This window comes from Peromyscus maniculatus, chromosome 23 (genome assembly GCF_049852395.1).
Source record: "Peromyscus maniculatus bairdii isolate BWxNUB_F1_BW_parent chromosome 23, HU_Pman_BW_mat_3.1, whole genome shotgun sequence".
NCBI classification, from domain to species: domain Eukaryota; kingdom Metazoa; phylum Chordata; class Mammalia; order Rodentia; family Cricetidae; genus Peromyscus; species Peromyscus maniculatus.
The window spans coordinates 37,235,029-37,498,358 of record NC_134874.1 but is presented as its reverse complement, the minus strand read 5'-3'; the positions used below and the strand labels follow the sequence as shown (position 1 = coordinate 37,498,358).

At 48.7% G+C, this 263,330-nt stretch overlaps 3 protein-coding genes and 2 non-coding genes across 30 annotated transcripts; 3 read left to right on the top strand and 2 right to left on the bottom strand.

Moving 5' to 3' along the window:
- Positions 1 to 20,117: 20,117 nt before the first annotated feature.
- Positions 20,118 to 39,770, bottom strand: Tmem130 (transmembrane protein 130). The gene is made up of 8 exons (XM_006982663.4): positions 39,525 to 39,770; positions 31,784 to 32,089; positions 28,693 to 28,852; positions 26,931 to 27,097; positions 25,167 to 25,251; positions 24,258 to 24,460; positions 22,179 to 22,291; positions 20,118 to 21,885 (listed from the first exon to the last, which is right to left on the bottom strand). The coding sequence occupies exons 1-8, from the start codon at positions 39,613 to 39,615 to the stop codon at positions 21,736 to 21,738; spliced, it is 1,275 nt and encodes a 424-aa protein (XP_006982725.1). The 5' UTR covers positions 39,616 to 39,770; the 3' UTR covers positions 20,118 to 21,735.
- Positions 39,771 to 47,830: 8,060 nt separating this feature from the next.
- On the top strand, positions 47,831 to 145,945 carry Trrap (transformation/transcription domain associated protein). 22 transcript variants are annotated; one of them, XM_016001223.3, is made up of 74 exons: positions 47,831 to 48,156; positions 51,212 to 51,372; positions 51,759 to 51,808; positions 57,259 to 57,369; positions 58,990 to 59,094; positions 61,643 to 61,726; positions 63,608 to 63,664; positions 63,846 to 63,971; positions 65,588 to 65,665; positions 65,842 to 65,930; positions 67,030 to 67,126; positions 69,328 to 69,466; positions 70,284 to 70,362; positions 71,624 to 71,858; positions 72,955 to 73,324; positions 73,412 to 73,506; positions 74,074 to 74,268; positions 75,071 to 75,262; positions 76,063 to 76,228; positions 77,049 to 77,305; positions 79,781 to 79,981; positions 81,259 to 81,410; positions 83,817 to 84,016; positions 85,965 to 86,182; positions 86,288 to 86,485; positions 87,207 to 87,467; positions 88,053 to 88,214; positions 89,420 to 89,516; positions 90,755 to 90,876; positions 91,105 to 91,275; positions 92,434 to 92,502; positions 95,015 to 95,068; positions 95,197 to 95,217; positions 96,768 to 96,887; positions 98,592 to 98,711; positions 99,617 to 99,781; positions 99,865 to 100,046; positions 100,597 to 100,795; positions 101,241 to 101,369; positions 101,782 to 102,048; positions 103,396 to 103,602; positions 103,705 to 103,863; positions 103,959 to 104,090; positions 105,767 to 105,877; positions 107,178 to 107,324; positions 108,375 to 108,588; positions 109,192 to 109,317; positions 111,061 to 111,207; positions 111,798 to 112,000; positions 112,575 to 112,696; positions 113,197 to 113,410; positions 115,030 to 115,209; positions 117,311 to 117,457; positions 118,283 to 118,402; positions 118,934 to 119,221; positions 119,353 to 119,490; positions 120,341 to 120,453; positions 121,549 to 121,684; positions 122,609 to 122,800; positions 125,359 to 125,587; positions 126,346 to 126,611; positions 126,986 to 127,086; positions 128,575 to 128,776; positions 129,578 to 129,742; positions 131,006 to 131,096; positions 132,470 to 132,669; positions 133,439 to 133,700; positions 135,974 to 136,199; positions 137,258 to 137,475; positions 139,509 to 139,693; positions 140,123 to 140,200; positions 142,925 to 143,128; positions 143,215 to 143,409; positions 144,813 to 145,945. In XM_016001223.3, the coding sequence occupies exons 2-74, from the start codon at positions 51,273 to 51,275 to the stop codon at positions 145,095 to 145,097; spliced, it is 11,736 nt and encodes a 3,911-aa protein (XP_015856709.1). In that variant the 5' UTR covers positions 47,831 to 48,156; positions 51,212 to 51,272; the 3' UTR covers positions 145,098 to 145,945. The 22 variants fall into 22 exon arrangements, with proteins under 22 accessions (XP_015856709.1, XP_076416835.1, XP_015856711.1 ...); XM_076560720.1 differs by having other exon boundaries at positions 73,409 to 73,506; positions 103,959 to 104,051; positions 125,359 to 125,554; XM_016001225.3 differs by having other exon boundaries at positions 73,409 to 73,506; positions 103,959 to 104,051.
- LOC143270651 (small nucleolar RNA ZL1) lies at positions 51,450 to 51,648 on the top strand. Its single transcript, XR_013047891.1, has one exon. It is a non-coding gene; the product is annotated as a small nucleolar RNA ZL1 (small nucleolar RNA).
- Positions 54,217 to 54,349, top strand: LOC121825566 (small nucleolar RNA SNORA70). The gene has a single exon (XR_006067890.1). It is a non-coding gene; the product is annotated as a small nucleolar RNA SNORA70 (small nucleolar RNA).
- Positions 145,946 to 159,379: 13,434 nt separating the features above from the next.
- Smurf1 (SMAD specific E3 ubiquitin protein ligase 1) lies at positions 159,380 to 254,723 on the bottom strand. Of its 5 annotated transcripts, XM_076560718.1 has the most exons (19): positions 254,209 to 254,723; positions 187,311 to 187,349; positions 185,841 to 185,949; positions 183,954 to 184,087; positions 183,730 to 183,795; positions 182,449 to 182,524; positions 180,694 to 180,935; positions 178,531 to 178,615; positions 178,169 to 178,246; positions 177,209 to 177,355; positions 175,285 to 175,483; positions 173,456 to 173,559; positions 170,013 to 170,127; positions 168,382 to 168,560; positions 167,270 to 167,407; positions 166,174 to 166,294; positions 165,336 to 165,537; positions 163,588 to 163,672; positions 159,380 to 162,411 (listed from the first exon to the last, which is right to left on the bottom strand). In XM_076560718.1, exons 1-19 carry the CDS (start codon positions 254,261 to 254,263, stop codon positions 162,312 to 162,314), a joined length of 2,274 nt encoding a protein of 757 aa, XP_076416833.1. In that variant the 5' UTR covers positions 254,264 to 254,723; the 3' UTR covers positions 159,380 to 162,311. The 5 variants fall into 5 exon arrangements, with proteins under 5 accessions (XP_076416833.1, XP_076416829.1, XP_076416830.1 ...); XM_076560714.1 differs by lacking the exon at positions 178,169 to 178,246; XM_076560715.1 differs by lacking the exon at positions 178,169 to 178,246 and having other exon boundaries at positions 163,588 to 163,663.
- Positions 254,724 to 263,330: the final 8,607 nt, after the last annotated feature.

Sequence of the window (263,330 nt, the reverse complement as noted above, 5' to 3'; positions counted from 1 at the left end):
GCTACTCCCAGCACAGGTGGGCCTGAGGCAGGCGGGCTTTCTGTTGCATTGAGGAGCAGCAGCTGCGAAGCCCACCATGAGGGTGTCCAGGAATCCAGAGGCGAATCTCAGCTGTGCCGTCCCCAGCTTTGTGGCCTCGGAGAGATATTTAAGTAGGCAAACTCATCATCGTCATCATCATCATCATAACTGAACAATTTATGTGTTTTAATGCTCTCTCCCAGGCAGGGAGAGGGGCAACAGCATTGCATGGCCTCTGTGTCTTTGAATCAGATAATTCCTCTTTCCCGACATGTATCTAGAACGTGAAAGAATTCCCCTGGAGAGGGAAGAAATGGGAGAAAGTGGCTGGGTGGCCGTTAGGATGCACCATGGGGGTTACAGAGCCAGTCTCCTGGGGTGGTAGGACCCCTGCACTTTGGTAACCGGCCTGGAAGGAAGGAACATGTTCTAAAGAGACACTTGTGCCCCTCCTTCAGTAATCAAACTCTTGAAACAAGGGACCCCCAAAAACTGGAACTTCCCGCCAGGAATCTCATGTTGGGGAAAGGACAGGCTGGGACCTGGTGCTAGGCGGAGCTTGTCTTCCAGGAAGAGATTTCCCACAGTCAGACCTCCTTAACCATGGCTGCTTACCTATCCATTCCTGTACTAACCCTATACATCTGTCGGTGCCCCCAGAGATGATGGACTTGGGCCTGGGAGGCCACCGTACCTCTTTGCTCCTATTGTTAACAGGGCCACCTTGAATAAACCTCTCTCGTTCCCTCTCTACCTCCCCTCTCTTTTAGACAGGGTTTCTGCTATGTAGATCAGTCTGGCCTGGGATGCTCTGCCACCCCCATGCCCTGCTAGTGTGTGTGTGTGTGTGTGTGTGTGTGTGTGTGTGTGTGTGTGTGTGTGTGTTTAATTGTCTTACCAAGACACCAGCTGAGCCTGGCTTATTAGGGTTTGCCAGGGCCCCGACTCTGACCCTAACAATTCGGCTAAGAAGAAATCCCTTTGTCCCAACAAGTTTGGGACCCCCGTGCCCCCCCTTCTCCCGGGGGGGGGGGGAAGCAGGGCCCAGGCATCCCAAGCCACCTGCTGGTCTCTTGAAATTTGACTCATCCTGGTGCTCTCTTAGAGCCACAACTAGAAACAAATCGGCTTAATGTGGAGAGCCTTTCACAAAAGAATCATTGCCTGTGCCCTAGGCCCTCTAGGAAAGAAAGGGGCGTCACAACAGGGCCAGCCTCTCACTGTGGGGCTAACCTGAGGCTCAGAAGTCACACACAGATGGTTCCGGTTGGGTTTGTTGTTGTTTTATCACATATGCTTATTTGTTTGTTGTCAGGGAGGCACACATACAGAGGTCAGAGTACAACTTTTGGGAGTCAGTCTGCAGAACCAGCCTGCCTCCATCTTTGGCTTGAAGGTCATCTTATAATAAAGACACACTAGGTTCATTTCTCTTTATGATTAAACCTTTGTTTCTCCTGTGATGAATATGTAATGTCCATCCTGGTCTCTTTTGATTGATTTTAGTTTGAAGTCTATTTTATTAGATATTAGGATAGCTACACCAGCTTGTTTCTTAGGTCCATTTGCTTGGAAAACCTTTTCCCAGCCCTTTACTCGGAGGTAGTGTCTGTCTTTGGAGTTAAGGTGTGTTTCTTGTATGCAGCATATGGATGGGTCCTGTTTTCTAATCCATTCTGTTAGTCTGTGTCTTTTTATAGGTGAGTTGAGACCATTGATATTGATGGATATTAATGACCAGTGATTGTTAATTCCTGTTATTTTTTTGGTTGTGTTGTGTTGTCCTTCTGTGGTGTATGTTGGTGTAGGATTATCTATTGCTTGATTTTTCATGGATGTGTTTAGCTTCTTTGGGTTGAATTTTCCCTTCTAGTGCTTTCTGTAGGGCTGGGTTTGTGGACAGGTATTGATTAAATCTGGTTTTATCCTGGAATATTTTGTTTACTCCGCCTATGGTGATTAAGAGTTTTGCTGGGTATAATAGTCTGGGTTGGCATCCATGGTCTCTTAGTGTCTGCATGAGGTTTATCCATGATCTTCTATCTTTCATAGTCTCTATTGAGTAGTCTGGTGTTATTCTGATGGGTTTGCCTTTATATGTTACTTGGTCCTTTTCCTTTGCAGCTCTTAATATTTTTTCTTTATTCTGTGTGTTTAGTGTTTTGATTATTATGTGGCGAGGGGACTTTTTTTTTGGATCCAGCCTATTCGGTGTTCTGTAAGCTTCTTGTATCTTCATAGGTATTTCTTTCTTTAGGTTAGGAAAGTTTTCTTCTATGATTTTGTTGAATATATTTTCTGTGCCTTTGAGTTGGTATTCTTCTCCTTCTTCTATCCCTATTATTCTTAGGTTTGGTCTTTTCATGGTGTCCCAAATTTCCTGGACGTTTTGTGTTAGGACTTTTTTGTCTTTATTGTTTTCTTTGACTGACGAATCTATTTTCTCTATCGTGTCTTCAGTGTCAGAGATTCTCTGTTCTATCTCTTGCAATCGGTTGGTTATGCTTGTTTCTGTAGTTCCTGTTCGTTTTGTCAGGATTTCTATTTCCAGCATTCCCTCAGCATGTGTTTTCTTTATTGTCTCAAATTCATTTTTCAGATCTTGGAATGTTTCTTTCATCTGTTTAATTGCTTTTTCTTGGCTTTCTTTGATTTCTTCCCATTTTTTGTTCGTTTTTTCTTCCATTTCTTTAAGGGAGTTTTTTATTTCCTCTTTAATGGAGTTTTTCATTTCCTCTTTAAGGGAAGTTTTTATTTCCTCTTTAAGGGAGTTTTTTATTTCCTCTTTAAGGAAAGTTTTTATTTCCTCTTTAAGGTAGTTTTTCAATTCCTCTTTAAGGAAAGTTTTTATTTCCTCATTGAGGGAATGTTTTATTTCTTCTTTAAGGGCCTCTATCATCTTCTTAATGTCATTTTTAGGGTTGATTTCTTCTGTTTCTTCTGTCATGGTATGTTTAGGTCTTGCAGGTGTAGAATCACTAGGTTCTGATGTTGCCATATAGGTCTTTATGTTGTTGCCTGTATTTTTGCACTGGCGCCTACTCATCTCTTCCTCTGTGAGGTGCAGGTGGTGTCTGTGTCTGAGAGTGCCTCTCTTGTTCTAATTTTTAGTCTTGGTTTAGTAGGGGTTCTTGGTTAAATTGGTGCTTTTGGGCTATTTCTTCAGGGGCAGCTGATTTCGATCGGTGAATTATATACTTATGATTCTGGTGATCTGGTTTGGTGTCTGGGTAGCGCCTTCTTCTGTGTTCTCAGGTCACTTTTTGTTCATTTGTCAACTCCTCAGCTGATCTTGTTTCTTCAGACTTTAAACTGTAGGCATCTGAATCCTCTCCCAGATGGGTTTCAGCTGAGCAGGGTAGTCTCACCAACACCTCCAAGTTGTTGGGTTTCACAGGATCAGCAGCTGGGCCCTGGGTTGTCCTCAGACGGAGTGTTCAGATTCGTTCTGGTTCTGACCCACGGAGATAGCTTCTTCCCCAGATGTTGGGGTTAGGGGCGTCCCTGTTCCAAGCTGTGTCTGCTTGTCTCCGTCCCTGGGCCTGTTTACCTCTGCGGTCCGCCGCCGGGCCTGTATGTCCCTGTCAGCTGCCGCTGGGTCTGTCTGCCTCTGGGGGCCGCCACCGGGCCTGAATGTCCCTGTCGGCCGCTGCACGTCTACCTCAGCGGGCTGCCGCTGGGCCCGTCTTCCTCCACAGGCCACCGCCACAGGCCTACCTGCGTCTGCTTGTCTTCACCGCCGGGCCTGTCTACCTCTGTGGACCGCCGCTGGGCCTGAATGTCTCTGCCGGCTGCCGCCGGGCCTGAATATCTCTGTCGGCTGCCGCCGCTGGGCCCGTCTATCTCAGCGGGCTGCTGCTGGGCCCGTCTACCCCTGCGGGCCGCCGCCGCAGGCCTACCTTCGTCTGCTTGTCTCTGCCGCCGGGCCTGTCTACCTCTGTGGGCCGCCGCTGGGACTGAATGTCTCTGCCGGCTGCCTCCGGGCCTGAATATCCCTGTAGGCTGTCGCCGCTGGGCCCGTCTACCTCAGCGGGCTGCTGCTGGGCCCGTCTACCTCCGCGGGCCGCCGCCGCAGGCCTACCTGCGTCTGCTTGTCTCTGCCGCCGGGCCTGTCTACCTCTGTGGGCCGCCGCTGGGCCTGAATGTCTCTGCCGGCTGCTGCCGGGCCTGAATGTCCCTGTCGGCCGCTGCCGCCGGGCCCGTTTACCTCAGCGGGCCGCCGCTGGGCCCGTCTACTTCTGTGGGCCGCCGCTGGGCCTGAATGTCTCTGCCGGCTGCCGCTGGGTCTGAATATCCCTGTCAGCTGCCGCCGCTGGGCCCGTCTACCTCCACCGGCCCCCGCCGCAGGCCTACCTGCGTCTGCTTGTCTCTGCCGCCGGGCCTGTCTACCTCTGTGGGCCGCCGCTGGGACTGAATGTCTCTGCCGGCTGCCTCCGGGCCTGAATATCCCTGTAGGCTGTCGCCGCTGGGCCCGTCTACCTCAGCGGGCTGCTGCTGGGCCCGTCTACCTCCGCGGGCCGCCGCCGCAGGCCTACCTGCGTCTGCTTGTCTCTGCCGCCGGGCCTGTCTACCTCTGTGGGCCGCCGCTGGGCCTGAATGTCTCTGCCGGCTGCCGCTGGGTCTGAATATCCCTGTCAGCTGCCGCCGCTGGGCCCGTCTACCTCCACCGGCCCCCGCCGCAGGCCTACCTGCGTCTGCTTGTCTCTGCCGCCGGGCCTGTCTACCTCTGTGGGCCGCCGCTGGGCCTGAATGTCTCTGCCGGCTGCCTCCGGGCCTGAATATCCCTGTAGGCTGTCGCCGCTGGGCCCGTCTACCTCAGCGGGCTGCTGCTGGGCCCGTCTACCTCCGCGGGCCGCCGCCGCAGGCCTACCTGCGTCTGCTTGTCTCTGCCGCCGGGCCTGTCTACCTCTGTGGGCCGCCGCTGGGCCTGAATGTCTCTGCCGGCTGCTGCCGGGCCTGAATGTCCCTGTCGGCCGCTGCCGCCGGGCCCGTTTACCTCAGCGGGCCGCCGCTGGGCCCGTCTACTTCTGTGGGCCGCCGCTGGGCCTGAATGTCTCTGCCGGCTGCTGCCGGGCCTGAATGTCCCTGTCGGCCGCTGCCGCCGGGCCCGTTTACCTCAGCGGGCCGCCGCTGGGCCCGTCTACTTCTGTGGGCCGCCGCTGGGCCTGAATGTCTCTGCCGGCTGCCGCTGGGTCTGAATATCCCTGTCAGCTGCCGCCGCTGGGCCCGTCTACCTCCACCGGCCCCCGCCGCAGGCCTACCTGCGTCTGCTTGTCTCTGCCGCCGGGCCTGTCTACCTCTGTGGGCCGCCGCTGGGCCTGAATGTCTCTGCCGGCTGCCGCTGGGTCTGAATATCCCTGTCAGCTGCCGCCGCTGGGCCCGTCTACCTCCACCGGCCCCCGCCGCAGGCCTACCTGCGTCTGCTTGTCTCTGCCGCCGGGCCTGTCTACCTCTGTGGGCCGCCGCTGGGCCTGAATGTCTCTGCCGGCTGCCTCCGGGCCTGAATATCCCTGTAGGCTGTCGCCGCTGGGCCCGTCTACCTCAGCGGGCTGCTGCTGGGCCCGTCTACCTCCGCGGGCCGCCGCCGCAGGCCTACCTGCGTCTGCTTGTCTCTGCCGCCGGGCCTGTCTACCTCTGTGGGCCGCCGCTGGGCCTGAATGTCTCTGCCGGCTGCTGCCGGGCCTGAATGTCCCTGTCGGCCGCTGCCGCCGGGCCCGTTTACCTCAGCGGGCCGCCGCTGGGCCCGTCTACTTCTGTGGGCCGCCGCTGGGCCTGAATGTCTCTGCCGGCTGCCGCTGGGTCTGAATATCCCTGTCAGCTGCCGCCGCTGGGCCCGTCTACCTCCACCGGCCCCCGCCGCAGGCCTACCTGCGTCTGCTTGTCTCTGCCGCCGGGCCTGTCTACCTCTGTGGGCCGCCGCTGGGCCTGAATGTCTCTGCCGGCTGCTGCCAGGCCTGAATGTCCCTGTCGGCCGCTGCCGCCGGGCCCGTTTACCTCAGCGGGCCGCCGCTGGGCCCGTCTACTTCTGTGGGCCGCCGCTGGGCCTGAATGTCTCTGCCGGCTGCCGCTGGGTCTGAATATCCCTGTCAGCTGCCGCCGCTGGGCCCGTCTACCTCCACCGGCCCCCGCCGCAGGCCTACCTGCGTCTGATGATAAATTATTTTAAAGGCTGAGACTCCGCCGCAGCCCGCCGCCCGCCGCCGCGGTACTTCAGCCTACTTCCGGGGTCAGGTCGCCGTTCCGTCACCCCAGATCCCGGGTCCGTAGCCTCAGCCCCGCCCCTCCTAAACCTTTGTTTCTCAAGGATTGGGCTATATGCCCCACCTGTAACCTAACTACACATGGTTCTGTTCTGCCTGCTCCAGGAATGGCAATCACGCCTTTGTTTCAAAGAATTGTTTAGAACTATCTTGAGGCCCTACCTTTGTTTCAATAGGTTATATGGCCCCTATGACGTCCTTGTCATGACTACCTATTGTGACATCCTTGTCATGACCCCCTATGACATCCTTGTCATGACCCCCTATGGTGTCCTTGTCGTGACCCCCTATGACATTCTTGTCATGACCCCCTATGATGTCCTTGTCGTGACCCCCTATGACGTCCTTGTCATGACCCCCTATGACGTCCTGTTGTGAGTGCCTTGTTTTGAGCACCTGTTAGTTCTGCTCCTGTAACCCCCACCTATTCCCCCCATTTGGAACCCCCTACCCCAGAGCTCTATGAAAACCTTGTTTTCCTCACCTCCAATGCAGACCTCTTGAACCCCACCTTAGGAAGAGATAGCCCATGTACACGAATAAAAACCTTGCTTTAATTAATTGCTTGCTTTATTAACCTGACTGTGATGATTTGGGTCGGTGGTCTTTCTCCTCCCATCTTTGGGATTAACAGTTCCTCTTCCTCCACCACGGGAGACCTGAGGATTGAACCTTTACCCCCCGAGCTGTCTCCACAGCCCTGTTTCTTGTTTTTTTGGTTTTGGGGGCTTTTGTTTTTGTTTTGTTTTGGGTTTTTTTGTTTGTTTGTTTTTGTTCTTTTTGGTTTCTAATAGAAAGAAGTAGACAAAGGTAGATGTAGGTGAAAACGTAGGTGAAGAGGGTAAGAGAGAGAGGATGCTTTCTCCCAGCCACCCTGATGTTACCAAAGACCAGGAGCTCCAGGTTGTGGCCCAATGTGGTGGCATGTGCTTGTAATTCCAGCACTCTAAGAAGCAGGGGCAGGAGGATTGCTGCAACTTCATGGCTAGCCTGATCTACACAGAAAGTTCAGGCCAGCCAGGGCAACTTAGTGAGCTTTGTTTAAACACCCCACCCCACCCCCATCTCTCTCTGTCTGTCTGTCTCTGTGTCTCTCTGTCCCTCTCCCTCTCCCCCACAAAACCAAGAGGTGACGAGCATCGTTTTGTCCCCGTTGGCCACTTTACCTACCTTACCACACGTCTCACCCTCTCCACTTTAGCGTTTGTCAGAGTCTGGGACTCTTGAGCCCCCCAATCCTCGGGCCTCAGTCTTCTGAGCAGCTGGGATGGCAGACATGTACTGCTGTGCCCAGGTTAGTCAAGCATTTCTGAGGCAAAGAAAGACACGTTGGAGGGTCTTTGCGACCTTGTCTCATGCTAAACTAGGGTGAAGAGGAGCCTCCATGAGGTTTTTCCTAAGTCCCACCTAAGTCTTTGTCTACCTGCCTGGGCTACATTGTTAACTGGATTTTTTTTTTTTTCATTTTATTTTGTTTGCCTGCATATATGTCTGTGCACCATGTGCATGCAGTACCTACAAAGGCCAGAAAAGGGCTTCAGCTCCCCTGGGACTGGGGTTATAAATGATTGTGAGCTGTCATGTGGGTGCTGGGAATCGAACCCAGCCCTCTGGAAAAGCAGGCAGTGCTCTTATTCAGAAACAGGCTGGGATATGTTACTCCTTAGTTTTTGTGTGTGGGTCTTAAATCATTTCCCATAACATAAAGGGTGAAGAGGGAACACTGTCCCCATTAATTAGTTGATTCTGATGATAACAAGAATGATCACTGTGTACAAGGAGAAACTAAGGAAGCAAGAGACAAGCAGCTAACTCGGCAGTGGAACACCTGCCTATCATCTCCCAGTGAGGGGCTGGGGTGTGACTCAGTGGCAGAGCACCTGCCTGGAATTCCCCAGTGAGGGGCTGGGGGTGTGACTCAGTGATAGAACCCCTGCCTAGAATCCCCCAGTGAGGGGCTGGGGTGTGACTCAGTGGCAGAGCACCTGCCTGGAATTCCCCAGTGAGGGGCTGGGGGTGTGACTCAGTGATAGAACCCCTGCCTAGAATCCCCCAGTGAGGGGCTGGGGGTGTGACTCAGTGGCAGAGCACCTGCCTAGAATCCCCCAGTGAGGGGCTGGGGTGTGACTCAGTGGCAGAGCACCTGCCTAGAATCCCCCAGTGAGGGGCTGGGGGTGTGGCTCAGTGGTAGAGCACCTGCCTAGAATCCCCCAGTGAGGGGCTGGGGTGTGGCTCAGTGTTTGAGCCCCTGCCTAGAATCCCCCAGTGAGGGGCTGGGGTGTGGCTCAGTGGTAGAGCACCTGCCTAGAATCCCCCAGTGAGGGGCTGGGGTGTGGCTCAGTGGTAGAGCACCTGCCTAGAATCCCCCAGTGAGGGGCTGGGGTGTGGCTCAGTGGTAGAGCACCTGCCTAGAATCCCCCAGTGTGGGACTGGGGTGTGGCTCAGTGGTAGAGCACCTGCCTAGAATTCCCCAGTGAGGGGCTGGGGTGTGGCTCAGTGGTAGAGCAGTTCCTAGGGCTCTGACTCCCTCTCCTGGACTCTGAGGGTACTACATGCACACGCACACACTCTGCCTCCCTTCCCCTCATATACAGCGAATTTTAAAAATTACAGTTAGGGACTGGAGCAGTGGTTTAGCAGTTGAAAGCACTTGCTGCTCTTGCAGAGGAGCCTGGTTCGGGTCCTAGTAGCTGCATGGCAGCCCACGGCCGTCTAGATTCCAGTTCTAGGGAATTTGGTGCCCTACTCTGACTCTCTCGAGCTCTGAGCACATAGATGATATGCATACCTATACTCAGATACACACACACAAAACAGTATTTTTTATTAAAATTTTAAAAATCTTTTGAGAGAGACTCTTTCGGGCAGGGGGAGGGGGTACTGAGCAAGCATAACTAACTGGGGAACTCAGTGAAGCCATCACTTACCCTGATTCTACTTAAGAATGTCCCTTCCCCTTCTGACGGGATGCTCTGTCCCTCCAGGTGCAGGAAGGATGCCTCTCACGGAACAGCCACGCCTCAAGGGAAGGCCGGTGACTTCCTTGTACTTGGTGCACCTCAAATTCCTTTATTTTTAAGTATTTACTAAACTGAGGTAACATCCGTGGGGTACCACATCCTGAACCCCATCATTGGCTATTTGTTGTTACCTTTGGACCCCTCGGGGGAAAGCAGTGACCCATAGGGTAAGAAGCTGTGGACTGGCCCACCTCATCGATGAAATCCTTGTGGAACCCGGAGCTTTCTTCCCTGACCCTTCTGCTGAGTTACACCCCCACACTTTTTCCTCTTCATTTTGATACATTGTCACAGGAACTGCTGAACCAGAGCCAGGTCTCCTACTCTTTATTTTAAGACAGGGTCACACTAAGTTACCCAAGCTGACCTTGAACTCACTCCATAGCCCAGATGTGGACCTCCTGCCTCAGTTTCCCCCAAAATCAAGAAGGACAGACCTGTGTCAATAGGCCCACGGCCTTGTGGCTTTCTGTCTAAACTACATATGGTCACTGTGGCGGTTTGGATGAGAATACCGCACCCCCATAGCCTCATATATGCAAATGCGTGGTTCCCAGTTGGGAACTGTTTGGGAAGGATTAGACGGATTAGGAGGCGTGGTCTTGTTGGAGTGGGCGTGGCCTGGTTAGAGGTGTGTCACTGGAGGTGGCTTTGAGGATTCCAAGGGCCAAGCCAGGCTCAGTCTCTGTCTCTGTGTCTGTCTGTCTGTCTGTCTGTCTGTCTGTCTGTCTGTCTCTCCCTCTTGCCTGTGGATCAGGATATAAAGCTCTCAGCTGCTGTCTCACACCATGATTCCCTGCATGTCGTCATGCTCCCCACCACTGATAATGGACCAACCCTCTGAAACTGTAAGCCAGCCCTCATCGAATGCTTCCTTGTAGAAGAGTTGCCTTGGTCAGAGTGTCTCCCACAGCAATAGAACAATGACTAGGACAGTCACCAAAACTCATCACAACTGTCGGGACCAATGAAGAAACTCTGTGACCGGCTTCAAGCTGAGTGCTGGTCACATTTCAGTCACGCTCCCCAGGAAAGGCAAAGAGAAGAGGTTAGGCCCCCTGATGTTCCCAAATCATGCAACTGTCCGTGGGATGATGTCCTGGTTTGTTTTCCATTGGGGTGATAAACACCATAACCAAAAACAACTGGGGGAGAAAGGGGTTTCTTTCACCTCACAGATGACGGTCTGTCCAGTCAGGCTCCTCTAAAGGAAGAACCCACGGGAAGAACATGTACGGAAAGGGTGTTTGTTACATTTGTATGCAGGATGTAGTCCAGGTGTATGGAAAGGGTGTTTGTTACATTTGTATGCAGGATGTAGTCCAGGTGGTCCGGCGGTGGCCGCCTCACACTGGAGAGGCAGGGCATCCTGCAGTTGATCAGCACACAAAGCCCGATGTCTCAACAGAGTCCACCTGGCACTCAAGGCCTGGAGCAGCGGTTCTCAGCCTTCCTGGTGCTGCCACCCTTTAATGCAGTTCCTCGTGTTGTGGCGACCCCTCACTGTAAAATTATTTTTGTTGCTGCTTCATAACTGTAATTTTGCTACTGTTATGAACCATAATGTTAATATCTGTGTTTTCCGATGGCCTTAGGTGACCCCTGTGAAACAGTCCTCCAAACCCCAAGGGGTTGGGACCCACAGGTTGAGAAACACAAGACTGGAGGCTTCCTGGAGAGCCACTGGTCTTCAGCTCATGTCGGAATCCAGAAGTTGGTTTTATTCCCAGTGAAGGGATGCCTCAGGAGCAGGACAGACGGACTTGCCAGTGAGAGCGAGGGCAAGCAGACAGAAAACAAAGCCTGCGTCTTCCATGTCCTTTTCCCAGAAGCTGTGACCCAGATTCAGGGTGGGTCTTCCTGCTTCAGATAATCTGATCAAGGAAATCCCTCCCACGAGTGCCCAGCAAGCTTGGGGTGCGCTTGATTCCAGGTGTGGTCAAGTTGACAACCAGGAGGAGCCATCATGTCAGGGAAGCCAGGGCAGGAACTCCTGTTCACCGTTCATTGTTGTATCCTCAGTGTGGGAATCAGGAAGATTTCCTGAATGGATGAGAGGTCAGCTCTGGCACCAATTGATGTGATTTGTACAATGCTGTTCCTTACATGTTGGCTGTCCCTCAAGACACACATTATTATTATTATTATTATTATTATTATTATTATTATTATTGTTGTTGTTGCTTTTTAAAATTTTTCTTTTTTCCATTTTTAAGTGTGTTCATGTATATGCATGTTTTTGCATGTGTGTGTGGACCATGCATGTGGAGGCCTAAGGCTGGTGTCCAGAATCATCCTCCACCACATTTCCATCTTCCTCAATGAGGCAGGGTCTCTCAGTCAGACCCAGAGCTCACCAGCATGACTAGTCTAACTAGACAGCTTGCTCTGGGTAATGAATCTCCTGTCTCTGCCTTCTGAGGCTGGAATGATAAGCCACTGCCACAGCCACCCACGATCTGTGGATTCTGGGGATCCCAACTCTGCTCCTCACACTTGCCAGGCAAGTATTTTAACCACTGAGCCATTCCCCCCGCCATAGTTTGCTTTTTAATACAGGGTTTCACATGGCTCAAGCTGGCGTCAAACTCACTACGTCACTGAGGATGACCTTGAACTCTCGATCCTCCTGCCTCCACATCCAGAGTTGCAGGGGTTACAGGTGTGCTCCACCATGCCTGGCTTATGGGGTACAGGGGATCGTGCATGCCAGGCAAGCAACTGAGCCACCTCACAGAACCATCCTTACTTCCCAGAGTGAGGTTATTGGGAAGAGGAACCCAGTGGATGAGCCCTTGGATTATTGGGGCAAGCTCTCAGAAGGGATGGCGGCACTCCGTGTCTTTCTCTCTTGCTTTCTAAGCATGGCAAGGGCCATTTACTCTGCCATGCATTTCTCACCATGAGTCTTTGGCACCTCACCGGAGACCTAAAGCAAGACAGCTCACCCAATCTTGGACTGGAGTCTCCAAAACTCAGACAAAGAAATCCTGACTCAATGTTGGATCCTAGGAATTTAGATTAGTGCTGAAAATCCTGGGAGTCGTTGGGGATTTGAGAGGGAATGAGGTGATCAATAGTTGGGGAAAGAACATGGCTGCAGATGAACTAAGCCTTGGCTCAAAAACCAAATAAATACTCAAGGACTAGGAATAGAAGGAAGTTCGTCTCCTACTATGCTGGCCTTCTGTGGCATCTTGCAAAAACTTGTAGCACCCCCTGGTGTCCATTACTGGAATTGCACTGGGATTTCTTGGAGGAATCTGGTGATGAGAGGTTGGGATTATGCAGAAGGTTCCAGCTTCGGGCACAGGTTTGGGTAGACTGGAATCAGATGTGAGAAGTCAAGAAGCCAAAGGGGGAGCCAAACATAGATAGGCTCATCAGGGGCTCAGGGTATCGTCTGAGCTGGAGACAAACATTGGGGGCCATTTCGATGGAAATTGTGCTGGCTAGTTTTGTATCAATTTGACACAAGTTAGAACCATCTGAGAGGAGAGAGCCACAATTGAGAAAATGCCTTCACAAGATCAGACTGCAGACATGCTTGTAGGGCATTTTCTTTCTTTTTAATTTCATAGTATTTTTATTAATTATTTGGGAACTTCACATCACGAACCAACCCCCAAGCACACTCACTTCCCAATCTTCCAGATCTGCCCCCCCCCAACCCTTGTGGCCTACCCCACACACACACACAAAGAAGAAGAAAAGCAAGTCCAATTTGTGTTGCTCATATACTCCCTGGAGCATGGCCAAACTCCTGTTCCCAGCCCCTTAAAGGAAACTGAGTTCTTCCCCACCCATACCTCCATCAGTTATGAAGAGCTATACCTCAGCATCCTTACCACAATTTTATAGAGTTCTCTAGCGGGAGGTGGTGGTGCACGCCTTTAATCCCAGCACAGATCTCTGTGAGTTCGAGACCAGCCTGGTCTACAGCATGAGATCCAGGACAGGCACCAAAACTACACAGAGAAACCCTATCTAGAAAAGACCAGCTCTCTTCAGTGGATTTCTGTCTAGGCTGTTACTTTTCTTGGAGGGTAGGGTGGGGTGGAGATAGGGGGTTGGCACAGGAGCCTTCTATGTCCCTCTTTCTCAGCTGTGAGTCTGCAGTCATCAATACCACCACAGAAGAAGCGTCCTTGTCCTTCACAGCCAGCGGAAGCACGGATCGTGAACTTCCACATGGTTTCTGGAGACAGCATGGAGCACAGACATCCACATGATCTCCAGCATCAGTACGTGCCATGGACCTCTCAGCATAGTCTCTGGTAGCAGTACGGATCACAGACATCAACACCACAGTACAACCATCTGCTGCTCTACTGTCCACAGACACATCAGGGCCGTAGACAGCAGCACAGGTCAAGGACATTGACATGGCCTCAGGTGGCAGCTCACACTAATGTGGCCCTCAGTGGCAGTTCAGCCCATGGACAGGAACATGGCTTCAGGCTGCAGCACAGTCCACGGGCATACTCATGGCCTTTGGTGGTAACATGGGCCACAAACCTCAACACAGACCTGCTGCAGCCCGCGCAGCTGGAGCACGAAATCTGGCGAGGGACGCCGAGGTTAAACAGCACTCTAGACACCCAGTTTCAGTTTGTCAGGGAAACAGCTCTCTTTATTCATACCAACATGGGTTTATGTACCCCTCTAACAGCAGGGGTCAAGGAATGGTTACTCTGTATCTGGAGGCAAGCAGGATACTGTTTTCCAAACAGGAAAAACCACAGGGGAACTGATCCCCAGCACCCTCTGGAACCCAACTGCACATTTTTCACACAAACAACTTAACTGGTACAGGACAAAAAGGGGCATTTAAAATTAAGGCAGCAAACTTACTGCTGCTGACATGTCCTCCCTTTTTATTCTCAAAAGGAACACATCAGCTAGAACAGCCTGTGGAAGATCAGATAGCCCCTGCCTTGGGTCACCTGTTGCAATCCCCAAACTTATCCGTCACGGGGCGGGGGGGGGGGGGGGGGCTGCCCTTATGCCCCCTGCCTTAGGTTGCATGAGGACCACAGGAGTTGCCTGTCTCTGGGTACTATCTGTCCAACATTTGTAACCACACTTGTGCAGATTCAGAGGGTGACATGGCCAGAAGGGCTTGCTTGGTTACCTGTCGGTGTCGAGTGAACTGGCGATGCCATCGGCATAGCAGAAATAACCCAATTCCCATACCACCAGCACAGATTAATAAGAGGGAAACAGATCCTGCCCATCCAGTGATCCACCCAGCAGCTTTAGACATTAATGACCATCAGGTCTGCTCATTTACAGGAACAACTCTAGTTTCGGTAATCCTTAGTTCAAAAATGTCCCATTCAAAGGCCCTCGCAAATAAGCATTCAATTCTGCAACCTTGGCCAATGCATTAAAAGCTGCATGAGGGATTATACAAACTTCTGACATTCCATAAGCACATAACATATGTTGGCATATCCAGAACATATCTATTTGTTCTTGTAACAGTGCTGCTTGCTGATTAAGCATCAGGATTCCAAAGTGAAATTGTCCATTCAATGTTTGCTGAATGTCCAAGGCACCAGCCACCCTCTCAGATAATGTGTTGATAATGGCAGCCTGTTGAACAGTCTGAGATAAGGCAAGCCCAGCAGCTGTAGCAGCAACAGCAGATGCAGCGACAGCTGCAACAATTGCGGCAGTAATGCCAAAGTCTCTTCTTGTCCTCTTCAGTTCCAGCGGAAACTGATCAGAAGGACGGTCCAGAGGCATCACTGCAAATGCAGGTATTCTCACAATCACTGCATGGGACCAATTTGCACTCCAGCAATTATTCAAGCTACAATTCAGAACTGAACAGTTTAGTAGTCCCTCCCCTCTCACATAACTATTCCAAACAACAAAAAGGGAAGGGAGCACTTGGAGACCCTCAGCATGGGACATGCTGGAACTACCTACAAAGTCTGCCAAAGAGGTATTACTCAGGACTAGGCAGTCATGAAAGCTGCCTTTCAGATTCAAGGAGATATCATTAGTATTATTCTTGCCAGCTGTACTATTTTTCTCAAAACAAAGAGTATTTTTAACTGCAAAGTAATATTTACAAAACCTTCTTGGAGTTTTACATTGCTGGCAGCAGTACCAATTGTCCAATTAGAAGAAAATACAGCAGGAAAAACAGGGCTATCAATACTCACAGGTAGTAACACAGGTGGATTTCTTACTAAACTCCATAACAGCTCAGCTTCTCCATGAGGCATCATCTTTTAAAGTTAAAGGAACATACTCCCAGACCACCTGTCCAGCTTGATTCTGAGTTTCAGTGACTGGATATGTTTCATGCCACACCACCACCACCACCACCCTTTTTTTTTTTTTTTTTTTTTTGCCAATATACTTTTGCACGGCGCAATTTCTATTGTAGTTCCTCTATCTCTCTCTCTTTTTTTTTTTTTTTTGGTTTTTCGAGACAGGGTTTCTCTGTGTAGCTTTGCGCCTTTCCTGGAGCTCACTTGGTAGCCCAGGCTGGCCTCGAACTCACAGAGATCCGCCTGGCTCTGCCTCCCAAGTGCTGGGATTAAAGGCGTGCGCCACCAACGCCCGGCTCCTCTATCTCTTTTTCTAGCTGCTCTTCCTCCTCTACTAAATCTGAGACAAAGGCAAGATCGTCTTCTTCCTCATCCATTAAATCTTGCACATATATCCTTATACGCTCTTTACAGGGGACCTCGACCTCTTCCTTTTCCCCTTTCAAAGATTCATTCATCTCTGCCTCCTGAGCGTTAGCAAATGCTTGCTCCCACTCTGAAAGTTGCTCTTTCACTTATCAGTCAGAAGAGCATCTTTCACAAGTCTCCATAGAGAAAATGCAGCTGTAGGAAATTTATCTGTGCCTTTCTCTTGCAACATCTTTTGTAAATCTCTTTTTACTTGTAACATTCAGACCTCCTCCCGTCAGAAACCAAGGACTTGCTTCAGCTATGGTGTCCACAAATGTGAGTGCAGTGCTAGACTTAATTCCTGTTCCTTGATTACTTAATTCCTGTTCCTCAGTGGCCAACTGAACTTTTGCAGTAGAATTACCCATGGTACGTACCCTATTTTACTCTGTTACATCCAACCCTCCCCCTTCCTTTGTGAAGGTGAGCCTGTTCGCTTACCCCTCTTTCCAGGTCCCGGTGGTGACCTCCACTTGCTGCGGCCTGTGCAGCTGGAGCAAGAAATCTGGCGAGGGACGCCGAGGTTAAACAGCACTCTAGACACCCAGTTTCAGTTTGTCAGGGAAGCAGCTCTCTTTATTCATACCAACATGGGTTTATATACCCCCTCTAACAGCAGGAGTCAAGGAATGGTTACTCTGTATCCGGAGGCAAGCGGGGACACTGTTTTCCAAAACAGGAAAAACCACAGGGGAACTGATTCCCAGCACCCTCCGGAACCCAACTGCACATTTTTCACACAAACAACTTAACTGGGACAGGACAAAAAGGGGCATTTAAGATTAAGGCAGCAAACTTACTGCTGCCGACACAGACCCAACTGCAGTAGGACCACAGATGCTGACATGACCCTTAGTGGCAGCATGGCCCCCAGACATCAACATGACTTTAGGTGGTAGGGCCAGGGACATGAACACAGCTCCCAGCTGCTGTAGGACTAGAGACATCCACATGAACCTTGGTTTTCAGTATGGTTAGGATCAGCAGACCACGGATACTAAAGTGGCCTCCGAGGACAGCATAAGCCATAGAGGTTTTTTGAGGAGGTCCAATCCAGAAAATGAACTGTTCTTCATCTTGGACATCCTGTTGCTGCTCAGAACCAGGGTGATTGTGCAGCTGAGCAGTGTTTAATCAGGGTGCAAGCCCCAGGCTGCTGCACACCATCCTGTTGGCTCTGCTTGGCCAGGACATGTCCCCTATCTACCACAGGCTTCTCTCACACCTATTACTGCCATGGTGTCTCTAGTTCCACCGCTCTCCACCACTCACTGCTCTGTTTCTCCATCTTTCCCTCCTCTCCATTGAACGTTTCTTCATCGTAATGGCACTGGAAACTGCAGTGTGTATATATATATATATATATATATATAAATCCCAGACAGCTTTGCATGCAAATATTCATTGCATCGAGTCTTTGGTCTGGTTCAAAGTTTCTGGTTTCTAAAGCACCATAAACATTGGACCATGGCTGAGACTTGTCTCAGATACTCTGCTGTTGCCGTAGTCATGGTGATCCTGCAACTCTGGTTCTGCATAACTGTCTTCTTCATGCGCTCCAGCAGCTCGTAGATTGGGTAGATGTTGGGGTGAACTGGCTCAAAGCACTGGATCTGAGCCCGGATGGTAGTTGAGTTGGTCAGTCACCGCTGGCTCAGGGGCCCAGGCCTTTTCTTAGTGATTGATGAGGGAGGGCCCAGGCCATTGTGGGTAGGGCCATCTCTAGGCTGGTGGTCCTGGGTTCTAAAAGAAAGCAGGCTGAGTAAGCCATGTGGAGCAAGTCAGTAAGCAGCGCTACTCCGTGGCTTCTGCATCAGATCCTGCCTCCAGGCTCCTAGCCTAGCTGCTTTTGATGATGAACTGTCATAGGAAAGTGTAAGCCAAATAAACCCTCCCACCCAAGTTGCTTTTTTATCATGGTATTTCATCACAGCAATACTAACCCTAACTAAGACAGAAAGTAAACCACACAGCCCAGTGGGCTTTCTGCAAGGGGCATCTTCCAGCACACACACACACACACACACACACACACACACACACACACACACACACAAATGCATCATAAAGATGGAAATTTGAGGTTCCATAAAAACAAGACCAAAGTCAGAACACCCCTGATCCTTGTGGGCATCTGGGTTTCAGACACGGGGACAGAAGACTGGTCATGGCCAGGTTGTCCCACAGAGGCATGAGTAGAGCTGTCCTTTCTATCTGGGTTCCACATCTTGCCTCTCCTGAAACCAGAGGTCCATACCCTGCTGTTGTACATAGATACCTGTATTCATATATGATTGTGGAGGCCAAAGAAAGATGTTTGTTGGATGTCATGTGTAGATGGAGTTTTCCTGTCCTGACCACCTGCTCCCAAATAACCGGCAGCTGCTTCCCAAGTAACTGACTCAGAGACTTAATATAAATTATAAATGCTCAGCTGATAGCTCAGGCTTATTACTAGCTAACTCTTACATTTTAAATTAACCCATATTTCTTGTCTACCCTCTGCCATGTGGCTCGTGGCTTGTTACCTCATTTTCTACACATCCTGTTTCCCCTAAGTCTGCTGGCATCTCTCTCAACTCCACCCTTCTTCATCCCAGCATCCTTAGTTTGGTTGTCCCCCCCCCCAATACTTCCTGCCTGGCTACCGGCCAATCAGCATTTTATTAAACCAATTTGAGTGACAAATCTTTACAGTGTACAAGATGATTATTCCACAGCAGTCCTGCTCTATCACTGTTTGCCTTGTTCTTTTGAGATGAGTCTCTCACTGAACTTGGAGCCAGGCTGGCAGCTGGCAGTCATCTTCCTGTTCCCACCCACACAGTACTTGGGTTATAGGCACATGTGCAGCCATGCCTGGCCTTTTATAAGAGTGCTGGAGATTCTAAACTGTTCTGTCCTAGAAGGGGCTGAATGTTCCAGAAGCTGATTACCAGGCTGGCTATCTCACCTGTGGGAGTGGGAGTTGGAGTGGGAGTATGCATGCATGTGTAGCATTTTGCTAAGTCTTCAGGCAGGAGCTGCAGCTGTGGGGGTGCATTGGGAGTCTGTGTCCCTCTTGACTCTTGGACTTGGCCAAGGCTGGGCAAAGGAAACCACCAGAAAGGACACATGACCTCTAAGTAACAACTCAAAGAGCTGTTGTTTTTCAAAAGCATAATAAAGTAGTATTGCAAAGGAAAGCAATTATAATAAAATTCTAATAAGTATTTCTGTAAACGAATATGTATGTGAATGTTTGCCTATATGAACACTTGGGCACATGTGTGCATATATGTGTGGTTGAAGGTTAGACTAAAGGGTAACCTCAGGCCTCATTCCCAATAGCTCTCCACCTCGTGTTTCTTGAGACCCCATTTCTTACTAACCTGGAGATGGCTGGTTCAGCTAGACTAGCCGGCCAACGAGTGAGTCCTGAGGATCCTGTTTCTGCCTCCTCAGCACAGGGGTTACAAACACATGCCACCGTGCCTGGCTTTGTTTTTATTGTTGTTCTGTTTTTGTTTTTTAAACATGGGCTCTGGGAATTGAACTCCGGGTCTCAAGGAAAGCGTTTTTCCAGCTCAGCACTCTCCTCGGGGCCCTGGAGTGGTTCATCTTGACTGTCCCTTTGATGGACTTTAGAAGCCTCGAGGAGACAAGCCTGTGAGGGCATTTTCAGAGAGACTCAACAAGAAGGGAAGACCCTCTGGGAACGTGGGCATAATCCCATGGACTCATGGACTGAATTTTAAAAAAGAAAAGTGAGCAGCTGCCCCCCCCCCGCCCCCCCTGCCCCCGCTCCTGCTGCCACGCCTCCCTGCCGTGATGGACTGTCCGCCTTGCCACGCCTCCCTGCCATGATGGACTGTCCGCCTTGCCACGCCTCCCTGCCATGATGGACTGTCCGTCCGCCTTGCCACGCCTCCCTGCCATGATGGACTGTCCGCCTTGGCACGCCTTCCTCAAGTCACTTTGGTCAGGTGATCTAATGGCAACAAGGAAAGGCACCAACACTGGGTCATCGCACCTCTAACATCATCGCAGAATGCCTGAAAGGGTAGCCCGCTGCTTCCAAGCATCATTTACAAAGCTTCGTGGACACACAGGGGACAAAAATACTCTGCCACACAGACTGCGCTTGATGAAGCTTTTATTCAGGGACAATGGCGGTATGTCATGGGAATGAGCGGTACACGAGAGAACACTAGTTCAGCAGGATGTCCAAGGGCCAACCAACAGTTACAGTGACAGAGAGCTACCTTTACAGTCTTGACCATCCTCATCCAACAGGGGCAGGCTGCCCTGGCACACCTGGATGTGTGTGCCTGTGCCTATCCATCCAGCAGGTGCAGGCTGCCCTAGTGTGCGAGGTAAACAGGTAAGCCTGGATGCTTACATCTGTACCTACTTACCCCCCTTTGTTCTTTCCCCTTCTTTTCTCTCCTCTTTGTTCCTTTCTTTCTTTCCTTCTTCCTTCCTTCCTTTCCTCCCTTCCCCTTCCTTCTTTTCTTCCCTTTTCCTTCCTTCCTTCCTTCCTTCCTTCCTTCCTTCCTTCCTTCCTTCCTTCCTTTCTTTCTTTCTTTCTTTCTTTCTTTCTTTCTTTCTTTCTTTCTTTGAGACAGAGACTCCCTCTACAGCTCTGAATGTTGTTGAACTCATTATGTAGACCAGGCTGACCTTGAACTCTGTTCCGAGATCCATCTGCCTCTGCCTCCTCAGTGCTGGGATTAAAGGTGTGTGTCACCACACCAGGCTTCTACTTATAATCTTTCAAGGTATCTTTTGACTCCTGATTCTTTCTTCTCTTACCTTGGGAGCAACTGAGTGGGTAAGGTGTCTCACACACACACACACACACACACACAGAGAGAGAGAGAGAGAGAGAGAGAGAGAGAGAGAGAGAGAGAGAGAGAGAGAGATCGCCCAAGTCCTCACTAGTAAACTTTTCTTTTTGCTCCAACTCTTTTTTTTCCTCAGTGGACACTGATCTTACAGGTTTCAGTGAAAGAGGATTAATTTATAGCGCATTCTACACTCACCACTGTTCATTCCACCCCGCCCACCACCACCACCACCCAGCTTCCGGCAAGCAGGCAGGGAACAGAATGACCTGGTAATGGAACTGCAGGGACAAAGGACACAGGGCCGGGCTCAGGTGTTGCATTTGAGTTTTGGTTCAGGTCCATTCCAGCAATGAACCTTGGAGATACACAGCAGACCGTCTGGGCTGCGCCATCACACCCACGTGCATCCCTCCTTGCTGTGCGTGTGCCCATCTGAGTGTGGGTGACCTTTCACTATGCATCCTTAACCATCTGAGACCTCCCTTCCCAGCTCTCTCTGGTTCGAGCAGAGCTGCATTGCTGAAGGCCTCAGGAGTCCCCAGTGAGTCACAGACGTACTAACATGTAAGCAATGGGTGAGGGGCATCCAGATCCACGTGGAAGAGTCTTAATAGAGCACACCAGACATCAGAATCCTGCTCTGGATTGGGGGGGGGGGGGGGGGGGAAAAGCTCACAGCAGTGACTAGAGTGTACAGATGAGTGGATGACAGCCGGGGCGGGGGGGGGGGGGGGGGGGGGGTTGACACAAAGGACAGATCACTACAACTGGACTGTACAGAGCCATGACCAGTCTGGGCAAATGGCCACACCTGGGTGAACCCCTCCTGCTCAGTAGCATATGCCACCCTGCCCCGAAGCTCCCAATGGGTGATCAGCGAACACTGAGAGGTATGGGTGTGGGGAGTTCACACGTTGTAAGTTTTCATAGGTTTGTAGAGGGGCGGAAGCAGCCCGTGGTTCTCTCGGACGATTTCCAGGTATTCCGATGGTGATTCCAGAAAGAGGGATCCACAGCACAGCTGGCAGCAGCACTTGAGCCCCGTGACCTCCGGACTCTTGTCAGAAAGGGGAGGAAAGTCAGAATCAGCCACCTCTGGTGAATAAAACCCCTTGGGTCAATTACCACCCCACCACCCCCACCCCCACCCCCAGGAGCCTCCTCCACCAGCCAATTCGGTGGGCTTGAGAGCTCAGCATAAAGGAGACAGTCAGACGGGAGACCAGCTAACTCAGCAATTCTACTACCCAGTCTACCCATGTCTCTTTGGTGCAAGACTCCCTCCAGACATTCTGGTTGGCCTACCACAGCCAGCTCCGTGGTCTAGCCTCCGTCCGGCAGAACGCTCACCTCAGTTGGGTCCTTCTGTTGAGCAGCGCTCCGCACAGTCATGTACATGATGAAAACCAGCAGCACGGTGATCAGCGTGGCGCACGGGAAAGCGAAGACAATCGGCTGCAAGCCTGGGAGGGAGAGAGGAGGAGGAGACGATTGGATAGCTGGTGTTGAAATACGGGTTTGCTGCTAGAGGCAGGCACTGCCAAGCCTGGTGACCTGGGCTCCATCCCAGGCGTGAACACCATGACGGAAGGAGATAACTGACTCCTCAAAGTTGTCCCTTGGCCTCCACATGTGTGGCATGGCACACATATACAAGCACACACAACAGCTGGGTGGTGGTGGTGGTGGTGGTGGTGGCACACGCCTTTAGTCCCTGCACCGAGGAGGCAGAGGCAGGCAGATCTCTGAATTTGAGGTCAGCCTGGTCTACAGAGAGAGTTCCAGGAGAGCCAGGGCTACACAAAGAAATCCTGTCTCAAAAAAAGGGCACATACAATAAATAAATACGTAAGTTTTTTTTTAATATTGGGTTTATGTGTGTGTGTGTTTCTAAGTATGTGGATATATTATGTGCAAGTATGTATGTGTACACAGGTGTGTGTGCGCGCATGGAAATCAGGACAACTTCAAATGTTGTTCCTTGGGTTCCTTTGGCTTTTTGTTTGAAACAGGATCAAGACCTTCACCAAGCAGGCCAGGCTGCCAGCTCCTGGCCCTGCCTCCTAGCTATACCCAGCTTTTTACAAGGCTTCTGGGAACCAAACTCCGAGCCTCGTGCTTGCAAGGCAAGCACTTTCCTGACTGCGCCCCAAATTCTGGCTCTGAAGAAGCAAGAGAGGCAGCCAGAGGGCCAAGAGACCAAAATGGTTGAGTTATAAGGATCAGGCTGGAGGAAGGGAAACGGAAGTCCCGCCCCTGGGAGGGAGGGGCTTAGGATAGGGGGCATGGCGAGGAGTGTTGAGAGGGGCCACAGGTACTGAGGGATGCTGGGAGAGCCGGGGTTACAGACACAGACCGTTGCATCCTGCTTTTATGTATTCTGGGGATTGGGACTCGGGTCCTTGTACTGCTTGTACTGCGAGTATTTTACCCACTGAGCCCTCTCCCGAGCCCTGGACCAGTATCTTCTATACAGAATTCATGGGGTTCTGGACACTCACCAGAGCATGTTGGAGCCAGCAGAGGCCAAAGTACCCAACGAGGCCCATGAGGTCCTTCAGGGCCTGGATTGGGGTAGAGTTCTCGGGGTTCAGAAAGAGACCAGAGAATAGAGGGAGCAGAAATGATGCCCAATGAGGAATGGGGAGCACGTGGGGAGCTGACTTCACTGTTACTCTTTAATAGGCTGATGTTCGTGGAGGTGCTGGCAGAGTTGATGGGGGCTGCGCTACTAGGTTGGTAGAGTGTTAAGGATTGTACCGGCAGAATTTGGTGGCGGTGGCGGTGCTGGGGTGGGTGGAGTACTGTAAATAGTATTTAGTGAGGGTGATGGAGTTGGTGGAGTGTTAGGGATAGTGTGATGGAATTTGGTGGTGGCACTGCTGTTGGTAAAGAGCTGCTGGTGGTATAGAGATCGGTAGAGTGTGATGGCATTGGTGGAGTTCAGTAGTGGTGCCTTGACTGGTAGATGGTTAAGGATGATTCTGGTGGTGTTTGGTGGTGGTGCTGAAGTTGACCGAGTGCTGGAGATGGTGTTGATGGAGTTGGTGGTGGGACTGAGGTGGTAGCATGCCATTGTGGAGTTTGTTGTTGGTTAGCAGGATATTCAGGATAATAATGGTAGAGTTTCGAGTTGGTGCTGAGATGGGTAGTGTTGGTTGTTGGTGGAGTCTGGTGATGATGATGTTGGCAGAGTGTGGGGGTGGTGGTGGTGGTGGTGGTGGTGGTGATGGTGGTTTTAGCATTTAGTCATTGAAATGTGGGCTGTTTCTTTACCTAGGAAAACTACTCATGACCTTAGTGCTGGTGGAGTCAGTTCTTGATGGCCTTAGCAGGATTGGCTACCAAGTGCTCGGCTGGTCACTCGAGGTGGTGGCAGGGTTTTGATGCCTGTAATGGCACTGCCCCAGAAGGCAAGGTATCACTTACTGGAGGGCCACACCTGAATCCTGTGGAACTGGTGAGCCTTGTTGATGACATTCTCAGCACGGAAGATGAAGCAGTAGTCCCCAGGGTCCTGGAAGACGTGGCTCAGGTTAAAAGATGTGGTGGTCACCAACACAGAGTGGCACTCTCTGTCCTCCAGTGGGAGACACTGTGGCTTGAGGCCCCAGCACACCTCCAGAGGCGGGCTACAGAAGAACAGATACACATTTTCAAAATGGCTTGGGAAGGAGCAGGAGTTTGACCAAGCCCAGGGAAGCTAACTGGGGCAGAAACTTCAGAGTCCTTTCCATATGGGATACCAGGCTGCCCTGGTCCATGTGATGGTTCATCTTAACTATCAATTTAATAGGACTTAGAATCACCATGTAAACAAACCTCTGGGCATGTCTGTGATGGGGTTTCTAGGTTAGGTTAATTAAGGTGGGAAGACCCACCCTGAATGTAGACAGCACCATCAATGGGTGACAGTCCTGGATTATATAAAAAGGGGAAAGCAGGCTGATCACCGGCATTCATCACTCTCTGCTTCCTGTCTGTGGATGTCATGTGATCAGGCATCTAAAGATCCTTCTGCCATGCCTCCCCACCATGAATTGTAAGCCCAAATAAGCCCTTCCTTCCTTAGGTTGCTTTGGATGGGTATTTTGTCACAGCAAGGAAAAAATTAACTAATACAGCTCAACATTCCAGATGCAGAACTAAAAAAAAAAAAAAAAAAAAAAAAAAAAAGAGCTATGGCCACAGTTCTTCCCAGTTCATATCCACAGGACAGGAAGGTACCATTCTCCCATGAAACCTAAGCTCTTTAAGGTTCAGAGCAGGATCTGTGGAGCGATTCGTGGTCTAGAGAGGCCACGGAACACCCATATCTCACTCTTTGGGTTCACTCACCTCCCAAGGAAGTTCATGGTCATTGTGAACTTTTGGAATGTCTGCAAGAGGGTGGGCCCCAAGACCTGGATGCCTTGAAGGGCCTCTGTAAGGAGAGAGAAACCCATTAGAGCCAGTGGCTGAGGATTAACACAAGGTGCACAGCCCCTTAGCTTGCGTGGCCACCTCTACGTCCTTGCCTCTCACCCAGTCTCTTACCCACTGCCACTAAACCATTGACTATGCCACAAGAAAAGCGCCAGCCATTACCAGAGGCAAGGAAACCCTCCCAAGGGCTGGAGAGACAACTCATTTGATGTCCTAGTTAGTCAACTCTGTCAACTTGTCACCTGAGAAGGGAGTCTCCATTAAGGGATTGCCCAGATCAGATTAGCCTGTGGGCATCTCTGTGATGGATTGTGGAAGGACCCAGTCCACTGTGGGCAGCACCATTCTCTAGGCAGGTGATCCTGGGCTGTATGAGAAAGCTAGCTGAGCATGAGTTAGTGAGTGAGCTGCCATACAGCAAGCCTCCATGGTTTCTGCTGTACTTCCTCGACATGAATTCCCTGGTTGGAGGTAATGTTGTGTGGAATGGCAAGCAGTTCTGCCTTCCGGTTCCTGCCTTGAGTTCTTTCCTTGACTTCTCTCAGTGATGGACTGCAACCTGGAGTGTAAGATATAAACCTTTTCCTCCCCTGAGTTGCTTTTAGTTGATTTTGTTGTGGTTGTTTCTCTTGTTTGTTTTCGAGACAGGGTTTCTCTGTGTAGCCCGGGCCGTCCTAGAATTCGCTCTGTAGACCGGGCTGACCTCGAACTCAGAGATCCATCTGCCACCTGAATGCTAAGAGTAAAGGTGTGCACCACCACTGCCTGCCATGCCAGTGTCTTACCACAGCAACAGAGACCCAAAAAGAACAGTGGGTAAAGTATGGAACTGAATTCCACCCTCAGTACCTAAAAAAGAAATGTTGGGTACAGCGACACCTGCTTGAAATCCCAGAGCTGGGGAGGTGGAGGTGTGTGGATCCCTGGAAGTCACTGGCTAGTCAGGCTAACCTACTAAGTGAACTCCAGGCTAGTGAGAAACGCTTGTATCCAAAGAAGGTTGTTGACCCAAGAGTGGTGGCTCACTCCTTTTATCCTAGCACTTGGAGGCAGAGGTAGACCGATCTCTGTGAGTTCCAGGCCAGCCAGGACTACACTGTCAAAAACAATTAATTTTAAAAAGGTGAAGGGCATCTGAAAACTCAAAGGCTTTCCTCTGACCTCCATAAGCAAATGCACATACGTGCATACTCACCTACACACACACACACACACACACACACACACACACACACACAGACAGATTAAGCATGGACTCAGGTTCACGTGCACATCATGCACATCCCCTCTCCCCCACATAGACACACTTACAAAGAAATCTCTGAAAACTGCCCAATGCCAGGTAACCAGACGGAGGCTTCCCACCCTCCCTAGCCAGCTTTGATCTGAAACTGTAGTGACTAAAGAATAAGGAGCATCCCTACCACTCCCTGTGGTAGGTGTCTGTCAAGCTGAGGCTCTGGGGACAGGATGGCCTGGACTCATATGCCAGCTCTGCTACAGAGTAGCTGTGTGACTCTGTGGCCTTGCATGGACTCTCTGGAGCAGACATTTACAGTAGGGATGGCTTCGAGAATATCCATTCAAGTGCAGCCTGATGCTAGCCCAGAGTCACTTGGATCTGGAAGGAGTGTTGTCCGGGGTGCCTCGGGTACAGCCAACCTGGGGGAGACCTACCCCGAAGCTTTATGGAAGCTGAGAAGTCGCCGCTCCTCTGCACGGTGCCCTTCGCGGCATCCGGCTCTGTCTGCTCCCATTCTGCCACAACCCTGACTTTCACCGTGAAGGTTCCAACACTCGAATAGTTGTAATAGGCCACAGGGGTGTCAGTTATCAACAAGGTCCTGTAAGATGACAAGGAGAAGTGACATGGACACCACTGCTTCCTTTTCCAGGACTTCGGAAGGGAATCCAGCAAGGCATCGTGGAAGCAGCTTGTAGCGCGAAATCCTAAGTGGTCTTACGATTAAAAACCTGGAGCCAGATATCAGGGTGAGAGCTGAAAGATCAGAGAAGCAGAGCAGGCCACAGCCACCACTATTACTACTGCTTCACCAGCTCCTCAGCCTGAAAGAGCCAGAGTTCCTCTCTCCTCCCTCCTTACATTCCTTTCTCTGCCCAGCCATATCACTTCCTGTAAAGGTGTGTGATCCCAAGTGCTGGAATTAAATCTGTGTGCCACCTCTGCCGGTTCTGTTTCTCTTTTAGACTGGATAAATCTCATGTAGCCCAGTATGGCCTTGAACTCACAGAAATCTAGCCTCCCAAGTGCTAGGAGTAAAGGCGTGTGCCACCACTGCCTGACCTCTGTGGCTAATTCTGCGGCTGGCTCTGTCCTTGCTGATCTTCAGGCAAGTTTCATTTCTTAGATTACAGACAATATATCACCACAACAACCTGTAATTACAGCATTCGAGAGGCTGAGACAGGATCTTAAATTCAAGGCCAGCCTGGGCTACACAGACAAGCTTTGTCTCAAAAATGAAAACAAACAAAAACCAAAACCTGTAGCTTTTAAATTTGAATTTGTTGGTTCTGGCTTCCTACGTTTCTGTTTGTTTGTTTTTGTCTTTTGAGGTGGAGTCTTATGAGCCCAGACTAACTTTGGACTTGCTTTGTAGCCCAGGCTGGCCTTAATGTCCTGATTCTCCTGTCCAAACCTCCTGAATGCTGGAATTAAAGGTCTGTACCACCAAACCAGACTCTCTTTCTTTCTTAGTGTTGGAAAGACTTCTTAGTAGTTAAGACCATGCTCTTGCAAAGGATCCAAGTTCAGCTGGTTCCCAGAATCCATGTTGGGCAGCTCACAACCACCTATAACTCCAACCCTGGGGGATCTGTCTTCCTCCTGTGGCCTCCATGGGCACCTGCACTCATATGCACATATCCATACACAGACATGAACACACATTTACGTGATTAAGAAAAATAAAAACAAACCTTGAAAAAACCAAACCAAGAACAACTAAATCGACAAATCTGGAGTTAATAGGACGACTCAGTGGGTAAAAGTACTTGCTACCAAGTCTAATGACCTGAGCTTGGTTGATCCCCAGGATTCATGTGGTGGAAAGAGAACACTAACTCCCACAAGCTGTCCTCTGAACTTCGAACAGAGAGAGAGAGACAGAGAGAGGGGAATATTCCTGTGTAGTCCAGGCTGGCCTCGAACTTACAGAGACCCACCTGCCTCTGCCTCTGCCTCCTGAGTGCTGGGACTAAAGGTGTACACCACCACCACCTGATGGACAATTTTTTTTAAAGAGTAAATAGCTGGTCATGGTGGCCCATACCTTTAATCCCTGAGAGGAAGAAGCGGATGTGCCCCTGCAGTTAAGACCATCCTGGTCTGTAAATGAGTTCCAGGGCAGCTGTGGTGATGCAGTGAGATCCCGGAAAAGGGGTGGGGAGAGGGGGCGGGGGGAGGGGGGATGCATACCCGTCTCCGAAGTCCCATCGGTAGAAGAAGGAAGCCAACTTGAAGAAGTCGCTCGGGTCATGGAGGAAAAAGGAGAATCTAAGGCTTTTATTGGTGAGGTAGGCGTTCGGCCAAGACACGGAGGTGTTTTGAGTAATGACTAGTTTTCCCACAAGTGACTCTGAGAAAGACAAAGGGAGAGTGAGTCCACAGAGGCACGAGGCACCCACAGCCTGAGTCGTGACCTTGGGCTGGAGCAAAGCAGCCTGGCTCAGCCTCCTCCGGCTGTCAGAACTATGTGCAGTGTGGGGGACCCCATAGATCCTTCAAGACAGAGACATTCTAGTCACCCCCTGCTGGCAGTGACTCACAGCACATGCTCAATCTGTGCCCCTGCCCCACCTCCCTTTCACAGTGATTCCACTCTTCCCGCCATGAAGAAAGGCATGGGCTGAAGCAGGACATGATGCCCACACTTGTAATTCCAGCACCTGGGAGGCTGGGACAGGAGGATCAAGAGTTCAAAGCCATCCTTGGCTACACAGTGAGTTGAAGGTCAGCCTGGGCTACATGAGACCCTGTCTCAAAGCAAACACAAAGTATGCATCATAACTGAATACATATAGACTATTTTTGCTGTTGTTAATGCCCTCTAAGAAATATAACATAACAACTACTTACATAGTGTTTATATTGTATCAGATACTATAAGGCATAGGGCGATAATTTAAAGGATATAAGAGTGTCAGGGAATGTGGCTCAGAAATGAAGCAATTGCCTAAGACACAGGAGGCCCTGAGTTCCATCCCCAACACCAAAAAAATAGTGGGGGGTAGAGCTGGAGAGATGGTCCAGTGGTTAGCAGCACCTGGTGCTCTATCATGAGGACTAGAGTTCAGATCCCAGCATCTACGATGGATGACTCACAGAACATCTGTAGCTGTAGTGTCCTCTTCTGGCCTCTGTGGCAACTGCAAACGTTTACGTTAGCAGAGTTTATAGACTCAGTTACATAATTCTATGCTTGCATTACTTCCTATATAATTTTAAAAGCATGGGCATTTTCACTCAGGACATTATAGACTCACTGAAAGGGTCATGATTAATAATTACATAAACTGGGGCTACTGAGATGGCATCTCAGTAGGTAAAGGCACCTACCATCACGTCTGATAATCTGAGTTCAATCCCCAGGTCCCACACAGTAGAAAGAGAAAATCAACTCCTGCAAGTTGTCCTCTGACCTCCACATGGACACCATGGCACAGGTACCCACATACATGTACACCCTCACTAAATAAATAAATGTAGTAAAAAAATTTAAATACTTAATACATTAGCTGTGTATCATGGCATATGTCTATAATCCTAGCACTGAGAAGCTGAGGACGGAAGATCTTCTTGAGTTCAAAACTAGCCTGGACTCTCTAGCAAGACTTTTTTCCTTTCCTAACTCCTGGAAAAGGCACATAATTACTCCAGTGTCTTTAATCAGTCCCCTAAGGGTTGAGTTTTTCACTTGTTTATATATGTTTTCTATTCTCATCATCTTGTGCATAAAGCATTACCTAAATGAAGCCTTATTTCCTGAAGGCAAATTAATTTGGACTGTGAGTCCCAGGTGGGACTTACTCTGGACCTCTGCCAGAGCAGCAAGCCCTCTGAACTGCCGAACCATTTCTCTGGTCTTGATTCTTTTTTTTTTTTAATTGTTTTCTGTGTGTGAGTGCGTGTGCCTGGTGCTCTAGGAGGTCAGAAAAGGATGTTGGATCGCCTTGGGCTAGACTTACAGACAGCTGTGAGCTGCCATGTGGGGGCTGGAAATTGTCTTCAAAAGCAACAAATGCCCTTAACCACTGAGCCAACTCTCCAGTCCTTTTTTTTTTTTTAAAGTAAAAAGTTTTATTACATTTATTTATCTGCTTATCTGTTTTGTATGTATATTGGTCTGTGCGCACCCATGCCATGATGTGCATGTCAAGGTGGGAGGGTAACTTTCAAGGGTGGGTTCTCTCTTTCCCCCCATGCAGGTCCTGGGGATCAAACTCAGGTCCTTAGGTTTTGCAACAAGCACCTTCACCCGCTGAACCATCTTGCTGACCCTACTTTCTGATTTTTTTTTTTTAACTTAACGAAGAATCAAGAAAGAATCCATGCGGGATGGCTCAGTTGGTGACATGCTTGCTTTGAAAGCATAAGAACCTGAATTTGATGCCCCAAACCCACATGTTTTTAAAAAAGCTGGGCATAGTGGTAGATTACATTTGTAATCCTGTTGCAGAATATTTGTTTAACTATGGAAAGAAGTGTTGCTGTTTTTCCTTGCCTGCCTAAGGCACCTACCTGACTGGTCTAATAAAAAGCTGAACAGCCATTGATGGGGGAGGAGGTATAGGCGGGACTTCTGGGTAGGGAGAGTGAGAAGGAGGAGGAGGAAGAGGAGGAGGAGGAGAAGGAGGAATTTAGGCACAGGATAGAAAGAAAAGGAGATGACAGGGAGTCGCCAGGGGCCAGACAGACAGACACAGAGAAAGCAGGAAAGCAGGACATACAGAAAGAAAGGTAAAAAGCCCCAAAGCAAAACATAGATGAACAGAAACAGGTTAAATTAAGTTAAAAGAGCTAGTGGGACAAGCCTAAGCTAAGGCCGAGCATTCATAATTAATAATAATTGTCTTTATTATTATATATTATAGTTGTTGGCCCAAAGAAAATTCCAACTACATAATCCCAGTGCTGGGGCATACTGGCCAGCCAGCCTGTCTAATTAATTGGTGAGCTCGCCAATGAGAGATCCTGTCTCAAAAAAAAAAAAAAGGTGGATGCTGCCTGAAGAACAACCCGGAGGCGCTCTCTCTCTCTCTCTCTCTCTCTCTCTCTCTCTCTCTCTCTCTCTCTCTCTCTCTCTCACACACACACACACACACACACACACACACACACACACACGAACATACAGACACAAACACACATGCACAAGACTTGAAAGCTGGCCTGGTGGTGTAGCTCAGTGGTGAAGCACTTACACAGCATGTCTGAGGCCCTGGGTTGCACAACATGAAAGAGTTTGAAAGACAATAGGTAAACATGAAAGGCCCTCAGAGACCCTCACCTTTGATGGGGAGTACCAGGGCACTCCTGGCTAACGGCTTGCACATCCAGCAGTCAACAGCAGTGACCCAGACAGAGACTGAGAAGTCCCCAGCCACTCTGCCCACCACGTGGATGGTCGAGGTTAGATTCTTCTCAGTCTTGGCAGTGAGTATCAGTGGTGTGTGGACCCAGTGGAAACGGTAGAGGTGGGCGTCTGCAGGCAGGGACAGGCTGCCATTGTCCTTGACCGTCAGGTTGGCTAAGATGGTCACTTCTGTACCAACGGTAGCAGGACCATCAGTAACAAGACTGAGATTGTAGAGACCTAGGAGACACATGCAGGCCAGGGTTCAGGAAGGCACCGAGGAATTCCTCAGCTAGTTTCCCAGTCATCAGTGATAACAGTGGGGCCAGCGAGATAGCTCTTCACACCAACTCTGATGATGCGAGTTTGATTCCCCAGTCCAAGAAGAAAACCAACTCCCCCAAGTCTTCCTCTGCCCACCCCCCCCATACACACACACACAAAATAAATGTAGCATCACAGAATGTCCCTATTTATTTACAGGGGATCCTTACCAAGACCCCTACCTGATGTCTGAAATTAAAGACAGCACCAGACCCAAAGTATCCTATGTTTTTTTCCTTGTTCGTTCTTTCTCTCACTCATTCATACATACAATTCATGGTGAACTTTAAATCGGTCACAATAAGAGATTACCAATAGTAACTAATAATAAAATGAACTAAGATCGGTGGTGTATGCCAGTCATCCCAGCACCAGGGAGGTTGAGGCAAGAGGACTGAATATTTGAGTCCACCCTGGGCTATGTAATGACTGTGTTCAAGGCCAGTCTGGGCTATATAGTGAGACTCCATCTAAAGAAACAGAACAGAAGCCGGGCGGTGGTGGCGCATGCCTTTAATCCCAGCACTCAGGAGGCAGAGGCAGGTGGATCTCTGTGAGTTCGAGGTCAGCCTGATCTACAAAGCAAGTTCTAGGACAGCCAGAGCTACACAGAGAAACCCTGTCTCCAAAGAGAGAGAGAGAGAGAGAGAGAGAGAGAGAGAGAGAGAGAGAGAGAGAGAGAGAGAGAGAACAAAATAGGGCAGGAGACAGGGCTGGAGAGATGGCTCAGCAGTGAAAAGTATGCACTATTCTTGCAGAGGAATGGAGTTCAGTTCCCAGCACTGGCATCTGGCCCCTTACAACCATCTGTAACTCCAGCTCTGGAGGGATATGATGCCCTCTCTGGCCACTTCTGGCACTGCACTCATGCCCACAAAACCACAGGCACATTTGCACACACGCACATAATAAAAGTAATAATAATTGTTGCAGCTGGTTTTATGTCAACTTGATATAAGAGAGAATCACCTGAGAGGGGGGGAGCCTCAATTGAGAAAATACTTCCGTAAGACCGGGCTGTAGGGCATTTTCTTAGTTAGTGATTAATGGGGAGGGCCCAACCCATTATGAGTGGTGCCATCCCTGGGCTGGAGGTCCTGTGCTAAAAAAAAAGTGAACTGAGCAAGCTATGAAGACCTTGTTAAAAAGGGGGGGGGGGGCTGATCCTTCCTACATAGTCCAGACTGGTGTTGAACTTGTGGCAATCCTCCTGCCTCCCCGTCTAGAGTACTCTGGTTGCAGTTTCATGCCATCACACCCAGCCTGAGACTCATTTCACCCAAACCCACTTTCCCAGCCAAAGTCCCTGCTTGAGGCTGAAGTCTTCCTAGGCGCTGATAGTATGTATTCCCTTTCTAGTCAGTCTACATTGTAACCACATGTAACTAAGTGTAAATTAACCTGATGTGACTGCTGACATTTACTTAAGCATTCTACTTCCCAGTCACTGCACCCACGCCCTCCCGTGTTTAACAACAATGTGGCTAGTGGTCGGTCTTCCCGAGGCACACAGAATACTTCTGTTTCCTTAAAGCCCCATTTCCCATGGGTAGTTGAGTCTCTGATTTTTTGCTCTCTCCTCACTTCTTGTTAGAGTGAAAAGAGCCAGCTGGGGTCAGGTGGAGGGCTGGGTACACAGCTAAGCAGGTAGAGCGCTTGCTTGGAGTGAATGAAGCTCTGGGTTCCATCCCTCCCATTCCACGAATGATGGTGACAAACACCAATAATCCTAGCACTCAGGAGGTGGAAACCGGAGGTCCAGAAGTTCAAGGCCATCCTCAGCTACATAGTGAATTTGAGGCCAACCTGTGTTGTAGAAAATCTAAGAAAAAAAAAAAAAAAGCCAGCTGTCCCAAACACCAGCCACAAGCCTCTCTGATTTTCTCTTTTTTGGGTACCCTGCCTCTTCAGCATCGCCACTCTATCCCTGTGGTGATATACTGTGTACCTTAATAAACTTCTCTGAGGATCAGCGGACAGAGCCAGCCACTAAATTAGATATAGAGGTCAGGCAGTGGTGGCACACACTTTTAATCCCAGCACTTGAGAGCTCATGCCTTTGCTTGGGAAGCACACATGCCTTTAATCCCAGGAAGGAATATGGCAGGGCAGAGAAAGGTATATAAGGCGTGAGGAAACAGGAACTCACTCTCCTTAGGCGGAGGATTTCGTAGAGGTAAGAACTAGTGGCTGGCTGTTCTGCTTCTCTGATCTTTCAGCTTTCACACTGATATCTGGCTCTGGGTTTTTTTTTTTTATTAAAACCACGTAAGATTCGAACAACATATCCCATTTCCAGGGACCCCACATACAGTCATCTGGATTTCTGCTCTTGGCCCTGATGTATGTCTTATCTTTTTGTTTGTTTGTTTGTTTGAAAGATACATTTTTAATAATTTGAATACTTTCACAAAGAGACAGGGAAGCCCTGCCCCTACAGAAAGGCTTTCCCACCTGCCCCTGCACCACAGCAGGACATGTAAGATGTGACCAGTACACTAAGTACACAGGACATTAAAAAGCATCCTGCTGGGCTGTCGGTGGCTGGTGGTGGCTGAGAAGTGTGAAATGGCCAGGAATTAAAAACTGCAAACTCAGGCTTACTTCTCCTGAATTTTCCAGTCAAGTGACTGGCTTTATGTCTTATCTCTTGTTGCTCCAACAAGTGTCTCGAATTAGATTTAATGTAATCATGAACCTTCCTTTGGGGTCTAGATTCACACTTGGGGACCTTCCACCTGGCAGCCAGCCACTCTTACAGTTCCAGGAGGTACACAGTGGCGCACACCTTTAATCCCAGCGCTCAGGAGGCTGAGGCAAGCGGATCTCTGTGAATTCGAGGCTAGCCTGGTCTACATAGTGAATTCTAGCCCAGGCAGGGCTACATAGTGAGACCCTGTCTAAAAAATAAAAACTTTCCAGTTCGCAGGATGCTTTGGTCCTTCTGACTTCAGGGTTTTTGTATATCCTGGCTCAGTGGGCAATGGCACTTGCTGCCAAGCCTGATGACCCGAGTTTGATCCCCTGGCATGCAAACACTCTAGTGAAAATAAATCTAAAAATAAAAAGAATTCCTGTTCTACCTTCTGCCCCACAGTAAGTCTTTCAGGAAGCCTTCCTGCGCCCTGACCCCTCAGTGCTCTCCTGACAGACTGAGTACACTACTGTCACTGAGACATCACCGTACAGAATGAAGATTTCTTCTCTCCTAGTGTACTTTTAATTCCTTGAAGACAAGGGTCATCTGCTTCTTTATTGTGCAAGCAAAATGCTTACCATGTAGTAAGGAGCCCGGGATGTGGCTCTGTGGATAAGTGTGCTTGCTACACAGGCGTGAGGACCTGAGTTCAATCCCCCAGACCCATGTAAGAAAGCCAGGCATGATGAGGTACACCTTTCCCTGGACTGGGGAGGCGAGGACAGGAGGATCTCTAGGGCTTGCTGGCCAGTCAACCTAATGGAATTAACGAGCTCCAGATTCTACTGTGATTGTTTAAATTTGATTAAAACTAAGAATTTGGCCTCAAGGCCATATTAGCAAAAACCCAAGTGTTTAATCACAACCATATGCCATTATGAGGCAGCCAGAGGCGGACAGACTCTGAGAAAGACATCTCAGGTCACCCTGTCACCTCCACATACAGGAGCATGCATATGAATGCATGTGCACCATTGTGTATACCCATGCACGAATGTGCGCACACACTCTCACACACACACAGACTGTATGGTTAGTGTTCAGTGGTACCTCTGAGCCACGTGACTACCTGGAAAGGAAGATGTGGCATGAAGTCCAGACCACCTGGCACCGTCGCAGAAGACTATTCACATGGGGGTTACTGACTGAACCCCTTCTGCGTGCCCCACTCCCACGAGTTACCCACAGGTAACCTAGCATGGACATGGTCTTCCTCAGAGTGAGTTCACAGGATACCTGCTGGAATCTTCAGCAGAACCAGAAGAGTCCGGCTGCAAATGTGCCCCTTGTTTACCTCACAACATTCCTGGACCCAACTGGGGACTCAGGCATCTGTCTTTTCTGTTGTTCTGCCCTGTGTTCCTGTTACGAATCCCTTTTCTTCAAATCCATTTGTTGAGTTATAAAGCTGTTTGAGTTATGGTGCTAAAGGCATGGGCTGCCACTGCTATCCTAGATACCGTGGGTTTGAGGGTTCATATCGTCAACATGGCGGGATTTAGTTTATTTTGAGACAGGATCTCTCTATGTACTCCTGGCTGTGCTGGAACTCTCTATGTAGACCAGAGTGGCCTCGAACTCACAGAGATCCACTTGATTGTATATGCAATGTGACCAGCTGCCACGGCTCCTGCTGCCATAAATTCCCTGACATGATGGACTCTTATTTTATTTATCTTGGGGGGGGGGATTGTGTGTGTGTGTGTGTGTGTGTGTGTGTGTGTGTGCGCGCTCTCTCGAACATATGTGCGAATGTGTGTATCATAATGGACATGTAGCAGGGGTCAGTTTTCTCCATCTAATGTGTGGGTTCCAGGAGTCAAATGCAGGTCTTCAGCTTTGGCAGCAAGTGCCTTTACTCTCTGAGGCATCTATACAGCCCCATTTCCAGCTGTTTTGCCATAGCACCCAGGCAAGTACGCAATACAAAAGGAAAGGGCTACTGCTGCTGTCCCCCAGGACTATTCACCCTCCCTCTAGTTGGCAGGCAGTGCGTCCCTCTCCTCAAGAGCTCTTACCTGTTTCCGCGCCCCTCCCCCATCACTACTACCACCCACCCCCTCCTCCCTCCCACTCAAGTGGAGGAGGAACAAGGACCAGAGTGAGGCTCTAAGGTGGCAGGAACACTAAGCTGCATGTTAATTGCCATCCTGCATCTGCAGTGAGAGCGGGCTGACGCAGATCGGTTGCCATGGAAATGGAATCATGGGGCAGCTGGCTGGAGCCGGGAAGAAGGAGGACCCACTGACGATGTTGTTGAAAATGGTTGCCGAGCCCTGCCTGGAGGAGACCACAATGGTCTTTTAAAAAACAGAAGCTGGGCGAGAGGGATGGCACGGTGGTTAAGAGCCCTTGCCGTTCTTGCCTAGGACCTGAATTCAGTTCCCAGCATCTACTACGGGCAGCTCACACGCGTCCTGATCTTGGGACTCCAAAGCCCTCTTCTAGTCTCTACGGGCATTCAAACACATGTGAGCATACATTCACACTGATAAATGTGGATGCTCATAAATTTAAAAAAAGAAAAAAGAAACTAAAAACAGAAACTGCACCAGGCGTGGTGGTGTAGCATGTCTTTACTGCACTCGAGAGGCCAAGGTATGCAGCTCTCTGTGAGTTCAAGGCTAGCTTAGTCTACATAAGTGAAACTCTGGAGGTGGATGCAGGAGGATTAGAAGCTCAAGGTCATCTTTGGCTATATAAGTTTGACACCATCCTCCCAGGTTACATGAGAGCCTGTCTAAAAGAGGGGTGGGGGAGCGGCCCTGGACCCCTTTCACTGGGTCAAGGTGACCCCCTTCTTTCTCTGGGCTTTGGGGAAGTATCCAAGGGTATCCGTGCTAAAGTGGGCAGTGAAAACCTTTGCCAAGTGTAGCTGAAGGAGTCAGACCCAGTGCATCCCCTGTGACTCTGCTCATCCAAAGTCATCTTTCATGTTTGGGAGCCCAGATGCACACAGAGCACAGCCAGCCACCAAGGCAAGGACTTGGGGGTGCCCCAAGTGCACTCAAGTGACATAGAACTAGATGTGCCAAGACAGAAAGGGGCAACGCCCTCAAAAGCATGGCCCCAGTTTCCTAACAGCTTACCAGGGCCTCAGTGTTTTCCCATGATACATGTGAGGCTTGGAACATTCTAGAAAATGACTACGGTGGCCTTTTCACATAGCACATGTTAGGCAGCCAAAATCACTTACCAAACACACCTGTGATGATCTAAATAACACAGAAATCCACCTGCCTCTGCCTCCCAAATGCTGGGATTAAAGAGGTAAGTCAAGTGGATCAGGAGTTCTAAGTCAGCCTGGGCTACATAAGACCCCATTGGGGGAAAACTTTTATTTTTAGTGTGTGTGTATGTGTGTGTGTGTGTGTGTGTGTGTGTGTGTGTGTGTGTGTGTGACTAGAGTGGTGACTCATGCTTATAATCCCAGCACTAGGTAGGGGAAACAGGAGGGTGCAAGTTAGAGGCCAGCCTGGGCAATTCATGAAGACCTCATCTCAAAATAAATATTGCCTGATAAGATGGCACATGCCTTTATCCCAGCGCCAGGGAACCTGAGGTAGGAGGATCTCTGAGCTTGAGGCCAGGCTGGCTACAGGGTGAGCTCCAGGATAGCCAGGGCTATATAGAGAAATCCTGCCTTGAAATAGATAGATAGATAGATAGATAGATAGACAGACAGACAGACAGATAGATATTTAGTTGTGTATTTCTTGTAATTTAAATCACGTAACTTCTAGACACATATAACCCAATGGATCAGGGTGTCCATTTCTAGATGAATTCTATGTTGTATTTCCAGGAGTTGGGGGAGGGTGTAGGTAATTTGATACATGCAAAATTCCCACAAAATCCTCTGATGCATGCCAAAAACGCAGGTTGGTTTTTTTTATTTTTTAATTTACTTCGTGGTTCTGCCGTTCTCACAAACCTGCACCAGATCCCTCTCTTCCCCCACCTCTTTTTTAATGGGTGGATGCGCTGTGAAGAATGATGTGGGTTTTTTTTTTTTTTTTTTTTTTTTTTTCCCCTCCAGCTACTCACAACCCACCGGTCTCTGACAATTCTCGAATCTGTGTCGTTTGTTACTCCTAAAATGGGGTAGGAAGGTTGATGTTGGTCTTTTCATCACGGAGAGATGGGTCCTGGTGAGCCTAGGGAAGAATCTGTCGGCTCAAGATGCCCCCCCCCCCCTTTCTTTTTAAATCATTTCCAGGGAGGAAATGGCAGACTGGCCTCCTGGGCTGCAGACTAGCACCTGCGCCGCCCCTAAGCGAACGCAATCACGGTGGAAATCTCTAGAAAAATGCGACATCTTAAAGCAAAAGCGCTGCCCCATGCAGGCAAAGGGGGCGGTTCTCCCTGGGGGTGGCTGAGGCGCGATGACCTCTCCCAACCCACCCGGGGTTCCCTGCATGCATCCATGCTCCCTGTCCCTCCCCTAGTGAGTACCAGTCCCAAGCATCCGGATGGATGTGCTTCCCAGGGCAGAGTGCTGGAGGCAGGCATCGAGGGGGAGCAGGGAGACGCCCCAAGTGCCTGGGTGACTTCTGGGCAGAAGGGTGCCCAGCAGGGGTAGGACGCACCGAGTCCTCTCGGTAGCTCAGGTTCTGTATAGCACTGGACAGCTCCAGGCAGAATCTGGCTTACCTGCAGCCGCCTTCGCTGGGCCCAAGGGCAGGAGGCAGGCGAGCAAGAAGACGAAGCCGAGGTCGGACCAGACATCGGTAGCCTTGGCCATGGCGCAGCGTGGATGCCGAGGGGCTCCCGGCCGATGCGCAGGGTGCTGGGCTGGAGCTCCGCAGTGGCAGCTTGGTGTGGCTGTGCGTAGAGACGCAGCGCTCGCCTGTCTCCGCCTTCAGCCACCTCCGCCCACACAGCCCTCCCCCGAGCCCCGGAGTCCCTCCCCTCTAGGGATCACAGAAACCATCCTTACTTCACCAGGTGCGCATGCTCTCTTCCTGCATCGTGCTTCTGTAGGGTCCAGAGCCATCTTTCCAGCCCGAAACAGGGTCTCTTTACTGAACCTTTAGCTCACCACATTGGTTAGAAAGATGATCTAGGAGCCTCTGGAGTCTGCGCTGGGGCTACAGATGCTTACCACGCCTGACTTTTAAATGCGCGCTGATGACCCGAACTCAGATCTTTATGTTGCTGCGTAGCAAACAACTCACCAAACCCTCTCCCTAGCCCGTAAGTCTCTCTTACTGTCCTAAATTTTCACTACTTCGTATACATTTTGTACTTACATAATGTCTCCACCCAAACTAGCCAGAGTTCCTTGGGGATAGTCCTACTGAAAAAGAATGCACACACTTAACTGTTGTTGACTAATTTTTGTTTTTGCTTTGTTGTTGTTGTTATTTGAGACAGGTTTCGGGCTGGAGAGATGGCTTAGTGGTTAAGAGCATTGACTGCTCTTCCAGAGGTCCTGAGACAGGTTTCGCTGGGCAGTGGTTGCGCACACCTTTAATCCCAGCACTAGGGAGGCAGAGCCAGGAGGATCTCTGTGAGTTCGAGGCCCAATCTTGAGGGGCCCTGGTAGTTGCAGCCTCTGTGATGAAGATAATGACTGTCCATGATAGGTATGGCTAATAGAACCTCATTCGTTTTAGCAGTGGTTTGTTTGGGCTAATTTAATTCTTCTGGGTAATAGAAAGTTCACATTTATTTGTCTATCTACCTAATTCTATGTGTGTATGTACATGTATGTATTATAGTCCAACGCCTGCTATTGTGGAGGTCAGACGATAATTTGCAGGAATTGAGACACTCCTTCTACACCTGGGTCCAGGGGATCGAACTCATGTCCTTAGGCTGGGCAGCAAGCACCTTTGCCTGCCAATCCTTCTCATTGGCACCCCACTGATTTTTGCTAATGATAGCCTTTTGAGAGTAGGTTATTCTGTCTGTTGGTCCTAGATTATTCTGTCTGTCTGTTATTCTGTCTGTTTGGTCACAGATGGGAGAAGCCCCAGAGTTCATATCCCTGCTAAGGCGAAATAGTGAGGCAGGGGAAATCTTAGTGAGGTGAGAAGGGGAAGGAGCCCTTTCATCTTAGAACCTGGTAAAAATCTCTTGCCAAGAGAGAAGCAAGAATCCCTGCACACCGCATATATATCGTGTATATTCATACAGACACATGCACGCACATTAACAAAAAAATGAGGATTTTTTGTTTTGTTTTGTTTTTTTCAAGACAGGGTTTCTCTTTGTAGCTTTGGTGCCTGTCCTGGAACTCTTTCTGTAGACCAGGTTGGCCTCGAACTCACAGAGTTCTGCCTCTGCCTCCCGAGTGCTGGGACCAAAGGCATGTGCCACCACTGCCCAGCAATATATTTAAAAAGAACCCCAGCACAGCTAACAACTGCTTAAGGTCTGTGGTGGTTAGAATAGGAATGGCCCCCATAGACCCACGTGTTTGAATGCTTGGCCCATAGGGAGTGGCACTGTTAGGCTTGGCCTTGTTGGAGGAAGTGTGTCAGTGTGGGGGCAGGTTTTGAGGTCTCATGTGCTCAAGCTAAGCCCCGTGTGCCACACAGTTTCCTTCTGCTGCCTGTGGATCAAGATGTAGGACTCTCAGCTCCTTCTCCAGCACCATGTCTGTCTGTATGTCACCATGTTTCCCATCATGATTATTATGGACTAAACCTCTGAAACTGCAATCCAGCCCCAATTAAATGTTTTCCTTTATAAGAGTTGTCATAGTTGGGGTGTCTCTTCACAGCTATAGAAACCTTAAGACAAGGCCTTTCTCCCTTCCCAACTATAAATCTTCAGTTTTCTAAGATTCTCACCAGAAAATCCATTTTTAGGAAAAAGACCTGTATTCAACCCTGTCTGGACCTTTGTAGCTTTTGGTTTTGGATTATCAGATTATAATGCCATCCTAGGCATGTACAGATCCACCTATGATCTCACTTAACAACTAAAAGACAGTAGATGAGGTGTGTTTCTTAGTAACCTCTAAAAAAAGAGATTTAAGTTTTATTGTGTGTGTGTGTGTGTGTGTGTGTGTGTCTGTGTGTGTGTCTGTGTGTGTGTCTATGTGTGTCTGTGTCTGTGTCTCTGTGAGTATATGTGCACTGACTGCAGGCATCCCCAGAGGCCAGAAGAGGGCACTGGATCCCTTGAAAGAGGAGTTAACAGGCAGCCTAACATGGATGCTGGGAGTGAGCAGGAGTGAGCCGCCTAACATGGATGCTGGGAACCAAACTCAGATCCTCTGGAGGAAGCAGTGCGTGCTTTTATCCCGAGTCATTTCTCCAGCTTCTATTATTGATCTTTTGAGATGACAGCCACCAAAGTGGTAGATTTGGTTAATGCTGAGACAATTAATTGCTTACTCTTCCCTGAGGAGTCCATTTCCACCTGGCTTATATCCTTCTTTCTATGGTTCTTTCTTAGGAAGCACATACCGACATACAGATGTGTATTGTTTTCTTCTAAGCACCTCTCTTTCTCTTAACCCTTCAGATTAAACCTATATTAAAGTGACCTTTAACAAAACCTCCAACTCAGGGCAGCAAAAGAGAACAGTGGGTAAGGTTCCTATGGCTGAGCCTGACGCCCTCGATTCAATCTCTGGGATGCACGCGGTAGAGAGAACCAACTCCCACAGGTTATGGGGTCTTGCTCTGTCAGCTCACCATTCTGAATAAATGTTTTTATTTGTCTGTTTGTTTGTTTGTTTGTTTGTTTGTTTTTAATCAGCTGGGTGTTGTGGCACACATCTTCAATCCCAGCACTCCACTAGGGACACAGAGGCAGGCAGACCTCTGAGTTCAAGGCTAGCTTGGTCTACAGGTGAGTTCCAGGACAACCAAGGGTTCATAGTGAGATTCTGTCTCAAAAAGAAATTAAAAGCAAAAAATTATCTCTAACTCTACTTCATCATTGTAATGAGCACAGTAAAAAATGGCTTTTAGACATGTAAAACCATCTTAGTCGGGTTGGGGATTTAGCTCAGTGGTAGAGCGCTTGCCTAGCAGGCCCTGAGTTCGAGCCTCAGCTCAAAAAACAAAAACAAAAACAAAACAAAACAAAAAAACCAGCTTAGTCAGGAACTCCACCAGACCCACGGCTGCATCTGATAACCAGAACCCAGTGACATCACTCACTCAAGACAACCAGACAGAGTCCTAGACTCCATGACGCCCACTGGACAGTCTATAAACAGAGACCAAGAAAAATGCTCTGCTCCGCATATCTGGAGAGATGTCACTTTGATCTGCCCTGTGGCTAGAGAGTCCTTCCCAGAATCCTGACCCTCGAATCAGAGAGTTGTGTTAGAGACTGGATCTGACATTCAGCTAAGATACGACACACAGGTGAGCAGCCTTGGGGAGATAGACTTAGAATAATAAAATATAACTTTTGTTATACTAAAACTACTCACTCATATCTACCTTCTTGCTCTCGACAATCATAAACTGGCTGATATTGAAATTCTTTTTAGCATAGAAGCCACAAATTCTGGTTTACCCCGAGTCTTAGTCCCTAAAAACCTAGGGGTACTCATCAGGCTCCCAAGGATGGCATTGTGGAGCTGTGTCTTTTTCTTCTCACAAATGACACTACCACACACTGTCCTCCACTGGAAATGTTGCAGAAGGAAATGAGGACCAGTGGATGGATGGTATGGCTCTAAATCCTTCGGTAAGTTGGAGGGGTCAAATGGAATTTAGAATGCTGGATTTGTTTCATGTATCATGGCTCCAGGCCTGCATCTCCACTCTGCTAGGGCAGTTTGACCTGTCAGATCCCAGGACACCAAAGTCACCCTGTTGAAACCGACCAGAGATCTTGAGAGGACAAGCCACGGAATAATGATTCAATATAGTGGGGGGGACGGGGACCCACAACTCATGGTTCAGCCTCAACCTGTAAACCCAAGGCCTGTGAATGAGGTACCCAAGCAGAGAGGGGAGCATGGTGTCTTAGTCGTTTTTTCAAAAGGTCAGGCTCACACTGGATGTGGTGGCATGTCTAGCACTGAGGAAGCTGAGGCAGGAGGATTGAGAATTGAAGGCCACATACTGGATACTCTCTAAACTGGGAGAGTGTAATGCTGCAGAGATGAGTCGGCCATGAAGAGTTCTTACTGCTCTTCCAGAGGACCCGAGTTTGGTTACCAACACCCATGCTGAGTGGCTCACAACCAGTTGCAACTCCAGCTCCAAGAGACCCAACACCTTTCCTGGCCTCCACTGACATCTGCACTTATACGGCATCTGTGTGTATGTTATGTGCGTATCAGGGCGGGTGCCTGAAGAGGCCAGAAGAGGGAGTCAGAGCCTCTCAGGCTGGAGTTTAACAGTTGTTTGTAAGCCACTCAGCTCAATGCAAATGTCGGGGACTGAATTCAGGACCTCTGCAAGAGCAGCAAACGGCCCTAACCACTGTGCCATCTCCGCAGGGGGTTATCGCGGGTATTTGTTATAGTGATGAAACGCTGAGCATCGAAACACCCGTTGCAGTCTGCATCGCATCACCTCTGAGCCTCCTGCCTTTATGTCGCATTAACCTTTTTTCAGTGTTCTGTGATTTATTTTAATTTTATATATACAAGCATTCTGCCCTCATATATTCCTGGGTACCACTTGTGTGCCTAGTGCCCACGGAGGACAGAAGAAGGCATTGGAGCCCTGGAACTGGAGTTACAGACAGTTGTAAGCTGCTGCGTGGGTGCTGGGAATCGAACCTGAGTCCTCTGCTACAATCCCACCTAAGTCCCAGCGTGGTGAACCAATGACTTTATTGGGTTTATTTACAGAGCAAAGTGAGGGATTGTTTACAGGAGTGTGGGTGACCCCAAAACTATGGCATCACTGCAATGTCCCACCCCATTATGGATGATGACCTCATGGGACCTGCATTATGGAATCCCTCTGTCAGTCAACCTTCTACTCTTTGTTTGTTGTTTGTTTTATTTTTCCAAGATGGGGGTTTTCCTATGTAGCCCTGGCTGTCTTGGAACTCGATCTGTAGACCAGGCTGGCCTCGAACTCACAGAGATCCTCCTGCCTCTGTCTCCCATGCGCTGGAATTAAAGGTGTGTGCTGCCACCCCCACCTGGCCAACCTTTCACTTTCTATATAATCAAAAACACAGATCCCAAGATCACTTGCCATTGGGGGTGTACAGGAGAGAGGGTCTTGTGGCTCTCCCGCTCCTGTTTCTACTGAGGAGTGTCAGCAGCTGCATTCACATTACCGTAAACCTGGCTAGGTCCCCTAGCCCCTTTCTGATTGACATGGCTACTGGTCTCTGCAGTTTCTCCTCCAAGGCAGCAATGGGGGAAACATATTATGCCCAGAGGGAAGTAACTGCCCTGCAGCACTTCACCTACAAAGTATTGAGATGACAGGCTAGAGCAAGTTTGGGATGAAATCCAGGGCTGCCTACGTGCTAGACAGCCATTCTACCTCCTGAGTCCAAACCCAATCGGTGATGTTTCAGTTGAGCAAGACGCGGTGCCTCTGAGGGAAGAACATTCCAGAACGGCAGCTGAACTTCAAAGGACCTAAGAGAGGAACAGTGGATGTCAAGAACAGCAAGACCCCAGTAGCTGAAAGGTGATCTGCCAGGGTTGTGTGGCAGGCAGGCAGGCCCAGAACACCTTGATGGGCTGCAAAGTCTTTGTAGGTTTTAAGCAGAGGAGAGGCTTGATTTAATTTCCCTAATAGGGATGATGTTGACCCTGTCCCTAACCTGGAATTCAAAAGACAAGCAAAACCCTAACAAGGCGAGATTACCTTGGTAAAACTGTACCATTAGGGAAGAGAGGAGTTTTTGCCAATGTTAGAGCTAAAACCAGTTATAGGTATGTATGAGATGCAATTAAGCTGGAATTTATCCAAGATAGATTTGCTTTGTTTTTCCTTTTTCAAAAAATTCATCTATTTATTTTACATCCCAGCTGCAGCCCCCCCCCCATCCTCTCCTCCCTGTCCCTCACTCCCACCCCCACCCATCCTCTTCTGTCTCTACCCAGGAAAGGGCAGGTCTCCCATGAAGATCAATAAAACATGGCATATCAAGTTGCAGTAAGACTAATCACCTCATGTATTAAGGCTGGGCAAGGTGACCCAGTATGAGGAGTAGGGTCATAGAAGCCAGTAAAAAGAGTCAGAGACAGCCCCTGTTCCCACTGTTAGGAGACCGGCTTCTTTCCTCCCTCCCTCCCTCCTTCCCATCCTTCCTTCCTTTCTTGACAGGCTCTCACTAGGTAGACCAGGCTGGCCTCAAATTCACAGGGATTGTCCTTCTCTGTCTCCCAAGAGCTGGGATTAAGAGTGTGTACCACCACGTCCACTATGTTTTTCTTACGTAAATGTATGCTGTTTGTTTATTATGACTGTGTGTGTACATGATGCCTGTATGTGTGAGCGTGTGAGGGCACCCTTGTGAAAGTCAGAGGACAACTTTGTGGAATCAGTTCTCTCCTTCCTTCACACGGTTCCAGAGTTCTAACTCAAACTCAGGTCCTGAGCTCTTGCATCCGGCACTTTCTACTCCAAGGCAGCAATGGGGTAAACATGATCTGCCCTGAGGGAAGTAACTGCCTTGCAACACTTCACCTACAAAGTATTGAGATGAAAGGCAAGTTTAGAATGAAACCCAGAGCTTCCTATGTGCTGGATAAGCACTGTACCTTCTGAGCTACAACTCAGTGAGCAATCTACTCATCAATCTCACCGACTCCTACCTGGTTTTTTTTTGTCTCCCAGATGATAGAAAACAACTCCCAGGGCACTGATTTAATGATCCCTGTTTTAAGCCCTTCTCAAACTTTGGACCTGTAAGTTTTGGAAGTTGTCATGGCATAGACTTGGTTTGTAAACAGACAATTTCCTGCAGTGTGTGTGTGTGTGTGGGGGGGGGGATGTCATTAGAAACAATTTCCCACCTTGCCAGGGTTTCTGCTACAGCTAGTTTTTTTGTGGCAACAATAGACAAATACTGGAGCATGTTTTCAAAGGGCCGTCTTAACCCCAGGGTTATTTTTGCAAGCACAGCAAGCTCTGTTTATTACCAAGTGCGAAAATGTATCAATTTGGGATCAGAACACAAAGACCCTGGTGGTTCAAGGTTTCAGAGTAGGAACAGGAAGTTGCAGTATGTAAATACAAGGAGCCTGGAGGTAGAATAACCGTCATTTGCGTGGTTCATAAAAACTCAGTAAGCCGGGCATTTTATCCCAGCACTCGGGAGGCAGAGCCAGGCGGATCTCTGTGAGTTCGAGGCCAGCCTGGGCTACAGCGCGAGCTCCAGGACAGGCACCAAAACTACACAGAGAAACCCTGTCTCGAAAAACCAAAACCAAAACAACAACAACAACAAAAAACCAAAAAACCAAAAAAAAAAAAAAAAAAAAAAACCCATTGGTAACTATAGTTACCGAGCTCGCTCCACTGTCAGTGGCTGTCACAGAACCCACTGGGTAGTGGAGAATTGATAGTTGTCCCTTGTAAAGCAAGGCCTCTTCATCAGCTTCTGCCGCCTCACTGGATATCACAGGATTCATCTTCCCCTTCCCTCCACTATGTTTCTTTATTGCTTTGGTCTGGCTTGAGGCCTGTCTAGTTCTAATTTGGTCTTGGATGGAGGACATCAGCTACAAGCAGGACAATTACGGTTGTCTCGGGGTGGCCTGGCTGCAGAACAAGCTAACAGGGTGGGTATCAATCTATCTGCAACATTCCCAAAAGCCTTCCTTGCCTCTTCCCGCTTGCACGAACTGCGAAGATTCTCAAGCGACTGAGAATATAGAACACTAGCAGAGCTTCGGCCTAGTGTATGTGAGGCCCTAAGTTCAACACCCCGCATTGCAGGAAGAGGAAAAAAAGACACCTCAGGGAAGGGAAGTCCAGCCCTAAAGGCCACACACACACACTCAGTCTAACTGCGGACCAACTGGATAGGTATTTCGGTTGTCCATCACCCTTCAGCCTGGCCCCTGCGAGGTCAGGGACTCAGGGATCACGAATCTTGAAGCTGCAGCAGCCCACAGCCCCCCAGGCCTGGGTGTTCCGCAGCGAGGTCACCCCAAGGCGACAATTTAAAAGGACAGCTCGCCCACCCAGGCGGCAAACGCCCCTCCCTCCCTGCCCGCCCAGGCCGCACCCACTTGGGGGCGGTGCACCCAGGCTTGGTTCTCGGTGGGCGGACGCCGCGGCTTTAAGTAGGGGCGGGACTGAGCGCTGAGTAGCAGCAGCGTCGGCAGCGAGAGTTCTCGGACACTCGGGGCCGGATACGGGAGGCCAGCTGGCAAGTCCCGGTAAGCGCGGGGCAGGCGGGCGAATGACCCCGGGAGATGCACGCGCGGATGTGCGTGTCTCAGGTGTGGGGGAAGAGGTCGGTGCAGCGCGACGGCTCCATAGAAGGGCGGAGGAGGCTGTCCTGGCAGGACCGAGATCCTGAAGCCCCACCACGGGAGCTCTGTTTGGCTGGATCTGCCCCCACTGCAGTGTTTAGCCCTCCGCGGTGCTCGGCTGCGCTGGAGCAAGACAGCGGGACGCGCAGCGCTAGCGGCCGCGGGGATTGGCCCTCGGCGCTCGCCGTAGCCCAGCGGCCTGCTTGGGGGGCGGTCGCTGAGAGTCCCGGGAAGGACCGGCGACAAAAGGAGGGAACCCGAAGGCCGTTTGCGACAGGAAGGGATTGCGTGAGGAGTCGCGGGGGCTGCGGCGCCCTACTAAAGCCACCCTGGCATCTGCGGGCCTCCACGCAGGCACCTGGCTCTCCGGGCCAGACGCTGAGAGTGAAGGTAGCGGTGGCTGCAGCGCCCCCTGGCGGCCTGGCGGCACGGTGTCCAGCCAGTCGAGCGTCGTGGGCGGGGCGGACCCGACGGAGGACAGCGGACTGTGGGGCCGTTTGCCTCTTCCTTACCTGGGTGGGGACTCGGTGGGGATCATGGGCATCCAGGCCTGAGCCTTCAGCCTCCGGGAAAGTTCAGAGCTTCCTTCCGGAATCCGCAGGCGAAATAGGGACTTCCCCTGATGTCAGGGTCTTAGCCCAGGGGAAAGCGAGGCCAGGCCGCTGGGAAGCCTGGGGGGGGGGGGGGGGTTGGAAATGGCACATTTAATGAGTGGCATATAAAAAGGGGATTAAGTGTCGCAAAAGCCTGCGCAGATGCTGGGATTATAGCTCAGAGGATAGAAAGCCCGCCTGGCATACCAAAGACCCTGGATTCTATCCCCCAGCACCTCCTAAACCTGGGGTGGTGGTACACAGGCTTGTCTGGGGTGCGGGTGCGGAAGGATCAAGAATCAAGAGCCCTACCTCAGCCAGCTCCTCCCACCCGAGTTTCACGACAGCACCTCACAGCAGGAAAGTTAGATAAAAAGTTGGGCAGCGCTGGGGCTTCTCTGTTCCTAAGAGAAGGCTGTGATCCTGAGTCTAGTCAGCAGGCCTTGGGTGTGAGGGGCCTCCAGCTTGTTTGGAGGACAGACTGATAGGGAAAGGCAAGACCTTAGCCAAGTCACGGTAGCAAGGCTGACAGTATTCCTAGTTTTTCGTTTTCTCCCTACAAACAGGGTCTATGATATTATGTAGGCCTTGCTGTTCTGGAAATCTCCGAGCGCTAGGATTAAAGGTGTACTCCCCCACGCTCAGCTATTCTTACTTATTTATTTTTAACATTCATGTATTTGTATGTGTATGTGTGTTGGGTATGTATGTGGAGATCAGAGGATGGCCGTGGGAGTCAGTCCTTCCAGCCTGTGGGGGCACAGGTATGATGAAGTCAGTTCTCCAGGCTTGGCAGCAGGCACCTTTACATTATGAGCTAGGGGTCGGCAGCCTGTTTCCAACTCAGTGAGGTGCCCTTAAAGCATCCTTTGGGGCCAGTGAGATGGTTCTTTGGGTAAAAGTGTTTGCAGCCGAGCCGGATGACCTGAGTTCGATCCCTGAGACCTGCATGGTGGACAGAAGGAAGGGCCTTCCACAAGTTGTCCCCATTCTGCACACGCCTCCCTCAGCCCCAATAAGTAAATATAATAAGAAGAGGACACATTCTTTGAGTGTGTTTTGTGCCTCAGCTGTAGATAAAATCCAAAGCTTTCTGGGCACTTCACAGTCTTGGAGGTAATGCTTAGGAAAATGGTTTACTTATTTACTTAATACTTTACCCAGTGTTGCCGATAAAACCCAGGACAAGGGCTCTCTGCCACAGTGTGTGTATTTTCTTTTGAGACAGGGTCTCATCATGGAGCCCTGGCTAGCTTGCAACTCACTATGTAGACCAGGCTGGCCCATCTCCTGAGTGCTGGAATTAAAAGCATTTGCCACTGTGCCCAGCTGTTTTTTTTTTTATATTTTTAAAAAGTGGCTTAGGAGGGGTGTTGAAGACGAATAGTGTTTCATGAAGAGCTCAAATCATATAGAATTCACACTTTAGCATTCACGACTAGTTTTATTGGACACAGCTGTTGTCATTCATCTGTACATTTATAACTCCTTCCTGAACACGGAAGAACTGGGTCACTATGGTAGACTTTGCATAGCTACACAGACTAAAAATATTAAGCCGGGCGGTGGTGGTGCACGCCTTTAATCCCAGCGCTCTGGATGCAGAGCCAGGCGGATCTCTGTGAGTTCGAGGCCAGCCTGGGCTACAGAGGGAGATCCAGGACAGGCACCAAAACTACACAGAGAAACCCTGTCTCGAGAAACAAAACAAAACAAAAACAATTTACTGTCTAGCTCTCTGGCTTACCCGCTGCCCCCCCCCCCCCCACACACACACACTTGGAGATAGTGTCTCATGTATCCCAGGCTCCTCTCTGGGCCTCTCAAGTGTAGGCATTACAAACTCTGCTTTATATATTGCTGGGGGTCAAACCTAGGGCTTCATAAACATGTTAGGCAAACCCTATCTCTCTGAGCCCCAGCCCTAGCTCTCCCTCTCTTCTCTACAGCTCTTTATACAAGCTGCTGGCTTGGGGAAAGAAGGATGTATAATGGGAAAGAAGACCGTTCATGTTAAAAAACAATGTTTAAACAATGGATTTGGGTAAACTTTATATTGAAACAGTATGTCCCAAAACAATCAGAAACAACCTGTAGAGAACTGTATTATAATCTGGATTACTGCAAAACCATTTAGGGGAGGGGAAGTGAGACGGCTCAGCAGGTAAAAATTTCTAGCACAACCCCTGATGACCTGAGTTCGATTCCCTGGAAGTGCAATTCCTCTGACACGTCTGTGGAGGCACAGGGGTCTCCCCCAGAGAATAAATAAATGAGTGGAATTTTAGAAGGTCCTTGGGTAAAACCTTTCACAGGTTATACGCCTGTGCCCTTGAAAGCTGCTAATTGGATGTTTCTTTTCACAGACTGGGTGAACCCATGGACTTGGTATTTTAGTTTTGAGAAAGAAACAGACTCAGAAGAAAGATGGCATTTGTTGCAACCCAGGGGGCCACGGTGGTTGACCAAACCACTCTGATGAAGAAATACCTTCAGTTCGTGGCCGCTCTCACAGATGTAAATACACGTGAGTGATTCTTCTTGACACATGGGGATAGATAGCAACCTTAGTGTTTGTCCTTGGTCTCCCCCTTTCTACCTTGTGGAGAAGCAAAGTGATGAGCAACAGTGCTGGAGCCCCAAAGAGGCACGAGTGTGTGTGCCTGTGTGTGTGTGTGTGTATCCTTGTCCGTGCATGCACACGTGAGTCTGTGACGATGGGTGTGTGTGACTGATGGTAGGGACCTAGCCATGTGCCATCTTCCAGGCTGTGACAGTCAAACTGATAAGATCTGATTGCTTCTCTTCAATTCTTAAATCCAGTGATTTTTTTTTTTAAAGCCTCCTTAAGGCAGTTTCAATGACCTGATCGTTTTTTGGTTTTGTTTTGTTTTGTTTTTTTGCCATTTACAGCCGATGAAACCAAGTTGAAAATGATGCAGGAAGTTAGTGAAAACTTTGAGGTATGACTTTTATGATTTGCTTTTTTTTTTTTAATTACACTTATTTCGTGTCTGTGTATTTGCCTGTACATGCCACAGTGCTACGTGCTGGTCACAGGACAGTCGAAGGGACTCTGTTCTTTCTTCCATCATGTGGGCCTAGGGATTGATGGCTCTGCGGTTTTCTTTGTTTTTTGTACTTTCTCCTATTGTCACATCAATATATTTATTAAAATGTGTTATTTATTATTATTGTTGTGTGTAAGATGTGTGTGGGGTGTTGGGGTGTACATACCACCACAGTGTTTACATGGAGTGCTTCTCTCCTACCTTTACATGGGTTCTGGGTATCAAACTCAGGTGGTCAGGCTTGCCGATTTGGGTGACCCTTGGCCTGCCGAGTCATCTTGCCAGCTCTTTTGTCAGTCTTTCTAAAAGTTCTGTTTAGTCGTTGTTACTTGCTGTGGTGGGAGGGGGTACAGAAGCGCTGCAGCGTGCACATGAAGGTCAGAGCAGCACTTTGGGGATGGTTTCTCCTCCCGTCTTCACCGTTACATAGGCTCCGGGTATTGAACTCGGGGCTTCAGGCTCATGTGGCAAGCACTTCCACTGCTGAGCCATCTCTCCAGCCCTGTCAGATCCTTTTAGTGTTACTGACTCAGAGGTCACTGATAACAAAGGCTAGCCCGTGATAGTGAGCTCCTGTAACTCCAGCAGTGGGAAAGCTGAAGCAGGAAAATTGGCAGTAATTATTCAGTGCCAGCCTGGGCTATGTGTACAGCTCAGTGCCAGCCTGGGCTATAGTGTGAAAGTGTTTGGAAAGAAGTCTTTTTTTTTTCCCTCCCTAAACATTTACTTAATTTGTGTGTCTATGTGTTTGGGCACATACATGCCATGAGGTGCATGTAGAGCTCAGAGAACAACTTGCCTTCTATAGTGGGTTCTTCCTTAGGCTTGGCAATAAGCGTCTTTACCCTCTGAGCCATTTACCATGCCCCATAGAATCGGTGCAACTGATGGTATTTCAAAACAGGAATTTGAAACTTTGTGCAGAATATTGCTCACCTTCCTGGTGGCAGTCTCAGTGTTGTGTTCAGGAATGCTGGCTCTGTTTTGGTTGCTGTGCTGTGGCATTTTTACTTTTTAAAAGGGGGCTCTTTACATGTTTTCACTTGAATGCATTCAAGTTTATGTTGTGATTTGTTATGTTCAGGTGATTGCTTATCTGAGTTTCTTGTATTTGTATGATTTTAAATTATCCCACAGATCTCCTAGACTTCGTCTGCAATTGGTCTTTGTTTTTACACTGGAAAATACTGATTGATCTTAAAAGCAACAACCTTAACGACAACAACAAAAAAGCTCTTTCATTTTATGTGTATCTTATGAATGCCCAGGTGTGTGCATGTGCACAGCATACATGCAGTGCCTGTGGAGGCCAGAAGAAAGTGTCAGTCCCTGGAGTTAAGGTGCTTATGAGAATCTATGTAGGTGTAAGAAAGTCAGTCCAGGTCCCCTGCAAGAATAGTAAGCCCTCTTAATGGCTGAGCCGTCTCTCCTGCTCTTTCTTGGTCTATCTTTAGGGATTTGCCACCTCCAAACTTTTCATTTTCAGTTTACTTTTCCATGTTTTTAAAGTCACTTTACTTTTAGTTCTAGGCTTTCCACTGTGTTCTTTAGATTTCATTTCTCTGCATATTCCCTATTTGTTTACACACTGTCTTTTTCTTTTGGTTTCTTTTCTTCTTCTGTTTCTTTTCTTTTTGAGACAGGGTTTCTCTTTGTAGCTTTGGAGCCTCTCCTGGAACTCACTCTGTAGTCCAGGCTGGCCTCAAACTCACAGAGATCCGCCTGGCTCTGCCTCCCCAGTGCTGGGATTAAAGGTGTGCGCCGATGCCGGCTTAGTTTCACTTTTTGAACAACCAGGCATTTAATGACTGGGATGCATTTTGGGAATTGTGTCATTTGGCAGTTTTGTTATTTGAGCAGCATTGAGTATCCTTACACAGACAGTTGGGATAGGTCAGTTAGGCAACATGAGCCTCTTAAAACAATTACACTTGTACCCGTGTGTGCATGTGCAAGTAGATGCACAGGCGTGTTTGCCACGGCACATGTGTAGAGGCTAGAGGACAGCTTGAAGGAATTGGCTCTCTTACTGTGTGGTGCTGCTCAGTGGCTAGTACCTTCTTTACCTGCTGGGCTGTCTCTCCAGCCTGCCTCTTAATATGATCAAAATGTAGTGAACACAAAATGTATGTGGCTGCTGCCAGTGTGTAAGACAGCACACTGTTTGACAGTGGCATTTAAAGATTCATACATTCAAATAATGATGGATGTGATCATTATTTGATATGTGCCTGTGGTGTGTGCCCATTTATCCCAGTCGGGCAACATCATGAGACCCTGTCTCCAAAAATGGAAAAAGTCTGTAGCCAGTTGAGCAGACCCAAATTCCCTTCCTGGAGGGGACATGGAGTGTGAGGATTGCAGCCAGCCACCTCCTTGGGAGTGTAGGCAGCCTGGTGCTCTGGGTTGCCCTGAGGGGCTTTCAAGGCAATTTTCTTGCAGATGTCATATCTCCAGTTTCAGTGCTGTCCCCAGCCTTGGCTCCAGGAAGATGAAGCTATGCCTTTGGGAAGCCCCAGGGCACAGTGGCCAGAGTTCATGCTGGCCAGGTTATTCTGTTCATCTGCACCAAACTGCAAAACAAGGAACATTTGAATGAGGCCTTGTGTAGAGTCAAGCTTTAGTTCTCTGACCAACAGAAGACCCATACTTCAAAGAAGTAGGCCTTCACCCTGTTTAATGCAGGTGAACTTGAAGATACAGTGGCTTGTCCCATAGCTGTTGGCTCAGATATATCCACGGTAGTTGCCTGGACAAATGGCAGGCGCTGCATTTCTGAGGGCTTCCATTGTCCACACCCCACCAAATCATGTGTGGTAATAAATCTCACATCCAGTATGTCTTTCAAAGGAAAAGAAGCTAAAAAAGCATGGTGGAGTTAATACAGAGACCGTAACAAGGTGGTTTGCTCTTTGACTTTAAGTGCTGCTCATAATGTCATGTGCTGTGCTTTTATCTGAGAGGCAGTGCGGACTTGTTGACATCCCCCTGCCACAAAAACCTGCATTGCCCTTGATGCTGTGATGCCTGTGACACCACCAGGTGATAGATAGGACTTTTTTTTTTTTTTTGGCTCCTTTAGGATTTTACAGGACCACTATCATGTGGTTCATCGTTATGTGGTACCTATTGACTTTTTTATAATGGCTGCTTTAAAAGTCTTATCTTTTTTGAGACAGTATCTCTTTCTGTAGCCCTGACTGGTCTATAACTCAGTATGGAGGGGACTGGCCTGAAACTCAGAGATCTGCTTGCCTCTGCCTCTCCAGTGCTGGGGTTAAAGGGTTTTACCACCCTTCGTGGTGAATACGTTAGTGTTTTATTTTTTTTTTTTTGGTTTTTCGAGACAGGGTTTCTCTGTGTAGCTTTGCGCCTTTCCTGGGACTCACTTGGTAGCCCAGGCTGGCCTCGAACTCACAGAGATCCACCTGGCTCTGCCTCCCGAGTGCTGGGATTAAAGGCGTGCGCCACCACCGCCCGGCACGTTAGTGTTTTAAAAAGATAATTTGTTTGATGTGTATGAGTGTTTCTTCCAAGTGAAGACCTAAATGATCCACCTCTCCCCTTGATACAGTGTCTGGCTTTGTAGCAAAGAGTAGCCTCTAACTCATGGTCCTCCTGCCTCATCCTTGTGCTAGGTTCCAGGCATGCACCACTATACTTTGCTGACTGGCTTTGAAGGTCAGCCTTGAATATTCAGTATTTTCCAGAGCATTGGCATTTTTTTCTTTGTTCAAATTTATTTATTTATTTACTTAATTACTTTTGTTCAAATTACATTTATGTGTGTACCTGGAGTTTGCATATGGAAGTCAGAGGATAATTTGCAGGAATGTTCTTTTGTATCACGTGGGTCCCGGGGATTGAACTTGGCTCATCTTGTGTCTTGAAAAGGTCCTCAACCCACTGTACCATTTTGCCAACCCTAAATGCCTTATAAACTGATGTATATATAGAATGGTGTGCCAGGTTGTATTCTGACCCTTGTGCACATTGTACAGTGTTTAGGTAGGTGAAACATGTCTTCTCAAAATACTGTCTCCTTATGGAGAAAATATTCAGAATCCTTCTAGATCCTTTATTTTTATTATTATCATTTGCCTTTTCTTTTTTGAGACATAGCTATGTAGCCCTGACTGTCCTGGAACTCACTTTGTAGACCGGGCTGGCCTCACATAGATATCCACCTGCCTCTGCCTCTCGAGTGCTGGAATGAAAGACTTAGCTCTCTGTGGTACACAATGTTGCTACTGACAGCCACCCACCCTGCAGACCAGAACTTGTTGCTCCCACTGATCAGCTTCCCTGTCTCCCTTCTGTAGTCTCTCCAGCCCAGATACCTTTTTTTTTGCTCAATTTGTATGAGGTCAGCCTTTAAGAGTCCTCATGAGTGAGGCTTAGAACTTACTTTTATGTGTGGCTCATTTCATTTAATGTAGTAATCGTGTGAGCTGTCTACTTTTTCCCAAAGGACAGGACAGGATCACATTTTTTAATGGTTGTATTTATATACCACATTTTCTTGAACCAATCAATTTAATGGATACTTCCTTTGCTCTGATTTCTTGACTCTTATGAATTGTGTTGTGCTGAACATGGGAGGAATGCAAGCAATTGTGTATGCTGGGAATCAATCACCCAGAACCTCAGGCCTGCTAGGCAAATGCTCTACCATTGAGTTGTGTATCTAACGTGGCATGTCCAGTGTGTGTGTGTGTTTGTGTGTGTGTGTGTGTGTGTGTGTGTTTTGTGTCTTTTTGTGTATTATGTGTATGTGGATACCTGTGAGTCCAGAAGAGGATGTTGAATCCCCTCGAGCTGGAGTTAAGGCAGATGTTATCTACCTGCCATGGGTGCTGGGAACCAAACTCAGGTACCAGAGGACAAAAAGGCCAAAAGCTTCACTTGTGAGCCATCTCTGCTACCCCTGCCATACCCAATTTTAACAGTAAATTGTAGTGCTTAATTCTCTATTAGATTGCAGATCTGAACTTCTTTAACATCATGTTATCTCTGAAGCATCTGAAAGCATTGGGCATTACTGTCAGGTCTGGAAATGCTTCGATGTCTCTGTGGTTAAGAGTGTTTACACCTTTGCAGAGGACCTGGCTTTGGTTCCGCTTACAGTGGCTTCTAACTCCAGTTCCAGGGACCCAGTGCCTTCTTGTGGCCTCCTTGGAAACTTGGGTGCACATAAAAACTCGTGTAGGTGCAAGCATAAATTTAAAAACAAAAACAAACAGAAAATTTTGTTTGGTTTTCTTTTGAGATTGTTATATAAATTTAAAATGAAAATAAATACGTAACTTAACCATGCTTTTCTTTTTTTAACTTCCAACTAGAATGTCACATCATCTCCTCAGTATTCTACATTTCTAGAACATATCATCCCTCGATTTCTTACATTTCTTCAAGATGGAGAAGTCCAGTTTCTTCAGGAGAAGCCAGCCCAGGTAATCTGTTCACAATAGCAGGGAAAGAAAAATGGCACACTGAGGATCAGATGCAAAAATGAATCAAAACGACATAATCAAATCAAAGAATGCATGAGTCACCAAAGAATGAAAAGGTTTTGTCAGCAGGGTAACCGCTCAGGACCACTGTCTCCTGGGCTTTATCTTCTTCTGCAGGTTCAGTTATTTACATCTGCCAACTAGGGATGTGTGTATTTGATTAGTTCAGTTGGGCACAAAAGAAGGCTGGTGAGATCACTCAGCAGGCAAAGGTGCTGGGGCCACCAAGCCTGAGGACCTGAGTTCAGTCTGGTGAGACTCACGTGAAGAAGGGAGGAACTTAACTCCTGAAGGTTGTCTTCTAGCTTCTACATGTGCCACTTACAATAAATAAATCAACCAATTAAGTTTGGCTGGAGGGCTGACTCGGTGATTAAGAGTCTGTGTACTACTCTTACAGAGGGCCAGAGTTTGGTTCCTAGCACCCAGGCAAGATGGCTCAAAACTGCCTGTAACTCTAGAGCCAGCCAGACCTGATATCTCTGGCCTCCTGGAGTACCTGCATATATATTTAAAAAAAAAAATTAATTCTCTAGTTCAACATCACCTCCCAGTACCTCTAACCACATAAGCAAAGTAGACTCACTATGTCATTGTTTCCTCTATATCAGCTTTTATTTCTTAAAGAATTTGAGAACAATTGCTGTAATGCTGGTGAGGTTTGTTGATACCCTGGATCATTTTTAGGTTGTGCCAGTTCTGAGAGCTTGTGTGACTGGCCTCCTAGTTCTGAGATGCTGTGCAGGTTTGTGGAGGCTTAGTGTAGCGTGGCTGAAACACACCCTTGGGCTCATGGAAACAGGAAATGAGTGTGGGGGAACCCTCATTTTAGTTATTTGTGTTCTCTGCTTTTTCTTTTCTCTTTTAAGGATTTAAAAAACGTGTATGGGTGTTTTGCCTGCATGTATGTTTATATAACACAGACATGCCTGGGGCCTGTGGAGGCCAGATAAGGGTACTGCGTTCCCTAGAACTGGGGTTGCAGATGTTTGTGAGTCACTGTGTGGGTCCTGGGACTAGAACCCAGGTCCTCTGGAAGAGTAGCCAGTGTTCTTAACCGCTAAGCAATCTCTAGCCCCAAATATGTATTTTATTATTAATTATGTGTCTGTGTGTATGGGTGCATGAGCACATATGAATTCAGGGTCCCTTAGAAGTCAGAAGTGGGTATTGGGTCCTTTGGAGCTGGAGTTACTGGTGGTTGTGAGTCACCTGACGGGTGCTGGGAATAAACTCCTGTCCTCTGCAAGAGTAGGAAGTGCTCCTAACTACTGAGTTCTCTTTCCTCTTAAGAGTCTGTGTTTGCTCTTAGCTTTCCTTCTACTCTGTTCTCACAGTTGTATCTTGTGCTTGAAGTACTGGTGAGGTTGTAAAAAGCACAACACAGTTAATTTGTTATGTAGTCGTGGAGCTTCTGAAGATGATCTGCACACATAGTGTGGGGCACGTGTGAACCATTTGCAGGTCTGTTTCTAAGGTCAGGTCCCTCTTAGATGGCGGTTGCTGGTGATGTGTGTGTGAGGTTAAACAGTGAGTTTTACATGTGTGTTTCCTTGCCAGCAACTCCGGAAGCTAGTACTTGAAATCCTTCATAGGATCCCGACCAATGAGCATCTTCGTCCTCATACGAAAAACGTTCTGTCTGTGATGTTTCGATTTTTAGAGGTAATCTTTGCAAATTCTTCTAATAACCATGTTGAAAACATTTCATACGATAAATCCAGTAGTCGTAGTCCACACCTCACTAAAGATCTGATTAAATGAGTGACATTTCTCTTAGTATCTCTTTTTTTCCCGTTTTTGTGGTCTGATTGTTCTTTATTTTATATCTAGAATCCACTTATGAGTGAGTATATACCATGACTGTCTTTCTGGGTTTGGGTTACCTCACTCAGGATGATTTTTTCTAGTTCCATCCATTTGCCTGCAAATTTCATGCTTTCATCGTTTTTCTCTACTAAGTAGTACTCCATTGTGTATATGTACCACATTTCTTTCATCCATTCTGCGGTTGACGGGCATCTAGGTTGTTTCCAGGTTCTGGCTATTACAAACAGTGCTGCTATGAACATAGCTGAGCATGTATCTTTATGGTATGAATCAGCATTCCTTGGGTATATGCCCAAGAGTGGGATGGCTGGGAAGACCTTTTTTTTTTTTTTAAGAGAGGGTCTCACAGTGTAACCCAGGCAGACCTGGAACTCTCTATGTAGACCAAGTTGGTCTTGAAATAAGAGATTCACCAGCCTCTGTCTCCTGAGTGTTGGGATTGAAAGTGTATGCCAACACACCTGCCCTTCTTCTTCTTTTTTTTTTTTGGAGCTGAGGATGGAACCCAGGGCCTTGTGCTTGCTAGGCAAGCGCTCTACCACTGAGCTAAATCCCCAGCCCCTTGCCCTTTCTTCTTTTTGAGACAAGGTTTCACTATGTAACCCTGGCCTGCCAGGAATTTAGGAGTACACCAGGTTGGCCTGTCTCTGCCTCCCAAGTGGTTGGGATTAAAGGCATGGGCCACCATGTACAGAAAGACCTGGGATTCCTAGGTGAATGTTTTTTGTTAATCTTTTTGCTTTCTCCCGTCTTACCATGTTTAGAATCCCTTTGGGCCTTGGGCCTTGAGAAGATAAGCTTCCTTAGGAGACAGTCTGGGGGTCTTATCTCAGCTCTGCCATTCATAGCTGACCACATTGGCCATATTGCATAAGATTTCTGAGGCTCAGTGACCTCCAGGGTAGAATGTGTCTGGTCGCTCCCTCACCTGGTCCAGTCCAGGGTGGTTGCTCAGTAGCTGATTGTTTTTTTCTTGGTCTTTTGGCAACATGGGTTGAGCACCCCTTACCCCAAATACTTGGGAATGGGTGTTTGGAATTTTTATTTTATTTTGAGTTTCGGAATAGGGTATTTTAGGGCTATAGTCTGAACCTAAATGTGAAGTTTGTTAGAATATCATTGGCACCTTCTACAGATAGCTCAAAGGTAATTTTACAAAATATTTTTTCTTTTCTTTTTTCTTAATATAAATATATTTTATAGCCGGGTGGTGGTGGCGCACGCCTTTAATCCCAGCACTCAGGAGGCAGAGGCAGGCGGATCTCTGTGAGTTCGAGGCCAGCCTGGGCTAAAGTGAGTTCCAGGAAAAGGCGCAAAGCTACACACAGAAACCCTGTCTCGAAAAACCAAAATATATATATATATATTTTATAAATGTAAACTTCATGAGTCAGCTTTTCGGTGATGATAATTCAAAAATTATTGTTACAGCATCTGCGTGTTTTGATTAAAACCATTATGTAAAGTCAGGCTTAGTTTTCCTAGTTGTGTTATCTTGTTTGGTGCTCAAAAAGTTTAGGATTTTAGAGCAGTTCAGGTTTTGGTTTTTGGATCAGGCTTGTTTCAGATAGGATATCATTTAACCATTAAAGCGTCATTTCAGGCTTGTGGTGGTGCACCTCTCTATTACCATTGGAAGAGAGAGGCTGACTGCTGTCAGTGCATTTGAGCTAGCCTGGTCTACATAGTGAGTTCCAAGCTAGCCAGGGCTACACAGTAAGGCCCTGTTTCAAACAAAACAAAGTTAATTCAGGACTGGGGGTACAGCTCAGCTGGCAGAGTGCTTTATAGCATGCACGACACCCTGAGTGTCCATCCTCAGTACCACAAACCAAGCTAGGTGAAGCACACCTGCTATCTTAGCACTCAGGAGTTCAAGGTCATCCTTAGACATGTAGTGAGTTCAGGCCAGGCCTAGCATTCATGAGACCCTATATCAAAAGGGTAGAAGAGGCAGTAATTCATGGCATGACTTACCTCTGTCCTATACGCTAGGTCACCTGTCCCTGAGTTCCTCTACCACGTTGGGATGCTCTTCAGATGGTCCATCAAGACCATGGCTCTTTCTGTCTAGGACCTCTGTATCTTGGAACTGTGTTTATCAGCAAATCAAATGAAAGCTGATTGATTCAGAAAGAGAAACATGCAGAAAATGCCTAGACTGTTTTTTGTTTTTTGAGAGGGTCTTACTATATAGTCTTGGTTTTCCTGGAACTCACTATGAAGATCAGGCTAGCCCTAAACTTAAAGAGCTCTGCTTGCCTCTGCCTCCCAAGTGCTAGGATTAAAGGCATGTGCCACTATGCCCATCAACAATTTGTCTTAATCTTGAGATTAAAATGTCTTCAGAAATATAACTTGATTTTTTTGTTGTTATTTAAAGACTGAAAATGAAGAAAATGTTCTTATTTGCCTAAGAATAATTATTGAGCTGCACAAACAGTTCAGGCCACCAATCACGCAAGAAGTAAGTTATTACATTTATTTATTTATTTCTCTCCGTCTCTGTCTCTTTCTGTATGTGTGTGTGTGTGTGTGTTCACATATGTGACATGGCACATGCTTGGTATTTAGAGGTCAACTTGGGGTAGTTGGTTCTCTCCTTCTATTATATAGGTCCCAGGAATCAAATTCAGATTGGTAGGCTTGGCGGCAAGCACCTTTACCTTCTGAGCCATCTTCTGACCCTTACCCTTATTTGAGCTGACTGGTCTTTTCCCTTACATGAGCTGGCTGACCTTTCCCCTTATATGAACTCAGTGGCCTTTTCCCTCATTTGAATTGACTGAACAAGTACTGTGTAGAAAATAGAGCCTTAGTTGGGAGATTTTGTATCCCTCTACTCTCCCCTGCTCCTTCCTGTCTTGTGCAGAGTTATAGGAGGGCATTTTCATAAAGTACATAACACACTCTGAGCATATTCCTGCTCTATACTCCACTACCTCCCCTCTCTTTAGAGCTGTCTTTATAATTTCTCTTTGTGCAAATGTGCAAATATCTCCCTGAATTTTCTCAGTAGTTAGAGTGCAGTACCTGACCAGGGTGGTGGGTCAGCCCAAGCTCTTGTGTGATGGACTGGAAGTTCTAGCCATTTTCTTCTGAGTAAGGATTAAGGGGATTCTGAAGTTGGAGCTGGGTTTGCATCTCAGCTCTCCAGGCCCAGTAGCAGAGCGATGCTGGGTAAGTTGTAGCTCTTGGGAGCCAAGTTCTTTACCCTATAATTGACATGTGTGCAGGTGTCCATGGAGGACAGAAGAGGATGTCACATCCATTGAAGATAGATTTATGGGTGATTGTAAGCCACCCAGTGTGGGTGCTGGGAACTGAACCTCATGTTCTTTGAGAGCAGGAACTGCTTTGAACCCCTGAGCCATCTCTTTAGCCTTGATTTTCTTTTTATGATCATAATTCTGGGCATTTAAAGTCTTTTCCATTTTTTCATTGTTTTTTGAGACAGGGTTTCTTTGTGTAGCCCTGGCTGTCCTGTAGACCAGGCTGGCCTTGAACTCATAGAGATTCTACCTCTGTCTCCTGAGTGCCATCACCATCCAGTTCAAATTTTCTTTTTAATGGCTATTGCCAAATATTCTTTGTTTATTGATCAGGCTGTTTAATTAACTAGGTTTGCAGAAGCAGGGCTCCTGAGTCAGAGTACCCTTCTAGTGCTTCACATGTGTCCCCAGGCTGGTTCTGGGAAGCCTGGTTGGTGTGATTCCCTTGGGGGTATAAGAGTCTCCACTCTTGCACCATCTCAAACACATGTATTTATTAATTTTATTTTTAAAATATGTGTGTGCTCTGATGGATGTTTATCGTGTATGTGGTTGCCATCTAAGATAAGAAAAGGGTGCTGGATCTCCCAGAACTGGAGTTAGAGTAGGCAGCTGTGAGCTGCCAGATACGTGGATGCTGGGAACCCATTCTGGTTCCTCCGAGAACAGCCAACCCTCAGCTCACTGTTTTCTGAAGAACATGTAATGGTCGTTCCTTAGCGCTCATCCCTTGACTGTTTCTGACAGAGAAAACTCGTTTCCATCCATCAGTGTCTTTTGGTCTTATTTTTCTTCTGTTTCTTTCTTTTGTTTTTTGTTTGTTTATATCCATTGCCCATTTGTATCTTGCTTGATAATTCCTTACCTTTTAATGTCAATTAAAAAAGCTATTTGTGGGGTGGGGGAGGCGAGTGTGCCTAGGCACATGTGTGGAGGTCAGAGGATGACACCTCAGGCATGTCTTCAGGATTCAGTGGGGTGTCGGCCTTGAGCAGCAAGCTACTTGTCCCCTAAGCCTGCACTGCCCTGTAAGTATGATCTTAAAATGAAGTGCTTGTTGTTTTGTTTTGTTTTAGATTCATCACTTTTTGGATTTTGTGAAACAGATTTACAAGGAACTTCCCAAAGTAGTGGTATGTTTTTGTTAAAGTTTGAATTTATTGCTTATCTTCATTTATTTACCACCTGTCCCGAAGGGAGTTTGGAGCGTTTTAGTCTGAAGAAGTGACTGAGGTGGGGTTTCTGGGTTCAGGATGGAGAATACTAAAGACCACATGACACACTGTTTGCCATTTCTGTCTTCTTTCTGTGTAGAACCGCTACTTTGAGAATCCTCAGGGGATCCCTGAGAACACAGTGCCTCCACCAGAAATGGTTGGTATGATCACGACAATTGCCGTGAAGGTCAATCCTGAGCGGGAGGACAGCGAGACCAGGACGGTGGGTGTTCCTCCCCTTCTGCTAACAGCTGTGTCTCGTGTTTTGTGTTCTCTCTCCGAATCCATGACCTCTCTATTTGGTAGAGGGGGAAATGAGATAACTTAGACCATTTGGTTTTCTCTTTTCTCTTTCCTTAAACCTGGAGGCACAAGAAGGTCCTGCCACCTTGGCCACCCATGATATCTGGCCGTAAAGACCAGCCCACCGAGGAAACCCGGGGTCTCTTGCTGGCAAGAGCAGCAGGCTAGGCATGGGGGCCGAGAGATTCTGATCTGTTAGAAGTCCTTTGAAGCTATAGGTAAAATTGAAGTCCCCTGGGCCAGAGGACCTGGATGGGCCCCAGCCCCACTCTGGTTTCCTGACTCTAAAACTTGGCGAACCTTCCCTTTAGCCTTGTTTTTCCTGTTTTTATCTGGAAATCTGTGTCTCGGGCTTTGCAGAGGTAATGTGAGTGTCGTCGGTCACGTAGGAGAGATGTGGTGACCTTTTGCTGTGACTCATTTTGGGGGCCGAGTTAAGAATGTTGTACTGGGGCTAGGGGCCTGTGTCTATTGGAAGAATGCTTGCCCGCATGCAGGACGGCCCTGGGCTCTGTCCTCAGCGTTGGGTCAACTGAGCATGTTGGTGCATGTCTGCAGTCCTAGAACTAGGGAGGTGTGGGCTCAGTTGAAGGCCCTCCTCAGCTGCATAGCGAGTTGGATGCCAGCTTGGGCTACATGTGACAGCCTAAAGGAGGCATTTTAGCACTTGTGCTTATACTGAGACAAGGCCTCAGCTTGTGCTGAGGAGAACCAAACTGAATTTTAAGCAAAGCTCAGTCTATTGCTCGCTGGCAGTGTGCATGCAGCTGCCCTTCTTCATGTTTTAAGAGTCCTTAATAAGCTCATTCAGCTCTCCTGGATTTACTATAAGCATTTTTTTCTGCATATAAATATTGTTAAAACCTGTAGGCTAAATTGGACTCTTGACGTTTTTCTTGTGTATTTAAGTCAGATAGTGGTTTAAAGAGCTGGGTGTGTTGCTGGGCTGGATGGCGCACACCTTTATTGCTGGCTCTTGGGAGGCAGAGGCAGGGCAATCTCTGTGAGTTTGAGGCCAGCCTAGTCTACATTATGAAACTCTGTCTCAAAAACAGACTGAATGTGGTGGTACATGACTGAGGCAGGAGGATTGCAATGAGTTACAAGTTCACCTTGGCTAAGTAGTAAATTCAGTCAAGGCCAGCCTGGGTTACACAGTGAGACTCTTTCAAAAACCAGACAGCTGGGCCTAGTGTTGCATGTGCACAATCCCAGCATTTAGGATGCAGAGGCAGGAGGATCATTGTAAGTGTGAGGTCAGCCAAAAGTATGTAGGGAGACCTTGTCTCCAAACCAGGCTTCCTACCCTCACAGAAATACCCAACCCTCCCAGATTTCTTAGGTGATTTGAATCTGTTTGGATTTCCCCGTAAGATTTGGCCTTATGTGAAGTAACAGTTGTGTGTACTTAGTTTGGGCCCTCCACAGACACTGGCAAGGATGTGTCAGGTGTCGGCTCAGTGTCCCCTAGTGGGACTGGCTAGACTTGTAGGTGCCACAGAGCTGATGGTTGCTTCTCCTCTCTACATCGTACAGCATTCCATCATTCCACGAGGATCACTTTCACTGAAAGTCCTGGCTGAACTGCCCATCATCGTTGTACTAATGTACCAGGTATGTGTACCCCTTTCATGTGAAAGTCCGTGTCTGATTTCCTTCAGTGACTAAGATGTACATGAAGCCCACATGCTCGTGGATGCAGTGCATGCATCCTGCTGTCTCTGTGGTGTGCCAGATCATTCTGTGGTAGACGACTGTAAAAGCCCTGCACTCCACTGTTTGCCTTTCAGCTGTACAAACTGAACATCCACAGCGTCGTTGCTGAGTTTGTGCCCTTGATCATGAATACCATCGCGATCCAGGTCTCTGCACAAGCCAGGTAAGCAATCCTCAGACCGAGACGAAGCTGACACCACGGTGCTTTTTCCAACTATTAATTGCCATTGCCCCCATCTTGAGATGTGAGAGTTGTGAGTGTTAACAATGGGCTGAAACCAAGTGCATTTGGACTTATTTTAAACTCGTATTGGAGTAGTAGTGGCCATGATTGTTTTATCCATTCTGTGTGTCTGTGGATGTGAGTGTGTGCATGCCCATGTCACAGCATGTGCTGTGGAGGTCAGAAGACAACTTGCAGGAGTCAGGTCTCTCCTTCCACCTTGGGAGTCCCAGGGATTGAACTCAGGTTGTCAGTCTTGGCAGCAGGAGCCTTTAGCTGCTGAGCCATGTCACAGGCCTCTTAGTTGAAAAGATGCTCTAGTAGGTTGTTTTCTCTCTTCTTAGAAGTTCCTTCCCCAGGGTCACTAGGCATTGCTTGTTCTGACTGTCCTTGAGAAAACTGACAGTGGGCTTGACCTCCAGGGCTCCCTGCTGGGGAGGACCAGGCCCACTGGATCCATCCTTGTGTTAAACCAAATAGCATTCCTTAAGGACATCCTCTCTTGACATGTAGCCCCTCTGACTGTGAGGTACTTGAGGAGCATCTGAGGAGTGACCCTCTCCAGCCATCCCCAGAGCTTGTATTAAGCACACAGGTGCCCTGAGGGATGCAGGTCATGCAGCATGGGTAATAGGAAATCCATATTAGTTAGGAGTGCTATGGTATGGTATTGTCTTTTATTTTTAAAAATTCTGTGTATGTGTGCATGGCTATGTGTGGGTATGTGCACATGAGTACAATACCCATGGAGGCCAGAAGAGGGCATCAGATCCCCCTGGAGCTATAGTTTCAGGAGCTTATGAGCTGTCCAACATGATGTTGGAAATGGAACCTGGGTTCTTTGTAAACAGCAAGTGCTCTTAACCACTGAGCCTTTCATGTGATTTGAAACTGCATAAAAGTAGATGCATTTATGTTGCAGTGGTGCTTTTGGTCTGTATGGAAATGAGGGAACTTCAAGGCTTAGTAGTTGCTCTAGGTGCTTAATTCCAAGTCACCTAAAGGACTGATGTGGGACTTGTATTCACTTCCTGCCCAGGCAACATAAGCTTTACAACAAGGAGCTGTATGCTGACTTCATCGCAGCTCAGATCAAGACGTTGTCCTTTTTAGCCTATATCATCAGAATTTACCAGGTAAGTTCCTAGACTTGGTTTGCTTTTATTCTTGTGCACGTGCACTTTGAGTAGGTGTGTGTTTGTATGTGATGTATGTGTGTATATAAATGAATGCACATGTGTGCAGGTAATGTGTGTATGTAGGCCAGGGGTTGGTGTAGGGAATCTTCTAGATTGCTCTCCATCTTTTTCTTTTGGAGGCAGGGTCTCTTAAGTCAAACCCAGAGCTCATTGTGTGGTTAGCCCTGTCAGCACCCTGCTCCGGATCCTGTCTCTCCCTTCCAAGGGTGGAATTACTGCTGCCGTGCCCACTTGGAGTTGATGTAGGCTCTGACAAACTGGCCTCTGATTCTCCAGCACAGCAGCACTTCAGCCCTGAGTTCTCCCCCCCTCCATGTGACTGTAGTTTACAGACAGTAAAATCCATTTTCTGTGCGTGTGTCCTTGAGTTGACCGTGGCTCCCAGTCAGCCGTTAACATATAGAAGGCTTCTGTCCCCCTAAAGTTTCGTGGCCAATTGTAGTCAGTGTTGTCCCGGCATCTCCAGTTCCTGGCAGACCTTATGTGTATTTTTTGTCCCCATAGCTTTGCCTGGTCTGTTCTCAAAGGGCTGTGTCTCCAGTGTGGTGCCTGCAGCTCGTGTCCGCCATCTTTCACTAGGCAGGAGTGCTGAGGTGTCATGAGTGAACTGCTTCTCTTCAGTCAGAAGGAAGGAAAGGGGACCTGAGCTCCCACATTTAGGCTATATTTTAGTTTATCTTTTTAAAGTTTTGTTGTGTGTAAGTGTGTGACTGGTCCTCTGCTTCCTCCTTAATGGGGTTCTGGGGACCTAACTTGGGTCACTAGGCTTGCATGGTGAGTGGTGTTACCTCCTGAGCACTCTCACTCCCCCAACCTCATCTTCTTCCTTGAGATGTGGTCTCACTACACAGCCCGGTTGCCGTGATTTGCCATGGTAACAGGCCGATCTCCAATTGGCAGTGATCCTCCTGCCTCTGCCTCTCAAGAGCTGGAATCGCAGGCTTTTAACATCAAACCTGGCTTAAGCTATATAATATTTTTGTTTGTTTGGTTTGGTTTTGGTTTTTCAAGACAAGATTTCACTGTGTAGCTTTAACTGTCCTGGATCTCGCTCTGTAGACCAGGCTGTCCTCGAACTCACAGAGATCCGCCTGCCTCTGCTTCCCAAGTGCTGGGACTAAAGGCATGCACCTCCACTGCCTAGCAAGCTATGTAATTTTTTTTAATAAAGTTTTTGGGTAGGCAGTCAACAGTTATTCTAAAGTATGGAGTAAATGTAATTCTGATCTCTTGCAATGGAATTATGTTTTGTTTCTAAGGCTTTTGGTTTTTGCAGACAGGGAACTCTGTAAGGGTTTAACAGTTGTTTTAAAATAAAAACGACTTTACAGTCTCACTATGTAGCCCAACCTGGCCTTCAACCCATGATCCTTAATCTCCAGAGTGCTGGATTGTGGGCATTGACCACCAGGACCAGATAAATGAAGGTTTTGTCCCTTGGTGTTGAGTCAGGGAGAGACTGTGGAGAGCTCCTCAGAGTCATCCCCGTCAGTCTGTCATCACACTCTCAGCTCATGTTAGAAGGATGACTAAGAGGACTGGTTGATTTTTGAGGCAGTGTCTTACTCTGTAGCTTTGACTGGCCTGGAACTTATTAGGTAGACCAGGGTGGTCTCACAGAGATCTTTCTAGCCCTGATTTTTTTTTAAATTTTTCTATATAAGATTTATCACGTGTTCTGCATGCAGGAACGCCAGCAGGCCAGAAGAGGGCACCAGATCTCATTACAGATGGTTGTGAGCCACCATGTGGTGTCTGGGAATTGAACTCAGGACCCCTAGAAGAGCAGGCAGCACCCTTAACCCCTGAGCCATCTTCCAGCTCCCACCCTGAATATTTTTTAAACAGGCTTTAGCATTTATTTTCTCTCTAATGGAATAATGCGTATTCACTATGGAAATTTGTAAAACAGTAAAGCAATGCAAACACTGCATCCACACTTACACCACGTGAAAGGCCATCTGTCCATGCTGTCATATTTTCAGAAGGACGCTGGCTGCATGGCTCTGTGCAAACACATGTCCACACTGAAACCTTTTGGGTGGTCCTTGCTTAGTAGGCCTGACGATTCGCGATAGGACTTGGTGTCTCTGCCACCTCCCACACAAGTATGACTGTTGTCCTCCTTGCTGTGACAGGAGCTAGTGACCAAGTACTCTCAGCAGATGGTGAAAGGCATGCTACAGTTGCTTTCCAATTGCCCGGCGGAGACTGCGCACCTCAGGAAGGAGCTTCTCATCGCTGCCAAGCACATCCTCACCACGGAGCTGAGAAACCGTAAGGCTAGCTTTTCTTTGAAGGCCTGTGTCGCCTCTGCCGACTTTGGGGCCAGTGACTTCCTGAAGGTTCTGCAGGGTCTTGGCATGCCTGTTCTTTCCTTATTGCTGCCTTGGGGCTTCTCAGTTCTTTAATTTTTTTTTTAACTTTTGTTTACTGCTGATGTGCATGGATGTGTCGATATTTTACTTGCATCTGTGTGGTCTGTGCACCACGTGTGTGCTTGTTGTCTGCAGAGACCAGAAGAGGGTGTCAGATCCCTGAGACTGGAGTCATTGTGAGCTGCCATTTGGTGCTGAGAATCGAACACCTGTCTCCTACTGAGCTAACTTCTTTTGTTTGTTTGTTTGTCTTGTTTTGCTTTTTTTGAGACAGGGTTTCTCTGTGTAGCCCTGGCTGTCCTGGAACTCACTCGGTAGCCCAGGCTGGCCTCAAACTCAGAGATCCACCAGCCTCTGCCTCCCGAGTGCTGGGATTAAAAGTGTGCGCCACCGCACCCATCTGCCCTCCTTTTTAAAGACTTATTTTACTAATTGTCTGTGTGCTGGGGTGAGGAGTCTGCAGGAGACCAGAGGCAGGAAATGTTGGTTGTGAGCTTAGAGCTGTCTCTCCAGCCTGTCTTGGTCAGTTCTCTGACAACAGACATTACCCTGGTGGTGTCTTTGTGGGCAGGTGGTTCCTGTGACCCATTAGAACCAACATCCCACTTTGCGGTGCCTTTCTGGTCTTTTCTCTGCCCTTTTCTTCACCTAGCAGGTCACAGGCTGACAACTCTGGAAGGTCTATGCAGTCTTTAATGTTCTCCTGTGTTTCCTAGAGTTCATCCCCTGCATGGACAAGCTGTTTGATGAATCCATCCTGATTGGCTCTGGATACACGGCACGAGAGACGCTCAGGTACAGCATCATTAGATCCAGGATGCAGGCCTGCTTGGCATGATGGCCAGGGACAGGATCACCTGCATGTTGGGCGAGCTCTAATGGAGGCCGTTGGACCCTACTCACCTATTGGATTTAGAATGACAGCAGGTTTGGAAGTGCAGAAGTGCTTAGGTTGTTTAAAAAAAAAAAAAAAAAAAAAAAAAAAAAAAAGCTTCTTTAAAACATTTTTGGAATTTATTTGGTATGTGTGTGCTCATGCACTCGTGCCAAGGTGTAGAGGTCAGTGGACAACATGCATGTTTTAATGACCCAGGAAATGTATGTGCATACAGTGTCATAACGTGTAGAGCATTAGCCTATTAACTAGTTAACATTTTGAGATAGTCTCACTCTGTAGCCATGGCTGGCCTGGAACTCACAGAGATCTACCTGCCACTGCCTCCTGAGTGCTGGGACTAAAGGTGTGCACCACCATGTCTGGCCCACGGTTTGAACAACAAGCCCCACTCAGTACATGAACAAGCTGGTGATCATTTATGCTATGGTTAGCATTATCTGCCAGTACCTGTTAGGTATTTTCCTGGTTAGTTATTATTGTTGACTTGACATAGTCTAGAGCAGTGGTGTTCAACCCCAAAGGGTTTCTGACCCACAGGTTGAGAACTGCTGCTTAGAGAGAACATTTGTCCTTGCCAAGAAGCCATCAACTGTCAGTAGCTGATCTAGAGAGTTCCCTGACTAACAAGAGGGAACCTCGATGAAGAGTTGTTCCTGTCAGTTTGACCTGTGGTCATGTCTATGGGGCATGTTCTTCATTGCTAATTAGTAGGAGAGTCCAGTCCACTGTGGGTGGCACCATTCTTAGGCAGGTGATCCTGGGTTGTAGAAAAGCTAAGAGTATCAACCAGTAGGCAGGGCTCCCCATTGTTGCTGCTTCAAGCTCTTGCTTGAATTCCTTCCTGGGTTACTGCAGTGATAAGACTGTGACCTAGAATTGTAAGCCAACTAATCCTTCCCTCCCTAAAGTTGCTTTTGGTCAGAGTGTTTTATCCCAGCGCCAAAAGAGCCGACTGGGACAGTCTTTATGACTTGGATGAAAGTTAGCTTTTCAGTGTGTAGAGTGAAGCATGACGAGAAAGATTGGGCCTTTCATTTGAGCAGCTGGGAGAGGCACAAGGGCCTGGGTGGACACTAAGGTCCTCTGGACCCTCCCCCCTTAGCCCTGCAGTCCCAGCAGTGACTACAGGGAATACACTGATGGCGTCTCTTCCTGCAGACCCCTCGCCTACAGCACACTTGCTGACCTTGTGCATCACGTTCGCCAGCACCTGCCCCTCAGTGACCTTTCCCTCGCCGTCCAGCTCTTTGCCAAGAACATCGATGATGAGTCCCTGCCCAGTAGCATCCAAACCATGTCCTGCAAACTCCTGCTGAACCTGGTAGACTGCATCCGCTCCAAGAGTGAGCAGGAGAGCGGCAATGGCAGAGATGTCTTGATGAGGATGCTGGAGGTGCCCGCTGCTTTGATTTATCTCACGCATTGTTAATTGGCTGTGGGAGTTAGAGCACACTGTTCAAACCCTGGGTCCCCCTGCTGCCGGCAGCCATGCTCGGAAGCTGCTTATCTCTCTATGTTTCTCTTCAGTCTCGGGATAGTCAGCATCTGTGTGGCAGGGCTCCCGAGAGTTCCCCAGCCTGGGGGCACCCCAGTTAGTGTCAGTGCTGGGGAGGGATGAAAGGTTTTCCATGGCACTGGAGCGCCACTCCAACAGTCTTGAGTCAAAGCTGGATCCTGCTCACCCAGCTCGGAAACCAGCAGCTGTTGACCTCTGTGCATATGTGTGTGGGGCCACAGGACCGTTTTAGATGTCCTCAAGGGCCATCTACTGTATGTTACGGTTTTTCTTTTCTTTGCCTTTTGGGTTTTTTTTTTGTTTTTGGTTTTTCAAGACAGGATTTCTTTGTGTAGCCCTAGCTGTCCTGGAATTCACTTTGTAGACCACGCTGGCCTTGAACTCACAGAAATCCACCTGCCTCTGCCTACCAAGTGCTATGATTAAAGGCATGAGCTACCACTGCCTGGCTCTGTTTTGGGTTTTCTAAAGATTTAATTTTAAATTTTAATTGTGTGTGTGTGTCCGTGTCCTGTGTATATGTTCATGTGTGCCAGAGGCTTTAGATTACAATAGAGCTGGTTTGAGACAGTTTGAGCCATCCCACGTGAGTGCTGGGAATGGATCTTTGGTCCTCTGGAAGAGAAGTATGATCTCTTAATAGCTGAGCCATCTCTGCGGCGTGTTTTGTATTTTTAAAACAAGGTCTTGTTGGTCTGTAGTTCCTCTGCTGGCTAGTTAGCAGCCCCCGAGTTCCCTGCTGTGCCTGCCTCCCCAGAGCTGGGCTTACAAGAGCATGTTGCCATACCCTGCTCTTCTGCGTGGGCTCTGAGAACTGCGACAGTCCTCACGCTTGCAAGGCAGGCACTTTCCAGACTGAGCAGTCATCCCTTCCGGCGTCCGTTTAGTGACAGGCAGGATGACCTCAGAGGGTTTCAGATGTTTGGCTATTAACTTTGGCTCCTTCCCTGACCCTAATTTCTTTTGCCATTAGGTTTTTGTCCTCAAGTTCCACACCATTGCCCGGTACCAGCTCTCGGCCATTTTTAAGAAATGCAAGCCTCAATCTGAACTGGGAGCTGCAGAAGCCGCACTGCCTGGGGTGCCCACGGCCCCTGCTGCCCCTGGTCCAGCACCTTCCCCAGCCCCTGTGCCTGCCCCTGCCCCTCCTCCACCCCCAACCCCAGCTACCCCAGCTACCCCAGTGACCCCGGCCCCTGTGCCTCCATTTGAGAAGCAAGGAGAAAAGGACAAGGAAGATAAGCAAACGTTCCAAGTCACAGATTGCCGGAGTTTGGTGAAGACCTTGGTCTGCGGAGTGAAGACCATCACGTGGGGCATAACGTCGTGTAAAGCACCTGGTGGTAATTCTACTCTTACACCTTTTAGACCGACAGCATTTTCAGTTGGTGTGTTTGCCAGGTTTTAATGTATTCTCTCTCTTCTAGAAGCTCAGTTTATTCCTAACAAGCAGTTACAACCCAAAGAAACTCAGATTTACATCAAACTCGTGAAGTATGCAATGCAAGCCTTGGATATTTATCAGGTATGAAGTGGCTGCAAACCGTGCTGTTGAGTGTGGAAAGTTCCCTTAGAACGGGGTCTAGTGGCAGAACAGGCCCTTGGACTTCACTCCCAGGTGGGACGGGTCTGGTTTTGTTGTTGCGTGGCCTGCCCAGCTTCGCGTTGTGCTGGGATAGCACACGTGCATCATCACACCGGTTTATGTGTGCTGGGGATCAAACCCAGGCTTCCTGCCTGTTGGTGTTTAATTCCCTCCTGTTACTGTGGTGAAGTACTCTGACGAAAGCCCTTTAGGGGGTGAGGGGCTTATTTATTATCAAATGGAGGTTGTCAGGTACCTCTCTCTACCCTCTGAGCTGCCTCTCGGGCTTCTTAAGTTTACTCACTGTTTTGTTGTTTTTCCTGATGTAAACACCTAGTTTCTTCTTTTTCAAAACTGAGGCAAGAATAGTGATTTAGAAGGAGGATAATAGCCTTTATTGTTGAATTCAGTGCCCCGTTTTAAGTGTATATCTTGTGATTTTGTAAAGAAATATATATACAATGGAAGGTGCTCCGTTCTAACGACGGGGTGGTTCCCCCATTCTAGGTCCAGATCGCAGGAAATGGACAGACATACATCCGAGTAGCCAACTGCCAGACTGTGAGGATGAAAGAGGAAAAGGAGGTGCTGGAGCACTTTGCTGGTGTCTTCACCATGATGAACCCCCTGACGTTCAAGGAGATCTTCCAGACTACAGTCCCTTACATGGTAGAAAGGATCTCAAAGAATTACGCTCTTCAGGTAATAACTCCTTTTTATATTCATGTGTGCGTGTGCGTGTGTGCGTGTGTGCATGTGCGTGTGTGTGTGTTGGAGGTCACAGGACAATTTGTGGGTGTGAGTTCTCTCCTTTCACCATGTGGCTTAGGGATGGAACTTGGCGTGGTGGTAGTTGCCTTTACCTGCTGAGCCATCTTGCCAACCCCTTTTATATTCTTTCCGTGTTCACTTTAACTTTTCTGTATATTGAATGTTTTGTGTTTACTCATCTACTTTGAAGCTTTTAAAAAAAAAATGCTGTCCCTTGGCTGGAGAGATGGCTCATTGGATAAGAGCACTGACTGTTCTTCCAGGAGTCCTGAGTTCAATTCCCAGCAACCACATGGTAGCTCACAACCATCTGTAATGAGATCTGGTGCCCTCTTCTGGCCTGCAGTCATACATATAGACAGAACACTGTATACATAAAAATCTTCGGAAAAAAAAAACAAACGCTGTACCCAAGGATGTGTTTGTAGGGGAGTATTGGTAATGATGTTTGAGAAAGTTTTCAAGCCTTCGGATGCCTCGGGCAGGCTCCTTTCAAGAGTAGACGCTAACGGGTGTTAGATGTACCCGTCATTGTTGGATGGTGGGCAGGGGAACGGCAGGTCTAAAGCTCCGTGCTCTGCTGGTAGGAGACGCGGCTTGTCTCACGTGGCAGGGTTAGTTTTCTCAGCAGTCTGCGACCAGTGGGTTTTGTTTGGAAACTCATTACTTTGCCTTTTGCAGCTGCTTTGGGGAAGGGGGTTATTTTTGTCATGGGCATTTCTTATTTTGACAGATTGTTGCCAACTCCTTCTTGGCAAATCCTACTACCTCGGCTCTGTTTGCTACAATCCTGGTAGAGTACCTCCTGGACCGGCTGCCAGAAATGGGCTCCAACGTGGAACTCTCCAACTTGTACCTCAAGCTGTTCAAGTTGGTCTTTGGTTCAGTGTCCCTGTTTGCAGCTGAAAACGAGCAGATGCTGAAGGTAATGTGCACCCCTCTCTGAGGGCCACTGGGGTGCTGGAGGTAATGTACACCCCGCTCTGAGGGCCACTGGGGTGCTGGAGGTGTTGTGCACCCCGCTCTGAGGGCCACTGGGGTGCTGGGGCTTTTATTGTTTTCATTTTTGAACAGAAATTGCAGCAACTCTTTTTTTTTTTTTTTCTTGAGACAAGGTTTCTCTGTAGTTTTGATGCCTGTCCTGGATCTCACTGTGTAGACCAGGCTGGCCTCCAACTCACAGAGATCCACCTGGCTCTCCCTTCGAGTGCTGGGATTTAAAGGTGTGCGCCACCACCGCCCGGCAAGTGACCCCATTTTTACATGTGTAAACGCTCTTTAAATTCGGTGTGCTGCAGATGAGGGCTGCATGCCAACAGCAGTTCAGGTCGTACTCGGTAATGCTTGGTTGCTCTGCCAGGTGACAGTGAGAATTCAGGGCCACAGCCGAGGGTGCAGGCCTAGTGTGTGACCCGCCACTTGGGAGGTAGAGCAGTAGGATGAAGGCAGCTTCATCTACTTTAGCACACTTGCGGCCAGCCTGGCTACATGAGGCCCCATCTCAAAAACCTAGAGGAAAACTCCATCCTCAGGTAACGGTACAGAAATCTGGGAACCTGCTAAGTGGATCTCTCATAGCTAGATAGCCGAAACCACCCGGTTGTTATATTCTTTTGCTCCCAATGAAAGAAGCTCTTCATGCTGCTGATGGCAGTGTTGTGAGAGCTCTCATCGGAGGGCGTGGAGACTCCTCCCTGTGCTCACCGACCTCCCCCCTCTGCACAGCCTCACCTGCACAAGATTGTGAACAGCTCCATGGAGCTGGCGCAGACCGCCAAGGAGCCTTACAACTACTTCCTACTGCTCCGTGCCCTCTTCCGATCCATAGGAGGCGGCAGCCATGACCTCCTGTATCAGGAGTTTCTGCCTCTCCTCCCGAACCTCCTCCAAGGTGAGTGCAGTGTCTTGACGGGCATCTGTTTGACTGACTGCTGGGCTCATGCTCTCTGCCTGGTACAGCTCATGGGAGGTGGGTGGGTGCTAGGAAGCCCACCCATTTTAGAAAATAACTTTTATTAGTTTCTATAATCAAACCACATAGGACTTGTCATGTCAAGGCCTTATTTACGTTTTTTGTAGTATTACCTCTGTACAAATGGTGTGGAGTGTAAAATACTTCTGAGTTTTCCACTGTATACCTTGGGTGGCTGTAGCTAGAGTTTTCCTGCCTGGCCCACAGTCAGGACAAATCTTTGTCACCCGCCAGTCCCACAGCTGCTCAGACCCAACCAAGTAAACACAGAGACTTATATTGCTTACAAACTGTATGGCCGTGGCAGGCTTCTTATTAACTGTTCTTATATCTTAAATTAATCCATTTCCATAAATCTATACCTTGCCACGTGGCTCGTGGCTTACCGGTGTCTTCACATGCTGCTTGTCCTGGCAGCGGCTGGCAGTGACCCCTCTGCCTTCCTGTTCTTTCTTTTCTCCTCTCTGTTAGTCCCGCCTATACTTCCTGCCTAGCCGCGGGCCAATCAGTGTTTTATTTATTGACCAATCAGAGCAACACATTTGCCATACAGACCATCCCCCAGCAGGTGGCCCTTGTACCTGCTTAGCCCCTACCTGGTCTGGTTCTTTTCTCTTTGCCTAGATCCATCCCAGGAGGTGTAACAGGCTGTCTGTTACAGCTTGTGACTTTGAGCAGCTGACGTTGCATGCGTTAGGATGCATTAGGGAAGTAACCTGCCCTCCCACCCTGTCTCCAGGCCTGAACATGTTGCAGAGTGGCCTGCATAAGCAGCACATGAAGGACCTCTTTGTGGAGCTGTGTCTCACAGTGCCGGTGCGGCTGAGCTCCCTGCTGCCCTACCTGCCCATGCTGATGGACCCCTTGGTGTCTGCCCTCAATGGCTCTCAGACATTGGTCAGCCAAGGCCTGAGGACCCTGGAGTTGTGTGTAGACAACCTGCAACCTGATTTCCTCTATGACCACATTCAGCCTGTGCGTGCAGAGCTCATGCAGGTAAGTGTACTTCCTCCTCTGCACCAGCAGGGGGCAACAGCTCTTCACACCTCCAGTTTGTCCTAAGGAGTCACTGTACTCAGTCAGAGGCAGACTGTGTGATGCTTGCTTGCCGAGCCCTGGGATGTACTAACCAGTGTTTATCGCTAGTGTAGTCTCCATAAGCCAGTGTGAAGGCAGATGGTATGGGTGCTGTATAGCTGCTGATGCTCCCAGAGAGAACCTGCCTGTATCCACATGCTCTCGGTTTCATAGTAAAACGATGAAACTGCAGGGCAGCTGATGGGCGTCTTGCCTGCCCCGCCTCACCCCAAGAGAAAAAGAACAGATAATGCAATGTTTTTTTGAAGTCTTAGGGGGTTTTTTGTTCATTAGAAATCAGATGTTGCTGGGTGGTGGTGGCATACGACATTAGTCCCAGCACTTGGGAGGCAGGCAGATCTTTGAGCTTGAAGCCAGTCTGGTCTACAGAGTGAGTTCCAGGACAGCCAGGACCACACAGAGAAACCCAAATGAGGTGTTAAGTATCCTGTTTTTCACTTTGTTTTGTACTGTGATTGTGATGGGATTGGTAGTCACTGGTGGCAGGGAACTCTTTACTCCTGCCCCCTAGTGTAGGGTTCCCAGGCAGCCCTCCATGTGGAGGCTCAGCAGCTCCTGCACACTGGCGACTCTAGACTAGCCGGATTGGAGGGCCGGCTGGCACCTTCCCTGCCCAGCCTGAGGTGATCTCTGAAAGAAGATGGCACGGGGCCCCCGTCAGGGGAGGCTGCAGGGCCTGCTCTGAGAGCCCTGCCGGCGGTTCTGACCTGCACATATGTGGCCAGCCAGGGAGGGTGGAAGCGGGGTGGCTGCTGGGGCTGAGGGAGGGCTGGGCCTCAGTTGGCTTCACACGAGAACCCTCGGTGAGGTTAAAGGTCCCTCCTAGTTTCTGGGGGCCCGGTAACCCACAAGACAAGTGCTGTCTCTCCTGATCACCCACTGAGCCTTGGTGCTGCCCTCACCCGCCTAAGAAGCAGAAGACGCCTCCCTGAGGCAGGGGCCTCACAGCCCATCCTCAGTGGTTTGACTTGCAAGAACCTGAGAGAAACTGGATTTTGCTTGGTGGGAGGAAATGCACCAAGATTCCGTGTTAAGCTTGAATCTGGCTGGTTCCCACCAATGAGTGTTGTGATGGAAGTTAAGAAAAGAGACCTAAAACCAGGACAACAGTAATTCTGAGACATGAGTCATTCAGATGAGGGGATGCATGGGCAATGTACACAGTGTTCTGCAGTAGGCTGTACAAGTATTTGCTGGGCAGAGCACAGCTAAGCTTATTAACCCTCCAGTCCTGCTTCAGACGGTATTACAAACACAGATCCAGCATGCTGAGGCCTCAAGACAGCGAGTGCTGAGCAGAGCAGAGGTGGGCTTTATGTGACCTCTGCTTGTTGGTCTCTCATAATGTGCTAATGTTGTTGTTTTGGGTTTTGTGAGACAGGGTTTCTCTGTGTAGCCCTGGCTGTCCTGGAACTCTCCCTGTGGACCAGGCTGGCCTTGAACCCAGAGATCCACCTGCCTCTGCCTCCCAAGTGCTGGGATTAAAGGTGTTCACCAACAAGCCTGGCTTGTGTTAACATTATTCTATTGGCCATCGTAAAACCCTAAGGTTGGGTCTAAAGATGGCCCGGATGTGAAGGGAGGGCCACTCTGGGGATGTAACAAGGTCTCACATAAGCATTTTGGCAGAGACTAAACCACCCACATGGTGGCCTCGCTGTGCGTCAGGACGGCTTTCTGAGCAAGGAGGGGTTGCAGGAGAGGTGTGGTTAAGTTTTTGCATATTTAAGGGCATTGCTTGGCCCTTGTGGCTGTTTTCTGTTTTTCTTTTCCCTGGCTCTCAGGGACCCTACCATACCCTTACCCTCCTCTGATGGAATTATTTATTTGTCATGTTTCTAAATAGAAGAAAAAAGTCCAGGACAAGAATGTTCAGTAGGTCACCCTGAGCCTCATCCCACTTCATACCTGATAATTATAGCTTTTCACTCTGACGCTTGAACCTTTTATTTTAAAGATTCACGTACTTTATGTGTATGAGTGTTTGCTTACATGTAATTACATCACATTTGTGTGGCGTCTAAGGAGGCCGGAAGAGGGACTGGGGTTACAGAGAGTAGCGAGCCAGCGTGGGGGGGCTGGGAACTGAACCCGGGTCCCCTGGGAGAGCCGCCAGTGCTCTTAACTGCTGAGCCATCTCTCCATCCCAACCCTTTGATTTATTTATCTGTGACATCTTTTGTATAAAATAGCACCAACATATGTTTGTTTGGTGAAGACAGAACTTCCCTGGAGGAAAACAAGTAAGACTGTGTTATCATTGACTTCTCCCCAAGAAGAGGGGCGTTTGCAGGAGGAAGAGTCCTCACGTCTGACAAACTGTGAAGCTTGCTGCCCGGCCAAGCTCCCAATGAAAGTTCGTTCATATTTTAGGCTTTGTGGCGCACGCTGCGCAACCCTGCAGACAGCATCTCCCACGTGGCTTACCGCGTGCTCGGGAAGTTTGGCGGCAGCAACAGGAAGATGCTGAAGGAGTCCCAGAAGCTGCACTATGTTGTGACTGAAGTTCAAGGCCCCAGCATTACCGTGGAGTTCTCTGATTGCAAAGCCTCCCTCCAGCTTCCCATGGAGAAGGTAAAGTCAGGAGCTGCCCAGGGGATCGTGTTTTGCTCTGAGAAGACTGATCTCAGTATAAAATATGTGCGTGAGCCTATGTTGAGGGAGGGACTCTCTCTCAGCCCAGGAGTTACCTGATGATCTGCTTGGCTGGGGAGGGGGCTTGCATAATGCTCGTGGGCCAGTGGAATGGTGTTAAACAGGAGTTTAGGACCTTGAGTGAGGGCAGAGTTCTGCCAATGACCAGCTCACCTGAGTTGCTGCTCTGTTGGGATCTTGCTGGGCCTTATTTCCAGGGCCATTGAGAACTCAGATCTATAATTGTCTCTCGCCCCTGGTATACCAGGGCCCAGTTTTCTCCCATTTTTTGTCCTAACCCTCCTGTTCTCCTTCTTGGCTCTTTGGAAATGAGTTAGTATAAAATTGTACCTCTGTGTTCTCTGTCTCTGTTTCTTTCTCTCTGTGCACATGTGTCCACATGCAGATGTGTAGGTTTGAGGGAGCTGGTGGATGGATGGCTTTCTCTTTCAAAGAGCAGTAAAAGCATAAGAAAGCCATCTTTCAGGTTTCAACTTTAGGGCAGGCAAGCATGTGTACCTTCAAAAGCTCGTGAGCTTCAGACCTGGCTGGGTGTGTGAGAGGACAGCCTGCCACACCAGACCTTCCAGTTTGACTTCTGGTTGTCTCCCATTGGTCATTAAACCATGAATGAGGGGCTGGGGGACTGGCTGAGCACTTACAAGCATTTGCTACTCTTGCCGAGGCTGCAGGCTCAGTTCCCAGCATCCAAGGTGCTGCCTATAACTCCAGCTCTACGGAATCAGTCACCCTCTGACCTCTGTGGACACTTGTACTCAACATATGCATTACCTATAGACAGATGCACACAGACACATAATAAATAAAATAAATAAAAGTAAAGTTTTTTTTTTTTTTTTTTTTTTTTTTTTTTTTTTTTTTTTTTTTTGGTTTTTTGAGACAGGGTTTCTCTGTGTAGCTTTGCGCCTTTCCTGGAGCTCACTTGGTAGCCCAGGCTGGCCTCGAACTCACAGAGATCCACCTGGCTCTGCCTCCCGAGTGCTGGGATTAAAGGCGTGCGCCACCACCGCCCGGCTAAAAGTAAAGTTTTAAAGCTGGAGTTCCTGTGCATTTTATCTGGAGCCACGCAGCTCCTTATTTTCTTCACTGTCTGCATTTTCCGAGCTCTTGCTGTGTTGCCTGTAGTCTTGCCCTGCTCGCCTCTCCCCAGAAGACAGCAACAGCACACACTATACATTCTGTGCTTTTTGTCCTAGGCCATTGAGACCGCCCTGGACTGCCTGAAAAGTGCCAACACAGAGCCCTACTATCGGAGGCAGGCTTGGGAGGTGATCAGGTGCTTCCTGGTGGCCATGATGAGCCTGGATGACAACAAGCATGCGCTCTACCAGCTGCTGGCACACCCCAAGTATGTGCTCGGGCCATTTCCTGGGACTGGTGCAGCTTACTCCTGAAGTTAGGGACAGAAGTGACTCTCCAGGAGTCCGTTAGGAGTGTGCCTGCCCCTTTAAGGTCAAGGTAGCATTTAACTTACCAAGTGATGCATCAGGGAAGCCTCTGGAGCCATGGTTCTCAACATAGGGGTCATGACCCCCGGGAGGGGGCAAATGGCCCTTTCACAGGGGTTGCATATCAGATGTCCTGTGTATCTGTTTCATTATGATTCATAACAGTAGCAAACTTATAGTTATGAAGTAGCAATGAAAATAAATGTATGGTTTGGAGTCACCACAGCATGAGGAACTGTATTAAAGGGTCTCAGCATTGGGAAGGTTGAGAACCATGGTCTTAGAGAAAGTGGAGAGAACATGGACACCTACAGTAGAGTTGGTCTTAGATCATTTCGTTGTGTGCCCTGCCGTCATAGAGTCTAGGGTCATGTCCCTATGTTTGGCATAGCTTTTTAAAATCTTTTTGTGTTTAGAGACAGGGTCTCATGCAGCTCAGGCTGGCCTCAAACTTAGTGTGTACCTGAGGATTACTTGAATGGTCCTCCAGCTCACAGGTGCTAGGTGACAGGTTTCTTGTGCAGCAGGCAAGTGCTCCGCCGACAGCCGTATTTCAGCCTGTGAAAGGTGGCAGACCTATTCTTGTTCCCACGCCATCACTGATTTACTCCTTATAATTTGGCTTTATTTTGGAGATGGACCTGGAACTCACTGTGTAAGCGAGGCTCATCTCAAACCCACAGTTGCCTCTGCCTTCACAGTGCTGATATTAAGGTGTGTGCCGCCATTCCTGGACACACACACACACACACACACACACACACACACACACACACACACACACACAACTTTAAAAAAAAAAATGATCCGGGGCTGGAGAGATGGCTCAGTGGTTAAGAGCACTGACTGCTCTTCCAGAGGACCTGGGTTCAAATCCCAGCACCCACATGGCAGCTCACAACTGTCTGTAACTCAAGATCTGACATCCTCACATAGTCATACATGCAGCAAAACACCAATGCAAATAAAATAAAAATAAATAAATTACATTAAAAAAATGATCCATATTTTTTTTGCTGTCTATGCAGGGAGGCCAGAGGACTTCAGGGTCTAGGCTGGCAGTTAGCGAGCCCCTGTGATCCTCCTGTGCCACCCCCTTCTCCCCACAGTGCTGCTGTTATAATCATGTGTGGGTCTATACCTGGCTCTTCATGCAGGTTCTGGAGACTGGAACGAGGTCCTCACTGCTTATACAACAAGCACTCAAGCCATCCTCCAGTCCCCATGTTTTTTTAGCCCCAGATTTTAAAGTTTGTGTACTGTACTCTCAGGTTACGTCTTGCCCCGAGGTCTTTGCGAGGTCTCTGCCGTCATTTTTAACCACTGCACAGCTGCAGCCAGAGGAGTCTCTCCTTTGATAGCTTTACAGAAACCTCCCCACCCCCCTGATTGCTTGTTCTCATCGTCACAAGGGGCCTCCCTGAATTTAGCATGCACAGGCTCATCACAGTTGGATGCAAGCACTCAAAGATGGGCCTGGGAGCCTTGCAGATTTCACAGGCCAGGCCACAGAGAAAGCAGGCTGTCTCCAGCACCTCTGTGAAGCAGCATTGCCATCCATGACACCTGCACTAGCAGTGCCTCTCCAGATACTGCAGTGGGTGACTGGAGAAAAACAACCTTTATTTCTCTTGAAAAAATGTATTTTTATATATTTGTGTATGTGCGTGTTTGCCTGTATGCACGTATGTACACAATGGGCAGCCCGGTGCCCTCAGGCCAGAAGAGGTATCAGATTCCTCGTACAGTTTTTGGATGGTTGTAAGCTGCCGAGTGGATGCCGGGGCTTGAACTCGTACCTTTGCTGAACGATAGCTCAGTGTTTAAGAGACCTGGATTCAGACTCTGGAACCCACGTGGCGGCCCAACAGTCTTCTATGACTCCAGTTCTAGGTGACCCACGGCCCTCTTCTAAAATACATGGACAGAGGTGTGCACATGGCACACATAGGTACATGTAGGCAAAACACACGAAAGCAGACGTATCTTTAAAAAGAGTGGCCAGTGATTTTGGCCACTCAGCCATCACAGCAGCCTTGACACATAAAGTAGGAAATAATGACAAAATACCGACTGCCACCATTTCATAGTTTACTTCCAAATCTGTGCTTATGTGAAGTAGAATATAATTCGCTGTCTCTTGAAACACTGACAAGAATTGTTGAAAATGAAGGCCATTTCTTGTACCAAATCCTGCTGAAATTGGAGCAAAGGTGAAATTACTCAGGCCACTCTTCATGAGAGCCCTTGTGACCCCAAACTGCTCACACACTGGGTGTGGTGATGAATGTGATTATGTCTTTCAGCTTTACAGAAAAGACCATTCCCAATGTCATCATATCACACCGCTACAAAGCCCAGGACACTCCAGCCCGGAAGACATTTGAACAGGCCCTGACTGGGGCGTTCATGTCCGCAGTCATCAAAGACCTGCGGCCCAGCGCCCTGCCCTTCGTAGCCAGCTTGATCCGCCACTACACCATGGTAGCGGTGGCCCAGCAGTGTGGTGAGTTTGGGGCTTGTGGCGGCATGGCCTGTCAGGACAAGCTGTCGTGAGGACAGCAGCGGCAGAGGCTTTTCCTCTCATGGCCTTCATTGACGAACTGGTATCTCAGTGGTGAGCTCTGTGCAAGTTATTACCAGGCTTTATTCAAGTTTCAGGCTCTTCGCATTTTGTGGGAATTACGTCTGGGTATATTGGACAAACTGTAGGTAAAACAAAAGTGGATGGACTACCGAGATAGCTCAGTGATGAAGGTACTTGTTGCCAAGCCTGAGGTCAATCATCAGGGACCCAAATGCTAGGAGACAACTGGCTCTCACAAGTTGTCCTCTGACCTCTACACACAGGCTCCCACGTGCATGCCCTCACACCCACACGTGCACACTCAACAGAAATAAATAATTCCCACTAAAACAAGATGGTTTCTGTTCTTCCCCTCTCTGGTTATGTTTAAGGTAAACCCTCTGCCCCTGTCACTCAGTGCCCTCAGCCAGCTCCTTATGCCTCCTTTGTGGTGTTTATGTCTGCCCCTGGCTGTTACCCACATTATTCTTGCTACCCGGAGCCTCTGCTCTGGCGGCCCTCGTGAGCTCACAGTGTTGGCAGGACTACTTGTGAATGTTCCCATTCTTACAAACTGTGCTTTTACAAACACAGTAGCAATGTCTGTGGTCCCGCCAGCTGCCACTAAGTTTCTTAAAGCATGCTCTCAGATTTTTGTGTCTTTCCAGAAGGAGTAACAGCTGTAGACCACACTTGAGTAGCACGTCCCCCACTTACTTCACCTCAGAGCCCTAGAGCTTGTGGTCACTAGGGACACTGATGAACTCTGCTCTCTGCATTCTCCTGGCTGGAACAGTCAGAACTGTGCAACTGAACAGCAGTTGTTTCATGGTGTTTCTCGGTGGTAACATTGTCTTCAAAGTTAACCTTGCTAACTTCTGTGTGGTCTAGGGCTGGGGACCCAAGAGACACTGCTTTCAAGTTGTTCTGTGACCACGTGTATTCTAGGGTATAGCTGTCACTTGCTTTTTTTGTTACTGTCTGGAATGGCTGGATCAGGACCAGTCATTCCCGGGCTGTAGCTGATAATGGTATTTAAAAGATACTTAATTGTTCTCATTGTAAACTAGCACATCTTTGAGTTTTTAAAGATTTATTACTGCTGTGTGTATTTGTGTATGAGTACAAGCATTTAGTGCCTCACTGAGCTCGCAGAGGTCAGAGGATAGGTTCTTGGAGTCAGTTCTGTCTTTCCCCTGAGCCCTGGGGGTTGTATTCAGCTCAGTGCTTTTACCCGCCAGCCATCTAGCTCCTCACATCTTTGTTTCTTTTAAAAGAACCTAGTACCTGCTGAGTAGAACTCTGGGCTTCCTATGCTCCTGCTTCTACTTGGAGAGTTCTGGGGATACAGATGTGTATCGGCAAGTCTGGTTTATACATGCTAGGGCTCTGTGAGTGCTGTGCAAGCATGCTACTGAATCAGCTGTCTGCCCAGCCTCATTTTTGAATTTTGACTGAAACAATTGAAAAATGATACAATGTAAAACAGCCTTAATGGGAATTAGACTACTTGATTTTCAAACAATTGCAGTTTAATGGAGGTTGTTTGAAGTACTAGTTCTGGGACTGGTGAGAAGGCTCAGCCAGTAAGGGTGCTCACTGCTAAGCCTGAGGACCTGAGTTCAGTTCCTAGAATCCATACAGGGGAAGAAAGAACCAGCTCTTGCAATTTGTGCCTGACCTCTGCATGTGTGCCATGGCATGTGGACCATGGCACATGCATGCCCACATACAGTCTACAGAATAACAAAATGTAATTAGAATACCTGTGCTGGCTTCAGTGAGTCCTGAACCTCAGGGGAAAGTAAAGCGGAGTTGTAATTGGAAGTCATGCGTGTCCCTATGAGTGACCTCCGCTTTGTTGTGTGCCTGCTCCCTCTCTTTCCAGGTCCTTTCTTGCTACCCTGCTACCAGGTGGGCAGCCAGCCCAGCACCGCCATGTTCCACAGTGAAGAAAACGGGTCCAAAGGAATGGATCCCTTGGTCCTTATTGATGCAATAGCTATCTGTATGGCTTATGAAGAAAAAGAGCTGTGCAAGATTGGGGAGGTGGCCTTAGCTGTGATATTTGATGTGGCAAGCATCATCCTGGGCTCAAAGGAGAGGGTAAGGGCATCTGAACAGTGTCCTCTAAGTTTGAAGGTGCTTGTTCTAGAATCTGGTAGCTTCAGGATGGTGGCGCCATCTTACTCCCGGCTTGTTTCTCTCCAGGCATGCCAGCTGCCGCTCTTCTCCTACATCGTGGAGCGCTTGTGTGCCTGCTGCTATGAGCAGGCCTGGTATGCAAAGCTGGGGGGTGTGGTGTCCATCAAGTTCCTCATGGAGCGGCTCCCGCTCACGTGGGTTCTCCAGAACCAGCAGACATTCCTCAAAGCCCTGCTCTTCGTTATGATGGACCTGACTGGAGAGGTAGGTTACGGGTGCCCCCGAGGCTCAGAAGTGGCACTGCTCGCGAAGAGCTGCTTTGCCTGCAGAGCTCTTGGTCTCGGGCACTCTCTCCAGCTAAAGGCTTTGACACTTGGTCTCATGATAGCATCTGGTAGAGGGGCAGCTCCTAACTCATGTTATCTCCAGGTACTGTCCCTGGTACCTCGGTTCAGAGTGGATCTGAAGGGAATGCTGCCTCCTGGGCACTGCAAAGGTCCCCACAGGGGTGACATTGCTTTTCTTGTTTCTTAGTTTTTGTTTATATACTTTATTGAATGGTGACTTGCCACAGCGTGAGTGTTGGGGGCAGAGGACAACTTGTGGGAGTTTCTTCTCTAGCATGTAGGAATCAAACTGGGGTGGTCAGGATGGACGGCAAGCTCCTTTACCCTCTGAGTCATATTGCTAGCCCCAGGCATGTCATTCATTATTTATGAACCCATGCAGATCTCCCTTGCCCTGGTAGAATCTGGTGGGTTTGCCAGGATCAAGGTCATGTCTAGATGACCTTTTCTGAAGGGCAAACAGGAAGGACCTACAAGGAGGTAATTTTGACCCAAATGTGCCAAGTAGATTAGTGATCTTTCTCCTTGAAGCTGGCACAGTGGCCATGAGCTCCATCCTCCCAATGTATGTGTGTAGACTTGGGAGTCTGGTGAGTGGCATCACCCTACACTCCTTCTAAGGCCTCTCCCACCTCCAGGTTTCCAATGGGGCAGTTGCCATGGCAAAGACCACCCTGGAGCAGCTCCTGATGAGGTGTGCAACGCCTCTAAAAGATGAGGAGAAAGCTGAAGAGATTGTGGCGGCTCAGGAGAAATCTTTTCACCATGTGACCCATGATCTGGTTCGTGAGGTCACCTCTCCAAACTCAACTGTGAGAAAGCAAGCCATGCATTCGCTACAGGTCCTGGCCCAGGTCACTGGGAAAAGTGTGACAGTGATTATGGAGCCACACAAAGAGGTAAGATTCTGGCACAGACAGTGGGGCTCTGTGTGCTTCACATCTGTGTGCTTCACATCTGTGTGCTTCACATCTGTGTGCTTCACATCTGAGCTGCAAGTACCGCTTGGTGTCCACAGCTGTTAGCAAGAATAGAAAGAAGGCTGGTTTCCTGGGTGTGTATCAGCGTGTGAAATTTTGTTGTTGTTTTTGTGAGGTCACTCGAGTGTGAGGAGCTAAGTGTATTGACATGGTCTTCACTGTAGTTCTTTTTTTTTTTTTTTAAGGTTTATTTATTATGTATAGGGTTCTGCCTGCATGTATCCCTGTGTGCCAGAAGAGGGCACCAGATCTCATTATAGATGGTTGTGAGCCACCATGTGGTTGCTGGGAATTGAACTCAGGACCCCTAGAAGATCCCCTGAGTCATCTCTCCAGCCCTACACTGTAGTTCTAACATGATATATCCTCCCGCTAATGAAAGTTTAGGCCTCTGTAATGACTTCTTGTCCCCGTTTTCAAAGTGGCTACTGTGGAATATGAAGATGAAAGGCCTTTGCTTTGAGGGGCACCTGACGAGTGGCACCCCTGTTTGTTTTTTTCTAGGTCCTTCAGGACATGGTTCCACCGAAGAAGCACCTGTTGCGTCACCAGCCTGCTAATGCGCAGATTGGTCTGATGGAGGGCAACACATTCTGTACAACGCTGCAGCCTCGGCTCTTCACGATGGATCTCAATGTGGTGGAGCACAAGGTGTTCTACACAGAGGTATGGTGTGTGCGGGTGTGATGTTGATGACCGACTGCTAGCCTGTGCGTGATGTCAGGCAGCTTTCAGACCAGGCTTGGGCAGCTGCAGGGATAAGCAGCTGTAGCCTGGCACAGCACTTGGAGCAGGTGTGTCGCTCTGGGGATCCAAGGAAAGGTGGTACCCAGAGGTATCAACCCAGTGTTGCCTTGCTCTGGATTAGCATCTACAACTTCCAACTTGATTTTAAATATATTTTATTACTTAGTGGTGTGTGTGTGTGTGTGTGTGTGTGTGTGTGTGTGTGTGTGTGTGTATGCATGCATGTATGCCACATGGCAACTCACAGCTGTCTGTAACTCCACCTTCAGGAGGTACAACTCTGTTCTAGCCTCCTTGGGCACCAGGCACATAGGTATTCATGCATCCATTCAGGCAAACATTCATACACATAGAAAAGTACAACTAAATTTTTAAAAGAGATGGTAAAGCTTAAAAGCTAGTTTTCCAAGACATGAGTAGGGAGAAAGGGGAAATATTAATAGAAAAAGCATGTTTTAGATACTGGACACAAAGGTGCCTATGAGCCACCAAGTGTGGACTTGTAGCTGGTGGCTTCCCAGTGGCCATTGGCATCCCCCTGTATCCTTTCCTGTACAGCTGTGGTAATAAAAAAACAGTGGCAAAGAACACTTACGGGGAGAAGGGTTTTTTAGCTCACAGTTCCCGCTTGTAGTCTATCACTGCAAGCAGGTCCAGGCAGGAATGGTGAACAGTCAGCAGAGAGAAAGGCCTGTGCCCAGGGAATGGCACTGCCTGGTTCTGGCTAAGGCGTCTTACATTAATTGACATAATCAGGCAGTCCCCCACAAACATACCCACTCTTCTTCCCAATTCGACAATTAAAACTGATCATCACAAGGACGTGAGACCATGTGCCCTGTGGCCTGTCAGTCCATGGGGAAACACTGACTATTCTAGTGTTGACAGAGAACTGATGGTATCACAGCCAGTCAGGTGTGAGGTAGGGTGGCTTAACTGAGTTTGACTTTAGGGTAAGGAAGCAGGGCCTCAGTTGATTGTTGAAATGCTTTAGGCTTGGAATTGAGTTTCTGGATTAATTTCATTGCAGTGTTTGTGGCAAATTGATGCTGTGTGTAACTTGGAATCTTTCTGTTCCCCGCGGAGAAGTAGGACAAACTAAAAGCTTCTTTTTTCTATGCTAGCTGCTGAATTTGTGTGAGGCCGAGGATGCGGCCCTGACCAAGCTGCCCTGTTACAAAAGCCTTCCGTCACTCGTGCCTTTACGGATCGCGGCATTAAGTAAGTGCATGCCCGTGAGAATCAAGCTGTAGAGCGTAGAATGATCATACAAAGGAGCTGGCAGCCTTCATCGTAGTTAACCTAAAATGTCTAGTCTTGTGTGGTCTTTCAAAGATAGAAGCAGAAATTGTGTTGGTTGTCAAATTGTACCAACATTGCTAGGATTTAAGTAGTTAAGTAGTTTTATCTTTAATAAATGGACTTTTTCTCTGCATTAAACCCTTATTCTGTGAATTTCTTGAATCAGGCTGGCCTCGAACTCAGAGATCCACCTGCCTCTGTCTTCTGAGTGCTGGGATCAAAGGCGGGCGCCACCACCGCCTGGCCCCTTTTTTTTTAGATTTATTTTTGTTAGTGTGTGTGTCTGTGTGCAGATGCCTGTGGAGGCCAGAACAGGACATTCAGTCCCCTAGAGCTGGAATTACAGGAGGTGTTGAGCTAGCCTATGTGGGTTTTGGGAACTGAGGTTGGATCCTTTCTGAGAGCAGTATGCACAGTTAGCAACTGAACTCTCCCTCCCACCCCCTTTAGAGGGTTCTTAATGACAGAAAGAGTGTTTGAATCCCGTTACCTCTCAGTTTTCACCACAAATGAGCTTTCGTTGTTAGGGGAAATGTGCTAGGTCAGGACTGATTTATCCTTGTCCTGGTTAGGTTCCTGTTGCTGTGATAAGAACATGGCCAAAAGCAACTTGGAGGAGAGGGTTTATTTCATCTTACAGTTTACAGTCCATGGTGTAGGGAACCTGGAGGCAGGAGCTGGAGCAGAGGCCATGGAGGAGTGCTCACTGCCTTGCTCCCTGTGGCTGCTCAGCCTGCTTTCTGATATACCCCAAGGCTACCTGCCCATGATGGCATCGCCCACAGTGGGCTGAGCCCTCTCACATTATCATTAACTAAAAAAGTACCCCACGGACCAATTTAATGGAAGATCGCATATTCTTCTGTCTTTGTTTGTTTGTTTGTTTTTCGACAAGGTTTCCTTGTGTAGTCCTGACTATCCTGGAACTTGCTGTGTAGACCAGGTTGGCCTTGAACTCGGAGATCACCTGCCCCAGCTCCTAGTGCTGGGTGGGATTAAAGGCATGCACCACCAAGCCCAGCTCTTTTGTCTTTCTCATGGCAGCTAATAGGAAGGAGGGCTAATGGTTTGTGATTGGTAGGATCCTTTAGAGAAGAAAATTACTGAGTTGTTTCTTGGGTGAGTAATGAAAACTGTACTTATTTTTCTTCCCAAAGATGCCCTCGCTGCCTGCAATTACCTACCACAATCCAGGGAGAAAATCATCGCTGCACTCTTCAAGGCCCTCAACTCCACCAACAGTGAGCTGCAGGAGGCTGGAGAAGCCTGCATGAGGAAGGTGAGTATGTGAGCCACACCTGGAATCCTTGGGCTGCAGCGTCTCTGCCCATGTCGTAAAGAATCTTGAAACGCAGTAAGGCTGAGCCCCAGTCTGTCAGTACTTCCTGGGATGCCTGAATCAATGCTCCCTTTTCCCAGGGGTAAACTGACATTCCCTGTTGGAGTTGATTCATTCCGTTACTCTGTCTGCCACCTGTTTCTCTGGGTAACTTTCCTTTTTGACTAGTTTTTGGAAGGTGCCACCATAGAAGTAGATCAGATTCATACGCACATGCGGCCTTTGCTGATGATGCTGGGAGATTATCGGAGCTTGACACTGAATGTTGTGAATCGGCTGACCTCTGTTACTCGGCTCTTCCCCAATTCCTTCAACGATAAGTTTTGCGATCAGATGATGGTAAGATATATGGATTTAAACTTATTCCATAATGCACTGAATAAATGAAAAGACTTGTAGAAATAAACAACATTCATACTGTTTAAAACGCAAAAGGTGGCTGGGTGTGGTGGTGCACTCTTTCATTTAGTCCCACTCTGGGAGACAGGCAGGTGGATTACTGTGAGTTTGAGGCCAACCTGGTCTACACAGCGAGTTCCAGGCCAGCCAGAGCTACACAGGGAGACATTGTCTCAAAATAAATAAATAAATAAATAAATAAATAAATAAATAAATAAATAAATAAATAAATAAATAAAACAAATTCCAGAAGGTGTAAAAATACTCAGTTTCTTCCCCACCCTGTCTCCCCTCCCGAAGGTGGCCTGTGTGTCCCTCCAGGTGGTCTGCATTTGTATAGGACATGTGACAGTTTTTTCAGTTCTTTAGTCATCTACATGCTCTGTCCATTAGCATACCATTTTTATCGCTGCTCAGAGGCTTCTGCATGGTGTTACTGAGCTTCATGATACTTCGTTCATTAACAGATCTGCAACTGGAGTCCTTTCTCCAGCCTCTGATCAAAAGGAATCCATGTTTATCTTACTGTGACACACACACACACACACACACACACATACACACACACACACACACACACACACACACACACACACATACACACACACACACACACACACACACACACACACACACACACCCCCCAGATTCCCTTCAGCCACAGTAGCTGGCAGAGCCCTTGGCCTCATCTTCCTAGAGCACACTCTCTCTCCTTCCAGTCCCTTAGACGTCCCAGTGTCTACAAGGGCCCCTCATCCCCAGCCCTCAGCCCCACCTCTCATGAATACACATGGGCTTGTGCACAGCAAGGACCTTGAAGCTCCTGGTCCAGATGAAGTCTCTGCTTCCGCCCCAGTCTGACATGGGATCCAGAGAACAGTGGTGGGAACTGGAACTGTGGTGCCAGTCAGGATGCCTCCAGCTGAAGCTCAGCCTTTTGTTCCAGAACAAGACCCCAAACCTGTCAGTCTCGTGCTGGATGACTAGAGTGTTTCTGTAATGGGAGCACAAGGGAGATCAGTGACTGCAGGTTTCTGCTGAAGGGCAGGATTTCTCGGGAAGTTGTTCTGAGGATGTGGTTTTTCCTCTTTTCAACAGCAACATCTGCGCAAGTGGATGGAAGTGGTGGTCATCACCCACAAAGGGGGCCAGAGGAGTGACGGAAACGTGAGTGACTAGCTTGTTTCTGGGAGGGCGCCCACGCTCTACAGCTGATATGGCAGTTAACGGTGATGCACGCCAGAAATAGCGATCACAGTTGATGTGCAGTGTGCTGCAGCGCTCCTAATGGCTGAACAGCCTCCTTTGTGTTTCTTTCCGATCTCCCCTTTGCTCACTTTAATGTGACGTTTCTGTTACGAGCATTCCAGAAGTATACAGTATGTTTCCATTTTACCAGCCTTTGCAAGGTTGTATCTTCTCTGTTGTTTGTTACATAGTGGTCCTTCCCAGCCAGCTTTCCTCTCCATGCTTCCCTTCGCTCAGCAGTCGGCAGTCACTTTCTGGTGTCTAACTAAGTGCCCGATAAGAACCAGATTCGTTGGGACTTCATAAAGCATTCCACGAATACCAGCATGGCTATTTTCTAGGAACAGCCTCCTCACACCTCCGTTGTTTATTACAAATTAAATGACTAGCGCACACAGCAAATCGACATTGTTTCCAGGGAAACTAATATAACTAAGTCTTCTTAAATATCTGATGTCTGGCCTGAAAGCCTCTTGTCTCTTACAAATGCCAGCTTCTTGCTGTTTTGACTCTAAAATTGTATATGCTAATTTTTACAGTGTTTTCTCTAAGTTTGATAGTGGGTCCCCATTCCGGACCCCCTGGGCATGGCTCTTGTCCCTGTGCTTCCTTGTTGATGCGTTGCCTCAGAACAACCTGGGATATTTTTTTTTTTTTTTTTTTGCTTTACTGTGTCGTTTGTTTTGAACGTCCTGTATTCAAGGTGTTCTGTTTCTGTGTCCTGTTTCTGCTGCTTCTGAGGTGCCAGCTAAGCAGAGGTCAGCCAGGATTTTAAACTTCTTTCCTTTAAGGCCCATGGGAAGATTTCTTACTTGTATATTAAAAATCAAATGAGGTGTCAGGTAGGAGAGCAGAGCAGAGAGAGCTGATGGAGCCTGAGCCCTGGGTTGGGTGCAGCCAGCCTCTGCTGGCTCTCCCATCTCATCTCTTAGATACCTACACAGACCTTCAAAAAATAAACTGGATCTTTAAAACACATAGTCAGTTCTAGAAAAGACATTTAAATTAACTCTCCAAAAATCAGAGGGTCTGTGAGATGGTTTAGCTGCCTGAATTCAGTCCCTGGGACCCTAAAAGTTGTCTTCTGACTTCCACAACATACCCTGGTGTGTGCCTGCATCCAATAAATGAATGTAGTAAGAAAAATGTTTTAAGAACAACAACAACAAAAAGCCGGAAATCTAATGTGTGAGTAAATGACTTCTATGGAGTTAAAACAATACTATGAACTTCTGTAGAATGTTATTTGGAGGTATGGGTTGAGAAAGCAGGGTATAGACATGTCCCCATGCATGGGGCACTGTCCTTGTGCAGTGAGTGCCCTATGTGAACAGCGGGGCAGAGTGGGTGACCATGGCTTTATTATTTCCACCCAGGGCCAGGCCACTGCTCGGCTCTTGAGTTCTTAGTTAGACGCCACACTTGAATACATGCATAGCAGATTGAAAGATAAACACAAGCTCCTCTGTAATTTGATTTCTCTGGGGATGGAGCTTTGGTATCTTCCATGTCTTGGTGGCCTCTTTGACACTAAGCCTACACAGGACCATGTGTGACACCTGTGCACACATGCACAGTGCTGGTTTTACAGAGACTGCTTGACCACATAGCCCACCTCTGGGGACGCTCTAGTTTTTTCTCTGTTGCTGTGATAAAATACTCTGACCAAACACAGGTTATGGAGGAAAGGATTTATTTCAGTTTATAGTTTAATAGACCATCACTGAGGGAATCAGGGCAGGAACCTGAAGCAGAAACCATGGAGGAACACAATTTGCTGCCTTGTTCCCAGACTGGCTCCCATGGTACCACCCACAGTGGGCTGGGCCCTCCTGTATCAATTAATGGAAGCAGTTCTCCGAGATATGCCCACAGGCCAGACTGATGTGGGAAGTCCCAGGTGAGACACTAGGCTGTCTCAGGTTGGCAGTTAATGTTCTGGGGGAAGGTGTTGCACTAATGGCCAAGTGCTCTTCATGGGTTGGGGGCTTAGACATGCCTGGGGGGTGAGGCTGTACTGCCTGGTTCTCTCCTGCTGAGCTGGGGAAGAATTTTGTCCTTGTTTTTTTTAAAACTGTTTCAGCACTTGACATAAAATCTTGAATATTCACTCTGAGAAGGAAGTCTTTAAAGTGTGTTTGCATACAACAAAGTTTTACCATTTCTCTCCTTGCCCAAGAATTCTGCAAAGGTCAATTTCAACCTTTGACTTAGGAAAGAACCCCAGTCTGTGAGACCTTTACAAGGGCTGATGACTTATGCGGGTAGAAGGCGGGCAACAGCTTCAGAGCGTCTAACTGCTGTGTGCTTTCTGATTACCGTGCCTGTACTGTCCTGTTAACCCCAATAACCCTGCCTGTGTGTGAGTGTGTGGCAAGTTTCTCTGTCAATGACATCAATAGAAAAAGATGATTTTCCTCCCCATCCTCAGGAGAGCATTTCAGAGTGCGGGAGGTGCTCCTTGTCTCCATTCTGTCAGTTTGAGGTGAGAGCAACCTTATCTAAGTCAGTTATGACTTGCAATGTGAAGAACACTTTTGATTTTTCCTTTTTCTTGTCTCCTTACCGTCTGGTTGCCCGTTTTTTCATGCTGTGCCTTTTGTTTTGGTTCAGCCTGCCATGGAAGGGGTAGAGGTGAGAACTGCAGTGCAGCTGCAGCAGGGGGTCGTTGTCGCATTGGTTTTGCCGTGACTTCGTTAGCTGTGTTGTGACCCTGTAGTGGACAGAGTGCCTTGTGCCCTTGAGTGCGGTGACCTGTACTGTCTTGTCTGTGGCGGAGCTGTCGTAGTATCATTGCTGTGAACTGTCCGGATGCCAAGCATGTTCTTCTCTCTCCATTAGGACATTTAAACCAGATCCTAAGTTCTTGTGTTTTCTGTGTGTCAGAATTGCAGTCTCTCACTGCTAGCTGAGACTGAACAGACTCCCCTGTCCTAATGTCACGACAAGGGCAGGCCTCCAGCAGCCTCCTGAGAAGAGTCCTCACAGGATGTCCAGGCCTTCGACAAGTTGGGGATGATTGCACACTCTGTCCCTTGACGACTCACCAGTTCCCTCAGACTAGAAAGAAGCTGTTCTCCTAACACACACACCTGCTCTCACGCATGCCCCCACACTGATGCAGTTACAGCACTGTGTCCTTGGACAGCTGAGCTCAGCTTCCCCTTCTCTGCAAAATGGGGATGATAACACCTTCTGGCAGTCTTGCAGAAAGCAAAGGAGAATTTTTCAGTATTTCTGCTGAAAAAAAAATCTATGGCATAAATTGCCATTGTTTAAATGTAACTTCAGGAGAGAATGTGCTCTCTTTAAAGACTTAAAAGTGAGGTAGGGTGATTCTGAGCAGTTTATTTAGAGCTCACTTCCTGCTTTGATGTTTAAGCAGCATCTCATCCTTGCATCAGGCTCCTGCTGGCCAGTGTCTCTCATCCCCATTTTGTCCCTAAGAGCCACAGACACAGCTCACACATGGAACATGGTGGCCCCTCTGGGCTCTTCCCTGCCTAGCAGCCAGGGAGAAATGTCCCTTAACAGCAGAAGAAAAACTGGCCTGAGATTGGGGTGTTGAGATGACCCTCGGAGCGGCCCAGCACTGAGTGGTCTGCACATGATTATAGCGCAAAGCTCAGGAGTCCCCGCACACTAACAAGACCCAGCACAGCCATGTGTCAGCTTTTCTCTAGCCTGGCTGACAGATGCTCATCACCAATCCCAGTCATTACTCACGATGGGGTTTAGTTTCTGGATAAACATTTTTTTTTTTTTTTTTAAACTTCCTTGGCTGGGTTTTGAGGGCAGAAAGACTCTGTGCTCTCAGAACCTGGTGTCTTAGCAGTACACATGACAAGTGGATGGCACTCTCACACCTCGGGATGACTGATGGTCCCTGCCTCCATGAGAAGGCCTAGCTAGGTCACACAGGGTCAGCTCTGCCACTTGTCAGTGCCCTGAAAACAAAAGGCACAGTACACACGCCAGGCACACTGAGCCCTATCCCCCAGAGACAGGTGAGCTGAAGGTCGAGGGCAGTTGTGATGTCAGCCTGGTAAGTTGTGGCTTTTCCATGTTGACTCTTTGCTTCGGTGGCCAGCCTTGTGAATGTAGCTAGATGGTAGCAGGGTCTGTAGTGATTGCTCTCCCCATTCACAAAGCTCATCATTATGGTTTCTGGTTTTATTCATTAGGAAATGAAGATTTGCTCGGCGATTATAAACCTTTTCCATCTGATCCCAGCTGCACCTCAAACGCTGGTCAAACCTTTGTTAGAGGTTGTAATGAAGACGGAGCGCGCCATGCTGATTGAGGTACGGCCAGACTTCGGGTTAATTCTGATTTGCCTTCCATCTATTGCTTGTAGTATTTTTATTTTGTAATTTATTTTAAAATGTATTCACTTGACAGTTTCATACCGTATGTAACACATTCTGATCATATGTAGCCCTTCACATTCCCTCCAATTTCATGGCTTTCTGTTGTGTTGTGACCTACTGAGTTTGACCAGACCACCTTCATAACGCTGTTAACATGTTCCTGTGTGAACTGGAGCGTGGGCAAACACCCCAGTGGCTGTGTGGCTGAAAACTTTTATTTAGTTAGTTTTGGTGTTTTTTTCCTTCAGTTTAGACTTTGTGTCTTAAAAATCAATTGAAGGGGCTGGAGAGATGGCTCAGTGATTAAGAGCATTGGCTGCTTTTCTGGAAGACCCAGGTTAAGTTCCCAGTTCTCTGCATGGCAGCTTACAACTGTCTGAAACTCTAGTTCCAGGGGATCTCATATCTTCATACCAACGCAAAAAAAATAAATTTAAATAAATTATTTTTTAAAAAAAGAACTGTTCCCTTTAAGGGGGATTTATGTAAAAAGAATCAATTGAATTTGTTTTTAGACAATTTCACACATGTATATATAGTGCATCATGATTAATTTCACCCAGTACCCTTTCTTACCTCCCTCCCACTCCTGTCAATCCTCCCTCTACCAACAGCCCCTTTCTGTGCTCTTTTGGTATTGTTTGTGACCCATCGAGTTTAACCAGGACCAACCTAGTGACCACAGGCATGAAATGATCACTGGAGCCTAGTGGGCTCACCAGTCATGTCAGTCATGAAGATCGTGACACCCCCATCTCCCCAAATCCATCAGTAGCTAATAGTCCTGCAGAGAGGGGTGGGGCCCATGAGATACAGCTCCATCCGTGACTGCCCATCGACAGGCCCACTCCTACGCAGCCTCAGCCCTGTGAGATAGACCACCACCGAGTGGCTAGGCCCCATCCATCTCCCTGTTTCTGGGAGAAAAACTTAGTGTTTTATTTTTCTGTTGCTAATTTCACAACCACCTCTGCGCCCTAGAGGGGACAGTGAGAATGTCCTGTTTAGGACTGGTTACTCATCTCTTCTTACCCTTGACACCTTGAGCTGCCCGAGTCTCTACATCACTGGGGTTTTTGTTTGTTTGTTTGTTTGTTTTTTGTTTTTTCTTCTTTCTTCTTCGGAGCTGAGGACCAACCTCTACCACTGAGTTAAATCCCCAACCCCCATCTTCGTTGTTAGTTATAAAGAGACCTTCTCTGATTAAGGCTGAGAGGAGCGTTTGTCTGGCATTGGGGCCAACATGGTTCTTTTTTAAAAAACAAAACAGCAATTGCTGGAAAGCATCATTTTTTTCCTTGCCTGTTTGTGTGTTGTGTGGGCATACACATGCCACAGTGTAAATGTGGAGGACGAGAACAACTTGCAGGTCTTCCTAAGTATTCCAGGCTGTGTGTACTTAAACTTGGAGCCATCCTCTGCACTTAGCTTCCCAAGCGCTGGGACGACAGGACTGCTCTGCTGTGCCTGGCTCATTTTGTTAAAATGCTTTACATGAGAAAAATGGACAATATAAGGATATTGGTATTAATACTTAATTATGGTGTAATTGGAGGGGGTTGCATTGTTACCGTGGTGAGTGCTGGGATGGCCTTGAGAAGGATGGTGTAGGTTGCATTTCTGCCCTATGTTTTGTAGGCGGGCAGTCCATTCAGAGAGCCTCTTATCAAGTTCCTGACGCGGCATCCCTCGCAGACAGTGGAGCTGTTCATGATGGAAGCCACACTGAACGACCCCCAGTGGAGCCGAATGTTCATGGTAGGAACCTGTGTGACTGTTGTGGGTCCCTGCAGAGTGCTGTCAGCCAGTGTGCTCAGCCTCTAAAGGCTCATGGGTCACCACTGAGTGTCCTGGCCCAGTGTTTCTCAGAGGTCTGGATGTCAGGAACATCTGCAAAGCTGCAACCAAAGAGTTAGTTGGGAGGATTTGGGTGGTTGTAACAAACAAATATGGTTAGGCTTATAAATTCACAACCCAAAAATGGGATTGCTGTTGGAAAATGTCACTTTTTTCTTACTATATTTATGCGTGTGTTTATGCATGTGTTTATGCCATATTGCATCTATAAAGGTCAGAAGGTAGCTTTCAGGAATTGGATGTTTCCATCCCCCACGTGTCTCCCAGAAATCAAACTCAGGTCGTCAGCTCAGTGACAGCATCTTTACCCACTGAGCTGACTGGTTGGTCCTCAAAGCGTCCTCCTGTTGTTTTTAAGATTTATTTATGTATGTGGGTGCCTTGTCTGCACGTACATCTGCACACCAGAAGAGGGCCTTAGATCCCATGGGACTACAGTTATAGATGTTGTGAGCCACCATGTGGGTGTTGGGATTTGAACTCAGGATCCCTGGAAGGAAGAGCAGATGTGCTTTTAACTGCTGAGCCATCTCTCCAGCCCAGCATCTTTTTATTTTTTAACTTTTTGGAGGGGGCGTTCTCTGTGTAGCTCTGGCTGTCCTGGGCCTGGCTGTTCTCTGTCTCCTGAGTGCTGGGATTAAAGGTGGGCACCGCCACTCCCAGCCAGCAACAGCTGTTCTAAAAGGAGGCTTTTGTTTTTGTTTGCCTTTTTGAAGAAATGACCAGCCAGGAATGGTAGGGATTGTCTTCCCACCTTTGTGAGTTGGATCTGATCCAAGCAGCTTTCTTCATTCTTTTACTTTCAGAGTTTCTTAAAACACAAAGACGCCCGACCTCTGAGGGATGTGCTGGCAGCAAACCCCAACAGGTTCATCACCTTGCTGCTGCCCGGTGGAGCACAGACAGCGGTGCGCCCTGGCTCACCCAGCACCAGCAACATGCGCCTGGACCTCCAGTTCCAGGCCATCAAGGTAGCACATCTGCATTAGGACCCAAAGGCCCTTTGGTCAAGCAGAGCTGCGGTCTCTGGTGGTGATCTCCTCTTTTCTTACAGATCATAAGCATCATAGTTAAAAACGATGACGCCTGGCTGGCCAATCAGCACTCTCTGGTGAGCCAGCTGAGGCGAGTGTGGGTAAGCGAGACCTTTCAAGAAAGACACCGCAAAGAGAACATGGCCGCCACCAACTGGAAGGAGCCCAAACTTCTGGCCTTCTGTCTGCTGAACTATTGCAAGTAGGTGCATTGACTTCCTCTGTCCAAAAACCTAGATGGTGGCCTTGTCACTGATGTGCCTGGTCTACAGATCCTTGGATAGTGTGGTCAGATTTATTACAGAGGGTGGGTGGTAACTCAAGTCTTTAAAATGTGAGTCAAGGGTCTGAGGAGGGCAATTCAATGATTTGCAACCATGAGAACCTGAGTTTGGATCCCCAGAAACCCACAGAAATGGCAGATGGGTATGGCAGCCTGGCTGTAATTCCAGCCTTAGAAGGCAGAGAGCAGAGATGGGATCCCCAGGGCAAGCTGGCTAGCAAGATTGACTCTAATCAGTGAGTTCCGGGTTTGAAGGAGAGAGACTGTTTCTAGTAATAAAGTAGAAGAGCAGTCGGAGATGATTCCAGACATCGACCTTGGGCCTCCTACATACATGTAAATCATGCGTACACACATGCATGCCACACAGATGAGAAATGGAAAAAGACAGGGAAAAGGCGCAAACCTGGGTTTTGTCTAGTTACAGAGTTAGCCCTCAGCTAACCTCTTCTTTGTCCTGGCCCTTCAGAAGGAACTATGGAGACATAGAGCTGCTGTTCCAGCTGCTCCGAGCCTTCACTGGTCGCTTCCTCTGCAACATGACCTTCTTGAAAGAGTATATGGAAGAAGAGATCCCCAAGAATTACAGCATCGCTCAAAAGCGCGCCCTCTTCTTCCGCTTTGTCGAGTTTAATGACCCTAACTTTGGAGATGAACTGAAAGCGAAGGTGAGCCCATCCTTACCAGGAGGTGGGGGCAGGTGCCGGGGCTCTTCCTGAACCGCCACAGCTCTGCAGAGGCTTACGTAGTGGGCTGATGAGTGGTCTTGCTGAAGCCATTGCTGAGTGACCAGACAGGTCCTGCTGTGAACTAGTGTTCCTTTCCGTGTATCAGAATAACTTGTCTGAAGGGAGGAGGGAAAGCAGGCTGAGGTGGGCACTCCTTCTGAAGTTTCAGGCTGCCTCTGGCAGTTGCCATTTGGCTGGAAGTCAAGATGAACAGTTGCTCTTGGTCAGGTCCTACCTTGATGATACAGGATGCTTCTGCTTTGTGTCCACCACCACCACCACCACCACCACCACCACCACCACCACCACCACCACCACCACCACCACCACGTCACCACAAAAAGTTTGCACAGCTCTGTTCCGCTTCATGTTTTTCTTTCCCTAGGTTCTGCAGCACATCTTGAATCCTGCTTTCTTGTACAGCTTTGAGAAGGGAGAAGGAGAACAGCTATTAGGACCTCCTAATCCAGAAGGAGACAACCCAGAGAGCATTACCAGTGTGTTTATAACCAAGGTGGCGTCCCCAGGAGCACCTCTGTGTGGCGAGCCCTTGCAGATGGGTGAATGTGTATGCCTGTGGCAGGGGTTTGTGGGAATAAGATTTTCCTTGGGGCTCCCTCGCCTCGTGTGTGTGTGTGTGTGTGTGTGTGTGTGTGTGTGTGTGTGTGTGTGTGTGTGTGTGTGTGTGTGTGTATACACGCACGTATGAATACAAATTGAGGTCAGAGGACAATTTGAGGGAGTTCAATCTTTCTACCTTGTGGCTTACAGGACTTGAACCCAGGTTGTAAGCCTTGGCAGCAAGTGTCTTTATCCATTGAGCCATCTTTCCAGCCCGCAAAAGAATATTTGAAGGTTTATTTTTTAAGGATCAGACTTGTATGATCATAATAAAAATCTAAAGTGAGTTCCTGCTTCCATGTCAGGTCCTGGACCCTGAGAAACAAGCAGACATGCTGGACTCCCTGCGCATCTACCTCCTGCAGTATGCCACGTTGCTAGTGGAGCATGCCCCCCACCACATCCATGACAACAACAAGAACCGCAACAGCAAGCTGCGCCGTCTGATGACCTTCGCGTGGCCTTGCCTGCTCTCCAAGGCGTGTGTGGATCCCGCCTGCAAATACAGCGGACACCTGCTGCTGGCGCATATCATTGCCAAATTCGCCATTCATAAGAAAATCGTCCTCCAGGTGCCTCACAGGGCCCCCTCCGTCTTCTCGTGTTCTTACCTGTTCCCCCCACGGTTCTCCTTGCTGTCTGGACAGTCTCATCTGCTCCTTTCCTGTCATCCTCTCAAAGCCACTTTAAAAACAAAAACAAAAAACGCTGCCTTACAGAAACCATCACTCTCGGACTCTCTTAATGAATAATCAAAAGTGTAGTGGGAAACAATTGCGGATGACGTCCCGGGAGTTGATGAGACAGGTCCTAACTCTAGCCCAGGCTGTCCTGGAACCTGGCAGTGATCCTCCTGCTTGACAGTCCCCAAGCGGGAGCCATTATGAACAGGGACAGACGTTTAGTTTGAGAAGGAGGTGCCGTGAGCGGGGAAGGTGGTGGCAGAGAGCACCCCAGGGGTGGTTCCGCTCGGGCAGCACCCATGTTTGTAACCACGGCGGCGTCCCTGGTTAGCATGTGCTCATCACACTGAAGACCCGTGGTAGTGTGTGTTTTTCACATTGAAAAACTGAGAGGGCTTTAAAGACAACCTCCACAGTGTGAGCCACTGCATCCCGGGATGCTTGCTCCTCCCCAGCTGCTCTGCTGCGTGTTTCTTTTCAGCCTTGCTCACGGCCCCCTCAGACACCCCTGCTCACGGCCCCCTCAGACACCCCTGCTCACATCCCTCTCAGACACCCCTGCTCACGGCCCCCTCAGACACCCCTGCTCACATCCCTCTCAGACACCCCTGCTCACAGCCCCCTCAGACACCCCTGCTCACAGCCCCCTCAGACACCCCTGCTCACAGCCCCCTCAGACACCCCTGCTCACAGCCCCCTCAGACACCCCTGCTCACACCACACCCCTGCTCACATCCTCTTCAGACACCCCTGCTCACGTCCTCTTCAGACACCCCTGCTCACAGCCCTCTCACACCCCTGCTCGGTGCATTCAGCTTTCTGATTTTGAACTGTTGATTTCATTTTGCTGTTTCTGTGTGTGTTGAAGAGATGTATGTGGGGGCGCTTATAAGACAACGTCGTGAGTTGATTCCTTTATCTTTATGTGGATTCTAGGGGTTAAACTCAGGTCGTCAGGCTTATGTGGCCCTTAATGTGCCTAGTCATGTTGTGGGCTTCTAGTTCTGACCTTCCTGTGAAACAACCTTAAAAATATTTTGTGTAGGAGAGTTTGGCCTGCATGTATGTATATGCATATATATGTGTGTGTATACATACACAGTATGTGTGCATTATGTGTTTACATATATATGCATGTACATACATACACATACAAACATGTATCATGTGTATGCAGTGTACACAGAGAACAGAAGAGGGCATCAGATCCCCTGGAACTGGCGTTTCTTTTTCTAGGTTTTCCACAGTCTTCTCAAGGCTCACGCAATGGAAGCCCGAGCGATTGTGAGACAAGCGATGGCCATTTTGACCCCAGCCGTGCCAGCCCGCATGGAGGACGGACACCAGATGCTGACGCACTGGACCAGGAAGATCATCGTGGAGGAAGGCCACACGGTCCCACAGCTGGTGCACATCCTCCACCTCATCGTGCAGCACTTCAAAGTATGTGAAGGGACAGCAGGCGTGTGGGGGCAGTCATGCTGGCTGCGAGCCCTGCTCCTTCTGTAGTAAAGGCTAAGGCGGTGTTGGCCCCCGTGTCTGCAGGTATACTACCCGGTGCGGCACCACCTGGTCCAGCACATGGTCAGTGCCATGCAGAGGCTGGGCTTCACGCCCAGTGTCACCATCGAGCAAAGGAGGCTGGCCGTGGACCTGTCGGAAGTCGTTATCAAGTGGGAGCTGCAGAGGATCAAGGACCAGCAGGTAGGACTCTCAGCCTTTGCCGTCGTCATCTCTCACTGCTCTTGGACGTCTCCTGGGAACCAGTCAGTAAATCTGTGTGTCTGTGTCTGTTCAAGCCGGATTCCGACATGGACCCAAACTCGAGTGGAGAGGGCGTCAACTCCGTGTCATCCATTAAGAGAGGACTGTCTGTAGATTCTGCACAGGAGGTGAAACGCTTCAGGGCAGCCACCGGGGCCATCAGTGCAGTAAGAACTTGTGCTTTCCTCCTGTGTACCTGCCGTCCTCTGGGACGCTGCGTAGAGTCCATGCATGTTGAGCATCCTTGGGCCAACTGCTCAAGAGGCAGCTGGGAACTGGCAATGGCCCCAGGGCACAACACTCACCAGAGGTCCTTCCCATCTCCTGATTCCCCTTCACTGGCTTAGGACCATCAGGAGTCTGCTAGTTATTTGCAATAAAGGCCACAAGAGGATGTTGAGGTGTCACAGCCTAGGCTCTACCAGTGAGAGGCTGAGAACACGGCCTGTTAATGGAGTGCTTGCTGAGAGTCTAGCAGTAGGGCTCGGGGTGAGCGCCTAGTAGACACCTGCTGGGGTGTGGCTCAGTGGTGGAGTACCTGCCTAGAATCCCCCAGTGAGGGGCTGGGGTGTGGCTCAGTGGTGGAGTACCTGCCTAGAATCCCCCAGTGAGGGGCTGGGGTGTGGCTCAGTGGTAGAGCACCTGCCTAGAATATCTCTGTGAAGGACTGGAGGTGTGGCTGATTAGAGAGAGCTTGCCCAGCATGTGTAAGGCTCTGAGTCCTGTCATAGCAAACCAGAAACCAAAACAACACTCTTGAAGTGAAAATATTGAGACTATGTCCACTTCTTTGTTGTTGTTGAGTTTCTTGAGACGGGATTGTTCTGTGTAGCCCTGGCTGTCCTGGAACTTGCTCTGTAGACCTGACTGGCCTTGAATTCAGAGATCTGCCTGTCTCTGCCTCCTGAGTGCTGGGATTAAAAGCAAGCGCCACCACTACCCAACCACTTTATTTTTAAAAGGACAACCCATCTGTCTTTTTTTTTTTTTTTTTTTTGAGAGCAGCCGCCTAGAGGGTCTTGGGCATCATCTCTTCACTCATGGTTAGGATGATGGCCCTGGGAGCCTTGAGCTCTGTTCTTGCCTGGCATTGGCTTGTGGTCCCTGGCCTGGCTGACACTACTTTGTCCAGCTCTTGCTGGCCTACCTGCTTAGGTGTTTCCACAACTGCCAGGACTAAGTGGAAACCCCCTCTTGGCCTTGTCTGTTTCCTTGTCTGTTTCCCCAGCATCCATCACCTACACGGTCAGTCAGTCTCTGCAGCTCTTCCGATGGCTGCTTCTGTTTCTCTCACTGTTGCTAATGCTTTTCACAAAGCACAATACCAAAAGCTTTTTTTATTTCCTACCTTAAATGAGGGGAACAAGGTGAAGGGTGTGCTGGACCTCTGTACTGGTTTTGTGACTACTTCATGAATATTTTGATCATTTAAAACTAAAAATGAGGTCAGACTGCCCGCTGGTCCTCGACAGCCCTGCTGGTGGCGCACATCTCCTTTCACTGTGCCTCAGGCAGGGCTTCCCTGCAGGCGGAGTCTCCGGCCTCCTCTACACTTCTGCCACTCCAGCCTTTCTTCCCCTGCCACCAGCTCCTTCTCGCGCACTCCCCATCTTTTCATGGCCATGTTCCCTCTGTCCTTCTGGCACGTGAGCCGTCCTCCTCACTGCCTGTTAGTGCCCCTGCCAGGACCGTGTGCTTCACAGAGCAGAGGTCCTGTCCCGGAGTCCTTCAAGCCCACAGTCTGCAAAGTGCCAGTGCTTGTCAGCTGGCAGGTGGAGTCAGCACCCTGTGGGAGATGACTGCTGTGGAGACCCTTCCCACTCTAAAGACAATCCTTTCCCAGGTGTTTGGGAGGAGCCAGTCGCTGCCGGGAGCCGACTCTCTTCTTTCCAAGCCCATTGACAAGCAACACACGGACACCGTGGTGAACTTCCTCATCCGAGTGGCTTGCCAGGTATGGGACGTCCTAACAGCAGCTGCCTAGTGACCCTGCAGCATGGAGTCTGTGTCTGGGCCTGAGAGCAAGTCGGCTGCCTTGATGCCAGGTTGTTCTGATGTTATACTTGCCTTATGTTTCTGGAGTTTGCTATGTCTCTCAGGCTGGCCTCTAATTTATAATCCTCCTCCTTGAACCTTCTGAATGTTGGAATTAGAAGTGTGTGCCACACTTGGCTGCCTGTCTTTTTATTGGTAGGCATGTCTGGCCCCCAATTTCTCCTTTCAGCATTAATGAAATAATGGCATGACTTGGGGGGAAATTAGCATCTATTTAATATGTCACAGAGAAGTCACAGGACAGCGTGTGGGAGTCGGTTCTCTTTCCATCCACTTGGAAATTCAGGTCATCAGGCTTGGTGGCAAGCACCCTACCCCAGCCACCACAGCCCAGCATCTCTTACAGTTTGCGTCTTGGCATAGTTAAGGGATCTTGGCCAGCTAGTCCACGTCCTTGTTTTCTTTGCTGTATTAAGTTGGGCATGGAGCATAGCTCATGGCATTGAGTTGACCAGTCTCCAGGGTCTGTGCAGCTTGTAATTACTTGTAGCTGTGCTTACAGCTTGTGCTCACCGATCACTTCAGTATTTATATTCTCACAGTGTTGCTGGGAATCCATTTCTGTAACCTGCCATTTTTGTTTTCCAAAATCTAATGTAAATAAAAAAAAATTCAGGGGAGGGGGTTGCGTGCCATAGAGATGGCTCAAGAGCACTATCTACACCATGGGACCTGGTTTGGTTCCCAGCACACACATTGTGGCTCACTCCAGTTCCAGAGGATGCAGCCCCCCTCTCCTGGCCTTTGCAGGCATGGCATGTACATAGCGTACTTGCAGGCAAAACACTCAAGACACATGAAGTCTCAAAAAAATTAATTGTTTTAATTTGGGGCTGGGTTACTCAGTCCTTAAAACTGTCAAACAAAACACTGTGCTTTGTGAAATACTGAAGATGGCTTCGAGTTGTGAAGAATCCTGAGCTGTCCAGCCGGAAGATCCCTTGTTTCCTTGCATTTTGAGGGCTTCTGTGTGCGGGTATCCTCTTCCGGAGTGGAGGCCCTGCTCTCACTTACTGCAGACACCTGCTGCAGGGGGTGTGTGGCTGAAGAGACCCGAGGGAGAAGGGAAGCCAGGTGTCGGGAGATGCGTGGAAGGCAGAGGGCTGGGACGCATGGGTGCAGGGACATTTGAGGACAGTGTCACTCTCCCCGTACCTGTAAGCTTGTGTTCAGTGACCAAGCCCTTGGCATTTTTGTAGGTCAATGACAACACCAACACTGCAGGGTCGCCCGGAGAGGTGCTCTCTCGCCGCTGTGTGAACCTTCTCAAGACCGCTTTACGGCCAGATATGTGGTCCAAGTCCGAGCTCAAACTGCAGTGGTTCGACAAGCTGCTGATGACTGTGGTAGGTGTGGGGGCTGAAAAAGTGATGCTGTCACCTGGCCTGGTGTGGACATCGCTTCTAAGTCTAAAACTCAAGCTTTGATGTGTGCCTGCTCTGTGGCCTCTTCCACTCTGTCTTCAGGTCTCAGTCAGCCCAGAGTGCTCAGGCTAAATCAACAGTGTCTTTCATATTGCTTTTTTTTTTTTTTTTTTTTTTTTTTATTTTATTTTTTGGTTTTTCGAGACAAGGTTTCTCTCTATCGTTTTGGAGCCTGTCCTGGATCTCCCTCTGTAGCCCAGGCTGGCCTCGAACTCACAGAGATCCACCTGGCTCTGCCTCCCGAGTGCTGGGATTTAAGGCGTGCGCCACCACCTGGCTGTGACTTAATAATTATGAGTGCTCAGCCCAAGCTTAGGCTTGTCCCACTAGCTCTTATACCTTAAATTAACCTATATTTTTATTAGTCTATGTTCTACCACATGGCTTTTTACCTTTTTTTAACTCTTGGACTTAAAAGACCTAGCATGGATACCTGCTGCTTGGGTCCACAAAGAATTAAAACACTGCTGTCCGAGGTTTAAAAGGCTACAAGGGGTTCATGCTGCTGACCTCACTGCTGTGTATAATGATAATGTATGTATACCACAGGAATGGAAGTTTCCAGAAGCCATGTCTATGCTTCCTGCAAACAGTTTTTATTTTTAATAATATCATCAACTAGTACATTGGTTGCATGATGCAGTTTGGAAAACATTTCCCTTGGGATTTGTTTTGTATTTTAAGTAGGCCAACAGAAGCCTCCTGCATTATAATACCTTTCCATTTTAGTCCAAGTTTTAGTGATTTAAGTAATATTTAATATTGACTACTAATGTCTTAATGACCTTGTAAAGAAGTTTAAAATTTTACATCACATTCTAGAGGACACAGCCTTATAAAAGTCCTACTGTGCCTGGGTGCCACATGCTGTGACAGCGGTCCCCATGTTCATTCTTCATTGGGTTCTTACTTAGTTCCAAACACTTGATGACATGTAGTTTCAGAACTCCGTGGCCTCTTTTCCCGTTGCAGGAACAGCCGAACCAGGTGAACTATGGGAATATCTGCACAGGATTGGAAGTGCTCAACTTCCTGCTGACTGTGCTACAGTCACCGGCCATCCTCAGCAGCTTCAAGCCCCTGCAGCGGGGCATTGCAGCCTGCATGACTTGTGGGAACACCAAAGTGCTTCGAGCCGTCCACAGCCTCCTCTCTCGCCTGATGAGCATTTTCCCTACAGAGCCAAGTAAGCGACCCTCCCACATGCCTCCGCTTTGCCGGAGACTGGTGGTCCAGGACTGTTGCTTGAGAGTGCTCATCCCTTAGTCCTTAGTGATCTTTGTTCTCCTCCCGACGTTACTTTCCTGTTTTGTTTTTAAGACAGGGTTTCACTATGTGGCTCAGGCTGGTCTTGAACTCTCAGAGACCCACCTACCTCTGCCTCCTGAGTGCTGGGATTAAAGACATGTGCCACCATGACTAGTCCCTCAATCTCTCTTTTAAAACATTATTTGACTTGAAAAGCTTAATGGTAACATTTTTTTTTGTTTCTGTTTTGACGTTCATCTCTTCATCTGCTGGAATTTTTTTCAGGTTTTTAAGGGAAGTTAGTTTTAGTATTATAACAAATGTTGAACAATGGGCAACTTGAAATCGTAGGTGTGCTCATTAAATGCACTTAGAGCCGTCAGGATGAGAGTTGTGCTCACTGGTGTGACGACGATGAGGCGCACACTCTTCTGTGGTGGAAGGAAAGGCACTGTGCTGCACACGCCACACTGGAGCTTGAGCTGGGGGCTTGGCGGCCTAACAGCCCTGACCCCAGCTGCCTGCCCTGCTTCTGTTTCAGGCACCTCGAGTGTGGCCTCCAAGTACGAAGAGCTGGAGTGCCTCTACGCGGCTGTCGGGAAGGTCATCTACGAAGGACTCACTAATTATGAGAAGGCCACCAACGCGAACCCCTCCCAGCTCTTTGGTGAGTACCGGTGTGGTTTGCCCAGCAGTGGTTCCCGGGACTGTGGTCCCTGCTCCCTGACAGCTGTCTTGGGAGAGCCTGGAGGAGGGGCTTTGGGGCTGACGTGCTGGTTTGGAGTTCTGCATTCTGTCCAGCACTCACGCTCCCTGAGTCCTTGGCTCGGCTCCAGTGTACACTTGGTTTGAAGGGAGTTGCCTGTGCACTGCTGGGATGCTGTGTCCGCTCGCCAGCCAGCCATGAATAATTTTAGTTATTAATTTCACAAAAATGCATTACTTTCCAAAGCTGGGTGTTTGCTCTCTGGAATTCAGGACCCAGGTGTATTTGGTTTAATTAGTCTGACTTTCTGTTGACACCTGGTCTTCCTGTTCACACCTGTTGCTCTAGAGCCAGCTGATGGACTTTTGTGACTTTAAGTGGAGCCACCTTGTATGTTCTGGCTCCTATCACAAGGTGAAGGAACATCTGTGCTTAGTCGTTCTCCAAGGTGCTCAAAGAAGAGCTGACCCCCATGGGTCCTGCCTCCCTCTGTAGGGTGACCCCATGTGCCCTGCCCTCCTGTAGGGTGATCTCCCATAGGTAGGCCCTGCCTCCCTCGTCTGTAGGTGACCACAGGCTGGGATGGCACAGGATGAGGTGGGCCTGGGAAGCTGGCTGTGCTTGGTCCTTTTTGTCTGGGGTACTTAGCTCTGTCACTGCTATGGCCTTAGAGGAGAGGGGAGCAGGTCACATCTCATTTTCTTTTCCTTCTTAAAAAAAAAAGTATTCATTTTTATGTGCATTGGTGTTTTGCCTGCATGTGTGAGGGTGGAGATTCCCTGAAACTGGAGTTACAGACAGTTGTGAGCTGCCATATGGGTGCTGGAACTGAACCCAGGTCCTCTGAAAGAGCAGCCAGTGCTCTTAACCGCTGAGCCATCTCTCCAGCCCCAACACATCCCATTTTCATCATGGACTTAGTTACTTGTCTTAAAATCAGGCTGGCTGTGCCATGGCTGCTAGGCAGAACCAGGTTTTAACAAAGGACAACATGAAATTGTCCACACCTGGCATGTTGGCGCCTATAAAGTTCTGTCAGGGTCAAGATGATGTTAAAGACCTCACTAGTGAAAGATCAGTTCTTGGCAGACACTCAGTGTCCTGGTCTGATCTTGGGCAGTTTTCATAGAAGCATGAAATAAATTCCAAACGTGTTCATGTTCAGATAGGCTAGACACCCCACCCCCACCCCCACCCCCCGCGCCCCCCACCCCCGCCCCCAAGGACTTCCTGTTTTGCCTTCTCCCAAACATCACAGGATAGAAAGCTTTACTGAGGATAATTTGTCAAAGCATAAACTTCAGGTCCAAAACTGAAGAGAAGAATGTTTTATACTGGAGCACAGATGTCAGCTCTGTAGGGTAGTATCGGCAAAGTTAAGATTCAGAATGTGGACAGTGTCCTGGGGCAGGCACTCACAGGGCTGGCAGAGTGGGTTGCTTTAAAAGCACACCGTTGTTACTTAATTTTGCTGTTACTGTGTGTGTGTGAGTGTGTGTGTGTGAGTGTGAGTGAGAGTGAGGCCCAGGACCCTCCTGTCTGCTGCCTCTGCAGTGCTGGGATTATAGCTGCGCACCCCCATTTCTGGCTGTAGGGTGCCACACTTGGTTCCCTGGGCGTGCTGGGTGAGCACTGTGCTGATGAAGCTGTCTCCCAGCACAGTTGTCTCTCCTTGGTAAGATGACTGCTCTTCCTGCACTGCAGGGACACTCATGATCCTCAAGTCAGCCTGCTGCAACAACCCAAGCTACATCGACAGACTCATCTCCGTCTTCATGCGCTCCCTGCAGAAGATGGTCCGAGAGCACTTAAACCCGCAGGCAGCATCTGGCAGCACTGAGGCCACTGCAGGTGACAGCCTGGGGCTGGTGTCCCTTCTCCAGGGACGCGTGGGCCATCTGAGCAGTGAGGGCTGTGGGTTTGAGCACTGCGGTGAACGTGGGTTGATGTGAAGTTGTGATGATCGGCTCTTGTGACAGAGGTTGGAAGTCAAAACATAAAATTTGTGAGTGTAAGAATGAAAAGCAGCTGAGGAGAGTGGCGAGTCTGTGAACCTTCCCTGCAACCACAGAGTTACCACAGTGCTTTATGGCAGAGTGCCCAATCAGAGCTGCCATTTCTGAAGTCAGGTTCCAGAATAGAACCAAGACTCCCACCACAAGACTGGGTGGTGGTGGGGTAGCAGTGGCCTGCGCTTCCCATAGCAGCTGAAGGCCCCCCCCCGGACCCGAGTGCCAAGTAGCTTCTGGTCGAATGTGGAGAGGCTGGGGTGCCTGTGCCGGCCCATCAGCTCTGTCACCCGTTCTTGTGGCTGGAGCTGCGAGAGGGCACTTTGCAAGATGCAGCCAAAAAGAGGTGACATTGCTTCAGATCCCAGCGTGCTGGTTGCTGGAGCACATCTGTAGGGACCGGACCCAGGTATTTGTCCCTTCTCTGCACAGCTGGAACAAGTGAGCTGGTGATGCTGAGCCTCGAGCTTGTGAAGACAAGACTGGCGGTGATGAGCATGGAGATGCGTAAGAACTTCATCCAGACCATCCTGACCTCCCTCATCGAGAAATCCCCGGATGCCAAGATCCTCCGAGCGGTGGTGAAGATCGTGGAGGAGTGGGTTAAGAATAATTCCCCAATGGCAGCCAATCAGGTGAGCTGGCAGGAGGGCGCCCTCTCTGAACCCCAGGAACATAGACACAGCCCGGTCCCCTCGTACCCTTCCTCTGACACACATGGGACAAGGGCATTGTTGGATTGTCCCCACGGTAGCTTTGCTTGAGGAGTTGACTGGGGAGCCAAGCAGAGGAGCTGACCAGCTACTCTTCCCACAGGGGCTTTTCTTTTGTTAAAATGTTAAGTGAATCTTATTTGTAAGTTTATTCTGTACTGGAGGTAGAGGTGAGCTGTGAAACACTTGCTGGTAAGAGCCTGTCATGTTGGAGGGTACTTGGCAGCTTGTGACTTGTTTCCAAACTGAGTCACCCAGGTGGAGGTAGGGGGAGTTACCAACATGTCTTGACTTTGAGCACCCAAAGATAATTACAGCCATCTTTGATTTTTTTTTCTCTTTAAAAATGAGCTGGCTTGACTGCAGTAAATAATGATGTTATTGGTAAAATAACAGGAGTGTGGAGAGTTGGACAGGTGGCTGTGAAATGCTTCTGGATTTTTGGTTTTTCAAGTAGAAGTAATTGGCACTTTCTTTGGGGAAATCAATTTTGTAGACTCCTACACTCCGGGAGAAGTCGATCTTGCTCGTGAAAATGATGACTTACATAGAGAAACGTTTCCCAGAAGACCTGGAACTAAATGCCCAGTTTTTGGACCTTGTTAACTATGTCTACAGGTAATTCAGCACAGGTCACGTTGTCGTGGGTCTGTGGTGTGGTCCCCACTTAGCAGTGTAGTGTGACTCAAATCTCGTGCTTCCTAAACTGAGAACTCACTTTGATATTAAGGTAACATACCTTGATGGCATCTCTTTTATGTGTATGGGTGTTTTGCTTGCGTGTATATGTGTGCAGAAAGTATCCTCAGAGGCTAGAAGAGGGCATCAGATCCACTGGAACTGGAGTTACAGAGGGTTGTAGGCAGCCATGTGGGTTCTGGGAATGGAACCCAGCTCTTCTGGAAGTGCAGCTAGTGATCTTAACCACTGATTCATCTCTCCGGCACCCATGGCAGCGTTTCTGAGCCCTTGCAGAAGTGTTGCTTGAGTCTTCATGGTGGAGACACAGCTTGGTATTACAGAGGAGTTGGTTTGGGGGAGCTGGTGTACATCATCTTGAACACTGATCTGGGTGGTTACCTGGCTCTTAGGTCCTCTCTTACCTCCTCTCATTACAGGGATGAGGCACTTTCTGGCAGCGAGCTGACTGCAAAGCTTGAACCCGCCTTTCTCTCTGGGCTTCGTTGTGCCCAGCCATTGATCAGGGCCAAGTTTTTCGAGGTTTTTGACAACTCTATGAAACGCCGTGTCTATGAGCGCCTGCTGTATGTCACCTGTTCCCAGAATTGGGAAGCCATGGGGAGCCATTTCTGGATCAAACAGTGCATTGAGGTAGGGTGGGTGAACTCGACCTCTGTGGTTGAGAGAGCCTGGGGGTTTTCTGAGGGGGCATAGAAGGCCAGCGGGTTATTCTGTGAATTGGTTGCTTTTCTGTTGCTGTGTTAAAACACTATGACCATGGTAACTTATGAAAGAAAGCGTTTAATTGGGCTTATGGTCCAGAGGGTTACAGTCCACAATGGTGGAGCCAAGGCATGGCAGCAGGAATAGATGAGAGCTCACATACCTCAAGCCACAAGGCTTAGAGCACACTGGGAATGGCAAAAGTCTGCGGAAACCTGAAAGCCCCTTCCCAGTGACACACCTCTTCCAGCAAGGCCACACCTCTTCCAGCAAGGCCACACCTCCTAATCCTTCGCAAATAGTTCCACTAACTGGGGACCCAGCATTCTAACATGTGAGCCTATGGGAACTGTTCTCCTCAAGCCATTGCATCCTACAACACAGGGAGGTATAGAAATAGCTCGTCATGTACCTGTTCTTGCCCCACTACAGGGGAGACAAACAGGCCTTGCTGCTAATCATTAGGAGTAAGGACTTAAGACAACATTCTCATCTTACTGTATCAGAAAGCCAAAACAAACTTCGGTGGGCAAAGATTCCTTCTTCTTCACATAGAAACATCTTTAAATTTGTCTACCTAGAAAGTTGAATAGATGTTGTGGTTGTCATCCCATCAGTCATCAACAGAGTGGGCAGCTTGCCAGTACCGCTGCTTTGGGTTCCTTGGTGTGAGGGTGTGGGCACTGGGGCCGCCGGCAGCTGTGTGGTCTGGAACTTCCGGCCTGCAGAGGCAGGTCCGCCATGAGGATCGCAGGAGGACTCAGGGACCACTCTCACCCCCAGGCTTCAGGCACCAGGCGCGCTGGTTTGTCAGGTCACTAGTGCTAAGCAGATTCGTGTCTGCTTACCCAGAACGAGTGAAACCAGCTTTCCCCTTTGAGACAACTGCGGCAAACAGTCCTTAAGTTCTTTCTGATGGATGGGAGGGAACTGTGTCCTGGACCAGTGACAGCTGGTTGCCATGGTTGCCATGTGTGAAGAATTGGTGTTTTTTCAGCGCCTGGGGCGGCATAAGAAGTGGCCCTGTGGTGACCGTGTAGAGGCTGCCTCAGGAGGAAATGTCTTGGGTCATATCAGAGGTCATATCACATCACGGAAGGATCTTAGGTGCGCCCAGTATGGACTGTTTCTCTGAGGCTGGAGAAGTCTTTGAGAGGTTCAGGGCGAGAGGAGAGACATGGGACTAGCTGTGTGGAAAGAGATGATTGTGAGAGAGTGGGTCTGCCCATGACCTAGGAGGTTCCCTGGGCTGGGCTTGGGGCAGTGCCACATGCCGTGAGAGAAAAGAAGGCAGAGGGCAGGAAAGCAGAGGTCTCTGCCTGGGGCAGAGGGGAGGATGCTAAGCCAGAGGAAGCTGGGCCAAGGGCAACTGGAAAGCAAGTTTGGGCCTGCAGCTAACTTGGGCTGGGGTGCTGTGACCTGATCTGTGGACCTGGGTTGTCTGTATGTGAGCGTCTGTTCTGATGTCTGGGTGTTCCTGGGTGTTCACACACTCCAGTGCCAGGCGTCTGCTTTAAACTGGTCTTCTTTCCCATGATCCTCTCCAGCTCCTCCTGGCTGTGTGTGAGAAGAGCACAGCCATTGGTACCAGCTGCCAGGGAGCCATGCTCCCATCCATTACCAATGTCATCAACCTGGCCGACAGCCATGACCGAGCTGCCTTTGCCATGGTCACACACGTCAAGCAGGAGCCTCGGGAGCGAGAGAACAGTGAGTCTAAAGAAGAGGTGAGTCTGCCTGGTCTGCCTGCCTGGACAAAGTTGCCACTAGATCTGAGTTGGCAGGAGCAGTGCATCGGAACTTGTTTCTGTCCCAAAGCTGAGTGTGGTACCTCAGGTTAGACAGTTGCCATTAAAACCAAGAAGCGTCTTAGTTGCCACGCCCAGTTGGTGGCATGGTTCTGAGCCAGTTCTGCTTAGATCAGGGGATTGATTTGGGGTTTTCCCTCTGCTGTGGTGCTGTGCGTGGACTGTAAGTGATACCCATTATGTAGGAACCCAGTGCCGAGCCCTGCACAGCCTTCTGGGAGCCTTGTGTGTTGCTACCTGATCCTAGATGGGCAGTGTGGAGCTGAAAGTGCACCTGAAAAAAGTGTTTCAGCCAAGGCTGGTACCTTAGTCTTCCTGGCTCTCCTGGCTCTCCGTTCTTCTCCTGGGAGTGCATGTTCCTGGGCCCCCGACTTTGGGAAGCACAACCTGTTGGGGTGTGGGTTTTAGAAGAAAACCATTAGCAACAAGGAGAACACTTGTTTCCTTTGTGCTAAGAGGGGGAGTTGGGCTGGGGTTGTAGCTTGGTTGGCAGAGTGCTTGCCTAGCACAGTGAAGCCCTGGGTTTGATCCCCAGCACAGTTCAGTTAAGGAAGAAGAAGTGTTGCTAATCAGGTCGTTTGATCTGGTCTTGCTGTAATCTTGGTGACATCAGTGACTGTCTTTGACTCATCAAGGGCAACACAGTCGATAGTATAGTTGACCTGTTGACTGTGGGGACAGTCTCCTGATTTCACTGTTGACTGACTTTGAAGAGGCTGGAGACAGAAAGTTCATTCTTGTTTTCAACCCAGGCAATGTCCTGTACAGTGACCCCAGCAACGTTAACATGACGGATCAAGGCTGTTGGGCAGCCCTGCTGCATCTCAACAAGTGATCCACTTTTGTTATTCCAGTGATATTTATACTAGGTATCCTGCTTCCTGTAATTCAGATACAGAAACATATGATCATCCTTCCACAGTTGTTTAAGAGAGAGATGCAGTGGGGTGGAGGGGGGCTCATGAGCGTGGAAAGGCTGAAATGAAAAACACATTCTGTATGCTAGCTAAACTCGGGAGAGCCAGGTGGTATGGCACACACCTTTAATCCCAGCACTCGGGAGCCAGAGCCAGGCAGATCTCGGTCAGTTCGAGGCCAGCCTGGTCTTCAGAGCAAGATCCAGAACAGGCACCAAAACTACATGGAAAAACCCTGTCTCAAAAAACAAAACAAACAAAAAAACAGAAAAGAAAAGAAAATTTAGTAAATTCAGGGGAGAGACAGTTATTGATCCGGAGTGCTTGTCCTTGGTTATGCTTTTAATTAAAGACTATTTATAAGGTACAGCAAATGTCCTCCATCTAAAATGCTCAGATACAATTATGCATTGCACATTTTGGGTGTTTCTGGATTTTGGAAATTTAGTTTGTTTTGTTTTGTTTTTTATTGTAGTTTTGCCTCTGAGAACCCAAATTCTGAAGTCTGAAATGCTTTAAAACCCCAAAATTTGAGCATTGTATGTATGCTTAAGAAGTTTCACATTTGAAGGCTTTCAGATTAGGGGTACTCAGCCTGTAATCTGGGAAAAGCTTCTAGAAAAGTCAGAAAAATTGGCACTTATCAAAAAATGGAGATGTGGAGACCTGGCTCAGTGCTTAAAGAGCCTGCTGCCACTAGGCAGTGGTGGCTCATGCCTTTAATCCCAGCACTCAGGAGGCAGAGCCAGGCAGATCTCTGAGTTCGAGGCCAGCCTGGTCTACAGAGTGGAATCCAGGACAGGCACCAAAACTACACAGAGAAACCCTGTCTCAAAAAACAAAACAACAACAACAAAAGAACCTGCTACCCTCTCAGAGGAGTTCAGGTCCCAGCAACAGAGGGTGGCTCACAACCACTTGTTACTCTAGCTCCAGGGGATCTGACACCCTCTTCTGGCTCCCATGGACATCTGTACTTAGGTGTACATTCCCACAGACACTTACATAATCAAAATCTTTTAAAGTAGCCAGTAGTTCATAAGAGTTATGTTTGTTGGGATCTTGTGAACTCCTTGACCTGCATTTCCTTATGTTTTATTTAGGATGTAGAGATAGATATTGAGCTGGCTCCTGGAGATCAGACCAGCACACCCAAAACCAAAGAGCTTTCTGAGAAGGACATCGGGAACCAGCTGCACATGCTCACCAACAGACACGACAAATTTCTTGATACTCTCCGGGAAGTGAAGGTCTGTGGGCAAGTTTGGGAGTGAATATCTTCTGCCCCCATCCTTATTCAAAACAGAATCTTTCCACACCAGTATACATTTTTCTCTCACTAGAGTTTTTCTTCCTAGCCCAGTTGAAATGATTATAGTTCTGGGAGGCTTTGGATTCAACGTTTAATATAATGGAGGAAGCAGATACAGGAAAAATAGAGATAATGGTTTCTCTACTACTTACTGTCCTGTGGAAATGGTAAAAACCATTTAGTGATGCCTATAATGAGCAGGAACTCTGGGCTATTGTTCAAGTGCCTCAAATCAGGAGACGTAGTGAAGTGTGAAGACGGGCTGGTTCTGTGGGAAGAGCTTCCCCGTGTGCCCGCTGTCAGTGGTCTCAGTTTCCTCAGATGGGAGCTGTGGCTCCACAAACACTGGTGAATCATGGGTGTGGGCACTGTTCCATTTTGACTCTGATCAACTAAGGCTTTGTGCACCCCATCACTATTGAGGAGTGTCACACAGAAACGGAGGTGCTGTTTACCTCCAGACTAGGAGGAAGAAAAGTCAGTTACCTGTCACTAATTTCTGTAACCCGGATTTCTGCATTAAGTCAGGCTTTGAACTGACTTAACGGCACCATTGCTGTCCTGAGTAAGTGTAGAGTGCTGAGGAAGTATCCGCATGGATATAAATGATGTGCCTTCTTTTATCTGCCGTCGCTGCTAGAAAGGAGGCCAGTGGATCTGTCCCCAAGCTCGAAGGGCTGACTCAGCCGTGGCCTTTGTGTCCCCGTGAGTGGGGATGCAGGAGGCACAGGATGCACCTGAGCTCGACCCCTTGTCCCCACAGACGGGAGCACTGCTCAGTGCCTTCGTTCAGCTCTGCCACATTTCTACCACGCTGGCTGAGAAGACCTGGGTCCAGCTCTTCCCGAGGCTCTGGAAAATCCTGTCCGACAGACAGCAGCATGTGAGTCACATCTTAGCGTCCTGTTTGGGGAGAGTGCAGTTTTAGCTTTTGATAAATAATCCTGAATGAGGGCTGGAGAGATGGCTCAGTGGTTAAGAGCACTGGCTGCTATTCCAGAGGACCCAGCACCCACAACTGTCTGTAACTCCAGTTCCAGGAGATCTGACACCTTCACACCAATGCACATAAAATAAAATTAAATTAATTATTAAAAAAAAGAAGAAGAAAAAGAAAAAAAAAATCCTGAATGAACACTGGGTTCCAAAGCAAGAAAAAATTACCAGCTCTCAGAACCAATTATCATACTGCTTCCAAGTGATAAGGAGAGGCCAGTTCTTTTGTGTTTGAGACAGGCTCTCAGCATATACCCCAAGCTGGCCCCAAGATCACATCATAGCCCAGGCTGGCCTTGCACCCTCCATCCTCCTCCCTCAACCTCTCAGGTGCCGGGATTGCAGGTGTGCAGCACACCTGGTTCAGCCTTGCTGGGTCTTGAATAAAGACCTGAGCGCTCTCACCCTTCACTTGTAGGCTCTGGCCGGGGAGATCAGTCCATTCCTGTGCAGTGGCAGTCATCAGGTGCAGCGTGACTGCCAGCCAAGCGCGTTGAACTGCTTTGTGGAAGCCATGTCCCAGTGCGTCCCCCCGATCCCCATGCGCCCCTGTGTGCTGAAGTACCTGGGGAAGACTCACAACCTCTGGTTCCGCTCGACATTGATGCTGGAACACCAGGCCTTTGAGAAGGGGCTGAGTCTGCCAATCAAACCGAAGCAAACAGCCGAGTTTTATGAGCAGGAGAGCATAACACCGCCTCAGCAGGTGACTCCTCGTCCGTCGGTGACTTTCAAGGAGTACATCTCCCCAGAGGGCTTAAGTTACGCTGCGGGGAGTTGCTTTGTTGATTTAAAAAGTATGTTTGACCCAAGCACTCAGACAGTGATTTCTTTCAGGAGATCCTGGATTCCCTGGCTGAACTTTACTCCCTGTTGCAAGAGGAAGACATGTGGGCCGGCCTGTGGCAGAAGCGGTGCAAGTTCTCGGAGACTGCAACCGCCATTGCTTATGAGCAGCATGGGTTCTTTGAGCAGGTGATGGCTCCGGGTGACCTCCAGGTGGTGCCTGGTGGATTCGGGGTCTTCCGTACTGTAACGTGCTTAAGTTACAGTAGGTTTACGCTTGGGAAGATGGTTGTTTTCGCTGAGCATTCTTGTCATTGTGTGAAGCACTTGGAATAAAACCCAGAACTTCAGGAGGCTCTGCAAGCCGCCTGTGCCCCAGGCATTCTGCCTTATCTGCTCCTGAAGACCCTTTGAAGTCGTAACTTAGAGAAGCCTGGGGACATGCTACCTTACATGGTTTAAAACTTGGAAAGTTTGTGTACCTTGTGTGTGCGCGCACACGTACAAGCACATGTGCTGTGGCACACGTGGACAGCTTTGTGTAGTCTGTTCTCTCCTTTTACCTTTACCTGGGTGCTAGGGTTCAAACTCAGGTTGGCAAACCTTTACCTGCTGAGACATCTTTACCTCAGTCTTCCGGCATCAGAGGCTAACATGGATGCTCTTAGGCTGCTCTTGGTTCTGTTGGAAACAGTGGGTAGATGCACTTCCATCCTCAGCCTCATGCTTCCTGTGCGGCCCAGGCACTGATTACAGGGTGAATCTTGTCCCGTTCCCCCCACACCCCCACACACCCCGCCCCGTAGGATGCTGGAGCCCAGAACTGAGCACATTTGCATGTCCTGTGGCTTTCTCCGCCACCTTTGTGAGGGCTAGCCTCTCCTCTGCTCGCTGTCTCTAAAAGGCGAATGGTGGGCATCAGGTAGCCTTGGATGAGAAGGTGGTAGTTGTTTCTAGGTTCCTGTCTAGCTTGCCCCAGAAAGTTGAGAAGACAAAACACTTCCTCCTCAGTAGTCTGATTGCCTTGCTACCTTTTTAGGCCCAAGAGTCCTATGAAAAGGCAATGGACAAAGCCAAAAAAGAACACGAGCGGAGTAATGCCTCCCCTGCCATTTTCCCCGAGTACCAGCTCTGGGAGGACCACTGGATCAGGTGAGCTGAACCGGGCCTTGGTGGGACTTCTTTGAGATATATATGTTTTTAATATTCAAGTGATACCTCTTTATTTGCATGTGGGGGGTACACACATGCCAGGGTGCACATGTGGAGATCAGAGGACAGCTTGTGGTCTTTGTCCTCTCCTTCTGTCATGAATCTCTAAGTACCTCAGGCTTGGTGGGAAGCACCTTTACCCACATAGACATCTTGCCAGCCCATCAAACACCAGTTTTTTTAAATCAAGCTTTCTAACACAATGCAATCCAGAGGTACATTGATTTGATATGTATGTGCTGAGGAATAATGACAAGAAAACAGAGTCTTTGTTTTTCATTATTAGGATATTTTCTTTTAGGCCAGAAATGGTATATGCAGTGAAGCGCTGTAGTCATAACATAGTTGTTTGTCTGGAATCGGAACTGAGGTGTTTCCAGCAGCATTCACTGGCATCTCATGCAATGAGGTCATGAGCATCATGAAGGTGGGCACAAGTTTGCAGGAAAGTTACATAGTTCAACATGGCGAGTGCTTCCGGAAGCACATCAGATTCATTGTGTTTGATTTTAGGCTAATGTGTGCTGGTTATGTGTCTAGAGCCCCTGGTGTGGAAGTGTATGGATGGGCTGGGCATGGTGGCGCCACCTTTCATCCCAACACACTAGAGGCAGAGACAGGTAGATCTCTGAGTTTGAGGCCAGCCTGGGCTGCTTAGAGAGACCCTATCAGGGGACAGTTTTAATGAATGAATTAAAGAAGTAAGGGAACATGTCTGTGAATTCTTCCTGAGTGTTTCTCGAAAGGGTTGGATGCTACAGAATCTAAGAAACTAATGTCATGTGTAATTAAACATGCTGATGAGGGACCAGTCGTTGCTGCCTCCCCTCAAAATGGAACAGCTCTGTCTATTGGCTGTATGGTCATAGGGCAGGCCGGTCTCCTGAAGGCAAGCCCAGATAGCATCCCACAGTGGTCTGTACGTCAGCTCTCTTATCTTCTGTAGTGATGCTGTGTCTTTGGACGCTTCTTCACCTTTCCAAGTCTGTCAGTGTGTTGAATTGTGAGTTCCTGCTTTAACCCTGGGTCTCCTAGGTGCTCCAAGGAGCTGAACCAGTGGGAAGCCTTGACTGAGTTTGGCCAGTCCAAAGGCCACATAAATCCCTACCTCGTCCTGGAATGTGCGTGGAGGGTGTCCAACTGGACTGCCATGAAGGAGGCACTGGTGCAGGTGAGATGCCTGGTTTTCTGTCACTGAGACCTTTCCTAGATTTGAGTAAGTTTGGTATTAATGGAGCATTCAGTTTGTGTGTGTGTGTAGTAATGGTGGTGGTGCAGTGCCGAGAGAGAGAGAGAGAGAGAGAGAGAGAGAGAGAGAGAGAGAGAGAGAGAGAGAGAGAGAACGTACGTGTGTGTGTGTGTGTGTGTGTGTGTGTGTGTGTGTGTGTGTGTGTGTGTGTGTACAGTAGTGCAGTGCCTACGGAGACCAGAAGGCATTTGATCTCCTGGAGCTGGAGTTACGGGTGTCCTGGTGCTTGGAAGCTGTCTGTTGGGGGTGTGAATACCAAACTCAGGTGCCCTGCAAGAGCAGCAGATATTCCTACCTGGTAGGCCATCTCTTGCCATTCAATTTTACTTTCAAATGAGTATTGGATATAGAGACCTTAACCTCTGAGAACAAAAGCAGTACCGGGAAGAGGTTTAGAATAGTTAAGTTGGTGGTGTTGGGAGATGTTTGCAGAAGAATCGTCAGGAGTAACACAGAAGATTGGAGCCAGAGCAGCCACGGCTGGCGTGTTTGCTGTTATCTGAAAAGCCACTGATGGGAGGGACAGGCTCTGGTTCTGGAGTGTGATGTGCAGTGTGAGTGAGGTGTTTAAAATGACTTGGTCCTGAAGGGTCTGTGCATATGGCCCTAAGACAGAAGTACCGTCTCTGTCACCTCTCTGGGAGCGTTTGTGGTGCACTCTGCAACCCAGGAGATGGGCTGCTCACCCGAGTTCAGGAGAGGATCTCGGAAGAGCCGTGTAAATGCCTGGCTTCTCTATTGAAAGTCAGTTTTTACATTAAGGCCAGGTTTCTGTGTATTGCTTTGTGTAACTGGCCACAGTCTGGAGAGGATCATCACCACCTCGCTTGTCCCCCCTCACTCCAGGTGGAGGTCAGCTGTCCGAAGGAGATGGCTTGGAAGGTTAACATGTACCGAGGGTACCTGGCCATCTGCCACCCTGAGGAGCAGCAGCTCAGCTTCATTGAGCGCCTGGTGGAGATGGCCAGCAGCCTGGCCATCCGTGAGTGGCGGCGCCTGCCCCATGTAGTGTCCCATGTGCACACACCTCTTCTGCAGGTAGGTACTGCCCCCTCCCAGAGCTCAGCCTGGAATCCTTAGGGCTGTGGAGTAGCTGAGGTCCATGGATAAGCCAAGTGACAAAGGAAACTCTTTCTCCTGTTCTCCTCTCCCATGGGAATTCCTCCTCAGGAAAGAAAGGCCAGGGTCAGTAAGTACATTAGGGGAAAAACTGTGGCTTTTCATTTTGGAATTGAGGGTCTGAGACATTCTCACAAGTCTTATGGTAGGGCTACCTTTGGCACATAACAGTGTGAAGCTGTTGTTCAGACAGATCCCATCCAGCCTTGAAAGACTGAAGTGACTTGTGCCCTGTCATCCTTCAGGCATCAGTAGTAATTTTCTGGTGATTTGTGAAAGAGTACTTTTTTTTTTAAAAGATTTATTTATTTATGTATATGAGTGCTCTATTTGCATATATGTTCGCATGACAGAAGAGGGCATCAAATCTCATTATAGATGGTTGGGAGCCACCATGTAGTTACTGGGAATTGAACCTGGGTCCTCCGGAAGAACAGCCAGTGCTCTTAACTGCTGAGCCATCTCTCCAGCCTATGAAAGAGTACTTTTGAAACTAAACCAATATATTGGGTTTGTTGTGGCGTGTGTATTTATCTGTTTTATGTTGTAAATAGCACAGTGTGGACTAAAGTGTGAACCATCCCAGATGGTCCACTTGGGGTCAGTTTTCAGAGGACCACATCTTGTGATGGGCTTCTTGCTGGGAAGAATGGTGTGAGACATCAGGCTGTGTTACAGAGCCACTAGTGTTGAATCTGGGGTCGCCCTGCTGATGATCCAGTCCTGGGCATCTCTTGGTTTAAGAGGTTAAATCCCAGTGATTTTGGGGGGCAGGGATTCAGGGCACGGCATTGCAGCTTCTCGTAAACATACCAGCTTCCTGTCTGAGGCTGTCTCCTCGTCGTCTCATTGCTTCTCTGTGTGCCTGTTGTTACCTTTGTTTTTTCCGAAAGAATGCCCTAAAACGACGGTTACTCCACAGTTACTGAACAGTCTCAAGCTTTCAGTTACCAGCAGACTTACTCTACAGTGTAGGAGAGAGTTGCTGCTGCTGTGACTGTTGGATTTCCAGGGTTTTCTTACTTCTTTTGATTCCCTACATATACACACATACATACACACACACACCCACACCCACACCCCGGGTAGGGGGGATTAAACCTAGGGCCTGCATGCCAGGTAAGCAACCCCCTTTGTGACTACTGAGAAGTTATCTTTGCATGGAAACATATAATTAATGGCTGCATTTCTGAGCCATTCAATGCAAGTACCAGCCATGACTGACAGTTAATTGTGAAAACATATTAATAATTGTGCAGTTACGTATTTAAAGTATGAAGTATAATATGTAGCTCGTCACATCATTCTGATGTCCAAATGTCTGGAAGGTGAATGAAAGCAGTCTGGTTTCCTCACTGCTTGCTGATGGGTTTGCAATGGGAGTATTGGTTGGTAGTCTGCTGTGGACAGGTCCTACTGCACTTAAAGAGAGGATTGTTAGGGCTGGAGAGATTAACTCAGCGGTTAAGAGCACTGAGTGCTAATTTAGAGGACCCAGGTTCAATACCCAGCACCCACACAGTAGTTTACAACCACCTAGAATGCCAGTTCTAAGGGACCCAACCCAAGTGATAGCTGCCTCCACACCACTAAGAAATCTTTTTGTTGTTATATATTTGTTTTCTGTATAGCTGACTGTCCTGGGACTCCATCTATAGGTCAGGCTGGCCATGAGCTCAGAGATCTGAGCGCTGGGATAAAAGGCGTGTGCCCCATGCCCGGCTGTTTTGTTCTCTGAGACTACAGGGTCTCACTATGTAGCTTTGACTGGCGTAGGACTCAGGCTAGTCTCAAACTATACATAGAGATCTGCTTGCCTCTTTCTTGTGAATGCTCACCACCACAGCCAGTGTTTTTATTTCATTGTATGGATGTGGGTGTGGTGTGTCAAAGACAGGACATCTTGGGACAGTTGGCTCTCTCCTTCCACTGTGTTTCAGAGATCAGTTCATGCCGTCAGTCTTGAAGTCAGCGCCTTTACCACTGAGCTGTCTCTCCAGCTCCCTAAACTAAGAAATCCTAGAGAAATCCCAGACAACACACAGAAGGACACTTTCAGGGAGCCTTTCAGGGATTTGGGATGTTTTGTTGGTGGGTTTTTTGTTGTTATTGTTTTGGTTTTTTGAGACAGGGTTTCTCAGTGTTGTACAGCCCTGGCTGTGCTAGAACTCGCTCTGTAGCCCAGGCTGGCCTTGAACTCAGAGATCTGCCTGCCTCTGCCTCTGAGTGTTGAGATTAAAGCGTGTGCCATCACGCCCAGCTTGGGCTGTTTTGTGTTTGTGTGTGCGTCTTGGTCCAGGTACAGAGGTCAGAGGACAGCTTTTCAGAGTCAGTTCTCTCCTTCCACCACGTGGGTTCTGGGGATCGAACTCCGTCTGACGCGGGTTGACTCAGGTTGTCAGGCTGGGCCGCAGGCAGGCACCTTCCCTGCTGAGCCCTCGCCCCAGCCCCAGCTGTGGACTCTCCTGCTCCCGTAGGCTGCTCAGCAGATCATTGAGCTTCAGGAAGCTGCACAGATAAATGCGGGCCTGCAGCCCACCAACCTGGGCAGGAACAACAGCCTCCACGACATGAAGACGGTGGTGAAGACCTGGCGGAACCGGCTGCCCATCGTGTCTGACGACTTGTCCCACTGGAGCAGCGTCTTCATGTGGCGGCAGCACCATTACCAGGGTAAACCGACCTGGTCCGGCATGCATTCATCATGTAATTTTCCAGACGCCCCGCTGTGCTGCTTTCATGTCTTCGTTCTGTTTTGTTTCTGTTTTCTTCCCCAGATTTTGTGTTCTGGGGTCGATGTAAGAGGCAGGGGTGGTAGTGGTGAGGGGAGAGGTGAAGGTGGGGAACAGTGGGAAGGTTTTGTGCCTTCCACCCTACCCACTTAGCTGGGAGTTCCTGCTAGACCTGAGGGGTGCCGGACAGGGTGAGGGAGCGGTGTCACGCTCTGTCCTCACTCAGCTGGCTTTGTGTCCATTCCCGGTTTTCCTGTCCTACACTCACCAGGCATCCTTTTTTGAGAACATGTCACCTGTGATTCTGTGACCTTGCCAGGGAAGACAGACATGCTGTACTCTAGCCCTCCCCCCCCCCCCTTTGAGAACAGGATCTCATCTATCTGAAGCTGGCCTCATTCAGTGTATGGCTGAGGGCTGAGAATAACCTTGAACTTCTGATCTTTCCTCCTCAGCCTCCTGAGTGCTGGGGCTGCAGGCATGCTTCACCATGCCCCATTTTTGTGGTGTTAGGGAACAAACCCAGGGCTTCGTTCATGTTAGGCAAGTATTCTACCAACTAAGCCCCATCCCAGCTCTAGTCTGTGGCGCAGGATTCCAGGGAAAGCAATGAGGGTGTATCCTGTTTCCATGAGCCATGTTCCGTGTGTTCTTCATTTTTCTTTAAGCCTGATTGTGACACACTTAGAAAGGAATATGACGTGCCTGACAGCCAATTCCTTTGTTCTTCAGCGATTGTAACTGCGTATGAAAACAGCTCTCACCACGACCCGAGTTCCAATAATGCCATGCTTGGGGTCCATGCCTCAGCCTCGGCCATCATCCAGTACGGGAAAATTGCCCGGAAACAAGGTCTAGTTAATGTGGCACTGGATATCCTGAGCCGTATTCATACCATCCCTACCGTTCCCATCGTGGATTGCTTCCAGAAGATTCGACAGCAAGTGAAATGCTACCTCCAGCTGGCAGGAGTGATGGGCAAGAACGAGTGCATGCAGGTAGGCTCCTGGAGAGGTGGCCGTGCCGGGGCTCCCGGGCCAGGCCGAGAGGAAGGAAGAGGAGAGTGTCCCCAACACAGCCTGACAGTGGGAAACCCTTCGTCCAGAAGAAGAAAGGAAAGGAAACCATTCAGTGTTAAAACTGCATCTGTGTCTCTGTTCTGCCATGTGCTTAGCTATGTGTTTGAGGAAGAAAAACCATTATAAAGGAGGAGGTAAGGTCGGTCCTGGCCACGCCCGTGCCTGGAGGACCAAGTGAAAGAGACAGCAAGTCTGGCTGGACACAGGGCTTTGGAAAGAAGGGCTTTGTGAGTACTTGATGAACTGTCTAGAAATTTCAAGAGTCTTTTCCCCCTCTCTCCATTTCTGAACAGGGCCTTGAAGTTATTGAGTCCACAAACCTCAAATACTTCACAAAAGAGATGACAGCTGAGTTCTACGCTCTGAAGGGAATGTTCCTGGCTCAGATAAACAAGTATGTAGACTGTGTGGACCGGGTGGCAGGGTCTGTAGCTGTTCCTTAGGAACTCAAAGCCAGTGTGTGGCTCCGAGCTGGCAGTCTCGTGGCTTCATGATGATTGGTGAGGCATTCTGTGTGCGGTGCCCTCTGCAGAGAGGAGCTCACAGCAGAGCTGTGTGTAACCCCACAGTGTCTTAGAGGAGAGTGGCATGGTGAGCACAGACCTCCCTCATCATGGTGGTGACAGGGGCTCCTTACCTGGTCCCTCTGGCTCGCCCTGTCGGGAGTATAGGCGTTTCCTTTGTGTGTTGTGGGCTTCTGTTGTTTTAGCTGTGGTACCCAGTCAAGACTCAAGCTCCTCACTCGGTCATCCTCTTGGGCTTCCTAATACCCTGCCTGACCGAGGAGAATGGTTTTTGTTTTAGAACCAAAGTCAGTCAGCTCTGATGTGAGCCAGACCCATCCGGGATCCGGCTTTGAGTGGGAAGCTGTGTCCACCTGGACAGCTTCTCTTGGTCAGAGCCTTCCCTGTGCTTCTGGAACTGGCTGCTGGTTTTGTTTGGGAATTGAGCCTTTCTATTCATAAAGGGCACAGGCCTGTGTGTTTTTGCTTTGTCCTACACATAAGTAGCATGGTGGGAAAATGGTATCTGGTGTCACTGTTGTGGAACAGTTTGACAAGTGGCAGTCAACAGAAAACGTTGAGACTGAATTGCCCTGGGCCCAGAGGTTTGATCCTTGGTCTACAAAGACCAAAGCAAAGAGGTACTTGTTCCAGAGTGTCTGTGGCTGCACAGTCATTGCCGTCAGAGGGCGGGAATGGCATCCCTGTTCAGTGAACAGCCATCTCTGCACATACGGTGGAGGTGTGCAGCTACAGAACCAAATGCTTCCGTGTGGACGCCTCCGAAACACTGCACTCGGTGGAGTCCGGCTGTAAGGTTCGTATGGTGTAGAGCTTGAGTATAAGAAGTGTATTGGGCTGGGGAGATGGCTCAGGGGTTAAGAGCACTGGCTGCTCTTCCAGAGGTCCTGAGTTCAATTCCTAGTACCCACATGGTGGCTCACAACCATCTGTAATGAGATCTGATGCTCTCTTCTGGCCTGCAGGGATGCATGCAGATACAGCACTCATATACATAAAACAAAGTTGCATTCTTTAAAAAAAAAAATAAAAAAAAAAAAAGGAACAAGTATACCAGTCCACCGAGATGGAGAGCAGATTGGTGGCTGGGGACTTGGCATTGCTGGGAGTCAGAGTGACTGCGTAAGGAAGGCCATACAATAGTTCCATGAGTGTGTTAAATATTACTCAATGTTCAGTTTGGTTGGTTAGTTTTGGATTTTTAACAGCGTGCCTCAGGCTGGCCCATAGCTTGCTGTGTGTTCTAGGCTAGCTTTGACCTTGAGATCCTCGTGCCTGCCCAGCTGCCTGCGTGCTGGGACGACAGGTGTGTTTGAAGCAGTGTCATGTCATGTGCTGTATGTTTGGGTTCCACACAGGTCAGAGGAAGCCAACAAAGCATTCTCAGCAGCTGTACAGATGCATGATGTGCTGGTGAAGGCCTGGGCCATGTGGGGTGACTACCTGGAGAGCATCTTTGTGAAGGAGAGGCAGCTACACCTGGGAGTGTCTGCCATCACCTGCTACCTTCACGCTTGCCGGCACCAGAATGAGAGCAAGTCAAGGAAGTACTTGGCCAAGGTGAGGCTGGGGGATTCATCTTTTCCACAAAGCAGCTGGTAGCTTTTGAGCTGGGGTCAAGATCTAGTTCCGAGTGTGAGTGAGGTCTGCCTTCCTGTCCTGGCTTGCTCTTGACACTAAGGAAACAGGCCTGAGCATCCCGGGCTCTCAGCCTTTATGTCTGCTGCTGTCTGGGGTCACACCCTGAATAAGGCCTTCTAGGCCAGAGGGAACTGGGATTGACCCACGAGCATGCTCTCTGTGCAGTGCCTCAGCATGGCTAGAATTCATGTTTGCAGGAGACGTAGGAATAAGCTCTGCTGGGAGTCGGGGGGGGGGGGGGGGCCCGGGGGCGGGGTGGGGTTCTAATCCCTGGTTGAACATGAGCTTTGGAGTGTATGACGTCAGCACGCATGGTAGCTGAGCCTGGTGCTGACGCTACCCTGCCGTGGCAGCCTCCCTCATCCGCTCTGTAGTCACAGGCTCTAAAGGATGCCGGGCACCAGCATGGAGTTTGCCTGCTGCGGATTGCTGATAATCAAATTCTCACAAAAATCAGTTTGGTTTGGGTGAGGGTACACCTGTGAACAAGCAGGTTATCCACCTGCAGTTACTGCTGGTCTCTGGGTTGGATCAGTTAGCATTTGCCATTAATGTTAAGTCAAAAGAATAACTGGATTCAAATTATAAATTCTACTCAACTGTAAAGGTAACACTTTTAAGCTTGTAGCTAATAACACCACTTCATTTAAGGTTGAGGAAAAGCCACTTAATTGCGGCTCTCAGAATTCTCATGTAGCTAAAGCTTGTCCTCTGCCTCAGGTGTTGTGGCTTCTGAGTTTTGATGATGACAAGAATACGCTGGCAGATGCTGTGGACAAGTATTGCATCGGCGTGCCCCCCATCCAGTGGCTGGCGTGGATTCCACAGCTGCTTACCTGCCTGGTGGGCTCCGAGGGCAAGCTGCTCCTGAACCTCATCAGCCAGGTGGGCCCCATAGAGCATCTTTTTATATGTCTGTAGGAGTCCAAAGGATAGAGACTTTTTTTTTTCAAGACAAGACTTCTGTGTGTAGCCCTGGCTCTTCTAGAACTCGCTCTGTAGACCAGTCTGGCCTGGAACTTGAGATCTGCCTGCCTCTGCTTCCAAAGTGCTGGGACTAAAGACGTGCACTATTGCTATGGCCACCACCACCTCTGGCATTTATTTATTTTTTTATGTATTGAGTGCTCTATCGGCATGTACATGTGCACACCAGAAGAGGGCATCAGATCCCATTATAGGTGGTTGTGAGCTACCATGTGGGTGCTGGGAATTGAACATGGGGTCCTCTGGAAGAGCAGCCAGTGCTCTTAACCACTGAGCCGTTTCTCCAGCCCCAGATGAAGACTCTTTAGTAGTGGTGTAGTTAGTTAGACTGGGATGCACAGAGCCTCTGTTACTTCTTAAAATCACAGCTCCTCCTGAAGGAGCAGCCATGAGCTGTGCCCGGCTGGTTCCGTCCACATGGAGATTGTCCTATGGTTCCTGGAAAAGACATTCTTTGGGTTGAGAGCACATGGCAGTGATACTCCTGAACCCTGGTGTTTTGCCTAGAGCTTAGCTGCCAGGCTACTGCCTTAGTCTGTCCCGTATTATCATTTATGCAGTGGTTGCACACACACAAGCCAGGTGCCCAGTGGCCTTGGCAGTCAGATGTGCCTATCTTCTTCTGTGGTGCATCTGGAAGGGTCTGAGTGACAGGACAATGTCTCCTTGGTCACAAGCAGAACTGATGCCTGCGCCACCTTGAGTACATTGTTTCTTTGACTCTTCCTGTAGTTACACAGACCAGAAGTTGCCCTTAGTGGCCTTGTCTTTTATATGGAGTCACTGTATGGCTTGGAATGGCTTGTGCCCAATACCATGACTAACAGATGCACAGGAATCTTCTGTTGGCTAAGATCCAGGGCTAGGGTCAGTGTCTCTTGCTTTCCTCAGATTTACTGAAGGAAGTAGAGTGTGGTTTCTGCCATTAACAGTCACCAGGTAGAATTTATGAGATGAGGAGTTTTAAACAGTTGAGCTAGCCATTTCATTAATTGGCTAACAGCTACATATATTATATCAACCACTTGGTGCTGACCTCTTTGACCCAAATGCACAACCAAAACCCGTTCACTGCCTGCTCAGTTACTCTCCCTATCCATTGTCCATCACCCAGAACGCGTATGGGGACAGTGCTGCTGACCCCTTGCTGTCTCTGAGCAGGTTGGACGAGTGTATCCCCAAGCAGTCTACTTTCCCATCCGGACTCTGTACCTGACCCTGAAGATAGAGCAGAGAGAGCGCTACAAGAGCGGTACGTCTTGGCGGGGAAGCTGGTGGGGTCTCGGTCAGTCTGGGGGTATCCCAGAGCACCACTGCCACAGGCACACACCTGCCCACAGCTCCTCTCCTGCATGTGCTCAGTCTTCTCTTTGGTCGGCCAGAGGACCAAGCCTGACAGCTGAGCAGTGTGTAGTTCTTCCGTGCCACAGTGGGAAAGGCGTTCGTGGGGGCAGCTCACTGGAGATAGACTAAGTCGGTGAGGCCCCGGCTGCAGGAAATGAGAGAGCTCTTCCCAGCCACAAAGCTGCAGTGTGTAGATGTGCTGCCAGCCTGATGAGGACTGTCTTGAGCTGTTGGCAGTCTGGCCTCTAGTTGTAAGAACAGTCAAAGGATGTGACTTCGGATCTACATTGACTAGCATTACTGAGGAAAGGACTGACTTAGTGATTATTTGGGGTACGTGGTAACTTAGTGATTTGGGGTACTTGGTAACTTAGTGATTTGGGGTACTTGGTAAGCACGGTGCTTCCAAAGCCACTTGACCTCCTGTTGCACCAGGGTCTCCCTAAGGGAATAAGGCCAAGTGGGCACAGGGGCACAGTGCACTTCACCTCCCTGCCTTAGTCATCTCTTAGTTCCTGACGAAATGCAGTGAGCTCAAGCCAGAAATGGGTCATGCAGTGTTCTGCAGCATATTTCTCAGAGGCTGTTTTTCAAAAACATTATTTTGCAAGTGGGAGTTGGCCTTCCTGAATGAAGTATGTAGACCAGTTTCTTTTTTTTTTTAATTTAATTTTGTTGTTCTTTTTTTTTTTTTTTTTTTTTTTTTTTTTTAAGATTTATTTATTTATTATGTACACAGTGTTCTGCCTGCATGTATCGCTGCAGGCCAGAAGAGGGCACCAGATCTCATTACAGATGGTTGTGAGCCACCATGTGGTTGCTGGGAATTAAACTCAGGACCTCTGGAAGAGCAGTCAGTGCTCTTAACCTCTGAGCCACCTCTCCAGCCCATAGACCAGTTTCTTTAAGCTGCTTTTAGGTTTTTTGAACTTTAGTAGCAAGGGATGTGTTGGGAGTGATTTTCCAGGTATTTTATATCAGACAACAGATAACAAAGGGGCTCAGGGAGCCACGGCACTGGCCCACTTGGCCTCTGGCCCACTGGCGCGCACATGCTGGCTTTTCCCTGGACTACCTGTAGCCAGGGCAGCTGACCGTGCCCTCAGTCAAGTGGGACAGCTGTCCTCAGAACCAGGGCATCTCTACCCTGTCCCTGGGGAGGAAAGGTCTTGTCCCACAATGCAGGAACCGGCGTTCCTGTGGCCAGTGGGTCCTGTAGCGCTCTGAACTTGTCATCAGTGGGTCTTGCGCTGACATTGGCGTTGTGTGTGTTGCTCTCAGATTCTGGACAGCAGCAGCCCAGTTCAGTGGGTAACCAGTCCCATTCTGCATCAGATCCAGGGCCCATAAGAGCAACAGCGCCCATGTGGCGCTGCAGCCGAATCATGCACATGCAGCGGGAGCTTCACCCCACTCTCCTGTCTTCCCTGGAAGGCATCGTCGACCAGATGGTCTGGTTCAGAGAGAACTGGCATGAGGAGGTAGGTGGACCCGAGTCTGCAGCTGCTGCCTCCCTGTGGAGGGAGAGAATGGTGCCAGACATGTCTGTAGACACGCTGACTTCAGACTGGGGTGTTTGGTCAGCCCACCTGACCTGTTTATAGTCGAATGGAACCATGGACCTGCTGAGTAGTTGTTCTCTGGACACCAGTACAGCTCAGGTCATTGAAGTATGAGGGGGATGAGGGCAGAGGTTTTTGTAACCCAGTACAGAGAGTGCTTGCCTGGAATACACAAAGCCCTGGGTTTCATCCCAGCGCCGTATAAACCGTGGTGGCCCACTCCTGCAATCCTGGAACTCAGGAGATGGGGCAGGAATATCAGGCGTTCAAGGCCAGCCTGGGCTTCATGGGATAATGAGACAGAAATGAAGTTAAGGCGGCCACCCCTTGCTGCAGTATACCTCCCTAGCCTCAGTTACCTTGACCAGCTGCTGGTGGCCACTGTGTGTGAGGGAAGGAGGACTGTGCTATGGCCTGGGTAGCGTGTGGGTTACTGCCTTCAGCCTTTTCAACTCTGCTGTCTCCTCAAGGTCGGTCACTTCAGCTGGGGATAAAATACAACACGCTTTCCTGCCCAGTAATGTTATCTTACTGGGCTCGGGACAGCTCGTGGTTGTGTGAGAATTCGTAGGTACCACTAGGTCCTGGTGTTGGTAAAGGCAGAAATGACTGGGTGAGCGGTCAGGCATGCTGGGCGCCTTTGGCTGCCTCACTGCCCTCTGGCTGATGGTCTTGTCTCTTCTGCCAGGTGCTCAGGCAACTCCAGCAGGGCCTGGCAAAATGTTACTCTGTTGCCTTTGAGAAGAGCGGTGCTGTCTCGGATGCCAAGATTACCCCTCACACTCTTAACTTTGTCAAGAAGCTGGTGAGCACTTTCGGAGTGGGCCTGGAGAACGTGTCCAATGTCTCAACCATGTTCTCCAGTGCAGCCTCTGAGTCTCTGGCCCGCCGGGCACAAGCCACAGCCCAGGACCCTGTCTTCCAGAAGTTGAAGGGCCAGTTCACCACAGGTGAGTCTTGCCCCGGGCACATGCTAGTTAGACTTTGTTAAACACATAAACTCTGGGCAGATGTGGTGGGCACGCCTTTAATCCCAGCACTTGGGAGACAGAGGCAGACGGATCTCTAAGTTCCAGGACATCCAGAGCCACACAGTGAGACCCTATCTCAATACTCAAAACATGAGGAAGCCATGACTGCCAGCAGTCTGACTTCATGCCCTATCTTCCTCCGAAGGGCTAGAGTTTGGCCTGCAGAGATGGGAGTTAGAAAATGGAAGGTTTTTCGGGCTGAAGCCTTGCCTTCCCTCGCTTGGTGTTAGGGTGGAGCTACAAGGTGAGGTGGAGGATTTGAAAGGCCGAGGTGCAGACTCGACCTGACAGGTGGGCTGCAAACCTGGAGGGCAGGAAGCAGGATGACAGGGGGATTGTGTTGTTTCTTGTCTGTGGTTCACGGGAAGACATTTCCTAGGCTCAGAGGTGTTCAAATCCTCCCCTGGTCTCTTCCCGCCTTGTCTGAGGGTACCTCACCACTCCCCAGCTCATGTGTGTGTTTACATGGCCCAGTGCCTCCCATACTGTTCAGAGCAGTTTACATCAAACAGGTTCCTAGCCATCTGAGTGGACATGGAAACAAGATTTGCCTCAGTTCCTTAAAATTAAGTGAAGCATTTTCACGTACTGTTTTTATAACTGTTAAAACGTCCTTTATTCATGGATACATACTGAAACTGCAGGTGCATTTCTCTCTTTCTGGCTCTCTCAAGCTGGCTAAATACTCAACCACTAAGCCACACCTTCAGTCCCAAAATGTCAGTCATTTCCTTACTGTCCTTAAAGAACGCAGTTGAAACTGTTGTGTGTGTACCTATGGTAGATACCTGTTAATTTATCAAGATGCTTTACAGTTTCAGCCACAGCCTGTGACTCACCTCACAAGTGGTCTGGGAACACTTGGGCACCTGTCGGTGAACTGTAAGGTGCTTGAGGGTAACACAACCTGTCTCAGGCTGAGGCTTCCACATGACAGATCTTTGTTGAGGACCATCGAGGGATGTGTATGCATGCCTGTAACCCTGCACTCAGTGGGATTCACCCACAGAGATGCCAAATAAGAACAGAAGAATTCGGGCTCTGCCCTCTCTCACCAGGGCACTAGCTGCTGTTAGCTCAGAGTCTTGCCTCTGAAGTCAGTGGTGCCATCACCCCGTTCAACGAAGGGGGAGCCTGTGAAGTCAGTGTTTACCATCGCACTTCATGTACAGACTCCGAGGACCACCCCGCTTTTACCTGAGGGCCAGTGCTCCGTGTCTTTATCCGAAACGTCAGAGCCTTCCATTCAGTGTGGTCTGAAACAGAATCAGATATGGGTTGAAGCCCTTGAATCTCAATGTCAAAGCTACAAAACCAAAACCTCAAAAGTTCAGATCTCAAGGTTTCCTCAGATACAGCCAAAATTGAATGAGCAGCCACCCCTGCTGTTGACTTGTCCCCAAGGCTGCATCTGTGTGTGTAATGAGCTTGTCTCTACCTGCGGTCCTCCAGAGCAGGGAGAGCACTCAGGGTTCTCATGTAAGGTGTGCGTGAGGATTCATTGCTAATCTACAAGCCAGGAACCACCCAGGTCTCCCTCAGGAGGTAGAGGGATAGACAGCTGGGCAGACACCGTACCACTTGGCCACGTCACCAGCCCCTTGTGAGGAATTCAGAGGAATCAAATGCAGAGCATAAAGTGCAGCTCTGCTTATCTCCATCCATCATCATGTAAAAATCAATTGTAAACCAGATAGGTGTCATTGAAAGAAAGAAAATACATTGACTAACCCGAAACAGACTGCTTCTGTGCAGTGAAGTGACTAACCCGAAACAGACTGCCTCTGTGCAGTGAAGTGACTAACCCGAAACAGACTGCCTCTGTGCAGTGAAGTGACTAACCCGAAACAGACTGCTTCTGTGCAGTGAAGTGCATGCGGGGGCTGTTAGGGGGACAGCCCGAGGCCTGGTGCACTGCCCCTCAACCCCTCATTAGCCCTGTCCGGAATGGAACCCGGGACTCCCGACACGCTGTGCAGACACTCTACCAGCCCAGCTGTGTTATCCTTAGCCCTGAATGGAACCCGGGACTCCTGACACGCTGTGCAGACACTCTGCCAACCCAGCTGTGTTATCCTTAGCCCTGAATGGAACCCGGGACTCCTGACACGCTGTGCAGACACTCTGCCAACCCAGCTGTGTTATCCTTAGCCCTTGAAGCTGGTTTTCATCATGTTTATTTTATTCTGCAGATTTTGACTTCAGTGTCCCAGGATCCATGAAACTTCATAATCTGATTTCTAAGTTGAAAAAGTGGATCAAAATCCTTGAGGCTAAAACCAAGCAGCTTCCCAAATTCTTCCTCATAGAAGAAAAGTGTCGGTTCTTGAGCAATTTCTCAGCTCAGACAGCTGAAGTGGAGATCCCTGGGGAGTTTTTGATGCCCAAGCCGACGCATTACTACATCAAGATTGCTCGGTGAGCACAGGGCCTGGCCCGCAGAGGGGATGGGGATGGCCTGGGGGTGGGGGGAGCTGCCGTGCTGGTTCCTCGGTGTGGGTGTGCAGTTCTGTCGGTGGTGTCTTCAGAACCTGAGTTGACTATAGGTTAGTGTCCTGAGAGAAGACCAGGCTTATCTGCAGAGACCGTCTCTGAATCACCGTAGAACTTGGCAAACTGAACTGTCCCAGGTGTTAACTCTTACTGTGCAATATAAAAGCATATCTGGACCCAGGTGTGGGGGTGCACATCTGTAAGTCCTGGACTTGGGGTGCTAAGGCAGGAAGATGGTTCTGAGTCAGAACCACTCTGGGTTCTGCAAGTACTAGGCCAGGCAGGTCTGGTAAGACCCTATCCAGAACAACAGAAAAGGCGCCAATGAATGGCCCGGTGAGTAAAGAGGCCTGCCACCAAGCCTGATGATCCAAGTTCCCTACCCAGAATGCACATGGTGGAAGGAGAGAGCCCACTCTGGCTACCACAAGTACACCATGTATGCAAAATGAAAATAAAAATGTAATTGGAAATTGGAAGCCAGGCGGTGGTGGCGCACACCTTTAATCCCAGCACTCGGGAGGCAGAGGCAGGCGGATCTCTGTGTGTTGGAAGTCAGCCTGGTCTACAGAGTGAGATCCAGTACAGACAGGGCTACACAGAGAAATCCTGTCTCAAAAAAACAAAGTGTAATTGGAAAAAAGCCAGAATAAATAAATAATCGTAACAGCATCATTGGCAGTTGTAGAATTTACTAGAGAGTTGAGTCCCACTTGAGGTGTGAGCAGCACTTCAGAGAGGCTGCCTCCAGCAGCTGACTGCAGCTTCTTTATTTCTGAGTTGACTCCGCCTTCCCACACACTCAGACCTGTCCCCCTTTCCTCCAAGTCCTCCGCCTGTCCTAGGTACATCCTAGGTCACCATCACATCTCTCATCTCTGCCCACTGAACTGCTCTGCCTGCATGTCTGTGATAGTCCTTAACACTGTTTCCCCAAGGAAGGGTCTGCTCACCTCTCCTCCATCCTCCATCCGCCTCCGCAGCTTTATGCCCCGAGTGGAGATTGTACAGAAGCATAACACAGCAGCCCGCAGGCTCTACATCAGAGGACACAACGGCAAGATCTACCCGTACCTGGTCATGAACGACGCCTGCCTCACCGAGTCACGGCGGGAGGAGCGTGTGCTGCAGCTGCTGCGCCTGCTGAACCCTTGCCTGGAGAAGAGGAAGGAGACCACCAAGAGACACTTGTTCTTCACAGGTACGAGAGTCAGACCTTGTTGACAGGGCAGCTCAGGCCCGGCCTGCCTCAGCTGGTCTCTCACGGGGGTAAGAGCTCTCCTCCTGTTTCCAGCTCTGCAGTCGTGTTTGGGGCTGTAGCACTGTGTGGGGTTGGCGTTGTCTTGGGGCTCAGCCGAGAGCTGCAGGCCATGTTATCAGGTAGTTCCCAGTGTAGTCTCTCTGCACCTGGGCTGCCCGTGTGTGATCTCTGAGGTGGGAGACCCTTGCAGTGCCCGTGTTCTAATCCCACATGGCCCTTGTAACAGTGAAGGGCTGACCAACCCCTGCTCCCTACCTACCCCTGCTTTTTTTGAGACAGTCTCTCTGGCCTGGAACTCAGAGATCTGCCTGCTTCTGCCTCCCAAGTGCTGGAATTAAAGATGTGTGCCACTCTGTCCAGCTTAACCTAGTTCATTTTGATCAGAGACATCTGACCTTTAGCTTTTAATATCCCAAAATCTGTAGATTCAGGGGCCGGAGAAGATGGTTCAGTGCATGAGACATGCTGCTCTTGCAAGAGATAGGTTTCCAGCGCCCACTTCATTTCCTGTCACACCAGTTCCAGAGCATCTGACGCCCTCTTCTGTCCTCCATGAGAACTGCACTCATATGCACATAACCACACACAGACACAATGTGTATATATATATATAATTAAAATACAAATAAGGAGTTAGTGAGATGGCTCAGCACTTAAGAGGACTGGGTTTGTTTCCCAGCATCCACATGGCAACTCACAGCCATCTGTCACTCTTTCCTGGTCTCTGTGGGACCCAGGCATTCTCATGGTGCACATACATACATTCAGGCAAAATACACACACATACACAAATCTTTTTTAAAACTAAAAAACAACAGCCAAGGCTATACTGAGAAACCCTGTCTCAAAAAAAAAAATTAAAAGATGAATAAATATATAAAAATCTTTAGGTTTGGAGAGGTGTTGTTTTGTTTGTTAGTTTGTTATATATTTTTTGTTTTTTTGAGATAGGGGCTCACTATGTAGCCTTGCTGTCCTGGAACTCACTATGTACTCCCCAGTGCTGAGATTAAAGACATGTACCACCATGCCTAGCTAAAATAAATCTTTTGAATTCAAAAAGCAACCTGAAGAAGTTAGTCCTATCAGAAAGTTGTGTGTGCTGTAGCATGTATGTGTTGTGGTCCGTGCTGCTTCCCATCCCTGGGTTGGTAGGTGGTACCAAGTCCAGCCTGGTGTCTGGGATCACTATGGGGATGTCTCCTGGATGGAAGTCAGGGCAGCAGGCCAGGTCTCAGATGAGAAAACGCAGCACCCGTGGTGCAGCCCACATGCAGTACCCATGTTTGGGGCTCAGCAGCCAGAACAGGGTGCACCAGGAAGGCAGTCAGTCTCCGATCCCTCCAGCTGACTTGATTTCTTCAAGTAGCATCTTAATTATTATCTTGTCTAATCATGGGGACTGTCCCCATGAAGATGAAGAACCCAAAGTGCTCACAAGTCCGTGACTCTGCCAGCTGGCATCATAGGGAGACAGCTGTGGTGCCATGCAGGTGCTGTGCCAACCTGCTGGGCTGCTTCCAACTGGAGCTCAGAAGTTTGGCCATGACAGGTGCCATCCCCAAATACACACTGCTCCAGGAGCCACACCTCAGCTCTGCAGTAGTCGGGGGAACAGACTGTTGGATTTCTGTGATGAATGGAGTCCATCACTGAACCCCAGGTCACAGAGAAATGTCAGTTATCTTCTGTGCAGAGATGGAGGCAGCCCTTGTAGGTGCGGGTCCACACATGCAACAGGTGCGCTAGAGTCAGAGTGGTGTCCAGCCACTCTGTAAAGAGTGAGCGGTGGGTCGGGTCCTTGCTGAAGGATGCTTGGAGCACCCAGTGAGGACTTAACCCTATGGGTGGTGCTTTATGGCATCTGCTGTAACTGAGGTATGTGACCTGGGCTCTTCAGCTCTGGTGGCCGAAAGGGAATGCTGAGTGCTGACCTGGTCACTCTCCCTCACCTTGTCCTCTTTCCTCCTCAGTTCCTCGGGTGGTGGCTGTGTCCCCACAGATGCGCCTCGTGGAAGACAATCCCTCCTCACTTTCCCTCGTGGAGATCTACAAGCAGCGCTGTGCCAAGAAGGGCATTGAGCACGACAACCCCATCTCCCGTTACTACGACAGGCTGGCCACAGTGCAAGCCCGGGGAACGCAGGCCAGCCACCAGGTACCAGGCAGGAGGCCAGCTGCTGCCCGGGGCCTCTGTCCATGCTGCTTGGTTACAGTGGGATGTTCCGAGAGGGACCGCTCACTTCCCATAAGATGGGAGAGGTCAGATGGCCGGTGGCCATCTGCTGCAGGGGGTTTTTGGTGAGGCTCTTGACCTCAGAGAGTCCATTGTCCCTGCCCTGCACTTAGGGAAAAGCTCAGAAATTAGACTTTAAACACCAGTGGATGGCATGCTCACTTGGCAGCCAGTGACATTGGGTAACACACATCTAGACCCTGTGGGGTTTCTGAAATGTAAAACATGACCGACTGAAACCTTTGGGACCCAGCTGTTTGGGTTGCCTGGGGCAGGAGCGCCGAGTGGGCCATAGGAATCTCAGACAGCCTGTGCTCCCAGGGTGACAGAGGGCCCTCTCCTTATTTGCAGATTCCTGCCCTTGGCTGGGAAGATTTTGTCCAGGGTTGTGTGGAGCGGCAAGAGGCAGCTGTTTTGGCCCCTCCCCAGGTGCCATGGGGTCCTTCTGTGCATTACCAGGAGAGGCCACGGGGTGGAAGCTATGACCTGCCCTGTGTTGCCCGGGGCTCATTGTAGTTTCTCTGGGTCCTGCAACATTGGGCTTTATTTAGGAGGCTAGAGCCCATAGGGCATCCTTTCCACCTCCTGAGCAGGGAGAGCCCGAGGTGGTCCTGGCTGGCAGGGTCTGAGGCAGTTCCCCGCCTCTTCAGGCAGAGGGAGTAAGTCCCTGCTTACTCATAGGCTTCTAGACAGAACTGAGGCCCCCTCAGTTGAGAAGTGGGTATTTTATAGCACAGGTCACGGCTTGGTCATTGTGTGTGCCCCTTGGGTAGATGTGAGATGTTCATGAGAGAGGCAGCCATCATTCTGCTCTGACAGAGGAAGCCTCTAGCTAAAGCTTAGGTGCTTCGCCAGTAGCCTGAGGAATGGTGTTGGTTCACTCACAGGCACTGCCTGAGTGGAAATACTGACCCCCTGGGTGACTCCCAGCTCCCCAGCTTCCTCTCTACACCTGCTTGGTTTGTGCTAACTCTGCTCCATTCCGGTGGTTTTAATAGCACTTTTATTGAGATGAAAGTTCATGCTGTAAAAGCCATCCTCGAAGGCCTTGGGTGTCTGCAGCCAATTCTCAGCTGTATGGCCATCAGCTGCCACTCCCCATCTCTCTCCAAACCCCAGCCCTCCAGCCCCAGGTGGACCATGGGTCTTCTGCGTCTGGTGTTGCCTGTTCTTGGCATGCCGTGAATGGAATTGGACTTTGGGTCTGACTTCTCACTTGGAGCGATTTGATCCACTCTGCTAGCCTGTGTCAGCACGCTGGTCCTTTTACATTGCCGCATTATATTCTAGTCTATGAGCGTCGTGCTTTTAGTGTGTCCATTTATCAGTTGGTGGGCTTTGGATACTTACTTACTTTTGGCTCTATAGTGACAGCTGCTGTGGACATTGTCATACTTGTCTGTGTGAATATGTGTTCACTTCTGAGTATGTATTTATCTCTACACCCAGGTGTAGAATTGTTGGGTTACATAGTGACTCCATGTTGAACAATTTAGCAGTGTGTGTCCTGACTCCTCTTCGTCCTTGCCCTTGTTTATTGCCTGCCCCCTCTTTTCCCCACTGTAGCCACCCTGGAGGGCATGAGTACTAGTAGTCGCTCCCCAGTGATGACCAGTCTTTCCTGTATTACTGGCTATTTACCTTTTTTCCTTTCATGATACCTGTTCAAGCCCTCGACCCATTTTTAAGTTGGACAATTTGTCGAAGTGTCCACTTTTATGTATATGGCTGTTTTGCCTGAATGCATATCTCTGCGCCATCTGCATGTCTGGTGCCCTGGAAGGTCATAGCGGTTGGTGGATGCCCTGCAGCTGGAGTCACATAAGGTTGCAAGCAGCATCGTGGGTGCTGGGAACCCAGCCCAGGTCCTCTGCAGTAGCAGCCTGCTGCGGAGCCATCTCTCCAGCCCCGGATTGGGCTTTTTATAGTGAATTCTAGACATTTTTATATGGCGTCGTGACTTCCCTGGACCTAGCCTGTTCCTCTGTCACCTGTAGCCATTAAAATCCACTCAGTTTGGTAGTTGATAGATGGTTTGATGGGTGTGTTTGTGTGAGTGTGTGTGTGTTGGTAGTACTGGGCCTTACATACGCTAGAAAAGCAGTCTACCACTAAACTACCACCCCAACCCTTGATGTGACAGATGTTCTTAGACGTTTGAGCCAACATGCTCATGTTTTGATGGTGTCTGTCTGTCTGGGCCGTGCCGTCAGCACGTTCAACAGTTTGTAGTTTTGCCTTCGCTCTCACTGCCACTGGGGCAGAGCTGGGGGCACATCCAGTTAAACACACTTGACCTTCTAGGTTCCTGGAATGTTCTGGAGCTGTCAGAGCCGCTGCCCTTCCCACCCCATCTCCCGCACCAGCTCTTGTGTTTGGCCAGGCTCTTGCAGGCTCTAGCTGATGGTGTGGTCTCTGGCCCCTGCAGTGTTAAATAGTTCCCTTCCCTTCTTTCAGTAAACCTTGTGTCACTGAGTGAACGTCATTGAAACAGGGACAGCCCCTGTTGGGCAGATAGGTCAGGTGGGGGGCAACTCCGGGGTGAGGACTAGCAGTCCCGGCCACTGTGGAGGTGGGGAGGAGACTGGCAGAAAGACATGTGAAAGTGCTGCCAGGGTCACTGTTCTTGACAGGACTGAGCCGGCTGTTCCTAGATGAGTTCATCTGATCGTTGTTAGAAACTTGCAGTTTCTAGAGACCTGGACAAATTGGTGTTGGCCTTTCCCAGTTAGACTAAAGCTGTCTCACTTCCTGGGATTTGGTGTCTTGCAGCACAGAACTGAGTTCCTGAAAATGTGTGCTCTTTTTTTTTTTTTTTTTTAATTAACTCTTTGGTTTATGACACTTCTCTCTCTACATGATTTAAAGGAGATATTGGTATCCAGCTGTCCTTTGTCCCTTCTGTTAGCTGGATGTTGCATTCTGAGGCAGCAAAGGTGACAGTAGCTTTGCGTGTTGACCTTGAGAGGCATGCTCCACACAGCCGTGGCTTCTATTCAGACAGTCTCACTGGCAGTGGGTCCATCGAGCTCAGAGGGAGACCGAGGTCTGCAGTGTTGAGTCAGATGCTAAGTGAACCAGGAGTTGCAATACAAGAGCTTTCCATCTGCCAGGAAACATGGGCAAAGACTCATAGAGTGATGTGTGTTCCAGGTCCTCCGAGATATTCTCAAAGAGGTCCAGAGCAACATGGTCCCCCGCAGCATGCTGAAGGAGTGGGCCCTGCACACCTTCCCCAATGCTACAGACTACTGGACCTTCCGCAAGATGTTCACCATCCAGCTGGCGCTCATCGGCTTTGCAGAGTTCGTCCTGCATCTCAATAGACTCAACCCCGAGATGTTACAGATTGCTCAGGTAATTTGCTGTCAACAGCTAGACCCTGCTTTGACCCCTCTGTCCTGCCAGGGCGGAGCTTAAAAATGTCTCCCTCTAAAATGTAGGACACAGGCAAGCTGAATGTGGCTTACTTCCGATTCGACATAAACGATGCAACTGGGGACTTGGACGCGAACCGTCCAGTCCCTTTCCGCCTCACGCCCAACATTTCTGAGTTCCTGACCACCATCGGGGTCTCGGGCCCGCTGACGGCCTCCATGATTGCTGTTGCACGGTGCTTTGCACAGCCCAACTTCAAGGTGGGTCTCAGCGTCCTCGCGTGAGCGGCCTGGACCACTCTGTAATGCCGCCTGGGCGCTCAGTGGTGCCCAGGCCTGCAAACGAGGAGGGAGGTGTTAGAGTGGAGTGTTTGGAGAAGGTCTGGAATGTTCCTTGTCTAAAGACGTACAGAATGAAAGGTAGGTCACTTTGCCAAAAGGACCCTCGAGTCCTTGGTTGGAGCACTGCTTTGTAGCTCTCTGGAGCAGCTTCAGCTCCCATCTTACACGATGGACGCTGACACGGAAGGGCTGAAGTATTTCCTGGCTCGCTCGCTGCCTCCCTCCTGCAGGGTTGGAATGAGGCCCGAGCAGACACAAACACCTAGGACACACGGTGTACTGGTAGTGCCAATGGTTGCTGCTATAGACGAGGTGTTTTGAGGCTGGAGAGTTGGCTCTGTTGGTTAAGAGCACTCATTGCTTTTGCTGAGGACCCCAGTTCAGTTTCCAGCACCCACATGGTGGCTCATAACCATCTGTAACTGTACTGACTCATGCGGGCACTAGGCATACATGTACACGTAAATGCTGCAGGCGAAAACATTGAAAGTCATAAAGTAAAATTATTCTAAAATGTTTAAAAATAAACAGTTGGCAGATAGGCAAATAGCAAGGGGTATTCAAAGATGAAGTGTGAGCCTGGAGCAGAAAGAGAAGGAAGAGTTGGTCCCTAGGAGTGGGAAGTATAGGTGGGTTTTTGTTTTGATTAACGGGCTTGAATTACATAAGCCTCAGTTGACTGCTCATGAATGCCTAGTTATTCATAATTAATTCATAATATTCATTATTACCATAGACATAAGATGGTAAATAGGATATTTTTCACCTAGGAGTTAATTCAGAGAACAGTCGGTCTTACCGTGTATGCTACCAAAACCAGTCCAGATTAGCCTAGTGTCTCTAACTTCCAAAATATGTTTCAGGATGTGTTTGCCGCAAAATGGGAGTTGCTAAGGGTTGCTGGGGAGCTTATGTCAGTGACTCAGTGGCCTTGTTCAGAGAAGTGTGTGTGTGTGTGTGTGTGTGTGTGTGTGTGTGTGTGTGTGTCTCAAGCCAAGCCAGGACTGACTTTACTTACCCTTCACTTGCCTACCTCACCGAGACGCCCTCAGCACCCTGGCAAGCACAGGGCTGTCTGCTCTGAGTACAGTGGCAGGACACATCCTTCCAGCCCGCCATTTCCGGGTGTCCTCTCGGTGCCTGGGACCCTGGCTACAGTCTAATGGATTCTCAGCCGATTATCCCAGCACTGTCAGAAGAAGTGCTTGGCTCAGTCCCCGGGTGGCAGCCTGGCCCTGGCCATTCTTGTTAGATGGCCCCCACCATAAAGCTGCCCCGTCACTCCTGGCGGGACACAAGCCGTTTCCCTCTCCTTTGCACAGGTGGACGGCATTCTGAAAACTGTGCTCCGGGACGAGATCATTGCTTGGCATAAAAAGACCCAGGAAGACACTTCCTCCCCGCTGTCGGCCGCCGGGCAGCCCGAGAACATGGACAGCCAGCAGCTGGTCTCCCTGGTTCAGAAAGCCGTCACTGCCATCATGACCCGCCTGCACAACTTGGCCCAGTTCGATGGCGGGGAAAGCAAGGTGAACACCCTGGTGGCCGCTGCCAATAGCCTGGACAACCTGTGTCGCATGGACCCTGCCTGGCACCCATGGCTGTGACCTCAGCTGTCACCTCACCCGGAATGTGAAATGTGCCTCTCAGCCTCTGAGCCCATGGCTGTTGAGACCTCGCTCTGCCTTGTTACCCACTTTATTTAGTTCCTTTCCCAGTAGTTTGTGTGTGGAAGAGCTTGAGATTTGTCCTGGAGGGAGCCCCCTGCACACCAAGTGGCCAGGCCGTTAGAGATGGCAGAGCCCAGCTAAGCAGCTTCTGAGATGCTTTTTAGTTTACGGATCCCCAGGCTGGGATTGCCTCTTGTGGTACTCCTGCCTCAGTGTGACGGGCAGATTGAGGAGGTCCCTGCATCCCCTTAACTTCCAGAAACTACACCTCAGAGCAGCTGCGTGCTGTGCACAGACCTCCAACGGGGTCCAGGAAATCCACAGTGTTAGAGAAGCAGGAATCAGGAGCAGACAGACAGACAGGCTTCCTCCTCTCAGCACAGATGGTCGGTCACTCTGTCTATCACTGGCTCTGGGAATCTCACTAAGTCTCAGTGAGTCCGCATCATCTGCGGGGAAAGCTGCACTTGACCTCATGGATTCTGATTCAGCTGGGCAGAAATGGAACTGTGGAGGCCAGCAGGCCAAGCTTGCACATTTGACGCTGGCCTGTTGGCTATCTTTTAGAAATTTACTATCATTGTACCAGGAAAAGAAAACAAAAAACAAACAACAAAAAAAATCATTTTGTTTTTCCTTCCTAACTTCAAAAGAAAGCGGTGAAAGTTTGTCCCTTTTAGTCTCTGTTATGTTGACATTTTTATAAATCTGAGCATTGAGAAGGTTCTAGCTAAATTTGTACAGTGTGATTTTTTTTTTTTTAGAATAAATATTTTACAAAAGTATTTGTTGTCACCTGTTTTTGTGTTAGCATGTTTCTGTGTGTCATCTGGACAGAGTGGTGTGTGGCTTCTAGATGATGGTGCATGCTGCTGTGCGGACACAGTGGCCATGGGCACAGGTGGGTGAGGGCTTGGCTCCCAGGGTCAAAGCAAACCAGCCTGTTTAAAGCCAGGCGGTAGGAATGCCAGTCCTGACTTGGGCAGTGTGCCAGGCCTGTCCATGTTCATCCTGCTGTCTGTATCCATCTCTGTGGCCCCTGTTGGATGCTCGGCTGGCTTTCAGTATCCAGTCTCAACCCTGGCCAGGTCCTGCATTTTGGGAAAGCAGTATGAACCAATGTACCAGTGGACACGAGACAGGCCTAAGCACACAGCTGTGACATCGGCATGACACAGGACGTGTCCTCCTACTTAAACACAGGCTCTGAGTTGAATCTAAAGGAGTTTGACGTTGACAGGTGCCAACTTTCTACAAGGACTCTGCACAGCTGCTTTTGACATGTGGGGGTGGGTAGACACAGCCCCTTCTTGGCCTTGGACTCTCATCTACCTTCCTAGTGTCCCCAGCTTACAGAGACCGTCTCTTGAAGCTAAGCTTACCCTCGTCTGAGAAGTCAGGTCTGAGGGACGCAGCCTCCTGGTTGCCGCACACCTCAGCATACAGCCGGACTGACTGACCTGGCTACCAGCTCCTCGGCGGCTGGTTGGCCCGAGTAGCCTTTTAGTGTCTTTGTACCCAACCCCAGTCCTTGGGCTCTGTGGGACCTCAGTCGAAGAGAGGGATGGCTCTGCACATTACAGAAAAGGAACTGCCTGCTCAGAGAGGCCGAGGAGCCTTCCCAAGGTCCCAGAGCCAGTCCTGCAACAAGTGAGATTGTACTTCAACCTGCTGAACTCCATCCGGCTGAGCTGCACCCTGGATTACTGACTGACTGAGGCCGAGGGGCAGCATGGTATCTGTCTGACGTTCCTGCTGGTTCTTCATGGCCATCTATGCCCCTCAGTTTCCGGAGAGTTGCTTCCTTGTTGAGAAAGTGTCTTAGATACTGAAATAGCGGGAGTTGATGGCGGGTGATGACATCAAGGTCATCCTGCTGCACCAGGCTTGAATAGGAAAGCAGCCCTTGATTCTCACCCTGCCAAAGCTGGTCTGGAAGCAGTGTTACTGGTGAGGAAGAGGCCTGAGGTTCCCTGCCAGGCTCAGCCATGCCATCCCTCTGGATTGCCTCTGCCCCCTGCTGGTAACCAACGTTACAGAGATGGCCAGGACAGGAAGGGGTCTTGCCCAGTAAATGCCCAGACCCAGAATAAATGAGGGTCTCACAACAGGAGACCCAGGATGCCACTGTGACATGAGCCAAGGTATTCTCAGCCCAGTGTGGTAGTGATGTCTGGAGTTGTGCTCAAGAGTGTCTGTTCAGAATTTACAGAGGTCACATGTATAGAGGACTACCATTTTGAGGTAAGTTAAAATTTGTGTGTGTGTGTGTGTGTGTGTGTGTGTGTGTGTGTGTGTGTGTGTGTAAATGTGTAAGAGTTCTTTCCTTCTTAAAGATGGTCTTCTATAGCCCGGGCTCGTCTCAGTTTTGCTATATAGCTGAGGATAATCTTAAGTTCTGATCATCTGCCTCCAACTCCCAAGTGCTGAGACCAAATGCACTTTGTATCGCTGTGCCTGTTTATGATGCTCTGGGAATCAGACAGAGCCAGGGTGCTGTACACACTTGGAAAGTGCTCTACTCCAGTCCTGCCCACGCCTTCAATTGATTTATTAAGACAGGATTTTGCTTGAGCTCAGGTTGACCTGGAACTTACTGTGTGGCCGGCCATTCAAGCTGACTTGAAGCAATTCTTCTGCCTCAGCCTCCATGGTCTGAGAGTATTTAATTTTGATGTGTTTTATATTTTTGTCCCATTTTGAGTAAACACATATATCTGGTCTAAGGTAAGTATGCAGCTTAATTCTTTTGCATGTGTATATTATTTTCCCAACACCATTTCCTTATGACTTTTTTTTTAAAGTTTTGCAACTGGCAGTCAACTGATGGTGTTTGTGTATGTAAACTGGATCTGATATACTTCTATTCTGTGGAATATTCCTTTACACTTACACTGTGTGAATATACGTTGCTGTGATTGGGTTAATAAGAAAGCCGACTGGCCAGTAGCTGGACAGGTTTCATTTGGTGTGTAGTTTTCACATTTGGGAGTTTTTCAGTTCTATGGCTAGTTTCGAGATTTTTCCCATTTATGATTGTGAAACATGCTAGGACTTGAGTGTGTGTTTGTGTGTGTGTGTGTGGGGGGGTTGTAGCACATGTGGGTGTCAGAAGACTGCTTTCAGGAAGTGGTTCCTCCTCCTGCCATGTGGGACCTGGAAGTGGAACTCAAGTTGTCAGACTTGGTGGGAGGGAAGTGCCAAGCCACCTCACCAGCCCATGCCTCCAGCCACCTCACCAGCCCATGCCTCCAGCCTTGTAAGGTTTAAGACGTGTTCTGTGGCCTAACACCTGGTTGGCCCCACGTAATATTTGAGGTGCCCTTGGAAAAAAATGTGTTGTGGGTAAGGTTGTGCCTCCATGGTAGAGCGCTTGCCTAGCATGCATGAAGCCTTGAATTCAATCTCCAGTCCTGCAAAACAGAAAAGATACACACATATACACAGACACTGTGCTGCTTCTAAGTAGAGCCAGCGTTCTGTGTCCGGCCCACTTGCCTATGGTGTTCAGGTCCTCTACCCTCACCCCTGCTCCCTGCTGTGTCTGCTGAAGACAGGCCGTGTGCCAGAACTGTTTCTCCCTCCCTTCTGCCACGTCTTCTGATAGTTAAGATTGAATGTTACAAGTGTGAGCTTGAACAGTGTCTCTGGTTAACTGAGTTGGTGTTCTGTAATGTCCTTTGATTCCTGTTAGCCTTGGCATAGATCTCCCCCGCCCCAACACACACTTCTTCACCATTTAAATAGAATCCTTTTATTTCAGTCTGAGGGTCCTTAGATCTGATGGGCTTTTCTTCTAGACAGAAGAACGCAGCTGGATCCCGGTTCTTACTTTTTAATGCATTCTGCTGTTCTGTGTCTTTGGAGGGGTTCAACCCATTTATATTTGAAGTGATGACTAACAGGAAGGCCTATGCTGTGGTTTGTCTTCACTGTCTCCTTCGTGGCTTGTCTTTCATTGCTGCCTTTCTGTGCGGGTCAGTGATCGGCTTTGTAGTAACACACTGTTTGGATCCCTCATTTCTATTGACATAAGTCTTATAAATACTTTCTAAAAATATGTTGTCTCTTTTTTCATTAAAAAAAAAATTATGGTCAGGTGGTGGTGGCACACGCCTTTAATTCCAGCACTTGGGAGGCAAAGCCAGGCGGATCTCTGTGAGTTCGAGGCCAGCCTGGGCTACAGAGCGAGATCTAGGACAGGCACTAAAACTACACAGAGAAATCCTGTCTCAGGAAAAAAAATGTGCATGGGTGTTTTGCTTACATGTATGTCTGTACACCAGATGCATGCAGTACCCTTGGAGGCCAAAAGGTGGCATCAGATTCCCCTGGCACTGGAGTTACAGATGGCTGTGAACTGGCATGTGGGGAAAGAACCTGGGTCCTCTGCAAGGGCAGCCAGTGCTTTTAACCACTGAGCCAGCTGCCTCTCCAGTCAACATGTCTCTTAATATCCTAAAATTAGGACAGTCTGATTTGAATCTCTGCCATGTTTAACCCCATACAAGAACTTTACGCTTTACAAATGTCTGCCCCGTCTCATTTTGTAAAGATCAAAAGTTACAGCTTTGAGGGGCTGGAGAAATGAGGAAGAATAGTTGCTGCTCTAGCAAAGGACCAGAGTTCCATTCCTAGGCAGCTCACAACACCTGTAACTCCAGCTCCAGAGGATCAGAGTCTCTCTCCATGCCCCACAGAGGAATAAATAAAAATAAACCCCTGCTTTTTTCCGTTCTTTTTGTTTTGTTTTGTTTTTGAGACAGGGTTTTTCTGTGCAGTCCTGGCTTTCCTGGAATTCACTCTGTAGACCAGGCTGGCTTCGAACTCAGAGATCTGCCTGCCTCTGCCTCCCGAGTGCTGGGATTAAAAGAGTGCACTACCACTGCCTGGCAAGCCCCTCCTTTTGAAAAATCACACCTTTGTGTGTTGTTCGCTCACACAGTATAGACTTACTGTTTTTGATGTGTTTTGTCTTTCAAGTCATAGGAAAATGTGACCTGTTACTAAAGCATCCTTATCTTCAGGATTCTGTTTGAGCACACACTTGGGGAGATGCCTCTTTACACAGCTCCCACTGCTAGTGTCCTCTCTCACGCTAAAGGTCTGACTCCTTGTAAGGTAGTGCCAGTGGCCAGGAAGTCCTCCCTGGTCTTCGTCATTGTTTAAATCTCAGAACGTCCCAATTTCCCTCATTTTGTCAAGTACAGAGTTCTCAGTTGGCAGTTGTTTATCGCTTTTAATCCGTCTTCCACGGCTTATTGAGAAATTGCTTGTATCTCACCAAGCATGCCTGTACATGGCAGCTTGTTCTTGTTCTGCTTCCAAGGTTTTCCCTTTGCCTGTGGTGCCGTCAGTTATCACAACATCTGGGAGGCAGAAGCAGAAGAACCATAAGTTCACAGCTGACCCATCATAGGAAGAACCGGTCTCATACCTTTTGGTAGACTTTTTTGCCAACATATATAACTGTTGTGTGACAAAACTTTTCATGGGTAGATGCAACACACAGACACAGATAAACACACACACACACACACACACACACACACACACACACACACACACACACACGTCTATTCACCCCAGAGAGGGAACACATGAAAGACCAAAGTATGGATACTACCAAAGTACACTTTGGTGAATGAATGACTTTTATTGGGGTTATGTCTTAACAGCGACTCTTAAAAAGAAAAACGTTTCACTGGGGCTGGCTTACAGTTTCAGCAGTTTAGTCTATTATCATGGTGGGGAAGCTTGGCCGCATGCAGGCAGATATAGTGCTAGAGAGGTAGCTGAGAGTTCTACATCTTGATCTGCAGGCAGCAGAAGACTGTCCCACAAAGCCTAGCCTGAGCGTAGGAGACCTCACAGCCTGCCTCCACAGTGACACACTTCTTCCAACAAGGCCACACCTCTAATGGTGTCACTCCCTATGGGCCAAGCATTCAAACACAATGAGTCTATGGGGGCCATTCCTATTTAACCTATCTTGTTACTTACAGGAGCAGAAATGACTCAAAGACTTCTGCATCACCAAGGCCCACCCCAGCATGGGTGACAGCTCACAAAGCTGGGAACCTGGAGCACACAGCACAGCCTGCAGACTCGACAGTTTGGAGAGCATCCTTTTCAATTGACTCAGTTGATCTACACCTCTTCCAGGCTGCTGGGCAGGTTTCTGTTTCTTCCAGGCAGCTGGTTTGGTCTCAAGAGTCTTCTTTGTAGCTTTGATTGTCTGAAAGTGTTCTTTGCAGTTCAATTTTACTTAATCCAAGAGGGACTCTCAGCTTTTATTGTTTACTATGGCAGGGAGGAGCCTAGCGAATCTGATCAGTTTCAGGGACTTCCTGAAGCAATATTGAATTGTTTACCTTCTTATGTAAGGAACTTCTCTGCTGGGTGGAATGCTTCAATCTTGGAGGAAACCTACATAATGGTAACACATGCATGCTTCTTCCTTTTTCCTTTATGTGTTCATGCCTACTTGTCTGTCTGTGCGCTTCATGCATGCAAGGTTTGCCAAGGGGATGCCAGACGCCAGGTCCTCTGGAACTGGAGTTACTGGTAGTTGTGGCCAGATAGAGGGTGCTAGGTACAGAACTTGGGTCCTCTTAACTGCAAAGCCATCTCTCTAGCCCCCACATTTCTGCTTTGACTTGAGTTAATTTTTCCTGGAGTTTGCTGATCATGACTCTTCTCAAATAGGGCAGTTAGGGACCTTGCTTCCTGCATTCTTCTGGGGCTCGCATAATACGTATTTAGTCCACTTGATTGTGTTCTTTCAATCCCTTGAACTCTGGTGACTTCTGCTTTTCTTTTCTTTTTTTAAGGTGGGGTCATTCTTTTTTCGTTTGGCCCTCCTACATAATTTCAGATGAACTGTCCTGAGACCCACTGGTTCTGCCTTCTGTGGTTTAAATCTACAGTTGAGCCCTATGGTCGATGGCTCAGTTCCCAGCAATCAGATAAGCACTTTGAGCATCTTAAACACCTTTTGGGGGGTTGGGGATTTAGTTCAGTGGTAGAGTGCTTGCCTAACAAGCGCAAGGCTCTGGGTTCAGTCCTCAGCTCCGGGGTAAAACAAAAAACACCTTTTGGTTTTAGATTTGCTTTTTACTTTGTTGTTTTTGTTTTTTTGTTTTGTTTTTTTGAGATAGGGTCTCTCTGTGTAGTTTTGGTGCCTGTCCTGGATCTCACCCTGTTGACCAGGCTGGCCTCGAACTCACAGAGATCCGCCTGCCTCTGCCTCCCGAGCGCTGGGATTAAAGGCGTGCGCTACCACCACCCAGCTGCTTTTTACTTTTTATTATGTGTCTGCACATATGTGCACAGGTGCCCCTGGAGGCAAAGCATCCCCTTGGAGCTGGAGTTAAGGTGGTCATGAGTCACCAAAGTGGGTGCTGGGATCCAAATTAGGTTTCTCGAGAATGGGAAGAATTCTTTACCACTGAGCCATCGCTCCAGCTCTGTCTTGACAGTTTGTAAAGATTTTTTTTTTTTTAGTTGTCATAAAATTGTATGTATCTTAGCTAGAGAGCTGGCTCAGTGGTTAAGAGCATTTACTGCTATTGGAGAGGACCAGCAACCACACCAGTGACACAAAGCCACTGTGACTCCAGCTCCAGGAGTTCCCACACCACAGGCCTCTGTGGGCACTTATACTTACGTGCACACACATCCATAACGGGACCTATGGGGGTCCTGCCCCTCGATAGTCCTCTTCCAGGGTCCGGGAAGAATCTACAACCAGCTGATAATTAATCTCCGATGATAAAAAGTGAATCTACTCTTTAAAAACAAAACTCTTTAGTCCATACACTTTATTCTTCTGAGTCAGTTCTCTCTTACACAGCTTCTACTCTGCTTTCATGCCTGGCTCCTTCCTTGCCTGACTTCTCTCAGCATCTATCTGCTGTCCCCTCTAAGTTCTATCTTAATTCTCTCATCTTACTTCTGCCCCATCTAGGTTCTCACCCATCTAGTTCTTTCCCATCTTAGCTCCCCTCTCATCTCCTTGTCTCTCATCTGGCTCTTCCTCATCTTGTTCTTCCCCATCTGGCTCTTCCTCATCTTCCATCTCGTTCCTCTAGTCCTCTCTTCTAGCCCTTCAGTCTAGTTCTTCCCCATCTCAGTACGTTCTTCTCCAGTTCTTCCATCTCTTTTCTCTTCCCGTCACCCCAGCCTCTCCATGGGGTCTTAGCTGCTTCTCCCTTCAGTCAGTACTCGGTGTGCCCACATCCCCTCACCCCACTGTTCACAGTCCTCCTCTGTAGCTGTCACCAAGCCTTGCTTACTCGTTTTCAACAGCTGAGCTGTGACGTAGATCTAGTTTCCTTAGGTCGCAGCAGGGAACCAGGACTAGACCACAGCTTCCTGCTATCCACACCAGGCCAGCGAGGTCTGGGGACAATGGCATGTAAAAATTAGGCAATTTCCTACTATTTTTTTAATTGTACATTTATTTGGGGGAAGGGATGTGCTTGCCAAGGCATGTGGGGGGGTGGTCAGATGAACTTGTGGGAGTCAAGGTTTTCTTGCCAAGTGGGTCGGTCCCGAGTATCTAACTCTGGCCACCCCGTCGGCCCCTTCCTGCTCTGTGAGCTTCGGCTCCTCTTGGTTGTGTTTGTTTATTGGTACACATCTCCAGCCGGTTTCCGGAGTACCTAGGGGAGATGTTTAGTCTTCTCTAGTTGGTCATCTGTGTTCTTGTCTGGGACCATTTGAGAGTCTAAAGTGTCATCCACCATATTGCTGACGCCATTCCCTAGACATTTTATTTTGTGTGTGTGTGTATGTGTGTGTGTGTGTGTGTGTGTGTGTGTGTGTGTGTGTGTGTAGCAGGGATGTAGATGTGGGTGCATGTGCACGTGTAGGTCAGAAGACAGTGCTGGGCCTCAGCTGTAATCCTCACGACACCACCTCACTACCTTCAAAACGGGGACTCTCATTGGTGTGGGGCTCACCAAGTAGGCTAGGCTGCCTGGCCAGTGAGTCCCAGAGGTCTGCCTGTCAGGGCACCCCTAGTGTTGGGACTGGAAGCACATCTGTGAGGCCCTGCACTTTATGTAGGGATGGAAGTCAGGTCCTCATGCACAGGAGGCAACCGCTTCACTGTCTCCTCAGCCTAGACATGATATTGTTAATATACTGTTATCTTCATGAAGTTTAATGTGTAAAAGTATGAAGTTTAGAAAATGATTCATTTAATGTATGTGAGTGTTTTACCTGCATGTATGTGTGTTCACCATGTGTGTGCCTGGCGCCTGGAAGGTCAGATGAGGTAACTGGATCCCCTGGAACTGGAGTTAAATATGGTTGTGTACCACCACCATGTGGGTGCTGGGAACTGAACCCACCACCATGTGGGTGCTGGGAACCGAACCCTACTCCTTTGCAAGAGCAGTCAGTGCTCTTAACCACTGAGCCATCTCTCCAGCCCCAAAGGGTAAATTTTAACATGACAAACTACAATTTATTTAAGTAAGTATATTTGTCATAAAAGTAGACTGAGTTGGGGGCTGGAGAGATGGCTCAGTGGTTAAGAGCACTGACTGCTCTTCCAGAGAACCCGAGTTCAATTCCCAGTACCCACATGGCAGCTCACACCTGTCTGTAACTCCAATTCCAGGGGACCTGACACCTTCACACAGACATACATACAAGGAAATCACGAATGCACATAAAAATAAATAAATCTTCTTTTAGAAACGTAGACCAAGTCCAGCCTTGAGCTTACAGAGATGCACTATGAGGAACCTGCAAAGTCCAGCTATAGCCAAAAGCACCAAGGACCGGCCGGCAGCCATCGTCTCCCATCCTGCTGGGGAGAAAAAAGGAAAAAAAAAAAATCACCTCATAAAATTCCTTTTAAATAAAGTGTATTTGTAAAGTGAGCCCCAAAGAATTATAATTGTTGCTCAGTTGCCATTTGAGCCTTTAGATAACAACTTAGCTGCCAACATTAAACTAAATGAGGAAAATAATCCAAATCACTAAGAGGAGAAACAGGAAGTCGCTGTTTCCAGGCGAAGAGAAAGAACTCACTAAGTAGCAAAATAAAAAGGCTGTTCTTTCCGCAGCCAGAAATCAGAGAGGATGGAAATAGTTCCCTTTCTAAAACTTACTGTATATTCTGTATGTTCTCAGTAACACCAGTCAAAGCCAGAGAGGACAAAAGCCAGGTAACTGTCGAATATAAGAAATGATTGGCGGGCCGGTGAGATGGCTCAGTGGCTAAAGGTGCATGCTGCTCAAGCCTGGCACTCACGTTTGATTCCCAGATTTCCAGCGGCAGGAGAGAACTGAATGCAAGAAGTTGTCCTCTGGCCTCCGAGTGCACTCTGTGGTCTGCCCTCTGCCCTCATCTACATAATAACAATACACAATAACAGTAATAACAACACACTTTTAAAAGGAAATAATTAGTGGGCTAGAGAGATGGCTCAGAGGTTAAGAGTACTTGTTGCTCTTGCAGAGGGCCTGGGTTTGGTTCCCAGCACCCACATAATGGCTCACAACTATTATAACTCCGTTTCTAGGAGATCTAATGTTTTAGGACCTCTGAGGGCACATCACACTTGCAGGCAAAATAGTCATACCCATAAAGTGAGTAGATTATATTTTTAAAAGGGCAATTATTAGGGCTGAATACGTAGTAGAAGGCTTTACTGCACGCATGAAGCCCTGGGTTCCATCTTCAGTCTCCCGCCCCCCACCACACAGGTAATCTCAGGTACTGGTGCTCACCTTCCACCTTGTTCCAGTCTCCTGTTTGCTGTTGCAGATGCCACGTGAGCTGGCCCACACATTTCCCAGCATTCTCCAGTCTCTACCCCTCATCTCTACAGGAGCACCTTGTTTACAGGCACGTGTTGTGTCCAACTTTTATACGGGTCCCAGGGATTCGAACTCAGGTCCTCACACTTGTGTGGCATGTGCTTTATAGTGACATCATTTCTTCAGGAACTTCATTTTCTATCATTGTTTTTTTCTGATTGTGGTTAAATGATTTGTTTGCGGTTGTGTGTACATGTATGCATGCGTGCATGCACACACCTGCCAGTCTGCCTGCCTGGCTGCCACGTGTGTGCTAGTGCCCACAGAGGCCAGAGAGGGCATCAGATCCCCTGGAGATGGAGTTAGAGGTGCTTGTGAGCCACCTGATTGGGTTCTGGGAACTGATCCTCCGAGGCCATCTCTCCAGCCTGTTTGGGAACTTTTAAAAACACATTTAAGGGCACTGGTGACTTCACCTTTCTTCAGACCCTTTGGTATATATTTACTTTCTGCTGACATGGGGTCTAGCTATGTAGCTCAGGATGGCCTGGCCTTCACTGTGCAGCCCTGGCTGTCCTCCAGCTTTTCATCCCATGTGCAAGTTTCAGGTGCTGGAATCACAGCTAAGGGTCACCGTGCTCAGACTGACTTTAGCCTAATTAGGTTTTAGCCTACCATACTGGTATCTTCAGAAGTCCCTTCCCCGGACCTGAGGCTCCTCCGTGTCCTCACATAGCTGCTGCCCCCTAGGCAAGTTCCCATGGCCATCCATGTCTTCCCCAAAGACCCCCGGCCCTTCCCTGGCCCTTGCACAGGGCTCCAGCTGATCCCAGTGTGGTTCAGCTCTCGCTGCAGCATGGCTGAGCCGGGACTCGGCAGGACTGGCATCGCCGTTGCCTGCTGGGCCCTGCCGCTCAGTCCTGCTTGGCCCTGCCTGCTGTCCCCGTCTGTGCAGTGTGCTCGTCCACAGGCGTCTCCTCCCCTTTGGCTTCTGACTGCAGCTGCTTCCCTGCGGCCAGAGTCCGGGTCTGCAGCCTTAGAATGTCTTCTGCAGTTAGTGTACCTTCCAGTGAGTTCTGGGAACTGAACTCTAGGCGACACCAGGTGCATCTTAGGGCTTCTCCCGCGACAGCTCAATGTGCTCCTTCACACACTACCCTTTTGGCTTTCCAGATGAGGTTTTGCTGTATAGGCCAAGGTAGCCGTGTTTTTTGTTTTGAGTCAGTGTCCACAGTGTAACTCAGGCTGGCCTCAGACTCAGATCCACCTGCCTCTGCCTCCTGGGTGCTGGCATCAAAGGTGTGAGCTGGTTTCTCACTCTTAAAAGGCCAACACTTACTGAATATTTACTAGACACTGTAGTAAATGCTTCAGGGCCACTTAAAAAAAAAGTGTGTGTGTGTGTGTGTGTGTGTGTGTGTGCGCGCGCGCGCGCCACGGTGCACATCTAAGAACAACTTTTCTTTCGCTGAGGGATTGGGGGATTGAACTCAGGTTCAATCAGGCTATGCAACCAAGCATGTTTACCCACAGCTATATCATTTGGCCCAACATTTTGGTTTCCTTCCTTCCTTCCTTTCTTTCTTTAGATAGTATGTAGCTCAGGCTAGCCTGAAACTCTCTATGAAGCTAAGGATGACCTTGAATTCCTGATCATCCTGTCTCCACTTCCCTCATGCTGGGATGACCTGTACCACTGTTTTTGTACAAAGCTAACTGGTGTGGCATCTTCTCTCCAGAACAGACACTTTGCTGACATCATGAGTGACGAAAATGAAATTTCAGTCACCATCTCCCACAGCCCTGAGGGACCTGGACCTGGACATGCTGGAGTCCCCAGTGCTGTCAACACCTGACACTCGGTCCCATGACTAGAGTGATGTTTAGCACCAAGCTGGGCAGGCAGGTAAGAACATCTTCACTGCCAGGCAAAAGGACAGGACATCGTGGGTAGAGGTAGCAGATGGGATCAGGTCACCCAACCTGCCCCCTCCTGTGGCAGCCGAAGTGCCCATCGAGGCTGCAGGAAGCAGAAAGAGGGGTGGCGTGGGAGGGCATTATGGGTCATTGTGGCACCTTGGGCCACATCTTGGGTGCTCGGATGGGGCAAGGTCTAATCGCCCTGCCTGCCAACACCAAGTGGGATGGCAGGGAGGAGGTGCCAGAGCAGGGGACTGAGGGTGGACTAGGGGCCCCCAGTGGCTGGGGAACTGGCTCAGTCTGGTATGAAAAGTGAAAACTACTCTGGGTGGAGGACGGCAGACAGGCAGTGTAAGTGTACAGCTTCCCCAGGACACCTACCCTGGCCCTGCACGAGGCTCCGAGTCAACAGGAAAGCCTGTGCATGTGGTCTGCGGCCAGGCTTGCTCAAAGCTCGGGGCTGAGTGTCTCCCCTCTACAGGCAACTGTAGTCACTTGGCTTTTCAGGAACAGTGACCCAGTCATCTCCAGCTGTGAACTGGAGGCCCAAGCCCCCTCCGTGGCCGAAGACACTGCCCTCAGCATTCCCTGGTAGGTGGGGGAGAACAGGTGTAGATATGGCAAGTGACACCAGCCAGCCACCGTCCCTTGAGATGCTCTGACGAAGCAAGTGTCTGAAAGCTGTGTTCTGTGTTCCACTTGTTCCTGTGCTGAAGTTCCAACCTTTGCGACAATGGACAGGTGAGCCCCCAGGAGGGGACTGGCTCCTGAGGTGGAGCCCTCGTGGGAGACCTCAGGGCCCTTTATTCCTGCTGCTGTGTGAGTAGAGCAAGGAGGCATCACTGAGGACGACGATGTGGGTGTGGGGCCCCCCAAAGATGCAGATCTGTCCGGGAGGGAATCTGTTGTGCACAAGCCACACCGCCTGCTGTGTTTTTTACAGAGACGGAAGAGCCCGAGACTCTTCTGGAAAGGAGCAGAGTTCTAACTGCGAGCAGCTGCGACCCACACAGCACTTCCTGGGTAACCCGTGTCGTGACACCGAGGAGGGGCGCATCACCGCAGAGGCAAAGAAGTGGTATCTTTGAGTTGGGACAAGTTTACCACCATGATGGACTGTCTTAGTTTTATGAGAAGCATCTGCAGTAGGAAGGGTCCTCAAAAGTTAACCCAGGGCATGCTGACCCGGGGTTTCTAGCCGACTGTGAGACGGACTCCAGCAGGTGTTTGTGCACTCTTGTTCTGGGCAGCCTTACTCTAAATAGCCAAAAGCAGAGTGTGCAAGGAGTTGGCTCGCCAGCTGCTGTGGCCGGCAGAGCGGTGACCGGGGAAGGCAGTGTCCACCTCCAGTCCGAGGTGGCCGGACAGACTCGACTATACTTTCCGTGGAAGCCCTGCTGTTTCCACTTGTTCCCCCAAATCCTAGCTCTGCCTCTTTTCCTCAGAGGCTGGGCCAACTGCGGGTGAGACTACATACATCAGAATCTTTTTACCACATCAAAGTCACAGATGCCAAAAAAAAAATGTAAAGTCGTGAGTTTATTGCATATGTAACAAAATGAACCTGACCTCCCGGGTCCAGCCTGCTCTACAGTCAACGTTTTGTGTTTCCAGCTGGTTCCACAACTGCATTAAATAGAACTAGCGTTTCTTTAAATACTTCCGATTCGGACATAAAACAGAACATTAGTGTACAACTGTCACAAGGAAATGGGCAATAAAAACTGGGAGAGCAGCTAGGGTGGCAGCAGCACTTCAAACAGGACCTTACAAAATAAATTAGAATACATTATAAACACATTTTAAAAAGCCACACTGTTTCAGAAGGCTGCCATGTGGCCCCCACCTGGCTGCAGTAGGGTGGGGCGTTTTCTCTGCGGAAGGTCAGTCCAGGGTCCACCCATCCTGAACTTGACCGTGTGGCCAAGCCAGTGTAGGGCTCAGCATCCCATCTTGTGGCAGACTCTCCTAACAGAAAGCAAGAGGCTGGGACCCACTGCCACCCACCCCGTCGCTGCAGCCTGGCACTTCTGAAGCACTGTGGAGCAGAGTGGTGTTCGCTGCGTCCCTGAGTGTGGCTGCTGGCCGCTGGTGAGGGGAGCCTGGAGAGCTGGGCTCCTGAAGCATCCGGGTGACATGGCAACGGTGGATCATCTGGGGCCACCAGGAGGGGTGACAATCGAGATCTTACGTGAAAGGGCTTCATCCAGACCCAAAGCAGGGCAACAGGAGCTCTGCCGTGGGCCGGCCACAGTGTCCTTTGAGGAGCTTCAGAAGGGCCTAACCGTGGTAGACAGACAAGGAGGTGCAGCGGTACCAACAAAGGACGGTGCTGCGCGGACAGACGAACTGGGGGAGGCTGTGACACTCAGAACCGGCAAAGGGGGGAACCCACAGGCAATGCCCGCGGAAAGACTTAGAAGCCTTAGTGGGTGGTCTATGTGCCTACTACCAGTCAGCCCAAGGGCCCCACCTCCATCTTCCTCAAAGGACACCTGACACGGGACTCCTAAGGCTTGTCCCTCATCACTCCAACTCCACACTCCGGCAGCACATCTCCAAAGCACAGGACCCTGGTTCCTTCATCGCTGCAGACTGGCACAGTGCGACAGCAACAAGCAGGGTTTCCAGTCTCCAGAGACTGTCACTCTGTGAGGTCTGGCTGGTTCCCATGGACTGGCTGCAGCTAAGGGCACAGGCTTCCTCACACTTTTCAATACTCTGAGTCCCAAGGGAGCTGGGTTTTAGAACCCCCTCGGAAGCATTAAGGTAGATGAAATACAGAAGCCCTACCGGGGCAAGGCAGAAAACTGAGAGACTGATAAGGCCCCAATCTGGCCTGGAGGGTGGGACGGATTCCGTTTTTGTGCAGTGAGGTCTACCAAGCATCCTTTCTGTCCCCGAACCGCAAACCCTAGAGTTTGGCTGACTCAAACTCTGCTGTACCAGTGGCCACCGAGCTGGGTAAACCTCTTGGGGTAGGGTGTGTATGACCTGTGAATCCAGCCTCCCCCAGTCACTTGGGAACTGCTTCCGGAGCAAGCTGGACAGAAGCAGCAGGAAAAGGAGAGAAGACACTTCCCATCCCTAGCCTGAGGGTAAGCAATGAAAAGAACACAAAAGCCAAGTGGCCCAACAGGACCTTCCTCATCATCCACACACAACTTGAACTCATGGCTGAACCTGAACCCCGGTACCAATGAAATGTCTTGCTAATGAATTACCCTGTTCTTGCCCCCACCACAAACAAAAATGACAAAACCACACACAGACTATCGGCTGCTGCTCTGCCTTCCACCAGAGTTCAGCTGCCTGAATCCAGACCCTCTGTTGAAAGTCACTGCTTCTGAACACTTGTGCAAATTGGAAATGGTGTTAAAGACATGGCGTTAGGCTGGCTTTGGCCTTGCTCATCAGAAGACGAAGACTGAGCAAGCAAATTAAGTAGAACTGTTAGCATCACCATTGCCACCGGGGAAGAGGGCCATGTCGGGAGGTAGAGCCCCCGCCCTGTTACCACAGGCTCCATCACACCCCGCTTTGTGCATAGCACCAACCCTGGGGAGCTGCATCAGGGGACCCCAGGTCAGCGGCCTCTCCTGCTGTCCCATCCAGTGGTTGTGGTGACAACAGCGTTCTGTTAGTTTAGCTCTTAGCAATCCCCATGTGAAAGTCCATTAGCATATCAGGACAGCCAGGAGCCTCCGGACCCTGGCACAGGAGTCGAGCTGGACCCGGGGCGATCTGAGCCTGGTTTTGGTCATTCTCTGATTAGCTCCATGACGTGTGAGAATTTCAGACTGGGTAGAGAACACAGCAGATGGGACTTTTAAAGATTTCCCCCTGTGCAAAACCATCTTTTTCGGCCAAGATACCCTGAAAAGAAATCCCTGGGCCTCCAGTGAAGGCTGCTCCGATTCCTTTACCTCTCAAAGGGGAACACATTCTGCCTCCAGCTCCCTGCCTTGGTGGGATTCCAGCAAGCATACACTGTGCAGTTCTTTCCTGCTTAGAAATCCACCCGCTATCTGGACACGCTGCTAGCTGGATGTCTGGAGTTTGAGCTTAGTAAGCTGTCGGCAGCTGCTGAACTTGAAAAGGGCCTTGAGGCTGCACTGAGAGGGAGAGCTGGTACAGAAACCATGCAAACCCCCAGGGGCCCAGCTTGGCTCTGACCATGCCCACTATGCCAAGGAGGCTGAGGGCGAACCCTGGCTGCGTTTTATTGGATGGGTGATGGAAGGGTGGGCAAACTATAATAAAGGAGGATAAGTGGGTGGGAGCCACCTATTAAAGTCCCCTGGCTTGCCCTCCCCAAAGGGGGAGGGAGACGAGCCTTTTCCCTCGGGTTTCTGGAATCTCAGGCCTCAGCCCGCCATGCGGGAGGCGTGCAGACGCCATATGCTTTGGGTCTGGTGGTTGTGAGTGAGACTCTCTGCCACTGGCCACTCTTCACTCCACAGCAAAGCCACAGGTCTCCTCGACTGCCGTCAGCAGCTTCTCATAGAGCTTCTCGTAGGACTCATAGGGGGGGATGTCAATCCGGTTAAAGCTGGAAAAGGACAAAGGACCGGAGTCACTGGGGGTCATTCGTCTTCAGTGCAGTGGGGCGTGGGGCGGAAGGTGGGGTCCTATCTGTGGCTGGGAAGAGCCCTATTCAGTTCTCCACACACATGCTTCAGGTTTCAACCCAAGTTTGTTTTTGTTTTTGTTTGTTTGTTTGTTTCTTCTAGTCAACCCACAGCAAAATCTCAAGATCTACAAACTCAGAATAGAAACCTGGGCACTAACTGCTCACCGCTCTGTCTCCAGGTGTGAATTCTCTACACTGGGAATGGCTGGCTGTGGTGTGCACTGGTGACCATCCGGTCACCAACCCCTACTAGAGCATGCTGGGTCTCAAAAGCCAAAGAATGCCAAATCCTAGAAAGATGAGAAGGATACCAACCTTCCCACTTAAGGTTTCTGGGGGAGACTCATTTCAAGTATTTGTGTAAAGAGACACATTTATTGTCTCATAGTAATTTTAAAAACCAATAAACAGAAAGCGGTGGCCATGAAAACAGTGAGAGCCAGGAATGGTGTGAGAACCTGGGTAAAGGGTGCACTGTTCTTTTGGATTTTTCATCTAGATCTGAGACGCTAGGCTTACCGAAGGACAGAAGCCACACACACTCATTCTATAGGAACACATGCCAGATCATGCTGAGGCAATCTTGGTGTCCTACATGGTCCTGGGAATGGATGTGTTTTTAGCCCATCTTGAAGATGTGAACAAAAGTCGGGATAGACATAAATTATTCACTCCAAATTTCATCATTAGGCAACAGGTGAACCTTCTGTCCTCTCATGTAGCATCCCCACAACCCTGGAAACTAGTGTCCTGAAGGAGAGCTAATGAATCTGAGACAGTAGCTTTAAACTACCAAGTAACTAATCCACTGTGGAGAACATTTTCAGTAGTTGTGAGAAGGAAGGTGGGCCATCCATCAGTTAACAGTGACCGCCTCTTTCTGATGGGTGTGCACACACAGCCCAGGCCATCACGAGCCTGCAGGCCACACTCATAGGCAGTGGTCAGCACAGCTTTAACTGCTCTGTATCACAAAGGAACGACCCCCCGGGATCTGCTGACTCAAGTACCCGTCTCATTTGAGCCTCGGGTGGGATCTGAGGCTCTGCTGAAGACGGCATGAAGGACACACGGCCCCACAGTGGCCAAGCTTACCAGGTATGAGCCTTGGGTAGGTTGTCCGTGTTGGCGTCTATCAGGTGGATGGTGAAGAGCCGGGGCCCTGCCGCGCCTGTAGAGCCTTACAAGACAACATTCTAGTTAATGAACTTCACAGACAAAGCCTGGGGGTGCCTGGCCAGGAGGCCCTGGGGCAGGGTGACTCATTCCTAAACCCCAGGTACTTAGAGCCCCTACATGTACATCATGGCTGGGAACCTCTGGGGGGTAGCCGAGCTAGAGATGGTTTGTCTCCACACTTTAGCTCACAGGAAGCACCAGCCACTGGACCTTCCAGGCTGCAGTCTTCCTGGATGCTTATGGCTTTTCCTGACCACTTGCTGCGCAAGTCAGTTTGGCCACTAGTACGTGTTGTGCTGGTAAGTGTGTTACACACTCCTCAGCAGGGCAAAGGCTGGCAGTGCTGAGGCAAGTTACTGAAAGGGCAGTGTTGCCTAAATGCCTTGCTCTAAGGGGCATTCATTCCTCTCTCCCATGGGACCAGTCACTCCAGGACTGGATGGGGACTCGGTCCCATCCCTGGCTCACACCCAAGCCCATCTGGTCTTGGATAGTATTAGTAAGACCCTTGTGACAGCAGGGGTTTTTCTCAATGAGACCATTTGGTAGGCAGGCCTGCTGTGGGGAAGAAGTTGGAGATAAGGAGAGAAGGGTGTGGGGTCACAAAAATCTGAACCTCCACAAAAACTCCCTACCCAACAACCGTGTTTTCCTTAGCGGGCAGAGAATGAACCCCATGTCCTCAGTATGTCTTAGTTCATCGCAGTGTGAGGACTGCGAGCCCTGCTCTGGCCGTCCACTCGGGGCGGGAGGAGCCCAAGTCCAGGTCACTAGCAGCCGGTGCTGAGACAAAGTGCAGAGTCTGGGCTGCTGGGGAGGAACCCTGCCATTCCCGTGGAGCCTCGGCAGTCCGGCCTCACTACGGAACTAAGGTGGACTCCGTCTCTCAAGGCCAGTGAAGACTCCACACTTGTAGCAATCCTAGAATGTTTACACTCAGGTGTCCTCCCTCTGACTCTTCACCAAGCCCCAGAGGTTGGTGTTAGGTGGCATCTACCTTGGGTTGTGGACACCAGAGGTTAGCCCCTGCTGCTCCTGGATGCAGAGAACCATGACCACACCTAACAGAAACTTTGAGATCTTCAAAAGGATGACGGGACCCCACAAAGATGATTCCACATGGACTATGATAAAGCCATTAAGCCGATTAACAGCATGGAAAAATTGACTTTGGACTACAAACTGACCAGGACAATTTCAAGATGACTAGCTGAGGATCCAGCGAGGTGAGGTAGCTGCGGCTTGTTCTGTCTCTCTGATCTTCCAGTGTTCACCCCAATAACTGGCCTCAGGTTTGATTTTATTAATAAGAACTTTTTTTTTTTTTTTTTGGTTTTTCGAGACAGGGTTTCTCTGTGTAGCTTTGCGCCTTTCCTAGGACTCACTTGGTAGCCCAGGCTGGCCTCGAACTCACAGAGATCCGCCTGGCTCTGCCTCCCGAGTGCTGGGATTAAAGGCGTGCGCCACCACCGCCCGGCAATAAGAACTTTTAAGATTCATGCAACACCTGGATTTTTAAAGAGACCTTGGGACCCACAGGCCCAAAGTGGGCTGCAGTGTGACCCTCCACCTGCCAGACACCACAGTGCCACTTGCTTCTGTAGCAAGGACAGAACACAGCAGTCAAAGCCCTCAGGGAATGGCCCTGACTCCACATCAGTCACCTTGCAGAGCCTTGAAACCTTGAAGAGGAACTCGGGTGGATCCTGTCACGAACTGCAGAAGTCTGGCCCTCCTCTCTTCGTCGAAGGTCTCCACTGCCTGCCAGAACCACCTGACGATGTTGCTGTCGGCCACACAGTGCTTCAGGCGTGTGTTCGACTTCCAGTCATTCAGGTCTATCTTATCAAGCCCACCTATTATCAGCTGGGGAAAGGCATCAGGCTGGATGTTAAATCTAAAATGCCCAAGACACTGCTCCCCCAACCCCCAAGACTCCTCCTACTCAAGAAGCACTGACAGTGTAACTCCCAAGCCGATCAACCTCCTCTGGGCTGCAAATGGAGCAGCTCCCAGGGGGGCAGATACCCCAAACCTCAGAGTGACTGGGAATGGCCGACAGGGCAAGAACTCAACAGGCCGTGTGGGGAGAGGGGACATGCGGCATGCTCTCCACTTGTTTAAAAGCTTGTTCTAAACTCCAAAGCTCCCAGTCTCACAGTGGGCAAATGGCTATGAGAACAATCTGGAAGGCATAGGCCACTTGGCACCAGGCAGAGATTGCAAGGAATGAATGAGTCACTGTCCAAGTCCACGACAATGACATGTTCTTAATCTATTAACAGCCAGAATGGAAAGCAGAGAACTGAGCTGGTGGAGGCCTGGTGCAAGGCAGAGGCTGGAGATCCTAAAAATCCAAGGCACAGACACCTGGGATTCAGTCACTAACTGTTGTTGCCGAGGGGACAGACAGCACCCAGTGTGTGACGCGACAGCTGAGATGCCCTCAGTCTCCCAACAGCAAGCCTGCAGTGACACCGAGTTGCCCATGGTCTCACTTACCTCTAGTTCCTTCTGATCAAAGGGCTTCAGTAAGTGTTGGGGAATGAGTTCATTAAACCCTTTCTGAAGTGCTAGAAACTGGGCTTCGATTCCTCTCATAAACCTCCAGTTCACATACAACCTGAAAGGAAAGCCGGACATTGGAGGCGACTGGGGAGAGGCCACGAAAGCACTGTGTCCCCCCAGTGGTTGATGCAGCTGTGACAATACATCAAATGTGAGGTGAGTGTAGAACCTGCTGAGAGATGCCAGCCCGCTCCGGCCCTCCCTGGTAGCTCTTAGTTTGCCTGTCTGGTCTCATCTTTAATTACTATTATTATTCTAAGCGTATGCATGTTTCCCCTGCATATCTGCATCATCTGTGTGCCTGGTGCCCTTGGAGGCCAGAAGAGTGCTGGAGCCCCTCAAACTGGTTACAGCCGGCTGTGAGCCAGCATGTGGGTGCTGGTCCTCAAGAAGAGCAGCCGGTGCTCTTGGCCACTGTGCCATCACCGCAGCCCCTTCCGTTCGTTCTCTTTTTGAGACAAGGTTTCATGTGGCCCAGGCTGGCCTTAAACTCACTGGCCTGGAACTCCTGCTGACTTAGAGCTTCTGAGTGTTGGGGTTAAGGCCTGTCCCATCCTCCCCTCCCTACCCCAGCCCCTGGAGAAAGGGTCTGTGGAGCCCAGAATGGCCTGGACCTACTCCTGTGTCAGCCTCCCAAGTGCCGAATGAAAGGTCTGTACCACACACCATGCTACACCCAGCCTGTCAATCAAGTTACAAATGAGCCAGTTCTGACAGTCTGGTTTCTTACAGAAAAGGCAAGGAGGCTTAGTGAGACCTGCCAGAACTAAGATTTCCAAGAGGGTCTTGCAAGGCATGTATGACAGTGTGACACACGCACAGTTCTGAACTGCCAGTGCACATAACTGTCCCTCAGGCTGGAACTGGAATGAGGAGTGGGCTCCTTGGACATGCTGGCAGCCACTGCTGACCCTAGCTTGCCACCTCTCTATCCAAAGCTGAGCTGTCACATGGAGTCTTTCTTACAGATGCTCCTGACAACACCTTCTGCTCACTCCAGGCCACCACTCCAGCCAGCCCTGCAGATTACCGGACATATTCCTTCTTGTTCTCCTCAGTGACGGGCACATTTCTGCCATTGGGTTTCAGTTCATGCTGAAGGATCCGCCCAAAAGCATTGTGCTCCACGCAGAAGGTATGGTCCAGCACTGGCGTGATGTCGTTCTCTCTGGGGACACAGGCAAAGGCTATGTCAGAGAGTTCTGGGGGGCTGTGCTGGACAGCTGGCAGACACAGCTCAGTCCCTGTCTTTAGGATTCTCATTCGTGGGGGTGGGGAGGCCACCGTTAGCCTGTGACACCAGGGGACATGAGGCCTAATTGCTCTAGGAACTGAGTCTGGGAGGAGAAAGCTCATGAAGACGCAGCAGAGTCAAAAGGACTCAAGCCAGGAAAATAAGGCTTCTCCTTCTCAGGGCAGTCAGTCTTCCTTTCAAAGGCACCTGCCCCCACAAAAAGCACTTGAAATGTCAGACTGTCTTTTTATCTGCCCAACTTCTGGACAACCTGAACAGGAGTCCCCACAGGAAGCCCCGCCCCCAGCCCTGATGGTGGAGCAAGCAAAGCCAAGGAAAACGTCCCAGGCCAGACTCCACAAGGCAGCTTCCCTGGCCCGTCAGGCCTGGGTCTTCACAGGGACAACTAAACCATACTTCATCCTGTTCCTACCACCCTGCAAAACATTTTCGTTAACTCTGAAGCAAAGGTAACTAAATATTAAGTTTGTTTTGATACTTCCTCTTGCCTTCTACAGATCGTCTGAGAAACTGGAGATGCTTGTTTGTTCTCTCTCTCTCAATCTCTCTCTCTCTCTCTCTCTCTCTCTCTCTCTCTCTCTCACACACACACACACACACACACACACACACACACACACACACACCTATTTGTAATCAAACCTTAATAAATAATAAAACAGACCAACTTGTGAAAAGAAACCTGCTGAGCATCATTAAGAATATGTCAGTTAAGAAATTCTGTTACATCTGTTTTGTTAATTTGTAATTGCAACCCAATGCTTGTCACTGTTATAGTTAAGTTTTGTTACTCTCTTTAGTTTCATGCCTATTCCCCCAAAAGCATGTGCACACACAACAATCCCGTCAGGAGCTCTGGGGCTGTGGGACAGGATGGTAACACTCACAGAATCCACACCAGGCTCTTGTGCAGTTCTGGGTCCACTGACTCCAGGTCTGACAGCTGGATGGGTTTCCCCAGGAGCTGCTTGTAGAACGGAACTGTGAAGCCCCCGTTGATGTAGTGTCCATGGAACACAGCCAGACCCATGATGCGGCCCACAAAGTGGAAGTAAGACAGATGGTCCTGTAGGGGGCACCAGAGAACAGCGGGTCATTGGGAAGATGAGCTGCTGGGATGGCCACAGGCTTCCCGCACGTTTCCAGAGACTCAGGGAGTAACAGGGCAGATACTCAGCTGTGGCCAGACAAGATAAGGCTGCCTGCCATTTAGCCACAGGGTCACAGGGCATTTTTTTTTTTTTTTGGTTTTTTTTTTTTTTTGAGACTCACTTCTAACTTGGGTGGGATTGGTACTGGCAATCCTCCTGCCTCAGCCTCCAGAGTACTGGGATAACAGGTGTACACCACTGTATCCTAGCACTAACACTGTGTGTGGAGGTCTAGTGTCTCTCCCTGAGAACTCAGCCTGGTACAGAATGAAGATGTGGAGACTTCCCCACAATTGAGAAGGCTGTTTCCCGCCCAACTGGAATGGTTCTGGTTTCTAAGTAGAGAAAATTCATTTTTCTACTTCCAGCTCTGAATTAAAATTACCTCAGAAACTTAACTTGTTTAAGAAGTTAACTTGTCAAACTTAACTTCCAAGACAGTTGAAAGTTTATTCTCGTGTGTGTGTGTGTGTGTGTGTGTGTGTGTGTGTGTGTGTGTGAAGGTGCACACACATGTGTGTGCCATAGCCCAAGGTCCCCATCATTCTTCAGGTGCTGTCCACTGGTTTTTGAGCCAGGATCTTTTATGGAACCTGGATCTTACAGATCAGGTGGGCCAGCCAGTGAGCGCCAGGGATCACCTAGCTTTGGGGGAGGGGAGAGTTGTTTGGTTTTGTATTTCTCTTTACATAGCCCTGGCTGTCCTGGAACTTGCTCTGTAGACCACGCTGGCCTCGAACTCACACAGATCCACCTGCCTCTGCCTCCAAGTGCTGGGATTAAAGGCGTGCGCCACCACCACTTCCCGGCCACAACTGGCTTCCTATGTGGGTTCTGCAATCTGACTCAGGTCTTCATGCTGGTGTGGATGAAGCATCGTCCCAACCACAGGTTTATTCATACTTGAATTCTCAAGTAGAGCTGGTCCCTAACTCCAACCCTGTGGCCTGGTGACACTGGTAGTGGTCCCACACAAGTCCTCATGGTCTTATGCCCATCCATGGATGTGTCTCTCATACCTACCACGTGTTGAATGCTCACACTGGTGGCCTAAAGAGCTAATGATGGAACTTGTCCACTTTTGATCAGAGCATGGACTTGGTAACCTGGCTCTTCAGATGGCATCAAAACCAAAAACACATGATCATTACCAAACCAGAGTGTCCCCAAAGGGTGGCAGCTGAGAGCCACAGCCCAGCCCCCTACAGACAGCAGGCCCTGATTTAAACTCGGTTGAAATCAGGTTCTACAAGTCAGTGCTCCCACCTCTGCCCGAGCTCTCCTCAGCATCATCTCTAAGTCACCAAGTATTGGGGGAAACCAGATTTGCCTCAAGAACTCCAGCTGGCTTCATTGGGAACACTCACAGGGTTGACGGAAGAATCTGGGTTGATTTGCAGTGTGTAAATATTGTCCGTGGAATACTGGAAGAGTCCATAATACGGATTCAGCATTTCATGGCACAACAAATATAGCCACTCCCTGGGAACAAAAACAACACAGCTCACATGTATCAGTTTCATTTCAGCTAACAGTATCCTTTTCAGGCTTTTTTTTTTTTTTTAAAAGGTGTGTGTAAATGTATGCCACATGCATACATGCAGTGCCCAAGGAGGCCAGAAGAGGGCATCGGATTCCCTGGAGTTAAAGGAAACTGTGAGGTGCCATGTGGATGCTGGGAACCAAGGTCAGGTCCTCTGCAGGAACAGGAAGTGCTCTTAACTGCTGAACCATCTCTCCAATTCCAGTTTCTAAGCAGTCTATAGTAAAGAGTTTCATAGAAGGTGAACAGTTCAGGCTCTAGGGAAGCAGAGACTTTATGAACTCTGCCTTTTTAATTTTCCTGCTGAATTCTTACTTTAGGCCATAAACATGGACCATTTTCATTTTTTACATTTTACTCGTGTGCACCTGCTTATGAGTCCATGCAAAGGGCAGAGGCTGACCTCAGATGTCTTCCTCAACTGCTCCCCAGCTTATTTTTTGAGGTAGGCTGGCCAGTGAGCCCTTGGGAGCCTCCTGTCTCCACTGCGCAAGCTCCAGGATTAAACTGGCACATGCCACTATGCTGGGCTTTTGTGTGGGTTCCAAGGCTTGAACTCAGGTCCTCCTGCTTTCAGGGCAAGCACTTTACAGACTGAGCCATCTCCACACCTATTCATCACTTGTATAATGTAAAAAAAAAAAAAACAAAACTAGATAAATCTAAAAACATTAGCGAATGCTAACGGTTTTAGAAATCTGGTGAGAAGACACTGGTTAACTGATTTTCTAAATTCCTTTAATACTTGAATCACTTTACTCTTAAAAAAAAAAAATCCCAAACCCAAAGTAGCCAAACACAATAACCACTTCCACTGGGAACTGAACCAAGGCTGTGGCGGGGCTGTGAGGCACCCTGCTGTGGGATGGGTTCAATCCTGCGATACCCAATGGATGGACCCTGCAACAGCAGCCTACTGTGGTGTCTGTTACTCTTCAAACAGAAAGGAGGCAGGTTAGCAGAGTAGCACAGATCAGAGCCATCTGTCAAGAAAGTGGCGGAAACACACAAGAGATACAGGCATGTCAGACCAAACACGGCAGAAGACTAATGCTCTCCCAGTCTGACTTCCCGCTACACATCCTCTGGGGACCGTGGGCCTTCCTTGGCCTCGGCTGCTGGAAGTGTGCTTCCCTGCTCCCTGTGCGACTCCCTAAACACTCCTCCCTCATCTGGTCCAGAGTACAGGAGAGTAGGGCTGAGCAGATGCTGTGATGTGCAGCTGCACCCAGAACCCAGGTCACCAGAGTCCCCAGGTCTGGTGGCTACTGAACAGCTGCAGGTCCTACAGAGCACACGGGGATGTGAGAGGCTCCAGTGAGAGGACTTAATTACGCATCAGATGTATCTGCTTAGGTCTTCATTTTATAACTGATTACGGTGGAATTCAATAAACCAGTGTTAGAACCCCCCTCCACACACACACCCCATAATAAACTAGTGCGGTATATGGTAACTTAGAACCCCCCCCCCCACAAATACCCCATAATAAACTAGTGTGGTATACAGTAACTTAGAAAACACCACACACACACACACCCCATAATAAACTAGTGTGGTATACAGTAACTTAGAAAACACCACACACACACCCCATAATAAACTAGTGTGGTATACAGTAACTTAGAAAACACCACACACACACACACACCCCATAATAAACTAGTGTGGTATACAGTAACTTAGAAAACACCACACATACACACACACACCCCATAATAAACTAGTGTGGTATACAGTAACTTAGAAACCCACACACACACCCCATTGCCTTTAAGCACTGAAGCCAAGGTAAGGAGCCCTGCAGAAAGAGAAAGACAAACGGAAAGAGATGGGAAAAGGCAGACAAGAGGAGGCGCTTTGAGGAACGAGATTCCCGTGCACAGCAGGATCCACGGGGTCATTCTAGCACTGGGATCTGGCCAGGAACTAAACAGTTTCCCATCAAGTGTAGCCACTGCTGGGGGCACAGACAAGAGAAAACTTCCGTCCCACAATGTTCCACAGGGAGAGGCCAACAAGTGGCTGGGACCACAAAGCAGATGCAGCTTCAGCTGAGAGGAACAAAGGAACAGATCTCTAAGGAGATGGCTGCAAAGTCTGTCCCGGGGATTTTCAAGTTTATGGGGACAAAGAAGACAAGCCTGGTTTTAAAAAGAAGACAGGTGTGGTTGTTCACACCTGTAATTCGAGCACTCAACAGGCTGAAGCAGGAGGATTACCTTAGGTTCAAGACCAGTCTATGCTATGTATTGAATTCTGGGATAGGGAAATGGGAAGGAAGGAGAATTTGGGAGGGAAGAGAAAAAAAAGAATTCACAGACAAATTCTAAAGGGCTAAATAGTATTCTTAATTTAAGAGAAGAGGGGCCGGGGAGACGGCCCAGTGGATAAAGAGCACTGACTGCTCTTCCAGGACACCTGGGTTTGACTCCCAGCTCCCACAGCAGCTCAGTAACTCCACTCCCAGGGGAATCTGATGCCCTCTTCTGGCCTCTGTGGGCATTGCATGCCGTGGTGCTTAGACACACATGAAGACAAAACCACCTCACGTAAAGTGAATTAATCTTTAAAAAGAGAAGTGTTTCAGAGGCGCATGACATGCAGACATGAAAAACTGAAAACAGCCCAATATCAGAGCAGATGTTAAGCCTTCCCTTTACTGCCCCGAGTCTGTGTCTGTGGCCAGATCCCTACATCAGGAGGTAGCAGCCCGAACCTGACTGCCTCAATGACACCAGATGCCTCTTGGAACAACATTAAGAGTTAGGATAGGAAGCCACGTTTCTCAAATGTGAAAAAGACCAGGCAGCAAAGGGAGGCGTGTCATTATTCTTTTTAAATTTACTGTAATTTTTCCAACCAGAATGCTAGCATCTTGTAAAATTCCCTTGATAAAAGCACAATTTATACATATGTCCCACCCCCATGCTGCAATGAGAAAAGCCAGGCTGCCTCCATGTTAAGCCCAGGAGCGGCCCTTGAAGTTCCGTGTTCAGACACATGAGGTGAAGAAGGAGTGTGCTTCCAAGTTTAATCCTGACTATACCAGGTAAACAAAGTGACACTCATATGTTTTCTAACTGGTGACATCAGCAGCTCCAGTCAGCAGGGGCAGCCCGAGTGCCCGCCCCATGGGGATGCTGGCACAGTGGGGCAGGGCACACTCCACTGGCACGTGACAAGTGAGGGTAAATCAATTCCCTGACATGCAGCTACAACGACCTGAGACTCACGTGGGGAGGGGATAAATGAGGAGCAGCTCACCGTGCCACCCCACCGTAGTCCAGACCTTCCTCCCCTCGGAACTTCACCATGAGGCGCTTCTTCAGGTCTTTCGGCCGCATCTTCATGATCTGCCGATAGGACTCCTACGCATCAAAGGCACAGGTTCAGAAAGAAAAATTTGGGGGGCACTGGGGATGGAATCCAGGGTACTGCAACATACTAGACAAGTCTACCACTGAGCCACACCCCAGCCCCTCACTGGGGGATTCTAGGCAGGTGCTCTACCAGTGAGCCACACCCCAGCCCCTCACTGGGGATTCTAGGCAGGTGCTCTACCACTGAGCCACACCCTGGCCCTTTTTCACTTTAACATTTTGAGATAGATTCTCACCAAATCTCCCAAACTGGCAAACTGCCTCAGGTGGTAATTTCTGCCAAGCGTCTCCAGGGATGGGCAGAGTGAAGCCCAAACAAAGCTAAGGTTTTACCTCCTAACCCACATATCTTGTGGAAAAGGGCCTAACCATGTAGTAATTTTGACTGCCAGGAACTGGTAGGGGGTGAAACCACTTTCCTTCCTGTTCCCAGAGACAAGTCCGGGGCCCAATGGCCACATGTGTCTCTAAGAAAGAAGTGCCCCCGCTCTGGAAGGAATGAGTGGGTATGAGGAGAACACCCCAGCTGAGAAATGATCTACATCTGCTCAGGGCCAGCTGGGATCCCAGCCCTGAGAGACCAGATTCTGCAGAGCTCTGTGTTCTCCCCCCAGAAACCACTGAGCACTTAAAAATTGTCATAGTGGAAATGCAGTTCCACTCAGCACGAGCCTTGGTCCCTACAAACCCTGCATCTTACTAAACAGTAAAATTAATCTCTCAAGGGGAAAAAAATCTTTGCTAGCCATACTAATCTCAGAGGACTCATATATACACTAGACGGAGAACTCAAAAAACTGCATGGGGAGTCCAGTTCATCCATCAGAATGGTAGACATTAAGAAAAAAACTGCTGCTGAGAACGTGGACAGAGGGAATGCCCACAAACAGCTGGTGGGAGTGCAAGCTAGTCCAGGCACCATGGAAGTCAGTCTGGAGGTTTCTCAACAAATGACAGCTGCATCTACAATGTGACAGGCCTGTACTTCAGAGTACTTAAAGGGTTACATAATAAGTCATCAATGCTCATCCACAACAGCTAAGCTATGGAACAAACCTAGGTGTCCAAAAACCGGGGAATGGATAAAGAATATGTGGTATGTATAACACTAGAATTTTTTTATCTGTAGAATAAAGTTATGTTGTTTGCAGAAAAGTGGGAGCAACCAGAGATAATGATAGTGAATAAATTAAGCCTGTCTTAGACAAAAATCACGTTTTCTCTCATATATAAGATCCTTAAATTTTATAGATACATAAAAACATATATGTATCTGTGAACATGTTTAGGGGAACAAGAGGACTATGGGAGGGCAAGAAAATGGAGGGTGGGGGCTGGGAGGCACAGGAATAGTATAAAAGTACCCTTGTGTAACTAACTACCTTGTATACTGAATATCCACAACGAAAAAAAAATCTTTTTCAAGACAGGGTTTCACTGTGTAGCCCTGGCTGTCCTGGAACTTACTCTGTAGCCCAGGCTGGCCTCAAACTCAGATCCCCTGCCTCTGCCCCCCTAGTACTGGGATAAAAAGCGTGTGCTACCACATCCAGCTACAATAAAAGCTGAACAGAAACAAATCAGTAAAACTGATCCTTCAAATATGAAGCAGAAAGCAGAGTCAACCGAGATGTTGTAAACAGCTAATTTAACACAGACCTCCCTGCTTTTTCCCCATGGAGCTACACGGTTTAGCAAGACTTAATTCTTTACCTCAAATATTTCTTCTCTGGAAACTTCTATTCGACAATGACCAGCTTGGGGCTGCTGAAGAGAGAGCTCGTGTCTGAGAACTTTGAGCTTCTGGACTAAATCTCTCTCATATCTCTGGGCAGGAAGCTCCTCGTCCTCCATGGAGCCCTCGCTGGGCAACTGCAGTGGCTGGCTGGGCTCCTTGAGTTGGCACTGGTGGCTACATTGAGGAGAAACAGTGTCAATGGGCAGGACAAAGAGCTGCAGGCCAGAGTGTACCACTGACTCAGGAAACCCCAGGCCACACTGAGGCAGCAGGCTCTTCTAAGACAGGCCTGCTCAGAAGAATGACAGCTGCTGACGGCCGGCATCAGCCCAATGTAGTAAAGGAGACACCCCCATTCCAAACAGTCATTTATCTGTGCGGTGGCTGTTCCTGATTGTCAGCTTGACTACGCCTGGAATGAACTAAAACCCAAATGGCTGGGCACACCTGTGAGTTTTTTTGTTTTTTGGGTTTTTGGAAGACCCATTTCTAATCTGGATCTTTGAGGTGGGAAGACCCACTTCTAATCTGGGCCACACCTTCTGCTGGCAGCCCATATAAAGGGCATGGAAGAAGGAAGCTTGCTTTCTCTCTCTCTCTGCCTGCTTGCTCTTACTCTCAATAACACATCCATTCCTTCACTGGCATTAGGGCCTACTTCTTAGGATTCCAGCATATACTGAAGACCAGCTGAGACACCCAGCCTTGTAGACTGAACAACTACTGGACTCTTGGACCTTTTGTTGGTAGATAGCCATTGTTGGACTAGCTGGACCACAGCCTGTAACTCATTGTAATAAATGATACCATTCTCTAAATTTTGTTTCTCTAGAGAACCCTGACTAATACAATCTGCCACATTATTACTGAAAATTACACCAGAAATTGTCTTTGTGCCATGCATCTCTGTGTGTCATTGATACCAACTGGTGTGCTGCTGGCAGGGCCTTGGCAGGGATGAACTGAGACTGGACTGGCAGAGGACTTACAGGAGCGCACAGGAAGCCAGGCCGGAAGTGAAGAGCAAACAACCTATGGCAGCCAGGGACGCCTACTCCTCCTTTTGATCAAGATTCCCAGGCCTGTTCACTAAGGAGGAAGGTCAGTGGCAGGACTTGGGCCATCAGAAACAATGTGGCATTCGCTTTATTCAAGTTTCACCACTAATGCCAGCCAAACTGTAGAGCTATGTGTGAAGCTGTGTCTGCGGGTGGCACAAAAGATCACACCCATTTCCAAGGCACGACCGCCTGGCAAGGTCAAGCCTCCGGCGAACAACAGCAGGCCCTTATAGACTGTGCCCTGCAAGTTTTGCTGGAGAACCTCTTCCTGCCGTCACCTCAGTGGCCTTCACTTGGGATGCTTGTAGGAAAAGGGTGCCAACAATGCACGGCCTCAGCAGTTGCCACGCAAATCTCAGGGTTTAAATATCTCACGGTCATTAAATATCTACCCTATTTTGCTTGTGCCCATTGTCGAGCAAACACTGCAGAAGACACATTAAGAAAAATATTACCGCGGGGCTGAGGGAATGGCTCAGCAAGTCAAGTTCTGGCTTTGCAAGCATGAGGCCCTGAGTTCAGGTGCCCAGCCCCCACGTAAAAACCCAGTTGTGCTCATCTATCACTCTAGTGCTGGGGGCGGAGCCAGGCACATCCCTGGGACTTGCTAGCCAGCTACAAGCCAAAACAGTGACTTCCAGGTCACCCTGCTCAAAAACTAGGGTGGAGAATGATGGAAGAAGAACTCTACATTGACCTATAGCCTCTGCACACAACACCACTGTTAAGCACTTGCCCCCCCCCCCCCCGCCCCCCCCCCCGCCCCCAACACCAATACTGGTGCAAGGAAGCATCCAGTTATAAAGTAAAGAGGCTAGCAGAGATGTTAAGGTCTTACGTCATGATGTGGTGAAGCCGTGGATCTGTAAACTGCGTTGTTCTATTATTGTGATCTACAAAATAGATTCTTCCCGACACTGTACTTCTGACTTCCCAGCCTGGAGGCAGCGGCCCAAGTTCATCACAGTTCACACTGTTAAGGTCTCTAGCAAAACGGAACACACAGAGAGCTTTATCCCACTGAGAACCAAGGCACAGACCAACACTCAGTGCCAGCAGCCAGAGGTTTCCTAGCAAGGTACCCACGCCCCTGTCACACTGCTATGCGTGCCAACCCCACTAAGTCCAAACAAACCTCTGGCCTATACAGCAGCAGCACCTGGCAGGTAAGGGCAGACCTCTCAACTGTTCATGTTCACCATAAGGAATTTTTACCCAGGAACAGCTTTCCTCATACAACAGAGGGGCACACTACCAGGAAGCACCTGACCCCCATTAGGAAGTTCTTGGAAATTACTAATCAAACCAGATGCTTGGTGTAGCAAAGATTCCTCTGCTGAAAAGTTCCTGAGGGCCCCACACTTTCCAGGCTGGGAAGAACACAGAGCATGCACTCATGGCATGGGGGCCACAGCAAGGCACCCCATGTTCAGCAAGTGCTCTCACTTTGGCCCCTTGATAACGTCACTGTGATCTCGTCAGAAGGGCCCAGCACGCCTGATCAAAACACTTCAGGGATTAACACAGACGCCGGTCATTTCTTACGACGCATGCCAAGAGGCAGGCGCCACATTCATTTGCAGGTAATATTCCCACGCAAATGACAGACCCTGAACTGTAAATTCAACACCAAAGACGGGAAGCTGGTTCTCGGGGAACAAATCATGAATCAAAAGGAAAGGAGCATTACCCAAGGTCTGTTAGGCAGTAATGCTACTGTAAAGGAAACAGAGAAAAGGAAAACAGCAAAGAAAGAAAGAAACTTAACTCTGGCACAGGGTGGGGCGGGGTCTCTGACCTGGGCTCGGATGTATGGCCTTGTAGAAGGAATTCGTATAGAAAAGCTTCATCTCCCCCCGGAATGGTCCCCAAGGGACTGAGGCAAGAGGGGCAGTAAGGTAGAAGAGAGAAAGGGTAACAGAGTCTTTATCTTTCCCGTTCACTTCGTATCAAGGACAATTTATGCATTTACAAAAAAGGGAAGAGAGAGAGGTCATAGAAGATGGCCACGTGACCATCTTCAAAGGCGACCAAGGCCCACCGTGGCTCCACGCTCCCCAACACATGCCCCTGCCCGGCACGTCCCAGCCTCCATCTCCCTTCACAGAGCACTGTCAGCTTTCATGAGGGGGGCTGGCTCTTCAAGCCTGTGAGGCCTACCTGGGGATCCTGGGGTCATGCCACGTGCTGACTCCAGTCTGCGTGTGCAAAAAGTAAACTTGTCCCTGTACTGTCGTCCTTTGCTCTGCAGGAGAAAGGAATCCGAGTGAGTAAATTCCGTTTCCCACTCTAATCACATTTTCAGACTCTGAAGCTTTTTTTATTTTTATTTCATGTATGTATGCATGATAGTGTTTTGGCAGAGGTCTTATGAAGTAGCCTAAACCAGCCTTGAACTCATGATTCTCCTGCCTCGGAGGTGTGACTGCAGGTGTCCCAGGTTTGGGTAGAATCCACTTCTCACTGAGCCACCCTGGAGTTGATGCCTCCACCCACTTCTGCCACAGACTCAACCTTCCATCTCCACCACCATCTCCTAACACGCTTGCATCTGGGTGATCTGATGATGTGAACGACATCCCCTCCTGGTCCTTCTCTCCACTGCAGCCACATGGCTCTGTCCCTTCCATTCTCAGATCACAGACCACCACGAGTTTCCTCACGTGCTTCACACTGCTTGCCTCTCTGGTGTGTCCACAGGTAGCATTTCCAGGTGGCCTCTACGCAGAGAAGGGATGCCTGCTCCAGAGCTCATTACAGGTTTCCCATCCTTATGTGGCCACAGCCATCCAATGCCACAGCCGTGGAGCCCAGCCGTGGAGCCCAGCCGTGGAGCCCAGCCGTGGAGCCCAGCCAGGCCATCAGCAGCTGTGCACTGGACACCTCAAAGGTCTGACAACACAGGCTCTCAAGGAAAGTGCTGGTTCCCCAGGGACACAGGGTGAGTTCCTCACTGTCCTGACTGGCTTTCTATCAACTTGGTAGCAGCTAGAGTTATTTGGGAAAAGAAAATCTTAATTGAGAAAAATTCCTCCATCAGATTGGCTTGTAGGCAAGACTCTGGGAGCATTTTCTTGATTAGTGATTAATGTGTGAGGGTCCAGCCCACTGGGCAGGTGGACCTGGATAATATAAAAAACAGAGTAAGGCTGGGCATGGTGGCACATGTCTGTACTCAGGAGACAGAGGTAAGTGGATCTCTGAGTTCAAGGCCAGGCTGGTCTATAAAGTGAGTTACAGGCCAGCCAGGACTTCATAATGAGAACTTGTCTCAAAAACCTAAATAGCTGGGCGGTGGTGGCGCAGGCCTTTAATCCCAGGCGGATCTCTGTGAGTTCGAGGCCAACCTGGTCTACAGAGCGAGATCCAGGACAGACACCAAAACTGCACAGAGAAACCCTGTCTCAAAAAACCAAAACCAAACAAACAAACAAAAAACAAAACAAAAAAACAAACCCCAAACAACCAGTCACTGCATACCAAGGAGCAGGTATCTTGATGTGACACTTCTCCTGTTAGGACCAGACAAGGCAAGCCGGCAGAAGTTAGGTGTGGTGATACACTGTGTGCCCTAATAAACTTGCCTAAAGATCAGAGAAGCAGAGCAGTCCACCACTAGTTCTTACCTCTACAAAATCCTCAGCCTAAAGAGAGAACGTTCCTCTTTCCTCACGCCTTATATACCATTCTCTGCCCTGCCGTATTACTTCCTGGGATTAAAGGCGTGTGTGCTTCCCAAGCAAAGGCATGAGATATCAAGTGCTGGGATTAAAAGCGTGTGCCACCGCTGTCTGGCCTCTATGTCTAATTTAGTGGCTGGCTCTGTTCTCTGATCCTCAAGCATGTTTATTAGGGCACACAATATATTATCACAGGAAAGGGTCCCAAAATCAGGCAACAGAGTCAGAGACAGCCACTGTCCCACAAGAGGACCAAGCTACACAACTGTAACTTATGAGCAGAGGGCCTAGGTCATCCCATGCAGGCTCCATGGCTGGCAGTTCAGTCTCTGTGAGCCCCTATGAGCCCTGCTGGTTTTCTGGAGGTGGGGGAGAGAGACTTGGAGGAGGGGAGGGAGGGGAAGGTGCAGTCAGGATGTAAAATTAATTAATTTTAAAAAAGAAAGAAAGCTAGCTTGGCAAGCCATGCAGAGCAATGAGTTAGCATTCCTCCATGGCTTCTGCGTCAGCTCTGCCTTGAGTTCTGGCCTGACGCCCCTCAGTGACAGACTGTAACCTGTAAGCCTAAATAAACCTTTCCTCCCCCAACTGCTCTTAGTCACGGCATTTATCAGAGCAACAGGGAGCAAACTAAGACACTCACCATAGCCTTCAGGCAGCTCTGGTGACTGGTGGCCATGTGGTCGGTTCTGGGGCGTCTGTAGGGACCCTCGAACCTCCGGATTTCGAAGTCGCTGTACCTGGAGTCTCTGATCTTGGCTCGGAGACTCCGCAAACCTGCAGTTCCCACCTCCCGCAGCTGCACCGGTCCCGTCTGTGTACGGGGCAGGCTCCTCCATAAGGCAGCTGAGCGGCCTGCCAGGGCCCGAGTCTTCATACACTGTTCTGGAAGGGATGGGGCAGAGCAGGTGTGGGAACAGCAGGCATTTGTTCCAGGTCCCTTTAACGAGTGACAGTGCTCCCAGTGCTAAGTTTCATGCCATCTAGGGTGTCCAATGAGAAAGACTCTCAGGTGGACAAGCGGCCAGAGGGAACCACAATTTAGAATAACAGGGTTATTCACTCTAGGCTACAGCTCTACATGATGGTGGGTGGAACAGAAGGTGCTCCTGACATTCATTTTTCTTGATTTAATCCAACACTCCATTTCCTTTGTTATTTCACTCAAGGATAAAATTCTTGGTTACATAAATACTATGACTCTAAGTGCTTTTAAAACATTTCTTACCCCACCCCCAGCAGTTTCAAAAACAATCAGCCTTAACGAGTCACTTCCCTTACGATGGACTACTTTTTAAAACCCTTATATCAAAACACCAGAACAATGGGCCTCTACCCCAGAACCAGCAGCCAGTCACAGCGGATGTCGGCAGGCTGTTCTCCAGTCCTTTCCACTGCTGGCTGATCGTCAGTCCAATCCCTACACTGCACCATTTGACCTGCACATGTTTTGGCATGGACCACTTTTTTAAACGCAATGACTTCTTCATTATTGCAGCTAACAAAGGAACATTAATTTTGAGGGAAAAAAAATCAAACACAAGCCAATGTTCAATTTCTCTGTCTTATAAATCATGACTGAAACAAAATCCAGGCCTGGGGTGACGACTCAGCTGGTAGGGTGCTTGCTGTACAAGCAGTGAGGCCCTCACTCCAACGCCCAGTTAGTGTGGCAATGTACGCTTGTCATCCCAACACCGGGGAGCAGACAGGCGCACCCCGTGGCTCACTGGCCGGCCAGCCTCCGCAACCGCTGAGTTCTAAGCCAATGAAAGACCCTATCTTAAAATCCAAGGTGGGGGCCGGAGAGATGGCTCAGCAGTTAAGAGCACTTCCAGAGGACTTGGGTTCAATTCCCAGCACCCACATGGCACCAATACACAATAAACAAACAAACAAATAAACAAATAAATACATAAATAAATCTTGGGGAAAAAAATCCAAAGTGGGTGGCTCCTAGGGAATGATATCAAGGTTGTCCTGTGGCCTATACAAATACATACATGCATGTGAATAAAGTCCCATATTCCTTTTAATAGCTGTTTCTTGGGCTTTTGTTTGTTTGTTTTTAAATAGCTCAGGCTCGCCTGGAACTCAGGATCCTCCTGCCTCTGCCCCCTTAGTGATGAGACTGGAGGCATACTCCACCATGAGCAGATAGACTGTCACCTCTAGCTGGTGGGAACCTCCTTGAGTTATTTCCTGGGTCTTTGGGGTATAATCCCTGGGGTAGTTATACCTTCCTTCATAAACTAGTAGTTTGGAATAGTTTTATGATACACAGTAGTGTAAGGTTCAAAGGGTCCTTCCTCTGGGGAGAAGGGACATGGCTGCATCAGGCTGGCATCACGGCTGCATCAGGCGGGCATCAGGCTGGCATCATGGTAGGCATACGTACCCTTCATTTTCTAGCAGCCCTCTGCAGTCCACCACCGACCCTCCACTGCCTATTCGGTCTCGGGTCTGTAAACTGACTACAACAGAAAAGAAGAGCTTACATTAGAACCCAGGGCTGCTCTACACTCCTGCGCTGCAGCACCGTGAGCCACTGACAGCCTATAACCTATGTCCAGTATCATAAAAAGGAAGTGAGTTCACACACACACACCCTGATGCTTTCGGCGTGAAGCATCTCAGGCCAACAGCTGCACACACCACATACTGCTTCAACAGTCTTGAAAGCAGAGAGCAGAAAAGTTGCTGAGTTTCTCATGCCCCACTGCCCCATAGAGCTAGAGAGCACAGTATGTAATTCCATTCTATTAGCTTTCCACCTTAAGAAGACCTGGTTTATGGTTAGTGAAGGCACAGAGGACATCTTCAGTGCCTACAGTCTAGCTCAATCTAAAGAAACATTCATGTTCTAGTCTCACTGGCACAGACAAGAAAGATGTTTTACTCACTCCCAAGTTTCAGTTGTTTGGCTTTTGCCCCTGACACATCCCTCCCCAAAGGAAAGAAGAAATTCCAGGTGGGAATGCAGTGCCTGAGAACATTATCGTTAAGTGACTTCCAGGGCGGATACACTGCTCACCGTCTTGGGACCTGAGGCATCTGGAGTTGCAGAGTGGCTCAGCCTGGCTGCTGCTCCACAACTCCATGCAGTACTCACAGCCAACATGTGCTATCCCTAAAACACTGCCAAGGACAGGGTGGGCAGGGAAACGGGCAACTCAGAGAGGTCACTCCATCGGAATGCCTCCAGTCAACAGTGTGAGCACATTGTCATCCTTCTCTCGCACAATGGAATCCTTTGACTATAAATCACATTACTTGGATTTGTCACACATCATCGTTGCTTTTGCCATATAGGATGGGGCTTCCCAGAGAAGCCATGTATTCCAGCTCCTGCCTATGCGGCTATCCCAACTCAATCTTCAGCATGTGGCCTCAGCTCTTACTACCCTGAGCAATATGAACGCCAACCGTCCATTCTTGTGGTGACTGGCATGACACTTATAGATCACAACCTCCATCTCAACTGGAGTCCCATGAACTCAGTTTCAATGACAGGATGAAGAAAACAGAGAAAAGAATGAAAACCACACAAGAGGAAAGGCTTAGTTCTGGAGATGGCCCAGATGTGGTCTGCCCTAGAAGCCTGTGCCCCCCATCAGGACTGGGAGCAGGATGGTGGGTTCCGTCAAAGAGCCCTTTATGCAGATGAGAAAATTCTTACCCACTATTTGGCCACGAACCGCATCAGTATCTGAGGGATTTAGTTTGCATAGATCCAAACGCTGGTCTGCAAACAAACAATTCAAAACTTAACCCAGGGAAGGTTAACTAGGGAGGAAGGCAGGAATTCTGTATTCAGCATTCAAAACAAATCAAAGAAAGAAAAAGATGCCTCCTAAGCTTTCTCCAGCTACCCTGAGAGGCGGAAGAGCATTTGGTTCTTACAGCCAGTGTCTTTCAGTCTGCTGATGGCATTGGAGAGCAGCCGCACACAGCCCAGGAAGCCAGCCCCCTGCTTCTTGTGGATCTTCTTGTGGTTCCACACGCTGATGGTAATAGAGTCGGTTTTCCCAACGTACCTGTGGGAGGACATGAATCCGTTCAGGTACACTGCCGAACTATGGCAGCCTCGTTTACATGCATCTGGCTGACTTAGAATCCACGGAGTGGGGGTAGAGCTGGCTGTGTCTCATTTGGCATGGGAAAAGAACTCAACCCGTACACAGCAGTGAGTGTAGGTAACCCTGTCATAACAAGCACTTTAAATTGTTTTCTCCCTATTCATTTGTCTACTGCACTAGAGACTGAACTGAGGACCTCCCACAGGCCAATGCAAGCACTCTACCCCCGAGCCATGCCCTTGACCCTTCACTGGCAAGCGTTCTCCCTTAGCCATTTCCCCAATCCCATCCCTCCACTCTTTAAAAAACAAAAACAAAACAAAACAAAACAAAACAAAACAAAACACAACTTTTTATTTTGAGATGGAGTCTAAGTTACCCAGGCTGGTGTTGTGAAACGATTTCCTTGGAAGTAAAATATTCTACACTAGAGAGAGACTTATTTAAACTCAGGGATCTAAGGGAATCTCATTAAAACACAGGAAATAAGAAACTCACAAGTCTCAGGAAATCCTGAAACTTATCAGATTCACACCCTGCTCACCCCCCAGGGTTACATGGTAAGAACGCTGAGAAGAGACACTCCAAGCTGCTGAGCTGCCTATGTGTGTCCTGCAGAGAGCAGCAGGGCCCAGCGTCTAGGGGGATCATTGTGCTGGGGTAGACTCTCAGTACTGAGGCTGATCCTCTAAGTCACCCCTCCCCGCTCCTGTAAGTAACCCCAGTGCACTCATGGATTCACTAAGCTGAACTCTAGTGAAGTCGTTACCTTGGTCTGTATGTGCTTATATTTCCCCATGTAACAGCTAGAATGAACTGGCTCTGTAAACTAGGCAGGCCTTCAACTTGCAATGCTCCTGCCTCAGCTTCCCAAAGTGTCAGGATTACAGGACAGTACCACCAGGCCCAGCACATGATAAGATCTTGTAAAGAGGTGGACCATGCTCTAGAACTTCCGGAGGGCAGTGACCCAGGCTTAACAGAGAATATTAGTTTGCAACAAGGGACTCTTTACAATTCCACACAATCCATCCAAAGTGCACAAAGGTACGTGAACCAAGATAATAACCCCACTCGCTCCTAGGGCACATCCACAGAGAGAACTATCAAGACAAATGGCAGCCACGTTCCAAGCCATGTGAAGAGAATCACAAAAGGCAATCCTACTAAAACCCCACCCACACATGTACACACAGCACCATTTGTGTTAGTAATCATTATGCAGGGACATGGGTCCATATAAAAATGTGATCCTAAATTTGGAATGAATATACAAAACTGTATGATGGATTATAGCAAAAAAAAATTAGTACCAAGAAAAGGCCAACATTTTCAAAAAATAGAAATATGTGGTCATACTAATACACTTTTTAAATAATACACTTTTTAAATAAAAACTACAACTAGATTTAAGTTTCACTGAAAATAAAATGTAGCACACTGGGCCATGAATCATAGTTCTTTGTTTGTTTTTCTGCTAAAAATGGCTAGGGAGTTGAAATATCCAAGGGTCACAGCATCACTCTGTTAAGAACCAAAGCATGAAAATGTATGAGAACAAATGCCAAGAACATCCAGGGCATTAACTGTAAAGTTGGCAATGTGTTCCCAGCCCTTTGGTCATCAGTTAAAAAGTCAGCCATCTTTTTTCTTTCTCTAGTATGTCTCTTCAAAGCTTCATGCCTGCTTTCCTCATGGGAGGTTGACTCACAGGTCATAATGCTGGTTCCACTTTGGGTCCAAGGTGTTTTTCACAGTGTCGGTTGAGTGGCACTGCCCAGAGCCGTCCACAACGATCTTGGCAAAGGGGTCAGGGAGTCCTGGGGAGAGAGAGCAGACATACCCAGGTCAGAAGACAGTCTACCTGGCGGCACAGTGTCATCCTCCCTGCACAGGGACCGGCAAGATCCCCCTTGGGATAAAGACACTGCACATGTCACTCCTCACTAGTCTCTTTTTGAAGGTTAGTCTCCACTAGCAAAGAGAGTTCAGACGAGCACACCTTCACCCCTGGATTACAAGAAAAGCAGGAAAACAGGCTCAAATTCAAACGTCCATCTCTGCTGAGTTGTGCATTTTCAAAATTGCTTCTATTTATGTGTATGTGTCTCTGTATATGTATGCACATGTATGTGTGTACTGCAAGAACTAGAGTGTTGGATCTCCTGGAGCTAGAGTTGCAGGCGGTGAGCTGCCTGTGAGAGTACTAGGGCAGATACACACTGAGTCATCTCTCTCTCCAGCTAGCCCCATCTCTGATGATCATTATAGGGACTAACTAAATGTAGGAACAGGATCTATGATGAAGTAAATATCCCAGAGACTTTGTTTATTGATCTTCTGCCTGTGTTAGCTGTGGCATCATGGACTCCCCGAGACTTCATTGGGGAAGGGCTCTAAATGCTGGCACATGAATCCAACAGGCTTACGGCACCAGACGAGCAGTAAGGCAGGAGGATTGGGAAAGAGACTGCTCTATGAGCCACCACTTTTGGAGTTTCCAGGCCACTTGGATAAAGCCTTTGAGCCTAAGTCTCTTTTTCCTGAAAATGTGGGTGATGGCACTTAAGCACTGACTCCCCGGGGACCGGAAGTGGGAGCTTTCAGGGCTGTAGGCACCGATTTCACTGAGGTAAGGGCATGATCAGGGGTGCAGCCCCCACTCCTTCCCAGTTCCTCCCACTACACACATTTTTTTAGATAGATTCAGTCTGCAAACCCGGACTGTCGATTTTAGTCAAGCCACCTACGTCATAAATGCCTTGTTTGTGTTTGACCAGAGAATATTACCCCACCCAGCAGAGAGCAAGGTCCTCCCAGCTACTAGGTCAGGAAGCAGGGGACACGGGCATGGCTGGGATGGAGGATGAGATGAATGCTGGGTGCAGCTGGGAGATGTTTGTCAAGCTCTGGATTCCTAGACTTTGAGAAAACTACACTCAGTGCTTTTACAAAAATTAAATGTCAGGAGCCAACAAGATCTAAATCCAATGCCTGGTACCAACATGGTGGGAGGAGAGAACTGACTCCTGCAAGCTGCCCTCCGACCTCCACATGCATGTGGGGAACATTCACACACACAACAGCATGCATGTGTGCATGCACATACACACACACATAAAAATTAATTCTCAGAAATACATAGATCACATTAGACAGGAGCAAAGCTGGGTGTACTTACTGAAGAAGTCTTTCTTTGCAAGGTTCTTGGCACATAACACTGAAAACAAACAAACACTGAGTTAACATTGGTAGAGCAGACTTCCATCACAGTTAGTGTTTGCCGTGGGAGGGAAAAACCACCAGTTAATGTGCCAGCGATCTCTCAAACTTAGTGTCACATTAGATCAACATCCCTAGCAACTATCTAAAAGTACCTTTCCTCAAGTCGAGGAATCAACAAATTTAAATGCTGTACTAAAGCTGAAAACATTAAATGCATAAACACAGAAAATGGAATTACTGGTGTGTTTTAAAACTATATACACACCAATTTTTAAAAAGGCCTGGTGCATTTACCTCAGAGCTGCTAACAACAAAAGGAGCAATGCATTCTGGGTATTGTGATAAATAACACCCTGTGTGAGCGTGAGCGTGTGTGCGCGCGCGCGCACGCGCGCGCGTGTTTCATGTTTGGACGCGGAGCCCAGGACTCTGCACCTACTAAGCACACATCCTGCCACTGAGCGACACCCACGCCTGTACTTCTGCAAACATAAACTTTGGTACAATGGGGCCTAGAAAACAGGACACTAAAATACAGAGCAATTCGCAGAGTGTTGTGGAAAAAAGTAACAGGCTACACGTTAAGAATGTTGTACAGGTTGCCGGGCGGTGGTGGCGCACGCCTTTAATCCCAGCACTCGGGAGGCAGAGGCAGGCGGATCTCTGTGAGTTCGAGGCCAGCCTGGGCTACCAAGTGAGTTCCAGGAAAGGCGCAAAGCTACATAAGAGAAACCCTGTCTCGAAAAAATCAAAAAAAAAAAAAAAAAAAAAAAAAAAGAATGTTGTACAGGGGCTGGAGAGAAGATGGCTCAGCAGTTAAGGGCTGAGTTAAGTTGGCTGCTCTTCCAGAGGACCTGAGTTCTGTTCTCGGCAACCACATGGCGGCTCACAACCATTGATAGTAGGATCTGTGCATGCAGATAGAGCACTCATATACAAAAAAAAAAAAAAAACACAACAAATAAATGTTAAAAAAAGAAGGTTGTACAGGAGCTAGATGGTGGTGGTGGTGCACGTCTTTAATCCCCGCACTCAGGGGGCAAAAGCAGGCGGATCTCTGCGTTCCAGGACAGCGAGGGCTACACAGAGAAACTCCTGTCTCGAAATAAAAATAAAATAAAATAAAAATAAAAATTTAAAAGAAGAAGAAAGGAGAAGGAGGAGGTACAGACTTGTAAGATGGCTCAGTAGGTAAAGGCATGTCCCACCAAGCCCAACCACCTTAGGTCAATTCCCAGGACCCCACAGGTGGAAGGAGCTGGAACTCCTGTACCACACTCCACATAAATAAATAAATACATGTAGTAACTTTTAAAGAAGGCAGAGCAGTGCTGGTAGACAGCAAGAATGTAGCTGGTAGTATGGCCACTGTATGAGTGAGGGACTCACATCTGTAATCACAGCCTTCATGAAGCTCGGGCAGAATGACCATGAGTTTAAGGACAACCTGGGCTAGTTAATGAGTTCCATGCCAGCTTGAGCTACATGGCCAGGCACTGTCTCAAACAGACAGACAGAAAGATGGACAGATGACAGACTTTGTCATACATCTGTCTCATGGCGGAAGCACTCAGGAGATACACTAAGATTTCCACTTAGTTCTTAAGAAACAATAACTGTAGGGACCTCATCCACACACCACACATTCTTCCCGCTTAGACATCATATAACCTGATGGTTTCCTGCACTCGTGGGGTTAACAGCCCTCACCAGAATCAGTTTTCAAACTTTTCTAGCGTCCCCAAAGAAGTGCTGTCCCATCAACATCACCTCAAACTCTTCAGCCTGAGGCAACAGCTGTTCTGTTTCTTGGCTTTGACAATTTGCCTACTTCTAAACATTTCTGATGATTGGAATCACAGGCTGTAAGGCTGCTGAAGACTGGTACTATATGAACTTCTCCTGGGGAGACATGAGCAAACAAGAACTCGTCGCCCCACATATAAAGTCCTGGGTTTGATCCCAGCAACTAAACCAGGTGCACATGGACAACCCATAACTCAGCACCTGTGAGGTGAAGGCAGGAAGATCGGGAGTTGAAGGTCATCATCCTCAGCTACACAGTGAGTTCAAGGCCAGCCTGGGCTACGTAAGATCTAGTCAGTAAATAAACATGCTCCCCATTTCAAAACTCTGAACTTGGTACACTCCGACCTCTACCTCACCAGCCTCAAACATTACTCACCAAGGCTGGGCCCCAGTTTTCTGAGGCCTGATGACTTCTGAATGGAGTAATTCTGATCTCACTTTTCAAAAATAAGAATTATTATTCATATTTACAAAGCTACTGATGTTTTCATTTAGAGCTCATTCCAGTGGAATCTGGTTACATCATAAAATGGTGACAGTCTTGGTAATTGAGTGCGAAGCAAGCCTTGCCTCAGTCTGTGTACAGGTCACTGAGGGCCACTCTGTCTACTTTAAAGAAACAGAATTTCTCCTGCTAAAATAATGGCTGCCAACTTGCAATCTCCATCCTCTCTTGATCCTCCTGCCTCTACAGGAGGGATACAGGATAACGGATGCCCACTCTTCCTACAATGCAAAATGCTGCTGTACACAGAGAGGCCAACTTTACCACAGGGCCACTATGTAGCACCAGCTGGCTGGCCTGGAAGTCACTTTGTAGACCAGGCTGGCCTCCAACTCACAGGGATCTGCTTGCCTCCTCCTCCCCAGAGCTGAGATTAAATGTGTTCACCACCACACCTGGCCCTGCCCCTTGATTTTAAACAAATCTACTTATGCACTAATCATACAGCGCGGGGGGGGGGGGGGGGGGGGGGGGTGGGGTGGGGTGGGGGGGTGGGGGGGGCAGTAGAGGGATCAAGAGTTCAAAGGTCATCCTTAGCTAGAGGCCAGCATGGGCTACATGAGAACTGGTATTTTTTTTTTTTTTTTTTAAAAAAAAGGAAGACAAAGAAAAGGAAAGAAAGTCATGGGAAACTCAGCTTATTTCCCAGAGCAGAGCACTGTGCAGCTGCTGCTGTCTCGGCTGTGGCTTGGGTAGTCCAAGCTGGCCTTGACCCCATTAGGTAGCTGGGGATGACCTTGGACTCCAGATCCTCCTACTTCTACCTCCCAAGTGCTGGGGTCACTATTCCTTATTCTCTACCCCTGTGCAGGTGTGCACCACCAGGCAGGCCTTACCCAACTCTAATGTGGCCCTCGACCTTGGCCCTGAGTCCCCTCTCCTACATCCCATGGTTTGCTAAGCACATTCCACTGCTCTCCCACGCTGTGGCCATGGTAAGAGGAATCACACCATGTTCCCTGAGTATTTAAAATGGAGAGAGAGGTGTCTCACTCACACACACCCATCATCAGAAGCTGAGAAAGGATCAAACTATTTTACTAGCTTCCTAGTCTCAGTTTCTAGAAACTGTTGCTGTCACTTTAAATTTTGGTTTGTTATGGGGATCGAGTTTTACTACACAGCCCACTCTGGCCTCAAACTCAAGGCAACAATCCCCCTGTCTCAGCCTCCCAAGTGCTGAAATTACAGGCACTGTGGCGTTTGTCTGTCTGCTGCATTCTTTTTACTACTCTCTTCCTTCTCCTCAGTGGCTCCTGGATCTGTCATTTTCTGTGTGTAATGTCTGTATGTACTGTTTGTATACGTGCATGTGTGCATGGGTACACATGTACATGTGCAAGATGCATGCAGTGAGAGACTGATGTTAGTGTTTTCTTCACTCTCTTATTAGTTTTTAAGTATTTATTTATTTATTTATTTATTTATTTATTTATTTATTTATTTATTTATTTGGTTTTTCGAGACAGGGTTTCTTTGTGTAGCTTTGCGCCTTTCCTGGAACTCACTTGGTAGCCCTGGCTGGCCTTGAACTCACAGAGATCCGCCTGCCTCTGCCTCCCGAGTGCTGGGATTAAAGGCGTGCGCCACCACCGCCCAGCTTTTAAGTATTTATCAGTCAGTGTGTGTGTGTGTGTGTGTGTGTGTGTGTGTACACACGTGGGTGTGCATGTCACAGCAAGTGTGTGGAGGTCAGAGGAAAACTGTGGAATTAGTTCCTCTTCCACCATTCCATGAAATCTGGGATTCAAACTCAGGTCATCTGGACTTGCAAGGCCAGTGCCTTTACCCACAGAGCCATCCCACTGGGCCCCTGCTTTGTGACAGGGTTTCTCATTGAATTTACAGCTCAGCAATTTGGCTGGACCAGCTAGCAGCAGCCCAGAGATCTGCCAACGTGTTTCCAGATCCCCAGCACTGGGATTACACGCATGTATGTACCACTGCACCAAGCTTTTCATGTGGGTTACCAAGTAGTCTCAGCACGTAGTCCAGGCTGCCCTGGAACTCTGTAAACAGACTCATCATGAACTTGCCATCTTCCTGCCGCAGGCTCCAGGTGCTAGGGTTGCATGTGTGCACCACCATGCCTGGCCACAGGTCCATGTTCAAGAGCCCAGAACTCTGTATTATATGTATGAACTATGTCATACTTCTTGTATTCTAAGGTTTCCCGGTCCCTCACATCACGTGACTTTCCCACTGTTCCTTAGTCTCTAAGTCTGGCTACTCATGTGGTTGCCAGGCACTGCCCCCATGAAGCCTCACCCAGACCAGGGTTTCCCCAGCATCCTTCAGCTCCTGTTTTCACAGACAAGACAACTGGTTCGGTTTGGACCAAACCTGACTACTCTTTTAAACCGCTATGTCACATTCCGCCTGTGTCATTCTTCCATTGTAAAGTGTCCTTTAATTACATAAGACAACAAAACACTGACAGCTTTAGCCCTAACACCCTGGCAGTGCTGTGTGGATGGACACCCACATTTATTGACATAAATGTCTTGACTGACCTGGTAATTGCTGTTCTAGTCACCAGTGACCTACCCTCTCCTTCTAATCACATTTAAGAAGCACATGGTTGAAGCCGGGTGGTGGTGGTGGTGGCGGCGGCGGCGGCGGCAGCACACGCCTTTAATCCCAGCACTTGGGAGGGAGAGCCAGATGGATCTCTGTGAGTTCGAGGCCAGCCTGGTCTACAGCGCAAGATCCAGAACAGGCACCAAAACTACACAGAGAAACCCTGTCTCGAAAAACAAAAACAAACAAACAACAACAACAACAAAAAGAATCAAAGGGGCATGGAGGCATAGGCACAATTTGGAGGCAGGAGAATCAAGGGTTTCAGGCCTCCCTGGTCTGAGATCTTGCCTCTAAAAGTAAGAAAACTAAAAAGAAAAAAGAAAGCAAAGAAAAAACACATGGCTTAAACACTCAAAGCATAGGTGGCCTTGCCACCCCCGTGAGGTGATTTTCTCTGAAGAGGCTTCTGCCTTTAGAAGTGGCCTGGCTGTGGCCATGGCACACACCAAACAGGGGCCTCATGAAAAAGAAGGGAAAGAGAAAAGAAAGAAGGAAGGAAGGAAGGAAGGAAGGAAGGAAGGAAGGAAGGAAGGAAGGAAGGAAGGAAGGAAGGAAACAGTGCCCCAAACCAAAACCACCCTTGCAAAGCTTATTAATTTGTTACTGAAGATTCTGGATAGAGAACATGGGATGTGGCTCATCTGCTGGAAGAGAACACCCAGAGTGCACAAAGCCCAGAGCACACAAAGCCCTGGGTTCATCCCCAACACCGCATAAATCACTCACGCCTCTAATCTCAAACACACAGAAGGTGGAGGCAGGAGGATTTTGAGTTCCAAGTCAGCCCAGGCTACATGGTGATCCCATATCACAAATCTAAAATTAAATAGTCTTTAAGTGACAGAGACCACTAAACACAGAAGCGCTGCCCAAGGCAGGGATGAGGCCCTCATGTTCCAGGTTGCTGTCCCAAAGCCACTAGCTTGTCAATTCTCATACAAACTCAGGAAGTTCCCAATTGTGTGTTAAGAGACAAAAATGAGAGCTGGAGAGACGGCTCAGTGGTGAACAGCACATACTGGTCCTCTGGCCTGAGTTTGGTTTTCAGCACCCATGTTAGGCAGAGCACACAACCTACTGTAATGCTAGCCAGCTCCAGGGGTCCAATACCCTCCTGCAGCCAAGGGCATTCACACTCATGTGTGCACACACAATTAAAAAGAAATGCTTTTTTAAAGAGGCAAAAATGAATTAACAGATAGATAAAACATACATAATCACACGGCAGCTTGTATCTAAACAGACTTGCCATGTCAAACCACAGCACAGGGCGGAGCTAAACCCAGCACAGGAGTGAGCTAGCAAAACACCTCTCCCCGGCCCTTACACCTTCCCAGGCAAACACAAACACTCGAGCTATTCAAACACCACTAAACTGACAGAACTCGGGTTCTTCATGCATCAAATGACAACGGAACAGAAACTCCTGTGAACTCCTGGCACGGAAGTGTGGAGCGCTGAGCTGCACTTATACTCCAGAACCTGCAAGGGGAGGTGGAGCGCAGTAGCAAGACCGCCTGGGTTCCATGCTGGGCCTGAGGCATCTGCCCTTGCCATCCCCACACCCTACCCATTACTGCCACCTGCGGGCACCTACATCACTTCATAAGCACTTTGGGGCCAAAGACATGGCTCAGTGGAAGATGACTTACTTACTTACTTACTTACTTACTTACTTACGCACGCACGCACGCACGCACGCACGCACGCACGCACTAAACTGTATTACAAGTTCCTATAAAGCACTTCTACAGGCTCTCAAAGGAGGAGGCTGCCTAAGAGACCAGGACAGGACTCCTTCTCCAGCTCCGTGGGCTACAGCATGTGATTCAGTGGTTCGTGCTGGCTTCTACCCTAGTACCAGGAAGCCAATCTCACCAGACCCGGGAACCTAATCCACTCTGCCTCATCACCGAGCACCACTGTTCTCCTCAGAGGCTGAAAACAAGTCCCCTGCCGCCAAATCACCTGCACCAGAAAGAGGGCTGTGGCTTCCCTCCTCACAGGTGTGTCCCGACAGCCTGGTATAATGCTTGGTACACAAAAGTGACTTTAGAAACAGTTTGTCCCTGGACAGATGGACGGACTAGGCGGTGACCCAGTACGGTTCCCTGTAACTGCCTGTCCACCAAACAGACTCAAGAGGGAGGGCAGAGCCTGTCTTCTGGCACAGGGCCAGCACAAACCCAGGCTCAATAAATGCTGGTGACAAATCTGTGAGAGTCTCCACAACGACACACCTGGGTCCCATGACATCTTCCTCAAGAGCAGAGGTCAGAGCTTGGTGGTCCTGCATCCTGCCCTCCAACAAAGTTTATTCAGCATAAGCTGCCATTCTTAAGGCAGCATTAGTGGCAAGAACTTTGCACTAGCCAAAGAATGCTCTGCAGCTTCAAACCCGAGGCGCCATTACAGTGAGGGAAAGAAAGTATGCATCCAAAGGATGCAGTAAAGTCCCAGGGACGCTTGGGACTTTGTAAGAAAGTCTCAAGGGGCGGCAGAGGCGGTGGTGGCGCACACCTTTAATCCCAGCACTCAGGAGGCAGAGGCAGGAGGATCTCTGAGTTCGAGGCCAGCCTGGGCTACAGAGTGAGATCCAGGACAGAGAGAAGCCCTGTCTTGAAAAAGCAAAAAAGTCTCACGAATGGATAGCGCCATTTTCACACCTTAAGGAACGCTCTCCCAGGATCTGTCAGGACACTGACTTCTAAGAGTTTACTGAGGAGGGAACCCAAGGCCTACGCACAGCAGACAAGCCTTCTGAACCATGCCCAGCCCCTGGCGGGAGGGGGATGGGGGGGTCCTAGGAAGGCAGGTGCTCTACAGCTAGGCCGTGCCCCAGTCCCTCCCTAGGGATTCCTGGAAGACACCCTATTGCTGCTTTTTAACCCTGGATCTGGACCTTGAAAGAGGACAGCCTTTCCTGAGGAAAGAAGTTGGCTTCGCAGGCTTCAGTCTGCAGAGATCCTGTGTTCCTTACATTTCTTCCAAGCATCACTGACCTTACCCCGCGGCTCTGGGAGATGTGAAACCAGCCTCACTTAGAGCCTGTCTCAATCGGACATTTCCATTCATGGTGGTTTGAAGGAGAACGGCCCCCATGGGCTCATACATTTGAATGCTTGGTCTGCAGTTGGCTGAAATGTTTGGAAAAGATTAGGAGGTATGTCACTGGTGGTGGGCTCTGAGGTTTCAAATGCCCAAGCAAGCCATTTCCAGTTAGCACCCCCACCCCCACCCCCCACCCCCGCTACTGTGTGTGGATCAGATGTGAACTCTCAGCTACTTCTTCAGCGCCAGGCCTTCCCCTGCTGCCATGTTCCCGGCCATGATGATCGCAGACTCGAACCTCCTGGAACCGGGAGCCCTAAATTAAATGCTTTCTTATATAAGTTGCCTTGGTCATAGTATTTTGTCACGGAAACAGAAAAGAAACTAAGTAACTCATACCATCCCAGGTCCTGTCTCTCTCTCCCACTGAGTCTGAACAGGGCATTTCTCAACTGTGGTCAACAAAACCAGGGCATTCATAGGTAAAAACAGATTTCCTTGCCTTGGACTAGAGGATTAAAAACTTGTGTTTTGTCAGAGAAAGTTTTGACTAAATACTATAACTCAGAAGTATTCAGAGGTCAGTTAGCTATTGAATGCTGTCTCGATGTAATTTATTTCTCCTTCCCCAATGTCACTAATTCAAATGCCACACGTAGGACAGTGCTTATTAATCCCACCAACTCATCCCCCAATCATTAGCTGTCTCCTATCTCCTAAAATGCTCAGGGTAAGTCTACAACCAGGAGCTAATGAGCAGTTTGCAAAGCAGGTGCTTCCAACACCACCCTGGGGAGCAGTCTGTCGCCCAGACAACCACCTGACCCTTCCATGCCCCCGCCCAAGTAGTCAATGAAATCTATCAATGGAATGCGTGGGGCTGCTGGCACATCCTGTTATGTGAGAATGTAAAAATACAATCTACTTCCCTTCAGTGGAGCTCGTCACAGCAAGTAACACGCATTAGCTGCTCAGTTACGTTAAGCAGGCACTGTCCATGCAACACCCGCCCACCATCATCAGAGTTCCATGAGGTGGTTACTACTCTACAGCCATTTAACGGATCACAGAAAACTAAGGCTTACAAGCCTAAACAGCTCAGGCTGGGGATCTATCTGCTAGAATGCTTGCCCAAAATACACGAAGTCATGGGTTCCATCCTCAGCATCACAAAGGCCAGGCGTGATGCATGCCTGAAATGCCAGCGCTTGGGAGGTGGAGGCGGAAGGATCAGAAGTTCAAGGTCTATGTCCTCAGTATGTGGTGAACTGGAAGCCAGCCTAGGCTATGTGAAACCTTGGTGGGAGGCAGGGGGCGAGCTTAATAAGCCACAGTTAGGAAGAGCTGTGGGTTCTGGGCAGCAATATATTTTTACATTTAACCAACAAGTCACCGGAGGTGGGCCACACACCAAGGTCTGATGGGAGCTCTGAGGACACCAGCACCAGCAAACACAAAGGCTGCTTGTCCTTGCCAGGCCCCAAGGGCTGGACTTTTAAGCAAGGCAAACTAAGATCACTCTCAATTTTTTGTTTTTTACTTCTACAACTGCTTAAAACTGACTTCTCAGACTTGGACTGGCCTCTTAAGGTTGTATGGTATAAAACTAAATCTTCCAGAAAAGCACAGAGCTTTAACCCCTACCTGTCTTTCAACAGACAAAGTGGATCTGATCATCACCCTAGGAGATAATCAAATTAATTCCACCCCCAGGGTTATCAGAGAGAAGACGCTCTCTTTAATCCAAACCTCCCGACTATGCTCTTGTTTGTTTTTTTGCTTATAAAATATCTCTCACTATTTAGCCCAGGCTGGCCTACAACTTGAAGCCCCCAGCCTCCAAAAGTCCGTCACCTTCTGGAACAGTTCCTCTACCCTTCTTCCCTGAAGAGATTTTGGAACACCTAAGCACTCAGGGCGATCTCGCACACTGTAGAATTATTTAGGTGGCCATCACGCAAACTTGAGTGTAAGTTGGGGAATACACATCAGAGTAGATAGGAAAATGGCAGCTCAGAGATCAAAGCCACTGCTCAAGATGTCCCAGCAGAGCCAATGACTGATGAGCACTGGTCTATTTGGGGCCATGGCTCAGCATAGGAAACTGCCAAGCTTGGGGACCGGAATTTGATCCCAAGACTCACAAGGTAAAAGAGAAAATCCACTCCTGCCTGTTGTCCTCTAACACCATAAGCACATGGTAGCATGTGCACCCCTCCCCACCAAAAGTAAATTATATATATGGCTCTTTTTTAACTGATCCGCCCTATGAGGGAAAGACACTGTAGGTCACTGAGGTCTGCGGTGGCACTAAACAATGAGTACTCAGAATGGGACAATGTGTCACAACATTAAAGAGTTCAAATCGCTGTGGCCATGGACTGAATGACAAGATCCTTCAAAAGTTTCTTTTAGCTGATCATAGTGGTACATAGTCATTGGAAATGCATGTATGAAGAGTGCATATATAACATGTTCACAGTATCACTCGAGGGTCACAGGCAAGGCCAAGGGACCACTGAGATAAACCTCAGTGCACAATGCATACAAAAGGAGCCAGGCACGGCCATAAATGTTTGTAACCCCAGACACTGGGAGGCCCACGTAGGCTCAAGAGTTAAGGGCCAGCCTGGGAAACACAACAAGACAGACAGCATCTCAAAACAAAAAAAAAAAAAAAAAAAAACGAGAGAGAGAGAGAGAGAGAGAGAGAGAGAGAGAGAGAGAGAGAGAGAGAGAGAGAGAGAGAGATAGATATCAATGGGCTGGAAAATGGCTCGGCGGTTAGAAAACTGTCTGCTCTCCCAGAGGACGCAGGTCCAATTCCCTAGCCCTTTCCTGGCCTCTGTCTGTACTGCGCGCGCACACGGTACTCATACTGGCAGCATCGTGCCCAAGGCTGAGGAGTCACTTAACAGCTCCTAAGCGCCAGCCTGCAACGTTTTACACAATGAAGCAAGGCGATACTAAGCTTTAGCCAAAACAGCCATCAACGTCCGTGAGTCTGTCCACACAGATATAAAGAAATGAGACAGGGGCTGGAGAGATGGCTCAGAGGTTACGAGTCCTGGCTGCTCTTCCAAAGGTCCTGAGTTCAATTCCCAGCACCCACATGGTGGCTCACAACCATCTGTAATGAGATCTGGTGCCCTCTTCTGGCATGCAGGCAGAACACTGTGTACATAATAAGGAAATAAATCTTAAAAAAAAAAAAAAAAAAAAAGAAATGAGACAGTAAAGTAATAAAGGGAGACATCCCGAGTGTGCAGAGATCCCCCAAATCGATGAGGCTGACCCCCCCTCAGGACACCGCCAACGGCCTGCCACCAAAGCAGCATGGGCAGGCGGAAGAAGGACACACCACCCCAACCAACACAATCCACAGCAGCCAGGTGGCCACTGTCGGTCCCACTGCGGGTACATCACGTGACATGCTGGGTGACAATGGGGCCCCAGGGGTCTGCCTCCTACAGTCTCACAGTGAAAAGACATCCCACAAACTCCAGCTGAGTAAGTCCACAAAGCACCCAGCTAGCTCCTCTAGAAACTGCCCAGGCCCCCAAACAAGAAAAGGCTGAGAGCCTGTCCCCACAAAAGGAGTCCAAGGGATGAAAAAGAACATTCTGAAACACTAGGGAGACCTGAACACAGCAGGCCTCCAGCCGACAGTAAGGTATTAATACTGGTTCACTGATTATGAGAGAGCTCACGTTCCTGTGAACTGGGGAAGCTCCCAGACGCGTGCACTATTATCTGCCAATAACTTGGAAATACTAAAATATCCTTAAGACGTAAGTCTGTTGATAAAAACAGAACAGGTGGATAGTATGACCCACTTTGGAGGAGAGGATAAATTGCTCCTCCACGATGGCTAATACACATTGCAGCACTGTATGATGCAATGCATCCTTAACACTGCATGAACTTGGCACAGAGGCACACACCTGCAATAACAGCATGAGATACTGACTGAAGGAGGATTAGAAGTTTGAGGCCAGCCTGGTCTACAGAGAGTTCCAGGACAGCTTGAGCTGTTACAGTGAAACCCTGTCTAGAAAACCCAAAAGAAGAAGAAAAGAAGAAGAGGAGGAGGAGGAGGAAGAGGAGAAGAAGTTGTTCAAGTTCATCCTCGATGACATGAGTTTAAGTCTAACTTGGTCTACAAAAGACACTGCATCAAAAAAATAAAATATAATATAAATTAAAAGAGAGGCCAGTGAAATGGCTCAGTGAATAAACACATCTGCCACCAAGCCTGATGAGCTGAGTTCAATCCCGGAGACCTCCTCATGCACACCACAGCAAATGCATGAGCACATATACATGTGCTGGGTGTGGCGGAGCACGTCTTCAATCCCAGCACTTAGAAGGCAGAGGCTACCGGTTCTCTGTACACTGGAGGCCTACATAGTAAGTTCCAGGCCAGCTAGGGGTACATAGTGAGACCTTGCCTCAAAAACAAAAACCCATATCTGGACATAAGCGTACATACCTATAATCCCAGCAGAAGTAGTACAAGTATTGGAAGTTCAAGGTTAACCTCAGCTACATAGCAAGTTCAAGGACAGCTTAGGCTATATGAAATTGTTTTTTAAAAAAGTTGGTAATGACATTAAGTAATACAGCATAATTTTCTTACTCTGTTTAAGGCTATAATTCTTAAATTTCCTTCAAAAATGACTATATGAAAAACATTTGCCAGGCAGCACACACCTTTAATCCCAGCACTCGGGAAGCAGAGCCAGGGGGATCTCTGTGTGTTCGAGGCCAGCCTGGGCTACAGAGTTCCAGGACAGGCACCAAAGCTACACAGAGAAACCCTGTCTCAAAAAACCAAAAAGAAAAACCTTCATGAGAAAAACTTACTTTTCAATTAAAAACATTAGTGACTTTGTGGGAAAGGAGAGGGCCAGGAGCTGTGTTCCTGTCGGCTTCTTAGCCGGTCGTCAATGCTGTGCCTGCTCCCCCTCTGCAGTCTGCGCTCGGGTTATTAATGTGCATTCACATTCTCGCCATCGGCCAACTCAAAGGGTGGCTGTGGCGCTGTTGTAGGCTGATGTGTAAATACACACAAGAGAACAAAGCATGTGAAACGGGATGAGGTTCAAGTCAGTAAGAGCAGACGAGCGAAGCACCCCAGACTGGCCTCAGTGTGCACTCTTTCAAAAACTGACTCACAAAGTAGTCTGCACAGGGCTGACGACGTCCGCTCGCTTGTCCTGCTAACCCTGCTGCTTTTTCTCATTTAAAAAGGAGAACAGGCTGAGTGAGAATGTGTTTGCCTCCTCTGCCCAGCCACCCCAGCACCAAGGGGAAGTGTGTGAGCATGCTGGTACCCTAAGTCTCACTTCCTACTGAACGGGGGCCCAGATGAGGAGGCGGAGGCTGCCAGGCCGGCAGTATGCTGCCGTCGGCCACCTCACTGTATAATGAAGGTGGCAGGACAGAGATCCTCCATACATTCCCAGAGCTCCACTCACAGGCAACACTCACAGCATGCCTAGGTGGGTATGTGGGCAGAAGAGGTCTCAGGAGGGATGGTGTGGGGCACAGGATAGTATCCTGTGTGATTCAAGAATAGCACATCAACAGAACACCTCCTCCTGATTCTCATGCACTTGACCGAGAGGCAGGAAATCCCAGCTGCAGAGTGAATGCAAAACTCTCCCACAGAAGTCACAGCATAAAAGAAAAACATCAACTCCATCAGCTATAATCAACCTATGTACGCATCAGGAGATTTTTAAAGCTTTAGTGCAGCTCTTGGATTAAAAAGAAAGGCGATAGGGAGCTAAGAGCCGTGGAATACAATAACAAAATCCCACCTCAAATTGCAGGGGCAAGTTTCATTCAGTAGAAACCAGCAAGGGAGCTAGGGGTGGCTCAATGGTCAGAGCATTCGTCACACAACCCTAAGGACCAGAGTTCAGAACCTCCAGAACTGGCAGAAATGCTCAGTGGTCATGACAGCCAGCCTGCAATTCCTGCCTCAGAAGGAGAACCAGGATCCCTAGAGCAGACAGGGCACATGAGTGAGTTCTGGCCTTGATTCATAGACCCTCCCTAATGAATGAGGCAGAACACATAGAGGTTAATTCCAGACATCAACCTTGGGTCTCCACATGTCTGTACACCCATATGGACAAATGGACGGACACACACACACACACACACACACACACACACACACACACACGAACATATGCAAAATCAAGACTACACAGATTTAAAAAAGAAAAAGAAAAAGAAAAGAAAAGAAAGTCAAAAAGCCAGGGGATAGGGTGGGGGCAGTAGTGCATGCCTATAATACTAGCACCCAGGAGGCTGAGATAGGAGAATGGTGAGTTTAAAGCCAGCCTGGGCTAAGTTATAAAACACTGTCTCAAACAACCAACCAAAACAAACCCAAACATTATAAACAGATTAACTAAATCCTCTAAGTAAAGAGCAAATAAACCCATATAAAGCTGGCAAACAACCCGAACCGATTTAAAAAAAAACAAACCAGACTACAGTGGACTAACCATCAAATCAGGGACCAGGTCCTGATCTAAAAGGCTAGGCTAGGCAGGTACAGTAGTGTGCTCCTTAATCTCAGAACTCAAGAGGCAGAGGCAGGCAGATCTCTGTGGGCTGGCTTCGAGGTCAGCCTGGTCTATACAGGGATAGCCAGGGCTACAGCTACCCTGTCTCAAAACACCACCATAGTCAGGCCTCAGCACATAGCACACTGCAACACACAAAGAAAGTAAAAATGTAACAAAACATTTTCTAAAGATTAGGTAAAATAAAACAAAAAGAACAAATGTGTGCCAGTAAGCTCGAGAAAAAAGAAATCACAACATCTATAAAGACCAAAACCAGGGGCTGGGGCTCAGTCGTTGCGAGAGTGAACCACTCTTACAGAGGATCCAAGGCGGGTTCCCAGGGTTCCGAGCACACGGGTCCGGCAGTTCCCAAGCCTCTAGCTTACCGGGCACCTACACTAATGTGTACACACCCACCCACAGGCTCCCATACATGCACAGAATTAAAGTCTTTAAAAAGATAAAGACAAGCCAGGCAGGTGGATCTCTGTGAGTTCGAGGCCAGCCTGGTCAGCAGAGTGAGTTCCAGGACGGCCAGGGCTACACAGAGAAACCCTGTCTTGGAAATCAAAAGGAAAAAGAAGAAGAGGAAGAGGAAGGAGAGGAGAGGAGAGGAAAGGAAGAAGGGAGGGAGGGAGGGAAGGGGGGAAGGGAGGGAGGGGGGAGGAGGGAGGGAGGGAGGGAGAAAGCCAGTTAAAGAAGAACTTTTACAAAACTTCCCTGGGGCAGGCTAAAGGAAGGAGGACAGTGGGAGCCGGGGGCAGCAGGTGTGGCTCCTTCGGGGTGAGGGAAACGCTCTGTAGTTGACTGTGGTGGTGTGGCTTTGGGATATACTAAAACCCACTGGCGGGGACACTAAAAGGGTGACATTTTATGGCATATATTATTTATTTATTTATTTATTTATTTATTTATTTATTTATTTATTTATTTTTGGTTTTTCGAGACAGGGTTTCTCTGTGTAGCTTTGCGCCTTTCCTGGAACTCGCTTTGGAGACCAGGCTGGCCTGGAACTCACAGAGATCCACCTGGCTCTACCTCCCGAGTGCTGGGATTAAAGGCGTGCGCCACCACCGCCCGGCGGCATATATTATTTATATCTCAATTAAAATGTTCCCAACCAAGACAGAGCAGTACTCAGCACTGTGCCGTGCATTACCCTCCACAGGCTTTTGAGGCCAATGTGGAAGAGACACTGGTACCACACTGCAACTTTTAGTTTTTGAGATTGAGTCTTGCCTCATCATTTACATGGCTCCAGGGACTTGGATCAGGCTAGGACAGTGAAGAAAGACAGACAGACAGATACACAGAAAAGCTGGGACCAGGTGGACTGGGCTCTCTGATGGAGAAGTTGCAGCACCCGGAGGCTTAGTGTGTGAGTTGGACAGAGTCTGGATTGCTGCAAACAGAAAGACAAGGAGGCAGGCTAAGTCTATACAGCTGAATAAGAAGCAGGTTTAGCTAATCTCAGCAGGAACAGTCCCTACAGGGGAGCAGTCTTCAGGCCAGAGACATCCAGGGGTAGAAAGCTATGGTGGATGTTTTCTGCACACACTCTCTTAACAGCCACACGTGGGCCAGAAGGTAAGACTGCCACGGGCCTAAGGCTAGTGTCCTGGACATGCCCATCTCCACTCATGTCAACAGCACACACCCACTCACACCCACTCAGGTCTTCACACACTTTCTGATCCCCAAAGAGTCTAACACACCTCAGGTTGGCAACAAACTCTTCATATATCTGAAAATGACTTTGAACTTCTGGTCCCCCTGCCTCCATTCCTAAGTGCTGAGATTTCAGGCAAGTGCTACCATGCTAGTTTTTACTCAGAAACAGTAACTTCTCTTGAGTCAGTCTATTAAGAAAATTCAAAGTAATTGACTAGACTATTAAGCCACGGGAAGAGGAGAGCGAGCCTCTGCTGCATGCTTCTGTCAATTATTAAATGGAATGTTGATCGAGTAGCATTTCAGATTGACAGATAAATAGCCTGACCACTAAGTAAACCACTGAAGTCTTGATCAAGATTTGAACTATCCCTGCTATGTTTACTGAATTATACTTCAACAAAATCCTCCACAATTCCCAAGACTCTCTACTGCCTAAAAACTGCTTCCCTTACAGTTCAAGGCTTAGACTGTCGATGGCCCTCATAGTCTCTTGGACCAAGTGTGATTTTTCTCTCTAAACACACGTCTGCAGATGCATACACACAGAGCATATATGAGGAGGTGAGTTCCAGGGGCCTCCCACCTACTGTTTCAAACAGTCTTCACTAGCCTGGAACTTTGCTGCACAGGCCAGCTTAGCTGCCCGCAAGTTTCCAGGGCCCTGTCTGTCTCTGCCTCCCACCTCATGCCACTGGGGCTGCAGAGACTGCAGCACTGGCTTTTTACTTTGGTTCTGGAGATGCAAACTTGGGGTCTTCGTGAGCAACTTCCAAACTGAGCCATTTCCCAAGTCAGTGACTCTGAATCTCTCAGTTTTGGGTTCACAAAACAACTAAGTAGAGGATAGGGGAGCAGAAACCATCCACATGCCCATCATGTGATTAGGCAGAAACCAAATGTGCTAAATCCATCATAGAATACTACTCAGCTCCAAAAAAGGAAGGTATATGCCATATGTGGTATGGTGATGAACAGCTGTAATCACAACACTTGGGAGATTTAGGCTGGAGTATCATTAGTCCAGGCTAGCCCACACAGCTCAAGATTCTGTCTCAAAAAAACCAAAACCAAAAACAAACAAAAAAACCCACCAAGGGAGGGATACTAATATGACAAATATATGCAAAAACATGGATGGACCTTCCATAGCCTGAGCAAATTCTGGAAAGGCAGAAGCAGTGGACACAGATCGCATGATTCCACTCAGAGGAAATATCCCGAGTAGACAAGCAAAACCTAAGAACATATGAAGTAGATTAGTGACTGCTAGTGGTTTCACAAAGGAGAACAGGAGAGGACTCTGAATATATTAAAAAAAAAAAAAAAACAGAATAGGGGACTGGAGAGATGGCTCAGAGGTTAAGAGCATATACTGCTCTTGAAGAGGACCAGAGTTCAGTTCCTAGCTCTCACAATGGGCAGCTCACTCCTGCCAGTAACCCCAGTCCCAAGGGTTCCACCTCCCTGGGAACATACTCACACGTACATTAACTACTAAAAAGACTTTTTCTTTAAAGACTCCTGAAAAAAATACTGAAATAACTTCAAGGTGTGAAGCTGACCTCAAGTGGAGAAGCTTATGGTCTAATTAATTATATTTCAGTAAAAATTCATACCCAGGGCTGAGACCACAATAGGAACAAAACCCTGGATTCTGTCTACGGCACCACATAAACCAGGCATTCTAGTGCACAACTATATCCCAGCACCAAGGAGGTAGAGGCAGAAGAATCAGGAGTTCAAGGTCATCCTCATCTACAAACCAACCTAGACCAAAGGAGTCCCTGTCTTAAAACAACAAACAAAAAGTAACAGTGACTTGGAAATTACTATCAGCAGCATTTGCTTCTTCTAAGAGAAGCCCTTCAGTCTTAGGGCATTGTACTGATAGGCACTGCAGATGGGCGTGGGTAGCTGCACAGACGCCCTCATCGGGTCTCCCCATTCACCATTGTAACAGCTCTCCGTCAGGCCTGTCCTGATCAGCCCCAGCAACTCTCCGGGCTGGACGGCCACAACAGGCACTGGCACCTCTTTGCTCTAATTCATTTTCAACATGAAATAATGATTTGTTGGGTAAGTGAATAAAGCACTTCATTATATAATATCCCCAACAGCCAGGATTAGCACCACCCACAAAACAATGTAAATTAAAAAAATAATAATAGTGTAAATTGAGTCTAAACACCTAGCACCCGGCACCCACTTCCCACGTGATCACCCATAATCCCTAAGCCTTCCCCCAGGCAGACCGCCAGGTGCACGCATCTGTATGTACTGATGTGTGTAGGTGCCTACACACCTACACACACTGTGTATGCACACTGTCATGTACACACATACAAACACACTCCGGTGTGTATATACCTCTGGGTCCCCAGAACTGTCACACGGCTCTCCAACATGCTCTTCCATCTAGCGTCTACTACCTGCTCCTCTCTTGTCCAGACCTTGCCCCTTCCCCTGTCATCTGGCCTTCTGGCCCTGCAATGTCCCTTGTGTCTTTATTAGTTACCTATACAGCTCTGCAAGCAGACTGATTTTTTGACTCCCTTGATGCAGAATCTTCAGCAGGCAGGGGTCTGTCTAAGGTAATGAACCCTGACAAGTGGGATGAAGTTTCAACAGGAGCTGCAGGCAGACAGCAAGAATTCAGAAGAACCTGGGCTAAGGCTGTAGCTCAGCTTAGTATGCATAAAGCCCACCGCCTGGGTGTGGTGGTGGCCACCAGAAATGCCAGCACTCAGGAGGGGACAAGAAGAATCAGGAATTCAAGGCCAGCCTGGGCTCTATGAGATCCTCTCAAGACAAAACAAAGAGCTGTGGTGAGCGTGTTGTAATGGGACCAGGAAGTTTGCTTCAGTTTGGGAGTTTGTTTTTGTGGAAGTGAGACAGGTTATCTGCAGGGGTGGGTGGATCTGGGACAGACAGAAAGCATGCGGTACAGGAAATCAGACATGGCGGGCAGACCCCAGGACTCGCCTGCCCGTTTCTTACACACTATGAGGTAGATGAGGTAGAGTTACAGCTCAGAGATCTAACTGATGAGGCTTTGGTGTGGCCCAGAATACTCAAGGCTTCAAGTTCAATCCTCAGCAACCCCTCCAAATCGTAAAGCAGTGGAACCAAAAGATGGCTCAGTGAAAAACATGATGCTTGCCACCAAGCCTGATGACCACAAGGTGGAAGGTGAGAAGCAACTCCTGAGGACTGTCCTCTGGCCTTCCCACGTGTGCTGTGGCAGGCACATGCCCTCCCCCTGCCACCACAATAAAATAGATCTATAAATGTAAGTTAATAATTTTTTAAAAGGTACGGTACAACTGATCAGTGGGTTGTTGTTGTTGTTTTCTGAGGCCTTTAGAAGCTTTCCCGGCAGGCCCAGTCAATGAAGGACACACACCAGGTAACTCCGCTCGCTCCGCTGTCAAAGGCCTGCTTCCCTCTGGGACGCAAGGCGAGCACTTCTGCATACCCAGCTATGTATAAACCCTTTTATCTTATCCTGCATGCACACAGCCTTTCCAAAGAGTAGGCCTTCTACTGACTGAAAACCAAGTAATCACTGGTCAAACAGGTTGATCCTGGCTGAAAAGCTCCAAGTCCACCCGCCCCTCCCCCTCCCTACAGCAGAGGGAGGCTGAGGCATCTTGTGGAGGGACAGAGCCCTTGTCTTTCCTGCCACATAAACTGTTGACCTCAGACGATCAACTCCCCAGCCCACCACACTTAGGGATGGATGGATGGACAGACGGATGGACTGAAGGACAACAGAAAATTCCACATTATGAGAGAAACACAGTGTTCACTAACTTTTCACAACCACTGGTAAATCCAGCTCGGGATGTCCAACGCCCTCTTCTGGATTCAGCAAGTACCTGCTGTCACACGTACAGACACATGGACACACAATTTAAAGTTAATAAAGTAAACCTTAAAAAAGAAAGAAAGAAAAGAACGCCCAATGACTTGAATGATTTGGGATTAGGATTCTTTTTCTTAAGTTCATAGGAAATACCTTTCTGCCATGACACGCCTCTGCTGCCCGTATGCTGGTCTCTGCAAGAGTTCACCCCTACAGAGGCTCCCAGCAGCTCTTGCCTCAGTTGGCAAACTGTGCCCAGTTTCATACAGAAAGTTCCACTGGCCCTCAGTTACACTCAGGGGCTTGCTTGGTATCTATGGCTACAACACCAAAATTGAGTAGATGCAATAGGGACCATATGGCTACTGAGCACACAATATTTACTATCCAGGCATTTTAGGAGTTTGTATGTAAACCCCAAGAATCTAAGGGAGACACATTCCCAAAATACTGCACCAGCTTTTGGGTACTTATTTGTATCTTTACATAATTTGAAACACACAATTTGGAATAGTGCATACAATGTGTACCCACCAAACTTGGACCAGATGTAAGTACAATGCAGTCGAACCACAGGCAGCCCAGGAAGCATTTCTCTCAGGTTGCTGTGTGGGCATCAACTGGAAAATACTTGCAGGATAAGGGGTAGGAAATGAGGGGACACTTGCACGAGTCTCCCTGAGAATCTGGACTCCCACGGGTCAGCTGGCCTGGGCTCAGACTGACCCTGTGAGAATGCTGGGAGGAAGAGAGGAGCGGAGCACCTTCTCGAGACCTCATACACCCAAAGAGCTGCGGCGACGCAGGAAATGGGATGGCCCTAATCCATTCCACCTGCAGACCTCAGCCATGCCAACGTTTGAAACCACCCCCCAGGAAAGCATCTCTCTGGAATAAGCCAGAACCCACCATGGTGACACATGCAGAGCAAACAGAAAGAGCCCCTCTCAGAGGTGAAAAAACCACCAGCCCCCGCCCCCCATGTCAGCTGTCCACAGGAGGACGGTTCTCAAAGACTCAGGACTTACCAAAGGCAGAAGCCACCCAGGCTAATAAGTACTGGTCTTTGCAACTTTAGGTCTGGACAGCTAGGAAGGTGGCCCAACTAACTGAAGATATCACAGCAGCTCAAAGTCACAGCCTCCTGCAAACACAGCACATGCCCTACAGGTTCCTTCCGTGGCTAGCCCCAGCCAAAGCCACCAGAGTTCTCTCTTTCTAGGCACCCTGTCTTGGACCCTGGACTGTTACGGGTCTTCTGTCTTTGCCACTCAGGATGGGTCACTGGGTTTAACCTCCAGCCATAGGTCACGAAGTCTCCTGTCCACCTCTGCCCTTAATGTGTGGTGGCTCCAAACTCAACCATGCAAGTTCCGGGCCGTACGTGGAACCTCTCACCACAATGCCAGGCCTATAACAAACAGGTGAGGGTTTTGAAATGACTAACTCACGAGTTCAAAACTCACACTTCAGCTCTTTATCAGATGGGCTCCATGCAGGAAATTACTCAAGTCTCCAGATCTTAATCTTCCCACCTGCACCACGAGGATGCTGGTGCTACATTCAGAACAGCAAAAAACTACCGAGTCACTGGCAGCGTGTGTTCCTGGCTGAGGTCAGACGAGGTGCCACTCTACTGGACTCTACTATAAATAAGCCATCTTTCGCTATCTGCCTGGTCAACTTTTTACAGGCTCCTGCTCTGTCCATGTTTAAAACAATCCCCAAAAGTCATACTCAAGTGCCAGGCAGTGTTTCCAAGCATGGATGGCAAGGCTGAGCCATCTCTCCAGCCCCTTGACATGCATTTTTGTTCAAATGATGGATGTGAGTCGCTGTGTAGCTCCTCTGAAAGAGCAATAACACTCATAACCACTGAGCAGCCCTCTCTAGCCTCTAGACACATACTTCAATAGGGAAAAGAAACCCAGCTAACTGGAGCTGAGACAAGAAGCCAAGTCTTCAATTGTGAATTGAGGATATCTAACAACCCTGCTAAAGTAAAAGGCTCAGGGGGCTTCGGATGTGGCGTGGTGGATGCTTGCCTTGCAGACAGTTTTGTCTGGACCTGGATTACCAAGCGGTTAGCCCAGAGTTCAGCCATCATGAATGACAACCAGAGCAGCGTACATTAAACTAAGCTGTCTATCACGCACCTGGTGATGGGAGTACGTCAGGAAGGAGCTCTGCTTTCCTCCGGGAGCTTGGACCTGATGCTCACTAATTCACTGTTCTCAGAGGTAGGGTGTGTGGATCCTAAGGACTGTGAATAATGAGAACTGACCCCCCCTCTCCTCGCTCTTTCCACTGTCTGTCAGAATTGGGTTTATTCCCATCAGGTAATATACACGGACTGTGGTGACATTCCCTGCCCTGACCACACCACATCACCCATGTGACACGTACAGAGGGCTGGGAATGCAGATAGGCCAGAAACAAGCATGACACAGGCAGGCGGCTGTGGACAGAGCATCCCCAGTCAGCCTGTCAGGAATGACAGGGAGAACTGAGCTGCACTCAGAACATACTGCTACTCTCTGCCCACTCCTTCCTGAATGTATGAGCAGCTTTAGTGTTCTTGAAACCATCGTATTTAGGAAATGTTCCCCCAACGTGAATTATGAATCAATCTAATTAAAAGCTGCCTTTAGCTCAGCTCCGTGGGTGAGCGTTGGCTTCACTCTCCTCCCATGTCAGAGGCCCCCACCCACTGTTGCCAGCTTTAGTTACAGAAACCAAGTGAGAACATGCCAAGGAATTGCCACCATAGTGATGTGTGGAGTCTTACCTGGGAGAATAGTGCCAAAATGTCAACAAAATGCAACAAAGCCACTGCCCCATAATGACAATAAATTACTGCATGTGCTCGAGTCTTCTAAAAATGACACCCCAAACCTAAGCAATTCTGCCATTTCCTGCCTAAAATTTTCATCCAGAAGTTATCGTGCACCACGTTAAGTACAGTTCATGCTTCCACTCTTCATATGGGAGAGTTCATTTAAGGAACCTGGCCAGAAAAAGTGGCCCCACTCTAAAATACATACACTGACTATTTTAAAGACTACCTTTTACTCTTTCTATTGTTTATATGTATATGTGTGTCTGTGTGTGAGTGTGCACACATGTACGTGAGTGCACGTGGAGTCACGAAGAGGGCATGGAATCTCTTGTAGCTGAAATCACAGGAGGTTGGGAGCCACCAACATGAGTGCTGGGAACCTGAATGAGGTTCTCCGGAAGAGGAGCAAGTGCTAACAGGTGAGACATCTCTCCAGCCCGGCTACATGTGACAGGAGAAAACTACAGACCCCAGGTTGAATTGAGGTAAGAAGCCAAGTTTTCAATTATGAGTGATAATAAATAAATTTAATACAACAAAAACTTTAGGAGCTAGAGATGTGGCTCATCTGGTAGCCAGCCTGCCTGCCCGCAGAACAGAGGCCCAAGTTCTAGCCTCACCATCACTTTAAGCTAGGTGTGACGCACACCTGTGATCCCAACCCAGGAGTAGAGGCAGGGGATCAGAAGACAGAGATCATCTTCATTACAAAGCTAGCTTGGGCTACATCAGCTCTCATCTCAAACACACACAAAACACCACACCTCATCATGAATAGCTCAATTGAAGTTTATGCACAAAGTCAACACAACTATAAGCAATTAAAAGACAGAAGCCATGTGAGTTGTTCATTTATTTGTTTGTTTATATAATTTGTTTGGTTTTTGGTCTTTTCAAGACAGGGTTTCTCTGGGTAACCATGGCTGTCCTGGAACTCACTCTATAGAGCAGGCTGGCCTCAAACTCAGAGATTCGCCTACCTCTGACTCCCAAGTGCTGACCTAAGGTGTGCACCACCACAGCCCAGCAGGTGAGTTGTTCTTAAACCAACTCTTGCCTGACAGCAGTCTTACATATTTCAGGGGTGCAAACTCAAAATATTAGAAATTCGCTGAGGACTTCATAAATAGCACCTTTTGTTAGACGGGATAGCAACAGAAACAACAACCATAAAGAGAACGGCTCCCATTAGATGGGAATAGCATTGTGTAGCTGATATAAAGTTTGCCTGAAGACTCGAGTGCGGAGCTAAGCCACTAGTTAGCCATAGAGGCCAGGCAGTGGTGGCCCAAGCAGTTGGGATCTCACGACTTTTTTTTTTTTTTTTTTTTTGGTTTTTCGAGACAGGGTTTCTCTGTGTAGCTTTGCGCCTTTCCTGGAGCTCACTTGGTAGCCCAGGCTGGCCTCGAACTCACAGAGATCCACCTGGCTCTGCCTCCCGAGTGCTGGGATTAAAGGCGTGCGCCACCAACGCCCGGCTGGGATCTCACGACTTTAATCTCAGCACTAGGAATAGGGAGGTTTTAAAAAGTTGACTAGCACGGAGGCACCCAGAGAGGCTGGCTGCAGCACATGCTGAGCCCAGCGAGGTGGATGAACAGCAGCACTCCCACAGTATCTACTCATAGGACACTCACTACATAAAATCCAAAGGGCGGGGGTGAGGGGGGATGGCTCCATGGTTAAGAACGCTGGCTGCTCTCTCAAAGTCCCAGGTTTGATTCTCAGCAACTACATGGTACCTTACAACCATGTGTAACTCCAGTTCCAGGGCATCCAATGCTCTCTTCTGTCCTCCCCAGGCACTGCAAACACATGGTACACAGATATACGTGCAGACAAAATACCATACACATTAAATAAATAAATAATCTTTAAAAAAAAAAAAAACTTGAAATGGCCAGGGTCTGACCCTGGTTGATACTCAGCATATGAATAACCATGGCAATTTCACCTCAAAGAGAAAGAGGTGTTACATTTAAATAATGATCATAAAAGGGACCAGCTATTCATATGCACAAAGCAGACTTCAGGGCAAAGCAAATTAAGAGGGGTAAAAACGGATATTGCTTAATAAGAAAAAGATCAGTTCACCAAAGAGTCTGTACTCCTATCGATGTCTGTGCCTAAATCTCAAAATATATAAAGCAAAGCATGACAGAACCCCAAGAGAAATAGAAAAATCTAGACTAGCAGCAGATGCCAACACTGTAATCCCTAGAACTGAAACCATGTTCTCTACACTAGGAACTACACTAGGAAGCAACAGGAGAAGAGAGGAAACTGCAAACACTTGGCTGTTAAACCCCACACTTCTGAATAATCCTTGCACGGCTCATGTGGAGCGCTCAGAAGACAACTTTTGGAGCTCAGTTTTCTCTCTCCACCTTGTTAAGGTGTGGACTCTGTGTTTCTAACAACACTGCATATTTCAGGCTAGCTGGCCCTTGAACCTTAAGGAGATTCTCCTTACTCCACCTCACCATAGGAATGCTGGAATTACAGATGTGCGCCACATCTGCTGTTGTGCTGGGTTCCAGGGCATGACAGCAAATATTTTTACCTGCTGAGCCATCTTGCTGCCCACCCCCGCCCTATAGGAGAAAAAAAATAAGATTAAATGTCTTTATTGGAAAAAAAGAAAAGTCATAAATCATGAGTCTAACCTTATACCGAAAGAAACAAGAAAACAGAGCTGGGCATGGTAGCACACATCTTTAATCCCAGCACTCGGGAGGCAGAAGCAGGGGGATCTCTGTGAGTTTGAGGCCAGCCTGGTCTACAGACTGAGTTCCAGCTCAGCCAGGGCTACACTGAGAAACCCTGTCTAGAAAAATCAAAAAGGAGAAGGAGGAAAAAGAAGAGGAGGAGGAGAAGGAGGAGGAAGAAGAGGAAAATAAGCAAACAAACAAACAAAAAAACAGAGAAACAAACTAAGCTCACACAGTAAGAAACTCTAAATTGAGCTTAAGTGGAATCCAAAAAGAGAAGAGGAAAAAAGAGAGTGGAGGTAACAATGGACAGATCTGTGCCTGGGAATCTCTAAGAAGTGATAAAGCAGGACACAATGGTGCAATCTGTCCATCATCTCTGGGACAGGCTGCCACTGAGTAAATAGGGAGCCTGAGATATGGCTCAGCCTGTAGAACGCTCTGCAGTGTGAGCATGACAACCAGGGTTCAGATCCCCAGCACCGACGCAAAATACCAGCACACTCAATGCCAGGGACACAAAGGCAGACCCCTGGCACTCACTGGCCAGCCCATCAAACTCCTGGTTCTGTGAGAGACTGTCACAAAACAGAAGCGGTAAGTGACAGAGAAAGACCTACACATACATACATACATACATACACACACACACACACACACACACACACACACACACACACACACACCATGAGTCTGTGAGAAGCCCATGCAGAATAAGCAAAAATAAGTATGAACTTGGCTAAAACACTGAACTGCAGATAATGAATCCAGCAAAGCCTATAGTAGCCACTGGAAGGAAAGGTCTTCCCAAGTACCCCTGACCAACTTCCCACGAGCATCCCAAGGCAGCCGCTTGACTTTCAAGAGTCAAGCGGACCTCAGTAAAGATCTTTTGGCCCAATTCTAAATCAGCCATCCAGCAAGTCTTCATCGTTACCATCAGGAGATACTTTTATCTGAAGCATAAAGAAGAGCTCCTAGTTCTGAGCTGTGCTACCATTGGACACAGCAGCTTCCCTGGGGATCATCGACAAGCTGGATAGTTGCCTATCCCTGTTAGAACAGCATCGTTAACTCAAGAGTCAAAGCCTGGAAGTCAACAGTGGAAATGCTCTATTAATAGTCAAGCTAAGGCTCGAAATAGAAGACTAGAAAGGAAGAGTTCACGGCTGCAGTGAGGAGGAAATTGAGACATCTATGCCCTGGGAAGCAACAAGAACATGCAGAACCAGAGAGATACGAGGTCATCCTTCCCAAGTTATCCAGAGATGTCCAGACATGAACAGAGCTCCACAACAAATACTGCACACACTGACATGCCCCTGAGGCTCGTGCGCCCACCTAAGTATGTATCTGTAGTGTGTGTGTGTGTGTGTGTGTGTGTGTGTGTGTGTGTGTGTGTGCAAGCGTGCGCATACACATGCATGCTTACATGTTGCCAGAGACTGATGTGGGCATCTCCATCAGTCCATTCTCCACTTTACTGCTTTGAGATGGAATCTCTCATTGAACCTAGAGCTTGCCATCTGGGCTAGGCTGGCTGGCTAGTAAGCCCCAGGATCTGCCCTGCTCAGCCTCCCCAGCACTGGGGTTACAAGTGCATGCTGCCATGCTCAGCCTTTTCATGTGGATGCTGGGTCCAGGTATAGGTCCTCATGCTCACTCAGCAGGCAGAGTGCTCCAGCTCAAGTTTAAACACCTCAAGACAGTGAATATTCATATCCCAAACCAGACAGAATGCATACTAAACAATGTGCAGTCCATCTTGTAAGTGGAACTCTGACATTTCAAGCCCATGCTAATGGAAGAAGTGATAAACAACGAAAAGTACTCAATTCATATTTTCTTTTTTGTATTGTCACATATATACATAAAAGTTCAAAGACCTTGAATGTGATACTATCATGAATATTTGATTTTTTTTTAAAGGCTGGAGATACAGCTCCGTCGTCAAATACACTTGGTGCTCTTCCAGAGGACCCAAGTTTGATTCCCAGCACCCTGGTCAGATGGTTCACAGCTGTCTACAATTCCAACTCTAGATCTAACTGCCTCTTCTGGCCTCTACAAGCACCTGAAGTAAAGTCAGGAGCAACACACACACACACACACACACACACACACACACACACACACACACACACACACACACACACACACACACACACACACGGGACCCAAAGAATCTAGACAAGAGCACAGGATCCCCTGGAGCTGGAATTACAGGTAGTTGTGAGCTGCCAGCATGGCTGCCGAACCCAGGTCATCTGGAAGAGCAGCAAGTCCCATCGATGCGACTCTAGATTTGAGTCAAGACAATGAACAGCAAGTGAGAGCAGAGTTCTTGCTCTCCAGTCTCTTCCACACACGGCGCTCATGGACAATCTACAGTGTGCGCATATGTGGGCCCCTTTCCTAAGATTCCTGCAAAATCAAACACTAACTTCACTCCAATACAGAAATTTCTCAAAGGACACAGACACAGCAGAGTGCACAGAATGAGTACTGCTGTACCAGTTAACTACTGTATGCCATGAATTACTGCAGTAAATGCATGGCCTTCGTGTTAAGACATGACAAAGCATAAATCTTTTTCAGGTAGATGCTATGTCAAGCACTAATTTCAATCCATGACTCAGGATACTTTAAATATATGTATGGAAACCACAACCTTTTCATAACCAGACTTCACAAACAAAGGGATGCCAACATGTGACAGACACACATTCTCCAACGCTGCACAGAGCTTCCATTTAAGGCAAGGACTGTCTCATCTACGCTTTTCTGTAAACTCGGGACATTGCCTGGTTTGATGGTAACTGCTCTCACAGCCAATGATAAAACACTGAATGACACACAAGCTCAAAGATGGAATCTCTCAGCTGGGCCAGCCTGATCTACATATCGAGTTTCAGGACTGCCAGGGATACACAATCCTAAGGAAACCAAGTAATCTACCCAAGGAGGCAGTGCTAAGGGGTCTAAGTTTGTTGTTGCTTACTTATGTATTTCACAGTGCTGAGGATGTAGTCTCCATACTAGGCAGGTGCTCTACCACTGAGCCACACCCCAGCCCCTCACTGGGGGACTCTAGGCAGGTGCTCTACTACTGAGCCACACCCCAGCCCCTCACTGGGGGATTCTAGGCAGGTGTTCTACCACTGAGCCACACCCCAGCCCCTCACTGGGGGATTCTAGGCAGGTGCTCTATCACTGAGCCACACCCCAGCCCCTCACTGGGGGATTCTAGGCAGGTGCTCTATCACTGAGCCACACCACAGTCTCTCAGTGAGTGCCCCTGCTACCAAGAATCTGAAATCCAGCTTCACGCTGTGTTCATAACCACCAGGTGTACTGCTCTGCTCTTCATACTTGTCTGATAAAGACAGATATTTGAGTTCTAATCACATACATAAGATTTTGCCACACAGCTGGGTTCCCATAAACACTCCTGGTTCCACTATTGCTCCTCTCCCAGGAACGCACTGACTCCAAATCCCAATGACCCCTCTTCCCTCAGCACAAAGGCCAGCTGCTTTCCCAGCTGTGTGCCTCTGCTCCCCTCTTTCCCTGATGTGCATCCCTCCCAGCCCCCACTCCACATCCTTGTGATCTTCTCTCCCTCCTGGACTGTCATCTGCTACTTCCCTGAACCCTTTTCCCAATAGAAAATTCTAGAAAGCCAAGGCTTCCAATCAAGCCTTCTCCTTTATAAAGGGACAGTGCATGAAGTATCTGTCACTTCATCACTACCGAAGTTAGAGGCATCAGGGTGTTGAAACTTCTCCAGAGATGTGATCCCCAAGAAACCAAGTGGAAAATATGGAAAATTTAGGAGAGTCCCACCCATCATTAAATTACTCCAAGTATTCTGTAAATCTGAATTTAAATACCTACCATTAAGACACACTGTGATTTGTGGGACTTTAACATTTATCTCAATGGGTCCTTTTATGGCCTGAATGTGCAGTGTATGAAATGAAGGGCAAAATTTGGGGGAAAGTATTTAAAGTATTTGGTAAACACTGAGAACACAAGGTCACAAAAACCACAGGAAAATGTCCTAAGCTCTGGCTGCCACTATAGTGGGGGTGAATGTGCATGTGGGGGTGGGGGTGGGGATGGGGGGAGGGAGAGGAGGGAGAGCCCAGTCAGACAGGTGGCCAGCTCTCACTCTAAGAACTCTAGGCCTTGGGTTGGGAATGTTGCTCAGCGGGTACAGCACTTGCTGGCATCCGCAAAGCCCTGGGTTCCATCTGCAGCACCACATAAACCAGGGGGAGAGCACTCAGGAGCTAGAGACAAAAGAATCAAAGGTCCGAGGTCATTCTCAGCTACACAGAGTCAGCCTGGGCTATGAAAGACCATGTATTTAAGGGGGTGGAGGAGGCCGTGCCTGGTGCCGGTACACACCTGCAATCTTAGCACACAGCAAGCAGAAGACTCTTGAGCTCAAAGCTAACCTGGGCTACATAATGAGCATACATTTAACCTGATACCCTATCAAAATAACTGGGGATGGGGGTGGGGGGGCAATCAGAGTCTATGAATGAATTCCAGATCCTTCTGCCTTCTTTCCCTTTCAGGTGGCCTCCCTTCCTCAATGACCCCAAAGTTGTCACCCATCACTGCACTGAGGAAGGACCCGTACTTTCCCAGTGTCTTAGAGTTTTCACTGCTTCGATAAAACACCATGACCAAAAGTAACATGGCGAGGAGAGAGTTTATTTCTGTTTAAAACTCCCAGATCATAGTCCAGCACTGAGAGAAATCCAGGCAGGAACCTGGAGACAGGAGCTGATGGAAGAACACTACTTTCTGGCTTGCTCTCCATGGTTTGCTCAGTCTACTTTCTTAAACACCCCAGGATCACCAGCCCTGGGGTGGCGCCTCCCACCATGGGGCTGGACCACCTTACATAATACCTTACGTCGTCTGTCATTAACTAAGAACACGCCCACAGGCTTGCCTCCAGGCCAATGTGATGGAGCCATTTTCTCAATTGAGCTTCCCAGGTAACTCTAGCTTATGTCAAGCTGACAAAACACTAGCCAGCCAGCAAGTAAACGTGGGAAGATGAAAGAAATCCTAACACTGCTTTAACTACCAGCCAACGGAAAAAGTAACATTAGCGTCTGTGACACGCGTTCAACAGAGGTGCATCCCTGTGTCACCAGAAGAAACAGGACTGAACCAAAGTAACCGGTGGCCCACACTGCTACAGACCAAGGGAGAAAGGGATTATCCAAAAAGAAGTGGACACAACAGCCTCACACACACACACACACACACACACACACACACACACACACACACAGGAAGCCACTCACAATGGGCAGTATACTGTTTGAAGAAAACTAAAGCTTGACAATGAAAAAAAAGATCTGAACTTGGAATCACTCCTGACTGGGTTTTCTGGCTCCTCATGACCCAAACACATGAGCTGTTCATGGAAACCCCCGGTCTCATATCCTCTATAAACAGGGACAACTTCCCTTGAACACAGAAAAGGTGAGCGTCAATCCCCAGCAGTTCCCAGTAGCAGCAAGTTTTCATCCAAAAGTTCAGGAAGCAAGAAACTCGGGCTTCCCCTAGGCTTGCTGAGGTTAACTCAAGTGGCCTTTCGTGATCAGAGGTGACCTTTACTGCCTCCTGGGTCTCGGTAACAATAAAGAACTGTTTAAGACAGTTTCTGCTCATCTTACCAGCAAACTTAATTGCATGACACACAACTGTCCCAGAAATTGTCCTGTGACAAGCAACCCAAAAGGATAAAAGACACAGCTGTTTGGATAAGAATCCTCAAAACGTATTGCCCACAGACATCTCCAAACTCAGAGCTTTGAGAAAAGCTATGAAAACCCCAACAGAGCAGAGCAAGTCACCCAAAGGAGGCTGCACCCTGATCACACCTACAGGGCACAGGGCCAAAGCCACGGTGTGGTGTCTGAGCAAGGGGCCCACAACCAGGCACACCCCACCAGGCCCCTGCACCCAACCTATCAGGCTCACTCACCTGAAGAATTGTTCCTTTCTCCACTCCACCCACCCCTGGTACTGAGATTGTAAGCCAGGGTCTCACACATGAACCGAGAACTCTACCACTGATCTACACCCCACAGTTAGTAAACAGTAGCAGCACTTAACACTGGAACAGCCTCCGTGAGCACCCAATGAAGGCCCTCACTGGGCTCCACAGAGACCCTGCCTCTGCATGTCCACCTCACGTGGTGACCTGAGGGAATAGTGAAATACCAGAGAAGTTTAGCTTTGAAATGTCTAAAATAGAAAACATACTGGAGGAGCTAGCTCAGACATCGGTCAGGCAGATTTTATGTAAAGCCACCCAACAAACAAACCAGGGCACTTCTTAGAAAAAGGTTACCATAATGACAACATCAGGCCAACGGGTTGGATATAGAATTGTGCTAGACAGAAACAGAAACTACAGCTCCCCTAGAAGACACCCACCAGAAAGAAAAGAAAAATACTTCCTTTCCAAGAAATCATTTCCTCTGTGCCACAGACACCACACCATGCCGTAATTCACCTCCTGGTGAACATATGATCAAGCACCATGGCCTGAGCTTCTAGGCAAAGGCAAGCTAAGATACGGCAGACTTGACCCGGTCCTTCCTCCAATAAGCTCTAAAGCAGGAACCGGCTCACTCCCTGCTCACTGCAGAGGGAGGGAGGGAGCGAACTGGGGCCCAGCAGCGCTGCCCAGCACACATGGGCTCTGCAAAGACATTTTTTCTATCTAGTCACTGGAGACAGAGCTGCCGGACTACCGTAATATGCACAACTTTATTTGGGCGAAGTTAGCATCACCTGTCATTTAGAACATAACTTATCCTGCCATACTACTAAGAAGTGAATTCACCCTGCAGAAAAGCATTCTGGACACGCAGAAACAGCACATAAAAGGTGGGGCAGGGGTCTTTATACAGTTACTTGCCCATCTGCTCTTTTCCCCAAACCCACTCCGCTATATTCCACTCCGTGTGTCTGCTAGAACCCAACTGGCCGGCTCCTGCAAAGGGAAATCCTCCATTAAATATAATGGTTAATCTTGACTGGACTGAGAAGCGCCTACGAGGGCTGGTGAGACAGCTTGTACAGAGACCTGAACAAACCCAACAGGGTGTCAGGAAAAAAAACACAAAACACAAAACAAAACAAACAAACAAAAACACTGATGCCCAACAGTTGTCTTCTGACCTCCACATGTGTGTTGTGGCGTGGCCTGTGAGCACACACACACTCACACAGACGAACCACTTTTTTTTTTTAAGTACCACTCAGAAGATAGGTAAAACACACTTGTGTGTTCAAGGGCTTTTCCAGATCACAGGGAACAGATGCCAAGCCATCGATGGAGCCAAGATTAGAACCCAGCTGTTGGGAGCTGGTGCTGTGGAAGGAGAAGCTGGTTCAGGACGTGGTCCCTGGAGGTAGGTCCTTAGGGGCTAGGTCTTACCCAGGCTTCTTTCAGGTACTATTCCATTCTATTTCCTGCCCACCATAATGTGAGCTGCTCTGCCCACACCTGCCTACCATAATGGACTGATCTTTCTAGAACTGTAAGCAAAATGAGTCTTCGGCCCTCAAGCTTCTTCTCGGGAATCTTGTCAAAGCAATGACGTATGACTGACAGGTAAGGAAAGAGAAAGCAGGGCTCCTTCCTGCTCCCCTGTTTCTGTCAGGACCACAGCAGCAGCAGATGGTGGCTCCAGCCTCCACCTTCCACCCACCTTCCACACTCCCCCAGTGGAAGGCTGGGCTCCAGGCTGTCCCCCAACCGCCCTGCATGGCTGGAATCACCAGACACCAAACAGCATATGCTACAATCTCACACCCTTCACCATCTTTAAAACCTGATAAGGAACACAGAAGAGCTTTCCCAACGTGACAAGAAATACATATTTCAACTTAAAACCTAGCGCTGGGCTTCATGGGAAACAAGAAATATTTCTATAAAAGTTGGGAGCAGGCAGAGGCAGCCCCAGAGCCACCGCATGCCCACCACTGCTGACGACTGTCACAGTGCTAAGGACTCCAGAGGACATGAGCAAGTGTCAAAAGTAAGCCAGAAGCTCCTCCAACATCCCAGTCTGGAGCCCGTGATTACTCCAGGAACCAGCTGAGGCGCTGTTCTGACAGGTTCCGTAAGAGCACTGGCCATGTGCACAACAGCCTTAGAGCAAAGTAAGTGTGTATGTGTGTGGGGGGGGGGGGGGCTCATGTAGAGGACACGTAAAAAGAAAAGATTCCCCCAGCTGTAAGCTTAAGCAATTTCATCAATGGGAATTAAGCTTTGTATATTGAGAATTGAACACATGGGAAAACCTAAGTTGTGGAAGGAAAGAGTCAACACTGCCGTGTACTTTCCAAATTAATCCACAAACCCAATGCAGCAAAATAGTGGCCCCACTCTTCTCCCGGAGAGATGATATCAACAAGGCTCTGTTAAGATGCTCAACCTTGGGATGCCTCTCACCTTGATGCAGGGGGAAAGAGCTTAGTCCTGCCTCAACTTGATAGGCCATGCGTTGCTGACTCCCATGGGAGGCCTTACCCTTTCTGAGGAGTGGAGCGGGGTGGGTAGAAAGAAGGGGAGGGGAGGGAATGGGAGGGGAAGAAGGAGGGGAAACTGGAATTGCTATGTAAAATAAATTTTTAAAAAATTTAATTTAAAAAAATTATTCAACCTCACACAACAGATGCAGACTGAGCCTACATGGAGGTGCCATTTCTCACCTGGCAGACTGGCAAAGCCCAAGGTCAACAAACAATCTATGAAAAGACGGTGAGGAAACAGACAGGGACAAACATAAGCTCACACAGTGCCACCCAGGGATCCAGCCATGCAGGGTAGTTCTCAAGTAAGCGTGCCTTTGTTGTATGCCTTACCCTTGAACGGCCAACGTCCCGCCAGCCCAGGTGTCTTTTAAGTCAGCAGTCTCCCTCTGCAGTGGAGCACGGGCCACAGGACCTGGTGCCTGCACAGAAATGCTGCCTGTCGGTGTCACCCGGGGCATCACCGAAGACTGAGTGGTCCAAGAGCACCAGAGGAGGTGGGAATACTCCGGCCTATCCACAGCGTTGTGTGTGATCATAACAATAAGTCCAAAAGATGAACAAGGTCTCCAGGGAATCAGTAAGTGAGCAAAGCTGGATGAAAGAACTCCACATGGGGCAAGACAAGCAGGAGACAGGCAGATCTTTGTGAGTTTAAGGTTAGACTGGTCTACAAAGCAAGTTCCAGGACAGCCTAATCTAGATAGTGAGACCCTGTCTCAATAAAGTAAAATAACCAAATAAATAAATAAAGGAAAATACAGAGGCTAAGTATAAAGCCCAGGACGACAGTTTTGGCCTATAACCTCTGTTTAAAATGTTTCCACAGACAAACTACTAACCTACGGTGATGAGCACACAATGCAAAGACTATACACTGGTGATAGTAACAAGGGAAATGGCAGCATGTTTCCCACACACTACACCAACGACACAGGCAGTCAACTAGACAGTCGTAAAGTAAGACTTTTGTGAGCCACAAAATGCACACCAAGAAAACAGTTCATAATAAAATAAATAAAAATGAATCAAAATGCTATAGCAGAAAAATACCCATTTACTATAAACAAAGGAGCAATGGAGGACTAGAGTGATGAAAAAACGTAAGATATAAAAACAAAAGGCAGACGGAAGCTGGGCACAATGGCACACACCTGGAACCTTGGTCTAGACAGAGGAGGCAGGAGGATTATGGGTTTAGAGACCAGCTACATAATGAGTTCTTGTTCAAAGTTTTGGTTTTTTTTTTTTTTTTTTTTTCAATTTATGTGTGTATATGTGTGCCTTTGTGAGTTTATGTGCACCATGTGCACACAGATGCCCTTGCGGGCCAGAAGAGGGCATCCAATCTGCTGGAACTGGAGTTAAGAGCAGTCATGGGCTGCCATGCGGGTGCTAGAGACAAACCTGGGTCCTCTACAAGAACAGGAAGTGTTCTTAAGCACTAGGACATCTCTCCAGCAACTCCAAAAGTAAGACAATCACATGAACACAAACAAGTTAAACTCTTCAATTAAAGGTAGAGACTGACAGGACAGGTTACAACACATGATCCAAGATGTGCTGTCTGGGTTAGCAGAGAATCCTCCCTGATCCAAATATACAAACAGGGTGAAAGCAAAATGCTGCGAAGAGCACAAAAAGTGACCTCCAACAAGTGAAATCATTGTACTAACACCAGCTCCAACACACTTGAAGCCAAAAACTGTCACAAGGGCCAAACTCTCGTGTAATGGCAGACAAGTCCATTATCAAGAAGATACAACAACATTATGTGCACCGACCAACAAAGTCCCAAACACTTGCAGGGGACTGACAGGACAGAGGGAAACGCACAGTCCTCCAATGGCCGCGATGGACAGAAAACCCACACAGGTCAACAAGGAAACAGAAGACTTACACAAGATTACAAACCAACTAGACCCAACAGCTCCACAACAGCCTCCCAGCAGTGACAGCGGCCACATCCTTGTTAAGGGTGGGCAGGACAGTCTCCGAGACATGACTAGTCAGGCCACAAAACCAATTTCAATCAATTGAAAGACACTGAAATCATCAAGCGTCTCCTCGGACAGCAGGAGGAGATCTACCGGGCTGGGAAGACGGTGCAGCAGGTGAAGTGTTTGCTGTGCGAACATGAGGACCTGAGTTCAGATCCCCAGAGCCCCTAGAAAGCTGGGTGCTGCAGCACATCTCTGTACCCCACATGTCCTGTGGGGAGATGGGAGTACCTCTACATCCCCAGCTGGCCAGCCAGTCCATACTACACAGCAGTGATGAGACCCTGTCTCAAACAAATGGAAGGCAATGGTTACCCTCTGACCTCCACATGAGTGCTGAGGCACACACACAATGACAAGGGAATCTGAGAGACTCTGAAGAGAAAGAAATGAAGGTGCACTTGCTGGAGTGGTGAGACACAGCAGAAGCAGTCCAGTGAAGGAAATACAGCCGTCAGTGCCTGCACCCGCTGCATCCTCAGGACACCAGCAAACTGAACGCAGCACCGCATGGAAAGCACTATGCACCACTGCCGAGGGACTCATCCCAGGAACAAGAATGTCATTCAATAGACAGATGTTAACAAGTATAATGCATCGTATTAGAATGTGGGGGAGGGACTGTGGTATAATCAGAAATAATACAGAAAAGGCATTTGACAAATTCCAAAACTTCTCCTAATGGAAATACTCAACTGCCTACAAATTTAAAAGAACGCCTTCATTTATGTAAAGGACATCTATGGAACCCCAGCTGACATCACACTCACTGGTGAGAGACTAGAGCATCTCCCTTCTACTAATAAGACTAGACTGTCTGCACTAGTCAAACAAGAGCCGTACAGATGAGAAAGAAATCTAAGGGACCCACACCAAAGCCATCAGACTGGCCAGTGAATGGGCTCTGTGAAACTGCAGAATAACAATAAACTACACTCAACAGTACTGTTACACACTAGCAACAGCAATCCACAAATGAAATTAAGGAGAAGAACATCTGTATTAACACCAAAGAGTAAAATACGTATAAGCAAACTTAACCAGAAAATACTCACACACTAAAAACAACAACCCACTTTTTCAAAAACAGCAACCCACTTTTTCGAGAAATCAAAGACAACCAAACAGAAAGATAGCCATGTCCATCAACAGTCTGAGTTAGTAACAAGAAACAATAATACTCTCTAACACAATCCACAAAGTCAAACAACCTCTTCCTAAACCAGCTGCCTCTTAGAAGAGGAATGGTGCCCTCCTAAAATTCGTATGGAATTACGGGGATCCCAAACAGCCAAAGCCAGCTTGGGAAACACAAAACACAACAAAAAGAAACAAAAGAAGAAAAGAAAAGGGCCTCTCACCTACCATCTCAAAACTTACTTTTCAAAGCTACAGCAATCAAACAGGGTGAAGGCAGTACATACCAAGTGAAGACAGTGAGTCCAAAAGAATAAAACCCATAACACATGCACATTAACACACATCTATACACATAAGCGCCAGTACACACAGACACTCATAAACACACATACACATAAACACACATACATACACATAAATATACATACACAAACACACATATACATAAACATCCATATACATAAGCACCAATACACATAGATACTCTGAGAACAAACACCCATACACAGATTCAAACACATAAATGTACATACACACACATACACATCAACATCCATACACATAAACACCCATATACAAAGACACTCATACACTAAATATACATACACAAACACATACACATAAACACACATATACATAAACACATATGAAGACACACAAACACACATACATATATAGACACACATACACATAAATACTCATACACATAAACACCTGTACACATACTCATGCACATAAACACACATACACATTAACACATATACACATAAATAATTATACACATAAACACACATACTCATAAACACACATATACAAACACGTACATATAAACACACACAAAATAAATTTTACTTTAAAACCAATATAAATAAAGATGGAGAACATCCATAAAACAACAAGAAGACAACTGATATTTCTCAAAGACATACAAATGCCCCAGAAGGGACACAAACTATCATCAGCCATTCAAACAACACCATAAAAAAACACTTGACACCCATCCTGGTGCTTCTAACAACTGAAGAACAAAAACCAACTCAAAGCGAGCAACAGACAGTATCGAGTGCCGGCACGGTGTGGAAAACAGATGGCGCAGTGCTGGGTGGAGAAACCGTGCTGCCTGGTGAAATCAGCGTGCAGTTCCTCAGAACTGACCGTCCCACACAGCCCAGCCATTTCCATACCCACGTCACCCAAAAGCAGTTAAAAAGGAGCTCACACACGCTGCCCACAGACACTCAGGAGCATATTACAAACACCTGGAAGGTCAACAAACTGACTCATGGGTGAATGTGATCTCTCTGGATGATGGGATACTATTCACTCATAAAGAGGAATAAAGTAAGCCAGTTATAGTGGTAGGAGGCCGAAGAGGGAAGATCATGAGTTCCAGGCCATCACGGACTGTACAGCAAGACCTGGTAATGCTAAGACTCCAAGATGAAAGAAATCTGAAAACCTGCACCAAGCTAACGAAGCCACGTTACACAATCCTGTTGTTATGAAATATCCGGGACAGGCAGGTTCTTACAGACAGGAATCACATTAACTGTCACCAGGACTTGGGGTGGGCAATGAGTCCACCTAAGATGTCCTGGTTTGGGTTTTGTTTTTTTTTTTTTTTTGGGGGGGGGGTGACAATGAGAATGTTCTAGAGTGGCGTTTCTCAGCTTGTAGGTGACTACCCCTTTGGGGGTCAAACAACTCACAGGGATTGCCCAAGACCATTGAAAACAGATATTTACATTACAATCCATAACAGTAGCAAAATTACAACTGTGAGGTAATTTTGGAAACATGTTACGGTTGGGGTCACCAAGCATGAGGACCTGTATTAAGGGTCGCAGCATTAGGAAGGTGGAGAACCACTGCTCTGGAGCAGCAGTTGACCAGCAGACAACTACCCAGCACTGGGGGTGAACGATGCAGTGGATATCTGTCTCTACTGGGCCAATTTCATCTCCACTTTAAAAACCTTTACACTTACTTAGTTTGTGTGTGAGAGCGTGCTGCTGGAATGCACATCTGGAGCATGTGCACATCTGGAGTTGCGAGCAGTGTAAATGGCCCAGGATGAGTGCTGGGAACTGAACCCGGATGCTCCCCACCTCACCTCATTTTAAAACACTGCACTATCATCTACTGACACAGGAAGATTTTCTAGATACAGTGAGTATCAAGGTACAACACTGTAAATAGTACATCCCACCCACCCCACTTAGAGAGGGGACAGAGGAAGAAAAGGTGAAGAGCTGAGGTGGCCTCTGGTGAGGGCAGCTTGCAGCCAGGCCAAGCATGAAGACACTTCCAACAGCTCATCTCACAGCTTCAACACTGCACTGTGGATATATTACCTTAGCCCAAAAGCAAATTAACCTTTTTTGAAAGAATAAATATTTAAATAAAGGGGAGTTCGAGAATGAAGATTGGCTCATGGGAAGGCTGTTGACCCAGGCTAGGAAAACACTGCGAGTGAGATTCTCTGTGTTTACTGAGCGGCCATGGACCTTGGGACAGTTTTCAAGAATCTGATCAGGCACTGGTCTTGCCTTTAATCCCAGCACTCGGTAGGTAGAGGCAGGCGGATCTCTGTGAGTTCAAGGCCAGCCTGGTCTACAGACTGGGTTCTAAGACAGCCAGGGCTACACAGAGAACCCCTGTCTCAAAAATCAAACCAAAACAAAAAACAAAAACCCAACCCACCTGATTTGGCAGGTCCCACAGGCACAGTGGCAGGCAGGCCAGGGCTTCTCTAAGCCCAGCAGACAACTCTGAGGACCTAAATCTAGGACAAGAAGACCTGGGCATCAGCCTCCCACAACATCCTTGCAGGACTCTCCTGTCTGTCTGGACTTCAAGTCCTAAGAGATGAGAGAGCACCATCCCAAGAGAAGCCTGAAAACACCACTGCTTTTCATTTGTTTGGTTTTGTTGGAGATGGGTCACCTTATGTAGCCCAAGATGACACTGAACTGAGGATCCTCCTGCCTCAGCCTCTCAAGTGCTAGGATTACATGCCTTAGCCAGAACTCAGCTTGAAATGCCATTTCTATGACTCAAGGAGTCAAAACACCCCGATTCTGGCCCAACGTGCCCGTTCAACCCACTCACTCAGAAAACCTTCCAACTGCATCACTGTCCCTAACCCTCCGTGTCCTGGTCCAACTGAATGTATACATGATGGGGACACAGGTGGGTAAGGAAGTCCACCTAGGGGCTACCGCCCAAGCAGGACAAAAGTCATTGTGACTGTATGCCCTCCAACTCAGATTACTCCCATAGTTGCTAGACTGCCACCAAATCCTCGTGTGTGTGTGTGTGTGTGTGTGTGTGTGTGTGTGTGTGTGTGTGTGTGTAAAACCCAGGCCAGTCTCCAGATCACTAGGCTGGGATCACAGGCTTGCACCATCACGCCTGGTTTATGCAGTGCTGGAGTTCAACAGAGCCTTGTTCATGCTAGACAAGTATTCTACCAACTAAGTACATCACCAACCACTCTCTGGCTTTTTTTACATGTTTATTTATGTGGGGAGGTGTGCAGCACCACAGCATGCATATGGAATTAGAGGACAACTTGTGGGAGTCAGTTCTCCTGCTACCACGGGAGTTCTGGAACTCAGGCATCAGGACAGCAAGTGCCTGTACCCCCCAGTCTTGAAGTCTTTACAGAAGCCCCAGTAACGTGGCCCACAAAGACAGAGCATCCAGAGAAGCCGGGGTATAAGGCAGCCAGCCCTCCAGTCCCATCTTCGTTCTCACCTCTCGAGTGCCCAGCAGCACAGGAAGCCCCCACTCAGCAGCAGCCTTCACAGCCGGGGAATCTGAGAAAGCTGCTTTCGAAGCCTCTGAAGGAATCTAAATTTAGGTTCAAGACTTACACCACCCTTGCCAGCCATGCAGCTCGGAGCCCACCCACACCCACGAGCGAGCACGCGCGCGCACGCGCACACACACACACACACACACACACACACACACACACACACACGCAGCAGTGTGGCGAGGAGGGACAGCCACTTTCAAACACAGAACAAAACACTGAGGTCAAGGCAGGCAGGCTGGCTTCACAGCCCAGAGTCACTGCTCCTGGCATCACCAACACCCTAATCTGTGATCATGGGGACCAAAGACCCACAAAACTTTTAGCAAAGGAACAATGAGCTGGGGAAACAGTCTTGACAGGACTTGGCCTAAGAGCAGGGACTACTTCGTAGCAAGGTATCAGTGAGGGGGGGTGGGCTACTTATGGGGTCCTCTTTCTCCCAACCAACAGCCTGACTGTCCCAAATGTATCTACTGAGACAAACGTGGAAATGACTCGGGTCAAACCTGCTGTGACTTCAGATTAAGGCTTTTTTCCTCTTTCTTTTTTCTTTTTTTTTTGTTTGGAGACAGGATCTTACTATGTTATCCTGGTTGACCTGGAACTCCACTGTAGACCAGGTTAGCCTCAAATTCACAGAGATCCTCCTGCCTCTGCCTCCTGAGTGCTGGGATTAAAAGGCAGGCACTACCATGCCTCACTGAAATTAATGCATTTTTTAAAATACCATGAATACTAAGTTAAAAGCTAATTTCGGGACATCCCATTACCAAATTAAAGCAAAAATAGTACACATTACTTTAAAATTACCAGTTAGCTGCTCTATCCTGCTCCAAAGCAGATTTTTTTTTCAAGCCGTGTCTGCAGACAGACCTCAGCAGAGAACTTGAAGAGAAAAGAGAGTGAGGTTTCTGGCTGTTCTTAAACCTCCTCGCTCCACCCCCAGACTGCTGGGAAACATTCCCAGACTGGGCTCCGGCTCTGGGAGTGAAGCTGAACCCTTGTAAACAACAGCCCAGGAAATGCTTGGGGTCTCTGCCCACCAAGAGAACTTCCTGAGCCCTGCCCAAAAAGTCTTCTCACAGCCCTTGTGATGGGCGAGTGGCCATTTAACATGTCCACTTACATGTCACCAACACTGCTGAAAGATTAAATCCTAAGCATCATGCCCAGGAGGAGCACCCAGACTCCTGGGCACCACTGCTCACAGTGTCCAAGGGCTCTGTGGGATCGAGGGTGCAGCAAGCAGACAGTCCCCACCTGGGGCCACTGTGTGGGTTCCCTCACTGTGCCCCTATTAAGTGCTCCATGCTGTTAGCAACGAATGCCCTGGGATGTACAAGAACCAGAGGGATTTGCTTGTAGGAGTTTTCATTTGGCTAGCTTTTTTTTTTTTTTTGGTTTGGTTTGTTTGTTACTGTTGTTTCCTTTTGTTTTGTTTTGTTGGTCAGGGTCTTGCTATATAGCCAGGCTGGTATCAATCTTCCTGCCTTCACCCTCCAAGTGCAGGATTATAGGTGTGTGCCATCAGGCCTGGCTTAAATCTTTAGAATTCTGGAAACATTAGTAGCCTTACACTACACACAGGCAAACTCAATCCCAGAAGCATAATTTCATGTCCCTTCTCTTGGGGCTCTTAGACAGCTGGGTCCCATTCAGAATGGCTCCAGGATCCAGCAAGTTTCAGCTCACAGACTGCCCCCCGGACCTTGTTCTCAAGTTCACAGACTGACTAAGGGAGATGCAGGCTGCTCTGACTCAAAGCGACAACTGCATTGTAGAGTAAACGGAAATAAGGTGAAGTCCTCCACGGAGAGGAGACAGTGACCAACAGACCAAGGGAAAGGACAGTCACAGCACAGCAGGGGTGGCCAGGCCACCACGAACTCTCCACCTCTGAGAAGTCCTGGAAACTTCACTTTGGTTTTCCGACAGAGGCTCTCATGTAGCCCAGGCTGGCTCTGAACTTGTTATGTAGCCAAGAATGACCTTGAACTCTTGACCCACTTGCCTGCACCTCCCAAGCACTATGATGACAGGCATGTGCCACCGCAACTTTCTCTTCCTATATATCTTCCCCAGGCCTGAAATGTTTCTAAAAGAACTGCAGTTTCTGAGTGACGACAGTAACTAAGAAGGTACAGCTTACTCTGCTTTCAGTAAGTCACCAACAGCAGGGGTCAGCCAAGTTGTAAATGGCAACAAAAAAAGAAATATTAGGTTGGTAAAAGTCACACAATGTGGAGAGAACAAATATTCTCTCTCCTTGTTATCTTATCACCCAATAAATGGACAGACGCTTCCTGGTCCACACAGCCCTGGACTGATTACTTCCAGGGCGGGTCACAGGATTTCCAAGCTGAATGACTGCCAGTAAAGGTTTAATTTGGATTGAAATGGCACAGATAAGGGGCTGAAGGTTTGGCACCAGTGGTAGAACCGAGTTCCATACCCAACACCACAGAAACATAACCCAAGCATGGTGGGACACGCTCCTAATCCCAGCATTCACAAGGTGAAGGCAAGAACTGCAGAAGTTCAAGGTCATCCTCAGCTACATAGCGAGTTCAAAATCAAGGTCTACCTGGGCTCTGTAAGACCCTAATATATATATGTGTGTGTGTGTGTGTGTGTGTGTGTGTGTGTGTGTGTGTGTGTGTGTGTGTGTATGTGTGTGTGTGTGTTATATATATATATATATGTGTGTGTGTGTGTGTGTGTGTGTGTGTGTATGTGTGTAATATATATATATATTCAGACACAATCTGCACTCCAGCTTATAAAGTGAAAAGCCAAGGCCTCCACACAGCACTTCAACTTGAGTCCACTTACAAAAACATCTCAGGTAAATAAAGCCTTGGCAAGGTCAGGCCCTGCTAGGAGCTGAGCTTCAGCTGAGTGTTGGGTTTCCTCACTGGAGCCTTGCAACACTGATGAGGTAGGGATTGTCTAAGCTGAAAGATGAACCTCCCAATTTGCCCAAGGCCAAAGGTGTGGGTTAGAACTGGGTCACTGACTCTACTACCCTGCATCTCTCCAAAACGGGGACAGGAATCCAACCTACCTCCTGAGTTTATGGAAAGAAGGAAACTCAATGAACGTGATTAGCACACATCCTGCCTGGAAAACAGTAAAAGCTTTAGTAATTGGCATATCTTTATTATTAATACATGGCCCAAAGTCACCCAGCTACTGAGCAACAAGGCCAGCTGGAAGCTGGGTTAGTGACACTCTCTCTAACATCTACCTTTTTCTTTAAAGATAGGATCTGGCCCAGGCTGCCCCTCAATTCTCTATGTAGCCAAGGGTAACTCTCACCTTCTGATCCTCCTACTTCCACCTCCTGAGTATAGCCATCAGCACACCTGGTTTATGCGCTAGGTAAGGATAGAACCTAAGGCTGCATCCACCTCCAGCAGGCATGCTCCCAGCAGAACACTACTGAGTCAGGGGATGTAGAGCCACCGGTGGCTCAGTGGGTAAGAGCCTTTACTGCTTTTCCAGAAGACATTCTAGAAAACCCTAGTTTGGTTTCCGGTACCCAGGTCAGGTGGTTCGAAACTGCCTGTAACTCCAGCTCCAGGGGATCCAACCCCCTCTTCTGGTCTCCATAGGGACTGTATTTAAATGCACATACCTACACTGAGACACAATGCACATAATTTTTAAACAAAATACTAACTCTGACCTGTTTCTATAAAAAGGGGCCGGGAGAGAGAAGGCACACCCCCAAAGAATTGTCCCAATCCTGAAGCATCAAAGCTAGCCCTTGACAGTATCTTGTTCTAGACTATTTGGGGAGTGGATTCAAGCTCTGGGCCCAAAAGCTACATAGCTGCAGCTTACGTGAGCCAGGACAGAGCTAAGGGAAGGGAGACATGGAGCTGCTGGGGAACTGCCTCCCCACACCAAGCACTCAGGCCTGCGCGCTCTAGGTTTGACCAGCCTTCCTTCCCTGCAGTATCCGAGTGCAAGTGGATCAGAAAGGGAGGATATCAGCACACAAATACCAGCTTACCACCCACTGAAGGGGCCTCGTGGGGGTCCAATCAGAACTTGTAAGAAGGGTTTAAGGAAGCAAGGGACGGTAAATCGGCAGGACAGTCGAGGCAGGCCTTGCAGTTAGGGCCACCCGGACTTCCAGCTCCTTAACTGGGCTCCACAGGAGGACACTGGGTGTCCTGCTCTACTCTTGAGACAGTCACTCACTGAACCCCAAGCTAGGCTGGCAGCCAGCAAGCCCTAGGAATCCTCCTGTGGTTGCCGGCATTCATGATGATGCTTTTTGCAGGGGTGCTGGGGATCAAACCCAGATCCTCACGCTTACACAGCACGCGCTCCTCCCCAACTCTGCCGTCTCCCCAGCCCCACGGTGGCCGGTTACATTTTATTTAGTTAGAGTGTCTCTAAGACTGGCACAAAAATTGCTCAGAGACCCTCAATCTCCTCTAACTACAATGTTTTTTCAAGGGCCAAACAGAAACAAAGTTAACTTTGTAACAAAGTATAGAACTGGTAATAGTGCTTCTTCTCCATCTCTGCCTTCATTGTATCACCCAGTCCACTTGCCTGACAGTCGAGGACATAGTTATTAAACAAATGTATTTCAAAAGATTTTATTTTAGGACTAGAGATGGCTCTGTAGTGCATACTGCTCTCCCAGAGGGCCCGAGCTTGACTCCCAACAACCACATGAGGAGATTCACAACTGCCTGTAACTCCAATTTCAGGGGGACCTCTAACTTCTATAGGCACCAGCACTCATGTGCATGTACTCACAAATGTGTGTATGTGTATATACACACGTATATAGCTAAAAATAATAAAAATAAATCTTTAAAAATATTTTATTTTTAATCATGTATTTGTCTATGTGGGTATGAGCATGTGAGTGCAGTGTCTATGGAGGCCAGAAGAGAGAGTAAGATCTCCTAGCACTGGCATTAACAGCTGACTGTGAACTATCCAATATGGGCACTGGGAATAGAACTCCAGTCCTCTGGAAAAGCAGTAGAGCTCTTAACCACTGTGCCATCTCTCCAGCCCTAACAAATATCTTTTACAAGAATCTGTAAGTCGTTTTGCTTTAACTTAGCGCCAACTTAGGAATCCCAGCAAAGTACCTGAGAGACTGTCAGCCTGCCTTTGCAGAAGCACAGGAACATGACAAGTCCTACTTTGTGGAGGGGTAATTCATTCCCTCTTTAGACAGCATTCTGTCACTAGGTTCCTTTTCAAGTGACAGCAGCGGCAGCCCGAGCTGGGACTCTGTGCACCCTTCCCACCACTCCCCACAGCTAGATGGCAGCCAGGTCTACTAGCCTCTAATGCTGGGGCCCACCTCCCAGCCACCCCAGTGCTGAAAGAACGAGCCCCTTCCTCCCAGTCCCCTCCCTGCTCCAATCCTCTGCACCACCCTCCCAGCCCCCCACCACACCACACCCCCACTGATGCCCATGCAGACACCCCTGTGCATAGTCCCTCTGCCCATCTAGGCTTTTCCACTGCCCGTTCAGAATTTACCTCCCGAGCAGCCAGACAGCCCAGACCAACTGTTCCCTTCCAACCACAGACTTTTTTTTTTTTTTTTTTTTTTTTTTTTTTTTTTTTTTTTTTTTTGGTTTTTCGAGACAGGGTTTCTCTGTGTAGCTTTGCGCCTTTCCTGGGATTCACTTGGTAGCCCAGGCTGGCCTCGAACTCACAGAGATCCGCCTGGCTCTGCCTCCCGAGTGCTGGGATTAAAGGCGTGCGCCACCAACGCCCGGCCCAACCACAGACTTTTTAATGCCTCTCAGCATTCTAGTCAGTATCTCTCACCTCTGCCCTATGAGGTCCTAGCAGAACACAGGAGCTCTTTCCCATATCCTTCATCCTGTGGGTCTACCTTGGGAGGAGCACAGGCAATAGACATGGCTTCCATGTTTATCTTCTTCCCTTAGAAATAACCTGACTATACATATTCTAATACAAAAAGGATGCCCAAGAATGAGGACTTGAACCCCATAAAAATAATACTTACTTCATATATGTATATATTTGAGGGGGTTGTTTGGTTGTTTGTTTTTTGTCACCCCACCCACACACACACATGTAGTTTTGGTGCCTGTCCTGGATCTCACTCTGTAGCACAGGCTGGCCTTAAATTCAGAGATCCGCCTGGCTCTGCCTCCCTAGTGCTGGGATTAAAGGCGTGGGCCACCACTGCCTGGTTCTCTTTTATATTTTTTAACAAGTAGGTAGCTTTTGTTTTGCTTTTACAAAGTATCCATTGGTATATATCCATTTGAGGGAAAGGCTTTATCTAGTGGTTGCCTAAAATTGTTAATCTTCAACTAGATGTTCTTTGTTCTTTTACAAACTATCAGATCATCTGAACTGGGGTCATTGAAAGTATCATGCATTTCACAGCTGTCAAAAGGAAACAGGCTGTGTCAACTGGGAGGGGCCGAGATGACAGAAACAAATTAATATAACAAGAGCTCGTTCCCTGGCTGAACTGCATTACCCGTGCGCAGTACTGGCTGGCCAGGGGATGATGGAGAGGAAGAAACACCCTCAACTCCGGAGATCATTAAGGGACCCAGGCTGATGAAGAGTCCACCACGACATGCCACTCAGGAGACCCTGAAGTAGGAAAATGCACTCGCTCCTTTGTCTGGAAACCTGAAAAGGCAAAGTGCTAGGGAACTGAAGCCTGGGCATGTCAGACCCTGGTCCCCTCTCCTACCAATGGCAGGCACTGTCTATTTAAAAACACTCACAAAAACAAACCCCAGGCCGTGAGGCATGTACTGATTAACGGACTTTTCTTTTCTGAGTAAAGTGCAGTCTATGCTGGTGTAAGAAGCACTGAATCCCTGACTCACCCCGCTGGAGCTGAACCCATGGGGCAGCACCTACACAATCCTGCTTCCCGAAAAGCCTGTTGGGAGATCTCAGACTGGCTTCAGTCTGAGCTGCACTACCCAGCAGGTAACCAGGAAAGGACTAGCTGGTTAGCTCTCCCCACTAGAGGATAACTGTCCTTTGATCTCAAGTTAGGCGCCGTTTCCTACCCCTTTTCTAAAGTAGACTCTAACTGTTCGTCCTGTTACGGTGAGCTCTATTCAAAATTCGGCGAGCAGACTCTGCTGGGTTGTATTTGGGGAGGGGCATTTCTGTTTTAGGATGCATCAAGCAAGACATGAAAACACAATGGTTTGATTTGTTATTACTGTTTGTTTTGGACAGAGTCTCATATCGCCCAGGCTGGCCTTAAGTTGCTATATAGCTGAGGATGACCTTGATCCCTCTGCCCCTGCCCTTAAGGGCTAGGCATAAGTCACCATATCAGCTAGAATCATCTTTATAAAATTATAATCAACACCTCAAAAATATTCTAGTATGAGCTGAGCATGGTGGCACATTCCTGTAAGCCCCGAACTCAGGACCCTGAGGCTGAAGGATCAAGACTTCAAGGCCACCCTGGGCTACATAGTGAGATTCCGTCTAAAAAATACAAAAGAAGAAAGAAAAGAAAAGTTATTAGAATTCAAATACTTTACATGCCAAATGTACTCAAGACAAAGTAACCCAGAAAGCATCTGCCTCCTGGGTGGGTTGTCTGGTTGTCTTTAAAAGTAGAATCCAGCAATTTGGAGTCAATGGATTAAGCCACAAATAATTCAGGAAGTGAATAGGTCAGGCCCCTAAACAATTTCCATGATTCACTGTGATATTAACAATAAGAAATGAATTTTTTTTGCCGGGCGGTGGTGGCGCACGCCTTTAATCCCAGCACTCGGGAGGCAGAGCCAGGCGGATCTCTGTGAGTTCGAGGCCAGCCTGGGCTACCAAGTGAGCTCCAGGAAAGGCGCAAAGCTACACAGAGAAACCCTGTCTCGAAAAACCAAAAAAAAAGAAATGAATTTTTTTAAAGATATTGTTGTCAAATATGATGGTGCACACCTTTAATCCCAGCACTTGCGAGGCAGAGGCAGGTGGATCTCTGAATTCCAGGCCAGCCTGGTCTACAGAGTGAGTTGCAGGAGAACCATGGCTGCACAGAGAAACCCTGTCTCGAAAAACCAAAAAGAAAGAAGACGGGGGGAATGGTGTCATCAAGGCCATGTGCCATCAGGTATCTTTTTACCCTTTGAACATCACCTCCATTGACCAGTAAGCATGTCCTATAGCGACTCTACCACACAAAGTGGCTGCCTCGGTAGCCTGTGGTTCCTTCAACCCCTGCAGGATACAGTCCCCATTTCACTCATAGTGGAAAACCCACGACAACACATTGCTTTCAAATACCAACATTGTTCTTGCAGAGCTGAAAGTGTTTGGTTGCAGCTAAGGTGTTTTCTCGGCAGGCTTTCTGCCAAGAGCCCTGCGTCATTAAAAAGGTGATGGGCACCCCCCCTCCCTTGCCTTCAGCTTCCAAACAGGTCTATCAACAGTCCCCTGCTTCATTTCCGAAAACATGGGTCATATAAAATATGGCTCATTTTTTTTCTAAACTGCTGAAGAAAAGCAAATGAAGTCTCCATGCCTATCTGGAGTGTCATCCAACCCATCACCTAAACCTAAGATAATTCAACGTGCTAATTTCCAATATTATAGCTCACAAGACCAAACCCAACGTAAGCCTGATACAAAAAGAAAAGAAAAAAAAAGAAAAAATGTTCCCTCATACTGTGTTATATTTAAACTGAGAACAGATGGCATTAATTTGTGATATGCAAACAATTTTCAGGACTTTAAGTCAGAGGCACCACAACACCATCTATAACCAATTCATAATTTGGTGTGTCTGAAATCTTCAATGAATGGCATATTGTAATTACTGGGGGTTCTTTTCTAGTGCACACAAGGCACTGGTGTGACTCTCAGGCAGTCCTATCTGATTCCCTGAAATCAGATGACAGCAGAAGCAACTGACATGTATGGAGAACTGTCTCGGTGCCAGCCAGCCTGGGTGTCTCATTCATCCCAATACTCTCAATTGCTTCTAACTATCCCCCCCACCCCACCCCACCCCCCACCCCCCCGACACATCTCCCATTTCTGTTTTTATTTTTTTAATGCAGCCAAGGCTTCCAGGCATGATGGTGCAAGTCTCTGATCCCAGAGGCAGGTGGATCCTTGTGAGTTCCAAGCCAGAGTCACATCGAGAGGCCCTGTCTTGAATGAGTGAATGAACAGACAAACAGATATAGCCAAGGCAGTAAGGATAGATATCCACTGTCTAAACCAGTGGTTCTCAACCTTTCCAATGCTGCAACCCTTTAATACAGTTCTTCATGCTGTGGTGACCCCCAACCATAAAATTATTTTCTTTTTTTAAAATTTTATTTATTTTTATTTTATGTGCATTGGTGTTTTGCCATGGGTGCCAGGTCCTCTAAAGCTGGAGTTACAGACAGCTGTGAGCTGCCACATGGGTGCTGGGAATTGAACTCAGGTCCTTAGGAAGAGCAGTCAGTGCTCTTAACCACTGAGCCATCTCTCCAGCCCCATAAAATTATTTTCATTGCTACTTCATAACTGTAATTTTGCTGTTATGATTTGTGAAGTAAATATCTGTGTTTTCAGATGGTCTTAGGCGACCCCTGTGAAAGGGTTGTTCGACCCCCAAAGGTTGAGAGCCACTGGTCTAAAGATTCAAGATAGTTTTCCCAGGCCCACCAGAGTTCAATGTCAGGCCCACAAGGAAGAAGAGAACTGACTTCTGTACGTCGCCCTCTGACCTCCACATGCACACACAGACACAGACACAGACACACACACCAAGAACATGCCAGGCATCCTGGCTCTCAGCACTTGAGAGTCTGGGTAGCAGAACTGCCACAAGTTCAAGTCCAAATAAACAGAATTAGACCCTGTCAAAAGGAAGGAAGGCTGGACATTCATTCTAGCCTTTTTTTTTTGGGGGGGGGGGTATTTTGAGACAGTCTCGCTATGTAACTGTCCTGGAATCCACTATACAGACCAGGGTGGCCTTGAACTCACAGAGATCCACCTGCCTCTGCCTCCTGAGTGCAGGTATTAAAAGTGTGTGCCACCATTCCCAGCAATTCTAGCATTTGTGTGTGCGTGTGCCACAGCAGATGTGGAGGTCAGAGGGCAACCTGCAGAAATCAGTTCTCTCCTTCATGTAGGCCTGAGACTGAACTCAGGTTATCAGGTGGGGCTATAATAATTTATCTCAAAAAACTGTAATTTTGCATAAAATATAAATTACCTTATTTTATACATGCTAAATTCAGCTTAGAACAATGATCACGTACTGCTGTTCTTTCTCAGAAATGCCATTCTCTCTAAAGAAACAGTATCAAAGAAGCATTCTGCCGTCTGTACCTGAAATCTGGGTCGTCCCAAATAAACTATCACCCCACATGTTATTTTCAGACAGGGTCTCCTATGTTGTCCACAATGGCCTCGAACTCAAGGCTGTCCTGCCTCAGCCATGCAACACCACACCTGGCTTAATCCAGAAACATGCTACAGTCGTGACTCACACAGAGCATTCCTAACCCTCCACAGAGATTCCTGGCACTTCTGCAAATACATGTCTTTGACTTCATTCACACTGCTAAAAAAGCATGCTGCTTCAGACCAGCACTAAATGAAGGCTTCACTGTCCTTACACCCAGTGCACCCAATGCCACTAAGAAGCTAACTACTTCAAGAGCATTTGATCCCAGGGCCCAGCAGTCACAGAGCTGACTGTGGATGTAAAGCTAGAAACCAGCTCCCAGTAGCCACCTTTCTCCGCTTTGGGGTTAAAAGGAAAGGAAACTTTTGTTTGTTTTGAGATGGGGTGATTTCAAACTCCATAAGTAGCCAACAATCTTAAACTTGTGATCCTCCTGCCTCTACCTCCTGAGTGCTGGGATTACAGGCATGCACCACCACACCTGGTTTATGTGGTGCTGGGGATGGATTTCGCACATGCAGGCCAGCACTCTACCAACTGAGCCTCACCCCAGCCCCTAACCGACACCTCCTAGCACAAGCAGAAGAGATGGGCACTGTGAAATGGAGAGGAGCAGGGCCCTCTCAGGCCACCACCGCTACTACTTCGAGATGTTTTGATTAAGTGATCTTCCTACTGAGTCAATTAAGCTAGGTTTTCTGCTGCTTATACCTGTAAGTATCTGCTTTTAAAAACTCATTGTAGAAAAAATCGTACCTTGTAAATGAAACACAGAACAAACCAAACCCGGGCTGAAGAGTGGAGGCAACGTGATTATCAATGGCAAGTCTCTAACCCTACCCAAGAATTTAATGACAAACAGTCAGACTGTGGCCTGATACGGTCACCAAAGTGAGCAGGAGTCGTACGGGACCCTTAGGAGGATGTGAAATGAGGCAATGCCCCGCTGGAGGTGTGCCTGCTTCTCACAGCAGTCAGCAAGGTCCTAGGAGAAGGAGGAGGGAAGTGTCTTTGCTGGAAGAGGCCCCTTCTGTTGCAGAGGCAGGCTGGGAGCTGCGAGGGAAGAAGGGCACAGAATGGACTGAGAGACCCTGACTCAAAATACAAGATGATGGTTCCACCGCATTCAAGATGTTCTCTGGCCTCCACACAAACATGCAAGCACACACACAAGCATGTGCACGCGAGCACACACACACATGTACACACACATGCAAGCACATTCACACTCACAGAATTGGTCTTACAGGATACTTCCTGCCTGAGGCAGCACAGCCATGAGGCCCAGTCAACAAGGAGGCAGGCAAGTGTCTGCATATGCACCGGGCACCACAGGTAGCAGAAAGAGCAGGCCAGGCTTCAGGGAACTTCCGGGGACAGAGCGAGAAAACACAGCTGACGTGAGGGCTCTGCGTGTGACAGATGAACAGACCAGCAAAAGATCCACAAGCAGCCACAGCTGAAGGAGGGAGGGAATGGGGAGCCACAGGCCAGGCAGGGTCTCCCTGGGGTGGTGACCATGAGACTGAGCTCTGAGGGAAAAGAGAAGCCACAGGAAGTGGAGAGGTGAGCACTGGCACTGGAGCCCACCCCCACACCAACCCCCAGAGTAATTCTGGTAAAGTCTCAAAGCTGGAGTCGGCCCGCCACAGTTCAGGAGACCTCTGCAGAGGCTTGATGTTATTCCGAGTGGGAAGCCACGGGAGAGCTTTCAGAAGGAAATGGCACGATCTGAGCCATGCCACAGGAAACAGGTGACTACGATGCCAGGAGGAAGCTGGGTTACGGATCGACAGTTGAAGGAGCTGGGCCATGAAGTTCTGTATCTTAACTGTGATGAGAGTTTATCAAATTTGTATACATGATAAGACTGCTAGACACACACACACACACACACACACACACACACACACACACACACACACCAGGTCTAACTGGGGAAATCTAAACAAGTACCATTGTGACAGAGTACATGGTTGGAGTGTACCTATGGTAACCATCAATCTCCTGATGCTGTAGTCATATATTAAAAATAGAGAAGAGGTTGGGGATTTAGCTCAGTGGTAGGGCACTTGCTTAGCAAGCACAAGGCCCTGGGTTTGTTCCTCAGCTCTGGGAAAAAAAAAAAAAAATATATATATATATATATATATATGGAAGAAAGCTGTCTGGGTGCTTGCCCAGCTTGTGTGAAGCCCTGGGTTCCATTCCTGCAGTAGGTATGGTAGCATATGCCTGTCACCCCCGGCTACACTGTAAGTTTGAGGCCAGACAGCACTACATGAAATCCTGTCTCAAGAGAAAGTGGTTAGGAGGAGATCAACTGAACCCAATGAGGGCCTGGAGAATGGCCCAGTGGGTAAAGGCACTTGCGACCGAGCCGGACAACCCACATGGTGGAACAAGAAAACCATCCCCACAAATTTCCCTCTGCTCTTCACAACCTGTGTGCTGTGCTGTTTACCCAACACAGACACAACACAAATAAAGTCAGAAAGAAAAAAATAAGCCGGCAGGGGTGGCGCACACCTTTAATCCCAGCACTCGGGAAGCAGAGACAGGCGGATCTCCATGAGTTCGAGGCCAGCCTGGTCAACCAAAGCAACCAGAGAAACCCTGTTTTATATATAAAATGAGGGAAGCTGAGGGAAGGGCACACAGGACTGACTTCCCTGCAGTCTGTTCCACTCTCCTGTGAAACTGTCATTACTTAAAAATTAGAACTTTGAAAACAGCAGCTTTCTAAGCTGCTATTTAAGGTTGAGATCGGAGGGGGATTGAAAGTCACAGAGGAACTACCAGATGATGATTCCAAGCCATACCTACCTACCGAAAGGGTTCACTGACAAGAGCGGAGAACACCGGGGATGGCCAGCTGGAACTCTCACAGTGTAATGGGGTGGGGGGTCACCTGGCAGCCCACTCTGAGGAAACGTGTGGCAAGTTTTGTCTCAGCTGAACATATGCTCACTCTACCCCCTATCTAGCAATTCTCCTCCCAACAGAAACTCAGACGCCCATGAAGACACGAGGCACAGGTGTGCCAACTAGAAAGCACCCGGTCACCTACCAACAGGGAAAGAAATGCCTCACTTCGAATACAGCGATGTCACGGAACACTGAGCAGCAGAGGACGGATGAGCCACAGCACACAGTGTGCACAAATCTCACAAACACGATGCTGAACTGAGGAAGCCAGTGGTGAGAAGGCCGAGTGTGAGCCCGTCAATATGGAGCCAGGCTGCTCAGTGACCATCTTGGGGTGAGGGAGCAGAAGCGTCCTAGCATGGGGCGCTGCAGCAAGCAGAACAACCTGCTCCCTCCCTTCCTGCTCCTCTACTTTTTGAATCAATCCCGCCACTTTTTGGACCGTGGATCTCATTGCAATGGTTATTTCCTATTATGTCTGTGTCTGAAAATAATGATTTAAAGGAACAAGTCTCCACACTGTGTGCAAGCAGCATTCTGTTTCTCAACCCAGCCCCAGGTTTCTCCATCGCTGCTCACAATCTGAACTGAATATTCCGTGTACGGGATCTGCAATGGGGGCCATTCAGCAGCTGCCTGCCTTTCAACCCACTACATACCAGAAGCATACACAGAACCAAGACAGACAAAAATGTGTGCCAACGCCACCTGGGGCTCCTGGGAAGGCAAAGCGCGTGTGCTTGCGAACCGCTGGTCTAGATGCTTGCTTGCTGCCCAGCATGTTCAGACTGCAGCACACGACTGGGGAGCTGGCTGGGGACAAGCACGAGGACAGAACCCACCTACACAGGTGGGCAAGAGTGACTGCTGCCTGTAATCCCAGTGCTTGCAAGACCGAGCCAGGGGACCCCAGGGCAAACTAGCTAGCCGATGCTGGTGAGCTCCGGGTTCAGTAAAGGGCTCTGTCACATACATGAAAGTGAAGAACCACTGAGGAAGACCTGAACACACACACATATGTATATGCACATAGACACATGGAAGCACACCATACAAACTAAATAAAAGATACACAAAATACCTACATTCACACACAAACAGACGGGAACTGCTCTGTTCTCTAGGAAGGGGCCAGTTCGACACACAGAAGCCGAGAGCCCAACTCAGGAGACCTCTGCAGGCAGCGCCTACTTGGCACTCTGAAGGCTCGAATGAAAGTCTTCCGTCTGCCTTCCCGGTGTGGGATGCATCATCCTGTGCAGCTGCCCTGGGTGTGACTCAGCTCAGTCATCAGCCTAGGGAGAGTTCCACCTCACACTGACACAGACCAGTGACCAGCCTCAGCAGACCTGCTGAGGAGGGGACAGAGCAACAAGGCAGAGGCCGAACTGGCCAGAATGGGCAAGGCAAACAGCCAGTCTCCTCCAGCTCTACTTTAAACCAGCAGGAACAAGAATGTTTAGAACCTTTTTTTTTTTTTCCTGGACTTTGTTTTGTTTTAAAATGTCTTATTATGTGGCTCAACTAGTCTGAAACTGGTGGTCCTCCTGCCTCTGTTTCCCATGTACTGGGATTACAGAACATACTGCCAGACCAGCTCTAACCCCTGAGTATATATATCTGACACAGTAAGGGTAAGTTACATGGTAGCTGATGGTTTTGGTGACAGAATCTAAATAAAACAGGGAGAGATGTGGGTGTGCAGGCAAGAGATGATCAAACTTCAACTCTGGTGGGGTGTGGGTCAGTGGTGGAGCACCTGCCTAGAATCCCCCAGTGAGGGGCTGGGGTGTGGCTCAGTGGTAGAGCACCTGCCTAGAATCCTCCAGTGAGGGGCTGGGGTGTGGTTCAGTGGTAGAGCCCCTGCCTAGAATCCCCCAGTGAGGGGCTGGGGTGTGGTTCAGTGGTACAGCACCTGCCTAGAATTCCCCCAGTGAGGGGCTGGGGTGTGGCTCAGTGGTAGATCCCCTGCCTGGGAATCCCCCAGTGAGAAGCTGAGGGTAGAATGTTTGTCTAGTATATATAAGACTCTAGGTTGGAAACTTAACACAAAATAAACAAACAGACAAATAAATAAATACCCTTCAAGACATGTTTAGCTTAAGACATCTAGCAGGAGTCACATGTGATTGCACACACCTGTACTCTAAGCACTCCAAAAGAGGATTTTAAGTTCAAGGCCAGCCTAGGCTACATAGTAAAACTCTGTCTAAAACCAACCAACCAACCAAACAGAATAACTTCAACATCAAATTTCTAATCTTGTGTAACTACAGGGAGGGGAAAAAAGCCTTTTAACCAAAACAAAGACTGTTTCAATTTCTAAGTACGGGGCTGGCAAGACAGCTCAGCCAATAAAGGTGCCTGCCACCCAACCTGACAGTGTGAGCTCAATCTCCAGAACACACACGGTGGGAATCCAGAACTGACACCCCCAAGCTGCCCTCGGGCCTCCACAGACATGCCTGTGTGCACATGCACACATAAACACACAAATATGAATAAATGCAATACATTTCTAAATGCAAGTTATATTCTCTAGGACCCAAGAAGAGTTACACTGATGTCCTAATTAAATGTGGCCCTTTTTCTAGACGTGACCACTGCTTACTGTGAGCAGAGCAGCATGCTGCAGGTGAGCGTGTCCCCCATGTCTGCACCTTCCAGGAGGCAGCTCTTCACTTAGGATGGGAAAACATCCTTTTTTCTCTGGGGTACAATGCGTTTCCAGAGAATAAAATAAATCACATGCTATTTTTTACCCTAGAAATAAAAGTGCACACAGAAAAGAGCTCTCAGTAAGGCAGGCCTCATTCCTGCTCCAGTGTGGGCTGTCTACAGCTCTCTGGAAACTACGAGACACTGTGAAGTGCTGCACAGACCTGAGGCTGGAGTAGCACCAGCAAGTGACCTGCAATCTGTAACGGGCCGTAACAGATACAGATGTACAACTGAGTGCCACTTTGGATTTTATCCCTAAGATCTAAGAAGTAAAAACAAGTTCAGATGCTCTGTGGGAGCTGCCACTTTCTCTGCTCTTATGGAGTCAGATATTAAAATATCCTTAGGCACTTCAAAAATTCAAATAAACAAAACTTCCTGGCCAGCAAGACAGTGCAATAATAGATAAAGACACCTGCTGTCAAGCCTAAGACTCTAAGTTCAAAGCCCAGGCCCCACATGTGGAAGGAGCGGAACTGACTCCCAAAGTTGTTCTCTGACCTCCTCCACATGTGTATCTCCCCACACACATTAAATAAACGTGAAACAAACAAACTCAAGTTCAGTGCCACCATGCACTAATTTATAAATGCCATTTAGCATGTCACACCTTTCACCTCAGGTGGGAATGCAGAGTATTTCACAAACGTAAGTCAGAGATGTCCCTGAATAAATGAATGGTGCAAACCAAGAGAAGAATTCGGAATTAAGATCCCAGGTCCTCAAACTGCTCAGGAGCTACACAAGCTGGGGCTGAGTCTGGAGCGAACTGAGAGGTACGTTAGCAAGCCAGACCAGAGGGAGGATGCCTCAGCATCAGAATAAACATTCAAAACGAGAATCTTCTCCCAAGCAAAAGACCAGTGCTCCAAGCCCCCTGTTCTATACTCCTTGGCGACGAAACATCCCACAATATGGGCATATGCTGGGATGCTACTGTAGTCTTTAAAATACTTTCGGGCCTGGCACAGTGGCGCACACCTTTAATCCCAGCACTAGGAAGGCAGAGGCTGGGAGAGCTCCATGAGTTTGAGGCCAGCCTGGTCTACATAGTGAGTTCCAGGCCAGCCTGGGCTACACAGTGAGACCCTGTCTCAAAGAAGAAAAAGAAGGGGAAGGCTGTGGAGGAGGAAGGAAGAGAAAGGAGGGGAAGAGGATAGAGGAGGAAGATGAGGAAGAAGGAAATGGAAGACAAAGTTAGAAAACAGGCTTGAGAACTATAAAGCAGAGTATCTTGTCATGGGTCGGAAATCCACCTCCCTTCTCTTTCCTGTGGTCTGTCCATCCATGTTCCCCACCACCCCGTTCTTGCCCCTTTCCAGACTGACTTCTGAAAGCACTTCACACACTGAGAAAACCACACTTTATACCATAGAGAAACTGTCCACCCAGCACTAACATTCTTCGCTGCTTACTACTGATTTTTAGATGCTCTTTTGGATTTTTATAAAACATAAAGCCATCATGCTTATAAAATCCCAGCAGCAGGAGGTAGAGGTGGAGGCAGGATGACCAAGAGTTCAAAGTCATCCTCGCTACAGAAAACCCTGTCTCCAAACACAACGCCGCACTCAATCACGCCCATATCCACCACTGAATTAGTATTCCTGGTCACGTGTCCAAGACTTCACTACTAAACATGATGCTAGGGGCTGGGGCAATGGCTCAGTGAGTAAGAGAACTTGATGTGCAAGCATGAGAACCCAGGCCACACATAAGCAGCTAGGCATGGCCACACAAGCGCCTGTAACCGCAGGGCTGTGGAGGGAGGGGACAGGAGGACCAATGGTATTTGCAAGCCACCAGCCAAGCTCCTGGCCCAATGAGGAGACCTTGTCTCAAGAGAGTAAGGTGGACAGTGACAGAACACATGTCCTCCCCGGGCATGCATCGCGTGCGTGAGCAAGCACACACACATACACACACTCATTTGGGCTCATTAGCACTACTGTGCCAGCAAATTTTCTCAATACTCAGGAAACAATTCAAGTGCTTGTTTCTGAGAATTATTTTCCATGTTTACCAATCACTTCCATAGCTGTCTTCAGTCTCAAAGTACAGCATTACCATTAGCATCTACTTCAGTGGTTCTCAACCTATGGGTCACAACCCCTTTGAGGTCAACGGACCTTTTCACTGGGATCACCTAAAACCATCAAGAAACACAGATATTTACATTAGGGTTCATAACAGTAGTAAATTTACAGTTATGAAGTAGCAATGAAAATAATTTTATGGCTGGGGGTCACCACAATATGAGGAGCTGTATTAAAGGGCCACAGCATTAGGAAAGTTGAGAACTGCTGCTCTATTTGGTTACGTAGGTGTAAGAAATAACAGCCAGCTAACGATGCTGCTTGGTGGTGCACAGCACCTGCCTAGAGTGGCCAAGGGCCTGGGTCCAACCTCCAGCACCACAGAAAGAAGTGCAAGAGAGCCAGGAGCATAGCTCATCTGGTAGCGGGCCTGCCTAGCATTCCCGAAGCCCTGGGTTTGCTGTCCAGCTCTGCGCAGATCACAATGGCAGCACTCGCCTGCAGTCAAGGCATTCAGGAAATGAAGGGAGAAACACTGCGAGTTTACAGCCATTCTCAGCTGCACAAAGAGTTTGGTGTCAGTTACGGAACTCTTTCCCTGCAGAGACAAAACGAACATCTATCCCCCACTCCTGAGAGAACCTACGACAAAGCAAAGTTTGAGTCCACCAAAGTCCGACGTGGGGAATCAATGAATTTATTGGACTTACAGAGCATGGGTGAGGGGTTACTTACGGGAGAATAGGTGACCCAAAGCAGCCACCACCCGGTCTCACCCCAGAAGGGACAAGGCACAAAGCTCCCGCCTTCCATTCGCCCTCTACACACTACACACTCTAGCCCCTCCCCAGACAAAGCCACAGGCAATAAGGACAAAATTACCAACAGCAAGCCACAAGTGCAGGAGGGAATGGTTGAGATCGGGTGAAGTTCCAGTGACCCTCCCCACACCCCTCTAGTGAGAGAAGGTCACCAGGCCAGGCCTGGTGGGTCTCTGGCTGCTCTGATGTGCCTGAAGGATATTGCTCTACCATACTGGCCTCCGTGAGACAGAAGAGAGGGAGGAAAGAAAGGGAGAGGGGGAGCAATGATATAACAGCCACCTACGCCCAGTGTTTACATCACACTACTTTAATAACATAAATAAATCATAACTATTCACTGAAATATTTAACCCACTATGGCCGGGCTTTGAGTGGTGTGAAAGGGGAGACATCTCCGTTCCAGATATGAGACCGCGGTCCTGAGAAGATGCTGATTCTACACGCCTCCCTTCTGCACCTAGGTACTTCTGGGAAAAGGGACTGAAACTGGAGCCAGAGACTACAGCACCAGAGGTACCAGTGCCTCCAGGGACTGTCCGCAGAGAGCACGGGCTGCCAGCTCTGACCAAAGCGGCCCTGGGTTCCATTCGCCCCTAAAGACAGAATCCAAGAACGGGAGCTTAAGACATCTGAACTACACCAGCCAGCAGCCTGGGTTCCTGCTTGGCGACACTTGATGCGGACATTCCTCAGCCAATTAGAATTCCTTTCAGCAGCAATGGGGGTGCCTGCAGCTAGAACTGCAGATGGGCTGTAGCCCCAACAGTCCACACTTAAGCCTTATTTTAAAACAATAAAGGGTCCCCACCCACCCCACCGCTGTTAACCCGGAAACGTAGAAATATTTCACTTTGTTTAAATATCTAAATGAATTAGGTCTGGTCTGGAGACGCAACAGTAATTCTAACATTTGAGAAACAAGACACCCGATCTAAGGGGCTGTGTTGTTTGTCTTTTGGGGTACTTCCTTCAGGCTCCCCTTTGACTAGAGTGACCTTAGGGACTCCAGTGAAGGAGAGAGCGCGCTGGGCTACAAGCAAGTGCACACTGTGGCCTTCTCTAAATAAAGTTCACCCACAAAACCTCTAACCAGCCAGTGTGTAAACGGCTTCGTGGAGAAAACAGATTTTTTTTTTAATTCTACATTTGTTTCAAAGAATTTAACTTTCAACACTGTTTTGAAATTACGAAGAATTTGACCCATGAAAGAATCCTGAAAGCTAGGTTTTCTCAGCCAGAAAACCGAGAGCATTGTGAGGACAGATTTATTTTGCTGGGGTGTAGGCTGAGCCATAATATGGCCATTTTAATTTTTAACCAGTGTCCCAAGTGCGTTGCACAAGTCAGCCTAGTTAACTGACCCTTGTGCTAATGCTGAAACAGTACAGTGGTCATAGTGTCCTTTCCTTTTCAGTCCTTGAGAAAAGACTGACAAGTAACAGCTTCTGTGGCTTCACTGAGCTCAGACGGTGAAAATCATGCAAGAGAAGGAAAATGCCAATGATGGCTGCAAAACAGGGAGCACTGATATGTCTGTTTGTCTGTCTGTCTGACTCCTCTTCCCCAACACACGCACGCACGCACGCACGCACGCACACATGAACGCACGCACACACCCACACAATAATTTAAAAATTCTATCTTAGGGCCCCCGCTATCCCAGTGTTGGGCCCCAGGAGGGGATCGGGGAACAGAGACATCCTTGGCTGGCCAGTAAGTCCAGAGGAATCAGAAGCTCCAGGTTCAGTGAGAGGCCCAGTCTCAAAAAATAAAGTGGAGACTGACTGAAGGAAATACCAGACCTCTGACCTCCACACATACATATGCACACACACACATGAACTCACCCACCTAAGGGCAAAAAATCTATTTTGATGTGAATTCACAATTACTTTAAAATACAGATAGGAGCCAGGCAGTAGTGGCTCACACCTTGAATCCCAGCACTCAGGAGGCAGAGGCAGGCTGATCCCTGTGGGTCTGAGGCCAGCCTGGTCTACAGAGTGAGATCCAGGACAGACAGGGCTGCAACACAGAGAAACCCTGTCTCAAAAAACCAAAAAAAAAAAAAAAAAAAGGAAGGAAGGAAGGAAGAAAGAAGGAAAATACAGATAGGAATAAAGTATATGAAAGTATATCCTGTGTACACAACTTTTCCTGTACCTAAAGTTTACCTTCCGAAAGTTGAGGAGGACCCTAAGGAAAGTGTACTTGAAGTGAGGAGATGGCGGCTATAAGCTATCACATGGTCTCTCAAGCTAGCAGACATCACTCATCATTTTACAGTGGTCAAAATAATTTTACCATGTTACTCCTGGTCTTGGACTCTCTCTCTGCTGGAGCAAACTGACAGTCAGCACTCCTGACGGCTCCCTTCGTCTTTTTAAGATCCACCGTATCAATCAGGCCGCCAAACCGTAAGCACTAGCGACTGTGACTACAGCTACTTCACTCCAACTTGCACCATTCGAATGGAGAGACGCTGGCGGGGCCTTGCCGCACACCTATGTCAACGTGAAAAATGGTCTCACGTGTCCAGACACAGCAAGCCAGACCAATTTCCTCCCTCTAATTGCAGTTATAATTTCTCTTCATGGGACACAGTCCTGGCTCTAAAAGGCAAGAAAATACAAGGAGGTCCAGGTGAGTTCAGGGTATAAAAGCCGGATTGGAAAGGTAGTAGTTCAGTGGTTAAGGGCAGAGGCTCCAAGTTCAATTCCTACCACCCCCATTGCGGCTGGCAACTGTTAACTCCAGGCCCAGAGGACTCGATACCCACTTCTGACCTTCCAGGGCTCCAGGCACGCTATGGTGCACATCCACACATGCAAGCAAAACCCTTGAACACATGAAATTACTAAATCTAAAAAGGAAAAACAGTTTTAAAGGGATAAAAACAGGCACAAAAAGGCTGAGACAAAGCACAGTCTTTAAAGAGCAGCATGAAACCTCGGAGTCCAGTCTCCATTTGTCTGAAGTACCGGGGTTCATTTGCGGACCCAAGTATCCTAAGCAAGCACTTAGGATTCATGTGTGGACCCAAGTGTCCTGAGCAAGTACTAGGGTTCTTTGTGGACCTCACAGGAACACAAGTCTTACAACTCCCACTGATTTAGAAATCCAAATTTCCAAAAGGGTTGCATTCTCTAGAGAACTCTAAGATGTCTACAAGATAGTGCTCAGTAATAAGACTACTAGATTTTGCACATATTGATGCCCCTAAACCTCATGAAACAGTTACTACTAAATAACACAAAGATACTCACTAAAATTATATTAACTTTAACACAGAAACTTGAAATTCTTTTCTACTTTAAAGAGCAGCTTTCCAAAGCATTCTGATGTATTACCCAACAATTTAAGGGGGGGGGGGGTCCCAGGGGAAAAAAAAGAAAGCACAAATGTGATCAATGCACCAAATTAAGTCTTGACACACATCAAACAGAAGTGCTACCCTTCAACACAAACCTCTGCATCTCAGGGCTGAGAACAGAAAGCCTGCACACAGGCCAAGAGCCATGTGAAGTACATGGGTAACCACACTGATGGATCGTGTAGGAGATCAAAGATGTTTATAATAAACAGGGCTGAAGTCTCATCAAAAAGAGGGAATGGAGACCCTGACCGGTAATTAATTGGCTGCACGTCATGAACTGCTAGTCTGACTGATTCAAGTGCCCTAATCTGACAGGCTCTGTTCCCCAAAGCCAACTGCAGAGCCCAAAGTTCTCAAGGCTCGTTAGCCACTCCAGTGTCTGCACTGTTCGATGCTGTGTGGTGTTCACTGCAAGGTGACACAGCCCTCCTTTTTATTCTATGTGTTCGGGCTTGGGTGTGCAGGTACACCCACACACGTGTGCATGCAGGCCAGAGGTCAACCTCGGGCGCCATTCCTCAGGAGCCTCCGACTTGTTTTTTGGGACAGGGTGTCTCACCAGGACCTGGGGCCACATTCGATTTCTAGGTGGGTGCTGGGATCCAGCTTAAGTCCCCATGCTTGCTGGACAAGCCCTTTCCTGACTGAGCCGTCTCCCCGGTCCCAAGAGCTCTCATTTTAAAAAGTCATTTTCCCCCCAATATAAATACTAAGTAAGTGCTGAAACTCCGTCACAGGATTTAACTTTAGAGAGATTGCTACCCAACCATTCTCACTTCCTGTGACAGCAGAGAGATGAAGGCAAAGCCTACCTCATCATCAATAAATGGCTGGATCTGAGCTTTTCACACAACTGTCATCCCACATCGCCACCAACCCTCCATCCCAGGAGCACACTCACCGCGGCTCTCAGACCATTGATTAATAATACCCGTCCCCTGGTCCATCCCCATCAAAGGCCACCTAAGAACTTCCCAAGTCTTCCCGAGTCTTCAATGCTAAGACCAGCCCAGGAAGCCTCCCTTGACCAGCTGTCTAGGAACTGTTAACAGACACCTGACACAACCACGGTCATTAGGATCTCTAAGCCACTGATCTCATTTCTACTAAAACTCCCCAAGCCAGTCACTTTAACAGACGACCAAAACCAGCGTGGATTATCACTAAAACCGAGCCCAGTGCCATGAGCAAACGTTCACAAGGATGACTGGCAAAGACAACTTTCTAAAAGTAACGGCCAACACAGGGACGTAGACGGCATCCACCGTGAGAGTGCCCTCCAGTCACCTGCTGCTTGTTCAGGGGCAACGATGTCCAACAAGACCCAGGGTCTGGGTTCTACTTCAAAACATTATCTGACCTGACACCTCCAGAGAAAAATATCCATCTTTTCTTAAGCAGAACACTCAACAGCTACAAACTTTCCAAGAATTTCCACCGTTGGGGGAGGACACCACCATGGTCACAGACCTTACCCAAAGGCTCAGTCCGACCACACTGCCTGAGAACAGAAAAATCCAGGGAAATCCCTGTAAGGCCTCAGACTTAACGCTGTATTTCCTCTTCTGAGCTGGAAAGCCCCAAAGCAGGCCCTATGCCAGCCCTGCCATCCAGCCTTAGGGATGGATTCAAACTGCTACTGTCTGCGGGGAAAGGAGAGGGAGAAGGGACGAGGAGGCCAAGGGCAGTCAGTGGTCCAGACTCTGGACCAGGGTCAGCTACGACGGCGAGCTCGCCTCTCCCTGTATACAACTATCCTGTTGCTGTCAGACCCACAGCAAGCTTGGCGCTCACCCTTGAAGGTGCACCTGGGAACCCCAACATTCCTCTGAAGACTCAGAGTGCACAAGGAGGCACAGCTGGAGCGGGGTGGGGGACAGCGGGGTGGAGGGGTGGATCCCGCCACAACAGGGACTCAAGGATGTGGCATTGAGGGGGATGGTGGTGAAGGCATTGCAGAGGAGGTAGGAACCGAAGACTCGGACTCTGGAGTACTAAGTGGCCAGGCCTCAGGGAGAACGGAAGTGGACTAGACTGGAGAGGTCTGGACCACTGAGGAGGTGGGGGAAGTGAGAACAAGGCTGGGAGACAGACGTTTGGTCCCAGACAGGCTTGAGGAATTTGCGACTGAAGGGTGGAGGCTGTAAGACAGAAGCGAGGGGGCGGGACTGAAAGATAAGCGAGGGCGGGATCAGGCAGAGATGAGGGGCGGGGCTTGGGGGCAGCGGAGGGGGCGGGGCCAAGAGGGGAGAAGGAAGCGAGAAAGAAGATGGAGATGGGGAGGGGGTGAAGCCGGCCAGAAGGGCGTGATTCTGAGGGTACGAGGAGGGAGAAGTGAGAAGGCAAAGGACAAGTCAGGGCAGAGAGTGGGGAGGGAAGAAGGGAGGCGAAGTAATGAGAAGCTACAGGGGAAAAGAGCAGACAGGTGGGAGGGTAGTGAGGGACTGGGGGGGGGCGGCAGGTAGGAGGACGGTGAGGGAAAAGATGGATGATGAAAATGTGAGGTGAGGGTGGAAAGAGCAAAAGGAGGTGCAGCGAGGGGGCGGGACCTACATGGAGTTGAACGTAGGTGTGGGGCTGAGGGAGGTAGGCACAAGGCCTGGAGAAGAGCAGGGAGGGGGGCAGGTGGGGGGCAGAGGGTGCCGGGGGCGGGGTCTCGGGTGGGGGACCCCGAGGGACGGGACCTCTATGCACGAGGATAGGTGTAGGGCAGAAAGGAGAGCTAGGGGACCTAGGGGGCGGGGCCTGATGCAGAGGGGTGAGGACAGGGGCAGAGGCAGGCAGCAGGGGGCGGGGCCCACATGCAACGGACTGGGCGGAGTGAGGGGGAGGGGCCTGATGAAGAGGGAGGAGCCAGAGGCGGGACCTAGAGGATCAGTGAGGTGGGGGGGGGGGGAGGTGAGTGGCCCCTGACAGCAAGATGAACAGCAGAAAAAGCCAAAGCCAGGCTTCCTAGGCCTGCAGAGCAAGCCGGAGGGGGCGGGGAAACATGCAGAGGGAGGAGCCAGAGGGCGGGGCGCCAAGGCTACAAAGTAAAGGGGGTGGAGCCTGTGCGGGGGAGGGGGTGGGAGCCCGCAGAACAGTCGAGGGCTGAGCCTGGCTAGGGAAGGGGGAGGGTCAGAGGAATCGGGGGGCGGGGCTGGATGCAGAGAGGGCGGGGCTGCCGCAGCAGGGGCGGGGCCTGATGCAGAGGGAGGGGACTGGGCGGCGGGGGCGGCGCCTGCAGAGCAGCCGGGGGGCGGGGCCGGGAGAGCGAGCGAGGGGCGCACGCCGTGGGGGGTGCGGCGGTCCCGGGACAACGGCCGGTGCAGGGGGGGCGGGGTGGAGTGCGCGGGGTCCCTGGGACTGCCTGGGGGCGCGAGGGCCGCGGCCCTGTCGTGCCTACCTGTCAGACGGATCTTGATGCTGGAGCCGTTCCTACGCGTCCCGGGGTTCGACATCTCCCGCCAGCGGCCGGCCGGCCTCGGATCCAGTGCCGCCGCCCCCCAGCCCGGCCCGGCCCGGCCCCGCCGCCGCCTCCTCAAGGTTACGGCCACGGGCTGGGCGCCGGGGTCCGAGCCGGGACGCCGAGTGAGCGGCGCAGGCGTCGGGACGGGGGCCGCGGGCTGGAGCCGCAGGACCGAGCGCTCGGCTGCGCCGCCGCCCGGAGCCGCCCCTGGCCGGCCCAGCACGGAGCCGCCGCGCTCGCAGCCGGACGCCCGCCGCCCTCGCTGCTTCCGCCGCCGCCTCCCGAGCTGCGCGCGCGCCCGCTGCCGTGCCGGCCCGGCCCTGCGCGGCCCCGCGCTTGCGTGCGTGCGCGCGCCCGAGGAGCACGGCGCTACGCCGGCCGTGCTCGTCCTGAGCGAGCACGCGAGGGTTTTAAGGAGCTGCAAGGCTTCTGCAGCCGGTGGGGATCCTTGAAACAGACATTCCGCGCCCCCCTACATTCCCCCCACATCCCCCCACCCACCCACCCACACACGCGCGGAACGAACTGATTTGCTTGTGCAACGACTCGGGGAATCGAATTATTTTTCCAGTGTCGGACTTTTCAAGGCTCCTGATGGACGCCAGAGGGTTGCGTGAAACCCCAAGCACCTTGCGCGCCTGCGCCCATGGGCACGCGGTATGATTTTTGAGGAAATAGCGTTTAGATCCTACAAGTTCCAAGAGAAGACTTCCCGCGGTGACGGAATGTCGGGTGTGCTCTGTGCAACTGGTGTACTCGGTTGACAAGGTGGCTAGACGAGCAGGAAGTGAGGCATACGAACCAGCGAAACCAGAAGAGGGATGTTAACTGGAGAGGTGGCGGCTTTGCGGTTAGGGACCTGCATGCAATTGAACTAACCCAGAAAAGTCAGCAGTCGGGTCTGCGACTCCCTGCCTTCCGATGGAACACACCCCCCACCCCACCCCGCGCGCGCGCCCCCAGAGTGGCAGGCAGGTAAAAAAGTAAATGCTGTGCTTTCCCCAGCAAGCAAAACCATCTCTATGGTAACGCATTCTAGAGAGGAAATAAAATGTTCTTGAAAAGGCCGGGTGTGTTTACCAAACTCACGTATGACACGAACCTAATTCGTTTCCTGGACAGATTCTTTTGGTGGCTCTATGTGGTAGACCCGCTACTCACAGCCCTTGGCCACCCTCTTTGGAGACAAGGGCTCATCTGTAGCCCAAGCTGGCCTTGAACCTGTAGTCCTCCGGCCTCAGCCTCCTGAGTGCTGGGATTACAGGCCTGTACCACAACCCACCTGGCCTTTCCCTGGTGGTTTCTATGACCCTGTGCAGCCCAGAGTTTTGAATAGTTGTAGTGAAATGTCTAAGAATAGGAGCAATGTATGAGCAACAGTCAAACTCTGTCTCCATTTCTAAGCAGTTGTCACTGAGAGCGAGACCCTAGGTCAGAGGAAATCCATTTAAGAGTCTTTGATGAGGGCTGGGAGGGTAACTCCATTGGTAAGGTGTTAGTTGTACAAGCATGAGAAACAGAGTTTTGTGGGGGGGCGTAGATATTTATCTATATATGAATATTGTTTTGCATGCGTGTTTATATGTGCATCAGAAGGTGCTGGATCTGGAACAGATGCTTGTGAGCTACCATGTGGGTGCTGGGAACTGAACTCAGGTCCTCTGGAAGAGCAACAAGTGCTCTTTTTATATATATAATTTGTTTAATGTGCATTAGTATTTTGCCTGTGTAAGGGTGTCAGATCCCCTAGAACAGGAGTTACAGACACTTGTGTGCTACCATGTGGGTGCTAGGAGCTGAATTCGGGTCCCCTGGAAGAGCAGCCAGTGCTCTGACCACTGAGCCACCTCTCCAGCCCCACAACAAGTGCTGTTAACTGTAAGCATCTCTCCAGCCTCAAGGACAAGGTGTGAGGGTGAGTCTGAGTGATCCCAGCCCTGGAGAGGCAAAGACAGAAGATCCCTGGGGCTTACAGGCCAGTCAGCCTTGATGGACTGGGGAGCCCATGCCAGAGAGACTGTCTCAAGAAAAAAAGGGGGGAGAGGGATAAGCTATTGAGTAAAACAGAGATTGATCTCTCTCTTTCTCTCCCTCAGTTTCTTTCTCTCCCTCTCTAGCTCCCCTCCCCACAGGCCTCCCTCTTTCTCTCTCGTGGCTCTCTCTCCCCTCCCAGCCCCCTGCATCTTCTTCCTCCCTCCTTGCCTGTCTTTCTGTCTCCTCCACCTTACCTCCTTCCTCTCTCCTCTCTCCCCAGCCCCACCTCTGTGCACTTCCCTCCTTTCCCAGTCTCTCCCCACCCCCCATGCCACCCGTCCCGAGCCTCAGCTCACAGGTGTTTTCTCCTTTTCCAGCTGTTCCTGACCCAGGAAGCTTGGATTATTCCACCTTGTTTTCTACTGCCTGGGTGCCTGATTATCCCAAGCCCTGAGCCACATCTGTGCCTCCTGGAGGCTACTGGGGAATCGGTCCCTCTGCTCACTACCCAGGAGCCAGCAGGGCTGTCTCTAGTTCGAGAATCCTAACAGTGTCCTGCCATACCCTGCTTCAGAGAGAAGACTGTCCTCCCTGGAAGCTAGTGAACATCTTTGTTGGGCATGTGTCTCTGTACGCTGCTGCAATATGTACACACGCATCTGGAAGATATAGTCAGACATTCACTGGCTGTCTTTTCCAACCACACCCCACCTCAATTCTCAGACAATCTCTCACTGAACCTGAAACTTAGTGATTCACCTCGATGGGCTGGCCAGCAAGCCCTCAAGTCCCTTATCTCTACCCTGCCTCCACAGGGATTCCAGATGTGGGCTGCCACACCAGTGTTTCCCGAAGGTGCCTGGAATCCAGCTCACATCCTCGGGCTTGCAGAGCAAGCAATCTGACTGAAGTATCTCCCCTTCCTTCTTGTCTTTGAGACAAGATCTCATATAGCCCAGACTGGCCTATAACTCAGTATGTAGCTGAGGGTGACTTTAAACTGTTAATCTTCCTGCCTCCATCTCCTGAGTGTGGGGAATACAAAGATACATGACCAGGTCTGGCGTCGTGCCCACCGCCGGGCTCTGCATGCTAGGCAAGCTCCCTGCCGATTGAGTCACATCCTCAGCCCCTTCCCTACCTTTTGTTGGTGGTGGTTTTGGTTTTTTAAGACAGGGTTTCTCTGTGTGGGCCTGGCTGTCCTGGAACTCACTCTGTAGACCAGGCTGACCTCAAACTCACAGAAATCTGCCTGCCTCTGCCTCCTTAGTGTTGGGGTGTCACCATCACCCAGCCCTTCCCTACATTTTTAGCAAACTTGAACATGACTTTCAGCCCTAGACCAGGGTCTCCCATGACTCTTAACTAGTTTGCATTTCTTTCTCCTTAAGCAAAATAGGTCTAAAATGTATATTCCAAACCTGCGTACTCAGTCCCATGACAGGAACATTGTCAGCTGGTCATCTAACCAACTGAGGTAACAGTTCGAGGCCAGCCAAAGCTATGAGAGCCCACTGGAAAACAAACAAAAGAGGTTTGGGAGACAGCTGGCTTGGTAAAGTGCTTCCCACAGAACGAACGAACGAACGAACGAACGAACGAACGAACGAACGAACGAACGAACGAACGAACGAACGAACGAACGAACGAACGAGGACTGAGTGCGAGCCAGACACAGGAGCACCTACCATCATCCCAGTATCGGGGAAGCAGACGAGAGGATCCCTGGGGCTTGCCGGCCACCAGGCTAGCTCAGTGAGTGAGGTCCAGGTCAGTGAAAGACCGGGCTTCAAAAACCAAGGTGGGACCCCGAAAGATGGCTTCCATTCAAGTTTGAACCCTGGGGGCCACGCTGTAGAAGGAGAGAGCCAACATGCACAAGCTGTCCCATGACCTCCGCTGATGCTGAGCTGGCCCCTCAGCCCTTCATTTATTTATCCTGTTCTTCCGATAGGCCTTTGGGACCTCTCTCTAAATGACTCCTTAAACTAAATGTCATTGATATGTGAGCTCTCATAATGTGTGCGTGTTTTTAGAGACAGCCTCAAATAGCACAGGCTGGCCTTGAATTTGCTACGTAGCCAAGGATGACCTCAAACTCCGATTGCCTCTGGGGTGACAGGAATGCACCACCAAGCCCCACCAAACTTCACCATGCCCCACCAAACCTCACCAAGCCCATCTTCCTACTAAGATCTGAAGTTAGGATCTTCACCCCAACTGTGCAAAAGTAGAAACAAATAAATGTGACCAAGGTCCCCCCTCCCCATTCCCTGAAGGAGTGGGCGCTGTGCCTCCTCACCTAAAGGCATGAATATAAACAAATTAAGTTAATTTGGGGCTCAATAGCATCTAGTTTGTGGGAGAGCAGGATGCGATCTAATTACGGCCGCTCTTTCTGCCTGGGAACACGATCTTTTTAAGGATAGATGGGACTAATCTAGTTTCATCCACTTGCTCTGCTGCACACCATAGCACGATCGTGTGCAGACTGACTCCGGCCCTCTCTCCACCTGCCTTCTCTCGGCCGAGGATCTTCCCTAAGTCAGCAGTTCTCACCCTGTCGGGGTGGAGCAACCTCTCACAGGGGTCACCTAAGACCATCGGAAAACACAGACATTTACATCACAATTCATAACAATAGCAAAATGACAGTCATGAAGTAGCAATTAAATAATTTTATGGTTGGGGGTCACCACAACACAAAGAGCTGTATTAAAGGGTCGCAGTGTTAGGAAGGTTGGGAACCACTGCTTTGAGTGAACGGGTCTTAGTCTCTGACATGGTATTAAGGCTTCAATTTGGGGGCCCATGAGATGACTGAGCAGGTAAAGGTGTTTGCCTCTAAGTTCACTAAGATGACCTAGGTTCAATCCGCAGGCCCCACATGGTGGAAGGACAGAACCAACTCCTGAAAGTAGTCCTCTGACCTCCACACACATGCCTTGGCCCACACATGTATACACACAGAAAGATAAATATAATTTAAAATTTTTCAAAATGTCAATATTTTTTTCTTCTCAAGAACTTTATTTTAGAAAATACAAGCCAGGCAGTGGTGGTGCACGCCTTTAATTCCAGCACTTGGGAAGCAGAGGCAGGTGGATCTCTGTAAGTTTGAGGCCAGTCTGGTTTGCAAAGCAAGTTCCAGGACAGCCAGGACACAGAGAAACCCTGTCTTGAAAAAAAGAGAGAGAGAGAGAGAGAGAGAGAGAGAGAGAGAGAGAGAGAGAGAGAGAGAGAGAATACAATAATATCATTTATATGTAACTATTAGTAACATTGTTTCATTGTTCCTTTTTTGTTGTTCTGCAGGCTGTTGACAAATGTTTACAGGTTGCATGCCTTTAATCCAGCTAATGTGAGCCAATCAAGAAAACCCCTCACAGTGTCCCCAGCTATTTCGTTTAAGACACAGTCAAACTGGCAATCAAGATGAGCCAATACAAGTCCGCCCCTTGTCAGCTTGACACCTAACTGTACCAGGCTTCCTTTTAGGCCACCAACCAGCTCCCAAATCATGACATGGAGACTTGTTCTTAGTTATAAACGCTCAGCCTTATTTTAGCTCTTATTTGAATCTGTTTCTCTTTATCTGCGTTCTGCCTCGGGCCTTTTTACCTTTCTTTCTGTGTGTCCTACACTGTGTCTGTTAGCTGGCCCCAGGTGTCTCCCTCCCTTCCTCCCTCATTCTCTCCTCTCTTGTTCTACTTGAGCCTCGATTCTCCTCCTATTTATCCTCTCTGCTGGTCAGCTCCACCTATCCCTCTTATGCTGAACTATTGGCCATTCAGCTTTTTATTAGACCAATCAGGTGCCTTAGGCAAGCAAGGTGAACCCACAACACATCTTTTCATAATTCAACAAAGGCAGCAGAAACAAATGTAACACATCTTTGCATAGTTAAATAGTCCACAACACATAACCACATCTCTTTTTTTGTTGCTGTTTTTTTTATTTTCGATTTTTCCCCACAGACAAGGTTTCTCTGTGTTGCCCTGGCTGACCTGGAACTCACCCTGTAGCCCAGGCTGGCCTCAAACTCAGAGATCTGCCTGCCTCTGCCTCCCGAGTGCTGGGATTAAAGACATGCACCCCCACCACCTGGCAAGATTTTATTTTTGATTAAATGTATCTGTGTATGCACATGTGCTGGCAAAGGGCAGACAAGTTAGATCCCTCTGGAGCTGGAGTTACAGGTGGTGTGAGCCTTTTGACATGGGAGCTAAGAGCTTTGTTCGAATCCTCTGCAAGCGCGTCTCCAGCCTGTGGAGCTCAGCTTTTTACATGTGTGCTGACAACCAAACTCAAGTCTTCATGGGCTACATAGGGAGACTCTACCTCAAATTTTTTCTTTTTATTTATTTTTATTTTATGCACATTACTGTTTTTGCCATAGGTATTGGGTCCTCTGGAACTGGAGTTACAGACAGTTGTGAGCTGCCGTGTGGGTACTGGGAATTGAACCCAGGTCCTCTGCTCAGCCAGTGCTCTTAACTGCTGAGCCATCTCTCCAGCCCTCAATTTTTTTTTAATTTTGATTTATTGTTATTGGATGTGGTACTGGCTAGTTTTATGTCAACTTTACACAACCTAGAATCATATAGGAGGGAAGAACCTCAGCTGAGAAAATGCCTCTAGCAGATTGGCTTGTGGGCAAGCGGATGGGATAGTTTCTTGATTGAGCTGGTGGCCATGGTGGCTATAAGAAAGCAGGATGAGCAAGCCATGAGGAACAAGGCAATAAGCATCACTCCTCCATGGCCTCTGCTTCATTCCGTCCCTGCCTCCAGGTTCCTGCTTTGAGCTCCTGCCCTGACTTCCTTGGATGATGGACTACAAGCTGTAAGGGGAAATAAACCCTTTCCTTCCCATGTTGCTTTTGGTCACGGTGTTTTATCACAGCAATAGAAACCCTAAGTCATGTGTGTGTGTGTGTGTGTGTTGTGTATGTGTGTGTGTATGTGTGTGTGTGTATGTGTGTGTGTATGTGTGTGTATGTGTGTGTGTATGTGTGTGTGTATGTGTGTATGTGTGTGTGTATGTGTGTGTATGTGTGTGTATGTGTGTGTGTATGTGTGTGTGTATGTGTGTGTGTATGTGTGTGTGTATGTGTGTGTATGTGTGTGTGTGTATGTGTGTGTATGTGTGTGTGTATGTGTGTGTGTATGTGTGTGTGTATGTGTATGTGTGTGTGTATGTGTGTGTGTATGTGTGTATGTGTGTGTGTATGTGTGTGTATGTGTGTGTATGTGTCTGTGTATGTGTGTGTGTATGTGTGTGTGTGTGTGTGTGTGTGTGTATCAGAGGACTTGTGGGAGTCTGTTCTCTCCTTCTACATGAGACAGGACTCAGCTTGTCAGGTTTGGAAGCAGGTGACTTTACTTTTTTTTTTTTTTTCTTTTTTTAGATCAGAGTCTTTTTTTTGTAGCCCAGATTGGCCATCCTCTTGCCTCAGCCTCCTGAGTATTAGACTCAAGTCTGCTCAACTCCGCATCTACAAGCCATCACCTAGAAACCTTTGTAGACACTTTGTAGAAATGTCAGAAACCAGTATAGAAGCAGCAGTCTGCTCAGGCAGCAGGGTCTGGGAAGCCCAAACACCACAGCATGAGGCCAAGACCACCATGCCCTCGTTAAAAAAAAAAAAAAAAAAAGTCTCACTATGTAGCCATGGCTAGCTTGACATATAGACCAGGCTGGTCTTGAACTCATAGAGATCTACCTTCCTCTGCTTCCTGAGTGCTGGGATGAAAAGGTGTCTGTCCTTATACTCTGCCTTTTTTTTTCTTTTTGAGTGGGAAACAGTTTTACTCTTTTTGAAACTCAGGCTGGTCTGGAACTGTGTGTGTGTGTGTGTGTGTGTGTGTGTGTGTGTGTGTGTGTGTGTGTGTAAAGGCCAGAGGTTGACATCAGGGGTCTCCCTCAGTCTTTGTCCATCTCACTGAACCTATGGTTCACTGGCTGATTAGGCTGGCTGCCCTCTGAGTCCTGGGAATCCTTTCCCTGCCCTCTGCCCCCACCCCCCGCCCCGTTGCCCGCCCCCTCCCCCCCCCCCGCCCCCGCCAAGCTCTGTAGTTACAGACACCCAGCTTTTTCACCTGGGTGCTCTTAGCACGCTCAGGGTCTTGTGCTTAGAGAGCAAGCACTTTACCAGGAGCTACTTCCTCAGTCCTTTGTTTGTGTGGTTGGTTTTTTGAGAGAGACTCATATATGTAGCCCAGGTTGGCCTTGAACTCATTATGTAGCCCAGGATGGCTATGGTGGTTTGAATGAGATGTCCCCCATAGTCTTGGGCATTTGAACACTTGGATCCCAGGTGGCAGTACAGTTTGGGAGGTTTAGGAGGTGCGGCTCTGTGGAGGAAGTGTATGGAGGGGCTGTTGAGAAAGACCCGAGGCACCCCCAGTTTGCACTCTGCTCTGTGCACGTGCTTCATGATGAGAGCTTCCGTCTTGCTGCTCCAGCCACCTTGCCTGCCACTTCCCCACCGTGATGGACTCTTGTCCTTCTGGAATCATAAGCCCAAATAAACTCTTTCTAATATTAGTTACCTTGGTCATGGTGTCTATCTAAACAGTAGAAAAGTAACTGATATAATGGCCTTGAATGATCCTCCTGCCTCAGCCTCGTGGGACACTGTGATTACTGATGCACAGCGTCATACCAGGCCAGTTTTGCTTTTTAAGCAAAGTTCTAGGTGCTGAGAATGAGGACTAAGCTCCCAGCTTAGTCAATCAACAGAATCGATAGATTGTAGGTGGGTTCACAACTGCACCACGGATCAACACTGAGAGATAGTTTGAGAGTTGGAGATGTAGCTCAGCTGGTGGAATGCCATCAAGCTTGGTTCATGTAGTGCTGGGGGATTGGATCCAGGGCTTCATACATGCTAGGCAAGCTCTTTGCAGGTCCCCAAGGCTGGGTGGCCAGCCACAAGCAGAATCACTAAGGTCTAGGTTCACTGAGAGTCTCTGTCTCAAAGACTCAAGGTAGAGAGAGTACTACAGGAAGACACTGGCATCAGCCTCTGAGCTACACACAACACACACACACACACACACACACACACACACACACACACA

What these genes read in the sequence shown, in the direction of transcription:
- Tmem130 (XM_006982663.4), bottom strand. Translation starts at nt 39,615, where the DNA reads ATGGCCAAGGCTACCGATGTCTGGTCCGACCTCGGCTTCGTCTTCTTG. An exon ending in CCCAGCGAAGGCGGCTGCAG is followed by an intron (nt 32,090 to 39,524) that starts GTAAGCCAGATT and finishes TGTGTCTCCTAG; the next exon opens with GTCTCTACAATCTCAGTCTT. An exon ending in GATTCAGGTGTGGCCCTCCA is followed by an intron (nt 22,292 to 24,257) that starts GTAAGTGATACC and finishes TCTCCCTCCCAG; the next exon opens with GCTTGCAGCCGATTGTCTTC.
- Trrap (XM_016001220.3), top strand. Translation starts at nt 51,273, where the DNA reads ATGGCATTTGTTGCAACCCAGGGGGCCACGGTGGTTGACCAAACCACT. An exon ending in AGGAACTTCCCAAAGTAGTG is followed by an intron (nt 63,665 to 63,845) that starts GTATGTTTTTGT and finishes CTTTCTGTGTAG; the next exon opens with AACCGCTACTTTGAGAATCC. An exon ending in AAGCCTTGGATATTTATCAG is followed by an intron (nt 73,507 to 74,073) that starts GTATGAAGTGGC and finishes CCCCCATTCTAG; the next exon opens with GTCCAGATCGCAGGAAATGG.
- Smurf1 (XM_076560718.1), bottom strand. Translation starts at nt 254,263, where the DNA reads ATGTCGAACCCCGGGACGCGTAGGAACGGCTCCAGCATCAAGATCCGT. An exon ending in CCAGAGAAGAAATATTTGAG is followed by an intron (nt 173,560 to 175,284) that starts GTAAAGAATTAA and finishes TTTGATGCGTAG; the next exon opens with GAGTCCTATCGGCAGATCAT. An exon ending in TTGATCAGAAGGAACTAGAG is followed by an intron (nt 165,538 to 166,173) that starts GTAAGTGAGACC and finishes GCCTTTCCCCAG; the next exon opens with CTGATAATAGGTGGGCTTGA.